The 288,358-nt window shown below is 46.0% G+C and overlaps 1 protein-coding gene across 4 annotated transcripts; it reads left to right on the top strand.

Annotated features, from left to right (window-relative positions):
* Positions 1-130,003: 130,003 nt before the first annotated feature.
* On the top strand, positions 130,004-270,788 carry LOC143973897 (NACHT, LRR and PYD domains-containing protein 3-like). 4 transcript variants are annotated; one of them, XM_077474778.1, is made up of 10 exons: positions 130,004-130,025; positions 155,491-155,558; positions 185,661-185,963; positions 188,632-188,670; positions 189,853-191,569; positions 193,763-193,906; positions 249,271-249,441; positions 257,321-257,500; positions 258,890-258,969; positions 269,280-269,414. In XM_077474778.1, exons 2-10 carry the CDS (start codon positions 155,522-155,524, stop codon positions 269,285-269,287), a joined length of 2,679 nt encoding a protein of 892 aa, XP_077330904.1. In that variant the 5' UTR covers positions 130,004-130,025; positions 155,491-155,521; the 3' UTR covers positions 269,288-269,414. The 4 variants fall into 4 exon arrangements, with proteins under 4 accessions (XP_077330904.1, XP_077330903.1, XP_077330902.1 ...); XM_077474777.1 differs by lacking the exon at positions 269,280-269,414 and having other exon boundaries at positions 258,890-259,093; XM_077474776.1 differs by lacking the exon at positions 258,890-258,969 and having other exon boundaries at positions 130,005-130,025; positions 269,280-270,788.
* Positions 270,789-288,358: the final 17,570 nt, after the last annotated feature.

Here is a 288,358-nt window from a genome sequence, read left to right as displayed (position 1 = left end):
GGAGTGGAGGACAATTGTGAGGAGAGAGGAGAAGGAGAAGACGAGGCTGGACGGTGAGAGCCTCCAGTGTGGCTTTGAGTGTTCCGTTGCTCCCACTCGGCTCGGTGATGGCTGCTCATGTGCCTTCTTAAGGCGGTCATCCCTAGGTGAGTGTTGGGCTTACCGCGACTAATGCGTTGACTGCAAAGATTGCAGATGGCAACGCTATTGTCAGCAGCGGACACGTTAAAAAAAGCACACACTGCGGAGCCATGTTCCGGTGTCCTGGGAGCGCCAGATATGACCGTACATGGTCGATGACTCGCTCCTGATACATTTGCAGTCTGCTTTGTCCATCCTGTGCAATGTAAGTTAGTCCTGCTTCTCCTCCCTATCTGCTGGTCCATATCTCCCTCTGAACTCCCCTCCTCTTCCTCTCTTGTGGGCACCCACGTGACATCACTAGACACGTCATCATCAACGTCACCTTCCCCACCGCTATAAGTAGAGATCTCGGAGTAGGCAGCAACACCGGGGACCAACCTCCTCCTTGGGCTGATCTGGGTACTGTCGTCAGACTGCTGAGTAGCGGTTGTTGCTGCCTCCTCTTCCTGATCCAATACCAAGAGTGGCTGCTCATCAGAAATGTCCTCTTGATATGGATCGGAAAATAATTCCTGTGACTCAAGCGGAAGGTATGTGGTGGTGGTGGTGGTGGTGGTGGTGGTGTTGTTGGTGGTAGTGTCTTTGGGGGTGCACATAGCAGAGAGTGAAGAAGAGGGTGCAGATCGAGAGGATGAGGAGGGTGCAGAAGAGTAAGGCTGAGCGAGCCACTCAACCAAGTCTGGTGCGTCCTTTAAAGTAATTGAACACACCTTCTGCAACTTCCCACTTTGGCTCAAGCCTGTTGCTCCTGCCCTACCCCTACCACCCCTGCAGAAGGGCCTACCTCTTCCTCTGCCTGTCATTTTAAATGACCCTGTGACAAAACTCTTAGTCCCTATACCGATGAAGGACTGCTGCAGTATAGGGCAGCGGTCAGCAGTGATGCACCTCAACCCTATCTATTGTGGACCGATACCAGTCCTTACAGAACAGCAGACTGTGCCTCACTCAACCCTATGTACTGTAGCACCCTTCACCAAGTTACCAGTCCTTATAAGGACCTTTGTGGACCAAGCAGGTTGTGTGTTAGTGATTAGCAGACTGTACGTCAGTCCCTATACCAATGAAGGACTGCTGCAGTATAGGGCAGCAGTCAGCAGTGGTGCACCTCAACCCTATGTATTGTGGACCAATAGCGGTCCTTACAGAACAGCAGACTGTACCGCACTGGCGCACTCAACCCTATGTACTGTAGCACCCTAGACCAAGTTACCAGTCCTTATAAGAACTTTTGTGGACCAAGCAGGTTGTGTGTTAGTGATTAGCAGACTGTACGTCAGTCCCTATACCAATGAAGGACTGCTGCAGTATAGGGCAGCAGTCAGCAGTGGTGCACCTCAACCCTATGTATTGTGGACCGATAGCGGTCCTTACAGAACAGCAGACTGTACCGCACTGGCGCACTCAACCCTATGTACTGTAGCACCCTAGACCAAGTTACCAGTCCTTATAAGAACTTTTGTGGACCAAGCAGGTTGTGTGTTAGTGATTAGCAGACTGTACGTCAGTCCCTATACCAATGAAGGACTGCTACAGTATAGGGCAGCAGTCAGCAGTGGTGCACCTCAACCCTATGTATTGTGGACCGATAGCGGTCCTTACAGAACAGCAGACTGTACCGCACTGGCGCACTCAACCCTATGTACTGTAGCACCCTAGACCAAGTTACCAGTCCTTATAAGAACTTTTGTGGACCAAGTAGGTTGTGTGTTAGTGATTAGCAGACTGTACGTCAGTCCCTATACCAATGAAGGACTGCTGCAGTATAGGGCAGCAGTCAGCAGTGGTGCACCTCAACCCTATGTATTGTGGACCGATAGTGGTCCTTACATAACAGCAGACTGTACTGCACTGGCGCACTCAACCCTATGTACTGTAGCAACCTACACAGACCAAGTTACCAGTCCTGATAAAGAGCTTTGTGGAACAAGTGAGTTGTGAATGTTTAGCAGACTGCAGCAGAAGGGCAGCAGTCAAGTATAATATCCTTTCTATATTTGGAAGAAAGAATATTATACGTGTACAAGCCTATTACCATACCACTGATACCAGTCCTGAAAAGAACCTTTGTGGAACTAATAGTAACAGCAAGTCTTTAATCTGACCCTCACTGCCTGACAACACTGCTTCCTTCCTGTCCCTATACAAAGTGGCAAAAAAGAGTAGACTGGAACGATTAGTGGTTACTGGAACAGCTCTTTTGTGGACCTGATAGTAACAGCTAATGATGATGATGATGATGATGATGAAAGACTAATCTGGCTGTCCCTGTAGCACACACCGTCCTTTCCCTTTCTCTAAACTGACAAAAGACACTCAGGCTGCTGCAAGAATCAGTAGCACAGCAAACCTATATACACCTAACACCTATACCAGTCCTGAAAAGAACTTTTGTGTACCAAATAGCTAGCGTTTTATCTGTCCCTACTCCACACTAGACATGTGCATTCGTTTTCGTCCGAATTTCAGCTATTTTCGTTTTCATTTTGACAAACGATAACGAAAGCACAAAATCCAAAAAACGAAAGATCCGACATAAATAAATGCTTTATTTTCGTTTTCATTGTTACAACAGTTCGATATAGAATAGGAGATTCGACATGACTCTGACAACAATGTGTCTATAGAACCTGTGGTCGAATGTGCCTAACCTTCCCTTTATTAGTCCAAGATTATATAGAGAAAATATTCGACAGAGAAAAAAGATTTGACAGAGAGAAAAGATTCTGCAAGTTATTGTCCTAAAAAGTGTTTGGGGACCCGGGTCCTGCCCCAGGGGACATGTATCAATGCAAAAAAAAGTTTTAAAAACTCCCGTTTTTTCGGGAGCAGTGATTTTAATAATGATTAAAGTGAAACAATAAAAGTGTAATATTCCTTTAAATTTCATAGGGGTTGTCTATAGTATGCCTGTGAAGGGGCGCATGTTTCCCGTGCTTAGAACTGTCCCTGCACAAAGTGTCATTTATGCAGGAAAAAAAGTCCTTTAAAATCACTCGCAGCTATTATGAATTGTTGGCTCCGTAATACAGAGAACACTCATTGAAAGTCATTGATAAAAAAAAAATAAATAAATAAATAAAAAAATTGAATTACGTATGGGTGACCCCGCACCCCTCTGATGTAACACAGGCAGGTTTCCGTTACGCCCATACGTCACGGGGAACCCCGGGTTTCCCCTTGCGTCAGAGGGGGGCGGGGTCAGGTGACGGGTGGCCCCGCCCTCCGTATATAAGAAACGTCAGCCGCCGGAATGCCTGTAGTGTCTCCTCCACGGAGACAGAAGAAGGATGCTGCACTGCACTGGATGAGATGAGACATCGCTGGAGAGATGACCATCCGTCGCTGGACAGCAAGAGTGGATTACCGCCGCTGGAATCTTTTTTTTATTTTTTTATTTTTAATAAAGGAATTTTTCAAAAGTGGGTTTGTTTTATTTAACCATTTTTTACACTTTCTTTGTGAAATGGTAGGGGTACTTTTGTACCCCCTTACCATTTCAAACAGGGGGGGGGGCGGGATCTGGGGGTCCCCTTGTTAAAGGGGGCTTCCAGATTCTGATAAGCCCCCCGCCCGCAGACCTCCACAACCACCGGCCAGGGTTGTGGGGATGAGGCCCTTGTCCTCATCAACATGGGGACAAGGTGCTTTGAGGGGTCACAGACCCCCAAAGCATCCTCCCAATGTTGAGGGCATGTGGCCTGGTACGGTTCAGGAGGGAGGGGGGCCGCTCTCTCGTCTCCCCCTCTTTTCCTGCGGCCTGCCAGGTTGCGTGCTCGGATAAAGGGTCTGGTATGGATTTTTAGGGGGAACCCCACGTCAATTTTTTTTAAAAATTTGACCGGGGTTCCCCTTAATATCCATACCAGACCTGAAGGGTCTGGTTATGGATATTTAGGGGGAACCCCACGTCAATTTTTTTCTTAAATTTGAGGCAGGGTTCCCCTTAATATCCATACCAGACCTGAAGGGCCTGGTAATTCAATTTGGGGGACCCCCACGCTTTTTTATTTAATTATTATTTTTTTTTTTATCAATGACTTTCAATGAGTCTTCTCTGTATTACGGAGCCGACAATTCATAATAGCTGCGAGTGATTTTAAAGGACTTTTTTTCCTGCATAAATGACACTTTGTGCAGGGACAGTTCTAAGCACAGGAAACATGCGCCCCTTCACAGGCATACTATAGACACCCCCCCTACGAAATTTAAAGGAATATTATACTTTTATTGTTTCACTTTAATCATTATTAAAATCACTGCTCCCGAAAAAACTGCCGTTTTTAAAACTTTTTTTTTGCATTGATACATGTCCCCTGGGGCAGGACCCAGGTCCCCAAACACTTTTTAGGACAGTAACTTGCAGATTAGCCTTTAAAATTAGCACTTTAGATTTTGAACGTTGGAGTCCCATAGACTTTAAAAGGGTTCTAAAGTATGCTATATAGTTAGCTCCGTCGAATCTTCTTTATACATTCGACAGACACCATAAGCCTTCCAAGACAGATTCGACCGTAATTCATGTGGATTTTCGGACGAATGCAATTTTTGAACGAAAAACGAAATAAATAAAAACGAATTTCGGGAGTAACTAAATAAATTAAGTTTTCGGACGAAAACGAAATTCCGAAACGAAATATTTTACTCTGCACATGTCTACTCCACACAGGAACCTTTCCCTATAGTGACAGAAGAAAGAATGTAAAATGGCCACCGGATCGGGTGTATTTATAAGTTAGGGGGAATGTCCAAGTGTCCATGTGCTGTCATGTCTCAATTGGCTGGCCTGTACCCCATGACAGACGTGTCATCATAGGTCAAAGTTCTTTTACACATTAAACATGTAAGTCCGCCGGGGCGAACGACGGGAAAAGGCGAGCGAACGTGCGGACTGCGAACGACCGAAATTCGCCGCAAAACGACCGCCGGGCGAACCGTTCGGCCATCACTAGAGATCACGATTCTGAACAAACAACTAAACAAAATGACATAATTTATTTTAATTGCTGAAGCCTATTAAAAATGTTAAATTAATCTCAATAATTGTCATTGTAACAGGTTATTTCTCTCACATGGCACATGTATACCACAAATGACACCCCAAAATACATTCTACTACTCCTCCTGTGTATTACGATAATACATGTGTGGGACTTTTCCACAGCCTGGCCACTTAGAGAGGCCCAACATGCAGGGAGCGCCATCATGTGTTCTAGGAGCATAAATTACACATCTAACTTCTTGATTACCTATTACACTTTTGAAGGCCCTGGAGCACCAGGACAATGACACGTGGCACTGATGTGGCACTAATGACATCATACACTGATGTGGCACTGATGACAGATGCCACTAATACATGGCACTGATGACACGTGACACTAATATGTGGCACTGACAGATGGCACTAATATGTGGCACCAATGACATATGGCACTAATGACAGATGGCACTAATACGTGACACTGATGACAGATGACACTAATATGTGGCACTGATGACAGATGGCACTTATACGTGGCACTAGGGACATGTGGCACTGTGAGCACTTTATTTTCCCCCTTTTTTTTTACCTTGACGCTGCTGCTGTTCGCTCTCCCTCCTCACACGCTGTCTCTGTGTGAGGAGGGAGAGCTGGCGATGAGAGATGATCTCATATGTTTACATATGAGATCATCTCCCATTGGACACGCCGATCAAGTGCTAAATGGCCACTGTAATTGGCCATTTAGCACGATCTGTGATTGGCTATGTCCAAGGGACATGCACTGGGGAAGTAAACAGGAGAACGTCCAGGGACATTCTCCTGGCAATTGGAGTCTGCGCTGTAGCCATGTTTTGGCAGACACCTAGTGTTTAAAACTTAAAGAAGATACAGTATTTAAAATGTAAACAGGGGGGCCCACGGGGCCCCCTATTAGATGGGGCCCATGGGCTTTAGCCCAGTCAAGCCCAATGGTAAGTCCAGCCCTGGCTGGAGGGGAAAAATTCTATTATTCTGAATGGAGACGGTTCACATCTCCACTCCATGTCTCCTGAAGCCCAACGCCTGAAGCTCAAACAAGTTCCGGACCCTTTTTTGTCGCTCGAATTGAGCAGATTTGGGCGTTTTTCTTCTTTTAACATTGGTGACCTTTTGCCCTGCACAAATTCGCAGTAAAAACGCGGTAAAAAAAGCCACAAAAAACGCTACTGAAGGACCAGGCCTCTTTTTCAGAATTGGTGTTTAAATGTTTAAAACAGTTTTTTTTGCTAGAAAACTACTTAGAAAAAAAAACAATATAAATGTTTGGGGGTTCTAACACCCTAGAGAATAAAATGGCGATCATTGCAATACTTTTTTTTCACACCGTATTTGCACAGCGGTCTTACAAGCGCAATTTTTGGGGGAAAAAATTCACATTTTTGAATTAAAAAAAAATAAGACACCAGTAAAATTAGCCCTTTTTTTATATCGTGAAAGATAACATTACGCCGAGTAAATTGATACCCAACATGTCACGCTTCAAAATTGTGCCCGCTCGTGGAATGGCGTCAAACTTTTAGCCTCAAAAATCTCCATAAGTGACATTTAAAAAAAATTCTACAGGTTGCATTTTTTGCGTTACAGAGGAGGTCTAGGACTAGAATTATTGTTCTCGCTCTACCGATCGCGGTGATACCTCACATGTGTGGTTTGACCACCGTTTTCATATGCGGGCGCTACTCACGTACGCGCTCGCTTCTGTGCGCGAGCTCGTCGTGACGGGGTGTTTTTAAAAAACTTTTTTTTTTCTTATTTATTTTAATTGATTTTATTTATTTTTACACAGTTTTAAAAAAAAAATAAAAATTATTACTTTTATTCCTATTACAAGGAATGTAAACATCCCTTGTAATAGAAAAAAGCATGACAGGTCCTCTTATATATGAGATCCGGGGGGTCAAAAAGTCCTCAGATCTCATATTTGGACTAAAATGCAAAAAATAAAAATAAAATAAATAAAGTCATTTGAAAAAATTACATAAAAAAAAAAAAATACCTTTAAGAGGTATGGGCGGAGCTGACATTTTGACGTCACTTCCGCCCTCCTATGGTATAGAGATGTGGGGGGGTCATCTTAGCCTCACTCGTCTCCATACCCAGCTAGCGAAAGGACCCGATCACCTCCCCCGCTACCGACGGCTCTGGTAAGCGGCGGAAGGTGTGGGAGGGGGGCTGGAAGCTCTCCCACTGCCGATAGTGGTGATCTTGCGGCAAATTAGCCGCGGAGACCACCGGCGCCTGAAGAGATGGATATCTCCATTGTGGCAGCAGCTGCTCCCGTTACTGAGATATCCCTCTTCATAAATAGGACGTACATCGGCGCGCGGCGGTGGTAAAGTGGTTATAATTCATACTTATTAATTGAAGCTTCTAGTTTGATAACAGTCAGTCCGCGGTTTCCATTGAGCCTCCACAATTTGATATTTACTTTGAGATGAAGTGAACATGATGTCATAGATCACATGGGTATTGGTGGTGATATTATTTCTCATAACTCGGGGGGATTTCGATCCTTCCAATGCCTCATAATTAGCAGTCTAGTGCTCAGCAAGATGTGGGTTACTATTCCGCTGGTGTATTTTGGGAGTAGGTCTATGTCCATGGAAAGAATAGCCATACCCGGATTGTTAGGGATCCATAGCTTTAGTATTCTCTCCCAAAGTCTACGGATGCTTGTACATTCCCATAGAATATGGAAAAGCGTGGCCCCCCACATCCGCATTTCCTCCAACATAGTGGGGAAGCCTGAGTGTCATGCATGTGACAATGCAGGGAAGCGTAGTGCCAAAAAATAAAAACCAACCAAAAATGTGATCCTCACCCCAAGATCAATAATTCCGGGTTAATATCAAGTCAAGACATTGATCACTAAATGTAAACATGATGGAAGTGAATGGGATTGGAAATGACTAAAGGGTGTGATTGCATAAGGGATATGAAAAGTGACAAGTACAATGGGACTATTGTGACACAGTGTATAGAATATATGATAGTGACGCCATGTTACCAGCAATATAAATGCTCCACCAGTAGTGGGCGCCATCATGTATAGATGAAAAACTAACAAGAGAAAAAAAATAAAAATAAAAAAACCTAATAAAGAAGAAAAGAAAAAAGGTGTCCTGTGAGACAATACCTTGATGTGTTGATCTAGATGTTCATTCCATCTCAGTGCATTGTGTTAACAAAAGCGGCACTCGCCGTACTGGTGGTGCCCGTACCTAGGAACCAGAGATCTCCAAACGGTTTCAGGATTTGTAAGCATCAAAATGATGTCATCAGCCCACAGGCTGATGGTGGGGAGGTGGGGGTCCCTGTCCCCACATGAGAAGGGGCCCCTGTCCCCAGGTGAGAAGGGGTCCCTGTCCCCAGGGGGAGATGGAGGGGTATGTAATGGTGTGTGGGGGATGGGGTCCTCTTACTCACCATGACCAAGCTGTAGGCCGCACACTCATCCATGTTGGCCTGGGCTCCATCCAGTGTGCTGGACGGGTGATCAGCATATCTCCCAGAAAGACCTTTCCTCATCTGTGTATGACGGGGGAGGGGGATGGCAGGCAAGCTTGCAGTGTCCTCCGGGGGGCTCTCATAGGGCTGCACTGCATCTGTGTGCTTAAAGTTTGTTTACCCGGGAGAAGTATGCAGTGCAGTGTGGGCAGGACTCAGGGGGGGCGGGACTCTGGCTGGGGAGAACAGACATTGGACTGAGCGGCAATGCATGGAGTAGGAGAGGGGTAATCTGAGGAGCCGGCCGAGGACACAGGTCATGCGGGGAATGCGCAACTAAAGAGCAGCCAGAGCGATAGTCGAGCATGGAGCTCTGCTAGTCACCCTCCACCTCCAGCCACCCATGTGCATGGTGCACTGGTACCCCTAACTGCCTATGCTGCTGCCGGCCATATGTAGAGGGGGCTGCATGGGCTCCCTGCATCACAGGGCCAAGTTGCGGTCACGACTGCTGCACCCCCTATAGTTACGCCCCTGGTGATAAGATGTCTTTAAAAGTGCGATAGTATTCCCCCACGAAACCTTCTGGGCCCGGGGACTTATTGGTTGGGAGTGTATCTATTGCCTCATGAATTTCTTCCGCGGTGAATGGCAAGTTTAGGGAAACTGTTGCGTGGATAGTGTTGGCAAGGAAATTTTTAGCAGGAACTCATTAATCATTTCAGTGGTAGGTTGTGGTGTTTCTCTCATCCTTAACCACTTGCTGCCCGCCCTATAACAAAAGCACGGCGGCAAAGTGGTTTCAAAATCCTGACCTGACGTCAAATGACGTGATCAGGATTTTGAGCCGCTGCGCACCCCCGGGGGCGCACATTGCGGCGATCGTTGTTGCAGGGTGTCGATCTGACACCCTGCAACTACGATTTCGGTAAAGAGTCTCTGATGGAGACTCTTTACCACGTGATCAGCCGTGTCCAATCACGACTGATCACAGTGTAGATAGGAAGAGCCGGTGATCGGCTTTTCCTCACTCATGTCTGTCAGACGCGAGTAGAGGAGAGCCGATCAGCTGCTCCTCTGACAGGGGGGTCAGTGCTGATCGATTATCAGCACAGCCCCCGAGGATGCCCACACTAGACCACCAGGGACGCCACCAGACCACCAGGGATACCCAGCACCAGGTATGCCACCCTAGACCACCAGGGATTCCAGTCAGTGCCCACAATGGATGCCAATCAGTGCCCACAATGGGCATCACTGATTGGCATCCATTAATACAGTATAAAACAATACAATGCCCATCCGTGCCACCTATCAGTGCCCATCAGTGCCACCTATCCATGCCAATTTGTGCTACCTATCAGTCTCCATCCATGTCACCCATCAGTGCCGCCTATCAGTGTCCATCAATGCCACCTTATCAGTGCCACTTCATCGATGCCCATCAGTGAAGGAGAAAACTTACTTATTTACAAAGTTTTGAAACTGAAACAAAAAAACATTTTTTTTTCAAAATTGTTGGTATTTTTTTATCTGTTTAGCAAAATATAAAAACCCCAGAGGTGATCAAATACCACAAAAAGAAAGTTCTATTTGTGGGAAAAAAAAAATTATAAAAATATCATTTGGATACAGTGTAACACAACCGCGCAATTGTCATTTAAAGTGTGACAGAGCTGACAGCTGAAAATTGGTCTGGGCAGGAAGGTGTTTATGTCCCCCCGGTATTGAAGTGGTTAAGGTTGTAAAGCGTTCCATAGTAATGGCTAAACGCGTCGGCAATGTCTTATGGATGTTGCATTTTGAGTTTAGTTGTGGGATGTAAGATAAAGGGAATTTTGGTTTTAGTTCTGTGTCCTTTAAGTTGGTGTCCGAACAGTTTCCCTGCTCCATTATCATGTGCATAATGTTTCATTTTAATCTCTTGGAATGTCTCTGAAACTCCTCCAGCAAAAGCAGTCTGAGGTCATCTCTTAATGGAGTTACTTTTTGGTGGAAGTGGAGGGGGGCGGCTGCTGTTTATTTTTTGATTCCAATTCATGAATTTCAGCTGTAATGTCATGGTATATTTTTTTGCCGCTGCCTCTTCGCCCTGCCCCCAGTTTAATCAAAATCCCTCTCACATTCGCCTTGTGGGAATTCCACACGGTGAATTGGTTGTACACCGACAATTCATTTAAAGTGAAGAATTCTCTCAGGTGCTCCTCCATAATTAGATTGTATTCCGGTTGTTGTATAAGAAAAGAATTAGCTCTCCATAGTGGAATGGGGATAACTGTTGAAGCATCTTTCAAGGAGAACTTTCTAGAAGCATGGTCAGACCACATGATACTATTTATAGAGGAGGAGACAATTCTGGGCAAGGTTAGGTGGTCCACTAAAAATAAGTCAGTTCTGGTGTAAGTCCGATGTGGAGCAGAGAAGAATGTATAGTCCTTTCTGTCAGGATGTAGACACCGCCACACATCCAACAAATCCTCTCTATGGAGGGCTTCCTGTAGGGATAAACTTGTGCGGGTCGTTCTTGCCGTAGAGTCCACATTGGGGTCTGGTACTACATTGATTACTACATTGGTACTACATTGAAGTCTCCACATAGTATCAAAAGACCCTTCCTTACAATATTATTTTTTTTCAGGAGTTTGTGAAAGAAACATAACGGACGTGAATTTGGGGTGCACATTGGAATTTGGTGTGACCGTGTGTAGGCAAGACAGCTTGAGACAAATTCTGGCGGAATTCTGTCAGGAAAACCATCAGAGCTTTTTCCAACGAGAATTCCGATCGTGTGTAAGCGGCATAAGACTCGAGCAGCAATATCTTATACCAACCAAATAACAGTTTACCAACCCCCGTCCACCCACAAAGTGGGCGACATCACCCAAAAGCCAGGATACCAACCCGGCCCCACCCCCACCACCGCCGCCTAAACAATCGCTCTTTACAATCCAGCATTGGAAATGTCCTCCTTACCAATGACTGAGAAAATGGACCAAAAACACACCTCTCATATGTGACATGATAAAGAGGGACTCCCTTCTACACAGGAAGTAGCACAGAACATGTCCCTGGTTACAGGGACCTCAGGGATGGAATGTGCAGAAATGATCGGCTGATCACCACAAGAGCTTCTCTCTCACCTCCCCTCCCCCTCCATAATGGCCTTTCACCATAACAAATGCCGTAAGCTGGATAGAAAGTTTAGTGCAGCACAACACTCCCGGCAGGAAAATAATACATTTTATATAGAGATGAACCCCTCAGACCAAAACCAGGGACACCCAAATCTGCATGAGGGACAGAGGGACTTGGTCCCAAAGGAGGGACAACTGGGCACTATGCCAAACACCGGCAGACCTCCGATGTGACCCTCCACATCACAATAGAGAAAATGACGTCACTAATAATGAGAATATCAGCAGATCAGTCACTTCACATTGTATGGTAACCGGACCATCAACTCCCCCCCAGGCCTAGAGAACCCCTTATCTGTAGACAGAAGAGCTGACATTTTATTTAGAAGGTGGAAGATTTCTAATCACCCAAATAATTCCCTTCCAGGAGAACAACAAGGAGATCCCATAGAGATTACACTTGTAAATAGGGAAATGATCAGCCAGATATTCCAAATACCTTCCCCGTATTCCCTGCAAGAGGAATGGGATTTTACCAGGAGAATAAAATCCTCCACACCAGAAAACATGTCAATGTCCCCTATTCATATTATTATTATTATTATTATTATTATATGATTATTATTCATACTATTATTATTATTATTATTATTATTATTATTCATACTATTATTATTATTATTATTATTATTATTATTATTATATTATTCATACTATTATTATTATATTATTATTATTATTCATACTATTATTATTATTATTATTATTATTATTATTATTATTATTATTATTATTATTATATTATATCATTATTATAGTATTTATATTATTATTATTATTATAAAAAGGCGGGACATATGTAATAAATGTAAAAATTACACCACACGCTGGATGCGATTTGTCACCCAATAGCAATATAAACAGCTTCTAAAAACCTTCTCAGAACTCTTTACCAAAAGTGAGAATTGTGTGGAAAGTCATTGGGGGGTTATTTACTAAAGGCGAATCCACCCCCACCACAAGTGCAAAGCGCCCCGAAACCCCCCGAAACCACACCCAGAAGTGCCGTCACTGCAGATCCAAGGGGGACATGCCAGGAGAATAAAAACAGCATTTTATCTTGTACGTGACTGGATAATAAAATCAGCAGAGCTTCCCCTCACTTCAGATCCACCCCTCAGATTTACCCCCAGCACCCCCCAAAGTGGATCCGCCCCCAGCAAACAACCCCCATTGTGTCTCAAACTCCTCCTAAGAGTTGTGATGAGATTGTGGAAAGAAGCACTTTGATAAATGTCATATAAAGGGAGAAGAGTTGTGCCGAGTCCTGCGAGGAGAAGCGACCAGTGACATGGACAATGCCGGTTGTGTTCAGCGAGGGAATGGAATAGAATATCGGACAGAACTACAAGACAAACACTGGATGTTAGGACACCTACCTATTCTAATACATATTGTTGGAAAAAAAATCCCAATAAGCGATTATTGACTGGTTTGCGCAAAAGTAGCGTCTACAAAATAGGGGATGGTTTGATGGTATTTTCATTAATATTTTTTTTTTACTAATAATGACGGTGATCTTCGATTTCTATTGTGACTGCGACATTATGGCGGACACATCGGACACTTTTGGTGCTATTTTGGGACCATTGTCACTTATACAGCGATCGGTGCGATTAAAAAAAATGCATTAATATATAAATGTGAGTGGCAGTGAAAGGGTTAAGCACTAGGTGGCGCTGTAGGGTAAGGTGACCAGATTTTTAAAATGAAATCCGGGGACATATTTTTTTTTTTACTAGTAATGGCGGCAATCAGCAACTCGTAGCGGGTCTGCGATATTGCGGTGGACAAATCGGACACAAATGCCGCGTACACACGACCGGTTTTCTCGTCGGAATAAACTCTGAAGGTTTTTCCGATGGACTTCCGCTGAAACTGTCTTGCCTACACACGATCACACCAAAGTCTGACCGTCTAGAACGCAGTGATGTACAACACGTATGACGGGACTAGAAAAAGGAAGTTCAATAGCCAGTAGCCAATAGCTTCAGAACATGCGTCGTTTTTGGTCCATCAGAATAGCATACAGACTAGTGATGGACGAACTTCCGACGGGACGTTTCGCGAACGCGGACCGCGAACGAGGCCGACCGTTTGCGAAACCGAACGTTCACGGCGGGCCCCATTGACTTCAATGGGAGGCGAACTTCGCAAACCTTTAGGTCAAATTTGCAGCCACAAGATAATTATTAGCTGGGCAAATATAGTCCCACCACATGGCCAATGACATAACACATGTATGAGGTGAATTTGGGATCGATAACTACAAGTATTCTTTTTTTATATGGGAAATTGTTCTGACAATTCAGGACTGTGGAGTGCATGAAGGCAATGGAGGAGAGGGAAGGTCAGGGACCAGGGTAGGCAAAAGAAGAGGGTGCAGGAGATGATCACCAGCAGCGTGACATACAGCAATGACACCTGCACCGTGATAGAGTCATCTGACACCAGCACCGTGATAGAGGGCACTGACATCAGCAGCGTGACATAAAGTACTCACACCTGCACCGTGATAGAGTCATCTGAAAACAGCACCGTGATAGAGAGCACTGAGATCAGCACCGTGATAGAGGGCACTGACATCAGCAGCGTGACATAAAGCATTAACACCAGCACCGTGATATACAGCACTGACAGCAGCACCGTGATAGAGAGCACTGACATCAGAAGCGTGACATACAGCAATGACACCTGCACCGTGATAGAGTCATCTGACAACAGCACCGTGATAGAGAGCACTGACATCAGCAGCGTGACATTAAGCACTCACACCAGCACCGTGATAGAGTCATCTGACAACAGCACCGCGATAGAGGGCACTGACATCAGCAGCGTGACATAAAGCACTCACACCTGCACCGTGATAGAGTCATCTGACAACAGCACCGCGACATAAAGCATTAACACCAGCACTGTGACATACAGCATTGACAGCAACACCGTGATAGAGAGCACTGACATCAGCACCGTGATATACAGCACTGACAGCAGCACCGTGATAGAGAGCACTGACATCAGAAGCGTGACATACAGCACTGACAGCAGCACCGTGATAGAGAGCACTGACATCAGAAGCGTGACATACAGCACTGACATCAGCACCGTGATATACAGCACTGACAGCAGCACCGTGACAGAGAGCACTGACATCAGCAGCGTGACATTAAGCACTCACACCAGCACCGTAATATACAGCACTGACAGCAGCACCGTAAGCAGCCCCAGGAGGAAGTCAGCACAGCACAGGGATGGTGTGATCCCCTCATAATAAGAACCCCCAAGAGGAAGTCAGCACAGCACAGGGATGGTGTGATCCCCTCATAATAAGCAGGCCCAGGAGTAAGTCAGCACAGCACAGGGTTGGTGTGATCCCCTCATAATAAGCAGGCCCAGGAGTAAGTCAGCACAGCACAGGGATGGTGTGATCCCCTCATAATAAGCAGGCCCAGGAGAAACTCAGCACAGCACAGGCATGGTGTGATCCCCTCATAATAAGAACCCCCAGGAGGAAGTCAGCACAGCACAGGCATGGTGTGATCCCCTCATAAGCAGCCCCAGTAGAAATATGACACCACTCAACCTCTTCAAAGAGGAGGGTAGGGGCATATAGTACGGTGTGCTTTTTTGGGACAAGGAAGTGAGCCAAATGAAGAAAGAAGGTCTGTGTGCTTGATTAAAAAAATAGTTTATAGACATATACATGGTCTACTGGTCACATGTGTTGAATTCCTCCGAGATCCATGCCTCATTTATTTTTAGAAATGTGAGGTAGTTAACACTGTCGTGAGCTAGGCGAGTACGCTTATCGGTCACGATCCCCCCTGCTGTGCTGAACGTCCTTTCGGACAGGACACTGGATGAGGGGCAAGCCAACAGTTCGATTGCAAATTGGGCAAGCTCTGGCCAGAGGTCAAGCCTGCCCACCCAGTAATCCAGGGGTTCATCACTCCTCAGAGCATCCACATCGGCCGTTAACCCAATGTAGTCGGACACCTGATGGTATAGGCGTTCCCTGATGCTGGATCCGGATGACACCTGTCGATGGGTTGGCTGAAAGAATGACCTCATATCCGAAGTCACCAACACATCTTCAAACCGGCCTCTTCTTGTAGGTGCTGTTGTATTGGTACCCGCAACTCCTTCTCTGGGAGTGGGAATTGCTCCTCTGCCAGCGCACGCAAAAGCAGAATGCAGCATTTCTCGAAGCAAGGCCTGGAAGTGCTGCATTCTGACAGCCCTCTGTGATGGCGGTAACATTTCCGCCATTTTGTGTTTGTACCGGGGGTCTAAGTACGTTGCCACCCAGTACTGGTCCTTGACCCTTATGCTTTTTATATGGGGGTCCCTATTAAAACACTGGAGCATGAAGGCCCCCATTTGCACTAAAGTGGAAGCGGTGTGGTGGCCTGGCTCCTGCTCATCATCCAGGATAATGTCGGCCTCTTCATTCTCCTCTCCCTATCCACGCACAACAACAGGGATCCTAGAAAAGTTTAAAGCATGCTCTTCTTGCTCCTCCTCATCCACCCCGGCACCATCCTCCTCTGACTCCTCATCAGACTCCTGTTGTTGACTTGTCTCAGATAGAGTAGCCCCCCCTGGGAATTCATTCAGCATTGCGACTTCCTCATCTTCCCGCTCCTGCTCCTCCACAGTTTGATCAATGACACAACGCAATGCACGCTCCATAAAGAAGGCATAAGGTACCATGTCACTGATGGCGCCATGGCTGCGACTGACCAGTTTGGTGATCTCCTCAAATGGCCGCAGAAGTCTGCATGCATCGCGCATGAGCAGCCACTGGCGCGGTGAAAAAAACCCCAGCTCCCCAGAACCGTTTCTTTCGCAGAGTTCATACAGGTAGATGTTAACTGCACGTTTCTGCTGGAGCAGCCTATCAAGCATATAGAAGGTTGAGTTCCATCGTGTCGAGCAATCGCAAATAAGACGTCTGACCGGCAGATGGTGTCACCGCTGAATGTCAGCAAGGCGAGCCATGGCCGTGTAAGATCTTCTGAAATGGGCCGAGATTTTCCTTGCCTGCCGCAAGATGTCCTGGACCCCAGGGTATTTGACAAGGAATCTCTGCACGACCAAGTTTAAGACGTGTGCCATGCATGGCACGTGCGTGATTTTGCCCTGTTTCAACGCGCTAAGCAGATTGGCACCGTTGTCACACACCACTTTACCAACTGTCAAATTGAGCGGTGTTAGCCACTGATCTGCCTGTGAACGCAAAGCTGAAAGGAGTGCCGGGCCAGTGTGGCTCTTGGCTTCCAGGCACAACAGACACAGCACGGCATGGCAACGTCTCACCTGGCATGTGGAATAGGTTCTGGGGAGCTTGGGCGGTGCAGCGGAAGAGACGCTAGCAGCGGAAAAGGAGGAGGCAGCTGAGGAGGAGAGGGAGGAGGATGGAGTAGGAGGAGGAGGAGAAGAAGAGTCAGGCCTGCATGCAATCCGTGGCGGTAAAACCAAATCTACGCGGGTGCCATGGGTTACATGCTTGACGGCCGTCAGAAGGTTCACCCAGTGGGCAGTAAAAGTGATATACCTTCCCTGCCCGTGTTTGCTAGACCACGTGTCTGTGGTCAGATGTATCTTGGCACGACACTGTGTGCCAGAGATACATTCACTTGCCGCTGAACATGGCCATATAGCTCTGGGATGCCCTTCTCTGAGAAATACTTCCTTCCTGGGACCTTCCATTGTGGAGTTCCAATGGCCACAAATTTGCGAAAGGCCTCCGAGTCCACCAGTTTATATGGCAGTAGTTGGTGGGCTATGAGTTCTGACAAGCCAGCCGTCAATCGTTGGGCAAGAGGGTTATCCGACGTCATAATTTTTTTACGCTCGAACATTAGGACCACGGAAGCCTGCCTTTTTGCAGGAAAATGTGAGCTTGGCGTGATGGAAAGTGGAGTGGAGGACAATTGTGAGGAGAGAGGAGAAGGAGAAGTAGAAGACGAGGCTGGACGGTGAGAGCCTGCAGTGTGGCTTTGTGTGTTACGTTGCTCCCACTCGGCTCGGTGATGGCTGCCCATGTGCCTTCTTAAGGTGGTCGTCCCTAGGTGAGTGTTGGGCTTACCGCAACTAATGCGTTGACTGCAAAGATTGCAGATGGCAACGCTATTGTCAGCAGCAGACACGTTAAAAAAAGCCCACACTGCGGAGCCATGTGCCGGTGTCCTGGGAGCACCAGATGTGACCGTACATGGTCGATGACTCGTTCCTGATACATTTGCAGTCTGCTTTGTCCCTCCTGTGCAATGTAAGTTAGTCCTGCTTCTCCTCCCTATCTGCTGGTCCATATCTCCCTCTGAACTCCCCTCCTCTTCCTCTCTTGTGGGCACCCACGTGACATCACTAGACACGTCATCATCAACGTCACCTTCCCCACCGCTATAAGTAGAGATCTCGGAGTAGGCAGCAACACCGGGGACCAACCTCCTCCTTGGGCTGATCTGGGTACTGTCATCAGACTGCTGAGTAGCGGTTGTTGCTACCTCTTCTTCCTGATACAATACCAAGAGTGGCTGCGTATCAGAAATGTCCTCTTGATATGGATCGGAAAATAATTCCTGTGACTCAAGCGGAAGGTATGTGGTGGTGGTGGGGGTGTTGTTGGTGGTAGTGTCTTTGGGGGTGCACATAGCAGAGAGTGAAGAAGAGGGTGCAGATCGAGATGATGAGGAGGGTGCAGAAGAGTAAGGCTGAGTGAGCCACTCAACCAAGTTTGGTGCGTCCTAAAGTAATTGAACGCACCTTCTGCAACTTCCCACTTTGGCTCAAGGCTGGTGCTCCTGCCCTACCCCTACCACCCCTGCGGAAGGACCTGCCTCTTCCTCTGCCTGTCATTTTTTAAATCACCCTGTGACAAAACTCTTAGTCCCTATACCGATGAAGGACTGCTGCAGTATAGGGCAGCGGTCAGCAGTGGTGCAATTCAACCCTATGTATTGTGGACCGATAGCGGTCCTTACAGAACAGCAGACTGTACCGCACTCAAACCTATGTACTGTAGCACCCTACTCCAAGTTACCAGTCCTTATAAGGACCTTTGTGGACCAAGTAGGTTGTGTGTGACTGATTAGCAGACTGTACATCAGTCCCTATACTGCTGAAGGACTGCTGCAGTATAGGGCAGCGGTCAGCAGTGGTGCACCTCAACCCTATGTATTGTGGACCGATAGCGGTCCTTACAGAACAGCAGACTGTACCGCACTCAACCCTATGTACTGTAGCACCCTACACCAAGTTACCAGTCCTTATAAGGACCTTTGTGGACCAAGTAGGTTGTGTGTGACTGATTAGCAGACTGTACGTCAGTCCCTACACTGCTGAAGGACTGCTGCAGTATAGGGCAGCGGTCAGCAGTGGTGCACCTCAACCCTATGTATTGTGGACCGATAGCGGTCCTTACAGAACAGCAGACTGTACCTCACTCAACCCTATGCACTGTAGCACCCTACACCAAGTTACCAGTCCTTATAAGGACCTTTGTGGACCAAGTAGGTTGTGTGTGACTGATTAGCAGACTGTACGTCAGTCCCTATACTGCTGAAGGACTGCTGCAGTATAGGGCAGCGGTCAGCAGTGGTGCACCTCAACCCTATCTATTGTGGACCGATACCGGTCCTTACAGAACAGCAGACTGTACCTCACTCAACCCTATGTACTGTAGCACCCTGGACCTTACCAGTCCTTATAAGGACCTTTGTGGACCAAGTAGGTTGTGTGTGACTGATTAGCAGACTGTACGTCAGTCCCTATACAGCTGAAGGACTGCTGCAGTATAGGGCAGCGGTCAGCAGTGGTGCACCTCAACCCTATGTATTGTGGACCAATACCAGTCCTTACAGAACGGCAGACTGTACATCACTCAACCCTATGTACTGTAGCACCCTACACAGACCAAGTTACCAGTCCTGATAAAGAGCTTTGTGGAACAAGTGAGTTGTGAATGATTAGCAGACTGCAGCAGAAGGGCAGCAGTCAAGTATAATATTCTTTCTATATTTGGAAGAAAGAATATTATACGTGTACAAGCCTATTACCATACCACTGATACCAGTCCTGAAAAGAACCTTTGTGGAACTAATAGTAACAGCTACTGTTTAAACTGACCCTCACTGCCTGACACACTGCTTCCTTCCTGTCCCTATACAAACTAGCAAAACAGAGGAGACTGGAACAATTACTGGTCACTCGAATAGCACTTTTGTGGACCTGATAGTAACAGCTAATGATGATGATGATGACTAATCTGGCTGTCCCTAAAAAGCAGCACACAGCGCTCTGTCCCTTTATCTAAACTGACAAAAGACACTCAGGCTGCTGCAACAATCAGTAGCACAGCAAACCTATATACACCTAACACCTATACCAGTCCTGAAAAGAACTTTTGTGTACCAAATAGCTAGCGTTTTATCTCTCCCTGCTCCAAACAGCAACCTTTCCCTATAGTGACAGAAGAAAGAATGTAAAATGGCCGCCGGATCGGGTGTATTTATAAGTTAGGGGGAATGCCCAAGTGTCCATGTGCTGTCATGTCTCAATTGGCTGTCCTGTACCCCATGATGGATGTGTCATCAGGTCAAAGTTCCTTTACACAGTAAAAACACGGAAGTCCGCCGGGCGAACAGCTCCAATAGTCCGCCGAACTGGCGGACCGCGAACAGCCGAAATTCGCCGTGAAACGACCGCCGGGCGAACTGTTCGGCCATCCCTAGTGGAGAGTGGATAGACCCCTTAACTCATTTAGGAGCCACGATGGTTAAAGTTGATTGTGGTCATATTGATTACTGGTGACAGGGGCAGTCAATGTCAGGAGGTTTTATTTTTTATTTTTAAACCCTTCACCGTATGGAGCCGTGGTAGTTGGAGCTGTGAGAAACTGGGTGTAGCAGGGTGTAGCAAGATGGCCACCAGGATCCAATATAGGCCGGAGCCAGGGTCTTGCCTGGAGAGGGCTGCCAGAGACTATTGACAAAAATCAAATAAGTGATGTTGCGCTCCCTTAAAATAGATAAAAACTCTAAAGTGCCTAATGCTTACTATTGGTTGTATACAAAATTGCATACAAAATTGCATATACCAATACTAAAGACCCAACTATCGTGACAAAACGTAGTCCATAAATAAAGTGTCAAGTGCTAAAAATACAGTATTTACACAATATAAGAGTGTCCAGTGCTTGATAAAAATTGCATAAATCAAAAGTGCCTAATGCTTACTATTAATTACATACACAGTTGCATATGACTGCACAGTAATGTGAACTCATCTACCGTGACCAAAAGTAATCCGTGAATAAAGTGTCAAGTGCTGCAAATTATACTTAAAACATATGACATTTGCACAATATAAGAGTGTCCAGTGTTTCATAGATCCAAAAATCGCATACACCAGTGAAAATATGTCATGCAAGTGAACTTGTTCCTCAAAAAACAATTAAGGCTGCAAACTGTATTGATAATGACATATATGTGGATCACACAGTGCAATTAAAATATATAAAATAAAATAAGAAAACACACAGTCTCTTAAAACAGCATATATAAAGTGCCACGTGCTTCGTACAGTGCTTCTCCAGGTACAAGGTGCCAGACAAAACAGTGTGTACACACTCCTGTGCCTCTTCAGTGTTCCACACACATCAAGTGAAATGGCTCCTTACCTTACTGCTGTAAGGCAAACAGCAGAAAACAGGGATCTCAGGCTATCCAGGTGGTGTACCCCTACTCCCGGGTTATGGATATTGTCCCCTCATCAGTTATTAAAATGACAGGATCTCCTCTGCCACCAGATCCAGCAACGTCTCCCCTTAGGCACTTTAGATTTATGCGATTTTTAGAGATGAGTTTACATTACTGTGCAGTCATATGCAACTTTGTATGCAACCAATAGTAAGCTTTAGGCACTTTTGAGTTTTTATCTATTTTAAGGGAGCACAACATCACTTATTTGATTTTTGTCATACGTTTTTCAGTGGTAGGGTTTATATCTCTGTCGGTGTTCTGCTGCAACCCACCCCTAGTATTTAGTGAGATTTGTATATGATAGTGCGGGGATATCCCAATTCTATCTGCCAGAGACTATTGTTGCCTGGTGCAGTGGGATAAGGGTATCAGTTCTCATAAACCCCCAGAAGTGGCCCAGTAAGGTGTCCTCCTGACGCTGTGGAGGGGGGAATTGGACGGGAGTAGGCAGAGGAGAGTTCAAATAGCCCCACAGGGGACTCACCAGGCCGGAGGGATGCAGAGCAGGGGATCCCAGAAGACTCTGGTGTGCAGAGGTGCAGCGGGTGTAGCGATTCGGCGGCCGAGTACGCCCCCTCCGGGTCGCCTGCATCCGCTGCCGGAGCGGCCCTCGGGTAGCACCGCAGGAAAGGCCGGGGATTATGGAGGCCTAGCAGGCCGCAAGATGGCGCCCGGCGAGGCGGCCTACAGCAGCCGGAACGGACCGAATCCTTCGATCCACGGACCGCAAATGGCGGTCAAACACAGTCAGACCTGTGGAGGAGCACCCGAGGAGCAGGATGGTGTAGTTTGTGGGAACCTAGGGCGATCTGGAACGGCGGATGGCACCAGATTGTCGGAGGTCCGGCGGAGCTCTGCAAGAAAGCGTCCGTCCTTGGTTCCGGCCGGCCACGCCCCCCATATGTTAAAAGTTTAAACTCTATCATTAGGCATATCTTGTACCATTCTTATTTCATTTAATGGATTCGGGTCAACAGATTTTCCCTCCCTTCTAAATGACCACAAGGTGGCAGTACATGTAGAGTACACTTAGTGGAGGTGTGCTGATTATGTTAATGGGTCACTTCTGATGAATGACCACAAGGTGCCAGTACATGTAGAGTACACTCAGTGGAGGTGTGCAGATTATGTTATTATGGAGCACTTCTGATAAATGACCACAAGGTGGCAGTACATGTAGAGTACGCTGAGTGGAGATGTGTGGATTATGTATTATTATGGTGCACTTCTGATAAATGACCACAAGGTGGCAGTACATGTAGAGTACACTGAGTGGAGGTGTGCAGATTATGTATTATTATGGGCACTTCTGATAAATGACCACAAGGTGGCAGTACATGTAGAGTACACTGAGGGGAGGTGTGTGGATTATGTATTATTTTGGTGTACTTCTGATGAATGACCACAAGGTGGCAGTACATGTAGTGTACGCTGAGTGAAGGTGTGCAGATTATGTATTATTATGGGAAACTTCTAAATAAATGACCCACAAGGTGGCAGTACATGCAGAGTACACTGAGTGGAGGTGTGTGGATTATGTGTTATTATCGAACACTTCTGATAAATGACCACAAGGTGGCAGTACATGTAGAGTACACTGAGGGGAGGTGTGTGGATTATGTATTATTATGGTGCACTTCTGATGAACGACCACAAGGTGGCAGTACATGTGGAGTACACTGAGTGGAGGTGTGTGGATTATGTTAATGGTTCACTTCTGATGAATGACCACAAGGTGGCAGTACATGAAGAGTACGCTGAGTGGAGGTGTGTGGATTTTGTGTTATTATGGAGTGCTTCTGATAAATGACCACAAGGTGGCAGTACATGTAGGGTACACTGAGTGGAGGTGTGTGGATTATGTTATTATGGGGCACTTCTGATGAATGACCACAAGGTGGCAGTACAAGTAGAGTACGCTGACTGGAGGAGTGTATAATATGTTATTATGGCGCACATCTGATAAATGACCACAAGGTGGCAGTACATGTAGAGTACACTGAGTGGAGGAGTGTGGATTATGTTATTATGGTGCAATTCTAATAAATGACCACAAGGTGGCAGTACATGTAGGGTACACTGAGTGGAGGTGTGTGGATTATGTTATTATGGGGCACTTCTGATGAATGACCACAAGGTGGCAGTACAAGTAGAGTACGCTGACTGGAGGAGTGTATAATATGTTATTATGGCGCACATCTGATAAATGACCACAAGGTGGCAGTACATGTAGAGTACACTGAGTGGAGGAGTGTGGATTATGTGTTTTATTATGGGGCACTTCTGATAAATGACCACAAGGTGGCAGTACATGTAGGGTAGACTGAGTGGTGGGGAGCGGATTGTGTGTTATTATGGGGCACTTATGATAAATGACCACAAGGTGGCAGTACATGTAGGGTACACTGAGTGGAGGTGTGTGGATTATGTTATTATGGGGCACTTCTGATGAATGACCACAAGGTGGCAGTACAAGTAGAGTACGCTGACTGGAGGAGTGTATAATATGTTATTATGGCGCACATCTGATAAATGACCACAAGGTGGCAGTACATGTAGAGTACACTGAGTGGAGGAGTGTGGATTATGTGTTTTATTATGGGGCACTTCTGATAAATGACCACAAGGTGGCAGTACATTTACTCTGCATGTACTGCCACCTTGTGGTCATTTATCAGAAGTGCCCCATAATAACATAATCCACACTCCTGCACTCAGTGTACTCTACATGTACTGCCACCTTGTGGTCATTTATCAGATGTGCGCCATAATAACATATTATACACTCCTCCAGTCAGCGTACTCTACTTGTACTGCCACCTTGTGGTCATTTATCAGAAGTGCTCCATAATACTAGATAATCCACAAACCTCCACGCGGCGTACTCTACATGAACTGCCACCTTGTGGTCATTTATCAGAAGTGCTCCATAATAACATAATCTGCACACCTCCACTGAGTGTACTCTACATGTACTGCCACCTTGTGGTCATTTCTCAGAAGTGCCCCGTAATAATACATAATCCTCACACCTCCACTCAGCGTACTCTACATGTACTGCTACCTTGTGGTCATTTCTCAGAAGTGCCCCATAATACCACATAATCCACACACCTCCACTCAGCGTACTCTACATATACTGCCACCTTGTGGTCATTTATCAGAAGTGCACCATAATACCAGATAATTCACACACCTCCTCTCAGCGTACTCTACATGTACTGCCACCTTGTGGTCATTTATTAGAATTGCACCATAATAACATAATCCACACTCCTCCACTCAGTGTACTCTACATGTACTGCCACCTTGTGGTCATTTATCAGAAGTGCCCCATAATACCACATAATCCACACACCTCCACTCAGCGTACTCTACATATACTGCCACCTTGTGGTCATTTATCAGAAGTGCACCATAATACCAGATAATTCACACACCTCCTCTCAGCGTACTCTACATGTACTGCCACCTTGTGGTCATTTATTAGAATTGCACCATAATAACATAATCCGCACACCTCCACTCAGTGTACCCTACATGCACTGCCACCTTGTGGCCATTTATCAGAAGAGCCCCATAATACCACATAATCCACACACTTCAACTCAGCGTACTCTACACTTACTGCCACCTTGTGGTCATTTATCAGAAGTGCCCCATAATAACACTTAATCCACACACCTCCACTTAGCGTAATCTACATGTACTGCCACCTTGTGGTCATTTATCAGAAGTGCCCCATAATAACACATAATCCACACACCTCCACTCAGCGTACTCTACATGTACTGCCACCTTGTGGCCATTTATCAGAAGTTCTCCATAATACCACATAATCCACACAACTCCACTCAGCATACCCTACACTTACTGCCAACTTGTGGTCATTTATCAGAAGTGCCCCATAATACCAGATAATTCACACACCTCCACTCAGCGTACTCTACATGTACTGCCACCTTGTGGTCATTTATTTGAATTACACCATAATAACATAATCCAAACAAATAACAATCAGCATACTCTGCATGTACTGCCACCTTGTGGTCATTTATCAGAAGTGCAACATAATAACACTTAATCCACACACATCCACTTAGCGTATTCTAAATGTACTGCCACCTTGTGGTCATTTATTATAATTGCACTATAATAACATAATCCACACACCTCCACAGCAAATTCTACATGTACTGCCTCCTTTTGGTCATTTATCAGAAGTGCCCCATAATAACACATAATCCACACACCTCCACTCAGCGTACTCTACATGTACTGCCACCTTGTGGCCATTTATCAGAAGTTCTCCATAATACCACATAATTGGCACACTTCCACCCAGCTTACACTATATGTACTGCCACCTTGTGGCCATTTATCAGAAGTGCCCCATAATAACATAATCAACACTCCTCCACTCAGTGTACTCTGCATGTACTGCCACCTTTTGGTCATTTATCAGAAGTGCTCCATAATAACATAATCCATACACCTTCACTCAGTGTACTCTACATGTACTGCCACCTTGTGGTCATTTATCAAAAGTGCTCCATAATAACACATAATCCACACACCTCCACTCAGCGTACTCTAAATATACTGCCACCTTGTGGTCATTTATCAGAAGTGCCCCATAATAATACATAATCCGCACACCTCCCTTCAGCGTACTCTACATGTACTGCCACCTTGTGGTCATTTATCACACGTGCTCCATAATAACACATAATCCACACACCTCTACTCAGTTTACTCTACATGTACTGCCACCTTGTGGTCATTTATCAGAAGTGCACCATAATACCAGATAATTCACACACCTCCTCTCAGCGTACTCTACATGTACTGCCACCTTGTGGTAATTTATCAGAAGTGATCCATAATACTACATAATCCGCACACCTCCACTCAGCGTACTCTACAGGTACTGCCACCTTGTGGTCATTTATCAGAAGTGCCCCATAATAATACATAATCCACACACCTCCACTCAGTGTACTTTACATGTACTGCCACCTTGTGCTCATTTATCAGAAGTTCCCCATAATAACATAATCCACACACCTCCACTCAGTGTACTCTGCATGTACTGCCACCTTGTGCTCATTTATCAGAAGTGCCCCATAATAACATAATCCACACACCTCCACTCAGTGTACTGTGCATGTACTGCCGCCTTGTGGCCATTCATCAGAAGTGCCCCATTAACATAATCCACACACCTCCACTCAGTGTACTCTACATGTACTGCCACCTTGTGGTCATTTATTAGAATTGCACCATAATAACATAATCCGCACACCTCCAATCAGTGTACCCTACATGCACTGCCACCTTGTGGCCATTTATCAGAAGAGCCCCATAATACCACATAATCCACACACTTCAACTCAGCGTACTCTACACTTACTGCCACCTTGTGGTCATTTATTAGAAGTGCCCCATAATAACACTTAATCCACACACCTCCACTTAGCGTACTCTACATGTACTGCCACCTTGTGGTAATTTAGCAGAAGTGCCCCATAATACCACATAATCCACACACCTCCACTCAGCGTACTCTACATGTACTGCCACCTTGTGGTCATTTATCAGAAGTGCCCCATAATAACACTTAATCCACACACCTCCACTTAGCGTAATCTACATGTACTGCCACCTTGTGCTCATTTATCAGAAGTGCCCCATAATAACACATAATCCACACACCTCCACTCAGCGTACTCTACATGTACTGCCACCTTGTGGCCATTTATCAGAAGTTCTCCATAATACCACATAATTGGCACACTTCCACCCAGCTTACACTATATGTACTGCCACCTTGTGGCCATTTATCAGAAGTGCCCCAAAATAATACATAATCCTCACACCTCCACTCAGCGTACTCTACATGTACTGCCACCTTGTGGTCATTTATCAGAAGCACCCCATAATAACACTTAATCCGCACACCTCCATTCAGCGTACTCTACATGTACTGCCACCTTGTGGTCATTTATCAGAAGTGCCCCATAATACCACATAATCCACACAACTCCACTCAGCATACCCTACACTTACTGCCAACTTGTGGTCATTTATCAGAAGTGCCCCATAATACCAGATAATTCACACACCTCCACTCAGCGTACTGTACATGTACTGCCACCTTGTGGTCATTTATTTGAATTACACCATAATAACATAATCCAAACAAATAACAATCAGCGTACTCTGCATGTACTGCCACCTTGTGGTCATTTATCAGAAGTGCAACATAATAACACTTAATCCACACACATCCACTTAGCGTATTCTAAATGTACTGCCACCTTGTGGTCATTTATTATAATTGCACTATAATAACATAATCCACACACCTCCACAGCAAATTCTACATGTACTGCCTCCTTTTGGTCATTTATCAGAAGTGCCCCATAATAACACATAATCCACACACCTCCACTCAGCGTACTCTACATGTACTGCCACCTTGTGGCCATTTATCAGAAGTTCTCCATAATACCACATAATTGGCACACTTCCACCCAGCTTACACTATATGTACTGCCACCTTGTGGCCATTTATCAGAAGTGCCCCATAATAATACATAATCCTCACACCTCCACTCAGCGTACTCTACATGTACTGCCACCTTGTGGTCATTTATCAGAAGCACCCCATAATAACATAATCAACACTCCTCCACTCAGTGTACTCTGCATGTACTGCCACCTTTTGGTCATTTATCAGAAGTGCTCCATAATAACATATTCCATACACCTTCACTGAGTGTACTCTGCATGTACTGCCACCTTGTGGTCATTTATCAAAAGTGCTCCATAATAACACATAATCCACACACCTCCACTCAGCGTACTCTAAATATACTGCCACCTTGTGGTCATTTATCAGAAGTGCCCCATAATAACACTTAATCCACACTCCTCCACTTAGCGTACTCTAAATGTAATGCCACCTTGTGGTCATTTATCACAAGTGCTCCATAATAACATAATCCATACACCTCCACTCAGCGTAATCTACATGTACTGCCACCTTGTGGCCATTTATCAGAAGTGCCCCATAATAATACATAATCCGCACACCTCCCTTCAGCGTACTCTACATGTACTGCCACCTTGTGGTCATTTATCAGAAGCGCCCCATAATAACATAATCCACACTCCTCCACTCAGCGTACCCTACATGTACTGCCACCTTGTGGCCATTTATCAGAAGTGCTCCATAATAACACGTAATCCACGCACCTCCACTCAGTGTACTCTACAGGTACTGCCACCTTGTGGTCATTTATCAGAAGTGCCCCATAATAATACATAATCCACACACCTCCACTCAGTGTACTTTACATGTACTGCCACCTTGTGCTCATTTATCAGAATTGCCCCATAATAACATAATCCACACACCTCCACTCAGTGTACTTTACATGTACTGCCACCTTGTGGTCATTTATTAGAATAGCCCCATAATAACATATTCCGCACACCTCCACTCAGTGTACTCTGCATGTACTGCCACCTTGTGGTAATTTATTAGAATTGCCCCATAATAACATAATCCACACACCTCCACTCAGTGTACTCTACATGTACTGTCACCTTGTGGTCATTTATCAGAAGTGCCCAATAATAACACTTAATCCGCACACCTCCACTCAGCGCACTCTACATGTACTGCCACCTTGTGGTCATTTATTTGAATTGCACTATAATAACATAATCCACACACCTACAATCAGCGTACTCTGCATGTACTGCCACCTTGTGGTCATTTATCAGAAGTACCCCATGATAACACTTAATCCACACACATCCACTTAGCGTACTCTAAATGTCCTGCCACCTTGTGGTCATTTATTAGAATTGCACTATAATAACAATCCACACACCTCCATAGCAAATTCTACATGTACTGCCACGTTGTGGTCATTTATCAGAAGTGCCCCATAATAACACATAATCCACACACCTCCACTCAGCGTACTTACTCTACATGTACTGCCACTTTCTGGCCATTTATCAGAAGTTCTCCATAATACCACATAATTGGCACACTTCCACCCAGCTTACACCATATGTACTGCCACCTTGTGGCCATTTATCAGAAGTGCCCCATAATAATACATAATCCTCACACCTCCACTCAGCGTATTCTACATGTACTGCCACCGTGTGGTCATTTATCAGAAGTGCCCCATAATACCACCATAATCCACACACCTCCACTCAGTGTACTCTACATGTACTGCCACCTTGTGGTCATTTATCAGAAGTGCTCCATAATAACACATAATCCACACACCTTTACTAAGTGTACTCTACATTTACTGCCATCTTGTGGTCATTTATCAGAAGTGCCCCATAATACCACATAATCCACACACCTCCACTCAGCGTACTCTACATGTACTGCCACCTTGTGGTCATTTATCAGAAGTGCCCCATAATAACACTTAATCCGCACACCTCCACTCAGCGAACTCTACATGTACTGCCACCTTGTGGTCATTTATCAGAAGTGCCCCATAATACCACATAAGCCACACACTTCCACTCAGCATACTCTACACTTACTGCCACCTTGTGGTCATTTATCAGAAGTGAACCATAATACCAGATAATTCACACACCTCCACTCAGCGTACTCCACATTTACTGCCACCTTGTGGTCATTTTTCACAAGTGCTCCATAGTAACATAATCCATACACCTCCACTCAGCGTAATCTACATGTACTGCCACCTTGTGGCCATTTATCAGAAGTGCCCCATAATAATACATAATCCGCACACCTCCCTTCAGCGTACTCTACATGTACTGCCACCTTGTAGTCATTTATCAGAAGCGCCCCATAATAACATAATCCACACTCCTCCACTCAGCGTACTCTACATGTACTGCCACCTTGTGGCCATTTATCAGAAGTGCTCCATAATAACACGTAATCCACACACCTCAACTCAGTGTACTCTACAGGTACTGCCACCTTGTGGTCATTTATCAGAAGTGCCCCATAATAATACATAATCCACACACCTCCACTCAGTGTACTTTACATGTACTGCCACCTTGTGCTCATTTATCAGAAGTTCCCCATAATAACATAATCCACACACCTCCACTCAGTGTACTGTGCATGTACTGCCGCCTTGTGGCCATTCATCAGAAGTGCCCCATTAACATAATCCACACACCTCCACTCAGTGTACTCTACATGTACTGCCACCTTGTGGTCATTTATAAGAAAAGCCACATAATACCACATAATCCACACACCTTCACTCAGTGTATACTACTTGTACTGCCACCTTGTGGTCATTTATTAGAATTGCACCATAATAAGTAATCTACACACCTCCACGCAGCGTATCCTACATGTACTGCCACCTTGTGGTCATTTATCTGAAGTGCCCCATAATACCATTATCCATACACCTCCACTCAGCGTACTCTACATGTACTGCCACCTTGTGGTCATTTATCAGAAGTGCTCCATAATACCATTATCCATACACCTCCACTCAGCGTACTCTACATGTACTGCCACCTTGTGGTCATTTATCAGAATTGCCACGTAATACCACATAATCCAAACACCTCCACTCAGTGTACTCTACATGAACTGCCAACTTGTGGTCATTTATCACACGTGCTCCATAATAACACATAATCCACACACCTCTACTCAGTTTACTCTACATATACTTCCACCTTGTGGCCATTTATCAGAAGTTCTCCATAATACCACCTAATCGGCACACCTCAACCCAGCTTACCCTATATGTACTGCCACCTTGTGGTCATTTATCAGAAGCGCCCCATAATAACATAATCCACACTCCTCCACTCAGTGTACTCTACATGTACTACCACCTTGTGGTCATTTATCATAAGTACTCCATAATAACATAATCCATACACCTCCACTCAGCGTACTCTACATGTACTGCCACCTTGTGGTCATTTATCAGAAGTGCCCCATAATACCACATAATCCACACACCTCCACTCAGCGTACTCTACATGTACTGCCACCTTGTGGTCATTTATCAGAAGTGCCCCATAATAACATAATCCACACACCTCCACTCAGTGTACTGTGCATGTACTGCCACCTTGTGGTCATTTATCAGAAGTGCACCATAATAACATAATCCACACACCTTCACTCAGCGTACTCTACATATACTGCCACCTTGTGGTCATTTATTAGAATTTCACCATAATAACATAATCCACACACCTCCACGCAGCGTACTCTACATGTACTGCCACCTTGTGGTCATTTATCAGAAGTTCCCCGTAATAACACAATCCACACACCTACACTTAGCGTACTCTACATGTACTGCCACCTTGTTTTCATTTATCAGAAGTCCCCCATAATAACACTTAATCCACATACCTCCACTCAGCGTATTTACTCTACATGTACTGCCACCTTGTTGCCATTTATCAGAAGTTCTCCATAATATCACCTAATCGGCACACCTCAACCCAGCTTACCCTATATGTACTGCCACCTTGTGGTCATTTATCAGGAGCGCCCCATAATAACATAATCCACATTCCTCCACTCAGCGTACTCTACATGTACTGCCACCTTGTGGTCATTTATCATAAGTGCTCCATAATAACATAATCCATACACCTCCACTCAACGTACTCTACATGTACTGCCACCTTGCGGTCATTTATCAGAAGTGCCCCATAATACCACATAATCCACACACCTCCACTCAGCGTACTCTACATGCACTGCCACCTTGTGGTCATTTATAAGAAATGCTCCATAATAACATAATCCACACATCTGCACTCAGCGTATAATATATGTACTGTCACCTTGTGGTCATTTATTAGAGGTGCCCCATAAGAACACATAATCCACACACCTCCACCCAGTGTACTCTACATGTACTGCCACCTTGTGGTCATTCATCAGAAGTGCTCCATAACAACATAATCAGCACACCTCCACTCAGTGTACTCTACATGTACTTCCACCTTATGGTTATTTATCAGAAGTGTTCCATAATAACATAATCCATACACCTCCACTCAGCGTACTCTACATGTACTGTCACCTTGTGGTTATTTATCAGAAGTGCCCCATAATAACTCTTAATCCACACACCTCCACTCAGCGTACTTACTCTACATGTACTGCCACCTTGTGTCCATTTATCAGAAGTACCCCATAATACCACATAATCCACACACCTCCACTCAGCGTACTCTACATGTACTGCCACCTTGTGGTCATTTAAAAGAAGTGCTCCATAATAACATAATCCACACATCTGCACTCAGTGTATAATATATGTACTGCCACCTTGTGGTCATTTATCAGAGGTGCCTCATAATAACATAATCCACACACCACCATGCAGTGTTCTCTGCATGTACTACCACCTTGTGGTCATTTATCAGTAGCGCCCCATAATAAGATAATCCACACTCCTCCACTCAGTGCACTCTACATGTACTGCCACCTTGTGGTCATTTATCAGAAGTGCTCCATAACAACATAATCCTTACACCTCCACTCAGCCTACTCTACATGTACTGCCACCTTGTGGTCATTTATCAGAAGTGCCCCATAATATCATAATCCACACTCCTCCACTCAGTGCACTCTACATGTACTGTCACCTTGTGGTCATTTATCAGAAGTGCTCCATAATAACATAATCCATACACCTCCACTCAGCGTACTCTACATGTACTGCCTCCTTGTGGTCATTTATCAGAAGTGCTCCATAACAACATAATCCTTACACCTCCACTCAGCCTACTCTACATGTACTACCACCTTGTGGCCATTTATCAGAAGTGCCCCATAATAGCATAGTCCACACATCTGCCTACAGTGTATTCTATATGTACTGCCACCTTGTGGTCATTTATCAGAAGTGCTCCATAATAACATAATCCATACACCTCCACTCAGCGTAATCTACATGTACTGCCACCTTGTGGTCATTTATTAGAATTGCACCATAAAAACATAATCCACACACCTCCACTCAGCGTACTCTACATGTACTGCCACCTTGTGGCCATTTATCAGAAGTGCTCCATAATACCACATAATCCGCACACCTCCACTCAGTGTAATCTACATGTACTGCCACCTTGTGGCCATTTATCAGAAGTGCCCCATAATAATGCATGATCCGCACACCTCCCCTCAGCATACTCTACATGTACTGCCACCTTGTGGTCATTTATCAGAAGTGCCCCATAATAACATAATCCACACTCCTCCACTCAGCGTACTCTACATGTACTGCCACCTTGTGGCCATTTATCAGAAGTGCTCCATAATAACACATAATCCGCACACCTCCACTCGGCATACTCTACATGTACTGCCACCTTGTGGCCATTTATCAGAAGTGCTCCATAATAACACATAATCCACACACCTCCACTCAGTGTACTCTACATGTACTTCCACCTTGTGGTCATTTATCAGAAGCGCCCCATTATAACATAATCCACACTCCTCCACTCCGTGCACTCTACATGTACTGCCACCTTGTGGTCATTTATCAGAAGTGCTCCATAATAACATAATCCATACACCTCCACTCAGCGTACTCTACATGTACTGCCACCTTGTGGTCATTTATCAGAAGTGCCCCATAATACCACATAATCCACACACCTCCACTCAGCGTACTCTACATGTACTGCCACCTTGTGGTCATTTATAAGAAGTGCTCCATAATAACATAATCCACACATCTGCACTCAGTGTATAATATATGTACTGCCACCTTGTGGTCATTTATCGGAGGTGCCCCATAATAACATAATCCACACACCACCATTCAGTGTTCTCTGCATGTACTACCACCTTGTGGTCATTTATCAGTAGCGCCCCATAATAAGATAATCCACACTCCTCCACTCAGTGCACTCTACATGTACTGCCACCTTGTGGTCATTTATAAGAAGTGCTCCATAATAACATAATCCACACATCTGCACTCAGTGTATAATATATGTACTGCCACCTTGTGGTCATTTATCGGAGGTGCTCCATAACAACATAATCCTTACACCTCCACTCAGCGTACTCTACATGTACTGCCACCTTGTGGTCATTTATCAGAAGTGCCCCATAATACCACATAATCCATACACTTCCACTCAGCATACTCTACATGTACTGCCACCCTGTGGTCATTTATCAGAAGTGCTCCATAATTACACATAATCCACACACCTCTACTCAGTGTACTCTACATGTACTGCCACCTTGTGGTCATTTATAAGAAGTGCTCCATAATAACATAATCCACACATCTGCACTCAGTGTATAATATATGTACTGCCACCTTGTGGTTATTTATCGGAGGTGCCCCATAATAACATAATCCACACACCACCATTCAGTGTTCTCTACATGTACTGCCACCTTGTGGTCATTTATCAGAAGTGCCCCATAATAGCATAGTCCACACATCTGCCTACAGTGTATTCTATATGTACTGCCACCTTGTGGTCATTTATCAGAGGTGCCCCATAATAACACATAATCCACACACCTCCACCCAGTGTACTCTACATGTACTGCCACCTTGTGGTCATTCATCAGGAGTGCTCCATAACAACATAATCAGCACACCTCCACTCAGTGTACTCTACATGTACTGCCACCCTCTGACTATTGTCCCTGTCCTCCCTACCTGGTACAAATCCTACTTGGTCCCCATTTATTAGTTCCAGCATAAGATTTTTCGATCTTGTTGCTAACACCTTCGCATATAGCTTTGTGTCAGTGTTCAGCAGCGCTATTCGCCTATAATTAGAACAGACTGACCTATCTTTCACGGGCTTCGGTATAACCGTTAGATTTGCCAACAATGATTCTTTCCTCATATCCTCGTTCTCACCTATTTTGTTTAAGTATTTTCAGAGTTCTAGGGCTAATTGCTCTTTAAATTTCTTGTAATATTTAATTGAGAAACTGTCCGGACCCAGACTTTTCCCGTTAGGTGTTTCCTTTATTGCTTTATATATTTAATCTAAAAAATAAAATAAAATAATGGGTATTTTATGTAGGAAAAAGAGAGGGGAAATAACCTCTTTCTGGACGGCATTCTGGCCCTCCATGCCTGCATCCAGTGTCATTGGCATTCCTGTAAGTAGTCTTGGTAAATTGGTGTTATTTCCCCTCTCTTTTTCCTACATAAAATTCCCATTATTTTATTTTATTTTTACAAATTAACTATGTGTTTCAATACTTAGACATATACCCCATACTTGCTCCTGAAGTGTGGCAGTCACCACGAAACGTGTCGAGCCAATAGGTGCAACACCATCAATGAACATACTTACCAATTGGATTGTACCAATGAATTTGAGCATACCTAACATAGTGAGGAGTGACTAGATGGAGACCATTTCTGAGCATTTTTATATTACCAGTTCATCCCCCAATGGTCACGTGTACATTTTGTACAATTAATTTAGGTAGGTACAGTCACTATCTATTGAAGTATATGTAGGTGGGCCATTATTCATTTCTCTTCTTGCAGCTGGTGCTCCGGGTACTTTTCTTTGATTTATGCGATCCTCCCTGTGTACCCGGTGTGTCTCTGTGTACCCAGTGTGTCTCTGTGTACTCGGTGTGTCTCTGTGTACCCGCTGTGTCCCTGTGTACCCGCTGTGTCCCCGCTGTGTCCCTGTGTACTCGGTGTGTCCCTGTGTACCCGGTGTGTCTCTGTGTACCCAGTGTGTCTCTGTGTACCCAGTATTTCTCTGTGTACCCGGTGTGTCTCTGTGTACCCGGTATTTCTCTGTGTACCTGGTGTGTCTCTGTGTACCCGGTGTGTCTCTGTGTACCCGGTGTGTCTCTGTGTACCCGGTGTGTCTCTGTGTACCTGGTATTTCTCTGTGTACTCGGTGTGTCTCTGTGTACCCGGTGTGTCTCTGTGTACCCGGTGTGTCTCTGTGTACCCGGTGTGTCTCTGTGTAGGAGGTCCTGCAGCACTAAATACATACTTTAAGCCTCCATTGGCTGTTGCAGGTCGGAGCCATTGGGTGGGTTTTCTGTGTACTCGGTGTGTCCCTGTGTACCCGGTGTGTCTCTGTGTACCCGGTTTGTCTCTGTGTACCCGGTGTGTTCTCTGTGTACCCGCTGTGTCCCTGTGTACCCGCTGTGTCCCTGTGTAACCGCTGTGTCTCTGTGTACCCGGTGTGTCTCTGTGTACCCGCTGTGTCTCTGTGTACCCGCTGTGTCTCTGTGTACCCGGTATGTCTCTGTGTACCCGTGTGTCTCTGTGTACCCGGTGTGTCTTTGTGTACCTGGTGTGTCTCTGTGTACTCGGTATGTCTCTGTGTACTCGGTGTGTCTCTGTGTACCCGGTGTGTCTCTGTGTACCCGGTGTGTCTCTGTGTACTCGTTGTGTCTCTGTGTACTCGGTGTGTCTCTGTGTACCCGGTGTGTCTCTGTGTACCCGGTATTTCTCTGTGTACTTGGTGTGTCTCTGTGTACCCGATCTGTCTCTGTGTACTCGGTATGTCTCTGTGTACTCGGTGTGTCTCTGTGTACCTGGTGCGTCTCTGTGTACCTGGTGTGTCTCTGTGTACTCGGTGTGTCTCTGTGTACCCGGTGTGTTTCTGTGTACCTGGTGTGTCTCTGTGTACCCGGTGTGTCTCTTTGTACTCGGTGTGTCCCTGTGTACCCGGTGTGTCTCTGTGTACCCAGTGTGTCTCTGTGTACCCAGTATTTCTCTGTGTACCCGGTGTGTCTCTGTGTACCCGGTATTTCTCTGTGTACCCGGTGTGTCTCTGTGTACCCGGTGTGTCTCTGTGTACCCGGTGTGTCTCTGTGTACCCGGTGTGTCTCTGTGTACCCGGTGTGTCTCTGTGTACCCGGTGTGTCTCTGTGTACCCGGTGTGTCTCTGTGTACTCGGTGTGTCTCTGTGTACCCGGTGTGTTTCTGTGTACCCGGTGTGTCTCTGTGTACTCGGTGTGTCTCTGTGTACCTGGTGTGTCTCTGTGTACCCGGTGTGTCTCTGTGTACCCGGTGTGTCTCTGTGTACCCGGTGTGTCTCTGTGTACTCGGTGTGTCTCTGTGTACCCAGTGTGTCTCTGTGTACCCGGTGTGTCTCTGTGTATCCGGTATTTCTCTGTGTACTCGGTGTGTCTCTGTGTACCCGGTGTGTCTCTGTGTAGGAGGTGCTGCAGCAGTAAATACATACTTTAAGCCTCCATTGGCTGTTTCAGGTCGGAGCCATTGGGTGGGTTTTCTGTGTACTCGGTGTGTCTCTGTGTACCCGGTGTGTCTCTGTGTACCCGGTGTGTTTTCTGTGTACCCGGTGTGTTCTCTGTGTACCCGGTGTGTCTCTGTGTACCCGGTGTGTCTCTGTGTACTCAGTATGTCTCTGTGTACTTGGTGCGTCTCTGTGTACTCGGTATGTCTCTGTGTACCCGGTGTGTCTCTGTATATTCGGTGTGTCTCTGTGTAGGGGGTGTTGCAGCAGTAAATACATACTTTAAGCCTCCATTGGCTGTTGCAGGTCGGAGCCATTGGGCGGGGTCTCTGTTTACCCGGTGTGTCTCTGCGTACCCGGTGTGTCTCTGCGTACCCGGTGTGTCTCTGCGTACCCGGTGTGTCTCTGTGTACTCGGTGTGTTTCTGTGTACCTGGTGTGTCTCTGTGTACCCGGTGTGTCTATGTGTACCCGCTATTTCCGACAGCGCGACCGACACCTCTCCGACAGCGTGACCGACACCTCTCCGACAGGTCATTTCAAAGTTTTTCTAGCACTACCGTGTGATGAAATAATATGTGAATCCAGGGAGGGGGAGGGGGGATTGAGAGGGGAGAGGTAATAAGAGGAAAGGTAGAAAGGAGCTGTCCCTGCTGCTGCTTAGAAACAAAGACGGGATATAAAGACCACCCTGAGGGTCCAGGTTTATTCATTACCAAGGAGAAGGAGAAGAAGGGGAATAGCCGGTATACTTCTATGTGGTTACCTCTTTACCGCAAGGTAAGTGGCCATTGCTTACTGGTGTGGTGTGGCATGAAGAGGATGAGGACACGGCGCCACAAGTGGAATATTTGGCACATCAAACAATTTTGCACTTTTATAAGTTGTTTTGCACATCCGGAAATGTGGTTGATATGAGGATTAGTGGCAGATATATGTATTGATCCGACATCCTGGAAAATGTTTCCCAAATACAAACTAGAAGAATCACTGGATCTCCATATCAATTGGTGGATATATATGTACTAAATACTACCTCACATGATTGTTTGATAGATAGATATAAGTTCTGTGCTCGGATGGTCGGTGCTCCTGTGCAGTGTACAGCATGTCGGGGTGTTGGGGGACATTGTATGATCACTCAGCTTATCATCAATGCCTTTTCTGAGGGTTTATTTACTTTTTTTCACAGGAATTGGGCTTTTTAGGACTTGTAAGTTTTAAATCTGTGAATGAGTTGCCGATATTGTATTTTTATATACTTTGTTTTATTAGGAAAAGTTAAAGAGCAGTACACATACAATACACATACAGTACACATACAGTACACATACAGTACACAGGGTGTCACAGAACATGACATGTAGACACGATAGAATATAAAATTATATAAATAAATGTATAAAGTGCGGATGTCGCCTCCGTGTGATGATTTCGGTATCACCTCCGCTGTGACTCCTGAAGAATCCAATGAGTTTTATCATTTGTCAGTTCCTAAGGGTTCCTGTTCTTTATTATTGATCTAATTATTGATCGCCTCTTCTCTCTGATACACCTAAATCTACAGAATATCGGGGTCTTCCTGTGATTGGATGATTGGGTCAGATGCCCTTTTAGTCACACCTGACATGACCTCTTCTGGTTTATTCTCGGCTTTTGGGGAGGATCTTGTAAGTCTCGGCTCATTCTTTTCTTTTCTTGCTTCATCTCCAATGTATTTTCTTGATAAGCGGCATGAAGATTGAATAGTGAAGCATTGGAAGGCTTTTGGTGGAGCTCCATAATCTCCTCGGAGGCTCTGTCACAGAGATCTATATGGGACTGTAGGCCACACCCTCCCCCACCTACATACCCACATACAATCACACCACCCAAGAAAAAACACCATATAAGTGTGCAGAAAATGGCCGCGCCACTTTATTGGTTTATCATCTTTACATGACCATATAAATCAAACACTTTTCATAAAATACACCAAAAATCACTTAACCTTGTCCAGTTATTGGAACTCGGGAACTTCACTAAACCAACAATGAATATGCCCCTCCCCCCGGATTCCGGGGTGACCCTACCACATAAAAATGCCACGACGGGAAGGGAGGGAGGAGCTTCTTTTCTTCACCAGGTCCGCTGCAGAGGAAGCACAAGACTCTCTGCAGCCCCTTATATAGACTATCTAGATGGAGAAACTGACCCTAGATCACACATTGGCCACCCCACACCCGCCTAATCACCCACCCCCAACCTGAACCTACTTAACCCCTAGACTACCAGAATGAGGGGTAAGTGGCCACATTCCCAGGAAAGCGGCCCCAATGCTTCCGCCCGCTTTTCCATTCTCCAATGCCCCTCCCCCTCTCAGTTCAGTGCAGGGCTCGGCTTTTCTTTTAGTAAATCACAATGCATTTCTGCTCCAGTGTTGCATTTATTTATGCTTCTATTGAATGTGGTGATTTGCGGTGTGGTGAATGTTCGGCGTTTGGAGCAGAATATTGTATTTTCATGGGATCTCTAAGAATCTTCTTCACTTGGCTCTTCCCGGTGGTTGTGGCCCTTTGGGGGGGTCAGTTCAGCCCCCAGAGCCTCTTATTGATGAATGTTAGAAGAGCGTTTTTATGCAATGAACTGTCTGAGATAAATGCTTCTTCCTGCTCTTCATTTCATATTTACATTAAAGTCGCACATTTTCAGGGAAGCAAAACATTTCCTAGCAGACGCTTTGTTTGCCTTGTTTCCAGTGTTTCAGGACGACGGTTCCCCCAGCACTGAGCGAAGGCCGACAATCTCCTTATAACCAGTTTGTTTGCTTGAAGTTCTGTCCGATATTCTATTCCATTCCCTCGCTGAACACAACCGGCATTGTCCATGTCAGAGGTCGCTTCTCCTCGCAGGACTCCGCACAACTCTTCTCCCTTTATATGACATTTATCAAAGTGCTTCTTTCCACATTCTCTCATCACAACTCTTAGTAGGAGTTTGAGACACAACGACTCTGCATCTCATTCTGGCTTTTGGTAAGGAGTTCTGGAAAGGAGTTTAGAAGCCGTGTTTATATGCTGCTATTGGGTCACAAATCGCATCCAACATGTCATTTCATTTCACTACTGCTTTGTAATCAATCTGTTCTTCTGCATAGAAAACACATTACAACTGCTTTACCACTCAGGTAAGTCGGGTGAGTTGAGGTAAGTTGTTAACTGGCCAGACAAAGGTGTTTGCAGAATTAGATTAAGTCCCCATGCACACGAGACGCTGCGAAACGCGTGTTCAGAGGATGTTGGACACTTTTTTCAACTTCCCCCTGAACTCATTCAATGTTCTCCTCCTATGTGTCCATCTACACCGTCTCCTTTATTGCCGTTTTTATGCAGTGCGTTTAACCTCGTTTTTCCAGAAGCAAAAAAATGGGTTCAGATAAAAAAGTTTTCCACGTTTCAGACACAAAACACAGCAAAACTCTGGTACCGCATTTTGCCACGTTTCCGTTTATAAGCGTTTTTAAAGGTGACCTATTTTTTTATGTGAAAAATCACAAAAAATCATGGCAAATGATGAAAAACCATTAAAAAAATATTTGAAACAATTGCAAGTGGACAATCCACACCTTGTGGCAAGTGACACGCTAAATACAAGTACTACTCACTCTGGTCTCACAAAATGGCTGAAATAGTTAATAATACTGTTTTTTGAGATGGGGAGGGTCTATGATGTCAGCTTAACTAAACGCTTCTAGACGCAAATGCGGTAAAACGTTGGTAAATTGCGGTAAAAATTGTGGCAAAATGGGCGTTTCTAAATGCCAGTTACAGCTTTTAAAAACATGTGTCCAGCAGAGTTTGTGGCGGCGTCTCGTGTGCATGGGGCCTAACAAGACCAGGATAGGCCGTTATCATTTCATGTCTTAGGCCATTCCCATTTCCCAATAGAGCTGATTCAGCAATTTCACCTCTTCACAATTCTTTCCTTTTTCTGTGTCATGTGACCGGCTCTCCTTTATCACAATCATATTATAAATCTGTCTGTAAAAGATGTTGATGGTGCCGGATGTGCAGCTACATAGGGAGTGGATCAGGAGGTAGACGGGCGCACTGCTCTTTATCTCCTTCCTGCTCTTTGCATTTATTACACAAGTCCCGCCTTTTATAATAATAAGAAATAAATAAATAAAAATGAACAGTTGACATTCATATGTTGTGTAGTGCGAAGGAGTTTATTTCCCCCCAGCTCTCTTGCAGGGTAAGTGGGGTATATATTTGGAGTAGTTGGCTGATCATATTCCCTATATAAGGGTGATCTGTGTTGGATATCTTCGTTGTTCTCCTGGAAGAGAACGATTTAAGTGGATGTAAAATATTAGACCCTCTAAATAAAATGGGGACTGTTCTGTCTACAAATAAATGGTTTTCTAGGCCGGGGCGTCACTTCATGGTACAGTCACCATAAAAATGTAAAGATTGTGCAATCTCATCTCCAGTCTCCTCTCCTATTACTCATCTCCAGTCTATGGATAACCAAACATTGCAGACCAGAAGGTTCTGCTTTATAGTGATCCCTGAAATGCATCGGTACAGGTGAGTCCTCGTCCCTGGTGAGTACACTAGAGACACGCCCCCCAGTCTTCTCTTAAATTCTCTTATCCTCTTTCCTACGTATATTTTACCGCAGGGCTGGTGCAAGAATTTGTGACACCCTAGGCGAAACCTCATTTTGCCGCACCCCCATTGGCTCCGCCCATGACTCCACCCCCTTTGCAATATGTGACCCACCTGACCATTACACAGACACTGACCCACCTACCTGACACAATACACTGACCTACCTACCTGACCATTACACACACACACACACAATACACTGACCTACCTGACCATCACATACACACTGACCTACCCACCTGACACATACACTGATCCACCTATGCAGTTTGCTTTTAATGTGTTTCTGCAGTGCTTTTTGCTGTTTTGGTTTGTGCGCACGTGATTTTGCTGCGATTTGCGTTTTTGCATTTGCAGCATCTACAGCTTCTACATTGAAGTATATTGAGCCAAAAAAGCACAAAAGTTTTGTGTGCCTGACCCTTTCCAAATATGCAGCGGCTGAAAAAATCATGGATGTGAACGTGTCCCATAGGAAACCATGTAAATGAACTGCGTTTCTACAAAAAGCACCAAAAAACACTTTATGTGTTTTAACTTTACACGTTTTGTAACATAATGGGGTTAAAAATAAATAAATAAATAAAATTAGCCCTTTTATAGTACAAAAAAGCAGATAATCACTACTGTAAGGGGTTATTTTTTTTTTTTTTTTACTGTGGAACTGTGAAAGTAATATTTACAGTAGCAATTATTTGATTTTTTCTGTACTATAAAGGGCTTGTTTTAGTTTTTTTTTTTTAACCTCATTATGTTACTGGCCGATTAATCGATTATGAAAATAGTAATCGATTAATTTCATAATCTATTAGTTGTTTCAGCCCTATACCCAGCCATACTCTGCAATACTCTGTAATACCCAGCCATACTCGGCGATACCCAGCCATGCTCAGCCGTACCCAGCCAATATTACAGTGGGGGAGAAGACGTGGATATTACAGTGGGGAGAGATGACGTGGATATTAAAGTGGGGGAGAAGATGTGGATATTACAGTGGGGGGAGATGACGTGGATATTACAGTGGGGGGAGATTGTGTGGATATTACAGTGGGGGAGATTGTGTGGATATTACAGTGGGGGAGAAGATGTGGATATTACAGTGGGGGGAGATGACGTGGATATTACAGTGGGGGGAGATGACGTGGATATTACAGTGGGGGGAGATGACGTGGATATTACAGTGGGGGAGGTGACGTGGATATTACAGTGGGGGGAGATGACGTGGATATTACAGTGGGGGAGATGACGTGGATATTACAGTGGGGGAGATGACGTGGATATTACAGTGGGGGGAGATGACGTGGATATTACAGTGGGGGGAGATGACATGGATATTACAGTGGGGGGAGATGACATGGATATTACAGTGGGGGAGAAGACGTGGATATTACAGTGGGGGAGATGACGTGGATATTACAGTGGGGGGAGAAGACGTGGATATTACAGTGGGGGGAGATGACATGGATATTACAGTGGGGGGAGGTGACGTGGATATTACAGTGGGGGGAGGTGACGTGGATATTACAGTGGGGGGGAGATGACGTGGATATTACAGTGGGGAGAAGACGTGGATATTACAGTGGGGGAGGTGACGTGGATATTACAGTGGGGGGGAGATGACGTGGATATTACAGTGGGGGAGATGACGTGGATATTACAGTGGGGGGAGGTGACGTGGATATTACAGTGGGGGAGGTGACGTGGATATTACAGTAGGGGGAGGTGATGTGGATATTACAGTGGGGGAGATGACGTGGATATTACAGTGGGGGAGGTGACATGGATATTACAGTGGGGAGAAGACGTGGATATTACAGTGGGGGGAGGTGACGTGGATATTACAGTGGGGGAGGTAACGTGGATATTACAGTGGGGGAGGTGACGTGGATATTACAGTGGGGGAGACGACGTGGATATTACAGTGGGGGAGATGACATGGATATTACAGTGGGGGGGAGATGACGTGGATATTACAGTGGGGAGAAGACGTGGATATTACAGTGGGGGAGGTGACGTGGATATTACAGTGGGGGGGAGATGACGTGGATATTACAGTGGGGGAGATGACGTGGATATTACAGTAGGGGGAGGTGACGTGGATATTACAGTGGGGGAGATGACGTGGATATTACAGTGGGGGAGGTGACGTGGATATTACAGTGGGGGAGATGACATGGATATTACAGTGGGGGAGAAGACGTGGATATTACAGTGGGGGGAGGTGACGTGGATATTACAGTGGGGGAGGTGACGTGGATATTACAGTGGGGGAGGTGACGTGGATATTACAGTGGGGGAGATGATGTGGATATTACAGTGAGGACTATATGGTGGTGGAATTTTCACAGGTTTTTGCAAATTCAACTATTATCTGCTGATCTGAAAAATGATCCGATCCGTGACTCTGATCAGGGGAACAATCCGATCTGTGAGTTTGGGGTGGGGACAGATGTACAGAGGGAAACAGATATATGTTTGTGGGGGGGTGACAGACGTGTAGTTGGGTACAGAGGGGGAACAGATATATATGTGTGGGGGGTGACAGGTGTGTAGTGGGGTACAGAGGGGGAACAGATATATGTGTGGGGGGTAACAGACATGCAGGGGGTACAGAGGGGAAATAGACATGTGGGGGGAACGTGCCCCTTGCTTACAGTAATACTAGACCCTCCCCTTAGAATAAAAAAAAAGTCACAGTACTTTGCTAAGTAACTAATTACTTTTCTAATGTAGTAACTGAGTTACTAATGCAATTACTTTTTGGGAGAAGTAATTTGTAACTTAAAGTGGAGGGCCACCCTGAAAAAAAAATACATTAAAAATTAGAAAAAAATCTGAAGAAAAATGATTTTTTTTTTTAACTTACCAGAAATGCCTGTTGCTAGGCACATCATCCTAATCTGCCTCTTCCTCCTCCACGGAGATCTTCTATCTTCTCTCCTCCGTGCAGAGTCTTCTGGGTAATGGGTTGCACTGTGTTCTGGGAACTGTGTGTCCCAGAACACAGCGCGCCCCATTCACAAAGCGCTGCGTGACTCGCGCATAGTTTCATAGTTAGTTAGGTTGAATAAAGACACCAGTCCATCCAGTTCAACCAGTTCAACCTGAGTGAGTATCTACAATTGTCTCTATCCCTGTACATTGCACACTCATGTTGGTCCCTGCCCCCAAGGAGCCCACAATCCAAGGTCCCCATTCATATACTAGGGCCAGTTTTGGACAGAGGCCAATTAACCTACCTGCATGTCTTTGGATTGTGGGAGGAAACCGGAGTACCCGGAAGAAACCCACGCAGGCACAGGGAGAACATGCAAACTCCAGGCAGGTAGTGTCATGGTTGGGATTCAAACCAATGACCACTACACCACTGTTCTGCATGCGCAGTAGGAAACGGGCAGTGAAGTCGCAAGGCTCCACTGCCTGTTTCCCTTAGCCAAAATGGCAGGGCCGGGACCCGAGAGACGGGTTAGCCTCGGGTGGCCGACATCACGGGCGCCCTGGACAGGTAAGTCGGCTTATTAAGTCAGCAACTACAGTGTTTGCAACTGCTGACTTTTTTTTTTTTAAACTGGCCCTCTTTAACCGGTTTCGGACCAGCGCACGCCGATGTACGTCGGCAGAATGGCACGGGCAGGCATATTGGCGTACAGGTACGTCCAATCTTCAATGCTGTCCTGCCATCGCTGAGCGAGCCGCTGGTGGCGCACCTGCGTGCCGGTCGGGACCCCAGTGAGTCCAGTCGTGGGTCCCGCGGACTCGATCGCCACGGGCATACCCGTGATCGTTTCATGGGACGGCTGAATGGAGGAAATGCCGTGTAAACAGCATTTCTCTATTCTGCCTAGCAACTAATGACGCTGATCTCTGTTCCATGTGATTGGAGCAAAGATCAGTGTTCACTAAATGAAAGCCCAACCCCCCCACAGTTAGTAACACACCCCTAGGAACACTTAACCCCTACACTGCCACCCACTGGTTAACCCTTTCACTGCCAGTGTCATTTACACAGGAATCACTGCATTTATATAGCAGTGATTACTGTAGAAATGACAATGGTCCCAAAAATGTGTGAAAAATGTCCGGTGTGTCCGCCACAATGTCGCAGTCACAAGAAAAATCGCTGATCACCGCCATTACTACTAAAAAAAAAAATAATAATAAAAAATTATTAATAAAACTGGCATAAAACTATCCCCTATTTTGTAAACACTATAACTTTTGTGCAAGCCAATCAATAATCGCTTATTGCGATTTTTTTTTTTTTTTTTACCAAAAATATGTAGAAGAATAGGTATTGGCCTAAACTGAGGGAAAAAAATGTTTTTTTATATATTTTTGGGGGATATTCATTATAACAAAAATGAAAAAATAATGCGTTTTTTTTTTTAAATTGTCGCTATATTTTTGTTTATAGCGCAAAAAATAAAAACCGCAGAGGTGATCAAATACCACCAAAAGAAAGCTCTATTTGTGGGAAAAAAGGACGTCACTTTTGTTTGGGAGCCACGTCGTACGACCGCGCAATTGTCAGTTAAATCGACACAGTGCTGAATTGCAAAAAATGGTCTGGTCTTTGACCAGCAAAATGATCCGGTCTGTAAGTGGTTAACTAATTACTTTTTTTAAATAAGATGACCAACACTGCATATCAGATATGTATGCCTTACTATTTGCTAAAATCTCTACTAAAGATGACACTGCCAGCCAAAAATGGAAAAAAAGAACTAGATACTGACCTAACGAGGAATGGGACCACATCCTTACCCACATACATAAAATATCTCTGAACATTTCCACACAGGAAAACGGATACAACATTTTCTCAGGGTGGTATAGAACTCCTGATAAAATCCACAGATTCCACTCCAGCATCCCATCACTATGCTGGTGATGCAACAGCACCCACGGATCACTGTTACACATATGGTGGGATTGTCCCATAATCCAACCCTACTGGAAAGAGATACATCGTCTTATATCACAAATCACAACCTACACCCCGGACTTTACTCCAGAGAGTCCAGACCAATATTTACTCCACCACACTTCCATCCCCCAAGGAGCTTTGAAATGTCCCTCACCTTACACCTCATCAATGCGGCAAAACTTTGCATACCCACTCACTGGAGGACTACTTCTCCCCCAGCATATCTGAATGGTTATGTAGAGTGGGTAAGATAGCTGAGATGGAGGATCTAATACACCAGGTGAGAGACACCTCTTCCAAGTTTCGTATATCATGGGCATGCGGGTTACATTGTAAGGAATCTGCAGAATACCATAGCCTCCTTTCTGAATCCCAGTAGCTTGACATGAGGGGCAGAACCGGCTACCTAATACATGAGTCGGATACACCTCTACTCTACAGACACCCCCATCCCCCCTCTACTCATCATATATCCCCCTATAATCAAATGATGGCTTCACGTACAGTGTATGACCATTACTCCAATGTTCCTGCACAGAGCCGTAATAACCAAACCACTCTGTAGTAAGCATCACACAACTAGGAGATTGGTAAAATGGCATCTCAAAGTCAGGCAGGGGAAGCCTCCACCGAAGCACAGTTAGATCCCGACAGGGGTGTTTGGGGCTGAGGATAACTACCCGATCTCACCGCACAATGTGCCGTACAAGTCAGTACAGTGTCCTTCAAAAGAATATGATGTACCATTTCAGTTTAAAGACATCTTATAGTTGTACGTGTTCTAACTGAGTTATATAAGTTACTACTTGATTGTACCTCTTCTGTATTTTATCTGTATAACAAAATAGACAATGCATTTCAACAGATTTCAAGATTGTAATGATATTTTGCTCAATGGCTTAATGTATGTACTATGCAAAATCTTTAATAAAAACATTGAAACAAAAAGAAAGTGTGAATGTATGTGGATGTATTTGAATACTGGAATAGGTTCAAGGATGTGGTTAGAAAGCATGTGGATTGGATCCCAGTAGATGAAACTGATTTGTCCACACATGATCTGGTTAAAAGTTTAATGGGGGATTGTTACCAGAAGTTAGAGAATGGAGAAAGAAGCCAGCACCAGAACTAGTGGATATTGCTCAAAGAATCTTTGAGATGAATGTCCATGAGTGAAATTCCACTCAAGATTGGCTTGCATACACACGGTCACACAAAATTTTGCTGAACTTTCGGCCGTCAAGAACGTGGTGACGTACAACACTATGATGAAGTTCAATGCTTCTGAGCTTGTGTCAAATTGTTTCCGAGCATGCATAGGAATTTTGCGCATCGGAATTGGTACAGAAGATCGGAATTTCCGATCTGAACTTTTTCCGACCGAAAAATTGAGAACATTCTCTCAATCTTTTGCCGGCTGGAATTCCGCCAGCAAAGGTACAATGGAGTGTACACACGGTTGCATTTTTGGACCAAAAGTTCTTTTACTGGCGGAATTTCCACTCCTGTGTACGGGGCATAAGGCTTAACCACTTAAGCCCTGGACCAATTTGCAGCCAAAGGACCAGGCCCCTTTTTGCGATTCAGCACTGCGTCGGTTTAACTGACAATTGTGCGGTCGTGCGACGTGGCTCCCAAACAAAATTGGCGTCCTTTTTTTCCCCACAAATAGAGCTTTCTTTTGGTGGTATTTGATCACCTCTGCAGTTTTTATTTTTTGCACTATAAACAAAAATAGAGCCACAATTTTGAAAAAAATTCAATATTTTTAACTTTTTGCTATAATAAATATCCCCAAAAAATTATATTAATTTTTTTTTTCCTCAGTTTAGGCCGATACGTATTCTTCTACATAATATACAATTAGCGATTATTGATTGGTTAGCGTTTGCAAAATAGGGGATAGTTTTAAAGCATTTTTATAAATATTTTTTTTTACTAGGAATGGCGGCGATCAGCGATTTTTATTGTGACTGCGACATTATGGTGGACACATCGGACATTTTAGACACATTTTTGGGACCATTGTCATTTATACAGCAATCAGTGCTATTTAAATGCACTGATTTCTGTGTAAATGACACTGGCAGTGAAGGAGTTAACCACTAGGGGGCAGTGTAGGGGTTGTATGATGTGATTTTTTTTTTATTTATTGTAAGGGGCGTGGCCTGGCATGTGATGTCATGGATCATCCTTCCCTATAAAAGGGAACAGACAATTGGTGACAGTCACACTAGGAAGGTTTGTTTACACAGACCTCTCCTCGTTGTTCAGCTCTGTGACCCGATCGCAGGACACCAGCGACGATCGGGTCCGCTGGTCCCGTGGTCATGGAGCACAGGACTGGGTCAGGAGCGTGCCGCCGGCTGCGCGCTCCCGACCCAGGGCTAGGTACTTAAAGAATCATGTACCGGTATGTGATTGTGCCACGCCATTCTCCTGACGTATATCGGCGTGGGGCGGTCCTTAAGCGGTTAATGTACACAGGATGTTTTTACAACCTCTCCTGAACAATTTAACTTTATATATAGTAACCCACATTTAAAATGTCCGTTCTGCCGTGTTTAGGAGTGTTTTTCCACATTTGTGCTTAGAAGCGTTTGAAAAAAAAATTATCTTCAAAATAGCCAAAAATGAAAAACGCCTGTAAACGAAACGCGCCTAAACACGAGTTAAAACTCAACTGCCTAAAAACGTCATTAAAGGAACCTGTGTACATGTAGTGATAAGATAATAGAGGAGAGTTCCGGAGCAGCTGAAAAAAGCATCTGAAATTGCCTCTGAACGTCTGTTTACCAGAAGCAGAGTCCATGAAGCCGAAAAAGGAAACATTAGAGGAAAATGATAAAATAGTGAATGTACAACAAGTTCCCGTACCTAAGGAAGCAGCACTGCATATGGAGAGTATTGAGGTGCAGGTCTTAGGTGTTCAGGTTTCTGTGGCTACACCCACATACCCACCTTCAGGGGTAGGGTAGGTATCAAACTATGGAAACTCTGGTAGATGGGGAATGCAAGCTAAGCCTAGCAGAACTAAAATGTATGTCAGAAATGCCCCGAGGGTGGGGGATGGGTTTCAGCAGATGACCCCACAGAGAAGTAAGATGGTGTGATGGCTTCTCTTGCATGTTGTTTCTGCGAGGATGAGGTGGAGTGCGGTGATCTGATTGATGGAGATTGCTGTCTTGAATTTGGGACAAAATACAGAACCAATGATTGATGTGTCAGTTAATGGTTTTTCTATCCTGTGTTTAATAGAGAAAGACGGTTCAAAGAGTTTGATAAATATATGTGATGCCAATTCCCCCGCTTGGAATCAGAAGGTATCTTTGGTCGGGGGAAGTAATGATGGAATTACTGAACCTCTATAGGCAAGAATTGGAGGTCCGTGTTATAAACGTACATTTGTTGTATCGCCGTACTCCCCCGATAGTCTGCTACACAGAGATTTACTTATAAAAATCAGAGAAACTATAACTTTAACCCCTGAAGGGGAGACTTCAGATTTGCTCTTTATTCCAGCACTTCATTAACCCCAAACGGGAGGATTACAGAAGCCCACAAGGGGTTATTGATCCAGAAGTCTGGATTACTGGAAATGATCACCAGGCTATATGGAAGGGGCCGCAGTAAAAAGTCATAGGGATTTAGTCCTGCCAGTACCAAGAAGTCCTCAGTGTCCTTGTGATTGGAGAGACCACCGAAGGGATCCGCCTGTGATTAAAGAATCACTGGATGAGGGCGACTCAATACTCCACTATTATAGGTCCCACAGGAATTATTAAAGGGACATACTAAGGGTAGTACTAAGGGTAGTTACAAGTTCAGTGAGGAAGAATTAACCCCAGCAGTGAGGAATAATTTCATAGAAATCAAAGCATCTTTACTGACGGCTCTGAATCTCGGGTTACCTGACTATAGTAAACCCTACTACTTATTTTATGCAGAAGTTACCGGCCATGCTAACGGAGTACTAACTCAGCAGTTTTGTGACAGACACAGACCGGTGGGTGACAACACTTACCCCTGGATAGTGTAGCCAGAGGACTTCCTGGCTGTTTATAATCAGTGGCAGCTGATGGCCTGTAATGCCCCGTACACACGGTCTGACTTTCCTACGTAAAATATGCGATCGGAGCTTGCCGGAAATGGGTAGGCTCCATCGGACAGTTTCCATCGGAATTTCCATTGCACAAAATTTAAGATCCGGTTTTACAAAAACAAAATTTGTTTGCTCAAATTCTGATCGTGTGTACACAATTCCAACGCACAAAGTTCCACGCATGCTCGGAATCAAGCAGAAGAAATTCCAACGCACAAAGTTCCACGCATGCTCAGAATCAAGCAGAAGAGGCGCGCTGGCTATTGCACTTCATTTTTTTCACCTCGTCGTACGTGTTGTACGTCACCGCGTTCTTAACGTTCGGAATTTCCAACCAACTTTGTGTGACCGTTTGTATGCAAGACAAGTTTGAGCCAACATCCGTCAGAAAAAAACTGTGAATTTTGTTGTCAGAATGTCCAATCATGTGTACGGGGCATTATTAGAAAAGACAGCTGACATTTGCGTTAGGAAATACCTTAAATCTAATGTGTCCTCATGATCTGGAAGCAATGCTTAACACTGCATGTACTCAGTGGCAGCTGGTGCTCAAAATCTTTGGGGGTGGCGCAAAAAAAATCATTAATTGCAGCCACTGTGCCTTCAAATGCTGCCACTGTGCCATCAATTGTAGACTCTGTGTTATCACTTGTAGATACTGTGCCCATCAAACTCTGCCACTGTGCCCATCAAACGCTACCACTGTGCCATCGATTGCAGCCACTGTGCCATCAACCACTGCCACTGTGCCATCAAATGCTGCCAGTGTGCCCATCAAATGCTGCCAATGTGCCCATCAAATGCTACCAGTGTGTCCATTAAATGCTGCCAGTGTGCCCTTGAATGCCAACAGTGTGACCCCCACCTGCTCGCTGTCCTGGTGGTGGTTACCCTGTCTTGGTGGTGCAGCGGGTGACTGTGACAAGCTGGGTCCTCCCATGCATTTCCTTCCATCTTCATCTCCCATCCTCTCCTCCTTCTGGGTGTCCAATAGTGGTACCTGTCATTTCAGCCAATCGGGCGACAGGTAACAGACCCGAGCACCCGATTGGTGGAGAGGCAGTTTAGTGTTAGGAAAGTGAATATTCATTTGATTTTCTAAGCCCTTGTACACACGGTCAGAGATTCTGACAGAGTGTGTCCTATCGGACCGTTTTTGTTGGATAATCCGACTGTGTGTGGTCTGCATCGGACTGTTTCCGTCGGAGTATCCGACGGACCAAGTTTTCCAACTTGCTGGTAAAATTTTCCTACAAAATGCTCCTATCGGACATACTCCGATCATGTGTAGCCTACTCCGATGGACAAAGTGCCACGCATGCTCAGATCAAATTCCTAGACTAAAGCTATTGGCTACTAGCCTGAACGTAGTCCTGTCATAACAAAATAAGGTCATCACGTTATGTACAATCGGATTTTCCGACAAATAGTCCGACCGTGTGTATGCAACATCACTTCCGGACCTCTTCTGGAATTAATCCATCGGAATTACTCCGACGGATTTGGTTGCCAGAATCTCCGACTGTGTGTACAAAGGCTAACACAGCTTGGTGCTCACAGATCACCTTTTTTGATGCTTATTAGAGCCTATGGCTCTAATCAGGTGCTTAAAAACACCCCCCAATGTAATTCAGGCGCCCGGCACCTGAAAAAGGGGTGGGTGCCTGAATAGGGGGTGGCAGCGGCGGCCATAGATAGATTCATGCAATGCATGAATCTATGCATTGTTCATAGAAGGGGTGGCAGGAGAGAGGGCATGCACCCTTATGACATGTGCCCTTATGACATGCACCCCTTATGACATGCCCCCTTATGACAAGCCCCCTTATGACAAGCCCCCTTATGACATGCCCCCTTATGACATGCCCCCTTATGACATGCCCCCTTATGACATGCCCCCTTATGACATGCCCCCTTATGACATGCGCCCTTATGACATGCGCCCTTATTAATGCACCACAACTGCATATACTAAGCATTTCTCCGTACAAAGAGTGACTCATTATCATCTCGTTTTATTGTCAGCCTCAAATCTGTGTATCCAACGGTGTCAGATTTAAATCCAGCTACCTCTGTGCCTGAAGCTGACACTGATGTTGGTGACACTAATGAATGTATTGACCAGGATTGTACTACAGCTATAGACAGTGACCAGGCCTAGACCTGACTTGCAGGGTCTTCCCATAGCAGGGTTGTCCCCCTGAGCAAACCTCTTTGTGGATGGATGATCAGTGAGGAGGGATGATGGGCTCACATTAGCTGCTAGTGCCGGGGTGAATGATGAGGGAATCTACTACATGCTTCAATCCGATCAAATTCCAAATCTGCCCAGGCGGGTGAGATAAGTGCTTTGTGTGTTGCTGTTATCAAGTGCAAAGCTCAGACTCCTTCTGATGATTGTGTATCAAAGGGTAATTCTTCATCTGATAAATATGCTAAAGGAGCAATCCATGCATCTCCGTCCAGTGCCGCGCCATGTTGTCTCCGACTGATTTATACATGTTGTCTGCCTTACAGGAGAACTCGCCTCACAGACCGTCCTGACCCTCTAAAGGGTGTGATGAGGGTGGCCTGAGAACCATGAAGGGAAAGGCGGCTGCTCCTCCGACTCTGCTTCCTTCTTTGTTTCCTTTGTGTCCTGGGCCTTGTCATGTCTCAACAGGAGTGACGTGTCAGACTATTAATGGGCACTGGTGGCCTCAGGTTTTCAGACATGATAAAAAGATTTGTGAATGTGTTACATGCCAAACCCATAACATTGGGGAGCCAGTACCTACCCCTATATGAAGCACATTCCACATACCGAAGAGTCTGAATTCAATAATATACATTATTATATACAAATATCATCAAAGAAATAAGAAAAAAGAAATGATATTTGTATATAATAATTTATTGTGATAATCACTTTTGTGATGCAATTGTGTGACTTCTGACAACAATTTATCTTTATCATGGTATATTCCCTTTTCTCCCCCCCTTTTTTTGGCCTAGATGCCATAGATGCCCGTATGGACACCTGTGGGCAAATGGGGGGGGTGTGGCCAGCTCCTGCCCATACAATTTGTTGCTGATCTGGTGTGTCTCCGCATTTGCCCGTCTATGGAGGTTCCTTTTATTGTGCAATCCCCTGGAGTCCTTGTATATTTCCCTGTTAAAATCTTGGTCCTATTGGACTTTCCCTGGTTAGTGTCAGCAATGGGGCACTTTCGTGTGTGGATTGGAGGTATACACCGGAAGCGATGTTTCACTTTCCGCTTCCAGTGGTTAGTTTGCGCTCGGGTAACTTCCGCTATAGCGTCCGCGTGATGCCGCGGCAGCGTGACGTCACGCGCCGTTGTTTGGCGCCACAGAGAGGGATTATTTAAGCCCAGCCGAGTGCAGTGGAGCTCAGGACATTCGCTTAACCGCAGTGTAAAGGTACAACAATAGCCCCTCTTCCTTGGTCATTAGTGCAAATGTCAGTTTGGTCTTTTTTTTGGACAGTGTGAGGTTTATATACTTGGTGTTTATTTGATACATGTACAACAAATTAATACATAAAATAAATCTCTGTTAAAACTAGGTTAACTATGAGGAGCTCTTGACCTCTTGGAGAGGAAGCGTATTTTGGTGTGGGGACGTGGGGGATGGTGTGACCATGCCTTCTTCCCCCTTTTGGGGATCCCGCCCATTGCCACATATAAGGGCCACCATACAGAGAAAGTCAGGAAGGTGAGAGCACTGATTTGTATTGTTAGATTTGATTAATGAATTTAAGTCTCAGTGGAGTCTGCAGTGTGGTGGGACTATATACATATATAATTATTAAGGTGGGCTATCCCTGTATCCATTCTCATATAAAATAGCATTTTTGCACCATCTCTTTGATATTTTACATAGATTCTGTTGATGTGAACATCTACTCATCAGGCAATTGCCTAATGTGCGGTTTACCTGAGCTCCCGGAGTTATTTGAATATATCCTTATCTATTTTCTGGTGAGAGGTAGGTGCAGTTCAGCTTTAATGGCCTGTTCTGGACTTTTCTCCTGCTTCCCTCCACTTTAATCAGCTTATTCCCTTTTCCTATTATTTCTAATTTTGCAGGTATTATATTTTGTATGACAAGGAAATGCTGTAGTGAATCTATCCCTTTCTACGGGTTTTCTGGCTGTTTATGGACCAATTTCTGGCTTGTGTGTATAACAGGATCTCTTGGGAACCTCCTCTGTGCTGTATTTGACCCATATGCCTTGTTGGAGGTAGGGGGAACATGTAATTTTGTGTTTTGGAGTGGGACATATATTAAGTACTTTCTTCCTTTCCTTGTTGAGGGGTCTGGGTGTTGGAAGCCACACATTTGCAAAAAATAAATTCATTGTATCCTGTTTATATTAATATAGTTTTTGCTTACTTTCTCATATATTAATTTTATGTTTTTCTTTTTAGTTATATACATCTAAAATGGATCACATCCTCTTGCTCACTCAGTAAAAAATATCTGTATCCCTTTCCTGAAGAAGCCAAATGGGAACAGAATATTTTATGCACTAGAATGCTGTCATTTTTTGTCTCTTTGCAATAGGTTATATGTATAGCCCTACTGTATGTTAGCAGGCTTTTTTTCTGTCTTTTTTCTTCTTTTTTAACTTTGTGTAAATAAAAAAATCTTTTTGATATCTTAATTGACTATTATGTGATATTTATACTATCCAGGTACCTTTAAAGTCCCGTATCGCCAAACGTCTCTATTTATCTTAAACTTTGGGATGTTGGTACCATGTTTTTCAGTTAAGGAGCTAATCCCTATCCAACATTTTCAAATACAGGCTCAGAGTAGTTTGCCTGCCAATGCAGCTGCCAAAGCGGCTCAATCCATCAGCTACCTGTCAAGAGTCACTCCTTCCCTAGCCCCACCATCATGCATGAAGGAGTCCCCCGAACTATTCTACCACAGTGTTGGGTACATGCTACAGAAGGATACGCAGCATTTATTAAAAGGCTCTGATGATGGTACCCAGGTTGAGGAAGGGAGTAACATCAGCCTAGAGAGAGGGGGTGCCCAAGAAGGTCAAGAAACTGGCAGTCATGTTCCCCCAGCTGCAGAATACTGCCAAGATTTCTCCAGGGATGAGGAGGGAGGGGATGATGAGGTCACTGACTCAACTTGGGTGCCTGATAGAAGAGAGGAGGAGGAGAAGGAGGCACATCTCCAATGAAGTAGGATGCCCTCCATGGGGCAGCTTAAGGGCAGCCACCCTATTGCATCACACCGCAGAGCTAAGCAGGTGCAGGGCGCTGCTGACTCCCCGCATATTTTGAAAAGTTCTTTAGTGTGGGCCCTTTTTGACACATATGCAACAGATCGCACCGTTGCTGTTTGCAACATATGTCTGAAGCATATCAAGTGTGTCCAAAACAGCAGCTGCTTGGGCACCACATGCTTGCCCAGACATATGATGACTTTCCATGCAGTCCATTGGCAACAGCACTTAAAAGACCCACATCAAAGAACAAGGCGGTCCTCTCCTTGCTCCTTATCAGCTGGGATCTCCAACCCCAATATACCTCCAGTCCTCTCAGAAACCTGCACTGAGAGGAATGAAGGTATAGAAATAGGTGTCCCAAGTACTTGTGGCCAATCTGCTAGGGGTGACATCAGATTTTAGCAGGCAAATTTCCCTACCCCAGTTGCTAAACTGTCAAAATAAATTTGTTCCTAGCCATTCACATGCTCAGTGTCTGAATGCTAGCTTGGCCAAATTGCTGTCACTGCAACTGCTGCCTTTTCAGCTGGTAACCTTGGCCCCCTTTCGTGAATTTGTGGAATGTGCCGTACCTCAGTGGCAGGTTCCCAAACGCCATTTCTTTTCACGGATGGCCATTCCGGCTCTCTACCAGCATGTGGAAGGCAATGTCTTGGACAGGGCAGTCAGCAGTAAGGTGCATATTACTGCTGACTCATGGTCCAGCAGGCATGGACAGGGATATTACCTTGACTAGTGTAGTCTGAATGTTCCCCTTATATTATTCCTTACCTATTAGAAACGAGACCACACCATAGGTTGGAGTAAACTGGCCACAACAGCCTTTATTAAACATAACTCAAAATTCACTCCAATAACTTGTAAATATGAAAATATATAAATATATATAAATATATAAATATAAATAACTTTATTAACATTAAACCCCATTAAATAACATTAACTGCCCATTCTGGTGATCTCTGACGGTGACCCTACTTAAGCCAATACCAAATCACTGCGGTACACCTGACCAACTTCCCAAAGGCCTCCACCTGTGACCGGTCGGAGACAACTTCCGCCAGTGAACATAACCGTATTCCCTCCAACGTTCAGGAATACCCAGAGGGGCCGATCGTTAGATGAGCCCCCCACACCCTCAGATCCCTTCTGAGTACCTGTCTACCGTCAGAAACCACCAGAAAACACACCGCCAACCCGAAAACTTTCAGCTGCCGTGACAACCGATGAAACCTGCAAAAGAAGAAAAGACCAGCAACAAAAGACAACAAAACAAACACATAACAGTAGGGCGGGAGGGTGGGAAAAACTGCCTCCTCTGTGTAACACTGGGCTCCGAATGATCTCCTAAAGCCACACCCCTCCCTTTTATGTGACCCCTCCCCTACTCTGAACTTGTTTCCTGCAAACCTATTTCTAAACTCCACCCATAAAGCTTAACCCTCTGTGTCCCTCATACACACTGTCATGTCCAGCACTCCTTATATCATTTCATTCTTAATCCGTACTTCTCTTGACTAGTGTAGTCTGAATGTTCCCCTTATATTATTCCTTACCTATTAGAAACGAGACCACACCATAGGTTGGAGTAAACTGGCCACAACAGCCTTTATTAAACATAACTCAAAATTCACTCCAATAACTTGTAAATATGAAAATATATAAATATATATAAATATATAAATATAAATAACTTTATTAACATTAAACCCCATTAAATAACATTAACTGCCCATTCTGGTGATCTCTGACGGTGACCCTACTTAAGCCAATACCAAATCACTGCGGTACACCTGACCAACTTCCCAAAGGCCTCCACCTGTGACCGGTCGGAGACAACTTCCGCCAGTGAACATAACCGTATTCCCTCCAACGTTCAGGAATACCCAGAGGGGCCGATCGTTAGATGAGCCCCCCACACCCTCAGATCCCTTCTGAGTACCTGTCTACCGTCAGAAACCACCAGAAAACACACCGCCACAGCCCGAAAGGGTGACCCCCTCAACCTTGAGGGCCACCCCACACCCGAAGAGCTTTTTGTATCCCCTCCTGTAAACCAAAGGACCAGAGGTCAATCCCCACATCCGATAGGTGAACGCCATCCCGCCGAAGATAAAGCCCCACATTCACCTCCAATTCCCGATGTCTAACCACGATGCCCCCGTTCTGCACCACAAACCGCCCAACTACCTTATTAACCCTAATCCTAGTTTTTTCAAGGCTGGCTAAAGACCTAGCCCCCCGCCACACCGTTCTGGCCACAATGTCCGACCACACCAAAATGGTGCCCGGGAAAAGGACTCGCATGCGCAACACATCGGCCTTAATATCCGCCAAAATGTCCTTAACCTTCCGAACTCCCAGGTCATTGCCCCCCGCATGAACAACCAGCACATCCGGGGGCCTATCCCTCAAAGCGAAGCGCTCCACCTCCCTCATGACACGCTCCCACCTCATGCCCGGGAAACCCAACCACATCACCCTAGCTACCCGCCTGGGGATACCCAATTGCCTGCCTGCTGGTAGAGAATCACCTCTCCTGGCCCCCCAGCAGACGTACGAATGCCCCAGGATCCAAACGAGGCGTGGAGAACCTCCATCTGGAATGAAAACAAGAGAAATAACACAACAACCAAAGGAATTTAACAAGCACAGTCCACCCCCCCCAGAAATCCAACAGCAAAACAACACCCCCAGCCGCACAAACCTTACCCAAGTAGCAACTGCGGCCGGACATAGGACCGGAACCTCCGGGACTCCCATCTACCAATCCGGCGAACCACCGCCTCCTCGAGCCCACATCGAGCCGCTTCCGTAGCCGCCCCAATCCGAAAAGAGTGGGACGCGTAGTCCCGCTCATCCAAACCCACCGCCCTCAGGCATTGCCGAAAGACCGACACAAACTGAAAACGGGATAGAAAAGAGCCCTCCGCGTGCACCAAAAAGGGGCCCGCCCCCGCAGGCCGTACCGCCCGGAAAGCCCGTACCGCCGCCACCGGGCACACTACCGAGCCCGGAAGGGCGAGCAGCGTAATCGCCACTCCCTTGCCCCGTTGATCAGTCTTGGACCTACGCAACCGTATACTCACCCGATCCGCAACCACCTGCACATCCTGATCCAACAGACCCCCAGCCACCCGTTTTGAGCGACACACCAACTCCCCTATCCTAAACGCCCCATAAAACGCCAATGAAAAAGCTGCCGTAAACAGAACGGTCTCGTAAGCGGACGAGCAAACATCCACCAGACGAGAACAAATTGCCACCAAATTGTCAAACGACACCGGCCGGCGCGCATCCCGACCCTTCCAATCCCTCCTGTACCCCTTCAACGTTTGCCGCACCCAAAAATCCTTAGTCCCGTCCGGCTCCCCCCACAGCTTGAACAAAAAGGCCAACCCCGCCAGCTTCCGCTCAATAGACGCGGGAGACAGACCCGTCTCAATGTTCCGGGCCACCCAGTACAATACCACCCAGCGCCGGTCGGAGCCCCGACCAGCCATACCAACCTCCCGCAGGAACGCCCACCATTCCGCCCACACCCTAGAATAAGCGGACCATGTAGCCTCACTCAACGACCTTTTTAACCAACCTGCGGCGATTCCAAGGGAAGCTCCCACATCCACCCGGGGCAGGGCGCCCCCGACTCCTCCGCTCCCGGCGCCAGCTGCCGGAACTTGTCCCACTGAAAACGAGAGAGCGAGTCAGCCAAAGAATTCTCCACCCCAGGTATGTGCACAGCATAAACGTAAACATTGAGCCGCAAACAGCGAAAGACCAGCTGTCGCAGCAGCCGGATGACCGGGGGGGAGGAAGCAGTCATCCGATTGAGGACCTGAACCACCCCCATGTTGTCGCAATTGATGCGCAACTTCAAATTTTGAAACTCCGCCCCCCACAGCTCCAATGCCAACACTATCGGGAACAATTCTAGCAAAACCAAATTGCCCAACAACCCCGCAACCTCCCAGGAGCGTGGCCAAGGTTCCGCACTCCACCGGCCCCGGAAAAACGCCCCATAACCCGTAGAGCCAGCCGCGTCAGTAACCAACTCCACATCGAAGTTGCTCACCGGCCCCGACATCCACATGGCCCGCCCATTATACGACTCCAAAAATTCATGCCATGCCCGCAGGTCCTCCCGGTGTTCCTTTCGCAAACGCACAAAATGGGTAGGGGCGGTCACCCCGGCGGTGGCCCCCGACAGCCGTCGGCAGAACACACGGCCCATAGGGATGATCCGGCAAGCGAAATTCAGCTTGCCCAACAGGGACTGCAGGGCCCGAAGCTGAACCTTCGGCCGGCCCTGCATTCCTGCCAACTCCGCCTGCAGATCCCGTAATTTATTCTCTGGCAAGCGACACTCCATTGCCAGAGAATCGATCACGATCCCCAAAAAACTCAATTCCGTCACCGGGCCTTCCGTCTTATCCCCCGCCAACGGCACCCCGAACCTGCCCGCAATGTGCTGCAACGTGGACAGAAGAATCGCACACACATTGGAGGCAGGCGGGCCCACGCACAGAAAGTCATCCAAATAGTGGATGACCGACTCCAGGCCCGAAACATCTCTCACCACCCATTCCAAAAATGAGCTAAAAGCTTCAAAATAGGCGCATGAGATGGAACAACCCATGGGCAGGCACAAGTCTACATAAAACTTGCCCCGCCAATGGCATCCCAACAGCCGGAAGCTGTCCGGGTGGACCGGCAGAAGACGAAACGCCGATTCCACATCCGCCTTGGCCATGAGAGCCCCACGACCATACCGCCTGACCCACCGTACCGCCGCGTCAAAAGACGTGTAGGAAACCGTACACGCCTCCGGGTCAATGAAATCATTGACCGACCCCCCTTTTGGAAAAGACAGATGATGAATCAAGCGAAACTTCCCCGGCTCCTTCTTAGGAACCACACCCAACGGGGAAACCACCAGGTCCCCCCACGGCTGCACGTCGAAAGGACCGCCCATCCGGCCCAGCGCCACCTCCTTACCCAATTTTTCATCCACAACCCCCGGGTGATCCAAAGCCGATCGCAAATTCCTGGCCAACGGCGGCACCCCTACCAAAGAACAGGGAATCCTAAAACCGTCCCGAAAGCCCGAAATCAACCCCCGCGCCGCCTCACCTTCCGGATACCTATTTAGGAAAGGAAGCATCCTTCCCAGGTTCACCGGCGTCATCCCTTTTGTGACCGGCGGCACCGGCGCGCTGACCCTTTTTGAAACAGCGGGACAGGGGGTGGGTGCCGCCGCACCTGGAGCACTCATGCTTGAAAAGGCACGCGCCCCCGAATTTACAAGCCCCTTCATTAAAGGGCCAGCACACCCCCCACTTCTTTCCGGCCGGCAGTCCCGAGGACGACGCACTCCCGGCCCCCCCCTGAAGAAACGGAGTGGGCGTCCGCGGAGCAGACATAAGCCTCATCCAGAGGCTTATGTCCTTGTGATCCCAGCGCAGGTCAGCCCGCACCGCCTTACGCTGACGAAACTGCTCATCATAGCGCAGCCACGCCAACCCTCCGTACACCCGATGAGCCTCACCAATCGCGTCCAGGTAACAAAATAACGCCGAGCAATGCTCGGGGTTCTTTTCCCCTATCACGCTAGCCAAGATAGCGAACGCCTGAAGCCAATTCGCAAATGTGCGCGGGATCAGCCGATACCTACGCTTCTCCTCGTCGTCCTTCTTGGAACTGTCCGGCTTGACCCTGTCCAAATTAAATTTCTCGAGGGGGAGCAAAGAGAAAATCTCCACATACTCACCCTTGCCGATCTTGTCCCGCACCTCCTGCTTCAAATGCGCCCCCAACGGGCCCTCGAAGCAAACATAAACTTCGCACCGGGCAGCATCCGCAAGCCTAACCAAGTCGGACCGCGCCCCCGGGTCCGCGGGCACCGGGGGGACCCCCGAGCCCACAGCCCCCGCCTCCATGCCCCCCGACACCGCAGCAGGCGGTGCGTCCCGTGCAGGCACAGCCTCCGCCCCCCCGGCCCCCCCCCCCAGTACCCAGCCAGGGGGCCACCTGAGGCGACCCCGAGCCCCCAGCAAACTTACCAACAAGGGCCTGCCGCCCCTCCAACAGCTCCTGCAACGGACCTGACGGCCCCCCAGGGGCCATTGGCCCCGCCCCCTGCGATAAACCAGCCGAAACCCCCCCCAAGACGTCCCGGGATCCCGTGGGCACCGCACCCCCCTGCGACACCCCCATCAGACCCCGCAAAGCATCCGCCAGTAATGTAGACTCCCGCAACTTACCCGGCCCCCCTTGGGCCACGGCGACCGGAACCGGTCCGGGTGCAGACAAGGACACCTCCTCCTCCTGGGACAGCTCGCTCTCCGAACCGACCTCACCAGCGCGCACCGGGGACGCAGCCATCCCCCTGTGCTCCGAGCGGTCTGTCCGGTCCATGCGATCCGGGACTGCAGGCAATGTCCTCCTCCCCCCGCCGCCCCTGGCATGCCGGCGTCTAAAACCGGCCCTGCCAGGCACCTTGGCAGCCTTCTGCGACCCTCCCTCCCCCCCCTCAAGCATGCGACCCCCCCGGTGCGCCCCCCTCCCCCCCACCGCGCGGATGAGGGCCCCAGACCCAGCTCGCCGCAGATCCCCCGCCCTGTGCACCCCCCCGTGGCCTTCAAACCCAGAGCCATCCGCACCCCCCCCCATCTCCACCGGGCCCCGTGCAGGCCCGACGCCATTGCCATGCGGCCGCGAAGCCCCGCCCCCCTCCGGTCGGCAGCGCAACGACCGCCCGGACCGGGGAGAGCCGGGAACCGGCCGTTTTGCCGGGGGGACCGATCGGTCCTCCCCCGGGCTCCGGGAGTCACGAGGCGGCCGAGGAGTAGGCCCAGGAGAAAAACGCGCCGGAGGCCGAGACCTCCGCGCGCACAGTGGAACCTCACCTGTCCCGCCGCCGTCCACATCGCCGTCCGCCAGGTCACCCACGCGGTCCCGCAGCCAGTCCGCTCCGTGCACCTCCGCCGCCCGTCGCAGCCGCGCGAAGAGTCCCTCGAGGTCCGCCATTGCAGCGGAGCAGCGAAAAAACTGCCTCCTCTGTGTAACACTGGGCTCCGAATGATCTCCTAAAGCCACACCCCTCCCTTTTATGTGACCCCTCCCCTACTCTGAACTTGTTTCCTGCAAACCTATTTCTAAACTCCACCCATAAAGCTTAACCCTCTGTGTCCCTCATACACACTGTCATGTCCAGCACTCCTTATATCATTTCATTCTTAATCCGTGCTTCTCTTTCTTTCACTTTGCACTGGGTAACTCTGCTGGCAGCTTGGCAGGACATGGTTCAGTATTGTTGGAGCTTGTTCTGCCACCACGCCTCCAAAATGCTAGTTGTGATTCTGCCACAGCTCTCTCCTCCACCCCCCTCTTCTTCCTCTATGGCCTCTTCCTCTGCAGATTTGTCCTCTGAACCAGCGGTGCACCGTCGGTGTTCAAGGGGCTTGGCAAGAACTCAGGCAAAAAGTTGCCATGCTGTGCTTGAGTTGGTCTGCGTAGGGGACAGCAGCCACACTGGGGCAGAGATTATGTCAGCTCTGCAGGGCCAGGCTCAGAGGTGGTTGACACCATGCCAGCTTCAGCCAGGAATGCTTGTATGCAACAATGGCACCAACCGCTTCTCTGCCCTCCGACAGGGACATTTGACCCATGTTCCCTGTTTGGCTCATGTCCTGAATTTGGTGGTGCAGCGGTTCTTGAGCAGGTACGTGGGCAAAGAGATTGAAATCTGCCCAAGAACCGCCTCATTTGTGACATGCCCACAAGGTGGAACTCAACATTGGCAATGCTGTAGTAGCTGCACACACAGCAGAGGGCCATCAATGAGTACCTGTGTGAGTATGGCACCAGGACAGGGTCAGAGGAGCTTGGCTAATTTTCACAACGTCATTGGCTACTGATCAATGATGCATGCACTGTCCTGTCACCCTTTGAGGAGGCCACAAGGATGGTGAGCAGTTACAGTGCATGTATCAGTGATACAGTACCTCTCGTCTTCCTGTTGGAGCACATGCTTCGTGCAATGGACAGGGCACTTGAGGCAGAACAGCAGGAGGAAGAGGAGGACTTCCTTACCTCTCAAGGCCCCTTTATGCAGATACTAGAATTCCTGCAGGCCCGCTGATCACACAGCAAGAGGAGGAGGAGGAGGAGGATTGTGTCAGCATGGAGGTGGAGGATAACACTCAGCATCAGCAGCAGTCTTCAAGGGATCGTTTGCAGTCCCCAGAAACCCAAGGAGTTGTACATGGCTGGGAGGAGGTGGTAGAGGATCATGTGATTCTTAGTGACCCAGAGGACTCAGGATCAAATGTCTCTGCAAACCTACGCTGCATGGCCTCCCTGATCCTGCAAAGCCTGCGAAAGGACCCTAGGATTTGTGGTACCAAGGAGAGGGATCATTACTGGCTGGCAACCCTTCTTGATCCATATTACAAGGGTAAGGTTGCAGAACTTATCCAGCCTTCGCAGAGGGAGCAGAGGATGAAACATCTTCAGGAGGCCTTGCCGAAAGGTTTGTGCAATGCGTTTCCAGAGCCTGGGAGGTTACAATTTCCAGGTGCTGGACAACATGTTGCTGAGGCTTTGTTCCGAGCATGTGCTGAGCAATTTGGCGCATGCTCGGAAACAATTTGGCGCATGCTCGGAAACAATTTGGCGCATGTTCGGAAACAATTTGGCGCATGCTCGGAAACAATTTGGTGCATGCTCGGAAACAATTTGGCGCATGCTCGGAACAATTTGGCGCATGCTCGGAAACAATTTGGCGTATGCTCGCATTGAACTTCATTTTCTCGGCTGGTCATAGTGTTGGACATCACCATGTTCTTGACGGTGGAAAGTTCAGAGAACGTTTGTGTGACCCGTGTGTATGCAAGACAAGCTTGAGCGGAATTCCGTCAGAAAAAACAGCCAAGATTTTTCTGACGAAAAATCCACTCGTGTGTACGCGGCATTAGACTCATCATACACGTTACAATCTGATCATACAATCTTTGTACAATCATTTTTCTATTTCCCTCAATCTATGGAATATGAGGACCCACCTAATCCAATCACTTCATTGTTATCCAGCCAGCCAGGACCTCCCAATACACGCATGATGTTGGAGGATGGAAATGAATGGATCATACATGTAGAAAACCTCTGCGCTTCATGTCATCAATAAAAGGGATGATGATAATAATGTGATGTTAACGACCCTTCTGGGACGTGACCTGTGTGATCACATGTGTGGGGGAGGGGCACCAAAGTGGCGGTAAAGAGGCAGCAGGAAGTCAGCATTGCTCTATTATGTCCGGATGAACTCACATGATCGGAATTCTCGTCGGAAAAGTCTTCGATGGAATCCTGCTCAAGCTTTTGTTGCCTACACATGGTCACACCAAATTCTGACCGCCAAGAATGTGGTGACATACAACACTACGACGAGCCGTGAAAATTAAGTTCAATGCTTCCGAGCATGCAGCGAATTGTTTCCGAGCATGCAGCGAATTGTTTCCGAGCATGCGTAGGAATTTTGCACGTCAGAATTGCTACAGATGATCAGAATTTCCTTTTTCCATCAGAAAAATTGAGAACCTGCTCTTAAAATTTTGCTGGTGGAAATTCGGCCAGAAAAAAGTTTGATGGAGCGTACACAGGGTCACATTTTGTGACGAAAACTTTACATCAGACTTTTGCTGGCCAAAATTCCGATCGTGTGTACACGGAATTACAGACGCTTATTTATTGCACAAGTCACTTTTTTTTGCTTGGACAGTGAAGTAGCGTCTAATAGGCTGCATGTGATCTGCTTCTGTCTATAATATATATGGGCTTTATCATCAGATCATTACATGTATGTAGGGGGGACACCTCATCCCTCTAATCCTGAACACATATGAATTACACGGGATCTGAGGATCATTTCATACAGAAAAGGCACCAAGTGAGTTTAATTAGCACCTTAAAGTGGAGTTCCGCCAAAGTCAGCAGCTACAAATACTGCAGCTGCTGACTTTTAAAATAAGGACACTTACCTGTCTGGGGCATGGGAAAAAGGGACACTTACCTGTCTGGGGCATGGGAAAAAGGGACACTTACCTGTCCGAGGCGTGGGAAAAAGGGACACTTACCTGTCCGAGGCGTGGGAAAAAGGGACACTTACCTGTCCGAGGCGTGGGGAAAAAGGGACACTTACCCGGCCGTGGGGAAAATGGACACTTACCTGCCCGGGTGTGGGGAAAAGGGGCACTTACCTGTCCGAGGCGTGGGGAAAAGGGACACTTGGGGCGTGGGGAAAAGGGAGTTTTACCTGTCCGAGGCGTGTGTAAAAGAGAGTCTTACCTGTCCGGGGCGTGGGGAAAAGGGACACTTACCTGTCCGGGGCGTGGGGAAAAGGGACACTTACCTGTCCGGGCGTGGAGAAAAGGGACACTTACCTGTCCGGGCGTGGAGAAAAGGGACACTTACCTGTCCGGGCATGGGGAAAAGGGACACTTGGGGCATGGGCAAAATGGACACTTACCTGTCCGGGGCGTGGGGAAAATGGACACTTACCTGTCCGGGCGTGGGGAAAAGGGACACTTACCCATCCGGGGCATGGGAAAAAGGGGCACTTACCCATCCGGGGCGTGGGGAAAAGGGACACTTACCCGGCCGGGGCGTGGGGAAAAGGGACACTTACCCGGCCGGGGCGTGGGGAAAAGGGACACTTACCCGGCCGGGGCGTGGGGAAAAGGGACACCTACCCGGCCGGGGCGTGGGGAAAAGGGACACTTACCCGGCCGGGGCGTGGGGAAAAGGGGCACTTACCTGTCTGGGGCATGGGAAAAAGGGACACTTACCTGTCTGGGGCATGGGAAAAAGGGACACTTACCTGTCCGAGGCGTGGGAAAAAGGGACACTTACCTGTCCGAGGCGTGGGAAAAAGGGACACTTACCTGTCCGAGGCGTGGGGAAAAAGGGACACTTACCCGGCCGTGGGGAAAATGGACACTTACCTGCCCGGGTGTGGGGAAAAGGGGCACTTACCTGTCCGAGGCGTGGGGAAAAGGGACACTTGGGGCGTGGGGAAAAGGGAGTTTTACCTGTCCGAGGCGTGTGTAAAAGAGAGTCTTACCTGTCCGGGGCGTGGGGAAAAGGGACACTTACCTGTCCGGGGCGTGGGGAAAAGGGACACTTACCTGTCCGGGCGTGGAGAAAAGGGACACTTACCTGTCCGGGCGTGGAGAAAAGGGACACTTACCTGTCCGGGCATGGGGAAAAGGGACACTTGGGGCATGGGCAAAATGGACACTTACCTGTCCGGGGCGTGGGGAAAATGGACACTTACCTGTCCGGGCGTGGGGAAAAGGGACACTTACCCATCCGGGGCATGGGAAAAAGGGGCACTTACCCATCCGGGGCGTGGGGAAAAGGGACACTTACCCGGCCGGGGCGTGGGGAAAAGGGACACTTACCCGGCCGGGGCGTGGGGAAAAGGGACACTTACCCGGCCGGGGCGTGGGGAAAAGGGGCACTTACCCATCCGGGGCGTGGGAAAAAGGGGCACTTACCTGGCCGGGGCGTGGGAAAAAGAAAAAGGGGCACTTACCTGGCCGGGGCGTGGGGAAAAGGGACACTTACCCGGCGGTGACGTTGGTAAAAGGGACACTTACCCGGCCGGGGCGTGGGGAAAAGGGACACGTACCCAGCCGGGGCGTGGGAAAAAAGGGCACTTACCTGGCCGGGGTGTGGGAAAAAGGGGCACTTACCCGGCCGGGGCGTGGGGAAAAGGGACACTTACCCGGCCGGGGCGTGGGGAAAAGGGACACTTACCCGGCCGGGGCATGGGGAAAAGGGACACTTACCCAGCCGGGGCGTGGGGAAAAGGGACACTAACCTGTCCGGGCGTGGGGAAAAGGGACACTTACCTGTCTGGGGAGTGGGAAAAAGGTGTCTCCACTGAGGCTTTATTACCAATCCTTGTTTCCCTAAAAACCCCAAATTTTTTAAATCCCAATTGTCATTGGGACAGAAAGTGAGGTGAAGAGGCGCACAGACAGCAAAACAAATAATGTCATGTACACACGATCGGAAATTCCACCAGCAAAAGACCGATGTGAGCTTTCGGTCGGAAAATGTGATTGTGTGTACGCTCCATCAGACTTTTGCTGGTGGAATTTCCGCCAGCAAAATATTGAGAACTTGCCGATTGTGGCAATTCCAATGCGCAAAATTCTGACGCATGCTCCGAAACAATTTAACGCAAGCTGGGAAACAATTTGACGCATGCTCCGAAACAATTTGACGCATGTTGGGAAACAATTTGACACATGCTAGGAAACAATTTGATGCATGCTGGGAAACAATCTGACGCATGCTGGGAAACAATTTGATGCATGCAGGGAAACAATCTGACGCATGCTGGGAAACAATTTGATGCATGCAGGGAAACAATTTGATGCATGCTGGGAAACAATTTGATGCATGCAGGGAAACAATTTGATGCATGCTGGGAAACAATTTGATGCATGCTGGGAAACAATTTGATGCATGCAGGGAAACAATTTGATGCATGCTGGGAAACAATCTGACGCATGCTGGGAAACAATTTGATGCATGCAGGGAAACAATTTGATGCATGCAGGTAAACAATTTGATGCATGCTGGGAAACAATTTGATGCATGCAGGGAAACAATTTGATGCATGCTGGGAAACAATTTGATGCATGCAGGGAAACAATTTGATGCATGCTGGGAAACAATTTGATGCATGCTGGGAAACAATCTGACGCATGCTGGGAAACAATTTGATGCATGCAGGGAAACAATTTGATGCATGCAGGGAAACAATTTGATGCATGCTGGGAAAAAATTTGATGCATGCAGGGAAACAATTTGATGCATGCTGGGAAACAATTTGATGCATGCAGGGAAACAATTTGATGCATGCTGGGAAACAATTTGATGCATGCTGGGAATTATAAAGAAACATCCGATAAAGGGGAACAGATTTCCCTCATTAATGGGAAGGTTTCCACAACCACCGGCCCTCCACCGGAGTCTGTATGTGCGGAGACGCTCTCCTGAGCAAAACTGACATCGGGGGACATCTGACAATATACATTAATAACAATTTCCACAACAGAAAAAAGCCAAAACCGTTTTCTTCTTTCTTTATTTTTACCATTTCCCTCCCAGTGACTTCAATGGGGTTCAGATTCTACACTCAAACTTTAGTCATGTTTGGTGAACCCTTCTTACCCCGAACCCGGGGGCATCTGTCCCTTTCCTACACAGGACCCCCGTGTGTATGAGGACAAATGCCTCATACACGCGGTTGTAAAATCCGACGGGAAAAGTCAAATCGGAATATGTTGTCGGAAAATCTGACCGTGTATGAGCTCTATCGGACTTTTTCTGTCGGAAATGCCGACTGAAAAAATTCGAGAGCAGGATCTCAAATTTTCCAAAAACAAAATCCTATTGGAGTTTTTCTGATCATGTGTCGAGCATTCCGATGGACAAAGTGCCACGCATGCTCACATCAAATTACGAGACCAAAAGCTATTGGCTACTAGCCTGAACGTAGTCCCGTCATAACGGACGAACGTCATCACGTTTAGAATGATCAGATTTTCCGATAACTTTGTCCGACCGTGTGTATGTAACACCAGTTTCGGATAAAGTCCGTCGGAAAAAATCAGACAGATTCTGTGGTCAGATTTTCCGACCGTGTGTACAAGGGCTTAGAAAACCAATAACCTCCACTCATGGGGAAATGTTCATTTAGAAGAGTAAAAGGAGATTACTGTTATAGGGACAAATTTCTAGGGTTGTAAATACTACTTTTAACCTAAAATGAATGATCCCTGTCTCCAGGGCACGTCTCCAGGGCACGTCTCCAGGGCACGTCTCCAGGGCACGTCTCCAGGGCACGTCTCCAGAGAACTTCTCCAGGGCACGTCTCCAGAGCGCGTCTCCAGTGCACGTCTCCAGAGAACTTCTCCAGAGCACGTGTCCAGTGCACGTGTCCAGGGCACGTCTCCAGGGCACGTCTCCAGGGCGCGTCTCCAGGGCGCGTCTCCAGGGCGCGTCTCCAGGGCGCGTCTCCAGAGCGCGTCTCCAGAGCGCGTCTCCAGAGCGCGTCTCCAGAGAACTTCTCCAGTGCACGTCTCCAGGGCACGTCTCCAGGGCACGTCTCCAGAGCACGTCTCCAGGGCACGTCTCCAGGGCACGTCTCCAACACATCATGCGACAATTGGTATCTAGGGAACATTGTAAAATTACAAAGAGATTATCTGGTCAGCCAATCCGCTTCCTCCTCACGTTAGTAAATGAAGAAAGAACGTGCATTCCAATAAATATAGAAGAGTGAAGGTTAATCCTGGGTGGTTAAACTGTAACATAAAGAGTCATATTAAAGAGGAGGTCCGCACCTACCTCTGCAAAAATGAAAAGCCAGCAAGTACACATCCTGTACACATCCTGTACACACACACTGTACACATCCTGTACACATCCTGTACACATCCACACTGTATACATACTGTACACACACACACACACACACACACACTATACACATCCTGTACATATGCTGTACACTGTACACACAGTACACACACAGTACACACACTGTACATATCCTGTACACACACTGTACACACCCTGTACACACCCTGTACACACACTGTACATATCCTGTACACACCCTGTACACACGCACTGTACACATCCTGTACACACACTGTACATATCCTGTACACTGTACACACTGTACACACCCTGTACACACACTGTACATATCCTGTACACACGCACTGTACACATCCTGTACACACACTGTACATATCCTGTACACTGTACACACACTGTACACACACACTGTACATATCCTGTACTCTGTACATATCCTGTACACATCCTGTACAGTGACACACACTATACACATCCTGTACACATCCTGTACATATCCTGGACACACACTGTATACACCCTGTACACACTCTGTACATATCCTGTACACTGTACACACACTGTACATATCCTGTACTCTGTACATATCCTGTACACATCCTGTACAGTGACACACACTATACACATCCTGTACATATCCTGGACACACACTGTATACACCCTGTACACACTCTGTACACACACTGTACATATCCTGTACACTGTACACACACTGTACATATCCTGTACTCTGTACATATCCTGTACACATCCTGTACAGTGACACACACTATACACATCCTGTACACATCCTGTACATATCCTGGACACACACTGTATACACCCTGTACACACTCTGTACACACACTGTACATATCCTGTACACTGTACACACACACTGTACATATCCTGTACACACACTGTACACATCCTGTACACATCCTGTACACACCTCCATGTTGAGGGCATGTGGCCTGGTACAGTTCAGGGGGGGCACTCTCTCATCCCCCCCTCTTTTCCTGTGGCCTACCAGGTTGCGTGTTCAAGTAAGGGTCTGGTATGAATTTTTAGGGGGACCCCCACGCATTTTTTTTACATTTTTGTTCGGGGTTCCCCTTAATATTCATACCAGCCTCAAAGGGCCTGGTAATGCACTGTGGGGGAATCCCAGGCCATTTTTTTTCAATGAATTTTATGTGTATTGCAGAGACCCAACAATTCATTATAGCCGGCGCTACCACTAGTAATTTTAAATGACTTTTTTTCCCCTTTAAAAATGTAATCTTTTTCTCTGACTATTCTAAACACGGGAAACATGCACTACTTTACAGGCATACTATAACCCCCCCCCCCCCCCCCCCCCGGTACGAAATTTAAAGGAATATTTCACTTTTATTGTTTCACTTTAAGCATTATTAAAATCACTGCTCCTGAAAAAATTTCCATTTTTTAAAACTTTTTTTTTTTGCATTGATACATGTCCCCTGGGGCAGGACCCGGGTCCCCAAACACTTTTTTATGACAATAACTTGCATATTAACCTTTACAATTATCACTTTTGGTTTCTCCCATAGACTTTTGAAGCGCGGCTTTCAAATTTGCTGCGAACACCCCAAATTATTCGCTAGTCGGTATTCCTAATCCTAAGTAACTATCCTCTTCATGATGATAGCTTCTAAGAATATTTTTGGTTCAGGGAACCACCACCACTGCCTAAGGCCCAATTTTGACATCACCCGGTGACCCCGCCCCTTATGCTATATACATCGATGCGCAGCGTGTCCACCGCATTAAAGCGAGAGAGAGAGAGAGTCATGTCAACACCGGAAGAAGAGAAGGAAGAAGAAGAAGACGGCGGCGGCGATGGCGACAATGAATGAGAAGATTGGGCCAACACTAGTAAAAGAGCTGGAGGAAGATGGCAGAGGAGCCCAGCAGAAGAACCGGAGAGTGGGAGAAGAGGCCACAAAGTGCAGAGAGACCCCCGAAGTCGGAAGAACACCCCCAGAGCTGCCTAATAAACTACTTTAAAAACCTGTCTAGTGTCTTTGTTTATTGACTTTTTTTTCCCCTAGGTGAATGGGTAGGGGTACAATGTACCCCATACTCATTCACATAGGGTGGGATCTGGGGGCCCCCTTATTAAATATTTATTATTTAAGCCCCCTGCCCGCAGACCCCGACAACCAATGGCCAGGGTTGTTGGGAAGAGGCCCTTGTACTCATCAACATGGGGACAAGGTGCTTTGGGGTGGGGGGGGCCACAGGGAGCCCCCCTTCCCCAAAGCACCCACCCCCCATGTTGAGGGCATGCGGCCTGGTACGGTTAAGGAGGGGTGCGCTCGCTTATCCCCACCCTCTTTCCTGACCGGCCGGGCTGCATGCTCGGATAAGGGTCTGGTAGGGGCTTTGGGGGGACCCCCACAGCGTTTTTTTTGGCATAGGGAGTTACCCTTAAAATCCATAATAGGTGACGGGGGGGGCTCGAAAGGTGTCAATCTCGCCAATGAAAGTGTCGAAATTGACTTCCTTCTCTATTACCATCGTACCTGAAGTCACATTCAAAATGTGTGTGGGCAAGTCTGTTCATTTGGAAAGTCCGGAAGACCTCTGCTGCTAAGTCCGGCGGATTGTCCACTGAACCAAGTTCTGATCGTGTGTACGTGGCATAAGGCCCAATTTTCTGCAGAGTATATATAGGGCAGGCCATAAAGCAGGGATCCTCAAACTACAGCCCTCCAGCTGTTGTGAAACTACACATCCCATGAGGCATTGTAAAACTCTGACATTCACAGACATGACTAGGCATGATGGGAATTGTAGTTCCTAAACAACTGGAGGGCCGTAGTTTGAAGACCCATGCCATATAGTATATTCAGGCGGTCCCCTATTTTCAAACATCTGACTTACAAATGTCTCCTACTTACAAACAGATGTAGACAACAGGAAGTGAGAGGAAATCTACCCCTAGGAAGGGAAATTCTCTCCTGTAAGAGTTGATATGGGAAAAATGTGTCTCCTCCACTGAGTTATTACCAATCCTTGTTTCCTTAACAGAAAAAAGAGGGAAAAAACTGCGCTAAGGTGAAACATAAAAATTAATCATTAATCATATGTGATACTCTTATCATGAAAGATTTAGCTGCAGCTTGACTGTCACATGAATACAGAAAAACAAAACGAAAAATAATAAGCCGCGCTAACTCACACAAACATCAAATTGTGCAAAAATTACAAAATGAATCGTGAACTGTTAATATCCTCTACACATAAATTGATATACACTTATATCATAGATAGTGAAATACATATATGTGTTATAAGCTCAGGCCATGCAAATCACTCATTCCTTGTAATATAAGATCACGTTGCATGTGCCTATAATGCTAAAAAAACTAAAAAACACCCAGTGTATGAACAACAAGTCCGTGTATATAAATCACAGAAAATCACTTTCAAAAACTGTGAGTAAAGTCCTCCACAGATGAACCATAAAAATCGTAGAAGATCCACTGCTGGGTCCAATTAGATAGTGCTTGATCCTCCACCAAAACACAATTACATTTGCCGCTTACCAGAAAGACATGACCCCCTGCTACATAGGGTCACAAAAGACCTATGGATATAGATTCGTCTTCCAGCCACGAGGGGTCCTCAGTGTTCTCCTTGCGTCACCACTCCAATAAGGGTTATGGAGAAAACACTCCCAGACATCTTTCTCATAGGTCCAGAGGGACTCAGGGCAGGAACATCAAAGCCATGGAAGAAAGATAGAACATAACATACCTCTCCGTAGTACTGTGCGAAACGGCACTACCCGCTGTCAATACGCGGGACGGAACAATAACCCGGAAGTGAGGACTGAGGACCCCTTGTGGCTGGAAGACGAATCTATATCCATAGGTCTTTTGTGACCCTCTGTAGCGGGGGGGTCATGTCTTTCTGGTAAGCGGCAAATGTAATTGTGTTTTGGTGGAGGATCAAGCACTATCTAATTGGCCCCAGCAGTGGATCTTCTACGATTTTTATGGTTCATCTGTGGAGGACTTTACTCACAGTTTTTGAAAGTGATTTTCTGTGATTTATATACACAGACTTGTTGTTCATACACTGGGTGTTTTTTAGTTTTTTTAGCATTATAGGCACATGCAACGTGATCTTATATTGCAAGGAATGAGTGATTTGCATGGCCTGAACTTATAACACATACTTGTTTCCTTAACCACTTACCGACCGCGGCAGATTCGCCGCGAGATCACCGCTATCAGCGGCGGGAGAGGTGCCACCCCCCTCCCGCCACCCTCCTGCACCTTCTGCTGCTTACCGGAGCCGTCGGTAGCGGCGGAGGCGATTGGGTCCTTTCGCTAGCTGGGTATGGAGATGAGTGAGGCTAAGATGGCCCCCATAGGAGGGTGGAAGCGATGTCAAAACGTCACTTTGGCCCATACCTCTTAAAGGTATATTTTTTTTAAATGTAATTTTTTCTTTTTTTTCTTGCATTTTAGTCCAAATATGAGATGTGAGGACTTTGACCCCCCCGGATCTCATATTTAAGAGGACCTGTCATGCTTTTTTCTATTACAAGGGATGTTTCCATTCCTTGTAATAGGAATAAAAGTGATCCATTTTTTATTTTTTTTTAAAACAGTGTAAAAATAAATAAAATCAATTAAAATAAATAATAGAAAAAAAAAAAAAAAAGGTTTTTAAAAACACCCCGTCACGACGAGCTAGCGCACAGAAGTGAGCGCATACGTGAGTAGCGCTCGCATATGAAAATGATGGTCAAACCACACATGTGAGGTATCGCCGCCATCGGTAGAGCGAGAGCAATAATTCTAGCCCTAGACCTCCTCTGTAACGCAAAAAATGCAACCTGTAGAATTTTTTAAATGTCGCTTATGGAGATTTCTGAGGCTAAAAGTTTGACGCCATTCCACGAGCGGGCGCAATTTTGAAGCGTGACATGTTGGGTATCAATTTACTCGGCGTACCATTATCTTTCACAATATAAAAAAAATTGGGCTAATTTTACTGTTGTCTTATTTTTTTATTCAAAAAAGTGAATTTTTTCCAAAAAAAAAGTGCGCTTGTAAGACCGCTGCGCAAATACGGTGTGAAAAAAAGTATTTCAATGACCGCCATTTTATTCTCTAGGGTGTTGGAAAAAAAACACAATATAAAATGTTTGGGGGTTCTAAGTAAGTTTTGAGCAAAAAAACATGTAAACACCGAGTCTGAAAAAGAGGCCTGGTCCTTAAGTGGTTAAAACCCCCAAGTTTTCAAAATCCAATTGTCATTGGGACAGAAAGTGAGGTGAAATCTTCTGAACAGGGGCACAGACAGCAAAACAAATGTTACAGGGGTGGTAACCCTTCCCTATGTTATCCAAAAAATTTAAAAATAGATTTTTTGGCTGGAGCTACCCTTACAAAATGTACCTCTTCCAAATTACAAACAGATTCAACGTAAGAACAAACCTACAGTCCCTGTCTTGTTTTTAACCCAGGGAACCACCTGTATACTGTTGTTCAGAGTATATAAGGGGCCCCATGCCTTTTTTTTTTGAGGGGGGGGGGTGCGGGGTTCTCCTTAATGTCCTTACCAGACCCGAAGGACTTGGTATTGGGCTGGGGGGGACCCATGCCGTTTTTCTCAATGATTTTCATCTATATTGCCGGGACCCAAAATTACATTACAGCCGCAAGCAGTTTTAAATGACTTTTATTCTTTAAAAATGTCATTTTGCTACAGGGACTGTTCTAAACACGGCAAAAATGCACCATTTTACAGGCATACTATACACACCCCCCAGGCACAATATTTAAAGGAATATTACACTTTTATTGTTTCACTTTAATCATTATTAAAATCGCTGCTCCCGAAAAAACGGCCGCTTTTAAAACTTTTTTTGCATTGATCCATGTCCCCTGGGGCAGGACCCGGGTCCCCAAACACTTTTTAGGACAGTAACTTGCATATTAGCCTTTAAAATAAGCACTTTTGATTTTTCACGTTCGGGTCTCATAGACTTTAACGGTGTTCACACAAACTTTTTGTCAGTTTGCATGTTATGCCGCAAACAAAACCGGGCGTGTTAGGCTCATCCCTACTGGACAGTAGAGCCAATCTCAAGGCCCTTCAAATGTCCAACATAGGGTAATGCCACATAGCTTCAAAGAATAGTCTAATATAAACTATCCTTATTGTATATCCAGCATAAGCACCAGGGTCCTGTAAGGGTCGAAGAGCCTCAAAGCTGAAAAAAGAAAAAAAATAGTCCACATTTGTAGTAACGCAACGATCAAGAAACCCCCATAGCCACACAAAAGACAGCAATAAAAGTGGAATGGAAAAACTCCAAGCATACCTAGTAATGGTGGCTATAACAGCTAATCCAGCCATCCTTGTGCGTCCAGACAGAGTGGAGCTGTCTCCGTCTGAACACCGCCATGTCCATGTGTATATACGTCCCGACCAGACACGCGTCATGCCTGACACCGGAAGTGACATCACCCAGACCAGCCACAGGCTACCATGCATGCGCCCACATCACTGCTGACAATAGGAATGGCTTATAAGATTGTGTTTCATTAATACCTGGAGCATATGTCCCGGAAAGACATTCAATCCATAAGGTTTCCCTTTGAAGAATTTGTTTATGCCATTCTCCTCCTCTTGGGCTTTTAGGGTTGACAGCCAGAGCTATCCAACTAATCAGAGGTATTCCAACTGATCTCATCAATTACCCATTATCCATCATTATTTCACCCCCAACCCTACTTTAGCCATACTTCACATAGGGATAGAGAAGTATCCGCATCCTTTTAGACCGGTCATCACTCACATACTAATAGCTGCTCGCAATTTGGTGCTTTGCAACTGGAAAGCCATCACATCTGACAGATGTGAAATTGATAGTCCAACAAAATCACTTGTTTGAATGCCTATTGGTCATCAACACCCTCTCTTGTACATTGTTTGATAAATCTTGGGAAATCTGGACAGACAAAGTTACTGCAGTGCCCTAATTTGAGAACTATTGCTATTTCTGACATTTTTCTAGCACCCTTATTGACATTTCTATAAGTGTCTTTTGCATATTTGCAGTATATATGTGAAATGTAATTGTTCACCAACAACCACTTCTGTGTAAACTCTTTGTAAAATGTTAGTTTTTTTATTTGTTTCTTGTTATATACTCTGCACTATCTACTGTATACCGCCTGCACTGTATTTTATACTGTACACCGCCTGCACTGTATTTTATACTGTACACCGCCTGCACTGTATTTTATACTGTACACTGACTGCACTGTATTTTATACCGTACACAACCTGAAGTATATTATATACTGTACACACTGTATTATATACTGTACACTGCCTGTACTGTATTATATACTGTGTACACCACCTGCAATGTATTATATACTGTACACTGCCTGTAATTATGTACTGTACACCGCCTGTAATGTATTATATACTGTGTACACCGCCTGCAATGTATTATATACTGTACACACTGTACAACACCAACGGCACTGTATTATATACTGTACACTGCCTCCACTGTATTATATACTGTACACTGCCTGCAGTTATACTGTACACTGCCTGCACTGTATTATATTCTGTACACTTACTGCAGGGCTTGACAAATTTGCTTGGAATCTAGGAGCCAACTAAAAAAGTTAGGAGCCGGGTCGGCAACGGCAATCCAGACCTGTCCCTGGCCTGACATGGAGACGAGTGAGGGGAGGATAGCGCGGCCCCCCCACCTGTCTCCATGTCATTGCCCATAGCTCTTAGAGGGACATTTTTTTTAATTTTTTATTTTTCAAATGACATTTTTTTTTTTTTTTATTGCATTTTAGTGTAAATTTGAGATCTGAGGTCTCTTTGACCCCAGATCTCATATTTAAGAGGACCTGTCCTGTTTTTTTCTATTACAAGGGATTTTTACATTCCTTGTAATAGGAATAAAAGTGAAATTTTTTTTTAAAAGCACCGTGAAAAAATAAAAAGTTAAAATAAGAAAAAAAAAATGTTTTAAATGCGCCCTGTCCTGCCAAGCTTGCGTGCAGAAGCGAACGCATACGTGAGTAGTGCCCGCATAGGAAAGCGGTGTTCAAACCACACATGAGGTATCGCTGCGTTCGGTAGAGCGAGAGCAATAATTCTAGCCCTAGACCTCCTCTGTAACCCAAAACGTGCAACCTGTAGAATTTTTTAAACGTCGCCTATGGAGATTTTAAAGGCTAAGTTTGTCGCCATTCCATGAGCGGACGCAATTTTGAAGCGTGACATGTTGGATATCAATTTATTCGGCGTAACATTATTTTTCACAATATAAAAAAAATTGGGCCAACTTTACTGTTATATTTATTTAATTAAAAAAATAAGACTTTTTCCCCAAAAATGCGCTTGTAAGTCCGCTGCACAAATACAGTGTGACAGACAGTATTGCAACGACCACCATTTTATTCTCTAGGTTGTTAGAACTCCTAAACATTATATATATATTTTTTATTCTAAGTAAAGGTGAGATGGGTGGGCAGTGAAAGCTTCATTAGCATCGCTGGCTGTCATACCAACAGCCACCACTAGATGGCGCCAAATTACAGAACTAAACATAGGACCACAGAAGGCCTCAAAGCCGCGGCCTCAATTACCGGCCGGCGGCGGCGCGGCCCGACGCGATCACGACAGGGGGGGTGGAAGGAGACAGGATACCCCCCGCTGTGCTGCCCCAGGCGCTAGGTCACGAATTCTAGTCGCAAATGCGACCTGGCGCCCGGGGTTTGTCGAGCCCTGACTTACTGCACTGTATTATATACTGTACACCGCCTGGCGTTTATTATATACTGTACACTGATTGCAATGTATTATATATAGGGATGAGCTTCGTGTTCGAGTCGAATGTACGTTCGACTCGAACATTGGCTGTTCGTCCGTTCGGCGAAATCCGAACTCTTGGTCCGTTCGCGCCAAAATTTGTGTGGCGCGCACGGCCCACAATGCACTGCGATGGCACAGTGCATTGCTGGCTCATGATTGGCCAAGCATGCACTGTGACCCCGCATGCTTGGCCAATCGCAGCGCCAGCAGCGAGGAGAGCCATGATTGGCCACAGGCATCCTAGCTCAGGCTGTGTAGTGCACGCCCCACACTATATAAGGCCGCCATAGCGGCGGCCTCGTGTAGTGTGTTGGCGTCTGAAGCAGTGGATGTTCTGTGTACCTTCAACACAGTACACACCGATCGTTTTTGGCTGATTTCCTATCTTACTGTTGTGTAGTGGTTATTGTCTGTGCCCTGACCGCAGTATATTCACTATTCACTTCACTATATTTATATATCTTTAATAATAGAGCTTGCAGTCAGTAGTGTTAGGAGATAGTGCGTGCTGTCTGCGTGCTCTGTACCCAGTACATACCGCTATAATCCACCTACATAGCTGTTCTCTATTTGAGCCCAATTGCCATCTGCAGGAGTTATTGGAAGTTGTGTGTGCCTCCAGCACAGCACAGTATACATCTGTATATACCCCTTTATCTCTGGTGTTCTATAAAAAAGGCATCTGCAGGAGTTAGTTGGTGTTGCGTGCCTCCAGCACAATATAAACTACCCAACTACTGTTTTACCCAACTCCCTTCAGGCCATTACCATGTCTGGAAGGCCAGCAAGGAGAGGCAGACAGGCGTGAGCCGATAAAAGAGGGCAAGCAGGCTCTGTGTCTAGAGACAACAGTGCTGGTCGTGGACGCGGTGCATTGTCATCAGCACGTGGCCATGGGACATGCTTGTCCTTCTTTTCTGCAGCTGGACATGTTGAACCGCATCATGCCAACGACTTGGTAGAGTGGATGACCAAGCCCTCTTCATCCTCCTCATCCTCTCTCACCCAGTCTCAGGGTAGTAGCAAAGCAGCTGCCAACGCATCGTCTTCCCTCCTCTCAATGTCATCATCAGTGACTCCTTCCCTAGACCCACCACGTCCTCCTGAGGAGTCTCCTGAACTCTTTGAGCACAGTGTTGGGTACATGCTCCAGGAGGATGCCCAGTGTTTGGTGGGCTCTGATGATGACACTCAGCTAGAGGAAGGCAGTAGCGTGAGCGCAGAGAGAGGGGAAGCTCAAGAAGGACAGCAATCTGGCAGTCATGTTCCACAAGCTGCAGCATACTGCCAGGTTTGCTACAGCGATGAAGAGGGAGGGGATGATGAGGGCACTGACTCCACGTGGGTGCCTGGAAGGAGGGAGGAGGAGGAGGAGGCACATGTCCAACGAGGCAGGATGCCCTCCGGGGGCCAGCTTAGGGGCAGCACACCGACTGAATCACACCGCAGAGCTCCGCCTGCGCAGAGCGCTTCCTCTGCGCGTTATTCTAAAAGTTCTTTGGTGTGGGCCTTTTTTGAGACGAGTGCATCAGATCGCACCGCTGCTATTTGCAACATATGTCTCAAGCGTATCTCGCGTGGCCAAAACATCAGCCGCTTGGGCGCCACATGCTTGACCAGACATATGTTGACCTGCCATGCAGCTCGTTGGCAAGCGTACCTCAAAGACCCACACCAAAGAACAAAGCGGACCTCTCCTTGCTCCTCATCAGCTGGCATCTCCAACCCCACTAGACCTTCAGTCCTCTCTGAAACCTGCTCTGAGAGGAATGAAGGTGTAGAATTAGGTGTGTCACAGCCAAGTGCTTACGGGAACTCTGCTAGTGGTACACCCACGTCCGATTATAGCAGGCAAATGTCCCTGCCCCAGCTGCTGGACCGGCGGAAGAAGTTTACTCCCAGCCATCCACATGCCCAGCGGTTGAATGCTAGCTTGGCTAAATTGCTAGCACTTCAACTGCTGCCTTTTCAGTTGGTAGACTCGGCCCCTTCCCTGAGTTTGTACAATGTGCGGTTCCTCAGTGGCAGGTCCCAAAACGCCACTTTTTCTCACGGAAGGCGATTCCGGCTCTCTACCGGCATGTGGAAGGCAATGTCCTTGCCTCGCTGGACAGGGCGGTCAGCGGTAAGGTGCATATTACCGCTGACTCATGGTCCAGCAGGCATGGACAGGGACGTTACCTGTCTTTCACGGCCCATTGGGTCACTCTTCTGGCTGCTGGGAAGGATGCAGGACAAGGTGTTGGAGGTTGTTCCGCCACCACGCCTCCAAAATGCTACTATTGGTTGTGACACACCTCTCTCCTCCACCCCCTCCTCTTCTTCTTCCTCCATGGCCTCTTCCAGTGCTCTGTCCTCAGAACCAGCGGTGCTCCGTAGGCGTTCCAGGGGCTACGCAAGTACGCAGGCAAAACGATGCCATGCCGTGCTTGCGCTGGTTTGTTTGGGGGACAGGAGCCACACTGGGGCAGATGTTTTGTCAGCTCTGCAGGGGCAGGCCGAGAGGTGGTTGACGCCACGCCAGCTTAAGCCAGGAATGGTGGTTTGCGACAATGGCACCAACCTCCTCTCCGCCCTCCGACAGGGACAACTGACCCATGTGCCCTGTGTAGCTCACGTCCTTAACCTGGGGGTGCAGCGGTTCTTGGGCAGGTACCCCGGCTTACATGATGTCCTGAAGCAGGCCAGGAAAGTCTGTGTGCATTTCCGCCGATCATTTAATGCCTTTGCTCGGCTGGCTGAGCTCCAAAAGGAGTTGAACCTGCCCAAGAACCGCCTTATATGTGACATGCCCACCAGATGGAACTCAACATTGGCCATGCTGCAGCGGCTGCACACGCAGCAGAGGGCCATTAATGAGTACCTGCGCGACTACGGCACCAGGACAGGGTCAGGGGAGCTTGGTTTTTTCTCACCACGCCAGTGGGGCATGATCAGGGATGCATGCACTGTCCTGTCACCGTTTGAGGAGGCCACAAGGATGGTGAGCAGTGACAGTGCATGCATCAGTGACACTGTACCTCTTGTCCACCTCTTGGAGCATACACTGCGTGGAATAATGGACAGGGCACTTGAGGCAGAACAGAGGCAGGAAGAGGAGGACTTCCTTGCCTCTCAAGGCCCCCTTTATCCAGACAGTGTTCCTGCTGTGCCACCCATCACACAGGAAGAGGAGGAGGAGGAGGATGATTGTGTTAGCATGGAGGTGGAGGCTGGCACTCAGCATCAGCAGCAGCAGCAGCAGCAGCAGTCTTATAGGGATGATTTACAGTCCCAAGAAACACGTGGACTTGTACGTGGCTGGGAGGAGGTAGCTGCGGATCATGTTGTCCTTAGTGACCCAGAGGACTCCGGACCGAATGCCTCAGCTAACCTACGCTGCATGGCCTCCCTGATCCTGCAAAGCCTGCGGAAGGATCCTCGTATTCTTCGGATCAAGGAGAGGGACCATTACTGGCTGGCCACTCTCCTTGATCCACGGTACAAGGGTAAGGTTGCCGACCTTATCTTGCCATCGCAGAGGGAGCAGAGGATGAGACATCTCCAGGAGGCCTTGCAGAAAGGTCTGTGCAACGCGTTCCCAGAGACTGGGAGGTTACAAACTCCTGGTCCTGGACAACGTGTTGCTGAGGCATCGGTCAGAAGGAGCGGTGGAGAAGGTGGCCGTCTGACTGATGCTTTCAGACAATTTTTTAGTCCGCAGCCCCAAGGTATGATTGGTTCCAGCACCCATCGCCAGCGTCTAATTTACATGGTGCAGGAATACCTAGGGGCAAGGTCAGACTTGGACACCTTTCCCACCGAAAATCCTCTGGCTTACTGGGTCTTGAGGATGGATCACTGGCCAGAGCTTGCACAGTATGCAATTGAGCTACTGGCCTGTCCTGCATCCAGCGTTCTTTCGGAACGCACCTTCAGTGCTGCTGGTGGCTTTGTTACTGATCACAGGGTGCGCCTGTCCACCGAATCAGTTGATCGACTGACCTTCATCAAGATGAATCAGTCTTGGATCACCCACAGCTACCAAGCACCTGAAGCTGATGTAACCGAATAATTTTTTTTGAAATACCACATCCCTTCAAGACTGCCTATGCTGATGCTGAGTGACTGTCCTGTTATGTTGATTGTCTATCCTCTTCCTCCTCCGCTGATATGTTGGAAGAACATTTTTGGTTCTGGGTGATGCCAGCAGCCCAATTTTTCTGCTCCTGTTTAACAGGGGCGTTTAATTACAATTTTTGATGCAATGCTTTGCAGCAGGGCTAATTCCTGCATTAAAACTAGAGTATATGGCAGAGGTTGCAGTGTGGTGGCACCAGCACCAGTGCCTAAGGCCCAATTTTTCTGCCCCTGTTTAACAGGGGCGTTTAAGTACAATTTTTGATGCAATGCTTTGCAGCAGGGCTAATACCTGCATTAAAACTAGAGTATATGGCAGAGGTTGCAGTGTGGTGGCACCAGTGCCTAAGGCCCAATTTTTCTGCCCCTGTTTAACAGGGGCGTTTAAGTACAATTCTTGATATAATATTTCACAGGAGGGCCCCTTCCTGTGCCCACCCAGAGTAACGGTGAGGACTTATAGTGTTGTGGCACCAGCACCACAACCACCAAAGGTCAATTTTTCTACCACTGTTCAACAATGGCATGTAATTACAATTCTTGATATAATCGTTCACAGCAGGGCGCTCCAGCGCCCACCAAGAGTCACTTTGAGGGCTTACAATGTTGTGGCAAAACCAACACCTTGTTCCGCCATTTCTGCAGAGCATATAGGGCAGGCCCCTACTTTCAAACATCCAACTTACAAACATCTCCTACTTGCAAACGGAAGGAGACAACAGCAAGTGAGATGAAAAAAGATGGACGACAAAACAAATTATACAGGGGTGATAACCCTTCCCTATGTTTTCCAAAAAGCTTAAAAATAGTTTTTTTGACTGGAACTACACTTTAAAAATGTACCAGTTGAAAATTACAAACAGATTCAACTTAACACAACAAACCTACACAGTCCCTGTCTTGTTTGCACCGCCTGTATACTGCTGTTCTGAGTATATAGGGCCTGGGGGCCCCACGCCTTTCCTTTTTTTAATATGGGTACAGGGTTCCCCTTAATATGCGTACAAGACCCAAATAGGCTGGTAATGGGCAGGGAGGGCTACCCATGCCATTTTTCTGAATGATTTTCAACCATATTGCAGGAACCAGATATAACATTAAAACCGCAAGCAGTTTTAAATGGTGTTATTTCCGTTTAATGTCATTTTGTGCAGGGACTGTTCTAAACACGGGAAACACGTGGCACTTCACAGGCATACTACAGACAACCCCCAGGCACCATATTTAAAGGAATATTTCACTTTTTTTTTCACTTTAATCGTCATTAAAATCAGTGCTCCCGCCAAAACGGCCGTTTTTAAAACTTTTTTTTGCATTGACCCATGTCCCCTGAGGCAGGAGGCAGGTCCCCAAACCCTTTTTAGGACAATATCTTGCATATTAGCCGTTAAAATTAGCACTTTCCATTTCGAACGTTCGAGTCCCATAGACTTCAATGGGGTTCTAACGTTTGTAACGAACGTGGGGTCCGTTCGAAAGTTCTGGTGCGAACCGAACCGGGGGGTGTTCGGCTCATCCCTAGTTACTATCTATCAAGTTAAATTGTTCAGGAGAGGTTGTAAAAACATCCTGTGTACATTAACCACTTAAGGACCACCCCACGCCAATATACGTTGGCAGAATGGCGCGGCTGGACACAATCACATACCAGTACATGATTCTTTAAGTGCCCAGCCGTGGGTTGGGAGCCACCGGCGGCACGCTCCTGACCCAGTCCTGTGCTCCATGACCATGACCGCGGGACCAGCGGACCACTGGTGTCCTGCGAGCGGGTCACAGAGCTGAAGAATCTGTGTAAACAAACCTCTTCCCGTGCTTCCCTGTGTGACTGTCACCGATCGTCTGTTCCCTTTTATAGGGAAGGACGATTAATGACATCACATGCCAGGCCACGCCCCCTACAATAAAAAAAAATCACGTCATACATAACCCCTACACTGCACCCTAGTGGTTAACTCCTTCACTGCCAGTGTCATTTACATAGAAATCGGTGCATTTAAATAGCACTGATCGCTGTATAAATGACAATGGTCCCAAAAATGTGTCTAAATGTCAGATGTGTCGGCCATAATGTCGCAGTCACAAATCGCTGATTGCCGCCATTACTAGTAAAAAAAAATATTTATAAAAATGCTTTAAAACTATCCCCTATTTTGTAAAAGCTAACCAATCAATAATTGCTAATTGTGATTTTTTTTTTACCAATAATATGTAGAAGAATACGTATCAGCCTAAACTGAGGAAAAAAATGTTTTTTTATATATTTTTTGGGGGATATTTATTATAGCAAAAAATATTGCATTTTTTTCAAAATTGTCGCTCTATTTTTGTTTATAGTGCAATAGTGCAAAAAATAAAAACCGCAGGGGTGATCAAATACCACCAAAAGAAAGCTCTATTTGTGGGGGAAAAAGGACACCAATTTTGTTTAGCCACGTCGCATTACCGCGCAATTTTCAGTTAAATCGACGCAGTGCCAAATTGCAAAAAAGGGGCCTGGTCCTTTGGCTGCAAATTGGTCTGGGGCTTAAGTGGTTAAGCCGTATGCCCCGTACACAGGAGTGGAAATTCCGTCAGTAAAAGTCAGATGAGAACTTTTGGTCCAAAAATGCAACCATGTGTATGCTCCATCGGACCTTTGCTGGTGGAATTCCAGCTGGCAAAAGATTGAGAGAATGTTCTCAATTTTTCGGTCGGAAAAAGTTCAGATCGGAAATTCCGATCTTCTGTACCAATTCCGATGCGCAAAATTCCTATGCATGCTCGTAAACAATTTGACGCGTGCTCAGAAGCATTGAACTTCATCATAGTGTTGTACATCACCACGTTCTTGACGTTCGAAAGTTCAGCAAAATTTTGTGTGACCGCGTGTATGCAAGCCAGGCTTGAGTGGAATTTCACTCATGGGCATTAATCATAAAGATTCTTTGAGCAATATCCACTAGTTCTGGTGCTGGCTTCTTTCTCCATTCTCTAACTTCTTGTAACCATCCCCCATTAAACTTTTAACCAGATCATGTGTGGTCAAATCAGTTTCATCTACTGGGATCCAATCCACATGCTTTCTAATCACATCCTTGAACCTATTTTGGTATTCACATACATCCACATACATTCGCACTTTCTTTTTGTTTCAATGTTTTTATTAAAGATTTTGCATAGTACATACATGAGGCCATTGAGAAAAATATCATTACAATCTTGAAATCTGTTGAAATGCATTGTCTATTTTGGTATACAGATAAAATACAGAAGAGGTACAACCAAGTAGTAACTTATATAACTCAGTTAGAACACGTACAACTATAAGATGTCTTTAAACTGAAATGGTACATCATATTCTTTTGAAGGACACTGTACTGACTTGTACCGCACATTGTGCGGTGAGATCGGGTAGTTATCCTCATCACCCCAAACACCTCTGTCGGGATCTAACTGTGCTTGGGTGGAGGCCTCACCTGCCTGACTTTGAGATGCCATTTTACCAATCTCCTAGTTGGGTGATGCTTACTACAGAGTGGTTTGGTTATTACAGCTCTGTGCAGGAACATTGGAGTAATGGTCATACACTGTACGTGAAGCCATCATTTGATTATAGGGGGAGGGGGGATATATGATGGGTAGAAGGGGGGTGGGGTGTGTCTGTAGAGTAGAGGTGTATCCGGCTCATGTATTAGGTAGCCGGTTCTGTCCCTCAGGTCAAGCTACTGGGATTCAGAAAGGAGGCTATGGTATTCTGCGGATTCCTTAAAATGTAACCAGAATGCCCATGATATATGAAACTTGGAAGAGGTGTCTCTCACCTGGTGTATTAGATCCTCCATCTCAGCTATCTTACCCACTCTACATAACCATTCATATATGCTGGGGGAGAAGTAGTCATCCAGTGAGTTGGTATGCAAAGTTTTGCCGCATTGATCAGGTGTAGGGTGAGGGACTTTTTGTACGCTCCTTGGGGGATGGAAGTGTGGTGGAGTAAATATTGGTCTGGAGTAAAGTCCGGGGTGTAGGTTGTGATTTGTGATGTAAGATGATGTATCTCTTTCCAGTAGGCTTGGATTATGGGGCAATCCCACCATATGTGTAACAGTGATCCGTGGGTGCTGTTGCATTACCAGCATAGTGGTTGGATGCTGGGGTGGAATCTGTGGATTTTATCAGGAGTTCTATACCACCTTGAGAAAATGTATCCGTTTTCCTGTGTGGAAATGTTCAGAGATCCTTTATGTATGTGGGTAAGGATGTGGTCCCATTCCTATTGAGTTAGGTCATTATCTAGTTATTTTTTTTTCCATTTTTGGCTGGCAGTGTCATCTTTAGTAGAGATTTTAGCAAATAGTAAGGCATACATATCTGACATGCAGTGTTGGTCATCTTACTTTAAAAAAGTAATTAGTTAAGTTACAAACTACTTCTCCCAAAAAGTAATTGCATTAGTAACTCAGTTACTACATTAGAAAAGTAACTGTGACTTTTTTTAAATATTCTAAGGGGCGGGTCTAGTATTACTGTAAGCAAGGGGTGCGTTCCCCCTGCACGTCTATTTCCCCTCTGTACCCCCCTGCATGTCTGTTCCCCTCCCACACATATATCTGTTCCCCCTCTGTACCCTACTACACGTCTGTCATCCCCCCACAAACATATATCTGTTCCCCCTCTGTACATCTGTCCCCCCCCAAACTCACGGATCGGATCGTTCCTCGGATCAGAGTCATGAATCGGATCATTTTTCGGATCAGCAGATAATAATTGAATTTGCAAAAACCTGTGAAAATTCAACCACCATATAGTCCTCACTGTGATATATACACAATCTCCCCCACTGTAATATCCACGTCATCTCCCCCACTGTAATATTGGCTGAGTATGGCTGTGTACGGCTGAGCATGGCTGAGTACGGCTGGGTATTGCTGAGTATGGCTGGGTATTACCGAGTATGGCAGAGTATGGCTGGGTATTACCAAGTATGGCAGGGTATGGCAGAGTATTGGCTGGGTATGGCAGTGTATTGGCTGGGTATGGCAGAGTACTGTCTGGGTATGGTAGAGTATTGGCTGGGTATGGCAGGGAATTGCAGACTATTGGCAGGGTATTGCAGAGTATTGGTAGGGTATTGCAGAGTATTGGCAGGGTATTGCAGAGTATTGGCAGGGTATTGCAGAGTATTGCCATGGTATTGGCAGGGTATTGCAGAGTATTGGCATAGTATTGGCAGGGTATTGCAGGGTATTGGCGGGGTATTGGCAGGGTATTGGCAGGGTATTGGCAGAGTATTAACGGGGTATTGGTAGAGTATTGGCAGGGTATTGCAGAGTATTGGCAGGGTATTGGCAGGGTATTGCAGAGTATTGGCAGGGAATTGCAGAGTATTGGCATGGTATTGCAGAGCATTGGGAGGGTATTATAGAGTATTGGCAGGGTACTGCAGAGTATTGGCAGGATACTGCAGAGGTATTGCAGAGTATTGGCAGGGTACTGCAGAGTATTGGCAGGGTACTGCAGAGTATTGGCAGGGTACTGCAGAGCATTGGCAGGGTATTGGCAGGGAATTGCAGAGTATTGGCAGGGTATTGCAGAGTATTGACAGGGTATTGGAAGGGTACTGCAGAGTATTGGCAGGGTATTGGCAGGGTATTGGAAGGATACTGCAGAGTATTGGCGGGGTATTGCAGAGTATTGTTAGGGTATGGAGGGATGGCTGTGACTGCACTTGTCACAGAGCAGCGAATTGCAGAGTATTAGCAGGGTTCTGCAGAATATTGTAGGGTATTGCAGAGTATTGATAGGGTATGGCAGAGTATTGGCAGGGTATTGGCAGGGTATTGCAGGGTATTGGCAGGGTATTGGCGGGGTATTGCAGAGTATTGACAGGGAATTGCAGAGTATTGGCAGGGTATTTGCAGGGTATTGCAGAGTATTGGCATGGTATTGGCAGGGTATTGCAGAGTATTGGCAGGGTATTGGCGGGGTATTGGCAGGGTATTGGTGGGGTATTGGCAGAGTATTAGCGGGGTATTGGTAGAGTATTGGCAGGGTATTGCAGAGTATTGGCAGGGTATTGGTGGGGTATTGCAGAGTATTGGCACAGTGTTGCAGAATATTGGCAGTGAATTGCAGAGTATTGGCAGGGAATTGCAGAGTATTGGCAGGGAATTGCAGAGTATTGGCTTGGTATTGCAGAGCATTGGCAGGGTATTATAGAGTATTGGCAGGGTACTGCAGAGTATTGGCAGGATACTGCAGAGGTATTGCAGAGTATTGGCAGGGTACTGCAGAGTATTGGCAGGGTACTGCAGAGTATTGGCAGGGTACTTCAGAGTATTGGCAGGGTACTGCAGAGTATTGGCAGGATACTGCAGAGCATTGGCAGGGTATTGGCAGGGAATTGCAGAGTATTGGCAGGGTATTGCAGAGTATTGACAGGGTATTGGAAGGGTACTGCAGAGTATTGGCAGGGTATTGGAAGGATACTGCAGAGTATTGGCGGGGTATTGCAGAGTATTGTTAGGGTATGGAGGGATGGCTGTGACTGCACTTGTCACAGAGCAGCGAATTGCAGAGTATTAGCAGGGTTCTGCAGAGTATTGCAGGGTATTGCAGAGTATTGATAGGGTATAGCAGAGTATTGGCAGGGTATTGGCAGGGTATTGGCAGGGTATTGGCGGGGTATTGCAGAGTATTGACAGGGAATTGCAGAGTATTGGCAGGGTATTGGCGGGGTACTGCAGAGTATTGGCAGGGTAATGCAGAGTATTGGCAGGGAATTGCAGAGTATTGGCAGGGAATTGCAGAGTATTGGCAGGGTATGGAGGGAGGGCTTTGACTGCACTTGTCACAGAGCAGCGCTGTGAGCACTACAGATGCAGCCCACAGCGCTGCTGCCATCTGATCTCTCCCCTCCACTGTACAGATCTGTAGACAGAGGGGAGGGAGGAACCGGCGTCATCATGACGCCGGTTTGTTTACAAGTGATCGCTCCGTCATTTGACGGAGCAATCACATTGTAAATGGCCGACGGGTGCACCAAGATGGCCGCCGCCACGGGTGCACCAAGGTGGGTAGTGAAGTCCCAATGTGATCAACACTGAATAGTGAGGAAAGGAACGAGACTACACAGGGCCCATTGTGGGAGCCCGTACAGAGCATTTAAATATTAGTTGGGACCCCTCAGTGTGTAAGGTCCCCTGAATGAGATTATAGGGTGAGGTGGTTAAGAGGGGAATCCAGCAGGCCCGCTGCAGCTCAATTGATATTCCTGCATCACCCTTGCATAAACACCCTTATTTTTGGCAAACACATTCCAGACACCTGCGTACTTTTCTGGCATTGCACAATCAATCAGAATCCATATATCCACGAAGGTAGCCTGTTGGGTCTTTTGTACCCATGTTACCTTTTTGTACCACTTCTTTGGACACTTTTCAAGATTTGGTAAATCTAATCTCTGAGTAGGGATGAGCCGAACACCCCCCCAGTTCGGTTCGCACCAGAACTTTCAAACGGGCCAAAAATGTGTGCGAACTTTAGAACCCCATTGAAGTCTATGGGACTCGAACGTTCGAAATAAAAAGTGCTAATTTTAATGGCTAATATGCAAGATACTGTCCTAAAAAGGGTTTGGGGACCTGGCTCCTGCCCCAGGGGACATGGGTCAATGCCTAAAATGTTTTTAAAAACGGCAGTTTTTTTCGGAAGCACTGATTTTAATGACGATTAAAGTGAAAAAAAGTGAAATATTCCTTTAAATATCGTGCCTGGGGGGTGTCTATAGTATGCCTGTGAAGTGCCACGTGTTTCCTGTGTTTAGAACAGTCCCTGCACAAAATGACATTCAACGGAAAAAAGTAATTTAAAACTGCTTGCGGTTTTAATGTCATATCTGTATGAAAATGGATGAAAATCATTGAGAAAAATGGTATGGGTAGCCCCCTTGACCATTACCAGCTCCTTTGGGTCTTGTACGGATATTAAGGGAAACCCCATACCCATATTAAAAAAAGGAAAGGCGTGGGCCCCCTGGCCCTATATACTCAGAACAGCAGTATACAGGCAGTGCAAACAAGACAGGGACTGTGTAGGTTTGTTGTGTTAAGTTGAATCTGTTTGTAATTTTCAACTGGTACATTTTTAAAGTGTAGCTCCAGTCAAAAAATCTATTTTTAAGCTTTTTGGAAAACATAGGGAAGGGTTATCACCCCTGTATAATTTGTTTTGTCGTCCATCTTTTTTCATCTCACTTGCTGTTGTCTCCTTCCGTTTGCAAGTAGGAGATGTTTGTAAGTTGGATGTTTGAAAGTAGGGGCCTGCCCTATATGATCTGCAGAAATGGGGGCCTAAGGTGTTGGTGTTGCCACAACACTGTAAGCCCTCAAAGTGACTCTTGGTGGCCGCTGGAGCGCCCTGCTGTGAACGATTACATCAATAATTGTAATTACATGCCATTGTTGAACAGTGGTAGAAAAATTGGGCCTTTGGTATTTGTGGTGGTGGTGCTGGTGCCACAACACTATAAGTCCTCACAGTTACTCTTGGTTGGAGCAGGAACGTGCCCTGTTGTGAAATATTATATCAAGAATTGTAATTAATTGCCCTTGTTAAACAGGGGCTGAAAAATTGGGCCTTAAGCACTGCTTGCTGGTGCCACGACACTGCAACCTCTCCCAGATACTCTAGTTGGAGTCCAAGAATGAGCCCTGCTGCTAAGCATTTCATCAAAAATTGTAATTACATGCCCCTGTTAAACAGGGACTGAAAAATTTGGCCTTAGGCGCTGGTGCCACGACACTGCAACCTCTACCATATAATCTAGTTGGGGTGCAGGAATGAGCCCTGCTGCAAAGCATTGCATCCAAAATTGTATTACATGTCCCTGTTAAACAGGTGCTGAAAAATTGGGCTGGTGGCACTGGTGCTGGTGCCATGACACTGCAACATCTACCATATACTCTAGTTGGAGTGCAGGAATAAGTCCTGCTGCAAAGCATTGCATCAAAAATTGTATTACATGCCCCTGTTAAACAGGGGCTGAAAAATTGGGTTGGTGGCACTGGTGCTGGTGCCATGACACTGCAACCTCTCCCATATACTCTATTTGGAGTACAGGAATGAGCCTTGCTGCAAAAGCATTGCATCAAAAATTTAATTACACGCCCCTGTTAAACAGGGGCTGAAAAATTGGGCTGGTGGCATCACCCAGAACCAAAAATGTTCTTCCAAGTTATCAGCAGGATCATTGAGGAGTTAGAGGATAGTCAGTCAACATAACAGGACAGTCACTCAGCATCAGCATAGGCAGTCTTGAAGGGATGTGACATTTCCAAAAAAAAATATTCGGTTACATCAGCTTCAGGTGCTTGGTAGCTGGTGGTGATCCAAGACTGATTCATATTTATGTTTTTTAAATATTTTTTATTAATTTTAAAAGATAGATACAAACAACATAGACAGGTGTACTGACAGGATTGTGATAGAAAGTAGCGAGATAAATAGCTAACCCATCATAACACATAGATACCAGTAAAATTGAATTATTATTGCAAAGAAATATTTATATCGCTGAATTATATAATACTATATGCATAGTCAAGCATATCTACAAAAACTTTAGTAAGATGTGTTGATGTTATACGGGTACACATAACTGAAATAAGAGTACACAAGAATATACAAGACGAGGTTACAGGTCTAGAAAATAGATAAATCTATTACGTTTTCTTGGTAAATTTTTCCCATATGGACCACTGGGCTATTACTTTCTTTTGATTTCCTTCCCTCCATGACATTGTTTTTTCATATGCACAGGAATCATTAACCAGTTGTATAACTTCTTTAACCACCTCAGTACAGTGCAGTTACACCCCCTTCCTGACCAGACCAATTTTCAGCTTTCAGCGCTCTCACACTTTGAATGACAATTACTCAGTCATCCAACACAGTATCCATATGAAACTTGCGTCCTTTTTTCCACACAAATAGAGCTTTCTTTTAGTGGTATTTAATCACTAGTGGGTTTTTTATTTTTTGTGCTATAAATAAAATAAAACGTAAATTTTGTGAAAAAAATGCCTTTTTCTTCGTTTCTGTCATAAATTTTTGCTAATTAGTAATTTTTCTTCATAAATTTTGGCCAAAATTTATACTGCTACATATCTTTGGTAAAAATAACCCACATTAGTATATATTATTTGGTCTTTGTGAAAGTTATAGAGTCTACAATCTATGGTGCCAATCACTGAAAATTCATCACTTCTGATCAGGCCTTCAGTACATCAGGTGTATCTCATTTCTTGAGACTCTAACTAGTCAGGAAAGTACAAATACCCCCCAAATGACCCCTTTTTACAAAGTAGACATCCCAAGGTATTAAGTAAGTAGCATGGTGAGTTTTTTTAAGTTGTCATTTTTTCCCACAATTCTTTGCAAAATGAAGATTTTTTATTTTTTTTTATTTTTTTTTACTAAATTGTCATATTATCAGGTTATTTCTCACACACAGCATATGTATACAACAAATTACCCCCCAAAATACATTCTGCTACTCTTCCCGAGTACGGCGATACCACATGTGTGAGACTTTTACACAGCCTGGCCACATACAGAGCACCAACATCGATGTAGTACCTTCAGACGTTCTACGAGCAAAAATGACGCATCTCATTTCTCAACCACCTATTACACTTTTGAAGGCCCTGGAGTACCAGGACAATGGAATTTCCCATAAAATCACCCCATTTTGGAAAGCTAACACCCCAACGTATAATCTGTGAGGCATAATGAGTCTTTTGAATGGTTAATTTTTTTCCAGAAGTTTTTGGAATATGTGGAAAAAAATTAAAACGCATTTTTTTTTACACAAAATTGTCAATTTATAAGATATTTCTAACACATAGCATGTATATAGCAAAAATTACACCCCAAAATACATTCTGCTACTCTTCCCGAGTACGGCGATACCACGTGTGTGAGACTTTTACACAGCCTGGCCACATACAGAGCACTAACATTGATGTAGTACCTTCAGACGTTCTATGAGCAAAAATTACGCATCTCATTTCTCAACCACCTATTACACTTTTGAAGGCCCTGGAGTACCAGCACAATGGAATTTCCCATAAAATTACCCCATTTTGGAAAGCAAACACCCCAACGTATAATCTGTGAGGCATAATGAGTCTTTTGAACGGTTCATTTTTTTCCAGAAGTTTTTGGAATATGTGGAAAAAAATTAAAACGCATTTTTTTTTTACACAAAATTGTCAATTTATAAGATATTTCTAACACATAACATGTATATAGCAAAAATTACACCCCAAAATACATTCTGCTACTCCTCCCGAGTATGGGGATACCACATGTGTAGGACTTTTACACAGCCTGGCCACATAGATGGGCCAAACATTGAAGTAGTACGTTCAGGCGTTCTAGGAGCATAAATGACACATCTTATTTCATTCCTACCCATCACACTTTTGAAGGTCCTGGACCACCAGGACAGTGAAATTACCCACAAAATGACCCCATTTTGGAAAGTAAACACCCCAACGTATATTCTATGAGACATGGGCTGCAAATAGGTACTCGGGTACTCTGATGGGCTGGAGATAGGTACTCGGGTACTCAGGTGGACTGTGACAGGTACTCGGGTACTCAGATGGACTGGAACAGGTACTCGGGTACTCTGATTGCCTGGTGACAGGTACTTGGGTACTCTGATTGCCTGGTGACAGGTACTTGGGTACTCTGATGGCCTGGTGACAGGTACTCGGGTACTCTGATGGCCTGGTGACAGGTACTCGGGTACTCTGATGGCCTGGTGACAGGTACTCGGGTACTCTGATGGCCTGGTGACAGGTACTCGGGTACTCTGATGGCCTGGTGACAGGTACTCGGGTACTCTGATGGCCTGGTGACAGGTACTCGGGTACTCTGATGGCCTGGTGACAGGTACTCTGATGGTTTGGTGACTGGTATTTGGGTACTCTGAAGGGCGGTGACAGGTACTCAGATGAACTGTGACAGGTACTCGGGTACTCAGATGGGCTGTGACAGGTACTCGGTACTCTAATGGACTGTGACAGGTACTCGGTACTCTAATGGACTGTGACAGGTACTCGGTACTCTAATGGACTGTGACAGGTACTCGGTACTCTAATGGGCCGTGACAGGTACTCAGGTACCCTGATGGGCCGTGACAGGTACTCGGGTACCCTGATGGGCCGTGACAGGTACTCGGGTACCCTGATGGGCCGTGACAGGTACTCGGGTACTCTGATGTGCCGTGACAAGTACTCGGGTACTCTGATGTGCCGTGACAAGTACTCGGGTACTCTGATGTGCCGTGACAGGTACTCGGGTACTCTGATGTGCCGTGACAGGTACTCGGGTACTCTTATGTGCCGGGACAGGTACTCGGGTACTCTGATGGGCCAGGACAGGTACTCGGGTACTCTGATGGGCCGGGACAGGTACTCGGGTACTCTGATGGGCCGGGACAGGTACTCGGGTACTCAGATGAACTGTGACAGGTACTCGGGTACTCTGATGGGCTGGGACAGGTACTCGGGTACTCTGATGGGCTGGGACAGGTACTCGGGTACTCTGATGGGCTGGGACAGGTACTCGGGTACTCTGATGGGCTGGGACAGGTACTCGGGTACTCTGATGGGCTGGGACAGGTACTCAAATACTCTGATGGACTGTGACAGGTACTCTGATAGACTGTGATTGACAGGTACTATGAGGGGTGGTGACAGGTCCTCTTTATTGGGGGGGGGGGGGCAATCAGTATGTTTGGTGTACACTGTATGCGGTAACGAGATGTTACCGCAATCTCCTCCTCACACACGATCGGTGTGTGAGGAGGAGAACCCGGTAACATCCCGTTACCGCGGTTTGTTTACATTTTAGTGATCGGCTGTGAAAGGATCACAGCCGATCACGTGGGTAAACAGCCAGCCAATGGCTGTTTACCAGTGTCGGTGACGAGCAGTGTTCCCGGGGAACACGCCGCCACCGACGTGCACGCGCAGCGCGCTCGCGATCGCGCGCATGCGCCGTGCACGTAGGGGGTGTGACCATCTGTGATCGGCCGTGACTTCATCACGGCCGATCACGTGGTAAACAGCCATAACGAATGGCTGTTCACCCCCTTCGGTGGCGAGCGGTGTCTCCGTGACACGCCGCCACCGAAGAAACAGGGATGCGCGCGCACGATCGCGCGCATCCCTGTTTAAACGGGAGGCCGTCATATGACGTCCTCCCGCCACGATAGCTGCGCCGCCTGGCCGTCATTTGACGGCCGGCGGTCAGCAACTGGTTAATTAGTGGGGGTGATGTTGATTTCCAGTGTCGAGCTATGACCAAACGGGCAGCGTGAAGGACATGCAGAACCAGGGTGCGGCAATTACTGGGATAGACATCAAAATCCACACTTAGGATAGCTTGTTCAGCTTTTAGTTTATTGAGTATACCTGTCAGTCTAGCTATCAAGTTCGAGATTACTACCCAGAAGCTCCTCAAAGAGACACAAGACCATACCATATGTATAAAATTGCCAACTTGGCCGCATCCTCTCCAACATAAGTTGCTTAGTGTTTTATTGTAGGTTGCTAACGTGTATGGCGTATTGTACCACCTGAGAAGTATCTTATAGGCTACTTCCTTATAATTCGCACATTTAGTATGGGCAGCATTGAGTCTAAGTGCACGGTACCATTGTTCCCGGGATATAGTTGTCTTTAGTTCTGATTCCCATTTTTGGAATTGTTTGGGGACATCTAAATGTTTTTTTACTATTTAATAAATTGTAGATACATGAAATACTTTTCTTTCTAGTAGAGCCCACTTTCCACAATTTGTGGATTTCTTCTGGAATGTCAACTGTATATGCCGATGCCTCTTTCAAGATACACGAAATCCTTGCGTATGTTAGAAAGTCTGAGTGTGGTAGGGCGTATGTAGATTGTAGATTAACAAATGATTTCAATCCCTGTTTATCATACAAATCTGTTATAACCCGAATGCCTGCTCTTTCCCAGTTGTAGAGAGACAGGTTTGGCGCAATCAAGATGAGAGTATTTATAGGAATTTGCGTGATTACTTGTTTAACGTGGGGGTTTTTAACTAGTCTAAGATAATTCCAGGCTTGGAGCGTTGCAGAAATTGTGGGATGGGTATCCCACGATCTCTGATTAGTAAGTACTGTAGTCAGTAGTAAGTTTTTCATATCCCCCTTTGTACATATGCTTGCTCCGCTTTGCTCCAATGTATCGGATTGGATGTATCGTACCATGCTGCTGTTTGGGCCAGGATTGCTGCTATATGGTAATCTTTTATAAGTGGGACTCCCATGCCTCCCGCTTCTTTTTGTTTCGTGAGGATAGACTGCTGACACCTAGCCCTTTTTCCTTCCCAAAGGAACTTAGACAAAAGATTTTGTATCTTGGAGTAGAAGGAGGCTGGTAAATGTATAGGAAGTGCTCTAAAGTAGTATAATAACTTGGGAAGCAAGACCATTTTATATGCCGCTAGTCTGCCGGACCAGGACAAATAGTATCTTTTTAATCTGGACATTTCCTGTGCGAATTCAGTAAGTAGCGGTTCAAAATTAGCCTGATACAAGTGGGAGAGTTGACTAATGAGTGATATGCCTAGATAATGGATCGATTTGCTCACCCATGTATACGGTAGGGAGTTTCTTAAGGTATATTCTGTTGCAACAGGTAACGCTATCCCCAAGATGTTGGATTTTGAGGCATTTACCTTGTAATAAGATATTGCGTTGAATTGAGCTAATAAATCTTGTACAGCTTTAAGCGAATGGGTCGGGTTTGATAATGATATTATAATATCATCAGCAAATAAAGTTACCGTATGTTCCTCTTTACCTATCTGTATTCCCGTTATTTGAGGGTGACGTCTTATTTTTTCTGCTAACGGTTCCATCACTAATGTAAATATCAGGGGTGACAACGGACACTCCTGCCGTGTGCCATTAGTTATAGGAAAGGGAAAATGCCTTCTGTAAAGATCATAGCTGAGGGGTTGGAGTATAAAGCTCCTATCGCTGATTGTATCTGACCATTAAATCCAAATTTGTCTAGTACACTAGTCATATAGCCCCAATGTAGCCTGTCAAAGGCTTTTTCAGCGTCTAATGATAGGAGAACTGACGGTTGGTTTGACTCAGTCGCACAATGTATGATGTTGAGAAGCCGTCTGGTGGCATCCGTGGTCTGCCTACCCTCCACGAATCCCACCTGGTCATGGTGTATTAGGCGAGGAAGAATTTTCACCAGTCTGTTGGCTAAAATTTTTGCATACAGCTTGACATCCGTATTTAAAAGTGATATAGGTCTGAAATTTTGGGCCTTGTCTGGTTCCTTCCCTGGTTTGGGTAGTGTGATAACTGTGGCTTGCAACATTTCGTCAGGGAAGGAGGACAAGGAAGCAGCGCTTTGGAAGACCTTCTGCAGATATGGTACTAATATGTCTTTGTAGGTTTTATAGTATTCCGAGGAATAACAATCCGGACCAGGTGTTTTATTATTGGCAAGTGAGGCAATAGTGTCCTTAATTTCTAATTCAGTGAAAGGAGAATTTAGCTTTTCCAATTCCATGGGTTGAAGCGAAGGGAGGGCAATATCTTCTAGGAAGGATTTTATTAAATTTGGCGTAGGTTGGGGAGTGTCAGGGTCTTTCTTTATATTATATAAATTTTCGTAGTAACACCGAAATGTGTCAGCAATTTCCTTAGGATTAATGTGTTTTGAGCCGCTTTTGTGGTGGATTAGATAGGGAATCTTTTGTCTAAAAATGTTGTCTTTAATTTGGTTCGCTAGTAATTTGCCTGCTTTATTTCCGTGCATGTAAAAGTTAGATTTAAGCCTATGTACATTCCGAACATGTTGTGTTACCAAAAGATTCCTAAGCTCATCCCTTGCTGCGGCTAGCTTCGAACTGAGATTTAAGGACGGTGCAGATTTGTTTAGGGATTCTAACCGGTTAATGTCATGTAGAATGTCTTCCATTCACTGCCTCCTTTTCCTTCGAATGGCTGCGCTATGTTTCAGCATGATCCCTCTCATATATGCTTTATGAGATAACCATAAAGTAAATGGATCAATATTAGGCGCATCATTAAAGACAAAAAATTATTTTAGTGAATTCCCTATGTCCGATACAAGCAGCGGGTCTGCAAACAGCATTGTGTCATTACGCCATTTGTTGGCTTTAGTCGTGATACCTTGAGTGCCTACTGTTACAGAAACCGGTGCGTGATCGGACCAGGAGATAGTGCCTATGGTAGAGTCTGAGATTTTTTGCAAGAGAAACTTATCTACTAAAAACACATCAATCCTGGAGTACGATAAGTGTACTTTTGAGAAAAAAGTGAAATCTTTTTCATTGGAGTGGTGACTCCTCCAAACATCATATAAATCATGTTTGCGAGTAAAATCTGTCAGGGATGGCCTGAACGTTCTCCTGTGGCCAGAACCGGAAACATCCAAACATGGGTCCGAGACAACGTTCAGGTCACCACATAAAATAACATAACCCACCCGATTTTGTTGTATTTTCCACCATAACTTATTCAAAAAGGCAATCTGATTAGTATTAGGAGCATATGCATTGACGATGGTGTAGGCCACCCCACCTATCTCACATGCCAGAATGATATATCTGCCTTCTGTATCACTGCAATGGGTTTTGTATTTGAATGTAATGGATTGTTTAATTAAGATGGCGACACCTCTTTTTTTTGTTCGTGCACAGGCGTAATAACAATGGGGGTAGTGGCTGTGAGATAAGTGTGGGTGACCTTGTGCCTTAAAATGCGTTTCCTGTAAACATAATATATCACATTTCTGGGATTGAGCTTCTTTCCATAACATATGCCTTTTTTGAGGAGTATTTAAACCATTGACATTAAGAGAAGTAATTTTAAAAGCCATAGTCAATTGTTTCTTAGCAATAGAACTGCAGGGAAATCAAAAGCAAAAATTGGGTTATATATAAGGATGTTGCAGTGGGGTGTACCTAGCTGTCCATAAAATTACCAAGAGGTAGAAAATAGTCTCAAGAGTTAACTGTGTAGCCTCGTCTGTAATGAACAGAGTTAATAACTTGTACGATTCAACCGGATGAGCTGCCCAAGTGGACACCAAAATTGCGAAAAAAGGGAGGAATTCCAAAAATAGAAAAAAATTAGAAAAAAGACAAGGAAAAAAGGAGGAAAAAGGAAAAAGATAAAATATAAAAGATAATAAAAAGAAAAAAAAATGGAAAAGGCAAACAGACAAACGTGCTTTTTGCACTTGATATAAAAAGATGCGACTTCTTACGAAATCTGAGCAGGTAAATACCCGCTAATTTTAGGGGAAAGGTTAACTAGTTCAATCCGCCGGTGTAACTCTCCGGAGTGTGTGGGTCAAGGTAAGGGCACCAACCTTTGAAATTGTCAGGTAGATTGATCCAGATCGCGTTTACCATCTTTTCCTGCCAGATGGGGGTTGTCATCTTGTCGTGGAAAGATGTTCCATTTGTCAAGAAGCTGGATGCCGTCTTCCAGAGTGGAGATCACATATTCTCGGTCGTCTCTGGACACGATTAGCTTGGCTGGGTAGTTCCATCGATATGGAATTTTGTGATTCCGTAGTGGCTTGGTGATGGTTACCAAGTTGCGTCTTCTTTGCATTGTATGAGCTGACAGATCTGCGAAGAAAGATAGCCCTTGCATGCTTTCGGGCAGCTGGGACACATTCCTGGTGATGGACATGAATTTTTCTTTGACGTGATAATAATGTATACGTGCAATGGTATCTCTAGGAAGTTGATCAGGGATGTGTCTAGGCTTCGGCAGCCTGTGAATTCTGTCAATTATTAACTCCTCCAATGGGAGGTCGGGAAGTGCGTCTTTCATAACTGTGGACAAATACGCCATTAATTCTTGTGGGCGGACTGTTTCAGGGATCCCTCTTATTTTAATGTTATTTCTTCTAGAGCGATCTTCAAGGTCCGCAACTTTAGATCTAAGCCATTGGATGTCGTCGTCATGGTCGTTGTGCGCATCCACCATAGCGTTAAATGTCGTAGTAAATTCGCCCATCTTGTTTTCAATATGGGTCACTCTGTTGCTCACAGCCTTGACTTCGGTCTTACACTGTTTAACCAATTGTAGCATGTCAGTGTGTATAACGCTGCGTAAAGTCATCAGCATCTCTTTAATGGTGGAGTCTATTACTGGGGCATTGTTGGTAGGGAAAGCTGCAATGGCGTCTTGGAATTCCAGAGTATCATCGATCAGAACTCCCCTATCTGTGGTCTCAGAGCCTGAAGGTGAGAGATCTGTCATTTTCTGTTTAGTTTTCGCCGGACTATTGTAGGCAGATGAGGCGCGGGAATCAGGTGATCGAATCCTCCGCTCCTCCGTCGAATCACTATCTCCTCTCCATCTCCTTCCTACATGCGGTGAGGGCGAATGTGGCGCGCCTGAACTATGGCCGGCGCCATCTTTGCAGTCAGAGCGGCCAGAGCGGGTGAAGAAATCCGTCATCCTACCCTGTCCTTTGTGTTCTTTCCGCTTCCTCGGCATGTTCCCCGGGACTAGTCCGCTTTCGGCTCGCTATCGCGATGTTAATTAGGTGCCTTTCGTCGCTGAGGATCGGTCTGGAGAGTATTGTCGGCAGGAGCTGTGTTACTACGCAGCCATTCTCTCCGCCGGCCGGCTCCACCCCCTCTGATTCATCTTTATGAAGGTCATTCGATCAACTGAGTCGGTGGACAGGCGCACCCTGTGATCGGTTACAAAGCCGCCAGCAGCACTGAAGGTGCATTCCGAAAGAACGCTGGATGCAGGACAGGCCAGTAGCTCAATTGCATACTGTGCATGCTCTGGCCAGTGATCCATCCTCAAGACCCAGTAAGCCAGAGGATTTTCGGTGGGAAAGGTGTCCAGGTCTGACCTTGCCCCTAGGTATTCCTGCACCATGTAAATCGAATGCCGGCGATGGTTGCTGGAACCGATCATACCTTGGGGCTGCGGACTAAAAAATTGTCTGAATGCATCGGTCAGACGGCCACCTTCTCCACCGCTCCTTCTGTGACTGACCGAAGCCTCAGCAACACATTGTCCAGGACCAGGAGATTGGAACCTCCCAGTCTCTAGGAACACGTTGCACAGACCTTTCTGCAAGGCCTCCTGGAGATGTCTCATCCTCTGCTCCCTCTGTGATGGCAAGATAAGGTCCGCAACCTTACCCTTGTACCTTTGATCAAGGAGAGTGGCCAGCCAGTAATGGTCCCTCTCCTTGAGCCGAAGAATATGAGGATCCTTCTGCAGGCTTTGCAGGATCAGGGAGGCCATGCAGCGTAGGTTAGCTGAGGCATTCGGTCTGGAGTCCTCTGGGTCACTAAGGACAACATGATCCACAGCCACCTCCTCCCAGCCACGTAGAAGTCCACAGGTTTTTTGGGACTGTAAATCATCCCTAAAAGACTACTGCTGCTGATGCTGAGTGCCAGGCGCCACCTCCATGCTGACACAATCATCCTCCTCCTCCTCCTCCTCCTCCTCTTCCTGTGTGATGGGTGGGACAGCAGGAACACTGTCTGGATAAAGGGGGCCTTGAGAGGCAAGGAAGTCCTCCTCTTTCTGCCTCTGTTCTGCCTCAAGTGCCCTGTCCATTATTCCACGCAGCGTATGCTCGAACAGGTGGACAAGAGGTACAGTGTCACTGATGCATGCACTATCACTGCTCACCATCCTCGCGGCCTCCTCAAACGGTGACAGGACAGTGCATGCATCCCTGATCATGCCCCACTGGCGTGGTGAGAAAAACTAGCTCCCCTGACCCTGTCCTGGTGCTGTAGTCGCACAGGTACTCATTGATGGCCCACTGCTGCATGTGCAGCTGCTGCAGCATGGCCAACGTTGAGTTCCACCTGGTGGGCATGTCACATATAAGGCGGTTCTTGGGCAGGTTCAACTCGTTTTGGGGCTCAGCCAGCCGTGCACTGGCATTAAATGATCGGCAGAAATGCACACAGACTTTCCTTGGCTGCCTCAGGACATCCTGTAAGCCTGCCCAAGAACCGCTGCACCACCAGGTTAAGGACGTGAGCCACACAGGGCACATGGGTCAGTTGTCCCTGTCGGAGGGCGGAGAGGAGGTTGGTGCCATTGTTGCAAACCACCATTTGTGGCTTAAGCTGGCATGGCGTCAACCACCTCTCGGCCTGCCACTGCAGAGCTGACAAAATATCTGCCCCAGTGTGGCTCCTATCCTTCAAACAAATCAGCACAATCACAGCATGGCATCTTTTTGCCTGTGTACTTGCATAGCCCCTGGAACGCCTACAGAGCACCACTGGTTCCCAGGACAGAGCACTGGAAGAGGCCATGGGGGAAGGAGAAGAGGAGGGGGTGGAGGAGAGAGGTGTGTCAAAACCAGTAGTAGCATTTTGGAGGCGTGGTGGCAGAACAACCTCCAACATTACTGCACCTTGTCCTGCATCCTTCCCAGCTGCCAGAAGAGTGACCATGTGTCATTCAGGTGTGATTCAGTCAGAGTTCTGCCCCTAATTTGGCCTCTGGAGGGCATCTTGCCTTATTGTAGATGTGCCTCCTCCTCCTCCTCTCTCCTATCAGGCACCCACCTGGAGTCAGTGACCTCATCATCCCCTCCCTCACCATCACTGGAGCAAACCTGGCAGTATGCTGCAGCTGGTGGAACATGACTGCTAGATTGCTGTCCTTCTTGAGCATCCCCTCTCTCTACTACTGCCTTCCTCTAGCTGGGTATCATCATCAGAGCCTTCAAAACACTGGGCATCCTCCTGGAGCATGTACCCAACACTGTGCTCAAACAGTTTGGGGGACTCCTCAGGAGGACATGGTGGGTCTAGGGAAGGAGTGACTGATGATGACATTGAGACGAGGGAAGCTGCTTTGCTAGTACCTGAGCCTAGGTGAGAGAGGATGAGGAGGATGAAGAGGGCTTGGTCATCCACTCTACCAAGTCTTCGGCATTGTGCGGCTCAACACATTCAGCTGCCGAAAATAAGGACAAGAGTGTACCATGGCCACGTGCTGATGACAATGCACCGCGTCCACGACCAGCACTGTTGTCTCTAGACACAGAGCCTGCTTGCCCTCTTTTATCGGCTCGTGCCTGTCTGCCTCTGCTTGTTGGCCTTCCAGACATAGTAATGGCCTGCAGGGAGATGGGAAAACCAGCAATTGGGTAGTGTATATTGTGCTGGAGGCACACAACACCCACTAACTCCTGCAGATGCCTGTATGATAGAACACCAACAATAAAGGGTAGATGCAGGTGTATACTGTGCTGGAGGCACACAAAACCCACTAACTCCTGCAGATGCCTTTATTATAGAACACCAGCAATAAAGGGTAGATACAGGTGTATACTGTGCTGTCCTGCAGATTGCTGTATAAGAGAACAACCGCAATAAAGGGTAGATACAGGTGTATATTGCATATGACGGAAGCACTCAATCAGAGTGTGGGATCGGTTCCGTCACACTGCGCTGGAGGCACATAACACCCACTAACTCCTGCAGATGCCTGAGAAAAGAACAAACTGTCCCTGCCTATCCTTCTCTCCCTGCATGCCGGAACACACTACACAAGGCCGCCGAGCTGGCGGCCTTATATAGTGCGGGGCGTGTACTAAACCCCCTGAGCTATAATTGGCCACAGGCATCCTGCCTGTGGCCAATTATGGCTCTCCTCGCTGCCGGCGCTGTGATTGGCCAAGCATGCGGAGTCACAGTGCATGCTTGGCCAATCATGAGCCAGCAATGCACTGTGATGGCGCAGTGCATTGTGGGCCGTGAGCGCCACATAAATTTGGCGCGAACGGCCCATAACGTTTGGTATTCGCCAAACGTTCGAACATTCGATGTTCGAGTCGAACATACGTTTGACTCGAACACCAAGCTCATCCCTATTTCTGAGGTTTCCAGAGAATATAAACTTTGCCTATATGTGCTGTGTAATTTCCATCGCCATCTGCCACTCCTGGAAGAGCAACCTCTCTTAGAGGCATCTCTTCCAAGGGTGCATCCCGTACCTGGGAGGCAAAATAATCTCTATCTCTCTTCCTTCAGGAGTAACACTAACTCCTGCTTCTCTGAGGGCTTTTTCCATTGCTTTTGCTTGGTTTCTGGTATGAACTGGTGAGGGACTCTGAGCCAATGGGCTTGTAGGTTTATCTAGTCTTCTGAACTTGGTTAAGGCATCCCGGCTTGGTGAGGTGTATTCATGTGTCCCCATATTTATCAAAGAACAGCTTGCTGTCTCTTTCTAGCAATCGTCCTATGCAATGTCTTTGCTCAGGCACAGTCCTAATTGTATCTCTCCTCTGAGGGGTTCTCTCCTGATCATCCTTTTGATGCATAGGGGTATCATGCATGTAAGAGATCTCAAGCACCCTTTCCACTGATACTGACTGTGCTAACATCGGAACTCTCTTCTTAATACAACATAAGGGGAAGCCCATGCATTTGGCAATTCTTCTTCCTCCTCAAATTGCAAAGAAGTTTTTTTCAGAACACATTTTATAAGGAGGGGCTCTTATCTTTTATAGATACCTCTTCCCATGCAGCCAGACATTCAATCAGACATTTTAAAAAGTAAGCTGTATAAGGCATCTATGGTTGGGGCATCTAGAGGTCCTTCGGGTGGCCACCACTTAGCAGGATTGTTTTTATATTATTTACAGTGATTTTACACCATTTGACATGATGTTTAAAAGCCTCTGGCTCTCCTTTTACCATAATATTAACTATGTTGGCACTTGGGTGTAATTTAGCAATACTTAACCCTGTGGCTTTTGCTATTTTTAACAGGCATTTAGCATTTTCCCTAGTTAATCCATAGCTTAAAATATTTCAAGACAAAAGAAAACAAAAACACTGCGCTATCCAAACAAAAAATTAGAAAAAGCAGCTAACACACTAAATTGGATAGTTTTAGTTCAAATAATATGTGTACAAAAAGTGTTGCGCTAGAAAACATGTACAATGTGAGAGTGTACTAGTAGTGACTAAATGTCTTACCCATTTGAATTTTAAGAAATAATGATAAACATCTGAAACAATGCCTAATACCAAGTAACTGTAAACAAATAAGTGTAAACAAAAGAATGTCCTTTGCTAGAAGATCATAATTGTGCTCGCCCTTGGTGCAAACATGGAGAGATGGAAATATTCATTCAGTCCATAGAATGTTTGATCCAAAAAACACCCTGGTGCTGACACCACCACACACAGAAGAAGGATGTAAGCTTACCGACTCCAAATGACCCCAGTCGAGCATACGCTCCAAGGGTCAAATACGCTTTTCTGTCATACAGGTAAGAAATCCTCAGGTCATAGAAGATGAGCACTCAGTGATGATGGCTACTCCACAATTGTTCAAACTGAATTGGACATGGAGCCAATGCTCCCGGAAAAGATCACACTCCCCTCAAGGAACCATGCGGAATAAGAAGATTGGGCCAAATAGCGTAATTCCGTACAATAAACAAATTTATTAAAAATAAATCACACTTACATTTAAGCAGTGAATTAAGCGCTTCTCAAATAAAAAGGCAGCAGTAGAGTCCTACTGACGCGTTTCGTCTCCTTGGACATCGTCTGGGGTGTCACTCTACTGCTACACTAGTCCTAATGATTGAAATCCCCCTCCCAGTGTCACTGCAAGCCACTTCCGGTTTTGGTTCCAAAATGGCCACCCCGTGTGTGTTTCAAGCCTCTTTCTCAACTACAGGAAGTACACAAACCAAAATGGGCAAAGATCTGCTTGTGAACCGAAAACATAAAAAGAAGAGGCCATTGAGAGGCCAAAAGAAGAGGCCTCGCATAAATGGTTTATTAACTTATCTCACAAGATAAAAAACGGAAGAGATTAAGTCACTATTGGTATAATGACCCGGAAGTGACGCGGGCGATGGCTCGTCGTCACTTCCGCTTGGTGTGTTCCAGGAATGCCAGCGCGTTATGATCTGAACCACATATATGGACAGCGTCACAGCGTAGTTTCCGCTTCCGGTTTCCCGGAACGCAAACAATCTGCTGTGAACCGCAAGTGACCCAGGAAGTAAAACTCCAACAGGATCAACAACACAGAGGGAGAACGTCTATGGGTGCATCAACGTCACTTCCGCTTGCCATTATGGGTAAGACATTTTTGTTAAACAAACTTCCCATTTCTGTTGATGTATACTTTCATTAAGTGAAGCATTTGTAATCTCTTGTTATCTTTCTTAGAAATGTTTTGTAACCTCTTCAAGAAATTCCAAAATTCGGAATTCCGGGACCAAAAGTTCCTCTTTTTATAACCCAATGACTGTGTACCAGCAGTCAAATATTACTCGAGACATCTCTCTTGTTCTATTCTCAGAGGGAGGTCTCTTCTCTGAGTGGCAATAGGCTAGTCCCTGACTAGACTCCCTACTCCAAGGAACACACAGCAGGTCATATATTCACTCCGCTGAGGACTACTCATCCTAGGACCACAGATGTACAAAAAATCATACAAAAATTCAACATTCAACAACTTCTATTAACTCTTAGAAATTGTGGTGCCTGCTTCAGTACATCCCTTAATCAAAGCATATATATTATATTGTCATTTCAAAGGGTAAGGAAAATGAGTACTCTTATTATTCTGGCATAGTAATACATGCAATTATTAACTTTATAATTTATCTGAATATTCTAGAAATAATTATTCTCTGTAAACGTGCACAAGCAGAATGCATTTTTGTTTTTCAAAATAAAGGAAACGTGCTACCTTCTGTAGCTGCACTCCTCCTCCGGCACCTCATTCCCAATAATAATATGGGAGACATATCTCACCTTAGGCCATTGTGTTGGCCCTCCAGAAGTGGGCTGAGAGCCGGAGGTGGAGATGCAGACAAGAAGACACAAATCAGGGAAACCAACTGTTAAATTTAACCGTTAGGTTCGTTCCTTGAAATGAAAGGCACCAACGATCCAGTAGCATTCTTTTCAAGTACAGGTTTACTTAGAATAATACATACAGATACATCTGCTGTGTATGCTGGACCACAGCTCAATGGGGTGTGGTCCCAATACAAATAAAACGTCAGCTTTTATAAAGAAATCACAGAATGATTGTCTATGTATGGCATTGTCCCAAGACACAAGTCATCCTTATTATTTCTAACATTACATATGGTCATCTTGACCTCTGGTTTACTTCTCATACGATATCAATCTTATGATTGCACAAGAGGGGTTCATCCAAAAGGGACTTTTTGTGATAATAGCTTTTTCCCAGAAAAGGAACGATATACAGCCAAGCTAGCATTTGGCAGCACATTGCAATTCCTTCAATGCAAAAATATTGCTTAATACCTAAGGCCGCGTACACATGGGCGGACTGTTCGCCCAACTTTGTCCGCTGAACAGTGTTTCAGCGGACAGTCCGCTCGTGTGTGGGCTTCAGCGGACAGTTTCAGCGGACAGTCTGACGAACAAAGTTTTTCGGAATTCCCGTTAGACAGTCCGCTGAAACTTGGTTTGAGCGGACAGTCCGCTCGTGTGTAGGCTTGTTCGTCAAACTAAGTCTCGCGCATGCTCAGAAAGAATTTACACGGCGAAGGTTGCATTGCAGTGTATAGGACGTCGTATTTTTCATCCCGTCGTACGTGCCGTTCACGTCATCGAGCACGGTTTCAGTGGACTGTTCGTTCATCGTGTGTGGTCAAGTCCGCTCATGCAAATTTTGAGCGGACTGTTTGTCGGACTGTTTGACAAACTAAGTTGGGCGAACAGTCCGCCCGTGTGTACGCGGCCTGAGAGTTACAAAAGATTACTAAACTATATTTTTAGAAGCAAACAGTTCAATATAAGGGGGAACTCTGCAGGAGTCTTCCAGAAGCTTCATAATTCCAGACTCAAGATATTCTGTATCTTAACAAGATGTCCATTCAAAGTGTGTGTTAGTCATGATTAAGGCTGTAATGGCCGAAATGCGTTGACATTTACTGGTTGTATTTTCCCACATACAATAAACACAGGTACACCTTGCTGATCTTTACCATTGTGTCGGCTTTTCCAGTGGACCGGCTTTAAGGCAAAGCATTTGAGAAGATATTTGAAGAAATTTTGCAGTTTCAATGTTGCTCTTTAAGTCTTTGTAAAATATTAAAATGTCTGCCCCTCCCCCTTCCTTCCCGAAGAACATTATTTATAAATATATTTTGCATTGGTATATGTTACTCCTGGCAACACCCAGCCCCCCATGCCCTTTATTTCACCATTTCTTGCCTAATAGACTTAAATAACGGCAAAATGAATTTCCAGAATTTGGTAATATATAGAAGTTCCCCGGGGCTTCCAGTGATAACTCTGATCAGATCAAATCAATAAAGAAATATTATTAACCAGAAACTGCTGCCACCAGTTTGTGTTCCCACAAATAGTGATAAATGATGAAAGTGATCAGAATATGAACCATAAGAAATGACATTCAACTATATACTTCAATATCAATGTCTACCAAACCAACCAATTGTGTTTATATGAATATCACACATAACATTATCTATTCTATACAAGGAATCAGTCCACAAATCCTTCATACAGTCCTCCACATAAATATCTTCATATATAACTTTAACCCCTTGCTTACCGGCCACTTAACTCCCCTTCCTGCCCAGGCCAATTTTAAGCTTTCCGCGCTGTCACAATTTGAATGACAATTAAGCAGTCATCCTACACTGTACACATAGGACATTTGTATCATTTTTTTCACACAAATAGAGCTTTCTTTTGGTGGTATTTAATCACTACTTGGGTTTTTATTGTTTCTAAACAAACAAAAAAGGATGGGAAATAAAATAAAAAATTAAAAAAGTTTTTATAGTTTGTTATAAAATTATGCAAACAGGTAATTTTCCTCCTTCACTGATGTGCACTGATGAGGCTGCACTGATGGGAACAGATAAGGCGGCACTGATGAGGTGGCTCTAATGGGCCCTGATAGGTTGCATTTATGGGTGGCCCTGATATGCAGCACCGAAGGGCACTGGTAGGTAACACTGATAGGCAGCACTGGTAATGAAGCACTGATTGGCACTGATAGGTGGCATTGATAAGTGGCACTGATGGCCATTGATAGGTGGCACTGTGGGCACAATAGGTGGCACTGGCAGGGGGCACTGGTAGGCAGCACTGTGAGCACTGGTAGTCGGCCCTATGGGTCCTGGTAGGTGGCACTGATGGGCACTGGTAGGTAGCACTGATAGGCAGCACTGGTGATGAAGCACTGATTGGCACTGATAGATAGCACTGATGGGAATTGATAGGTGCCACTGTGGGCTCTCCGTGACCAGGACCGATGTCTCTCTGACAGTTGCCAGTGATTGGCTTTTAGCTATTAGCATGAAGGGAAAAAATAGCCAATTACCGGCTCTGTTTACATCACATGATCAGCTGTCATTGGCTGACAGCTGATCACGTGGTAAGGGGCCAGGATTGAGCCCTTACTCCGATCTGTGATCAGCTGAGTCTCCTTGACTCGCTGATCACAGAGCACACCATTCATGCCCTGAAGGGGGTGTGCAGGCCGTTCAAGCACGGGAGGATGTCTATTGACGCCCTCCTGGCAAAGTAGGTCCACGTTGTAGCACGGACAGGAAGGGGTTAACCACTTTGCGCCCAAGCCTATTCTGACACTCCTCTCCAACATATAAAAATCATAATTTTCTTTCTAGAAAATGACTCAGAACCCCCAAACATTATATATATGTTTTTTTTAGCAGACACCCTAAAGCCCCGTACACACGAGAGGACTTATGTCCGACAGACTTCCGAAAGAGTTCTGCCGGAGTTCTGCCGGAGTTCCGACAGAGTTCTGACGGACTTTTCGACTGAGCGGACTTGGCCACACACAATCACACCAAACTCCGATGGATTCGAACGTGATGACGTACGACTGGACTCGAATAAGGAAGTTCATAGCCAGTAGCCAATAGCTGCCCTAGCGTCGGTTTTAGTCCATTGGAATAGCACACACACGAGCGGATTTTTCGGTAGGAACTGGGTCTGGCGGAGTTCCGTCGGAAAAATTGGAAGCATGTTTCATTTCTAAAGTCCGTCAGACTTTTGCGAATCAAAAGTCCGTTGCAGCCCACACACGATCAAATAGTCTGACGGAATCATTCCGTCGGACTTTTGATGTTGAAAAGTCCGCTCGTGTGTACGCGGCATAAGGAATAAAATGGCGGTTGTTGCAACTTTTTATGTCACATGGTATTTGCGCAGCAATTTTTCAAATGCGCTTTTTTTTTAACTGTTTAGTCAATAAAAAAAACAGTAAATTGTACTATTTATACTATAGTATTCTATTTTTTTAGTATAATGTGAAAGATGATGTTATGCCAAATAAATAGATACCTAACATGTCACTCTTTAAAATTGCACACGTTCATGGAATGGCGCCAAACTTTGGTACTTAAAAATCTCCATAGGCGACGCTTTAAACATGTTTACAAGTTACATGTTCACAGTTACAGAGGAGGTCTTGGGCTAGAATTATTGTTCTCATTCTAATGATCGCAGTGATACTTCACATGTGCGATTTGAACGTTGTCTACATATGCAGGCGTGACGTACATATGTGTTTTCTTCTGAGTGCGAGCTCGCGGGGACGGGGGCGCTTACATTTTTTTTTCATTTATTGTTTATTTTATTGACTTGTTTTTTATTTTTACACTTTCACTTAGAAATAAAAGTGATCTTTTTTTTTAATTACAAGGAAGGTAAACATCCCTTTCTAATAGAAATGATGTGTGACAGGTCCTCTCTATATGTGGGGTCTATAAGACCGCACATCTCTCCTCTAGGCAGGAAAGGCTGAAATCATTAAAAAGTCACAATCCCAGCATTTCCTGACAAGTCCCCGGCTTTGTTTACTTACGCTGGCCCAGACGTGACATCATAATGTTGCGCCCGGACCTCCAAGAGTCATAGAGATTGCCCCCTCAGTTTTCTCTATGACTCTCATCCTGTGGGTTTCCTTCTCCGGGGTCACCGATTGTAGGGAGAGCCCAGAAAAGCACCGGAGGGGGGCGGTATGGGGAATGTCCCCTCTCATCGCCAGTAAGAACGATCAAGCGGCTGAACCACTGCTATTATCTTTCTTATGGTGTTCAGAATCGCCGGTGGAAAAATCTGGATGATGCCTGTAGCTGCACCCATCATTCAGATATAACCACTGAAGGTCCATGACATCATATGATGTACCTTGGGCACCAAGTGGTTAACCCCTTCAGGCCTAAGGGTGAACAAATGTTAATGCCTAAGCACAATTTTTCAGCTTTGACATGTGTTAGTAAAACCGTACATACATCACAACTACTTTGTGCATCCAGGTGGATTATACTGTGTTTTTTAGGACAAATTGGGCTTTCATTTGGTGGTAAATGGTAATGGATATCTCCTGATTGTTTTATATTATTATCAAAGAAAATCTGACCCAAAATAGTAACAAACATAAGTTTGTAAATTTAGCAGTATATTTCTTGTTACTACCATTACCTGCCACCTAAGAACAACCCAAAATAAATGTGCCTGCTCCTGATGATGGCAGTGATACCACATATGTGGATGCTATTTGTTGTTTGTACCCATAGTATGGCCTAGAAACAATAGTGGGCATTTTGCTTTTTTATCCTACTTAAAACACGACACTAACTGATACTAGGTCTGAAAAGTACCTCACACCAATAGACTCTTTACCACGATCAGAAATGTGGTGTGTCAGAATGACACACAACACCATCGATCACTGTGCTGCTGTGCTGCGTGGCCCCAGGGGAGCGCAGGAGTGGCTTATCCTGCTGAACATCATATGACTCCAAGTCAGGATAATGGAGCTGCATTGCGGTTGTCAATCCACAATGGGGGGAGGGAAGTGGTTAAGCAACATTTAAAGCATGTGAACGATAATTTGTTCAATGTTCATTCTTCCCTTTTATTGCCATTGCATGGCTTTGTAGTGACTTGGAAAAATTCTTGTCACTGGTGGTGATCTTTTGTCTTGATGGGCCTCAAACGTATGGGAACTGCCTTGTGTAAGTGCAGTCAAAGGAAAGTGGCAAAACGCATTGGGAATGTATCAAAAACACTCATGCAGAAACACATCTGGAATGCAGAAATTGTAGTGATCTGACCATCAGTCTTGCTCAGAATCTATAGTGACAGATTTTTCCTGCCAACCAGCAATAGAGTTAACTTTGGTATATAAACTTCAGAGATGGAATTATATTCAACACTGGAAACTGCAAGATTTGGCACAGTTTCTGGAAAGAGTGGAACCTGACAACTGAATTTTGGTTGATGCTTTTGATAGACATAGTACAAGCGCTGGGGCACTCAGTCACTGCTATGAATGAATTGTGGTTACACCGCTGGAGGCAGGCAGAACTTCTACATGAGCCGTCGACATTTCCTATAATGGGAGGTTATTTTTTGGCCAAACACTGAACAACGCAATTAAGTGAATGACAGGAGAAAAAGACCGGACTGTGGCGCCAGACTAATAGGAGGAAGCCGCCATCCTTGACTCAAGCCTACTCAACTTTAGAAGGTGCGGGAGGCCAAATCTTATAGGACAGGCTGCAGATTTAGCAGATCACAATGGAGGTGTCTCAAAGTTACTTTTGACATGAAATAAAGTCCAGAGCAAGCTGCTAAGAGGGCTGGAAAGTCTTTTTGAAGGTGCATCCAACCAGTCTCTTCCAGTTGGGGCCAGGGGGCCTGAGTGAAGTTGATGATTGTAGCCTCCTTCTGAAGGGTTTGGATGATAATCATCAAAGACCAGTGGGTCCAGAAGACAGGTGGGAGTCCATGGAGAATTCCAAAGTTGACCATTGAATTCATTTAATTTATGTTCAGCAGATCTCAGATTAGAAACAGTTTGCAAGTCTTTGCTTTACTGCTACAAGTCCAACATGCCAGTGATACTGGAAACATAGAATTATCTGGAGGCCCTTCTCCCCAGTTTTTCTAGAACTTAAGGCAGGAGCCTTCTGGCCTGTTACAGTTTGAAGTTATCGAATGTGTTCATATACACCAAGAGGTTCAAGATGGAGTCCATGCAGACAGTCACAGGTACAGTTCAGCAGGAGGACCAGTTGGTATCATTTGACTGGCCAACTCATACTTCCATGTACTGATCATTGCTGAGCACCAGAGGCGTGTGAGATTTGCGGCGGCCAGATATCACTTCCAGTTCAGGTGTCTGCCTTTTACAGAATTGGAAAAGCCCCAGGAATCTTTTTGAAGATCTTGTTGGCAGTGGTAGTACCTTGACCCAGGTGGTACATGAGGGCTTTTTCAATTTGCCTTCGTTAGCCTATGAGCTGGGCCATCTATGGATCAGAAAATCTTTGTGCCTAAACAAATTCAACAAGAACTGGAATTTTGGACCTTGCCACTGTGCTTCTTTTGGAGGCAAGCCTCTCAGCCCAGAAGATGGGATGATTCTGATGCCAGTCTCTGGGGCTGGGAGTCCACAATCTGAAGAAACAAGTTCAAAGCCATTGGAGCGCGGTGAAGCTCAGACTCCCCGAGTATCTTGAATGGAAGGAAGCCTTTTTTCAGCATTGGAAGTCTTTCAGGATCTTCAAGGAAGCCTGAGTAAGTTTGACAACATGACAGTAGTAGCCCACATTGCCTGACAAGGGGACACCAAAAGTCATTTCTTGTTAATTATTGCAAAGAAACATTTTGTGGGGCAGAGAACCACATACAGTCGGTTAAGGTTGGTCTTCTTGTCAGGGAAGAAAATCCAATTATTGGTTCAGTTAGGCAGAATATTTATTCAACAAGTGCCTCATACCAATATTGGCCCTATGGGGTGTTCCAGCAGAAGTTCTCAGGGAGACTTCACTGAACATGCAGCTTCTAATACTTGCAACAGGATACCAATGCAAAGACTCCATCATACAAGATAGGTTCACAGTGCCATGCAATTTTCTGTTTGATCTTTGTCTCTGGTCAAAATACATATTTTATGGCAAGGTCAATAACAGCACCCCAATCCAATGAAACTACTTTTAATAGCCTGGCTATGGACTAGGCTACAATAGAGGTGCATGGATTCTCACCTGAGGTTGTTCAGACCTTGGTGACCAGAAGATCATCCAAGATCACTACATAGGAGAGGATATGAAAGAAGTTTATTTTGTTTGCTCAGCAAAAGCTTTCTCTCCTGTGTTCCCTGCTCTAGCCAATATCCTTGACATTTTACAATCAGCACTAGAGGTTGGTCTGGCATACAATTCCATTTAAGGTACAGATCTCTACTTTAGCTTTTCACAGGCTGCAGATGGGTGTAAAATCCAGTGGCCAGATGCTTCTTCCAGATGACAATCTATGTATGACCCTGAAGGTAATCCTTGTTCCCTCTGTGGGACTTGGGCTTGGATCTGAGAGCACCCTTTGCTCCAATAGGTTTAATTTCCATTGAAGTACCTCCTGGTAAAACTAGTTCTCCAGACAGCAGCTACTTCAGACAGAAGGATGTTGAAGATTGCAACATTTTCCTGCAAGGGCCCTTTGGGGTTATTTTTTCTGTTCCTTATACGAGAGATAGGGACACCACGTCTATCTCCAAAGTTCAATTTTAAAGTGGTGTCCAGTAGTCCCTCCGAGTTTTCACACGAGAGCCACTGAGTGCACAACAGGAAGACTTCAGTTTTCTTACACATGGTCGAGTTACTAACAGTGTACTTGGTCAAAAGAGGAAAGTGTACAATCTTTTCATTTAGACATCGGGTCATCCAGTCTTGGGTCACCCAGGTGATTAGATTGGTTTGCAGGAAGTACGCTTTTTTGCTCTGAAACTATTGAAAGCCTATTTGACTAGAGGGGTGGCAGCCTTTGGGGCAGTTATGCCAGGATTGCTTGGAAGATATAGGTAAGGGCCAGCTTGAAGGTCTGGTGCAGCCTTCATTCAACCTTACAAACTAAATATGTGACCAGCAAGTTTGGGACAAGAGAGATCAATTCTTTTATTTCTGGCTTTAGCAACTTTTCTTTAATTCTCAGTATCTCTTTTCATTGGTTCTCTCCCGCCCAATATTAGCTTGGTATATCCCATTGTGTGCTGAGGTGAGGTGGGCCAGGAAAAAGGAAAGTTGTTATCAAAAACTTACCGTAATTTTCCTTTACTGGCCGATCCTCATGTCAGCACAGGACTCCCTCCCTAGTGGCCTGTCGCAGGCTAAGTTATCGAACATCTTAGTTGGGGGAGGGGCTGTCTTTTATTCAGCTAGGTACAGGTGGTCATGTGGCTCTCCAGAGGAGCTGTGAACCCATTATGTGCTGACGTGAGGAGAGGCCAGGAAAGGAAAATTATGGTAAGTAATTGATATCAATTTTCCTTTATATAGTGAAGGTAGGTACACATACATGATATACACACACACACACACACACACACACACACACATACATATCTATCTATATATATATATATATATATATATATATATATATATATATATATATATATATTGTAGGTAGGTACACATACATGATATAAAATGTAGGTAGGTACACATACATGATATATATAGTGTAGGTACACATACAGACGCTCACTTAATCTCTCACAGAGATGTCACTTTGTGTGCGGAAACATCCAGACATAACCTCTGCAATGAAATTGATATGAATAGTTGCTGTGTGCTTTGTGAAGGAAACCTTCTTCTTCCCATTACAACTTTCTGTCAGCAAAGGGCAGCAGATTTTCCTCAACAATTTGGCAGTATTTTGCCCCACCCATTTTTCCTTCTATCCTGACAAGTGCTCCACTCACTGCTGCAGAGCAACACCCCCATAACAGGATATTACCCCCCCTGTACCATGATATTACCACCCCTATAGCAGGATATTACAACCCCCATAACAGGAGATTACCACTACCCCAATACCAGGAGATTACCACCCCCCCAATACCAGGAGATTTCCACACCCATAACAGGAGATTACCACCCCCCCATAATACCAGCAGATTACCACCCTCCAATACCAGTAGGTTACCACCCCCAATACCAGTATATTACAACCCACCATACCAAGATATCCCCCATAACAAGATATTACAACTCCCCCAATACCAGGAGATTACCACCCCCATACCAGGATATTAGCACCTCCATACCAGGATATTACTACCCCCATACTAGGAAATTACCACCCTACAATCTCAGGAGATTACCACCTCCCATACCAGCATATTACCACCTCCCATACAAGGATATTACCACCCCCATACTAGGACATTACCATCCCTATGCAGCAAGGAGCTGATTATTAATAAGCTTTGAGAGATCTTGGCTGAAGAAAACCTTGGTGTTGGTCGGAGGAGCAGACCCAAGGCCTAGGCACGAGTCCTGGAGCAGCCTGAAGAAAAAAAGGTATCAGATTAATCATAATACAAACAAAAAACATCACACAGCATAGTCAGAAAATAAGAGAGTAGTGACAAAATATGGCATCCCTTCCAGAGAATAATCATGACCCTTACTGAAGGGAGCAACACAGGCCGCAGTACAAATAGAGTGGATCTAACTTTGTTATTTTCGGACTATTTTTGTATTATGATTAATCTGATACCTTTTTTCTTTTATCTCTGTAGTACTATATATTGTCTCTGTTCATAGTATGCAATACAAAGCTCCTGAAGAAGCAGTGAATATCCAGGAAACATGTCGAGCATAGCAATTTAATTAACACAGGGTGAACTTGTATTGCCATGCTTTTCAGCTGTACCCCCCTTTTTTGATGTTAATTTAATAACATTTATTTTGTTTTACATAATCGTGTATCTTAATTGTTACGGTACCATTAAAGTCCAATAGCCTGCCTTTACACACACATGAACTTTAATGACATCAAAGTCTTAGTCCGTAGGGTTCATTATTGAGTTGGCCCACCCTTTGCAGCTATAACAGCTTTAAAGTTATTGTAAAAACTCTATTACTGTATTTAAAAAAATATATATCAAACATGTTATACTTACCTCCTCTGTGCAGTTGGTTTTGCACAGAGCAGCCATGATCCTCCTCTTCTGGGGTTCCCTCTTTGCTGCTCCTGGCCCATCCCTCCTATTGAGTCCCCGCTCAGCCAGCAGCTTCCTATGGGGGCACCTGAGCCGACTCAGAGCTCTGTGTATCCATTCAGACACGGAGCCCCAACCTAACCCCACCCCCTCTCTTCCCTGATTGGCTGTCTAATTATGCTTAACAGCTGAGGGAGCCAAAGGTGCCACTGCTGTGTCTTAACCAAACAGGAGAAGTGTCCTGGATGGCTAAGACATTCATGGACAAGATAGAGCTGGGGCTCAGGTAAGTGTAATGGATCCCCGTCACAGTCCGCTTGAGTGCTTCCATCAGAACACTGCTTCCTCCAATTCAGGCCTTCAGATATCAGATTTTACAGCCAAATATTGTAACCAAGATCCAGACAAGACTATATCCGTAACACAGCTTGAACATGGACTGTTTATTTTGAGACCTCACACAAATATATACACCAGAATGACAATACAAACTGGAACCTAATTAACATGAGCTAATTAACTAACCATTTAGACAGCCTAGGTGACTCCGAGGCATGACCTTTCAGGACAGAATTGCCGTCTTTTAGCTCAAAAGACACAATCAACATTATCATAAATATGAACACAGAAAACCTTCTCACAATAGCAGAAGCTAATTACAATTAACAATACATACAATGATTTCCCCCCTCAGCCTAGTAGGCAACAAACTATAGTAGAAGTAGACTGTCCAAGTCCTACTCTGTCCTAGAGGCCTGTGATCAGCTCTTTATATATATCCTAGGAGACATTGTGGATAAATATTACTGTTATATTTAATTAACCACCTTCTCATTGTCCATTAAACAATTGTCCATCATTTTTCTCATTCACCCTGTGCCCCTAATGGATACAGGGTAACTTGGACATAGGAGGTGCATGGGGAGCTGAAACAAGGGTTTCCCAATCTCTCCAAGGGCTTCTGGGTTCCATGGGCCCTCCTGTCACAGTAAGTAATTAGGGGGTGCTGGAGGGGCTGCTACACACAGAAGGTTTTTTTTATCTTAATGCATAGAATTCACCTTCTGCCTTTACAAATCCTTCAACTCTTCTGGGAAGGCTGTCCACAAGATTTAGGTGTGTCTATGGGAATGTTTGACCATTCTTCCAGAAGTACATTTGTCAGACACAGATGTTGGATCAGAAGGCCTGGCTCACAGTCTCCACTCTAATTCATCCCGAAGGTGTTCTATCAGGTTGAGGTCAGGACTCTGTGCAGGCCAGTCAAGTTCCTCCACCCCAAATTTGCTCATCCATGTCTTTATGGACCTTGCTTTGTGCACTGGTGCACAGTCATGTTGGAACATGAAGGGGCCACCCCAAACTGTTTCCTCAAAGCTGGGAGCATGAAATAGTCCATAATGTCATCGTATGCTGACGCCTTACATAGTTACATAGTAGGTGAGGTTGAAAAAAAGACACAAGTCCATCAAGTCCAACCTATGTGTGTGATTATATGTCAGTATTACATTGTATAGCCCTGTATGTTATAATCATCCAGGTGCTTATCTAATTGTTTTTTGAAAAATATTGATGCCCCCCCGCCTGTAGAAGGGAATTCCACATCCTTGCCACTCTTACAGTAAAGAACCCTCTACGCAATATAAGGTTAAACCTCTTTTCTTCTAATTTTAATGAGTGGCCACGTGTCTTATTAAACTGTCAAATGTTTTTGCAAAATCCAGATACAACGTGTCTTCGGGCCTTCCTTTATCTAGATGGCAGCTCACCTCCTCAAAGCCCTTGTACACACGGTCGGAGATTCCGATGACCAAATCCGTCGGAATAACTCGGACCGATTAATTCCGGACAAGGTCCGGAAGTGATGTTGCATACACACGGTCGGACCAAGTTGTCGGAATTTCCGGTTGCCAAGAATGCGGTGACGTAAGCCACGTACGGTGGGACTAGAAAAGGGAAGTTCAGCACCACGTCCGGCACCCTTTGGGCTCCTTGTGCTGATCTCGTGTCTATCGCGTGTTAGTAGAAGTTTGGTGAGAGACAATTCGCGCTTTTCAGATTAGTGATTCAGATCGCTACTGCTCTTCGGTTTGTGCTTGTCTTTGTGTATCTGATAATCAGTGTGTGTAGTCAGTAAGTATTTGCTTCTCATTGTGGACTATATCTTGGTATAGTACGCTTTGATTTGCATTTCTTATTGTCTGCTTGCTTCTGCTATTCAGTTCGTTCTTTCAGGCATTGCTGTTTATCGGTGCTTTCTGTTGTCCGTTCTGACGAGCCGACCGTTTTCAAACCATGTTTTGTCTACGTACTCGTCGTAGAGTTTGTGCTGTGCAGGGGCTTCGTGTTGGGGTTGTTACTTTGACACAAGCCCGGTCCATGAACAGGGAGGGGAGGCGTTTGTGGACCAAGAATTGGTTGCGCCAGAGTGACCAGTTCTCGTACATGCCTTTGCTCCGTGAGATCCGGGAGAATAATCCTGATAATTTCAGGAATTATCTCTGGACCCCGTTTTTCACTGTCTACTGGCTTAGCTGACCCCTTATATCACCAGGCAGGATACCTGCATGCAGCATCACTCCGGAGGCTCATCACCACGTTGCGCTACTTGGCAACAGGGAGAAGCCTTCAGGACCTCAAGTTCTCTACAGGCATCTCCCCCCAGGCTCTGGGGATCATTATTCCAGAGACCTGTCCTGCCATCATTCAGGTCCTGCAGAAGGACTATATGAAGGTAAGTTTTATCCTTTAACATCACATTCTATGTATTGAATGATTTCTAATGTCTTGCATTTATTTCCTCATTCCTTAATTACCATCATTGCAATATGCTCTAATTCATATGCTCTGCCCCTTTGTCCTCATGCAGATTTGCCTCACTAACTTCACCACCATGCTCTTCTTGGCCCATAAAACTATAGTCTAGTCACTTACCAATGTCTTTTGTCAGCTCCATAGTATTGCTTTCCCCTAAACACCCCCTAAAATGTCTACAAATGTGATGTGTGTGCTTCAATTCATGCAGAGTGACATTTTTTTTTGGTTGTGCCTAACTCATTAGGAACCCCCCTCCCCCCAACTGCTACCTCAGCTGATAGCAATCTTCTATCTGCTGACTTTACCAAACCCAATACACACTATACCTACCTATTTTATGGTCACATTTATGGATGAATTCACCAAAGCATGTAGTACAAGGGCCTGCCTCAATACTTTCAAATGCTTTTTTTTTTTTTTTTTTTCCCTATAATTATCTTGATATGTAATAGCAGAATGTCAAAATGTGCTTCCATTTTGTTTTCTTTTTGGTATTATGACACTTCTTACCTGTCCGGTGGGCTGCCAATAGTGTAACTAAGGAGGGGCTTCCCAAAGTAGCACACATTATTTAGGCATTCAGTTCTCAATCAAGTGGAGAGGATTACCTGTCCAAAACACCCCCCCCCTCATTTTTTTAGCAAGGGCCCATCAGATGGGGGGGATGGGGGGTGATGACTGAGGCTTTAAATACTCCGTTCCCAAAATGTTATACTAATCTTGGCCAAAAATGTTGGTGTCTAATCTGCTTGCAATGTTGATTTTTAAAATTACTAATTTTTGGTCTTGTTTCACTCCACAGTGTCCTTCAACACCACAGGAATGGCAGACTGTGGCCTCCCACTTTGCCAGTCATTGGCACTTTCCCAATTATGGAGGAGCAATTGATGGGAAGCACGTCCGCATCGTCCCACCCCCCAACTCGGGGTCATACTATTTTAACTACAAGGGGTTTCATAGTATCGTGATGTTGGCGGTGGTGTCTGCGACATATGAGTTTTTGTATGTGGACGTGGGGCAAAATGGATGGATGTCGGATGGTGGAGTGTTCTCCTGGACGGAGTTCTACTGGCGTCTCCAGATTGGCAGTCTGGGCTTGCCACCCCCAGAGGAGAATCAGGAAGGACTCCCATTCATCTTTGTCACGGATGAGGCGTTTGCCCTGGCGAACCATCTGATGCGGCCTTTCCCGATGAGGACCCTCACCCTGGACCAGAGGATTTTAAATTTCCGCCTGTCCAGAGCCCGAAGAGTGGTGGAGAACACCTTTGGAATACTGGCCAGCCGGTTCCGCCTTTTTTTAACGCCTATCCACATGGCGGAATACAAACTAAATCACATTGTGCTGGCATGCTGTGTTCTTCACAATTTTCTAAAAAGACATTCTGCAAACTATGCAGTCTCAGTTGTCCAAGAAGCAGACTTGCTGGAAAATGATAACCTCAGGGGCCGTGAACCTGCTCATCCTGGCTTGCCCCCCCAAAGCGCCTGTGAGGTTAGAACCCAATACATGGACTACTTTGTGGGTAGGGGGCCATTGATATGCCAGACAATGTCTGAGCGGCATTTTCAGAATACATTTTTCTTTGAAACTGCTTCATTTACTGCTTGGCTTGCTTTTAGGTGTCTCCTATGTAAATTTATGTTTTTTCTTGTTGTGCCTTTTTCACCAACAGTGCAAACCCAAGTTCTGAGCGAGATGAGGGGACAGTCTCTTCTTCAGATAAGCTTATTATGTTGTGGGTCTGCTACACACACACCTTGTTTTTGGTAACTAATGTATGTAGTGCATTACTGACCAAAATCGTGCTCATTTTCAGCACCATGGCAGGAAAATGGCATGATTGTCAAAATTAACACATCACTGTGGGTGTTTTTTTTACTAAAGGCACATCCACTATGCACTACAAGTGCACTGCAAAAGTGCACCTGAACCTGCACTTGGAGTGCAAAGTGGAGTTACCTTTAGTAAATAACACCCATTCTCACCGGAAACAACAATTTTACTCCAAATACATCATTTGCGCAATGAAAAAGGAAGCCACACATTGTTCATAATTTTAATTTTTAATCAAAGCACACTCACGTGCGTTTAGAAAAAGGGTTTTACAACAAACCAACAAATTGAGTGTATCAAAAACATTCTTTCAGGTACTTTCTGTTTACTTGGTGTTTTTGTGTAAACAGGCATGTATCAAAACGTAACATACAGAACACAGGAACTTACAAAGTTCAACTTTGAAAAGTGAAGACAATATCAGACATGAGTATGTACAAACTGGGCTGATATTGCCTTCATCACATGGGGTGTCACCCCTGGAAAATCCAAATTTGGAAGATGCACAGAGTGTGTCAACATGTGCTATCTCCCATCATGGGGGATCAATGTACATGCTTTGGGGCTGCAACCCCTTCATCTCAGCCACTTTACACAAAACACGTACATTGATCCCCCATGATGGGAGATAGTGCATGTTGACATACTCTATGCATCTTCCAAATTTGGATTTTCAAAAAATACAAAAGTTGTTGATTAAAAGCCAAAAAATAAAACCCTAGCTAGTTTGGGCTGTTTCACACTCTACCCAAAACATCTTCATTTTATTTTTAACATCATTGATGTTTTGCTGTATATTTTCTGAATCCCGATTGCACCCCATTATCTCTTCAATCAGGATCTGGGCACTTTCACTGGTAAAATGTGATTCTTCCACATCACCTACAAAACAAAGCAAAAAAACACACCATGTATTAAAAATATGGTGACATACATTGATGAGCTTACCGGAAGCTGTGTTCTCCGACACTCACCTGTTGTGGTGACAATTTGTCCAACTTCAATGATCTCTCCTTCTTCCTCCTCCTCCTGCTCCTCTGCTTCTGGTTTTTGAATTTTGCCTTCTTTGGGAGGGGTGTGGTCCCTGGTGTCCTCATACTTGCTGAGTCTTCTCTCCCCTATGAGAATGTAAAAAAAGAATAATTAGCACACAGAGGGCAGAATTAGGAATATGAAACATTGCTTGGAAGGGTTGTACAATTGTATTTTTTGGCCGAGTTCCAAGGTGAGAACATTATTGTGGACACTTTGTTAAGCTGGAATACTTACCTGCAGAACGATGTTACTTACGAACGAATGAAACCATGAACTTGAAAGTGGCCATTTTAAAATGCACAACATGAAATCAAAGCACATGGAGCAGTATGCAAGTGAGAATAATCAAATGAACACACGACAACTACTTACTTTTTTGAAGAACATGCTTGATCCTTCTGTACTGATCGTGCTCCCTCAGTTTCAGGTCTGACCAGCGTTTTCTCAGTTGATCCTTGGATCGGCGTACCCCAAAATTCTTCTGAAGACTCTTCACAACTTTAGTCATGATCTTGGCCTTTCTGATATTTGGGTTGGGGTAAGGTCCATACTTCCCATCATAGTCGGTCCTGTTCAATATGCTCACCATCTCCAACATCTCTCCAAAAGACATATTTGAGGCCTTAAATCTTCTCTTCCTGGATCGGGATGTTTCTGGATCTGGGTTTTCCTCACCCTCCTCCTCGTTAGTGGAACTGTGATTGCGCACCTGCATTCTCTCCGCTATGTGCTCTCCCCACTGCGCCGAAAGCGAAGGGGTGGGGAATAGTCTAGAAAGAACGTCAGGGGCGGGCGGAGTTTCACGCATGCGCACTGTATATAAAACGCAACACGCGTGTGTTGTCCGTACGATCTGGGAACAGAGTGAGGAGCTGACGTGACAATCGTGCAAACGAAGGTAAAATTTTGAACTTGATACATCACTAGACTAGACTGCTTCTATCTAGGCCGATGTTGGGACAAGATTAGGAGGGTTTATCATGGCATTATTAATATTTTAGGGTTTGTCTTGTGTTGTGTCTTGCAGAGAAGATGGATCCATTCAAAAACCCCAATTTTATGGGTCTATTCCTGGAACTGTACAGGGAGATGCCCTGCCTGTGGCAGATCAACAACCAGTTTTATTACGACAGAAGAAAAAGGAAGGCAGTGCTGGAGAAACTTCTTTCTTTGGTGCGGATCATGGTCCCCACGGCAGACATGGCCTATGTGACTAGGAAAATTGGTGTAATGAAGAGTACATATCTCAGGGAGAGAAAGAAGCACCTGGAGTCCTTGAGATCCAGATGCCGTTTATTACCCCAGGATGGTGTACTTCCAGAGGCTGCATTTTCTGGTAGACCAGGGGGTACCCAGGCCACCACTCTCCAGTCTTCCTTCAAGGCTTCCTTCACCCCCAGCTGAGGCTTCCAACATCTAACCTGGACCTTCCAGGCAGCAACATGTGGTGGGGCCCAGCTTGAGACAGGTATAGCATTGTTGAACATATTTCTTGTCGTACATTTAATGATGTTAACTAGATGTTATTATTGATCAGTAAGTTGGGATTTAACAAAGTGGTTTACATATCAATAGACAGTAGTGACCAACAATGAAAAATGCTGGGCTCAGAATGATAGTCTGTTCTATTTGGTAACATTCAATTTGCAAAAGTCATGAGCTAAAAATGGTGTGATTGATGAGCAAAAAACTAAAACTATGTCCCATTTTCATGCACAGGAATACCTCAGTCAGGGGGAGGCTGTGGCAAGTGGCAGCCAGGAGGTCGACCAACGCCCTCCTTCTCCTCCTCCTGCAACAACTACAGGAGCCCAGCCACAGCCTGGAAGGATGCCTGGTGGAAAGTGACTAAGGAAGACGAGAGAGTGATGGCCTGGGTTCAGTCTGGTCTGACAGAAGATGCAGCCTCTTGAAGAACCACATCCTGGGGACATAGATGGCATCTGCTTTTCCTGATCTCTAGGACTTCTGGACCAGACTTCTCTCCCTGAGATACAGTATGTACTCCTCAGGCCACCAATTTTTCTTTTTCTAATTATTTCATGTCTGCCCTGAGGGCCAAAGGCTGCGCTAAAGTAACAAGTTTCTCCAGCGCTGCCTTCCTCTTTTTAGTTTATTAAGACCTAAATAAAGGTTTTTTTTTGTTTGAAGGAATACTTGCGTATGTGTTTTCCTTCCAAAAGGCCAGTTTATTTGTGAGTAGGCAGGTACATTTCAAAAATACAAAGTGAAATGAATAACAAGGGGCACCAACACCAAACAACCTCCTGTAGATTAAAAAAGAAAATATAAAAAATATAATAATGTTGTTGTGATAAGTTGAAACCCAAAACACACCCCAAAAAATGGAAAGATGAGCAAACTGTCAAAAAGGGAGATGTTTAGGAAAAAATAAATACAATTCAGCCAAAAAAGAATAAACAAAATATAAAAGTTTGTAGATGTGATGATTTCAAAAATTGTATTGCTGAAATGAGTAAAAAAGAGTCATGAAGTACGTTCGGGAGAAGTGTGTGTGACTATGAGCATCAAGTTCCTTCTTGCAGCATTGTAAAGAACAAGAGAATGCGCTTCATGAAAGAATTTTTAACATTGCAGCGTGACGAATGTGCTATATAGATTGCGAGCAGTAGTTTTACCTGAACGAGCGCTTCCGTGTCCGAATTTGATTGTGAGCATGCGTGGCACCTTGTCTGTCGGAGTAGGCTACACATGATCGGAGTATGTCCGATCGTAGCATTTTGTCGGAAAATATTTCTGGCAAGTTGGAAAAGTTGGATATTCCGACGGAAACAGTCCGATGCAGACCACACACAGTCGGAATATCCGACAAAACGCTCTGATCAGAAACATTTCGACGGAATCTCCGACCGTGTGTACAAGGCATAAAAGGTTAATAGATTGGTTTGGCAAGAACGATTCTTCATGAATCCATGCTGATTACTGCTAAGGATACCATTCTCATTACTAAAATCTTGTATATAGTCCCTTATCATTCCCCTCTAAGTGCATGCATACTATTGATCTTAGACTAACTGGTCTGCAATTCCCAGGGATGTATTTTGTCCCTTCATTATTGGTGCTACATTGGCTTTTCTCCAATCACCTGGTACCATTCCAGTCAGTAGACTGTCCATAAAAATTAGAAACAATGGTCTGGCAATTACTTGACTGAGTTCCCTAAAGACCTTCGGGTGCAAGCCATCTGGCCCTCGTGATTTATTAATGTAAAGTTTTCCGAGTCTATTTCTAATTCTGTCCTCTGTTAGCCATGAGGGTGCTTCCTGTGATGTGTCATGAGGATAAACACTGCAGTTTTGATTATTGAAGCCCCTGATTCCCTCGTGAAGACTGAAAAGAAGAACAAATTCAATACCTTCACCATCTCCCCATCCTTTGTAACCGGATGTCCCTTTTCATTCTTTATGGGGCAAATATGGTCTATCCTCCCTTTTTTACTGTTTATATACTTAAAGAATTTATTGGGATTTTTTTTGCTCCACTGTGTGTCTTTCGTGTTCTACCTTAGCCACCCTAATTGCACCCTTACATTTCTTGTTGCATCCTTTGTTAAGAAGTTCCCTTCACTGGAACTAAGGGGCCAAGCCCAACCCCTGAGGGGCCAAGACCAACCCCTGAAAAACAAACCCACACCATCTGTGGCAGCCTGTCCATTAGGGGTGCATGGGCACTGCCCCCTATCCATGTGTCCAGCCCCCTAATATACATGCAGGGCAACTGATGCATGGATCCCAATGGGGTTGGAACGGCTCTAATAGGCTTAAAAAAAAGTGTGCGCTTAAAAAAAGGGTGGACTCGGGGTGCAGAGCTCTGTGTTGCAAGCCCACCCAGTTGTTTGACAATAGCAAATTAATATTCACTATTCTCACACTGATCCTCCTCCCAGCCAATCAGGAAGTGGGTCCTGAAATTGGCTGAAAGGACAGGCAATCCATTTCGATGCCTAGGAGGAGGAGGGAGAAGACGGTAAGTGCCGGGCTAGATAACTGGGGGGGAGGGTGACCCAATCGATTGGGAGCAGTGGGGTGGCGGAGCCACCAGCTGAACCAGAGGGGGTGGTTGTTTACCCCCCAAAAAAACACCAGCCGCCACTGCACATCATAATCCCCCTCCACCAAATGATTTGGACCAGTGCACAAAGCAAAGTCCAAAAAGACATGGATGAACAAGTTTTGGGTAGATGAACCTGACTGGCTTGCACAGAGTCCTGACCTCAACCTGATGAAACACCTTTGGGATGAATTAACGCGGGGACTGTGAGCCAGGGCTTCTCCTCCAACATCAGTGCCTGACCTCACAAATGCGCTGAAGAAATTCTGGAAGAACGGTCAAACATTCCCATAGACTCTCCTAAACCTTGTGGATGGCCTTCCCAGTAGAGTTGAAGCTGTTATAGCTGCAAAGGGTGGGTCAACTCAATATTGAACCCTACGGACTAAGACTGGTATGTCATTAAAGTTCATGTGTGTATGTAAAGGCAGGCGTCCCAATACTTTTGGTAAGATAGGGTTTGTCAGTGCCGCTGACTGATTGAAAATTATAATATTCCGCCCTGACTAATCGACTCAGTTTGATCAAATCCTATCAAAATTGATCAGATGAGATGGTAAGGCTATTCAATTGTTTGTGGATTGGATTGTTTTGATGGAATCACACAAAATGCAGCAAGCTGTACTTTTTTTAAATGTACATAAAGGCAACACAATGGTATAAATGAGGTTTATTGAAATACGTAAACTTTTTTTGCATATGCATTTGTACTGCATTAAAAAAACATTTGAGTGCATCTGAGTGTTGTAAACAAGTCCTGATAGGAACTCAGAGGGCGAGTTTATTCTTCAGCTTTCCACACGGCCCTCTTGGAGAACAAAGCTCAGTAAACACGTGATTTATTGCTATGGGTGTGGGAGAGATATATACAAGAGACTGCTATAAGGAAGTGAAACATTACGAGACTCATCTAAGCGTGTCACAGAGGTAAGAATTTGTTGTATCTTTCTGACTTTTTAAGTCTAAAATGAATGAGGGATGTAGGGAGAAAGAAAGAAATAGGGAGGGAAGGAGAGAGAAGGAAGAAAAGAAAGAGGGATGGAGGGACGGCAGGCCCAGATCCTACACCACAATAGCAATATGTGTATTCCAGAAAGTTTATCAATCAGCAGATAAAGATACTCCAAACACCTGGTGTTAGCGCTCCAATCATCCCGACACCATGGTTGTTATGGTGTCAGGATGATTGAAGCGCATTATTTCTATTATTACCCCAGCAGAGTCCCTCCTTACATCAGGTGCCCTAGCAGAGTCCCTCCTTACATAAGGTGCCCCGGCAGAGTCCTATCCTTACATCAGTTGTCCCCAGCAGAGTCCCTTCTTACATCAGGGGTCCTCAGTAGAGTCCCTCCTTACATTAGGCGTCCCCAGCAGAGTTCCTCCTTACATCAGTTATACCCAGTAGAGTCCCTCCTTATACCATTGCCTGGGATGCAAACATGTGCTTAAAATTTGTTTGTCCTGGTGGACTCTGTGCACAGAGGGAATGGAGGTGACTTGGGGGTCCCAGAACTCTGATGGGGTAGACACTGTCACCCCTCTTCACCCGGGTGTGGGCCGCACCCCGGTAGTGACGCCACTGGTGATTTGTTCTCCACGACATTTACAGAAGACCAGCTTGTGGAGGCTGAAGGGAAGAACCAAAAGGCAGATCCTGGGTTGTGCCTCTTGTTTCTTCCTCACGATAGCCGGTCTTCTTGTAAAATGGCGGCCAGCGGAGACAATTTACCAGTGTCGGCTGTGAACCTCTAGTGGCGGCGGTGAAAAATTAGGAAATGCTGATTTTCCTGGGACATTTCCTGGGAAATGGTAAGTCAGGGACAAAGGTATAAATACCAGGAATGTCTCTGGAAATTCAGGATAGTTGGCAACTATGGTCTATTAGGGGCACAGGGGGACTGAGAAAATGATGGACAACTACTTAATAGACACTGAGGATGTAGTTTGGATTACTTCAGATGGTCTCTGCCACCTTGGGACTCTGTAGACAGATGTATGTGAAAGGAAAGCTGATTAATGAGATCTGGAAAGTCTTCTGTTGTCTACTAGTCTGAAGAGCCTTTCACCCATTGGTAATTGTGCTAATTAATACACCTTTGTCTCCTAGCAAACTATTGGGGGATGTGTTTATACTTGTATCAATGTGTATTGTATTTTGCAAGTTTGAACCAGCAAGTTAGGCCTGAAGTTGGGATATGTGATTAATCGCAACATTGTCTGGGGGAATTGAGTCACCTAGGCTTGTTTAAGTGTCATGTTAATTTATGTTTCTGGTTACAGTTTGTATTGTTAGGGTAATATGATCAGACGGGGGAGTCCTCCCATGGTGTATATATGCTGTGTTAGTTGGTCAAATAAAGTTATTCCATGTTCCAGTTTAGCAGCCAGTCCTGCCTAGTTCTTGGTTGCAAGCGACTATAATATCTGATATCGATCTTCGTACTGGAGTAAGCGGTGTACTGACAGAAGCACTCAAGGAAGTTTAGTGTACTCGGACCTAAGTTGTTGAAATTGTTTTCCATTAAAACTGCGTTTTAATTAATCACCATTTTCTTTTTGAAGATCGAAGGTTTATATATAATAAAGTGCTTTGAATTTCAAAACCACAATGCATCTGCAGTTGATATGACATCACGCCAGAAAACACTTTTCACGAGAGTCATCTAAAAAAGAGCTACGAGGGTGCAGATTTCTGCTCCAAGTCAAATCTGAATAGAAAACAAATTAAAGGAGTAATATGCCAGACAGTGAGTGGCAAGGGAAGCCAGCCTTATACCCATGCTCCCTCATTGACATGCATGTCATAGCACAATGGACACTGTGCAATGGGCCTATGTTTTACTTAGTTGCATGGCTGGTAAGGTTAAATAAGGACACCAATCAATCTATGAGGGCATGTATTAGGGTTGCCCCCTGTCCAGGACAGTTCAGGTTTTGAATCATGTGTCCGGGTTTCAGTCCACCTGAAACCCAGACACATCATTCAGACTGGAAATAATAGGGCAGGGATTGGCAGTGTGTGTAAAAACACCATCTGATCCAATGAAGACAACCAAAAAAAAAGGAAAACCTGGTGCTCAAGGCACAGTAATACCCTTCTGGATTTTATAGACCAGGTAATGTAGTAGAAAAAAGATATTTTCTATTATAAACATACAGTAAAATTGCATAAGCAAAAGGGTAGACATTACATGATAAAAATGTGTATATAACACATCGCATGTATTATCAAAATGACATTGGTATGAAGCTCAGCTGCCCTGTAGACAGTGCTGTGCTAACAAGAACGCATACTACAAATGACTCCTAACATGTTTCAGACCTTGTAGTCCTCCTTCGGAGGCTTATGTCATTTTTTGAAAGTCATGAGTATTCTATAATATAAATATAGTAATACATTAGTAAAGTCATGAACTAGTATAACAGTTTGACAATAGTAATTAAACAAGAAAAATAATCAAAACGGATCTGCATCTCCAAACACGTTTGATAACAACAAAAGAGACTATACTTACAAGGATGAGCGAATCACCGATAAAAACAACCAGGGGGCCAAAGGTTGTATGCCTGAAGATTGAGAGCAAAACCGAGGTAAACCCCAGAGGGCAACCGGGTAAAGAGGAGCGGGAATGCACAGAGGGGCAGGAGAGCAAAGGGGAGGCACCTGTCCCAACTGTAAGGACCCCAGGTGTGTGGAGTCAACTCCTGACAAAATTCTGACCAACAAGCGGTGGAGTCTGGATGTATAATACAGTAGAGTGCTGTGTATGTTTTTCTGTATATGTATAAGAGAAAAAAAAAAGAGTATAAAAAGGGTACTCATAGAACATTGTAGAGATGCAGATTGGTAGACACAGTAGAGATGGTTATCTGAAAGCTTCACCCCAAGCAATACTCTGCTGAATAGGGTGGAACAGATAAGGGAAGGTAGATTTGAATTTGCCAAAGCAAAGTGAGACAGAAGTTTGCCGACCTGTTCAGAGCGCAGCACGATTCCAGCATGCACAGTAGGAAACCGGCTGCGAAGCCACAAGGCTTCACTGCTGGTTTTCCTTAGCCAGCACCCAAAAGCCGATTCAAGAGTCAGCTCGGGTGAGGACACTGCTGGATGCCTGGACAGGTAAGTGCCCTAATAGTAAATGTCAGAATGTCAGCAGCTACCATATTTGTAGCTGCTGCTTTTTTTTCATTTTTGGGGCGGGCGCCCGACTCCTCCTTTAAGGACCCCTGACAGCATTATAGTTGAAATAAAGGAATTCATATACTGAATAGTAGTTTAGTGCGCAAGCAATATTTCTTTACTATACAATGGTTCTTTAAATATGAACTGTCTGTGGTCAAATCCGTCTTTCCTTCTTCTTCCGTTTTAAAAAAAATAAAAACTCTAAAAATGTCAGCACTTTAAAAAAAATGCTGGGTTATGAAATGGTAGAGTCCAATAAGGTGAAAAAAAACTCTGTTTGCTAATCACATACTTCTGCCTTGTGTTCTGTAGTGTATCGTCACATCACCACCATGGCATCACTGTGGATGTCTGGGATGTGGGCTAATATACCCCTGGTGAGGCTGATTGAGATCAATTGCCTCTCTGTGCAAGTGAAATCAGCTGGTGGTCAGTGTGACAGATCGCGTCGCTCGACCAATTGAAACCTCAATCTGTCATGGAGTCTCTCAGCACGATGACGTGTGGCGCAAGCCCATCCCAAGGGGCTAGGCCACATCCCGTGTCACCATACCACCGATGCACATGTAGCCCGCCGGTCTGTGCCTCACAGTGAAGCGCAAACAGGAAAGAACCTGTCATCAGGCAGGCTCCAAAGGGCAGAGATGTCCCAAGTGCGGCCGTCAGACAGGAATGTGGCTCGGAACAGGGATTGACAGGAAGGTGGGGGGGCAGTATGTGCTCCTCATTACTATACTCTTTGGCATGCCCAAAGGTGTCCCAGGTCTGTTACAATTCTATAGTATATGCTAAAACAAAAAAAAATTTAACTGTGCGCCACTAAAGTGTTCGGGTTTAGCTTGAAGAAAAAGTGACAACCTTAATCCCTACAAGAGGGTGGTGTCCGTGTGTCACTCGTGCTCCCCCTTATGGGATTCATAGTGGTAAACGGGTCTTTCCACGGATATCTCACTCTCCTAATGCCGCGTACACACGATCAGACTATCCGACGGACTTAGTCTGGCGGACAAACCACCGGATAGTCAGCCAGACTTTCCGAATGAGCGGACCTGCCCACACACGACCAGACTTTTCAGGCAGACTAGGTCCTCCAGACTATGGCAGGAGACCACCGTACTTATGAAATTAACGGACTTGCCCCCACACGGAGGAAAGTCTGTTCATTTTGAACGCGGCTCCTAGTAGACGAGACAACATTAACGTGTCGCTGGCCCCGTCACCTGGTATGGACTTAAAGGGGAAGCCCTACACCGAAAAAACAGTGTGGGGGTCCCCCCCAAGGTCCATATAAGACTCTTATCCGAGCACGCAGATCGGCCAGTCAGGAAAGGGGGTGGGGACGAGCGAGCGCCCCCCTGAGCCATACCAGACCCCAAAGCACCTTGTCCCCATGTTGATGAGGACAAGGGCCTCTTCCCGACAACCAATCAGGGTCTGCGGGCGGGGGGCTTATCGGAATCCGGGAGCCCCCTTTAATAAGCGGGCCCCCGGATATTGCCCCCCACCTTATATGAATGGGTATGGGGTACAATGTACCCCTACCCATTCACCTGTGCAAAAAATGTAAATAAAACACAACACACAAGGGTTAAAAATAATTTATTGCACAGCTCCGGGGATCTTCTTCCATCTTGGGGGGGTCTTCTCGCCGGACTCCTCCGCTATCTTCTGCTAGCTCTTTTACTAGCGGAGGAGCCCGGCTTTCTTCTTCGCCGCCACCCGGGGGTCTTCTTCCGACTTCGGGAGTCTTGTCCCCCTCTTCGGTTCTTCTTGCAGGGCCTCCGCTTTCTTCCTTTAGCTGTTTTACTAGCGGTGGCCTGGTCTTCTGTCGCCGCTGCCGTCTCTTCTTCCGACTTTGGGGGTCTTGTTCCCCTCTTCGGTTCTTCTTGCCGGGCATCCACGCCTTCTTCCAACTCTTTCACAAGCGGTGGCCCGGTCTTCTATTGCCGCCGCCGCCTTCTCTTCTTCCTGTTCTTCTTGTTCTTCTTATTCTTCTTCCTTGAGATGTTGACTCAACGCTCTCTCTGGCCGCAATGACAGGGACGCGGTGTGCGGCGACTTATATAGGGACATCGCCGGGTGATGTCCTCGCCCATTATGATTTCATAGTCCCAGCATCCTCTGGGACTGTGACATCATAAGGGGCTGGGACATCACCCGGCGATGTCCCTATATAAGTCGCCGCACACCGCGTCCCTGTCATTGCGGCCAGAGAGAGCGTTGAGTCAACATCTCAAGGAAGAAGAAGAGAAGGCGGTGGCGGCGATAGAAGACCGGGCCACCGCTTGTAAAAGAGCTGGAAGAAGGCGGGGTGGCCCGGGAAGAAGAACCAAAGAGGGGGACAAGACCCCTAAAGTAGGAAGAAGACCCCCGGACGGCGGCGGCGACGAAGAAGAAAGCCGGGATCCTCCGCTAGTGAAAGAGCTAGTAAAAGAGCAGAAGATAGCGGAGGAATCTGGCGAGAAGACCCCCCAAGACGGAAGAAGACCACCGGAGCTGTGCAATAAATCATTTTAAAAACATGTGTTGTGTTTTATTTTTACACTTTTTTTTCACAGGTGAATGGGTAGGGGTACATGGTACCCCAATACTCATTCACATAAGGTGGGGGGCCGGGATCTGGGGCACCCTTATTAAAGGGGCTCCCGGATTCCAATAAGCCCCCCACTTGCAGACACCGACAACCAACGGCAAGGGTTGGTGGGAAGAGGCCCTTGTCCTCATCAACATGGGGACAAGGTGCTTTGGGGTGGGGGGCTGCAGGGCCCCCCTTCCCCAAAGCACCCCCCCATGTTGAGGGCACGCGGCCTGGTACAGCTCAGGAGGGGGGCCGCTCACTCGTCCCCATCCCCATTCCTGACCGGCTGGGTAGCGTGCTCGGATAAGGGTCTGATACGGACCTAGGGGGACCCCCACGCCGTTTTTTCGGCGTAGGGCTTCCCCTTTAAGTCCATACCAGGTGACGTGGCCAGCAATGTGTCAGCGATGGCTGGATTGTCCGCCGGACTGCGACAGTTTTTGAGTCAAATCTGCTTTCTAAGTCAGCAGGACTTTTGGGTAAAAAAAAGGACAGATTGTCCGTCGGACTCTGGTCCACCGGACTTTTCCGCCAGATAGTTTGATTGTGTGTATGCGGCATTAGGGTAATTGGTCAAGCAGGTATCATGTAGGGATAATAAAACGCCTCCATAGCATGATTCTGTTTAATAAATAGAAGATAAATATTGCACTTCCATCAGGTAACAGACAACAAGCATTGAAAAGCAGGAAGTCCAGGGCATCGATGTGCTCCACAGACCTGAACGGGATGTGACATAATGACGCTCTAGCTCCGTCACATCTGGTTCAGGCCCGTGGATCGCAGAGAGCGCCAGACTTTTCAATGCTTGTTGTCTGTTATTCATGAATTCTATAGGCTGGTTACTTTAGATCAGGCATGTCCAAAGTCTGGCCCGTGGGCCAATAGCGGCCCACATTCCGGTTTGATGTGGCCCCCACTTGCAATTTGCATATATATCCTTCTGTGGCCCCCAAACTCGGGCGTGTTATGGTTTTTGTAACTATATATATAGCTCTCTCTTCTTTAACCTGACAAATCCCAGAGAGCCACTCAGGGTTAGGAACTTGTTGCTGTATATATATATATATATATATATATATATATATATATATATATATATATATATATATATATATATATATATCTTGCTTCCCCGAAAATAAGACCTAGCGTAATTGTCGGTGATGGCTGCAATATAAGCCCTACCCACCAAATAAACCCTACCCTGTCTTCCCAAAAATAAGCTATAAATCCCTCAGGATCCACTGGCTCCACCTGGTGGGGAAAAAACAGTACACCATACAAAACTGGATACTTAACCAAAAATATTTTTACTGCAAAATATTTGAACAGGTGATTACAGAAATTGTGCTGTCATCCCAACATAGGATGACAGCACAATATATTTCAGTATAAAACAATATAAAATGTATATTTATATATGTGAACCTGGGAGCTCCCCTACTTTAAAGCTATACGTGAGATCTCACTTAAAGTACCTTGTCCAGATCTTCTTTCTTCGCTGGCTAAGTCACTCCTTTGTTATTTGTAATCTAAAGTCTATAGAGGGTTAAGCTGAATTGCTCCTGTGTAACTTCAATAACATATTTACAGCGCTTGAGGCACCAGGGTAGATAGGCCTCAAGCCTGCTCAGTGTCAGTTGCTCTGCTACTCCTCAGTGGAACTACAGATTCCAGTGAGGCCTGTATGTGAGTCTAACTGCATGCAAAAGTTAACAAACGGTGGGCCGTAACCCACTCACCAACTGGATCAGAGTTCTGTGTGATCACTGTGGTGCGGGGACTGTAGCTTGCTTCTAAGTCAGCTGGGCCAGATGCTCTGTACCGCTCCGCTGGATGGATCTATTCCTCCGATACGTCGATGAGTGTCTCTGGGCCTTGTCAATCCGGTCACCGTCTCTCAGGCTCCGTCAGGTCACTTCACAAATAAACAGGTCTTCTCTACGTAGCAACTGTCTGCCGCTATCTCCGGGAAGCCTACTCACAGATCCGCACAGGCAGGCAACGTGATGCCAAAAGACCTAAAATGGCCGCTCGGGTTCCTTTTATCTTCTACCCAGCATGCACTGCATAAGAGAGTGTTCATGGGTAGGTCACACAGACTCCTGGGTAACAAGGTCAACCTCTGAATCAAAACACAGTCACTTCCTGTACAAGTCTTTAGGTTGTTCCGAAATAACAATACACAAGTGCATTACCTATATTTAGTCACTAGATGGCTCTGGATAACGGAACCACAGTAATGTCCATGAACCTTACATTACTATGTATATAACCACATCAATAAGTAAGGATGTCAGCGCTATACACTCCCCCTACTTTAGCTCTTTGGACCCCAAAGAGGCTCAAATTGCTAGCTCTATCCGGTATTTTAGCTTCAATATGGTCATATAATATGGACAGAGGAGCTTCCCACCTGTTGTCATATGAAGGGGAGCTATCCTGTGCACTCACAGCTGATACTACCATATCTGATACAGATTTGCCAAGGGGTGAGATGGGGCTGTCCCCTACTAAATCAGTAGTAGAGGGACCAGCAAGTTCAGGGTTTCTTTTGCTGATAAACTGGGATGCTTCAGAGCATTCGCCCAAAGTATCGTAAGTCTGCGGGGCGGGCGAATGTCTATCTTTGCTCTTGGCGATTTCTTTCTGACAAGTATCTTCAACCCCTTTCTCAGTGTCAGCAGGTGGGGTGTCATAGGATGCGCACGGTTAAAGCACTCCGGCGCACAGCTGTGTGCAAGAGGAATAAACAAGAGCACACAAGCACACACACACAGGGTGTGACCCCTCGCTGACCTATAAAGGAAGTGAGGTCATCCAAACACACTGCTGGTTTGTCTTCAGCTTCCTGTGATTCCCACGTCTGCTTCTGTTATCTGCATTACCCTTTGTGACCCAGATTGCCTTATCGACCTCGCTGATCTTCTCCTGACCCGACCTCTGGCTTGATCTTGGACTCCTGCTTTCTAACGTGTTTGACCCTCAGCCTGCATCTGGACTTACCTGCTGTCTCCTGTGTTCGACCCCCGGCTTGTCTTGGATTATCCTTCTGTCTCAGCGTTCCTGGTACTTATCTTCTGATCTGGACTGTGTTTGACCCCTGGCCTGTCTCCTGGATTCTGTCTTTGCCTTACGGACTTGCTACCAGGTTTATAGGCTTCGCTAACTTTTATCGCAGATTCATCGCCGGATTCTCTTCAATAGTCGCCCCCATTACTCAGCTGACCCGCCAACACACCCGATTTCAGTGGTCTCAAGAAGCCCAAGTAGCCTTTACCAAACTAAAGACCTTGTTCACCTCAGCTCCTATTTTACGGCATCCCGATCCAGTATTACCATTCGTACTGGAAGTAGATGCCTCAGAGACAGCCACAGGAGCCATCCTCTCTCAACGACAAGGGCCTAAAGCTTTGTTACACCCGGTGGCTTTCGCATCTCGGAAGCTAACCCCACCGGAGAGGAATTATGACATAGGCGACCGAGAACTATTGGCCATCAAGTTCGCCCTGGAGGAGTGGAGATACCTCTTGGAAGGAGCCACTCATCCCATCACAATATTCACAGATCACAAGAATCTTGAATATCTGCGGACTGCCAAACGCTTAAGACCCCGTCAAGCCCGTTGGGCGCTTTTCTTTTCAAGATTCCAGTTCCATATCTCGTACCGGCCCGGATCCAAGAACAACAAAGCGGATGCGCTCTCGCGCATGTTCCCTGAGTCTTGCCAGGTAACGGAGCCTAGTACGATCTTGTCTCCTCACAACTTCCTTCTACTCCCACAGCCTGACTTACTTACGGCCATCAAAACAGCTTCAGTCCATTGCCATGACCCAGTCCTATCTACCTTGGAAAAACGTGACAATCTGTTTTGGGCCCGAAACAAGGTCTTCGTTCCCCTTGAGATTAGGACTCAAGTTCTAAGGATTTGTCATGATCACAAATTGGCCGGCCACTTTGGGACACAGAAAACAGCGGAACTGATCTCTCGTTCTTTCTGGTGGCCAGGTTGGAGACAGGACTGCCAGACTTACATTGCCTCTTGTGTACCGTGCCAGCGTAGCAAGGGTCCCAAGATCAAGCCCTGGGGTCTGTTAAGGCCTTTGCCCATTCCTGACCGACCTTGGGCAGACATGTCAATGGATTTTATTGTGGAGCTACCGCCCTCGGAAGGTTTCACCACAATTCTGGTAGTAGTCGACCGTCTTTCAAAGATGGCCCATTTCCTACCTATGGTCGGTACTCCCTCTGCTCTGGAAACTGCCAATCTCTTTATTAAGGAGGTTGTCAGGCTCCATGGGGTTCCCAGCAGTATCACGTCTGATAGAGGTCCACAGTTTACCTCTAGATTTTGGAGAGAACTCTGCAAGATACTGGAAATCAAGATCTGTTTGTCATCGGCATATCATCCCCAAAGTAACGGGCAAACGGAACGGACAAACCAAACCCTTGAGCAGTATCTTCGCTGCTTTTGTTCAGGATCTCAAAATGATTGGTCGGCCCTATTGCCATATGCAGAATTCGCCTACAATAATTCTATTCATACAACTACCAACCAGACTCCCTTTTGGATCAACTGTGGGTTTCACCCTTCTTTCCTCCCTAACTCCATCCCAGAATCCACTGTTCCTGCGGTCCAAGATCGGATAGCCGCCATCCAATCTAATTTCCAAAGGATCCAGGAGACCATACAGAAGGCCCAGGATGATTACAAAAAATACCATGATAGGGGAAGGAAGGAGAACCCTACCTTTAAAATTGGCGAGGAAGTCTGGCTATCTGCCACTAATCTCAAACTTCCTTGTCCCACACGCAAGCTGGGTCCCAGATTCATAGGACCATTCAAAATCAAAAGGGTAATAAATCCTGTAGCCTTTGAACTAGCCCTCCCTGAATCATACAGGATACACCCTGTTTTCCATGCCTCCCTTTTGAAGCCATTGGTTCCTAGTCCTTTTCCTGGAAGGGAAGTGCCTCCTCCTCCACCCATCAAGATCGATGGAGAAGATGAATTCGAAGTAGAAGCTTTACTAGGATGCAGGAAAGTCGGTAGACAAATACAATACCTGGTAAAATGGAAGGGGTATCCTTCAGAAAATAACTCCTGGGAACCATCCAAGAACCTTCACGCTCCCAAATTAATAAAGACATTCCATCAGCAACATCCGGAATTGATGGCTAGCTTGGGCGTCCGGAGGCCGCCCCTCGGGGGGGGCACTGTCATAGGATGCGCACGGTTAAAGCACTCCGGCGCACAGCTGTGTGCAAGAGGAATAAATGAGAGCACACAAGCACACACACACAGGGTGTGACCCCTCGCTGACCTATACAGGAAGTGAGGTCATCCAAACACACTGCTGGTTTGTCTTCAGCTTCCTGTGATTCCCACGTCTGCTTCTGTTATCTGCATTGCCCTTTGTGACCCGGATTGCCTTATCGACCTCACTGATCTTCTCCTGACCCGACCTCTGGCTTGATCTTGGACTCCTGCTTTCTTTTTTTTTTTTTTTTTTTTTTTTTTATAATTCTTTATTTTTCAAATTTATCAAACAATCAAACAAACATTTCTTAACATTGTCTCCAATATTGAATCTCCTTTATTCCCTCCCCTCCCTCCCCCCCCTCCCCTTCTCACTCGATCCTTCCATTATTACAGTTCCTTAACATTCAAGTAGCTTCCAGTAATTGTCAGATTTTTTAAAATGTATCCAATGCTTCCACTTATTCAGGTACCTCTCCTCTGTGCTTTCTGACTTGGAAATCGTAGCTTCAATATTTCTTATGTTTTCCAGTCTCTCAACCCATTCCCTCATTGTGGGGGGGTCCTGACTTTTCCACTTCCGTGGGATCAAAGCTTTAGCGGCGTTCAACAAGCAAGGGATCAGGGACTGTTCAAACGCCTCCTCTCTATCTTCTGAGCCATGAAATAAACACACCCATGGATCCCTCCTAATTCTTTCACCTGTTATATTTAAACTTGCTTCTAATACTTTCCCCCAATATCCTTGTATTTTGGGACACTCCCACCATAAGTGAGCAAAAGACCCTACCGACAAGCATCCTCTCCAGCACCTAGAGGGGTTATCCTTACTAATCTTATTACCTTGTTGTGGGGTTATATACCACCTAGTCAGAAGTTTGTAGGACATCTCCCTTGTTTGTGAGTCTATTGCTACCGAGTACGTACGTCTCAATATTTTATTTCTTTGTTCATCATTACTTAAAGAGCCTATTTCCCTTTCCCATTTCCCCAAATACTCAGGATATTTATTTCCCTTTTCATCTATCAAGATTTTATATATTTTTGCTATCCTTTTTTCCAAACTATACCGGTTTATTAATAATTTTTCTAGGGGTCTCAACTTTTCCTTTCCCCTCAATGGGCATGGCAAGGACTGGGCAAAATAAAATAGTTGTGAGTATCTCCATTTGTCTAGTGACTTATGTCCCCATTTCCCAATAATTTCTTCATAAGTGCATAATCTATCGCCTACCATAACTTCGTGCAATCTTATACTATCTTTCATTGCCCACCTACTAAAATATACATACTCCTCCTGCCCTGGTCTAAAAAAAGAATTGTCCAACAGTGGAATTAATGGTGAATTGTGTGTCCAACCATATCTCTTATTTACTGTGTCCCAAACCCGCAGTGCATTTTTCGTCAGTGTACTTGTGTTTGCCGCTAATTCTCTAGTTTTTGCTGGGATCCATATTAATTCTCCTATTTTCTTTGTGCTTAAATTAACTTCTAATTCTGCCCAGTCCTTGCCCTCCCTGTTATATATCCAATCCGTAATACGGGATAACATAATAGCCTCATAATACTTTTTGAAATCGGGTAGGGCCAGCCCCCCTCTCTCTTTATGTCTGGACAGGATATGAGCTGCTACCCTCGCTGCCTTCTCCCTCCATATGAATCTTCTGATCATAGTTTTAAGTTTATTTAAATACATAGGGGATAACAGAACAGGAATCATTTGGCAGGTGTATGTAAATATCGGTAGGATAAACATCTTTATAACGTTTATTCTTCCTGTCCACGAAAGGGCTCTATATTGAATCCTACTCAGTTGTTGCTTAATTTTATTAAGGAGAGGGATATAATTAGCCTCGAACAGAGCCCCCATTTTTACCGTCAAATTAATTCCAAGATATCCTATTCCTTTCGAGCACCATCTAAACGGCAGCTTCCCCTGCAACGCCTTCTGTTCAGCTATCGATAAATTTAAGTTTAATATCTCAGATTTTGACATATTCACTTTGAAATTTGAGAGTTTCCCATATTTCATAAGTTCTTTCATAGCTCCCGGGATAGAAATCCTCGGGTTAGACATATAAAGTAGAAGGTCGTCGGCGAAGCCTGCCGTCTTATACTCCTTGCCCAGTACTTTTATTCCTTGGATGTCTTGATTTTTCCTAATAGCTGCCAGAAGAGGTTCTAAAACCATTATAAAAAGGAGCGGTGAGAGGGGACATCCCTGACGTGTCCCATTGAATAACTCAAGGGGGGGGGACAAAGATCCATTAATTCTTATTCTAGCTTTGGGATGGTCATATAGAGCTTCTATCCATCTTCTCATCCTTTCACCTATTCCAAAATATCTTAATGCCTCAAACAGGAAGCCCCAACTGACCCTGTCAAATGCTTTTTCAGCATCAATCGACACGAGCACAGTGGGGGCTCCCTGCCTGATTGCCTCCTGCATCAACATAATGGTTTTCAGGACATTATCCCTCCCCTCTCTTCCCTGTACAAAGCCCACTTGGTCTTTCTGAATCCAATCCGGTACATAGGGTCTTAATCGTTCCGTGATGATTTTAGCAAACAGCTTTATGTCCGAGTTCAGGAGAGATATTGGTCTGTAGCTTTCCACTGCCATAGGGTCTTTTGACTCCTTCAGAATTAATGCTATATGTGCCAGCGTTGTTTCTTCTCTAAACTTGTCCCCCCCCTCCCCCACCGCATTAAAGTACTCACATAATTTTGGCGCAAGTTGTTTTTGAAATTTCTTATAATATAGAATCGGGAATCCGTCCGGACCCGGACATCCTCCCGCTGCTGTATTTTTAATTGCTCTTTCCACTTCCTCGATCACTATTGGGGATTCTAACGAGGCCATTTCCTCTTGCGTTAATTTATGTATATCTAGCCCCCTCAGATAATCACCTATTTCCTCTCCGGTCGCACCCTCCCTCCTATGTTCAATATTATAGAGATCACTATAATACGCATGGAAGGTGTCTACTATTTTTTCCGGAATAATTTGTACCTCTCCCTTCTTATCTTTTACCTTTGAGATAAATGTTCTATTTTTCTTTTCCTTCACCTTCCTGGCCAACCATTTTCCTGATTTATTTCCCCAAAGATATCTCTCCTTATCTAGCATATGGTAAGCAGCTCTCCTCTCTTGCTCCAGGCATTCTTCTAGCTCACTCTTCATCCTTTTCAACTCCTGGCTCTCCGAACTTCCCTCTATTCTTCTATTCTGTTCCTGTCTCTGAATTTCTTCATATAATAGTTGCTTCCTTTTCCCCCTCTCTCTCTTCTTTCCAGCCCCAATCCCAATTAGTATGCCTCTCATTACAACTTTATGTGATTCCCACAATGTTGAGATGGAGATTTCCGGGGTGTCATTTAACCTAAAAAATTGTTCCATTTCCTGTTCGATCTTATCTATTGTTTCCTTATCTTGTAGTAATAATTCATTAAGCCTCCAGCTTGTCCCCGGTACACGCACCCCCCTCGTCTCTAGCTGGATCATTACTGGCGCATGATCAGAAGCCGTTATTGATTTTATTTCAGCCTTCCTCAACGCTGATAGAAGCTGAAACTCTAAAAAAATGTAGTCAATTCTAGAGAAAGAGCCGTGTACCGAGGAGAAGCAGGTATAGTCCTTATCTCTTGGGTGTAATGCCCTCCAAGCATCCTGCAATTGAAAGGCCGCTAAAGCTTTTACCAACTTCCTTTGTTTATCATTAGATGGCCCATATCCTCCCTCCCTGGTCTTCTCCCCCTTCGCGTCCATGTTCCAATTAAGGTCACCTGCTAAGATCAAATTCCCTTCCTTGAAGTCTTCTATCTTTTTTAACAATTTACTTAAAAATTTATCAGCATTCTTATTCGGAGCATAGACATTTAAGATTGTACATTTCATGTTTAATAACGTCCCTTTTACACACAAATATCTCCCCTCTGGGTCCACTAGACGCTTTTCTAGCTCGAATCTCGTTCCTTTACCAAAGCCTATCGCCACTCCTCTAGAGTAAGCAGAGGGAGAGTCCCCATATATCCACACCGGGAAGTCCACTGTGTTAATCTTAACACCTGAAATATGTGTTATGTGTGTCTCCTGAAGACACACCACATTTGCTCCCATATGCCTTAGTTCATCGTTAATCCTATATCTTTTCCTTTTTGTATTTAGACCCCTTACGTTGTATGTAACCACATTCAATACTTCCATGTTTTATTTGCGAGTGTTGATAACCTCATTTTCTGACGCGTCCAGTGAACCCAGTTAAGTATACTTTTACTGATTCTAAGGAAGGATCGAGTGAGATCCCCAATACATAAAAGAAAAAAAAAAAAACGAAAAAACAGAAAAACCTATAAAAAGCCATTCCCACCCTCTCCCCCCCCTTCCAAACCCTCCCCCCCCCCCCTGTCTTTTAACGGAACATCTCAAAAGATTGGGTAAGACCCCCCTTTTCCCGTTATTTCTATGGTTCTGGGCCGCCCCCCAACCTGGTTGGCCCTCCTCCATAGTTCCCCTGGGGTTCATGCAGGCCCTCAAACATAGGAGACCTCACCTCACTCGCCTCCCCCCTCCCCTCCCCCCAGTCCCCCTCCCCGCCCATAGTCCCTCTTCCTCTCTACCTAGTCCAAAACTCCTGAGTCCTCCCATTTTTAAGGGGTTTCCCTGTCAACCCTACATCCTCATCGTTTTCCCATTCTAGTTGCGGGGGAGGGTTTATACCCAACCGCTCACAGAAATCTTGTAGATCTTCCGGAAAACGGAGTACCGCGGAACGTCCCTCTTTCTTCCCAATTAAACATGATGGGAATCCCCATTGATAAGGGATATTTGCTGCTACCAACATCTCTGTGAGCGGTTTAAGTCGCCTTCTTCTTCTTAGGGTCTCTACCACCAAGTCTGAATAAATCTGCAACTCTACGCCCCCAAATGACAGCCCTGGGTTAGTTCTGATCTTTTCCATCACCTGAGTCTTTTCCTCCACATAATGGAACCTCACTATTACATCTCGTGGGTGTTCTGACCTCCTTCCCAAGGATCGTGTTATTCTATGTATTCTATCTATTCTTAAAGGTTCTGAGATTTCTCTATCTAAGAGTGGGTTGAATATTTGATGGGCCACTTCTTTGAGTGTAAGGCTATTATGGGACTCAGGGAGGCCTTTTATCCGTAGATTCTTTTTCCTAGTGCGATTTTCCTGGTCTTCTAATTTATGCATTAAGGCCCTATTTCCTTTCCGTAGTGCTATGACCTGCTCTCGCATTGCTTCTATTCTATGCTCATGGATCTCTACTCTATTTTCTATTTCCTCTACTCTACCCAATACCTGCCCGATATCCACCCTTATTGTGGCAATTTCTATCTTAAGGGAGGTTTCCATTTTTTCAAACATCTCTCCAAGCATCTCTTTTAGATATAAAGTCTGCTCTAAGGGTGGTGATTGCCCATTACCCCCCGGAGGTGCCCCTTCTTCCTCCATGACTTGCCTCCGCTCCTCCTGCGTTTCCTCCTGTCTTCCCCCTTCCCCCTGTGTAGGCCTTTCATTTTTCTGGCTCTCAGATAATTTTGCGGGGATACTCCTCTCTGGTCTACTTTCCCCCCCTCTCTGTCTGCTGGATCCCGCCCGCGTAGATTTCCCACTCTCCTTTTCTCTTATGGTGGAGTTGGCCGCCATATACCTTTGGATCCCCACGGGACTTGAGACTGGGGTGGACGGTTTTGCTTTACTCGATTTCCCCCTCATAATGCAAAAAGGCAAAAAAAAAAAAAAAAAAAGGGGAAAAGGCGGCACTGAGATGTAGGGGGGTTCTAGTAGTCACCAGACATCACTAATTTGCTCAACTATCTACGTCTGTCCCCACCTTTCTTCACTTAAGAGAGAGAAAAGCACAGGCAAAAAGCGCAGAAAGAGACAAAAAAAAAAAAAAAAAAAAGACACCATTTAGTCACAATAATATCGGTATAAGTCCAGGTATATTACATGGATAGGCTTCTTCGGTCCACCTGTTTCAGGAAAAAATAAAGTCCACTTTTCAAAAAAATTTTACTGCGGCCCATAGAAGACTTTGCTTTCAGGGGACCATATCGTAGTCTCTGATATTACCAGACCATCCGTTGCACAAGTTCACACTAGCAATATCATGCAGTATCTCACACAATTGTTCCCCTTCAGGCCTCTATTGTTCCATCAAAGAGCTTTCATAGCGCAATATTCACTATGGGTACTTTAGATAATTCTCCCACCTTAGTCTATGGGCGAGCATATGCAATAGTAAGGGAATAGTAAAGCTTCAGGAATACAGGGATTTCAACATTTCGGTAGCCCCTCGGCATTTAAATAGTTCTTCAATATAATTCCCGTGTCAAGGGCAGGTAACTCTCTTCCGGGATACCTATTGGGGGGGTTGCTGTTGGGCCCTCATTCCCTGAGTCAATCTCCAGACCCAGACCTCCATCCCCCTATCCCAGTTACCACACTCCCTTTACAGATAGCATATGCAGATTTCAGAGTGCAACTGTGTTGAGCCCTCACAGGCTGTCAGCTTACCACCTCACTGGCTCAGTCCTCAAAGCCTGTCAGTGTCCCTGCACTGTCTCGGCGGTCTTCCACCAACCTTTACTCTTCCAGTGACTCTGCCAGGGTACTGAAAAGGGAAGCGAGGGAGCTCAGGAATGCAGTTTTCTCCGACTGACAGGTAACATCTGTGTAGCAGGCGGAGAGCGGCGGCGCTGTTGTATCTCACGTCTCCGGCGCCTGTATCGGCTGTCTAATCCGCTCGGCTCTTCCGTTAGTGCTGTGCCTCAACGGCATTCAAATTAGCCGGCAGGTTCGCATGCCTCATGGTTTCCTCTCGCGGCGCCAAGCTCCATACAGCGGGAGACATCAGGAAGACGAGGGAGAGCGGGGAGGGTGCGAAGGGTACGGAGGATCGAGTTCCGAGGCCACGCCCCCTACGTCATGACGCTGCACCGCCCCGATCCTGATCTTCTCCTGACCCGACCTCTGGCTTGATCTTGGACTCCTGCTTTCTAACGTGTTTGACCCTCACCCTGCATCTGGACTTACCTGCTGTCTCCTGTGTTCGACCCCCGGCTTGTCTTGGATTATCCTTCTGTCTCAGCGTTCCTGGTACTTATCTTCTGATCTGGACTGTGTTTGACCCCTGGCCTGTCTCCTGGATTCTGTCTTTGCCTTACGGACTTGCTACCATTGCTTTTGGACCTTCCCACGGGACATCACCTCTCAGCTCTGCTCAAGCTACCTGCTGATCTGCTAGCAAGTGACTGTCCTACTAGTAGCTTGTGCCTCTTGGTGCAACCACTCTCTGTACCACTTTCAGGGGTGGTCTGCGCCGAGTCGCAACAGCGACCGCTCTCGGCATCTTGGCCTCGGTGAGTACATTTATATGATATGGGGAGTGACTAGGAGAACTGACTTCTTCTGTAGGATTAGTTGCCAGTACAAACTCTGGGGCCTCTGGCCTGAGAGTCCCATTATTATCTTCCTCCACTTCCAAAAAGACATCCCCATCTGCATCTGCATCTGCTGTAGGCTACAGCCAACTCATCCCCACTTTCTCCTCTTCATCTGTAAGGGGTGCCAGCTGAGATCTGGTTGTTGGCTTACTCACATCGGTGGGTGTGGATGGAAGTTCCTCCTCAGCCCTTATCCTCACTGCCTCAGTGAGAGGCAGAAGGTGATTCCGGTGCCAGGTCTTCACTGGTCCAGTGCTTCCTTCTAGCTTGATTTCATATACTGTGAGCCCTAGAAGTTTCCTAAACACAACATAAGGCTGCGATCTCAAGAGATCAGCCAGCTTATGCTCGCCTGTGATGCCTAAATTTCTCAGCAAAATCCGGTCACCTGGTTGAAGATCTTGGACTCTCACTTTCAGGTCAAAATTACTCTTGTTTCTGTTTTCTCTGGAGCTTGAAGTGGCATGGGCCTGCTCGTAAGCGATTTCAAGTTCCGCCTCAGCCTATTCACATACCCTCTATGAGAGGTCTCTGATGTGTGATCCAAGGAGGTTCCAAAAGCCAGATCCACTGGTAATCAGGCTTCATGGGCAAACATTAGCTGGTAGGGCAATTACCCAGTGGCATAATTTTAGGTGCTGTTGTAAGCATGGACCAGTGCAGTGATGTGCCTACTCCAGTGGGGTTTCTGCTCTGCAGTTAACATCCCCAACATATTCAGGAGAGTCCTGTTGAACCTTTCCAACTGAGGGTCCCCTTGTGGATAAGGAGTAGTCCTAGTCTTCTGGATACCTAGTGTAGCACTGTCCCCCGAAGGAGCTGATGATTTGAATTGGACCTGCACCCTACTGAGAAACCCCCCTTCTGAATGACTCTGTCCCATTGGAACACTTTTACTGAAAATATAGCACCAGCACAGTGATAGAGAGCACTGACACCAGCACCAAGATACAGAGCACTGACACCAGCACCGAGATAGAGAGCACTGACACCAGCACTGAGATAGAGAGCACTGACACCAGCACTGCGATAGAGAGCACTGACACCAGCACCGCGATAGAGAGCACTGACACCAGCACCATGATAGAGAGCACTGACACCAGCACGGAGATAGAGAGCACTGACACCAGCACTGTGATAGAGAGCACTGACACCAGCACCGTGATAGAGAGCATTGACACCAGCACCGAGATAGAGAGCACTGGCACCAGCACCGTGATAGAGAGCACTGACACCAGCACCGAGATAGAGAGCACTGACACCAGCACCATAATAGAGAGCACTGGCACCAGCACCGTGATAGAGAGCACTGACACCAGCACCAAGATACAGAGCACTGACACCAGCACCGAGATAGAGAGCACTGACACCAGCACCGAGATAGAGAGAACTGACACCAGCACCGTGATACAGAGCACTGACACCAGCACTGTGATACAGAGCACTGACACCAGCACCGTGATAGAGAGCACTGACACAACACCAGCACAGTGATAGAGAGCACTGACACCAGTACCGAGATAGAGAGCACTGACACCAGCACCGAGATAGAGAGCACTGACACCACACCAGCACCGTGATAGAGAGCACTGACACCAGCACCGTGATAGAGAGCACTGAGACCACATCAGCACTGAGATAGAGAGCACTGAGACCACACCAGCACCGAGATAGAGAGTACTGAGACCACACCAGCACCGAGATAGAGCACTGACACCAGCATAGATAGATAGAGAACACTGACAGCAACACTGATACCAGCAACTCTCTGCGGGACCCAAAAATATGACACTGCTCAACCTCTTCAAACAGGAGGGTACGGGCATATAGTACATTGAGCTTTTTTTGTACAAGGAAGTGAGCCAAAGGTAGAAAAAAGGTCCGTGTGCTTGATTAAATAAATCATTTATAGAGTTATGAATATACATGGTCTACTGTTTAATTCCTCCGAGATCCATGCCTCATTCATTTTTATAAATATAAGGTAGTCAACACTGTCGTGAGCTAGGCGAGTGCGCTTATCGGTCATGATCCCCCCTGCTGCGCTGAACGTCCTTTCGGACTGGACACTGGACGAGGGGCAAGCCAACAGTTCCATTGCAAATTGGGCAAGCTCTGGCCAGAGGTCAAGCCTGCCCACCCAGTAGTCCAGGGGTTCATCACTCCTCAGAGCATCCACACTGGCCATTAACCTGATGTAGTCGGACACCTGTCAGTCTAGGCGTTCCCTTATGCTGGATCGGGATGACACCTGTCGATGGGTCGGCTGAAAGAATGACCTCATATCAGAAGTTACCAACACATCTTCAAACCGCCCTCTTCTTGCAGGTGCTGTTGGATTGGTACCCGCAACTCTTTCTCTGGGAGTGGGAATTCCTCCTCTGCCAGCGCAAAAGCAGAAGCAAAAGCAGAATGCAGCATTTCTCGAAGCAAGGCCTGGAAGTGCTCCATTTTGACAGCCCTCTGTGACAGTGGTAACATTTACGCCATTTTGTGTTTGTACCGGGGGTCTAAGTATGTTGCCACCCAGTACTAGTCCTTGACCTTTATGCTTTTTATACGGGGGTCCCTGTTAAAACACTGGAGCCCCCATTTGCACTAAACTGGAAGCGTGTGGTGGCTGACTCCTGCTCATCATCCAGGATAATGTCGTCCTCCTCGTTCTCCTCTCCTCATCCACGCACAACAACAGGGATCCCAGAAAAGTTTAAAGCATGCTGTTCTTGCTCCTCTTCATCCACCCGGCACCATCCTCCTCTGATTCCTCTTCAGACTCCTGTTGTTGACTTGTCTCAGATAGAGTAGCCACCCCTGGGAATTCATCCAGCATTGCGACTTCCTCATCTTCCTGCTCCTCCACGGCTTGATCAATGACACGACGCAAAGCACGCTCCATAAAGAAGGCATAAGGTACCATGTCACTGATTGTGCCATGGCTGCGGCTGACCAGTTTGATGATATCATCAAATGGCCACAGAAGTCTGCATGCGTCGTGCATGAGCAGCCACTGGTGCGGTGAAAAAAACCAAGCTCCCAGAACCTGTTCTGCCGCAGAGTTCGTACAGGTAGTCGTTAACTGCACACTTCTGCTGGAGCAGCCTATCAAGCATATAGAAGGTTGAGTTCCATCACGTCGGGCAATCGCAAATAAGACGTATGACCGGCAGATTGTGTCGCTGCTGAATGTCAGCAAGGCGAACCATGGGTTTGTAAGAACCTCTGAAATGGCCCGAGATTTTCCTTGCCTGTCGCAAGATGTCCTGGATCCCAGGATATTGGACAACAAATCACTGCACGACCAAGTTTAAGATGTGTGCCATGCATGGCATGTGTGTAATTTTGCCCTGTTTCAATGCGCTAAGCAGATTGGCACCGTTGTCACACACCACTTTACCAACTGTCAAATTGAGCGGTGTTAGCCACTGATCTGCCTGTGAACGCAAAGCTGAAAGGAGTGCAGGGCAAGTGTGGCTCTTGGCTTCCAAGCACAACAGACGCAGCACAGCATGGCAACGTTTCACTTGGCATGTCGAATAGGTTCTGGGGATCTTAGGCGGCGCAGCGGAAGAGACACTAGCAGCAGAAAAGGAGGAGTCAGCTGAGGAGGAGAGGGAGGAGGATGGAGTAGGAGGAGGAGAAGAAGAGGTAGACCTGCATGCAATCCGTGGCGGTAAAACCAAATCTACATGGGTGCCATGGGTTACATGCTTGACGGCCATCAGAAGGTTCACCCAGTGGGCAGTCAAAGTTATATACCTTCCCTGCCGTGTTTGCTAGACCACGTGTCTGTGGTCAGAAGTATCTTGGCACCGACACTGTGTGCCAGAAATACATTCACTTGCCGCTGAACATGGCCATATAGCTCTGGGATGCCCTTCTGTGAGAAATACTTCCTTCCTGGGACCTTCCATTGTGGTGTTCCAATGGCCACAAATTTTTGAAAGGCCTCCGAGTCCACCAGTCTATATGGCAGTAGTTGGCAGGCTATCAGTTCTGACAAGCCAGCCGTCAACCATTGGGCAAGAGGGTTATCCGGCGTCATAATTTTTTTACACTCGAACATTTGGCCCACGGCCAAACGTTTTTTCCAGAAAAACGTGAGGACGGCATGATGGAAGGTGGAGTGGAGGAGAGTTGTGAGGAGAGAGTAGAAGATGAGGCTGGACGGTGGGAGCCTGGAGTGTGGCTTTGTGGGTTCCATTGCTCCCACTGGGCTCGGTGATGGCAGCTCATGTGCCTTCTTAAGGCGGTTGTCCCTAGGTGAGTGTTGGGCTTACCACGACTTATGCGTTGACTGCAAAGATTGCAGATGGCAACACTATTGTCAGCAGCAGACACGTTAAAAAAAGCCCACACTGCAGAGCCATGTGGCGGCGTCCTGGGACCGCCAGATGTGACCATACATGGTTGATGCCTCGCTCCTGATACATTTGCAGTCTGCTTTGTCCCTCCTGTGCAATCTAAGTTCCGCCTGCTTCTCCTCCCTATCTGCTGGTCCATATCTCCCTCTGAACTCCCCTCCTCTTCCTCTCTTGTGGGCACCCACGTGACATCACTAGACACATCATCATCAATGTCACCTTCCCCACCTCTATAATTAGAGATCTCGGAGTAGGCAGCAACACCGGTGACCAACCTCCTCCTTGGGCTGATCTGGGTACTGTCGTCAGACTGCTGAGTGGCGGTTGTTGCTACCTTCTCTTCCTGATCCAATTGCAAGAATGGCTGGGCATCGGAAATGTCTTGTGATGGATCCAAAAATAATTCATCTGACTAAAGCGGAAGGTATATGGTGGTGGCGGTGTTGGTGGTAGTGTCTTTGGGGGTGCACACAGCAGAGAGTGAAGAAGAGGGTGCAGAAGAGTAAGGCTGAGTGCGTCCTTTGATGTAATCGCACGCACCTTCTGCAATTTGCCAATTTGGCTCAAGCCTGTTGCTCCTGCCCTATCCCTACCACCCCTTTCAGAAGGGCCTGCCTCTTCCTCTGCCTGTCATTTTTTAAATGACCCTGTGACAAAAATTTCTAGAGAAGTGCATGTATGTGGATGAAGGTACATAACACCCCGCTTCAATCTGTCATTTTTGGGGGCCACTGGTCTATCCCACCAGTTATAATACTTTTTTTAAAATTGTGTTTGTCACTCTTTGTAGTATCGCTGCAGAACCACTCAGCAGTCACAATGCTGCACAGTGGAAATGCACTATACTATGCTTTCTATATGTGCAAGTATTTTATACGTGTATTACACCCCTATATACTGCACACCAAATAGAACACCTTTACCTGTCCTTAAAAGGACCTTTGTAGACCTAATAGTAGCTAGTAGACAAGTGCATTTCGTTTAGTTCCGAATCGAAATTCGGACGAATTTTCATTATTCGAACATTCGGATGCATCCGAACTACCGAATTACAATGCTAACGAATTCAACTGAATTCGGACGAAATTCAAATCAAATTAGAAAAATGACCCGAATTTGGAGCCACATATCTCGGGGCCACTTGTAGCTAGAAACCCCAAATTTGGTATGCAAACACAGTAGAACTAGCACTCCAAATGTGGGGTTTCTAGCTCCAAATAACCCTGGGTTATGAGGCCCCAAATCGGGTCGCAAAATGTAAAGCACTTTTCTGCAGCAGAGAATGACATTTTGCGACCCGACTTTGGGGCCACATATCTTGGGATCACTTATAGCTAGAAACACCAAATTTGGTATGCAAACACAATAGAACTAGCACTACAATGTCTCCAAATTCTATCACCAAGTGACCCCGAGATACATGGCCCTACAGTCGGGTCACAAAATATTTTTCGAATGCGGTTGAAATAATTTCGAATCATGTTGAAATCATTTCGAATCCGGTAGAAATATTTTTGAATTTGGCTGAAATATTTTCGAATGCGACCAATTTTTCAAATTCGGTAGAAAACTAAACAAAATCTGAAAACAAATTTTATGAATATAACTAAACTAAATTAATTAATGAACTAATTAAAACGAAACAAAATTAAACAAATTTTTTCCTTTTGCACATGTCTAGTAGCTAGCTAGTAGCTAGTGAATTGCAGACTGTCCCTGCTCCAAAAACCAAACTGTCCCTCCCTACACTGAGAAACGACAGCTGCAGAATTGGTCAGCAGCACAGCATACTGTACACCTATAACAGGACCTTTGTGGACCTAGTAGCTAGTGATTTGCAGACTGTCCCTGCTCCAAACACCAGACTGTCCCTCAGCCCCTACACTGATAAAAGACAGCTGCAGAATCAGTCAGCACTCAGCAGTCAAGTATAATAGGCTTTCTATATTTGAAAGAAAGTATATTATACGTGTACAACCCTATATACTGTACACCTATACCAGTCCTTAAAAGGGCTTTTGTGGACCTAATAGCTAGTGATTTGTGTCACTACAGTCTGTCCCTGCTCCACACAGCAACCTCTCCCTAAACTGATAAAAGACAGAATGTAAAATGGCCGCCAGATCAGGTCTATTTATAAGGTAGGGGGAATGTCCAATTGTCCATGTGCTGAAATGTCTCAATTGGCTGTCCTGTACCCCACGATGGATGTGTCATCATGGGTCAAAGTTCTTTCACAATGTAAACCATATTTCCGCCGTGCGAACAGCGCCAGAAGTCCGCCGGTTTGGCGAATTGTGAACGCGCAAAATTCGCAGCGAACTGACCACCGGGCGAACCGCAAGGCCATCCCTAGTTCTGAATGACCCTCATAGTTTTATGGGTTGTAAATGACAGACCTTCATCCAATTCTGATCTTCTCTGATTGGACACCTAGGCAGCCAATCATTATCCACATAAGGGAAAAAATCCTTCTTATTGGTTACATTCATCTGACTACAATTGAGTTTATTATTGTTTGTACTCCTTCCAGGTGATGTCATCTCGGGTTATCTCCTGATGTCATGGGGAACTTATACTCCAAATTCTGCTGCTCACGAGGTATGACTGCTGATCCTGTCAATCCTTTACAATGTTTTACTCCATCTCACATCTCCAGAGATTGGAATTAGATGATAGGACATCTTATGTCTCCATAGTCTGGACATTTCCTGTAGACATCTGGTCAGTCCACCCATTAGAAGAGTTCAGGAGCTTTTCATCAAATCCACCATCACATTCCCATCTCTTCAGATTTTATTTATCATTGATGGAAATGATCTTCTGAGATGGTCCAGTGATCCATAATGACTGGAGGTCCCCAATTTTATGGCTATTTGTGTAGTGGTCGGAGGAATCCTTTGTCTATAATCCTAAGGAGAAAACAGCCCTGTGTCACATGACACATACTGCTGGGAGATTTGGGGGTAATTGGAGTTCTTAGTTAGCACTGATCAGACACATCATTATTCATGGGGGAATGTTATTTAAAGGTTTTATACATATATTGTTTTAGTTGGTTAGCACTCTCGCCTAGCAGTAAGAAGGGTCGCTGGTTCAAATCCCAACCACGATACTACCTGCCTGGAGTTTGCATGTTCTCCCTGTGCCCGCGTGGGTTTTCTCCGGGTACTCCGGTTTTCTCCCACACTCACACAAATTATATGGTTATTTGTGTAGTGGTCGGGGGAATTCTTTTTCTATAATCCTAAGGAGAAAACAGCCCCGTGTCACATGACACATACTGCTGGGAGATTTGGGGGTAATCAGAGTTCTTAGTTCACACTGATCAGACACATCATTATTCAGGGGGGAGGTTTTTAAATGAATTATAGTTTTTTAGTTTTACTATGAAACAATCAATAAACATGATGTTTAAAATGGTCACCCCTACATCTACATTACGAGGTCTATATATGAAAATATAAGCTATGAATTTGTATAATTTGCGCAGCCGTCAATAATTAATCCCCGTAATGTGTCTGATAGGTTTACTTCCTATGATCATCAGCTTCATCTTGTGGCCATGATACAGTATTTTCTTGAAATTCCTCAACAGTAAGATATGGCTTTATGGCCACTAGATGGAGCTGATGATTATAGAAAATAAACATATCAGACACATTATGGGGATTATTCACTAAGGTGATTTTTTTTTGTATAAATAGACACCTAGGTGTTTGCACTAGACAGGTGCGGTTCATTTCATTCTGAATCAAAATTTGAACACCACATTTTTATTATTCAGTAATCGGATGTATCTGAATTACCAAATTACAATGGTAACACATTTAAACAAATCTGAAATAATGAATCAAAATTCGGGCAAAATTTGATTAGAAAACAAACTCAAATCAAATTTAAAACAAATTTGAATGAAAATCAAATTATAAAAAAATAGAAATCAATTTTCTAAAAAGATTGCAATAAAATGGAATACAAAATCATAAAGCAATAGAGTAAAAATGAAAAAAAAATACTAAAGAATAGAATAGAATAGACTATGACTGTCTTCCAAAATTCAAATACAATAGATCAGAATAGAATTCAAAACAAAAACGTGTATGGGAACCCTGGGCCCGATACATTGGGGTTCTCCTTAAACCAGGACCCAATCATACACACTGATGACTTTCCAGAAGTTAGCCCCCTCACACCCTTGAGCTCTCCTTACCTCTATGACCCCCTCTTTCTCCCCCTCCTATCTCCACTCCTACCTTTCTATCTCTTGCTCTCTATTTATTTACTATCTCTGTTTCCACCCTTCCTTAAGGTGCCTGCTGGTGGGAAGGCTGGATGTGCAGGTAACAAAGATTACGCACTTGCTTATCACTGGCACATATTGTTAATGTGTGCCACATTTCATTTAGTCAGATGTCCTTCAGGCAGACCCAATTTTGTTCATGAGGACAATGTTCATACCAGGATCTCAAAAGAGGTTTTATCTTGTTTATTCATTTATATTTTTTTTATTTTTACTTTTTTCTTTAAATTGTTAAACCCGATTAGTGCACATTGAATTCCTAATTACCTGATGGCTGAGGGGGGCTTGAGGCCCTGACACAGTCTGAACCCATTTGGGGTGTCGAGGTTTCTGGTCCTCTGGTGGGTTATTAACTCAACTGTCTTTGTGCATTAATTCTCCTTAACCACTTCAGCCCTGGACCAATTTGCAGCCAAAGGACCAGGCCCTTTTTGCGATTCGGCACTGCGTCGCTTTAACTGACAATTGCGCGGTCGTGCGACGTGGCTCCCAAACAAAATTGGCGTCCTTTTTTTCCCACAAATAGAGCTTTCTTTTGGTGGTATTTGATCACCTCTGCGGTTTTTATTTTTTGCACTATAAACAAAAATAGAGCGACAATTTTGAAAAAAAGCAATATTTTTAACTTTTTGCTATAATAAATATCCCCATAAAATATATAAAAAAACGTTTTTTTCCCTCAGTTTAGGCCGATACGTATTCTTCTACATATTTTTTTTGTAAAAAAAATTGCAATTAGCGATTATTGATTGGTTTGCGCAAAAGTTATAGCATTTACAAAATAGGGGATAGTTTTATGGCATTTTTATTATTTTTTTTTTTACTAGTAATTAGGGATGAGCTTCGTGTTCGAGTCGAACACATGTTCGACTCGAACATCGGTCGTTCGTGCGTTCGCCGAATTCCGAACGTTTGGGCCGTTCGCGGCAAAATTCGTGTGGCCCACAATGCATTGCGATGGCGCAATGCATTGCTGTCTCACGATTGGCCAAGCATGCACTGTGACCCCGCATGCTTGGCCAATCGCAGCGCCAGTAGCGGGAAGAGCAATGGTTGGCCACAGGCATCCTGCCTGTGGCCAATCATAGCTCAGACAGTGTAGTGCACGCCCCACACTATATAAAGCTGCCTTTCAGGCGGCCTCGTGTAGTGTTTGTTAGCATCTGAAGCAGTGGGTGTTCTGTGTACCTTCAACACAGTTACACACCAATCGTTTTTGGCTGATTTACTATTTTGCTCTTGTGTAGTGGTTACTGTCTGTGCCCTGACCGCAGTATACACCACTATATTCACCTCACCTATATAGCTAGTGATCTACCTTTAATAATAGAGCTTGCAGTCAGTAGTGTTAGTGCGTGCTGTCTGCGTGCTCTGTACCCAGTACATACCACTATATACACCTACATAGCTGTTCTCTATTTGAGCCCGATTGTCATTTGCTGGAGTTATTGGAAGTTGTGTGTGCCTCCAGCACAGCACAGTATACAGCTGTATATACCCCTTTAACTCTGCTGTTTTCTTGTTATTGTCTGCGTGCCCTGACCACAGTATACACCGTGATATTCACCTCACCTATATAGCTAGTGGTCCATCTTTAACAATAGAGCTTGCAGTCAGCAGTGTCACTCAGGAGATAGTGCGTGCTGTGTGCCTGCTCTGTACCCAGTACATACCACTATTATCCACCTACATAGCTGTTCTCTATTTGGGCCCGATTGACATCTGCTGGAGTTATTGGAAGTTGTGTGTGCTTCCAGCACAGCACAGTATACATCTGTATATACCCCTTTAACTCTGCTGTTTTCTGGTTATTGTCTGCGTGCCCTGACCGCAGTATACACCGTGATATTCACCTCACCTATATAGCTAGTGGTCCATCTTTAACAATAGAGCTTGCAGTCAGCAGTGTCACTCAGGAGATAGTGCGTGCTGTGTGCCTGCTCTGTACCCAGTACATACCGCTATTATCCACCTACATAGCTGTTCTGTATTTGGGCCCGATTGGCATCTGCTGGAGTTATTGGAAGTTGTGTGTGCTTCCAGCACAGCACAGTATACATCTGTATATACCCCTTTAACTCTGCTGTTCTATAAAAAAGGCATCTGCAGGAGTTAGTGGGTGTTGTGTGCCTCCAGCACAATATAAACTACCCAACTAGTGTTTTACCCAACTCCCTTCAGGCCATTACCATGTCTGGAAGGCCAGCAAGGAGAGGCAGACAGGCGCGAGCCGATAAAAGAGGGCAAGCAGGCTCTGTGTCTAGAGACAACAGTGCTGGTCGGGGACGCGGTGCATTGTCATCAGCACGTGGCCATGGGACATGCTTGTCCTTCTTTTCTGCAGCTGGACATGTTGAACCGCAACATGCCAACGACTTGGTAGAGTGGATGACCAAGCCCTCTTCATCCTCCTCATCCTCTCTCACCCAGTCTCAGGGTAGTAGAAAAGCAGCTGCCAACACATCGTCGTCCCTCCTCTCAATGTCATCATCAGTGACTCCTTCCCTAGACCCACCACGTCCTCCTGAGGAGTCTCCTGAACTCTTTGAGCACAGTGTTGGGTACATGCTCCAGGAGGATGCCCAGTGTTTGGTGGGCTCTGATGATGACACTCAGCTAGAGGAAGGCAGTAGCGTGAGCACAGAGAGAGGGGATGCTCAAGAAGGGCAGCAATCTGGCAGTAATGTTCCACAAGCTGCAGCATACTGCCAGGTTTGCTACAGCGATGAAGAGGGAGGGGATGATGAGGGCACTGACTCCACGTGGGTGCCTGGAAGGAGGGAGGAGGAGGAGGAGGAGGAGGAGGCACATGTCCAACGAGGCAGGATGCCCTCCGGGGGCCAGCTTAGGGGCAGCACACCGACTGAATCACACCGCAGAGCTCCGCCTGCGCAGAGCGCTTCCTCTGCGCGTTATTCTAAAAGTTCTTTGGTGTGGGCCTTTTTTGAGACGAGTGCATCAGATCGCACCGCTGCTATTTGCAACATATGTCTCAAGCGTATCTCACGTGGCCAAAACATCAGCCGCTTGGGCACCACATGCTTGACCAGACATATGTTGACCTGCCATGCAGCTCGTTGGCAAGCATACCTCAAAGACCCACACCAAAGAACAAAGCGGACCTCTCCTTGCTCCTCATCAGCTGGCATCTCCAACCCCACTAGACCTTCAGTCCTCTCTGAAACCTGCTCTGAGAGGAATGAAGGTGTAGAATTAGGTGTGTCACAGCCAAGTGCTTCCGGGAACTCTGCTAGTGGTACATCCACGTCCGATTATAGCAGACAAATGTCCCTGCCCCAGCTGCTGGACCGGCGGAAGAAATTTACTCCCAGCCATCCACATGCCCAGCGGTTGAATGCTAGCTTGGCTAAATTGCTAGCACTTCAACTGCTGCCTTTTCAGTTGGTAGATTCGGCCCCCTTCCGTGAGTTTGTACAATGTGCGGTTCCTCAGTGGCAGGTCCCCAAACGCCACTTTTTCTCACGGAAGGCAATTCCGGCTCTCTACCGGCATGTGGAAGGCAATGTCCTTGCCTCGCTGGACAGGGCGGTCAGCGGTAAGGTGCATATTACCGCTGACTCATGGTCCAGCAGGCATGGACAGGGACGTTACCTGTCTTTCACGGCCCATTGGGTCACTCTTCTGGCTGCTGGGAAGGATGCAGGACAAGGTGCAGTAGTATTGGAGGTTGTTCCGCCACCACGCCTCCAAAATGCTACTATTGGTTGTGACACACCTCTCTCCTCCACCCCCTCCTCTTCTTCTTCCTCCACGGCCTCTTCCAGTGCTCTGTCCTCAGAACCAGCGGTGCTCCGTAGGCGTTGCAGGGGCTACGCAAGTACGCAGGCAAAACGATGCCATGCCGTGCTTGCGCTGGTTTGTTTGGGGGACAGGAGCCACACTGGGGCGGATGTTTTGTCAGCTCTGCAGGGGCAGGCCGAGAGGTGGTTGACGCCACGCCAGCGTAAGCCAGGAATGGTGGTTTGCGACAATGGCACCAACCTCCTCTCCGCCCTCCGACAGGGACAACTGACCCATGTGCCCTGTGTAGCTCACGTCCTTAACCTGGTGGTGCAGCGGTTCTTGGGCAGGTACCCCGGCTTACAGGATGTCCTGAAACAGGCCAGGAGAGTCTGTGTGCATTTCCGCCGATCATTTAATGCCTGTGCTCGGCTGGCTGAGCTCCAAAAGGAGTTGAACCTGCCCAAGAACCGCCTTATATGTGACATGCCCACCAGATGGAACTCAACATTGGCCATGCTGCAGCGGCTGCACACGCAGCAGAGGGCCATCAATGAGTACCTGTGCGACTACGGCACCAGGACAGGGTCAGGAGAGCTTGGTTTTTTCTCACCACGCCAGTGGGGCATGATCAGGGATGCATGCACTGTCCTGTCACCGTTTGAGGAGGCCACAAGGATGGTGAGCAGTGACAGTGCATGCATCAGTGACACTATACCTCTTGTCCACCTCTTGGAGCATACGCTGCGTGGAATAATGGACAGGGCACTTGAGGCAGAACAGAGGCAGGAAGAGGAGGACTTCCTTGCCTCTCAAGGCCCCCTTTATCCAGACAGTGTTCCTGCTGTGCCACCCATCACACAGGAAGAGGGTGAGGAGGAGGAAGAGGAGGAGGAGGATGATTGTGTCAGCATGGAGGTGGAGGCTGGCACTCAGCATCAGCAGCAGCAGTCTTATAGGGATGATTTACAGTCCCAAGAAACACGTGGACTTGTACGTGGCTGGGAGGAGGTAGCTGCGGATCATGTTGTCCTTAGTGACCCAGAGGACTCCGGACCGAATGCCTCAGCTAACCTACGCTGCATGGCCTCCCTGATCCTGCAAAGCCTGCGGAAGGATCCTCGTATTCTTCGGATCAAGGAGAGGGACCATTACTGGCTGGCCACTCTCCTTGATCCACGGTACAAGGGTAAGGTTGCCGACCTTATCTTGCCATCACAGAGGGAGCAGAGGATGAGACATCTCCGGGAGGCCTTGCAGAAAGCTCTGTGCAACGCGTTCCCAGAGACTGGGAGGTCACAAACTCCTGGTCCTGGACAACGTGTTGCTGAGGCATCAGTCAGAAGGAGCGGTGGAGAAGGTGGCCGTCTGACTGATGCGTTCAGACAATTTTTTAGTCCGCAGCCCCAAGGTATGATTGGTTCCAGCACCCATCGCCAGCGTCTAATTTACATGGTGCAGGAATACCTAGGGGCAAGGTCAGACTTGGACACCTTTCCCACTGAAAATCCTCTGGCTTACTGGGTCTTGAGGATGGATCACTGGCCAGAGCTTGCACAGTATGCAATTGAGCTACTGGCCTGTCCTGCATCCAGCGTTCTTTCGGAACGCACCTTCAGTGCTGCTGGTGGCTTCGTTACCGATCACAGGGTGCGCCTGTCCACCGAATCAGTTGATCGACTGACCTTCATCAAGATGAATCAGTCTTGGATCACCCACAGCTACCAAGCACCTGAAGCTGATGTAACCGAATAATTTTTTTTTAAATACCACATCCCTTCAAGACTGCCTATGCTGATGCTGAGTGACTGTCCTGTTATGTTGATTGTCTATCCTCTTCCTCCTCCGCTGATATGTTGGAAGAACATTTTTGGTTCTGGGTGATGCCAGCAGCCCAATTTTTCTGCCCCTGTTTAACAGGGGCGTTTAAGTACAATTTTTGATGCAATGCTTTGCAGCAGGGCTAATTCCTGCAAAAAAACTAGAGTATATGGCAGAGGTTGCAGTGTGATGGCACCAGTGCCTAAGGCCCAATTTTTCTGCCCCTGTTTAACAGGGGCATTTAAGTACAATTTTTGATGCAATGCTTTGCAGCAGGGCAAATTCCTGCAAAAAAACTAGAGTATATGGCAGAGGTTGGAGTGTGATGGCACCAGTGCCTAAGGCCCAATTTTTCTGCCCCTGTTTAACAGGGGCGTTTAAGTACAATTTTTGATGCAATGCTTTGCAGCAGGGCTAATTCCTGCAAAAAAACTAGAGTGTATGGCAGAGGTTGCAGTGTGATGGCACCAGTGCCTAAGGCCCAATTTTTCTGCCCCTGTTTAACAGGGGCGTTTAAGTACAATTTTTGATGCAATGCTTTGCAGCAGGGCTAATTCCTGCAAAAAAACTAGAGTATATGGCAGAGGTTGCAGTGTGATGGCACCAGTGCCTAAGGCCCAATTTTTCTGCCCCTGTTTAACAGGGGCGTTTAAGTAAAATTTTTGATGCAATGCTTTGCAGCAGGACTAATTCCTGCAATAAAACTAGAGTGTATGGCAGAGGTTGCAGTGTGATGGCACCAGTGCCTAAGGCCCAATTTTTCTGCCCCTGTTTAACAGGGGCGTTTAAGTAAAATTTTTGATGCAATGCTTTGCAGCAGGACTAATTCCTGCAATAAAAGGCATGGTTGCAGTATGGCAGAGGTTGCAGTGTGATGGCACCAGTGCCTAAGGCCCAATTTTTCTGCCCCTGTTTAACAGGGACATGTAATTACAATTCTTGTTATAATATTTCACAGGAGGGCCCCTTCCTGTGCCCACCCAGAGTAACTGTGAGGACTTATAGTGTTGTGGCACCAGCACCACAACCACCAAAGGTCAATTTTTCTACCACTGTTCAACAATGGCATGTAATTACAATTCTTGATATAATCGTTCACAGCAGGGCGCTCCAGCGGCCACCAAGAGTCACTTTGAGGGCTTACAATGTTGTTGCAAAACCAACACCTTGTTCCGCCATTTCTGCATAGCATATAGGGCAAGCCCCTACTTTCAAACATCCAATTTACAAACATCTCCTACTTGCAAACGGAAGGAGACAACAGCAAGTGAGATGAAAAAAGATGGACGACAAAACAAATTATACAGGGGTGATAACCCTTCCCTATGTTTTCCAAAAAGCTTAAAGATATTTTTTTTGACTGGAGCTACACTTTAAAAATGTACCGGTTGAAAATGACAAACAGATTCAACTTAACACAACAAACCTACACAGTCCCTGTCTTGTTTGCACCGCCTGTATACTGCTGTTCTGAGTATATAGGGCCTGGGGGCCACACGCATTTCCTTTTTTTAATATGGGTACGGGGTTCCCCTTAATATGCGTACAAGACCCAAATAGGCTGGTAATGGGCAGGGAGGGCTACCCATGCCATTTTTCTGAATGATTTTCAACCATATTGCAGGAACCAGATATAACATTAAAACCGCAAGCAGTTTTAAATGGTGTTATTTCCGTTTAATGTCATTTTGTGCAGGGACTGTTCTAAACACGGGAAACACATGGCACTTCACAGGCATACTATAGACACCCCCCAGGCACCATATTTAAAGGAATATTTCACTTTTTTTTTTCACTTTAATCGTCATTAAAATCAGTGCTCCCGCCAAAACGGTAGTTTTTAAAACTTTTTTTTGCAGTGACCCATGTCCCCTGAGGCAGGAGGCAGATCGCCAAACCCTTTTTAGCACACTATCTTGCATATTAGCCGTTAAAATTAGCACTTTCCAATTCGAACGTTCGAGTCCCATAGACTTCAATGGGGTTCTAACGTTCGTGCCGAACGCGGGGGTCGTTCGCAAGTTCTGGTGCGAACCGAACCGGGGGGTGTTCGGCTCATCCCTACTAGTAATGGCAGCAATCAGCAATTTTTATTGTGACTGTGACATTATGGTGGACACATCAGACATTTTTGACACATTTATGGGACCATTGTCATTTATACAACAATCAGTGCTATTTAAATGCACTGATTCCTGTGTAAATGACAATGGCAGTGAAGGAGTTAACCACTAGGGGAAGTGTAGGTGTTATGTATGACGTTATGTTTATTTTTTATTGTAGAGGGTGTGGCCTGGCATGTGACATCACTGATCGTCTTTCCCTATAAAAGGGAACAGACGATCTGTGACAGGCTCAGTAGGAAGCACGGGGAGAGGTTTGTTTACACAGACCTCTCCCCGTTCTTCAGCTCTGTGACCTGATCGCAGGACACCAGCAGAACCGATTGGGTCCGCTGGTCCTGCGGCCACGGTCACAGAGCTCAGGACCGGGTCAGGAACGTGGCACTGGCGGCACACTCCTAACCCACGGCTGGGCACTTAAAAAGCAACATACAGGTACGTGCTTGTGCCCAGCCATGCCATTCTGCTGACGTATATGTGCAGGAGGCGGTCCTTAACCAATTAATGTTCATAACTCCCTCAATGATATCTTCTGATTTCACAGTTGATATGTCCAAGTGCTTTTTATTCCCAGTAATTTATCTGGATAACCGTTGTTAATATGTATGTTAATATTTACCCTTTTCAGACTCCCCTGCGAGGGAGAACTTTTGTTACAACAATTTTTATCATTCAATAAAAATTTTAAAAAACTTAAAAAAAAAGAATCCAAAACAATGGAATCCAAAATAACAGAATAGAAAAGAAAATAATGGAATAGAATAGAATAAAATATAAGGAATATAACCACCTTCAGCAATTAAAATTTTCAAAAATGTGCGATAAAAATAGTAAAAAAAAAAAAAGTGTGGGGTTCCCCCAAAATCCAGGCTAGACCCTTATCCAAGCATGCAGCCTGGCAGATCAGGAAAGAGGGGGCGCTTGGTCGCCTCCCCCAAATAATACCAGACCACGTCACATGCCCTCAACATGGGGGAGATGGGTGCTTTGGGGCAGGGGGGCTCTGTATCCACCACAAAGCACCTTCTCCCCATGTTGATGGGGACAAGGGTCTCTTCCTGACAACCCTGGGCTGTGGTTGTTGGGGTCTGTGAGAAAAGGGCTTATTGAATCCTGGCAGCCCTCTTTAACAAGGGGGGGCCCCCCAGATCCCACCCCCCATGTAAATGAGTATTGGGTACATTGTACCCTTACCCATTCACCAAAAATGTGTCAAAAAGTCATAAAAATAAAGAGACAGGTTTTTGATAATTCCTTTATTAAAAAATAAAAAAATTGTGTCCCCTGATGTAAATCCATCATCAATCACATCACCCCTGACCCGAAAAAAACAAAAACACTCCACCCACCGTGAAGGCAACACACTGAAAGGCTGGCTTGCCGTTTGATATTTCTTATATAGGCGATATCACCTGGTGCCACCACCCCCCTTGTGACATCACCAACCAGTGCATGCTGTGTCAGTGATGTTGCATAGGGACGGTGCCACCTGCTGACGTTGCCAGATGGCCCCGCCGATATCTACAGAGAGTATGCCTTCAGGACGGGCAGAGAGATTTTTTCTTTTTTAGGTCGGCAGTGCAGTGGGTGGCATGATTGACTATGGATTTACATCGGGGAAATTATTTTTTTTTAATAAAGGAATTGTCAAAAAAGATCTCTGTGTTTTTATTACTTCTTGACAATTTTTTGGTGAATGCGTAGGATAGTACCCCATACTCATTCACATGGGGGGCTGGGATCCTGCCCACAGCCCCCCATAATCACAGCCCAGGTTTGTAGGGAAGAGACCCTTGCCCCCATCAACAGACCCTGCTACCCCAAAGCACCCCATATTAAAGGCACGTGGCCTTGAATGGTTCGGGGGCACTTGCTCATCTCCTCCTTTCCTGACCTGCCAGGCTGCATGCTCAGATAAGGGTCTGCTATGGATTTTGGAGGAGACTCCACACCCAAAAATTTTGGCATGGGGTTCCCCTTAAAATCCATACCAGATCCTTTGGTCTGGTATGGACTAAGGAGGGGGGCCCCATGCTGTTTTTTTTTTCTTTCTTTTTTTCAACCACTTGCCCACTGGGCACTTAAACCATCAGACCAGGAATGGACTGGCCATCGGGACTACCGGGAGTTTCCCGGTGGGCTGATGGCTCAGTGGGTCAGTTTACAGTGACAGCCCTAGTCTCTGCGCTCCGCTGCTTATGAGAGTATAAGTGAGGACCTGCTCTGCTCCTCCCACACATCCACAGCCAATCAGCAGGTAGTGTAACCCTCCCCAGCCTGCCACATGAATACACAGGTGCTGGAGCGGGGCTGAATGGGGGCACGAGAAAGGAGAAACACACAGTATCTGAAGCCGATGAGATACAAGAAGGTATGACCACAGCTGCAGCATAACCAGTCCTGCAGCACACAGAGCACTAGCTGAATGGGAACACGATGGTGGAACTCGGGAGCAATGTCACATGTACACTGGCTGCAGTGTCTTCCAGAAATATATGCCTTCAGGCAGTGTGCAGGTTACTGATCTGTCCTCTCTTCTCCCTCTTGTCTTGCTCTGTACTTTTTTTTAATATCTGTCTTTCCTGCACACTGATGAGATCTGCTCAGCATTCTCTGTCCAGTGACAGTGTGACACGTGGCTGGCTGTTGACCATTTCCGCTTCTTTTCAGTTATTTAGTCAGTGCTCTGTGTGTGCTGCATGGTCTGTGATGTTTTTTGGAAGGATTTACTGCTAGTTCAGGCTAGAAGATTCACAGACCCCTTAACTGTCTATTGTCCTCCACTAATCCTGACCAGTTCACTGTTTGTAAGACAGTTTGTATTTTGGAAATTGGATGGGCTGCTGTCTTCTGTCACATGGATGTACTTTCAAAGGAAGATTACTGACTTGATCTTGCAGAGCTGGTTTAAACAGAGTGGAGCAACCCTGTGATACATTACACTTTTACACCGGGTTCAGCCATAAGTGCAGTTTCTGACTATCTCCTGTATTATGTCTGCAGTCTCTGACGATCTCCTTTTCTATGTCTGCAGTCTCTAACCCTCTCTTGTATCATGTCTGCCGTCTCTAATCATCTCCTGTATCATGTCTGCAGTCTCTGACCTACTCATGTATCATGTCTGCAATTTGACCATCTCCTGTATCATGTCTGCAGTCTCTGACCATCTCATGTATCATGTCTGCAGTCTGACCATCTCATGTATCATGTCTGCAGTCTCTGACCATCTCATGTATCATGTCTGCAGTCTCTGACCATCTCATGTATCATGTCTGCAGTCTGACCATCTCATGTATCATGTCTGCAGTCTCTGACCATCTCATGTATCATGTCTGCAGTCTCTGAAAATCTCCTGCAGTATATCTACAGTATCTGATCATCTCCTGTAGTATGTGTTCAGTCTCTGACCCTCTCCTGTACTATGTTTGCAGTCTATGACCATCTCCTGTACCATGTCCCCAGTCTCTGACCATCTCCTGTACTATGTCTGCAGTCTCTGATCATCTCCTGTAGTATGTCTTCAGTCCCTGATCATCTCCTGTACTATGTCTGCAGTCTCTGACCATCTCCTGTACTATGTCTGCAGTCTCTGACCATCTCCTGTACTATGTCTCCAGTCTCTGACCATCTCCTGTACCATGTCTGCAGTCTCTGACCATCTCCTGTACTATGTCTACAGTCTCTGATCATCTCCTGAACTATGTCTGCAGTCTCTGACCATCTCCTGTGCCATGTCCCCAGTCTCTGACCATCTCCTGTATCATGTCTGCAATTTGACCATCTCATGTATCATGTCTGCAGTCTCTGACCATCTCATGTATCATGCCTGCACTCTGACCATCTCCTGTACCATGTCTGCAGTCTCTGCACTCTGACAATCTCCTGTACCATCTCCTGTACTATGTCTGCAGTCTCTGACCATCTCCTGTGCCATGTCCCCAGTCTCTGACCATCTCCTGTACCATGTCTGCAGTCTCTGACCATCTCCTGTACCATGTCCCCAGTCTCTGACCATCTCCAGTACTATGTCTGCAGTCTCTGATCATCTCCTTTTAATTAAGAAAAAGGAAAAAATAAAAAGAAAAGCAGATATGTCCACAAATAAAGGGTTAAATTAATTCTACCCCTATTGAATCGTTATTTAAGGTATTGGCGCCGTAACCGAATAGCATATACAAAAAGGGGGGGGGGATGCAGTTCGATTAGCACGAGCTGCAAAGAGAGGTTACTTTGGGCACCAAAAATATTTTTTCAGAGATAAGGTTAATTTATACAGAAATGTATCATTTATTTTGAATTTTAAATAACATAATTAACCATAATTAAATCATTACAAAACCAAGACAGTTGGGGGGGCGTGGCGACCGAGCTCCAAGATGGACGCCTGAGCTAAGAGCTCCGCTCGGCCACCGGAGAGAACTACCCTGTCGCAACTCCATCGGTGACATATACCTGCATAAAACTATCTGAGACGTAGCGCAGACACCGCTGCTTCCACTAAATATGCCCAAAAATAAGAAGAATCCACAGACGCCGCGGAAACTCCCGAACTTCTTCGGAGCTCGCGGGACCACACAAAATGGCGCCAGATTGCGTGAGACTGAGCATCCGGAGAAGGCCTTACAACAGCATCACCTCCGGACGACTTCCCTCAGCGGATCCTCCTCGGGGACTGATAGCCCGACAACTAGAAGCCCAGCCAAGCAAAGGCAGAGGATCTCTTCTCCGGACGCAAACCGAGCGGATCACGACATGGAGGTAAGCGGATCCGCTCCTATAGGCCATGCTCCACATCCAACGGCCTCCGACCCAATTGTGGCCTACCCCACCTCCGATTGACCGGTCTCAGATACGGTCCTTAAGGAGATGTTGCTATCCCCCAAAGCCTCCATACAAGCTGACCTCACTGTGGAAGTCACTAACTGCCACAAAGAAGTATTGGCCCTGGGCAACAGAGTGGATCAAGTGGAACGCAGCATGGGGGAATGCACTACCTCCTTCAATGCTTTAGTAGAGGCCCACAAGTCCCATGATGAAGAGATAGCATGGCTAAAGAGTAAGGTAGCAGACCTCGAGGACCGCTCTAGGAGGTGCAATATTAAGATCGGAGGTGTTCCTGAAGCTGTACCTCCAAACCAATTGCTGCAGTATGTACACACGCTATTCTCCACCATTATCCCTACATTATCTTCTCAAGAACTGACCATTGACAGGATTCATAGAATCCCCAAGCCAGCATTCCTTCCTGAAGGCGCCCCTCGGGATGTTTTGCTCAAGATGCATTACTATCATATCAAGGAGCAAATTATGACTGCGTTTCGTACACGAGGCAGCAACCTCTCTCAATATGCAGAATTGATCCTCCTCCCTGACCTGTCAAGGCATACCCTTCAATTGCGCCAAAACATGGCGACCATCACGAAGGCCTTGCGCAATCACAATATACCGCACAAGTGGCGTTACCTGGCAAAGTTGTCCATCTCACACGATGGTACCACGCACACAATTGTCACTTTAGCTGAAGGTATCGCACTCTTGCGACAATGGGGCATACTTCCACAACAAAGCCCTCTGGAACCACCCGCTACACAACTACGCTCCATTCCAGATGAGTGGCAAGTAGTTTCACGCAGACGGGCCCCCAAAAATGTCACTGATGGAAGTACATGATCATACACCGCTAACCAATCTGTTCTCTCCTTGGACACAAGGGCTTCTTCATCTTTCCTTGTTCTTACCCCTGACATTTGTCATTTATGCAGCTTTGTCTGCATCTGGATCGCTTTCATGATTCTATTTTTATTATTCTGTATGTTATTGTTTATTTTTGTGGTTACACCTTCTGTTTCAATAGCACCGGACCTACACATTATGGACCATCACCTCCTGCCCTACTGCATATCCAGCTACCATGGCAGTACATCTTATACCGCCCTCGTGGAGATCAGTTGACCCTGACAACTCTCAGAGAACACTGTAAGTACGCTTACAAGCTTTCTCCTACCTGAAAAATGACTATTACACTTGTTTCCATTAATGCCAGAGGCCTCAACCACCCCGTTAAACGCCACTCGCTGTGGACCGAAGCCCAGAAACTAAAGGCGGATATCATATGTGTGCAGGAAACCCATTTCCAAAAGGACAACCATCCCAAATGCGCACACAAGAATTACCCACATATGTTTATAGCACCTACTCCGAATAAAAAAAGCGGAGGTGTTCTCCTTGCCGTCCGTGACACGGTCTCCTTCCACCTCAAGAACTCCATCGCAGCCGACAACGGTCGTTATATCATTGTTCAGGGTGATATCAATTCTAAACCTTACACCATTGTATCCATATATGCCCCAAACACCCGACAGGTCAGGTTTTTGAATAGACTACTCCATAAAGTACACTCTATCCAATACGGTAGTCTCATTATTGGTGGCGATTTCAACCTCATTGTCCATCCACAACTTGACACTTCTAATGTCACCCGCAGTAGTAATACCTACCTTAATAAGGTCCTACACTCAGAGAAACTGTACGACGCATGGAGATGTACGCATGGCAACGAGAAAGACTTTACCTTCTTCTCCCATAGACATGGTTCTTACTCCAGAATAGACTTATTTTTAACAGATCAATGGACTCTACAAAATGTATCATCCTCTAAGATTTATGACATTACGTGGACGGACCACGCTGCCATATCACTTTCTATGCATGAGAAGGGTTTCTCCCCCTCTTCACTCATCCAGCGCTGCAGTGTTAGATTGCTACAAGACCCCAGTACTAGGGAACTGATCTCTCAAAACCTACAAACATACGTCCGACAAAATGAACACTCAGTAGAGAGTCCTTTTACGCTCTGGAATGCCCATAAAGCGTTTATCAGAGGCATCCTTATCCAGCTAGGAGCTAGAGCTAAAAAGAAGTATACAGCAACCATAGACTCCATAACTTCCGACATCCACAACCTAGAAGCCCTTAATAAGTCATCTCCCTCCCACCAGCTGACTACTCAACTAACTTCACTTAGAGAAAAATTAAGAGATCACCTGGCCCAAAATTATGATTTTTACCTTCGTCGCTTGCAGCTGCGTACCTACACCAGTGCAAGTAGAGCAGGCAAATACCTCGCCAATAGGATCAGAGCAATACGCACCAAAACTAGGATTTCCCATTTGATACACCCTACATCCCATCACAAAATCATTAATCCTCAGGACATCGCGAACCACTTTGCACAATACTACAGTGAGCTTTATAACCTCAACACTGACCCCCACACTACTCAACCCACTGTTCCTAAGATACAGCATTTCTTCAAAGATTTGGATCTCCCTAGGCTCTCCGAAACTCAGCTTGAATTGCTGAATTCACCCTTCACAATTCATGAGATAACATCAGTTATCACCTCACTTCCCCATGGGAAATCCCCCGGTCCTGATGGACTAAACAATGAGTATTTCAAAACATTTTCCACTATTCTCTCCCCATATCTCCAAAAAATGTTCACACAAGCAGCAGACTCAGCGTCCTTTCCTTGTGAAATGTTAAAAGCCTACGTGACCACCATACCCAAATCTGGTAAAGATCCCACTACCCCTAGTAATTTTAACCTATTTCCCTCCTAAACACGGATAAAAAGATTTACGCCAAACTTATCGCCCTTAGACTAGCAGAGTTTATGCCATCCTTAATTAAAAGCGACCAGATGGGCTTCATCAGGGGGAGACAAACTTCTGATGCTACAAGACGTATTATCAATATTGTTCATTATGCTAACATATCTAAAATGCCTTCTCTGCTGCTCTCCATAGATGCAGAGAAGGCGTTTGATAGGGTAGAATGGTGTTACATGAAAGAAGTCCTCCAGAGATTTGGCTTCCACAGTCTTATCTCCAACGCAATGTTAGCTTTATATTCCAGTCCATCTGCCCAAGTCTTGACAGCTGGTATGCTCTCCACACCCTTCCCTATCTCTAATGGCACCCGTCAGGGGTGTCCGTTATCCCCAACTATTTTTAACCTTATGATTGAACCCCTGGCGGAGGCCATTAGATCCCAGGTCAATATTACTGGACACGTGTTAGGATCCCGTAACCACGTTATCAACTTATTCGGAGATGACGTTGTCCTGATGCTGACAAACCCATCCCGGTCTCTCCCCTTAGTTCATGAAACTTTGAAAAACTTTGGTGAGATATCGTACTACAAAGTTAATTTTGCTAAATCCTTGATTTTAGATTTAGGAATTGACAAACGTATCAGACTCCAACTTCAAAATACCCTCCCATATAAATGGAAGGATGATAGCATACCCTACTTAGGTATGAGAATCACCAACTCCACAAAAACCCTGGTCTCTACCAACATTAAACCACTGCTTCTAAAGATAGACGAAACGCTTAAATGCATAGCCAAGACTGAACTGTCCTGGATGGGTAGATTGGCAGCGTGTAAGATGTTGGTTCTCCCTCTCATATTGTATACGTTCAGATCCATACCTTTACCTATCCCGACCCATTTCCTTAAGACCTTGTCTACCACTCTGTGGAAATTCTTGTGGAATGGGAAAAAAGCTTGTTGCTCTCCTAGCAACCTGAGTAGCCGAGTAGGTGGAGTGGGACTAATTGACGTTTCTGATTACTTGTGGGCATCTAGACTAGACCAACTCCAACACTGGTTCAAAACTGTAGATATACTGCTTTGGGTTGAGTTGGAAAAACATATGGCCCCAATGCCAGATCTAGTAGCACTACTCGTGAGTGATGTCTGGAAGCCCTGGGCTCTCCACTCCATCGCCCCCACCCTCCAAGCCTCCCTACAAGCATGGAGGTTCTTCTTACATCATGCCCATACATCTCAAAAGGCTGTGGACTACAAATTTCCACTTACCCTACTCGAAACTAGAATTCCTATGCTGTCCCTAAGGCAGTTCCCCAACCATGGTATCCATACCATCCAGGACCTACTGTCTAATGGTACAGCTCTCACCAGCGCACAGATCATGGCTCAATATGATCTTCCCAACAAATACCAATTTGCGTGCATCCAGGTGGCACACTTTCTAAAACACAACCCTCCCCCCACGCTAACATTGCCATCCAGTGCATGGAACTTCTTCACTCGCGAGCACCCCACAAGGAAAGACATCTCGCTTTTCTACTCCCTCCTACAGGATAAACAATCCTTTGTAAAGACAAAATCGATTAATAAATGGGAGGCAGATTTAGGGAAAACATTCACGGATGACCAGTGGACAACTGCATTCCGAGAAATCCAAAAAGCCTCACACTCTATTAATCACTGGGCAATGACCATTAGAATCATCAATAGATGGCAATACACACCGTGTAGACTGGCAACATTTTCCCCATCTGCCCCGAGTGCATGTTGGAGAAACTGTGGACAACCAGGACACCTACTGCATATGTTTTGGGAGTGCCCCAATCTGGTTAGCTACTGGAACCAAGTGTTCCAACTAATAACATCACTCACGGGTGTCATCACTCATCCCAATCCATCCCTAGCGATCCTGCATATAGGTATTGAACAATTTCCACATGACATGAGGATTGTTATCTCCAACATCCTTCTTTCTGCTAGATCCCTGACATTACAACACTGGAAAACTGCCATGACGGTAAACATCTCTGACCTGACCAGAAGAGTAAACCAACACCATACTGTAGAGCGTGTACTAGCCATGAATGCACTGAAGTGCGGTCTATTTGATACGCAATGGAAAATCTGGACCACCAAATATAAGAAATCTGTGACCTAGATCTTAGTCCTGATAAGAAAAGTTCTGTGTAGTAACCAGTACTTGCATTGTTGTTTGTGTAACCACCTATTTTCTTCCTCGTTTTTTTTTTTTTTTTCTCTTTCTCTCCCCTCTTCCCTTTCTGAATTGCATCGACTATTGATTACTTTTGTAAAATCAACATGTCATGTAACACCTACCTTTGTATCACCTTTGCAAAACAATAAAAATCTATTGAAATAAAAAAAAAAAAGTTCTAAATCACTGCATTTGTAAATTTCAAAAGCCAGTATAAAGGAATTGTAGTGGTAAAAAAAAAAAAAAAAACAGTTCATGAAGAATGTGCTTATTCCAAATAGAAAAAACATATATCATGTGAAACAGACCACAGACAAAACATAAATGACACACACAACAAACACCAAAAATGACGCTGGTCTGGACCAAATGCTGCTGATTGCCGTGAATAATTATAATGAACCAATTAGACCTGTAGAAATGCTCACAATGTCAATTAGTAAATTTATCAGGCAATAAACAGCAAGTTAGAGAAGGAGACTAATGTAAAATTGCAGCTATTACTATCAGCCTGGTTATCAAAAATATTTGCAACAGAGTGTTCATTCAATAATTATAAATATAAGTTTCATTCTCCTATGACAGTGCAGACTGTTTCTAAAAATTGTCGGCTTGGATTAGGCTAATTCACTTTATAGTATAAAAGTTATTTCCTTCAAAGACAGCTATTAATTTCCGGAGGCCACAGAAAGCTAATATATGGCAATACAGCCAATAAGCGGCCAAGTGTCACCTCCAAAAATAAAGACGGGTCTCAAAAATCCAAAACCGCTAAAAACATTGCAGGAACGCACGTACACTAGGAGTCAAAAAAGAGTTTGATAGATCAGACATCAACACTCACAAAATTAGACATGATGGATAAAAAGATAATTAACCTTACAGATCTAAAATTGTCAACTGATCACATTACCTTACTTCAAAAGGGAATGACCTTTTCCCCAGTGTCAAACATGGACGAATTCACTGTCTATAAGGATGTCACCTTATTCCTACGTAAAGTATTTTTTTGTTCTCTCTATGCAGTAGATCCAGAGGTAAAGACTCATTCACTTGATGCAGAAGATCAGAAAGCTTTGGCAATATTAAATTCCCTACTTGAGGAAAGCGAGGGCCCGGCTGAGCAACCAGTTTCTATAAAAAGACCAGCAAATCTATCTATACGGTCTCAAAAAATGCCACCATTATCCAGAAATAAGTGGTTGACCCTTTTTCTGGACATGGTACAGACTGATTGAGAGAAAATTGACTGGTCGCACCGATCCCCTGACAATCTTTCAGTGGGTGAACGGCAGGCCCTTTGTGATCTGAAAAGTAGACGGAATATCGGAATAAAAAAGTGTTAAGGGTGATAAGGGTGGTAATGTTGTTCTTTTAAGTCAACAACAATATGAAAGAGAAGTTAAATGTCTTCTTGGTGATAGCATGACATATTTGAAATTGGATGCCAACCCCTTTCCTAAACTGGTTGAGGAACTAAATCGAAAGTTGATGTTTGCCAGGGATGAGGGACTATTATCGGATCACGAATTCAGACACTTGCAAGTTTGTGAGTACAATATACCGACCTTTTATATTATTCCAAAAGTTCCCAAAGATCTAAAAAATCCCCCAGGCAGACCCATAGTTTCCACCTGTGGAGGTCCTCTCGAAAGGGTCGGTCGTTATTTGGACTCACTTCTGCAGAATTCAGTCAAGAAATTGCGATCCTTCGTACAGGACACTAGACATGTGTTAGCAGAAATTGAGTCCTTGGAGGTCTATAGCCAACCAGATGAGTTGTGGCTGGTAGGTATAGACGTTGAATCTTTATATACCTCGATCCCCCACAAAGTAGGCATACAGGCAGTATCATGTTCCCTGGATAGGGTTTACCCAGAATCAGGACCACAAAATGAATTTCTTACGGAGTTGTTAGAATTAGCCTTGACAAACAACTTTTTCCAGTTCCTGGCTACATTCCTTAACCAGATTAGAGGTACCTCGATGGGGGCGGCATGGGCTTCGTCCTATGCGTGCCTCCATCTTGGTATATGGGAAGAAGAAGACGTCTATGCATCCTTGTTGTACCGCGACCACACTCAGTTGTGGTTGCGGTACATTGATGATGTATTGGTGATCTAGAGGGGCCCCTTAGAACAGTTACATCAATTTATGAGAGAATTGAATTCAAATCAACGTAATATACATTTAACTTACTCCTATGATCAGGAGAAGTTGTCTTTTTTGGACCTTCACATTTCTCTCAAAAATGGTCGACTCAGCACTTGCACATTCCGAAAGGAAACAGCAGCAAACACTCTCTTGCATGCAACAAGCCATCATCCATATTGGCTTAAAAATGGCATTCCGGTTGGTCAATTCTTACGGGCTAAAGGGAATTGTGCAAGTGCTGACGACTTCAGACGCGAAAGTAAGGAATTATATGAAAGATTCTGCAATCGTGGGTACTCCCACAGGCAAATTAAAAAAGCTAAGAAGAAAGTGGCACTGAGGGAACGTAAGAGCCTTTTGCTAGGTCCATCTGTGACAGCAAAAGCCTCACAAAAAGTAGTGGAGCCAGTGAGGATCATAATAAATTATGGATCCCAATGGGACAAGGTCAGATCAATTTTGAATAAACATTGGGGTATCCTTACCAACTCACCCGGTTTGGCCAAAATTGTTGGCCAATCTCCCAGCCTTGTAGCAAGACGTGCAAGAAATCTAGGAGATGTATTAATTAGCTCTGAGTTTACCAAAGATTCTGATCCAAATTGGTTATCAGAGTATCCACGTGCAAAAGGAATGTTTCCTTGCACTAAGTGTCAAATCTGTCCATATGTGCATCGAACAGCAGTATTTACAGATGCTACTGGCCAGGTGTCCTTTGAGATATGAGACTTAATAAATTGTGCAACAACGAGAGTGATTTATGTAATCATCTGCCCTTGCCTTAAAATATATGTTGGTAAAACTAAAAGAATGTTGAGAATTAGGATCGGTGAATATATACGTGAAAATAAAGATAAGAGCAAACCACCTAAGAAACCACTCGCCAAACATTTTGCTATGCACCACGACCATAACCCAATGGGTATGACAGTGAAAGGTATTTATGCCCTAAAATTGCCTAGCAGAAGGGGTGATTTAGATCGTATCCTCCTACAAAAAGAAAAATGGTGGGTATACCAATTAAAATCGCTTGCTCCAGCAGGCTTGAAGACTGAGTTCAATCTGCAGGTGTTTCTGGAACAGTAAAACCCTGATATGCTATATTAGTTTCTAGTATTTCTTAATGAAGGGGTTAGTTTTGTTTTCTATTTATCACATACCTTGGTGTATGCTATAATTTGATTAAAAAAAATCGGTTTATTTTCCTCTCCATTTGTGTTGATTGGTGGACTGTATGAGGTATGTTTTCTTGGGTGATTGTGATTGTCTTCTCGATGTTCGTAACTGTTATAGTGAAAGTGTGCGGTCTGTTTCGTTTGTCCGTCTTTTGTCTTGTTCTTGTTTTTGTTTTTGTCAGTAAGTATCCTATACTTCTATCTTTAAGAATGTCCAATCGTTGAACTATCAAAAGATTGACAGGAGTAGCCCCTATGAAAGGAGGCTTCTTGACAGTTTAAACATTTTTTGTTAAACACAGGCAGAAATAAATGCTGATTGATTAATTTAACAAACCTGGAAAAACTTGTTACAAAAGGATGTGTGACTGTGTGGTAATAATCGTCCGAGAGGAAGCTATGCTAATAGCCAGCGAAACGCGTTGACGTCACATGCGGACGCTGGGCGAACCTTGCATAGGTTGGAGACAGCTGATGCAGCCTGATACACGGAGTGTTTCTCTTGCCTCTGTGAAATCCAATATTATTCTCCTATACGGACGATCGGTGCCTATGTAAGCCCTTGTCTGCTAGAGCGGGTTAAAGTGTGCTGAACCAACAATAGCAGAGGATCCCCTTTGTCTCGGGCCGCCGAAATCTTCATACATCGAAAATCATAATGATCGATGTGCGGTCGGCCTGTGAGTAGTGCATATTTGGTGGACATTGTAAAACACAGCGTGGTAGAGCCAAATATATGCCCGCGAAGTGACATCTGTAAGATCTGATAAATTTATTTCCTACGAGAAACGAACAACAGCGCTCAGGAGGGCCATGGTAATGTATGCGACATATATTAATGGCCATTCAAAACCATTTGTTGATTTACTGGGATAGCGCAACACTCACTGATCTAATGAAAACGAACTGCTTCCAGTTGTGAAACAATTCAGCTGTATTGCCATATATTAGCTTTCTGTGGCCTCTGGAAATTAATAACTGTCTTTGAAGGAAATAACTTTTATACTATAAAGTGAATTAGCCTAATCCAAGCCAACAATTTATAGAAACAGTCTACACTGTCACAGGAGAATGAAGCTTATATTTATAATTATTGAATGAACACTCTGTTGCAAATATTTTTGGTAACCAGGCTGATAGTAATAGCTGCAATTTAAAATTAGTCTCCTTCTCTAACTTGCTGTTTATTGCCTGATAAATTTACTAATTGACATTGTGAGCATTTCTCCAGGTCTAATTGGTTCATTAGAATTATTCACGGCAATTAGCAGCATTTGGTCCAGACCAGCGTCATTTTTGGTGTTTGTTGTGTGTGTCATTTATGTTTTGTCTGTGGTCTGTTTCACATGATATATGTTTTTTTCTATGTGCAATAATGACATTCTTCATGAACTGTCTTGGTTTTTTAATGATTTAATTATGGTTAATTATGTTATTTAAAATTCAAAATAAATTATACATTTCTGTATAAATTAACCTCATCTCTGAAAAAATCTTTTTGGTGCCCAAAGTAACCTCTCTTTGCAGCTCGTGCTAATCGAACTGCATCCCCCCCCCTTTTTGTATCTGATCATTTCCTGTAGTATGCCTGCAGTCTCTGATCGTCTCCTGTATTACGTCTGCAGTCTCTGACCATCTCCTGTACCATGTCCCCAGTCTTTGACCATCTCCTATATCATGTCTGCAGTCTCTGACCATGTCCTGTATCATGTCTAGTTTATATACTGTTTTTGTGCGTGTTCACAAAATAAAAGTGGGCCAGTCTGGATAAAGTCCAGTGCTAAATTTTTGTCCCAGCCCAGCCCTGAATCAGACCAATTTTCAGCTTTCAGTGCTGTCACATTTTGAATGACAAGTAAGATCCGGTTCCCTCTCAGTTGAAGGGAGAGGCCCAGCCACTGAAGAACCCCAGGGGAGGACTCTTTCATTTTCATTCCATTAGTACGAAAAAAAAAAAAAAATCGCAAGAGCAAGATTACACATACTCAGAAATGAAAAAATACATACAAAACTATTCAACACATTACGTCACTTCTGACGTTGTATTCTGTCGTACTAAAATTTTTGTATTGTGTGTAACCTCTTTACTTTCCACATGAGACTCGCATGCCACAGAAAATGAACGTTCGGTCATCCGAAAACCAAAGCATGTGTACGAGGCTTTAGAACAGTCTTTCTCAACCTTTTCAACACAGAGGAACCCTTGAAATAATTTTCCAGTCTCGGGGAACCCCTGCTAAAAGTTGGAAAAATACAACTCATGATACAATAGTTTGATGGTCAGTGGGAAGAATGGTCCTTACACTTGTGGTCATTGGGAAGAATGACCTCCTTACAGATAGCTAAAAAGATCAATGGTGTCAGTGGGAACTTATCCAAGGGGCAGAAATGGCCCAATGCTGAAGGAACCCTTAGCAACCTCTGGAGGAACCATAGTTGAGAATCACTGCTTTAGAGCTGGTTCACACAGGGGCGACACGACTTTCAGGATGACTTTGTGAGGCAACTTGGAGACGAATTAAACATGACTTAGACACGACCTGGGACGACTTATAACATGACTTTAAGTCGCCCCAGGCCAGGCGACTTTTGCCATGGCCATTTAGAGAATGAGCTCTGAAGGGGGACCTCCACGCCAAATTTAAAAAAAAAATGGCATGGGTTCCTCCTCCAAGAGCATACCAGGCCCTTAGGTCTGGTATGAATTCTAAGGGGAATCCCCTACGCCAAAAAAAAAACGGCGTGGGGGGGCCCCCCCAGATCCATACCAGAACCTTATCTGAGCACGCTACCCGGCTGGCCAGGAAAGGGGGTGGGGACGAGCGAGCACCCCCTCCTGACCCGTGCCAGGCCACGTGCCCTCAACATGGGGCCCCCACCCCAAAGCACCTTGCCCCCATGTTGATGAGGACAAGGGCCTCTTCCCGACAACCCTGGCCGTTGGGTTAAGCGGGGGGCTTATCGGAATCCGGGACCACCCTTTAATAAGGGGGCCCCCAGATCCCGGCCCCCCCACCCTTTGTGAATGAGTATGGGGTACAATGTACCCCTACCCATTCACCTGTGAAAAAATGTACAAAAAACACAACACACAAGGGTTAAAATAGTTTATTGCACAGCTCCAGGGGTCTTCCGTCTTCGGGGTTCTTCTCGCCGGACTCCTCCGCTATCTTCTGCTAACTCTTTTACTAGCGGAGGAGCCCGGCATTCTTCTTCGCCGCTGCCGCCCTCTTCCGACTTCGGGGGTCTTGTCCCCCTCTTCGGTTCTTCTTGCCAAGCCACCACGCCTTCTTCTAGCTCTTTTACACGCTGTGGCCCGGTCTTCTGTCACCGCTGTCGCCGTATTCTGTTCTTCTCTTCAGATGTTGCCTCATCGCTGCCTCTGCTCACAATGGCAGGGACGCAGCGCACGGCGACTTATATAGGGACATCACCGGATGATGTCCCCGCCCATTATGATGTCACAGTCCCAGAGGATGCTGGACTGTGACATCATAATGGGCAGGGACATCATCCGGTGATGTCCCTATATAAGTCGCCGCATGCCGCGTCCCTGTCATTGTGACCGGAGGCAGCGACGTGGCAACATCTGAAGAGAAGAACAGAAGACAGCGACAGCGGCGACAGAAGACCGGGCCAAAAAGCTAGAAGAAGGCGAGGTGGCCCGGCAAGAAGAACCGAAGAGGGGGACAAGACCCCCGAAGTCGGAAGAAGAGGGCGGTGGCGAAGAGGAAAGCTGGGCTCCTCCGCTAGTAAAAGAGCTAGAAGAAGATAGCAGAGGAGTCCGGCGAGAAGACCCTCGAAGCTGTGCAATAAACTATTTTAACCCTTGTGTGTTGTGTTTTTTGTACATTTTTTCACAGGTGAATGGGTAGGGGTACATTGTACCCCATACTCATTCACATAGGGTGGGGGGCCGGGATCTGTGGGCCTCCTTATTAAAGAGGGCTTCCGAATTCCGATAAGCCCCCCCGCCCGCAGACCCCGACAACCAACGGCCAGGGTTGGCTTGTCCCCACCCCTTTTCCTGGAGGGCTGGGTAGCGTGCTCGGATAAGGGTCTGGTATGGATCTGGGGGGACCCCCACGCCGTTTTTTTTGGCGTAGGGGGTTCCCCTTAGAATCCATTCCAGACCTAAGGGCCTGGTATGCTCTAGGAGGGGAAACCCACGCCAATTTTTTTTCATAAATTTGGTGTGGAGTTCCCTCTTAAGAGCTAATAATTCTGTCAGAGTCACCTCCGTATAGACGGAGATCCAACTTGGAGGCGACCTCCATTGAAATCAATGGGTACCAGTTGCCTACAAGTCGGATTGAAGTAGTACAGGAACCTTTTCTGAAGTCAGAGCGACTTCAGTAGCGTGCCTTAAGATGGCTCTCATTCACTTACATTGATTTTTACATGTTGTCCGACCTGAGGTGACTAGGGGCGACCTGAAGTCGGATCTGAGTCGCCCCTGTGTGAACCGGCTCTTAGAGTCTACAAGCTATGGTGCCAATCACTGAAAATTGATCACACCTAAACACAGCTGATGTACTGACAGCCTATCTAATTTCCTGAAAATTTTCTTTTGAAAATCAGAAAATTTGTGCGTTTTGTGATTTGATGATGCCACCATTGATTTTGAAATTCGACCAACCAAACCTTCAAGTTCACCTCATGTTCCTACAGAAAAGAATTTTCGTGTCTGAGAATCTTCTTTTCTTTTTGGGAATCTTCTTTTCTTGCACATGCGCATTTCTTTTTTGATTACATTTCTCACACAATCTCCCATCATTGGTTCGAAAATCGAAGGTTTTTTTAAAAAAATTCCAACATGTCAGATTTTTTAAATTCAATGGCCACATGAAAATCGTCTGTTGCTGCAGCTCACTAATGGTTCGAAATTCGTATACAAAAACTCTTAGATAAGTTTTTCAAAAAAAGTTCTTTCGAAATTCGACCAGTGTATGGCCAGATTTAGGCCCCTTTCACACTGGGGAGCTTTGCAGGCATTACAGCGCTAAAAATAGCGCCTGCAAAGCACCCTGAAACAGCCGCTGCTGTCTCTACAGTGTGAAAGCCAGAGGGCTTTCACACTGGAGCGGTGCACTTGCAGGACAGTCAAAAAAGTCCTGCAAGCCGCATCTTTGGAGCGCTGTAGGAGCGGTGTATTTACCGTTCCTAAAGCGCCCCTTCCCATTGAAAACAATGGGGCAGTGCTGCAAACACGCCTGCAAAGCTCCGCTGTTTTAACCCTTTTTCAGCCGCTAGCGGGGTTAAACCTACCCTGCTAGTGGCTGCATAGTGCTGCTAAAATGACGGTAAATCGCTGCTAAATATAGCACCACTTTACCGCCAGCCCCCGCATTGCCCCATTGTGAAAGTAGCCTAAATGCTCGTTCACACTGGAGCGGCTACAAAGTTGTCTGACTCTGAAACCACCACGTACAGCATGACTTCAGCACGGCTTGCAAAATGACTTCTGTATAGAAGTCAATGCAAGCTGCTCCGGAGTTGCCCCAAGGGTCCCCCTCAAAATCCATAACAGATCCTTTAGGTCTGGTATGGATTTTAAGGGGAACTCTGCACCAACATTAAAAAAAACACCAGGCCCTTATCGGAGCACACAACCTGGCAGGCTGCAGGAAAAGGGGGGGACGAGAGAGCGCTCCCCCTCCTGAGCCGTACCAGGCCACATGCCCTCAACATTGGGAGGGTGCTTTGGAGTAGCCCCCACAAAGCACCTTGTCCCTATGCTGATGGGAAGAAGGGCCTCATCCCCACAACCCTTGCCCGGTGGTTGTGGGGGTCTGTGTTCGGGGGGCTTATCAGAATCTGGAAGCCCCCTTTAACAAGGGGACCCCCAGATCCCGGCATATTTTTGCATTGATACATGTCCCTTGGGGCAGGACCCAGGTCCCCAAACACTTTTTATAACAATAACTTGCATATAAGCCTTTAAAATTAGCACTTTTGATTTTTCATGTTCGTGTCCCATAGACTTTAATGGTGTTCACGTGTTCGAACAAATTTTTTGCTTGTTTGCATGTTCTGGTGCAAACCGAACAGCGGGGTGTTCAGCCCATCCCTAATAGCATATAAATACCAAAAATAACACCCCAAAATACATTCAGCTACTCCTCCTGAGTATGGCAATACCACATGTGTGAGACTTTTACGCAGCCTGGCCACATACAGAGGCCCAACATGCAGGGAGCACCTTCAGGCGTTCTAAGGACATAAATTACACATCTAATTTCATTCCTACCTATTACACGTTGGTGAGGCACTGATGGGCACTGTAGTGGCATGGATGTGACAAAAATGAGAACTGATGTGGCATGGATGAACATGATTGAGGCATGAATGAGCCATGGATGGGGATTGATGAGCCATGGAAGGGGATAGATGAGTCATGGATGGGGATGGATGAGCCATGGAAGGGGATGGATGAGTCATGGATAGGGATGGATGAGCTGTGGATGGGAATGGATGAGCCATGGATGGGAGTGGATGAGCCGTGGATGGGGATGGCTGAGCATGGATGGCTGTGCCATGAATGTGAATGTATGAGCCATAGATGGGGAAGGCTGAGCATGGATGGGGATGGCTGAGCACAGATGGGGATGGCTGAGCCATGAATGGGGATGGCTGAGCTGTGGATCGGGATGGTTGAGCATGGATGAGGATATTTGAGCAGAGATGAGGATGAGTGCAGGAATTGGCACAGATCAGTGCTGTGGGCACTTCTGATCCAGCCCACAGTGCTGCTGCACTCAATCTCTCCCATCTCCTCTCACACTGTACCAATCGGTAAGGGGAGGGGAAGAGCTGAACCAGGCATGTGCCGACTTCTTTACGACTGATCGCTATGTCCCACATGGTAAAGGGCCACTGTCATCGGCGGACACGGATACTCACAGGGTGTGCGAGAGTGCGATTCTGGGAGAATGTCATAGTGCGCCATCCCAGAATTACCCTACCGTGCTGTAGCCGTCATTTGGTTATGGCCCGGACGGTAAGTGGTAAAATAGCCAAGTGCCAGCAATTGTAACCACGAGTCAATGTGATTTGACTTGTTTTTTTTTCTTCATAAATGTCAGTTTAGTTGCAGAAGGTTCTATACATGGTACAGATGTGCTACTTTACCGGCAGACTAAGGGGACCCCACAGGCACACTATTTAAATGAATTTTTCATTTTTATTGTTGCACTTTAAGCATCATTAAATCACTGCTTCTGAAAAAAAAATTGCATTGATACATGTTCCTTAGGGCAGTCCCCGGACCCCCCATACCCCTTTTATGGCCAATACCTTGCATATAAGCCTTCAAAATGGGCACTTTTGATTTTTCATGTCTGACTGAATGGTATGTTACTATGTGTCTTCCATAGACTTTAATGGGGTCCGTTGTTTGGGGGCAATCCTTTCCCCTGTTCGGGAGTTCTGCTACAAACCAAATAGGAGGCCCATCTCTATTACTGGCTGCCAGTGCAGACTCATCTGCTGTCATGTGTCAGAAATCAACCAATCAGGATGAATGTTTATGGTTAATGATTGTCTTCTCTGCAGGGTTGGCTCCTGCTGTGGGGGAGAATAGGAAACAAACCCCCGGGGATCTTATCATATATTCTCTGGAGGATCTGAATACAAGTGACTTCAAGAGATTTAGGAACAAATTGTCTGACTTCTCCTATGGAGATAAACGTCCCATCCCCCGAGGAAGACTAGAAAATGCAGACTGGACCACCACCAAGGACCTCCTTATAGACAAATATGGAGAAGAAGGGGCTCTGGATGTCACCATTCATGTCTTTACACTGATCGGTCTGATGGGACCTGCAGATGACCTCCAGGAGAGGAGAGCAGAACATGGTGAGTTGCCATCTATAATGACCATTTCCTACCAATTCCTAATCAATATCTGTGTGAGGAAGAACTAGGAATGTCATTCAGGGAAAGCCAGTGACCAATCGGGAGCTTCCAACTGGATTAACCACTTCCCACTTACAGTACACAAATATGAGGCCTCACAGAAGTATATATACAGAATCCATTATATAATACATTGTATACATACAGGATATATTATATAATACATTGTATACATACAGGATATATTATATAATACATTGTATACATACAGGATCCATTATATAATACATTGTATACATACAGGATCCATTATATAATACATTGTATACATACAGGAACCATTATATAATAAATTGTATACATTTAGGATATATTATATAATACATTGTATACATACAGGACTCATTATATAATACATTGTATACATACAGGATATATTATATAATACATTGCATACATACAGGATATATTATATAATACATTGTGTTCTTTCTAATAAAGGGGAAAAAATAGCTAGATCAAGGTTAGATCCGGGTCAGTGCAAGATTTAATTTTAGGGTCAAAGGTCAGAGGTTGTTAGGGTTAGTGTATTTTGGGTCGGTTTCTTTTTAACAAATTAAGAGCCGAGTCTCTTTCTGAGATTTGGTGTTTACAAGTTAAAAACATTTTTTTTTGCTAGAAAATTACTTAGAACTTCCAAACATTATATATTTTTTTCTAACATCCTAGAGAATAAAATGTTGTTGCAATACTTTCTGTCACAGCATATTTGCACAGCGGTCTTACAAGCGCACTTGTTTTGGAAAAAATACACTTTTTTTTAATGAAAAAAATAAGACAACAATTTTTATATTGTTAAAGATAATGTTACGCCAAGTAAACTGATACCCAACATGTCACTCTTCAAAATTGCACCCGCTCGCGGAATGGCGACAAACATTTACTCTTAAAAATCTCCATAGGTGATGTTTAAATAAAAAATCTACAGGTTGCAAGTTTTGAGTTACAGAGGAGGTATAGGATTATTGCTCTTGCATAATAATCCTAATCCTAGGAGGTATAAAATGATTGCTCTTGCTCTATCGATCATGGCGATACCTCACATGTGTGCTTGAACACTGTTTTCATATACAGGTGCTACTCACGTATGCGTGCTTCTGCACACGAGCTCAGCGGCACAGGGAGGGTTTACATTTTTTAAAAGTTTTTTTTATTTATTTTACCTTTTATTTTTAAATTTTACACTGTTCTTTTTTTTTTTTTTAAATGTCACTTTTATTACTATTACAAGGAATGTAAACATCCCTTGTAATAGAAAAAAGTATGACAGGTCCTCTTATATATGAGATCTGGAATCAAAAATACATTAGATCTCATATTTACACTAATATGCAATAAAAATAAATTAAAAAAATATCTTTAAGAGCTATGAGTGGAAGTGACGTTTTTCTGTGGCTTCCACCCTGCAATAGTATGGAGATGGGTGGGGGCCATCTTCCCCTCACTCAGCTCCATGCCACACACAGGAGTGGACTTGATCATCTCTGCCACTACCAATGGCTCCGGTAAGCGGTGGAGAGCACCTGAGAGCGGCAGAAGGGGGTCCCTCTCCCGTCACCGCTAAAAGTTATCTTGCGGTGAATCCACCTCAGAGACCACTTTTATTGGAAACATGACCGCTCACTGAAGAAGAGAATACCGGGGTTATGGTAGCTGCTGCCATAACAACAATAGCCCTCGTCAAAGTGCCAACATATATGGGCGTGAGCCGTTCAGGAAGTGGTTGAAAAACATTTTCTAAATTAGTATCAGTGTCAGTTTTTTTAGGTAGGACAAAAAAGCAGAATGTGTGCAATGTTCTTCAGGCCATACTACGGGTACAAACCACAACTAACAGTGTTTGTGCCAGTGTTACCAAAAGAAGCTCAATTTGTCCTGAAATTAATCCGGTATAATCCTCCTGGATACACAATGTAGTTGGGATGATATGTACAGATTTACTAACACAGGTCAAAGTTGCAAAATTGTGTTCAGGCATTAACATTTGTTTTACCCTCGGTCACTAAGGGGTTAAACAATCTTTACTGAGGGAGTTTACAGAATAAAATACATTTGGGTATAAAATTGTGGATGAAGGAAAAGGCTACAGAGTTCAGGAACAATGTAAAAGGGAAGCGGAGTAACACTTCTCCAGGATGCCGGCAGTCAGTCACCATAACACAATGACATCACTCAGCATGCCGAGCAGAGCAATACAATCACAGCCACTTGTCTATTATACAGAACCTCCATATTTATATCTGTATTCCTAGGAGACCCTCATGATTGTTGCTCGGGGTTCTGAGCCTTGTGCCCCATGCATCCTCCTGAACCTCCATCAGAAAGAGGAGTCACGGCTCCAGATTCTAGGTGTGTGCCTGTAATCCCTGCATAGAGAATTGGGGGCTTTTCTGGTCCCCCCACCATGGTCACATGTCACTGCAATGTGCTGAGATGTTACCAGGCAAAGACTCTCCCATCACCTGGAGGAGGAGAGACTCCAATCTACAGAGGGTTGGTGGGATGATGGTGACTGGGAGGATCTGCTACACTAATAACTCTCTTAGTTATTATTTTATACATTTCAGAGGTTTGTCAGGACTAATCACTTCCCTAATCTTATTTCCAGCCAAACTGAAGAAGACGACACATAGCAAAACATTATCAGGTTAGTAGGACATCCACTTTTCATATGAAATCTCTTCTGGATGAACATTTTGTTTTTATTGTAGTTTTGATCAGTGGTGGTACTACCAGAGTCAGAAAGGTTGCACTTGAGACCGGGCCCTAGCATTCTGCCACTGTAGGGGGCCCAAGATGGCAGGAAGGGGGCCCACTGCAGAACATTGGCTCCAGTGATCCCAAAGTTTTGCAACTTGATTGAAATCTCCTTGTGACTTGTTTGCAATTTTGTGATTTAACATTGCAGTCTATGCCACTCAAATCACACCAAAGTCATAGAAAAGTATTCATTTTACTTTGTTTGCTGTGACTTTAGTCACATTTATTAGGACAGGACCCAATGAATGTGTTTTGACTTGCCATGTGGCTTTGTATTGAAAGTCACATGATAAGTTTCAGCAGTCTGAACCAGGGCTTATAAAGGCCCCCACTATGGGAACAAGCGGATAGGGCCATGGGCTAAAGAAAGGGCCTCTGCCTCAGAGAGAAGAGCCCCAGCCTTGGAGGGAAGGGCCCCGGGACCAGAGGAAAGGGCCTGCAACTGATAGAAAGGGCCCCAGGAGTCAGGGGGTACCCTTTATAGTTTTTTGCACCAGAGCCCTGTAGGTTATATTCATGCCTCTGGTCTGGATGGTGTGTCCATAGTTTGGATGCTTCCACAGTCCTCCTGTATTTCATGGGATATCTTCTTTTAGAGTTCCATTCTTCGGGTTCATGGTTTGAATACAATATTCCCAACTCTGTCTTATAAATGCTATACATGGACAAGCTCCACCTTATCTTAAGGAACTTCTTAGATTGCAAAATCTACCGTGTTCCCTTCACTCAACTAATTTGAATTGTTTAGAGATTCCAAAAACTAGGTTGAAAACCATGGGAGATAGGGCTTTTTGTGCTGCTCCCCCACGTCTGTGGAATGCTTTGCCTGATAGTTTTAGGGTTTCTCAGTCTACTGAAAATTTTAAAAAGGGGTTGAAGACTTTTCTTTTTAGCAAATGTTTTGTAAATTAAGTGGTTTGTTTGTTTTTATTGTAATTATGTAGCACTTTGAGGTCTTTTGATGGAAAGTGCATTATAAATAAAATATATTATTATTATTATTATTATTATTATTATTATTATTTCATGTGTGTATGAGAAATAAAATATTCTCTTTTCTCTCATAAAGACTTCAGTAAGGAACACAGAGAGTCTGAGAAAGAGAGGTTCCAGAGGATTAAAGAATATAATTCCCGTATGGGGGAGAATGTTCATCTACAGGAAAGATTTACCAATTTATTGATGATAAAGGGACCCCAGAATAAAGAGGGAAAAGAAGAAGAAATAAGGAGTTCAGGCAGAAGACATCTACAGATCATGGAGAAAAGATCTCCAACCACAATCCAGGCCCTCTTTGACCCTGATAAATGTGGGTTCATCCCTAAGATTGTGGTGTTACAAGGACCTGCTGGGATTGGAAAAACAATGACCTCCAGGAAGATCATGCTGGACTGGGCCTCTGAGGATCTCTACCGAGACAAGTTTGATTTTGTGTTTTATCTGAGCTGTAGAGAAATCAACACCATCCCTGGAAACATAAGTCTTGTGGGACTTTTATCCAGAACCTGCAGACTGAGTTCAGATGACCTGGTGTCTATTCTGAAGGATCCTGGAAGTCAGAGAAAACTTCTCACCATAGTTGATGGGTTTGATGAACTGAGGTGGACTCTGGAGGAGAAATCTGAGGGTTGTCCTGACATTTCTATGGAAACCCACAAAGAAATAATTCTCCAAAGCTTGCTCAGGAGACACGTTCTCCCAGAATCTTCTCTGATCATCACCACAAGGTCACTGGCCATGGAGAAACTTAACACATTCATCGATGATTCTCGCAATGTGGAAATCCAGGGATTTACAAGGGACGATCGATTGGAATATGTCCATAAATTCTATGGAAATAAAGAAGATGCAGACAAGGTTCTCAGTATAATAAAAGACAATGACGTTGTGTACACCATGTGTGCCGTCCCCATCACATGCTGGATTGTCTGCACTGTAATGAAACAAGAAATAAGAAAAGATTTGGATGTAATTCAGTGTAAGACAACGACTTCAATTTATCTTCTCTTCCTGGAGGTTTTACTAACCCATCACAGCAAGAAGGAGCAGTCTGTACACCGGAAACAAACCTGTCTGAAGAAGCTGTGTGCTCTGGCCAATCAGGGACTTCTGAACCAACAAATCTTATTTGAGAAGAAAGATCTAGAAAGACATGGACTTTCTCTGGATGAGGTGGAGTCTGTATTTCTGAATGAGAACATCTTTCATTGGGACGTCCGTCATCAGACCTGCTACAGCTTCATCCACCTGAGTGTACAGGAGTTCCTTGCTGCTCTCTATTATGGGATGGATGATGGGTCTGGGTCTATGGAAGGTACTTTCCTCCCGGAGATCTGTAAAGGGAAATCACTCGATGACCTCAGATCACATCACTCACATTTATCATTATCTGTACAATTCCTGTTTGGTCTCTTAAATGAAAATCAGGTGAAGACATTCTCAGAGGTCACAGGAATCCCCATCTCACTCCGAGCCAAACCTGCAATCATAGAATGGGCCATGGAGGACAGTGATCAGATTTTCTATACTCAGACCATCTCCTATCTGTATGAGACTCAGGATGAGGACTTCATTAGGAGAGTCATGTCGGGTTGTACAGATTTGTATCTGTGGGGCTCACATACTGATCACTTGTGGATGGACAGGAATTATTCCAAGCAGCTGATCTATTGCTTGAAGTCTTTGAAGAGAGAAAGTTTTCAGTCTTTACATTTTCTATTTCTCACTGTGGGTCCAGAGTGCCAGAAACTTCTATCTCCATTCCTACACAGGAGTCAGGAGGTCAGGTAAGTGAGTGTGAGGATATCCTAACTGAATTCAGAGAATGGGCAGGAACCTGCATACAGTATAACGGTGATTATCAGACATGTTCTCCATCTACCACACTTGTTAGAAGTCCTGGGAACTCACACTTTCCTCAGCCCTAAGCCCTGCTTCACACTACAGCAATTTTCCAGCGACATTCTGATGACATGTAAAGTCGCAGGTCAGGTGAAAACACAAAGATTTTATTGGGTGTTGTCTTAATTGCTGCGATTTGAGTCACTGCAACAAAAGAAAATACTTCCTGCACTACTTTTGTGTGATTCTTGTGCTGCACGACTCCCATAGACTTCAATGTAAAATCACCAGAAAGTCGCACATTTGTCTAAATCTTTAAGACTTTGCTGTGACTTCTGAGGCTTCTTTACCCCCCACCTCTCCTCCCTGGTCATCCTTGCTGCCTAAAATCTTCCTCCAATCACATCCCAGTCACACCTGAGCGTAGAGGAAACGCACATTCCCACTTCCATTATTTGTGTATTTTTCATGTGTAATCACACATTGTGTATAGGGAGCCCATTCACTGGAATGTTCTGCCCGACATGCAACAAACACCCCAAAGTAGCTCAAGAATCTTCTCAGTCATGGAGCGTCATGCATGTTGGCAGCAAAACATGCATCTGATAACTGTGATTGGGGTGTCATTAACAATCAGCCGACATTCATATCTGCGTGTTTCCAAATACGAGGCGACCCACACAGAAAATGTGCGCTTTTTCATATGTCTGAAAAATGCACAGCAACACACGCCACACATGCGCAGATGTAAATGAATGGTAATGCAAAAGCAATGCTCCTTGCTGTGCGTTTTTGAAACATACAGCAAAGTGCATGTATTCTTTTGCGGTCTGCCATGCATTCAAAAATGTGCAGAAGTAAATGAATAATAACACAAGTGTGACGCACATTGTCGCACATTTATGAAACGCACAGCAAAGCATGGATTTTCTTGCAGGTTGCTATGTAGTTGGAAATGTACAGATGTGAATGAATGGAAACGTATTTACAACTGACGGCAACCCGCAAGAAAACACATGCTTTTCTGCGTGTTTTGTGTGACAATGCACATCACACTTGTGTTACCATTCATCTGCATCTTCATGTTTCTGAACGCACGCCAACCCGTAAGAAAACGCATGCTTTGCTGTGCATTTTGAAAATGTGTGACAACACACGCTGCACTTGTGATACCATTCGTTGGCGTCTGAACATTTCTGAATGCCCGGCAACCTGCAGGAAAACACATGCTTTGCCACACGTTTTGGAAACATGCATCGCGCTCGCCTTGCCATCATTGCAGTACAAACGGGATGCACGGTCGCATCGCATTTCTGAAACGTGCGGCAAAGCACACAATTTCTGGCGGTTGATGTGCATTCAGAATCATGCAGATGTAAATGCAGCCTGATTGTTAATGACGCCCCAATCACGGTTATCAGACGCATGTTTTGTCATGTGATAAAACACGCTATAAACACGGATCATCAAAGTCACATAGGAATACTTCTCAATAAAGTCACTTTGAAGTCGCACCTGGTCGCCGGGAAGTTGTAGAGCAAAGTCAAGCTGGAAGTGGCTGCGACTTTCATGTTGTGCTGTGTGAACCAGAGCTAAATGGTGGTTCCCACATATCACCTTCTACACAACTTCTGGGAACAATCACATCATTTACATCGCATTAACCCTTTCCCTGCCCCCAATTATACCATTTATCACACAGAACATTTGGAGGGAAAGCTTCGTGTTCAGAGATGTGGGGGAGGGAAATATTGTCAGGGGTGTGACATCATCATCCCAACATTGGAGGGGCCAATTGTCTGCAGAAGTGGGCGGAGATGGGAATGTCTGGACTGCATTTTATATCTGGAACCAAAGTGGTGTTCCAGGATTTCCCAGAAGCTGAATGGAGACCCCTGTGTAGGAAGGCCGGAGACCCCGTATACATATCAGGGGCCTCCTGTAAATTTTGTCTGGAGTGTGACTTCAAAGACCACTCATAGCCACCAATGAGAAGTCCTCATCAGGTCCAGTATGAGGCTGTAGAGCCGGAGGGAAGGCAGCCATGTGGAAGGGAAATGTTGGGGTTACATTGTTATTCTTGGGGTCAGAGGTCATACATTCTTGGTGATAATTATTATCTCATTATTGGATTTTAGATTTCGGTGTTGTAATATTTCCAGTAAAGATTGTCCGGGAGAGGACAAAGCAGAAGAAGAAGGTTCCTCCTCTTCAGGATATAATATGAAGTGTGATTCTCTTTCTTTTCTGATGAACCCGGAGAGTAAAATTCAGGAATTAGAGTAAGAGAAATGTGTGATGTGCCGTGATGGGGAAATGTGACGTCTTGTGATTGTTCCCGTCTCTCAGTGTCTCCTTCTATCTCTGGGTGTCCTCCATCCTCACCCATGTAGAATCTTCCATCACCTGTCCTCTTCTCATGTCTTCTCCTCTCTCTGAGGGAATCTTTCTCTTTGTAATCTCATCCATGGGATTTGGGGTTCCCCTTATAGTAGAACAGTGACCAGGCTCTGTACATATGGAATGACCCTCCATATTCCTAACAAGCAGGAAATAGGATGGAATAGACCCCCTTAGGACTCGCTCACACGTCTGATGATTATGTAGAAGGAAGCAATGCTCAGTAACACTTCTATGACATTTATCATGTGTCTTTATTGTGTTTATGAAGCTCTGAAAACACTATAAGAATGCTGGAGAAATGTCCGGGGGAGGGGTTGTTCTTCTAGTGGGAGGAGCCTAAAGGGGAAGTGATGTAGAGGAAATGATCTCCTCTGATATGTGGATTTCGGATATTACAATAATTCTATAGGATGAAAACCAGCCGCCATGTCATCATACTCACTATCGCTCTCCTGCCCCTTGGAGGACAGATTTCCCGCTCTGAGGATAATACCCGCTTGGTGACTTGTTACCACATCTGTTTTATTTGTATGTGTCACAATAGCTGGGATACTCGGGTCATTAATAGTTTATTAATAATAACATGTAATATATCCTCACTAGGGATGAGCCGAACACTCCCCTGTTCGGTTCGCACCAGAACCTGCGAACAGACCTAAACTTCGTGTGAACTTTAGAACCCTATTAAAGTCTATGGGACTCGAACGTTCACAATCTAAAGTGCTCATTTTAAATGGTAATATGTAGGTTACTGTCCTAAAAAGTGTTTGGGGACCCGGGTCCTGCCCCAGGGGACATGGATCAATGCAAAAAAAAGTTTTAAAAACGGCCGTTTTTTCAGGAGCAGTGATTTTAATAATGATTAAAGTGAAACAATAAAAGTGTAATATTCCTTTAAATTTCGTAGCTGGGGGGTATCTATAGTATGCCTGTGAAGGGGCGCATGTTTCTGGTGCTTAGAACTGTCCCTGAACAAAGTGTCATTTGTGCAGGAAAAAAAGTCTTTTAAAATCACTTGCGGCTAAATTGTCAGGTCTCCGTAATACAGAGAACATTCAATGAGTGTTCTCTGTATTAGCCGACAATTCATTCATTCATTGATAAAAAAAAAAAAAAAAAAAAGCGTGGGGGTTCCCCTAAATTCAATTACCAGGCCCTTCAGGTCTGACATGGATATTAAGGGGAACCCCGTGTCAAATTTTAAAAAAAATTGACGTGGGGGTCCCCCTAAATATCTATAACCAGACCCTTCAGGTCTGATATGGATATTAAGGGGAACCCCGCATCAAATTAAAAATAAAAATTGACGTGGGGTCCCCCTAAAAATCCATATCAGACCCTTTATCCGAGCACGCAACCTGGCAGGCCGCAGGAAAAGAGGGGGGGACAAGAGAGCTGCCCCCCCTCCCTCCTGAACCATACCAGGCCCCATACCCTCAACATTGGGAGGATGCTTTGGGGGTCTGTGACCCCTCAAAGCACCTTGTCCCCATGTTGATGAGGACAAGGGCCTCATCCTCACAACCCTGGCCGTTGGTTGTAAGGGTCTGCGGGCGGGAGGCTTATCAGAATCTGAAAGCCCCCTTTAACAAGGGGACCCCCAGATCCCGCCTCCCCCTCCGTTTGAAATGGTAAGGGGGTACAAAAGTACCCCTACCATTTCACAAAGAAAGTGTCAAAATGGTTAAATAAGACAAACACACTTTTGAAAAATTCCTTTATTAAAAATAAAAAAAATAAAAAAACGATTCCAGCGGTGCTAATCCACTCTTGCTATCCAGCGACGGATCTCCGGGGTCCAGCGATGGATGATCATATCCAGCGACGGGGGATCTCTCAGTCCAGCGCTGTCCATACATCCTTCTTCTGTCTCCACTCCGAAGACACTGGAGAGATCCCAGCGCTGACGTTTCTTATATAAGGAGGGCGGGGCCCCCCGTCACCTGACCCCGCCCCTCTGACGCTGGAGAGGGAAGCCAGGGGTTCCCCAGTGACGTGTGGGTGACCCCGCCCCCTCTGATGTAACGCAGTTTTCCGTTACATCAGAGGGGGCGGGGTCACCCATACGTCACTGGGGAACCCCTGGCTTCCCTCTCCAGCGTCAGAGGGGCGGGGTCAGGTGACGGGTGGCCCCGCCCTCCTTATATAAGAAACGTCAGCGCTGGGATCTCCGCAGTCTCCGCAGTGGAGACAGAAGAAGGATGTATGGACAGCGCTGGACTGAGAGATCCCCCGTCGCTGGATATGATCATCCATCGCTGGACCCCGGAGATCCGTCGCTGGATAGCAAGAGGGGATTAGCACCGCTGGAATCGTTTTTTTATTTTTTTTATTGTTAATAAAGGAATTTTTCAAAAGTGTGTTTGTCTTATTTAACCATTTTGACACTTTCTTTGTGAAATGGTACCCCTTACCATTTCAAACAGGGGGGGCCAGGATCTGGGGGTCCCCTTATTAAAGGGGGCTTCCAGATTCTGATAAGCCCCCCGCCCGCAGACCCTTACAACCAACGGCCAGGGTTGTGAGGATGAGGCCCTTGTCCTCATCAACATGGGGACAAGGTGCTTTGAGGGGTCACAGACCCCCAAAGCATCCTCCCAATGTTGAGGGTATGTGGCCTGGTACGGTTCAGGAGGGAGGGGGGCCGCTCTCTCGTCCCCCCCTCTTTTCCTGCGGCCTGCCAGGTTGCATGCTCGGATAAAGGGTCTGATATGGATTTTTAGGGGGACCCCCACATCAATTTTTTTTTACATTTGATGCGGGGTTCCCCTTAATATCCATATCAGACCTGAAGGGTCTGGTATGGATATTTAGGGGGACCCCCACGTCAATTTTTTTTTAAAATTTGACACGGGGTTCCCCTTAATATCCATGTCAGACCTGAAGGGCCTGGTAATTGAATTTAGGGGAACCCCCACGCTTTTTTTTTTTTTTCATCAATGAATGAATGAATTGTCGGCTAATACAGAGAACACTCATTGAGTGTTCTCTGTATTACGGAGACCCGACAATTTAGCCGCAAGTGATTTTAAAAGACTTTTTTCCTGCAGAAATGACACTTTGTGCAGCGACAGTTCTAAGCACGGGAAACATGCGCCCCATTCACAGGCATACTATAGATACCCCCCAGCTACGAAATTTAAAGGAATATTACACTTTTATTGTTTCACTTTAATCATTATTAAAATCACTGCTCCTGAAAAAACAGCCGTTTTTAAAACTTTTTTTTGCATTGATCCATGTCCCCTGGGGCAGGACCCGGGTCCCCAAACACTTTTTAGGACAGTAACTTGCATATTACCCTTTAACCACCTCAGTACAGTGCAGTTACACCCCCTTCCTGACCAGACCAATTTTCAGCTTTCAGCGCTCTCACACTTTGAATGACAATTACTCAGTCATCCAACACAGTATCCATATGAAACTTGCGTCCTTTTTTCCACACAAATAGAGCTTTCTTTTAGTGGTATTTAATCACTAGTGGGTTTTTTATTTTTTGTGCTATAAATAAAATAAAACGTAAATTTTGTGAAAAAAATGCCTTTTTCTTCGTTTCTGTCATAAATTTTTGCTAATTAGTAATTTTTCTTCATAAATTTTGGCCAAAATTTATACTGCTACATATCTTTGGTAAAAATAACCCACATTAGTATATATTATTTGGTCTTTGTGAAAGTTATAGAGTCTACAATCTATGGTGCCAATCACTGAAAATTCATCACTTCTGATCAGGCCTTCAGTACATCAGGTGTATCTCATTTCTTGAGACTCTAACTAGTCAGGAAAGTACAAATACCCCCCAAATGACCCCTTTTTACAAAGTAGACATCCCAAGGTATTAAGTAAGTAGCATGGTGAGTTTTTTTAAGTTGTCATTTTTTCCCACAATTCTTTGCAAAATGAAGATTTTTTATTTTTTTTTATTTTTTTTTACTAAATTGTCATATTATCAGGTTATTTCTCACACACAGCATATGTATACAACAAATTACCCCCCAAAATACATTCTGCTACTCTTCCCGAGTACGGCGATACCACATGTGTGAGACTTTTACACAGCCTGGCCACATACAGAGCACCAACATCGATGTAGTACCTTCAGACGTTCTACGAGCAAAAATGACGCATCTCATTTCTCAACCACCTATTACACTTTTGAAGGCCCTGGAGTACCAGGACAATGGAATTTCCTATAAAATCACCCCATTTTGGAAAGCTAACACCCCAACGTATAATCTGTGAGGCATAATGAGTCTTTTGAATGGTTAATTTTTTTCCAGAAGTTTTTGGAATATGTGGAAAAAAATTAAAACGCATTTTTTTTTACACAAAATTGTCAATTTATAAGATATTTCTAACACATAGCATGTATATAGCAAAAATTACACCCCAAAATACATTCTGCTACTCTTCCCGAGTACGGCGATACCACGTGTGTGAGTCTTTTACACAGCCTGGCCACATACAGAGCACTAACATTGATGTAGTACCTTCAGACGTTCTATGAGCAAAAATTACGCATCTCATTTCTCAACCACCTATTACACTTTTGAAGGCCCTGGAGTACCAGCACAATGGAATTTCCCATAAAATTACCCCATTTTGGAAAGCTAACACCCCAACGTATAATCTGTGAGGCATAATGAGTCTTTTGAATGGTTAATTTTTTTCCAGAAGTTTTTGGAATATGTGGAAAAAAATTAAAACGCATTTTTTTTTTACACAAAATTGTCAATTTATAAGATATTTCTAACACATAACATGTATATAGCAAAAATTACACCCCAAAATACATTCTGCTACTCCTCCCGAGTATGGCGATACCACATGTGTAGGACTTTTACACAGCCTGGCCACATAGATGGGCCAAACATTGAAGTAGTACGTTCAGGCGTTCTAGGAGCATAAATGACTCATCTTATTTCATTCCTACCCATCACACTTTTGAAGGTCCTGGACCACCAGGACAGTGAAATTACCCACAAAATGACCCCATTTTGGAAAGTAAACACCCCAACGTATATTCTATGAGACATGGGCTGCAAATAGGTACTCGGGTACTCTGATGGGCTGGAGATAGGTACTCGGGTGCTCAGGTGGACTGTGACAGGTACTCGGGTACTCAGATGGACTGGAACAGGTACTCGGGTACTCTGATTGCCTGGTGACAGGTACTCGGGTACTTTGATGGCCTGGTGACAGGTACTCGAGTACTCTGATGGCCTGGTGACAGGTACTCGGGTACTCTGATGGCCTGGTGACAGGTACTCGGGTACTCTGATGGCCTGGTGACAGGTACTCGGGTACTCTGATGGCCTGGTGACAGGTACTCGGGTACTCTGATGGCCTGGTGACAGGTACTCGGGTACTCTGATGGCCTGGTGACAAGTACTCAGGTACTCTGATGGCCTGGTGACAGGTACTCTGATGGTTTGGTGACTGGTATTTGGGTACTCTGAAGGGCGGTGACAGGTACTCAGATGAACTGTGACAGGTACTCGGGTATTTAGATGGGCTGTGACAGGTACTCGGTACTCTAATGGACTGTGACAGGTACTCGGTACTCAGATGGGCTGTGACAGGTACTCGGTACTCTAATGGACTGTGACAGGTACTCGGTACTCTAATGGACTGTGACAGGTACTCGGTACTCTAATGGACTGTGACAGGTACTCGGGTACTCTGATGTGCCGTGACAGGTACTCGGGTACCCTGATGGGCCGTGACAGGTACTCGGGTACTCTGATGTGCCGTGACAAGTACTCGGGTACTCTGATGTGCCGTGACAGGTACTCGGGTACTCTGATGTGCGGTGACAGGTACTCGGGTACTCTGATGGGCCGGGACAGGTACTCGGGTACTCTGATGGGCCGGGACAGGTACTCGGGTACTCTGATGGGCCGGGACAGGTACTCGGGTACTCTGATGGGCCGGGACAGGTACTCGGGTACTCAGATGGGCCGGGACAGGTACTCGGGTACTCAGATGGGCCGGGACAGGTACTCGGGTACTCTGATGGGCCGGGACAGGTACTCGGGTACTCTGATGGGCTGGGACAGGTACTCGGGTACTCTGATGGGCTGGGACAGGTACTCGGGTACTCTGATGGGCTGGGACAGGTACTCGGGTACTCTGATGGGCTGGGACAGGTACTCGGGTACTCTGATGGGCTGGGACAGGTACTCGGGTACTCTGATGGGCTGGAACAGGTACTCTGATGGGCTGGGACAGGTACTCTGATGGGCTGGGACAGGTACTCGGGTACTCTGATGGGCTGGGACAGGTACTCGGGTACTCTGATGGGCTGGGACAGGTACTCGGGTACTCTGATGGGCTGGGACAAGTACTCGGGTACTCTGATGGGCTGGGACAGGTACTCAAATACTCTGATGGACTGTGACAGGTACTCAAATACTCTGATGGACTGTGACAGGTACTCTGATGGACTGTGATTGACAGGTACTATGAGGGGTGGTGACAGGTCCTCTTTATTGGGGGGGGGGCAATCAGTATGTTTCATGTACACTGTGTGCGGTAACGAGATGTTACCGCAATCTCCTCCTCACACACGATCGGTGTGTGAGGAGGAGAACCCGGTAACATCCCGTTACCGCGGTTTGTTTACATTTTAGTGATCGGCTGTGAAAGGATCACAGCCGATCACGTGGGTAAACAGCCAGCCAATGGCTGTTTACCAGTGTCGGTGACGAGCAGTGTTCCCGGGGAACACGCCGCCACCGACGTGCACGCGCAGCGCGCTCGCGATCGCGCGCATGCGCCGTGCACGTAGGGGGTGTGACCATCTGTGATCGGCCGTGACTTCATCACGGCCGATCACGTGGTAAACAGCCATAACGAATGGCTGTTCACCCCCTTCGGTGGCGAGCGGTGTCTCCGTGACACGCCGCCACCGAAGAAACAGGGATGCGCGCGCACGATCGCGCGCATCCCTGTTTAAACGGGAGGCCGTCATATGACGGCCTCCCACCACAATAGCTGCGCCGCCTGGCCGTCATTTGACTGCCGGCGGTCAGCAACTAGTTAAAATGAGCACTTTAGATTTCTCCCATAGACTTGTATAGGGTGTTCCGGCTTTTCGAATTTGCTGCGAACAGCCCAAATTGTTCACTGTTCGCTGAACAGGCGAACAGGCAATGTTCGAGTAGAACATGAGTTCGACTCGAACTCGAAGCTCATCCCTAATCCTCACATAGAATCACAATATATCCATGTAAGAATGCACAGAGCGCCCGGCGACCCTCCTCTCCTTCATAACAGTATAGCAGCGGCTCTCCTAATGTATCTGACAGGCGTGATGACGTCTCCACCTTACACATTACGCCCTAGGTGGGGCTTCATCATGTATATTTGTGTTGTTTGTTTAAAATGTGTAAATATTAACACTTTTAGCTTTAGGGAGTCTCACTTCTAGTGCTGCACAGCTATCTTTATATCTATCCTGTAAGGGAGGTGTCACTGCACATCACCAATCATAAGTAGCAGACCACAAAGTAGGTTTTTTGATGTACATAGTATGCTAAAGTTTGGGTGGTCTCACTCATCATGCTGCAATATTGAGCACTTTGACAATATCTTACTTATATTGTTTTTTCTAACATTGTAATATTCCTGTATAATTGTGCTGAAACACGTGTGGATTGTTTAACCGCTTCCCACCCGCCCTATGGCCGTATGACGGCCTTAGAGCGGGCGGCTTCCTTCGCCTGGCCGTCCCTGGACGGCCTGGTGTTTACTTCCGCAATGCGCGCCGCCGGGGGCGCGCATCGCGGAAGTATTGTATTTGCCGTGTCTCCCGGAGACAGGCAAATACAGATCGCCGTGAACGGCCAATCAAAGTGGCCGTTCACAGCGCGATCGCAGCTGCCAATGGGAGATGATCTCATATGTAAACATATGAGATCATCTCCCATTGCCGTGTCTCTCCCTCCTCACACAGAGACAGCGTGTGAGGAGGGAGAGCGATCTGTCAGCCCCAGTGCAGCCCCAGTGCCAGCCCCAGCCCCAGTGCCAGCCCCAGTGCCAGCCCCAGCGCCAGTGTCAGCCCCAGCGCCAGTGTCAGCCCCAGTGCGTGTGTCAGCCCCAGTGTCAGCCCCAGTGCCTGTGTCAGCCCCAGTGCCATCTGTCAGCCCCAGTGCCAGTGCCATCTATCAGCCCAGTGCCATCTGTCAGCCCAGTGCCATCTGTCAGCCCAGTGCCATCTGCCAGTAGTGCCAGTGCCGCCAGTGCCACCTGCCAGCGCCTGCCATCAGCCCCAGTGCCGTCAGCCCCAGTGCCGTCAGCCCATGCCGCCCGTCAGCCCCAGTGCCGCCCATCAGCCCCAGTGCCGCCCGTCAGCCCCAGTGCCGCCCGTCAGCCCCAGTGCCGTCCGTTAGCCCCAGTGCCGTCAGTGCCGTCAGCCCCAGTGCCGTCAGTGCCGTCAGCCCCAGTGCCACCAGTGCTGTCAGCCCCAGTGCCACCTGCCAGTGCCACCTGCCAGCACCAGTGCCACCTGCCAGTGCCATCCGTCAGCCCCAGTGCCGTCAGCCCCAGTGCCGCCAGTGTCACCTGCCAGTGCCACCTGCCAGCGCCAGTGCCACCTGCCAGTGCCACCTGCCAGCACCAGTGCCATCTGTCAGCCCCAGTGCCATCCGTCAGCCCCAGTGCCGCCAGCCCCAGTGCCACCTGCCAGTGCCACCTGCCAGCGCCACCTGCCAGTGCCATCTGCCAGCCACAGTGCCATCTGACAGCCCCATTTGCCAGAGCAATTAGCCAGAGCAAATAGCCAGCACCATCTGCCAGTGCCATCTGCCAGTGCCAGCCCCAGTGCCAGCCCCAGCCCCATCTGCCAGCGACATCTGCCAGCGACATCTGCCAGCCCCATCTGCCAGCCCCATCTGCCAGCCCCATCCGTCAGCCCCATCTGCCAGCCCCATCTGTCAGCCCCATCTGCCTCCAGTGCCATCTGTCAGTGCCACGTGTCGTCAGTGCCACGTGGGGTCACTTTGTGGGCATTTCCATTGTCCTGGTGCTCCAGGGCCTTCAAAACTGTAATAGGTGGTTGAGAAATAAGATGTGTAATTTATGCTCCTAGAACGCCTGATGGTGCTATTTCAATATTGGGCCTCTGTATGTGGCCAGGCTGTGTAAAAGTCTCACACATTTGGTATCGTTATACTCAGGAGGAGTAGTAGAACGTATTTTGGGGTGTCATTTTTGCTATGTACATGCTATGTGTTGGAAATATCTTATAAATGGACAACTTTGCGTAAAAAAAATGCGTTTTCATTTTTTTTCCACATTTTCCCAAAACTTCTGGAAAAAAAATGAACCATTCAAACGACTCATTATGCCTTATAGATTATACGTTGGGGTGTTAGCTTTCCAAAATGGGGTCACTTTGTGGGCATTTCCATTGTTCTGGTGCTCCAGGGCCTTCAAAACTGTAATAGGTGGTTGAGAAATGAAATGTGTAATTTATGCTCCTAGAACGCCTGATGGTGCTATTTCAATATTGGGCCTCTGTATGTGGCCAGGCTGTGTAAAAGTCTCACACATTTGGTATCGTAATACTCAGAAGGAGTAGCAGAACGTATTTTGGGGTGTCATTTGTGGTATACACATGCCATGTGAGAGAAATAACCTATTACATTGAAAATTTTGTGAGAAAAAAAAATAAAAAATCTTCATTTTGCAAAGAATTGTGGGAAAAAGATGACAACATCAAAAACCTCACCATGCATCTTAGTAAATACCTTGGAATGTCTACTTTCAAAAAAGGGGTAATTTGGGGGGTATTTATACTTTCCTGACTTGTTCGGGTCGCAAGAAATGAGAAAGGCCACCAGTACATCAGATGTGATCAATTTTGTGCGATTCGCACCACAGCTTGTAGACTCTCTAACTTTCACAAAGACCAAATAATATCCACTAATTTGGGTTATTTTTACCAAAGATATGTAGCAGTATAAATTGTGGCCAAAATTTATGAAAAAAAAAATTATAATTTGCAAAATTTTATCACAGAAACAAAGAAATATGTGTTTTTTTTTCAAAATTTTCGGTCTTTTTTCATTTATAGCGCAAAAAATAAAAACCCCAGAGGTGATCAAATACCACCAAAAGAAAGCTCTATTTGTGGGAAAAAAAGGACACAAAATTCATTTGGGTACAGTGTTGCATGACTGAGTAATTGTCATTCAAAGTGTGAGAGCACCAAAAGCTGAAAATTGGTCTGGTCAGGAAGGGTGTTTAAGTGCCCAGTAAGCAAGTGGTTAACCACTTTCAGACCGGACCATTTTGCTGGTCAATGACCAGAGGTCTTTTTACAATTTGGCACTGCACTGCTTTAACTGGTAATTGCGCGGTCATGCAGTGTTGTACCCAAACAAAATTTGCGTCCTTTTTTTCCCAGAAATAGAGTTTTCTTTTGATGGTATTTGACTGGTTCTGCGATTTTTATTTTTTGCGATATAAACGTAAAAAGACCGTAAATTTTGAAAAAAAATGATATTTTCTACTTTTTGTTATTAGAAAAATCCAATAAACTCAATTTTAGTCATACATTTAGGTCTGGTTCACACAGCGGGCGACACGAGGCGACACGACTTGCCGCGCCGCGACCTGCCGCGACCTCAGCGGCGACTTGCAAATGACTTCTGTATAGAAGTCAATGCAAGTCGCCCGAGGTCGCCCAAAAGTAGTACAGGAACCTTTTTTCTAAGTCGGAGCGGCTCGAGTCGCTCCTCTTAGAACGGTTCCATAGTACAGAACGGGGGCGACTTGTCAGGTCGTGGCACAGCAAGTCGTGTCGCCTCGTGTCGCCCCCTGTGTGAACCGGACCTTAGGCCAAAATGTATTCAGCCACATGTCTTTGGTAAAAAAAGTCAATAACTGTATATTTATTGGTTTGCGCAAAAGTTGTCACATCTACAAACTAAGGTACGTTTTCTGGAATTTACGCAGCTTTTAGTTTATGACTGCCTATCTCATTTCTTGAGGTGCTAAAATGTCAGGGCAGTACAACCCCCCCCCCAAATGACCCCATTTTGGAAAGTAGACACCCTAAGAAAATTGATAAGAGGCATGTTGAGCCCATTGAATATTTTATTTTTTTGCCTCAAGCGATTGAATAATGACAACATTTTTTTTTTTTTTTTACACAAAGTTGTCACTAAATGATATATTGCTCACACATGCCATGGTTATATGTGGAATTGCACCCCAAAATACATTCTGAAGGCGGTGATACCGGGGGGATACCACATGTTCTTGGAAGTCTAGCCACGTACGGGGCCCCGAAAGCCAAGCACCGCCTTCAGGATTTCTAAGGGCATACATTTGTAATTTCACTCCTCACTACCTATCACAGTTTTGAAGGCTCTAAAATGCCAAGATGGCACAAAACCCCCACAAATGACCCCATTTTAGAAAGTAGACACCCCAAGCTATTTGCTGAGAGGCATGTTGAGTCCATGGAATATTTTATATTTTGCCACAAGTTGCGGGAAAATTACAAACTTTTATTTATTTTTATTTTTTTCACAAAGTTGTCACTAAATGATATATTGCTCACACATGCCATGGGCATATGTGAAATTACACCCGAAAATAAATTCTGCTCCTTCTCCTGAGTACGGGGATACCACATGTGTGGGACTTTTTGGGAGCCTAGTCGCGTACGGGGCCCCGAAACCCAAGCACCGCCTTCAGGATTTCTAAGGGTGTAAATTTTTGATTTCACTCCTCACTACCGATCGCAGTTTTGAAGACCATAAAATGCCAAGATGGCACAAACCCCACCCAAATGACCCCATTTTGGAAAGTAGACACCCCAAGCTATTTGCCGAGAGGCATGGTGAGTATTTTGCAGCTCTCATTTGTTTTTGAAAATGAAGAAAAAAAATAATGTATATTTTTTTTATTTTTTTCAATTTTCAAAACTTTGTGACAAAAATGAAGGTCAGCAAAATACTCACCATACCTCTCAGCAAATAGCTTGCGGTGTCTCCTTTCCAAAATGGGGTCACTTGGGGGGATTTTGTGCTATCTGGGCATTCCATGGCCTCCAAAACTGTGATAGGCAGTGAGGAATGAAATCAAAAATGTACACCCTTAGAAAGCCTGAAGGTGGTGCTTGGATTTTGGGGTACCGTACGCGTTTAGGCTCCCAAAAGGTCTCACACTTGTGGTATCCCCGTACTCAGGAGAAGCAACAGAATGTATTTTGGGGTGTCATTTCACATATAACCATGGCATGTTTGAGCAATATATCATTTAATGACAACTTTGTGCAAAAAAAAAAATAAAAAAATAATAATAATGTCTTTTTTCCGCAACTTTTGTCAAAATATAAAATATTCCATGGACTCGACATGCCTCTCAGCAAATAGCTTGGGTTGTCTACTTTCTAAAATGGGGTCATTTGGGGAGGTTTTGAACTGTCCTGGCATTTTATGCACAACATTTAGAAGCTTATGTCACACATCACCCACTCTTCTAACCACTTGAAGAAAAAGCCCTTTCTGACACTTTTTGTTTACATGAAAAAATATTTTTTTTTTGCAAGAAAATTACTTTGAACCCCCAAACATGAAGTATTTTTTTTAAAGCAAAGGCCCTACAGATTAAAATGGTGGGTGATCGGTGGGTATGCCCACCATTAGAATACCTCCCTTCATCCACCCACTTCTAATGGTGGACATACATGCACCATTTATATATGCTGAAGCATGGGGGCATCCTCCCGCAAAAGGTAGGAGCAAATCGCTCCTCCACCCCTTATGCCCCCATGCTTCGGCATATATGCTCTTTTTTAACTGTGGTGGTGAAATCTCCGACAGTGCTGGAGTCGCGGCTTTATGTATCGTGGGAGCAAACGCTGTTGCTGTCAAGATAAATAAATCCATGCTACAGCTGAATGGCGTACCTGAAAACAAAAAATGGTTAACAATAAAACATTGCAGAATAGAATACAGTACAAAGGAGCAGAACAATAGAGAGAGAATAGAGAGAGAGAGAACAATAAAATGACAACTATTTTTGTTTTTTTTATTTTATATTTTTTTTGGTTTTTTGGTTTTTTACTTTTTTTTTTAAAACACTTTTTTATGTAACTTTAAAACTTCTGTTGTAACGTTTCCAGTGGTTTGGGTCTCTCAAAATGCGATGGCATCTTGGGAGACCCTGTGAACGTGTGCCTAGCCTGTGCAATGCTGTACCCTACGCTAATACTCAACTAGTGAATGGTAGCGTTCAAAACATTCACCAATGCAAAGACCAGGATTGTCAGGACAGCGTGGACAATAATGACGGGTGTCACGCCTATATCCGCGCTTTCTGTAGACACAACATTTTCTTTGGGGGGCTCGTTGGGTAGGGGTACTCGGGATGACATAAGAATAATGCCTCTCATGCAGCCGGCTTACTGCATCTGGTTGGGGAAGGTGAGGTGGAGCACTGCCTGGATACAGAAGGGCTCTGACGATATCCTCCTGGAATTTAAGGAAGGATCCAGTCCGTCCTGAAGCTTTGTATAGCACATAAGCATTCAGCATAGCCAATTGGAATAAATAAACAGACACTTTTTTGTACCAGCGTCTGGCCTTACGGGCAACTAGATACGGCGCCAACAACTGGTCATTAAGGTCCACCCCTCCCATATTTTGGTTATATTTGTGGACACAGAGGGGTTTCTCCACAATACCAGTCGCCGTAGGAATTTGGACCGTCGTGTCTGCATGAAGGGAGGTAAGAATGAAAACATTCTTATTATCCCTCCACTTCATAGCGAGCAAATTATTACTGCGCAAGCAGGCTCTCTCCCCCAGCCTAAGACGGGACTCTACAAGCCGCTGGGGAAAGCCCTGGCGATTAGGTTGCACGGTGCCACATGCTCCAATCTGCTGATCAAACAAGTGACTAAACAGTGGCACGCTTGTGTAATAATTGTCCACGTACAAGTGGTACCCCTTTCTGAATAAGGGTGACACCATGTCCCACACTATCTTGCCAGCGCTTCCTATGTAGTCATAGCAGTTCTCCGGCTCTACGTGACTATCTTTACCCTCATAAACCATAAAACTACGTGTATAGCCTGTGGCCCTGTCACAGAGCTTATACATCTTGACCCCGTATCTGGAACGCTTGTTGGGAACGTTTTGTTTGAATGACAAGCGACCAGAAAACTTAATCAGGGACTCATCAACGCAGACAACTTGATGGGGAGTAAACAAGTCTGCGAAACGTTGGTTGAAGTGGTTTATGAGGGGGCGAATTTTGTAGAGCCGATCGTATTCAGGGTCTCCACGAGGACGACAGAGTTCATTGTCGCTGAAGTGCATGAACCGCAAAATCATCTCGTATCGTGCCCTGGTCATGGAAGCAGAGAACACGCGCATATGGTGAATTGGGTCAGTGGACCAATATGACCGCAACTCACTCTTTTTGGTTATGCCCATGTTGAGGGAGAGGCCCAGAAAGATCTTAAATTCGGAAATCATAATTGGTTTGCATTGTCTGGCAAGGGTGGACTGGGGAATAGTGGCGATGTGTTGTCCAGCGTACAAATTGGTTTGGTCCACAATAGATCTATAGAGATCTTCGGTGAAAAACAGTGAGTAAAAGTCAAGTGTCGTAAAATCAACTGTTTCCACGTTAATGCCAGGTTGGCCAGTGAATGGGGGAAGTACGAGTTCTGCAGAAGTGGTGGGCACCCAATTAGGATTGGCGAATTCTGCAGGAATGGCACTATGGGTACGACGGGCCTGTCTTTGTCTTGGTGGCAGCGGGACACTACTTGTGCTTGCCACCTCGCCAGCTTGAACTGCACTTATGGGACTCGCCACGTCACCACGTGTTACTGCAGTGCTGGATGTACGTCCAGGGTGTACTAGGCCGCTGGTGCTTGCCAGTTCACCAGAAGGATGAGCGGCTCTAGTACGTCTCTGCTCCATACGAGTGACCTGCGGTTCCTTCACCTGAACAACAGAATACATTCGGGATCGGGTACACCTGTCCTTAACAGGGACCTCATTTCCGTCGCCAGAGCTATCTGTCATGGAGCCGCTGTCCTCTACAGGATCGTATTCTGAGCCTGAATCTGACAGATGAGTGACGTCCTCTTCACTGTCATGCTCAGAAATGTGTAGGCCTCTTCACTAGTGTACCTTTGCTTTGCCATTTTGGGCTCTAAATTTAGGGGTACACTAGTGAGACTCACAGGTAAAAAAGCACCTAGGCTGTCAGCGACTGTATCAAAACGCTACAAAAAAACCTGTTAGCGATTGCAGGGATCAGGCCTGACTCTGCGAATGCTGCAGTTATGTGTGTTGTGTTTTGTAAGTGACAGTGATCGATCGATACTGCACTTGGGTGGGCTGGGCTGGGCTTGGCGGAGGGGCTAAACGCAGGTGCTAGCAGTTATCTGGGCTGATCCCACTAACAATGCGTTTTGGGAAACCTAAAATGCTGGCAACGCTAATATAGATTTGATCAGATACTATATTACTAAGGGAGGTGTATGCTTTGCGCGTGGGTGTTAGCGGTACTGGCACTAACCTGACGCTGGGGCGACGCAGACCTTATCTGACCCTCAAACTTATATCACCCGCCGGGTGATCAGGGGGTTAAAACTTTATTAGGTAATAATTGGTGGGTGCCCTGAAACTATAAAAAAATAACTAACCAACCAGCGTCACCTGTAACAGTTATATGGTGATCACTGGTGAAAGGGTTAACTAGGGGGCAATCAGGGGGCTTTATGCGGTAGTATATGGGGGTCCCTGACGCTATAAAAAGCTGCGGAAAACCTAAATACCTACCTGCCTAACTAGCGTCACCTGTGACACTAATACAGCGATCAGAAAAACAATCGCTTATTAGTGACACTGGCGACGGGGGGTGATCATGGGGTTAAACCTTTATTGGGGGGTTAGGGGGTACCCTAGAGCTAAAGGGGGCTAACCCTAACTGACCTAACAGTTATTGCAGTCACAAATGACACCAATGCAATAATACAAAAAAAAAATGCAATTGGTGTCACTGTGACTGGGGGTGCAGGGGTGATTGGGGGGTGATGGGGGGGTGAAGGGGGGTGAAAGTGTGCCTGGCGTGTTCTACTGTAAGCGTAGTGTGTTGGTGCAACTCACAGATCCTCTCTCCTCGGTGCCGGAACAAAAAAGACCGACACAAGGAGAGATTACATCACTTCCTCTGCCTGTGTTTACAATACAGTAGAGGAAGTGATGTAATGCTGCCATTTCATTTGTCAGGAGCGATCGCGAGGGGGTGGCCATGAATGAATGGCCGCCCCCTCATCCCGGATCGCTCCTGCACGGAATCCGACTGCCGCTGGCACCGGGGGGCACGATCGGGTCCCCCACCCGCGGGAAGGCAGGGACGTACATGTACGCCCATATGCCTGCCCGTGCCATTCTGTCGACGTACATCGTCATGCGGCGGTCTGCAAGTGGTTAAACATTTGAAATACAAATCCTATTTTTAGGTTTAGGGAGGGTCTCACTTGTAGTGCTGCACAGTTGTCTTTCTATGTATTTGGTGTTGGATTTTGTGGATGAATCCTTCTGTGTTCAGCTGATTAGTATATATAATTGGAAGAGGATTTTGGTTGTGCAGTGACACATTTCCTGCCTGGCACTGTCAGTATTGCCGGCTGGTTGGTGATTTTTCCGGCACACAGAAGCTATTGGAGTTACCACACAGCTGTTCTGTACAACCAGAAGTGGCCGGAGCTGCTCTGTCCTACTTCTCTATTATTTCCCAGTGCATTCTGGGATACTGGAGCCTCCGCTGTCTGTCCTCCAATGCCCAGCGATTATTGGATATCACCATGGAATGAATGGAGGTGACTGACAAGCGTGGATGTCTCATGACAGCGACATGCGGCTTCATTTATAACACGACACAACGCTACCGCTCCTGTGTGACCAGCACTGTGTGCCGCCATTGTAATATTCATGGCAGGCATGGAAGGCGCTTATTAGGCTTTAGAAATGCAGAATAAATGTCACATAATCACATGGTACTGACACGTGTGACCAAGGCCTCACTGACCTCTGTAGCTACAGACACCATGGATCAATTCATTCTCAATTTTCAGGAATCTGCTCCCCCTCCCCCTCCTCTGAGTCATTCAGTTATGAAGGGAAATTACAGCTTGAGCTACTGAGTTCTGTAAATAACATGGATTGTACAATGATGTGGGAAGGACAGGCAGGTAAACATGTGGAAATGAGATTTCAGCTCCACCTGCTGGCTGAAAATGAAAATGCTAATTATTTATATACAATATTTCATATTTACAAATCTATGAATGGAATGTTTTGTCCTGACCATAATAAAGACAGAAAACATGATCCATTCCTCTGAAGACAAAGACCTCAGACAGTTCTCACTTCTGTACAAAAGGCCGTCCCATAACCAATACAACTCATACTCCAGAAATATCATCTGTCATTGTCTCCCTTCTGCAGATGTGTAATGAAAACACAGGCAGAGGAAGTGATGTCATCTCCCCTCATGGAGCCCTTTTAGTTTCCAGCGAGTGAGGGAGAAGACATCTACTGTGAGTACACCAACACTACACTGACACCAGGACATGTAGGTACACATTTAACACCTTGATCACCCCCCAGTTAACCCTTTCACTCCCTGTCACAGTGTCACCAAGTGCAACTTTCAGATTTTTCACTGGTCAATGTATTGGTGTCACTTGTGACACTAATCAGCATTAGGGCAGTTAGTGGTAGGTAGGGATGAGCCGAACACCCCCCAGTTCGGTTTGCACCAGAACTTTCGAACGGACCCCAAATTCATACAAATTTTAGAACCCCATTGAAGTCTATGGGACTCGAACGTTCGAAATTAAAAGTGCTAATTTTAACGGCTAATATGCAAGATACTGTCCTAAAAATGGTTTGGGAACCTGGCTCCTGCCCCAGGTGACATGGGTCAATGCCTAAAATGTTTTTAAAAATGGCCGTTTTGGCAGGAGCACTGATTTTAATGACGATTAAAGTAAAAAAAAAGAGAAATATTCCTTTAAATATCATGCCTGGGGGGTGTCTGTAGTATGCCTGTGAAGTGCCACGTGTTTCCCGTGTTTAGAACAGTCCCTGCACAAAATGACATTAAACGGAAATAACATCATTTAAAACTGCTTGCAGAGCACGCAGACAGCACGCACAATCTCCTACCACTGACTGCAAGCTCTATTTAAAATGAGCAAGATAGCTAGCTATATAGGTGGATATAGCGGTGTATACTGGGTTCAGAGCACGCAGACAGCACACACAATCTCCTACCACTGACTGCAAGCTCTATTTAAAACGAGCAAGATAGCTAGCTATATAGATGGATATAGCGGTGTATACTGGGTTCAGAGCATGCAGACAGCACCCACAATCTCCTACCACTGACTGCAAGCTCTATTTAAAATGAGCAAGATAGCTAGCTATATAGGTGGATATTTTTTATTCCAGTATACTGCTACCAAATTACAAGCTTAACATAACAAAACAAACATCAGTTTACATTCACTTTACAAAAACTAACAATGATAAACTATACAGTCAAAAAGGGAAAAACAATTTTTACATATCATCTTCCCCCTCCTCCTCCCCAGAAGAAAAATTTATAAGTCGAGCATCACCCCTACTGCTAGGCCCCTCTGGTGGTCCAGGATCCACCTCAGGTAACGGGGCCCTTTTTTTCTTCTTCTTCCCCTGCTTTTTCCTAATCGTGACCCAAGCCACTTCACCCTCCTCATCCGATACTTCTTTTGGGCGTTTCTGAGCCCCCTTAACCGAGACTTCCATCTCCTCCTCCCCAGACCTGTCATCCCCAGCCGAAGAATCGGATGAGGAGACAGTGACCAGACGTCTGCCCGGCCTACATCTCCGAGGAAGGGGAGTGGGAGCAGTAACCTGGGAAACAGAACCCTGTGCCCCCCCCTTATCCAAAAGGGGAGGCCCAACTACCTCCACCTGACCAATATCTGGACCGGGCACCTGAACTTCAGTGACAGGGGCCTGGGCAACATCTGCAGGCCGTACCCCCTTTCCTCTTTGAGGGACCCTACTTGCCTTCTGGGCTCGGGGTGCACCCTGTGGCTCCGCCGTAGGAGCGCTTCCTTGCCTTTCCCCTCCAGAACTCTGCCCAGCAGGAGGAGGTGCACTATCCCCTCCTGGCCCACCACCTGCTGCAGCTTCACCCCTGTAGGCTCTGGGGCATCTGCTAAAGGGATGCCCCATTTGACCGCAAAGGTTGCAGCAGATCAACCCACACGTGTCACCTGAGTGTCCAAACTTATTGCACTTAGTGCAGCGCACAACTGTGCAATCTGCACTCATGTGGGTTGGACACCCACACCTGAAACACCTACGGGGCTGGCCTGGGTAGAACACCAGGATTCTGTCTCGTCCCAGGAAAGCACTTCCTGGGACATGTGCAACCGTGTTGCCAGATCTTCTCAAACGAATCCTGGTGTTCCATGCTCCAGTCCATACCCCACGCTCGTCTAAGCATTTATTTAGAGGACACTGCAACTGGCCGTGTCTCCCCAGCCAAGTTGCTATGTCCTCCGGGGGCAGGCTCTCGTTCCTTACTAACACCGTCAGGTTTTTAATCTCCTCCTGCCTACTCAAAGGAATCAGGCGGAATCCTTTCCAGGGATCAGCCCCTTTAACCAACCCAAAAGCGGTTATAAAACGCTCCATGGTCACAGCGTTGGTGAAACTGACATCAAAGTCAGGGGTGCCAGCTGGGTGGATCACAGCAAATAGCTCAGCCACCCTGAACCCCAACGCCAGGACCATGTCAACCACTTGACCCCTCGTGGGGCACTGACCTTCACCCTCCCATCTCAGCTGGACCACATTCCTACGCTTGCGCTCCGGACCACCTGTCCCCCTAGACCAAGTACTGGCCCCAGGGGTCTGACCAGCCGGGGGTACCCGAAAGTTACTGGCCCCAAACTGGTGGTACAGGTGGTCCAGAGGCACACTGGACCCAGCCACATTGGCGTAGGAACGCCTTTCACCAAGTGCCGTCAGCAACCTTACCTCCGGTGTCCCCCTTAGTACGGGTCCCGGAGGAGGAGCCTCTGCCACAGACACTGGGGGTACAACATGAGAAGCAGCCCCCCCACTCACGGCATGGGAAGTCACACTCCCCACATCGTTTACCCCAGCCTGAACTTTAGGATAGGTCTCATCCTCAGAGCTATAAAGCAAAGCCTCCCAGGCTTCCTGCCACTCCACCTCCATATGGGCCCCGCAGGAATCCACTGACACCTGGCTCGGCCCTGATTGAGAACCCTCCAAGCCGCGAATGAACGTCATTGCAGGGTTCTCACCATCAAGCTCGCCCATTGGGCAGTCACCCCAGGCCGTAGCTTGTTCTGGCACTATACAACTAGACATTTCAACATTACTGTTACTGTTTACATTCTCTTGACCAGAAAGCAGACCGGAAGTCCTTTGAAAACGACCCTCGGGGTCAACTTCCGGACCCGCCACCGTCACTTCCGGCCGCGGGCTATTCCCGCCATGAACCAGTTTGCGCACCGAAAGTGCGTCATCACCCCTTCCCGCGCTACTATTGGCCTCGCGGTCAGTAGCACCACCCCTCCTCCCGCGGGAAGACGGCGTTTTCTTATTTACGGCCGCCATTCCCGAACTGTCAGATGCCATGCCGCCGGCCGACACTGCACCGCTGCCCACAGCGGCAGCCAAGCTGGCTTGATTCTCATATACCCTAGTCCCCTTACCCTGAGACCGGCTTGCAGCAGTGGCAGCCGACAACGCAACTGACGGCGTGCCCTGCTTGCAACCACCGGCTGGGATCACTGGGGACTGTACAGGTAAGTCCATTTTTCCTTTGCTTACTATCCTAGCAAGCTGCACCACTGGTATCTTCTTAACAACATTAATGTCCTTTTGCTGCCTCCTTCCCACTTCACCGGGGTCTAACCTGCCCTCTGGGGACACAGCCTCATTCATAGGCTGGCAACCCTTAGGCTTACCTGACCCCTCTGCAGGATTAGCGGAGTTAGCAGGGCTAGCAGTCTTTTCACCAGGAATGCTCTTCACATTTCCAGCCTTCACAGCACTTTCTCTCACCAAAACTGTTTCTTTACACACCGCTGGCTTTCTTTCCACCACAGTCTTTCCCTCTGGTTTGTCACTGGCCACCTTTCTTTCTACCGCACTTTCCTTTTCTTCATGGCTGGTTTCCACAGAGGGACCCGCCATTTCCTCTTCAGGCGCTGTGTCAGGGGCTGAACGCTGTCTGTGGCGTCTCCCTGCCTGGGTCCCCTCGTCACACGCAATTCTCATCGCTTTGTCCACGTTAGATAGAAAGTCTTTCTCACCAGAAGCACTGTCAATCAGGTTGGATAACAGCTCACCCATCATGCTGCACTGCTTCTTCAATCCGTCTATCACCGTCTTATATTCCTGTCTCTTTACAACGCCCGATCTGTCTCTCCGGTTCCTTAGCTCCGCCAGGACCTTCATTTTCTCGCAGTAGCTGCGGGAAGCCTTCACAATTAAGCTTTTAGCTTTCTTCCTTCTGTCTGCAGATTTCTCCGCATCCTCTCCTGGCTGTCTCAGAGACCAATCTGCAAGATCCAGCTGGTTCTCCAAGAACAACCTCTCCTCCTTGACGAGCTCCAGGAGCTTAGGGGCTCCACGTCCTTCATTAGGCTGAGAAACAGGCACCTGGCCTGGGCTGACTGAAGCCATCAGCTCCCTCTCCTCCTCCACCACTCTGGAAGTCCTCAGAGATCAGAGCACGCAGCCAGCACGCACAATCTCCTACCACTGACTGCAAGCTCTATTTAAAACGAGCAAGATAGCTAGCTATATAGATGGATATAGCGGTGTATACTGGGTTCAGAGCACGCAGACAGCACACACAATCTCCTACCACTGACTGCAAGCTCTATTTAAAACGAGCAAGATAGCTAGCTATATAGGTGAATATAGCGGTGTATACTGCGGTCAGGGCACGCAGACAACAACCACTACAGAAGAGCAAGAACAAAAAATCATCCGATAACGATCGGTGTATACTGTGTTGAAGGTACACAGAACACCCACTAACTCCTACAGACACCAACACACTACACAAGGCCGCCACGCTGGTGGCCTTATATAGTGTGGGGCGTGTACTACACAGCCTGAGCTATGATTGGCCACAGGCATCCTGCCTTTGGCGAATCATGGCTCTCCTCGCTGCCATCGCTGTGATTGGCCAAGCATGCGGGGTCACAGTGCATGCTTGGCCAATCATGAGTCAGCAATGCACTGTGATGGCGCAGTGCATTGTGGGCCGTGAGCGCCACACAAATTTGGCGCGAACGGCCCATAACGTTCGGAATTCGCCGAACGGGCGAACAGCCGATGTTCGAGTCGAATGTATGTTCGACACGAACACAAAGCTCATCCCTAGTTGTGTCCATTCTTAGTTATTAGCAGCTTCGCTGGGTACATACATCTGTACACTATCTTGTTTTTGTTCAGAGGTTTTGTGATGGTTGCCAGTTGTCTATGCTGTTGCATAGTGTATGCCGACAGGTCTGTGAAGAAGGAGAGGTCTTGCAAGTCAGGGGGTATATCGTCGCGGTGCCTAACCGTGGCCATGAATCTGTCTTTTGTATGAAAAAAAAATGAATCCTGACTATGGTGTCTCTGAGAAGGTGTGATGCAATGTGTTTAGGCCTGGGAAGCCTGTGGATGTGCTCCACAATTAGGTCTTCTATAGGTGCATCAGGAAGAACTGATTTCATCACCATAGTAAAGTATTCTTTTAGGTCAGGAGGTTTTATTGTTGCAGGTATTCCCCATATTTTAATGTTATGCCTCCTGGACCTATCCTCTAAATTTGCCAATTTCAGTTGCATCTGCAATATCTCGTTGTCCCTATCATTGTGGGCATCCACCAAGTCATTGAAAGTGGAGGTAAATTCACCCATTTTTGTTTCCACGTGAGAGACCCGCTTGTTGACTGCTGATATTTCTGATTTAAATTGGTTGGTTAGTGCCATTATGTCAGCATGCAGAGTGGATCTTAAGGGCATTAACATGTCTTTTAGTGTGGTGTCCATTACTGGTTTGTTTGCTGTGGGGAAGTCAGATAGAGATTCCTGCAGTTCTCTTGTGTCATCTAAAGAGGAGTCTAAGCTTACCTCCAAGCCGTTCGGATCTGGCATTTCATTCAGCTACTGTTTACTTTTAGCTGGACTGGATGATGCCAATGGGGGTGAGGGAAAGTTCTCCGGTCCCTGCTTGTTGTGATTGCGGCCGAGTTGGGTTCCTGTGGGCGCACTGCGCTGTGTATAGGTGCCGCGTGTGTCTCACCAGTGCCTGTCGCCGCCATCTCGGTTCATGTAACGGCGCTGCATGGCAAAGAATTCGGTCATCTTTCCCGGTTGTTTTACCCCTTTCTTTTGCGGAATGTAATTTCTTAGGCTCGTTGGACCTTGTAGTGCAGTCTGTGCGCTGAAACAAGGCTGCACGTCGCTGTATCGACCTCCGTTGACCCTCAGTGGAGAGGAGCTATTTTAGAAAGCAGCCATCCATTCCGCTGGCTAGCCACGCCCCATCTATACCCTATTTTGTAGACGCTATAACTTTTGTATAACTTTTGCGAAAACCAATCAATATACAGTACGCTTATTGCAATTATTTTTACCAAAAATATGTAGAAGAATATGTATCGGCCTAAACTGAGGAAAAACATTTATATATACATTTTTTGGGGATATTTATTATAGAAAAAAGTAAAAAATATTGCTTTTTTTAAAATTGTCGCTCTTTTTTTGTTTATAAAAAATAAAAACCGCAGAGGTGATCAAATACCACCAAAAGAAAGCTCTATTTGTGGGGAAAAAAGGACGTCAATTTTGTTTGGGTGCAACATCTCAGGACCGTGCAATTGTCAGTTAAATCGACGCAGTGCCTTATTGCAAAAAGTGCTCTGGTCAGGATGGGGTTAAATTCTTCCGGGGCTGAAGTGGTTTTATAATGCTTAAAGTGAAACAATAAAAATTAAATATTCCTTTAAATATCGTGCCCGGGGCGTCCCCTTAGTCTGCCTGTAAAGTAGCACATTTTCCCATGTTTATAACAGTACCACAGCAAAATAACATTTCTAAAGGAAAAAAATTCATTTAAAATTGCTCACGGCTGTAATGTATATAACAGCGTGGGTACCCCTCCCCCCCACAGTCCATACCAGGCCCTTCTAGGTATGGTATTTATAGTAAGCGTAACTCCACAGAAATTTTTTTTGTTTTTAAATAGCGTGATAGTCCCCCCATTCCGTTTTTTGTTTGTTAATTCTGTCACAGGACTACCCTTAACCACTTCAATACACTATATAATATATTGTACACTGCACTGTATACCCTGCACTCTATTATATATACCACACTGACTGCACTATATACTCTGAACTGCAGTATATATATACTATACAGACTGCACTATATACTCTGAACTGCAGTATATATATATATTATAGAGACTGCACTACATACTCTGCTGAAAAATTGGGCCTTAGGTGTTGGTGGTCCCAGAACACAGTAATCCCTCACAGTTACTCTTGTTGGGCACAGGAATGGTCCCTGCTGTTAAATATCATTTAAAAAAAAATTGTAATTACATGCCCCTGTTAAACAAGGGCAAATAAATTGGGCCTTGGGCGTTGGTGGTGCCCTAAGCCAAAAATATTGTTGGAAGCTGACATCATCATGATTGAGGAGGAATAGGATAGTCAGCATAGGCATTCTTCAAGGGATCCCAAATCTGTAGCTGTTAGGTACCTGGGTGGTGAGCCTGACTTGGTGGAAGAAGACTTCTCTTATGACTCTGGTTCAGGGCCCACTGGAGTGAAGACAGTGGTCCTGTGAGCGCAGCAGGGTAGGAGTGTCTGAGCTGGATGCAGCAGCTGATGCAGGCAGTGGAGATGGTCCTCCGGATGGCTGAAACTGCAGAAACTGGCAGAGGCTGGCAGAAGTTGGCAGAGCAGGAGGACGAACAGCAAGCCGGGTAGAAGAAGGCACAGGAACAGCAACAGCAGATCCTGGATAGACTAAGCACACTTGGAACAAGCAGAGGGTTGGTCAGACAAGCCGGGTCAGAGCAGATAGGCAATCGGGCAGTAACGACAGGCAAAGGCAAGGTCACAGGCTAACAAAGATTCAGCATCAAATAGGCAGTCCATAAACAGAGTCAGGCAGGCTGCGCTCGGGGCAGGAGAGATCAGCAGAGTCAGACATAAGCCGGGTCAGTGATGGCAATCAGATGAACATGTAAAAGGAGTCTCAGGTACAAGCTGCAGACAAACAGCACTGAACAAATGCAGCTGTAACTTTAAATAGGGCCACTGGCGCTGAACCGCGCTAGCGTGCACACATGCGCCCATTGAGCACGCGTGACTGAGGTGCGTACTGGCGCACACACACGCGCCGATGCTTGGATTGCCTGATGGCACACGTGCACAAGCACGCATGCAGATTCGCCCACAAAGTGTGAGCAGAGCCCTGACATTGCCACCCCACAAGGGGCAACCTCCGGGTGCCCAACATGTCTTTCTTTTCGGGATGAGCAGAGAAAAAGGCACAAATTTAATCTTCCAGCATGTAAATTACTATCAGGCTCCCAAGAGTTGTTCTCCGGGCCGTAGCCCTTCCAATTTATCAGGAACTGTCTTTGCCCTTGCCGTCTTCTACAGTCAAGAATGGCCTCCACCTCATATTCCTCACTACCATCAACTAAGACGGGCTCAGTTGGTCTAGTTCCTCTATTCGGAAAGGGGTCAGGTACCAAAGGTTTTAGCAGGGACACATGAAAAACTGGGTGCACCTTCATTGACTCAGGTAAGGACAATTCATAAGATACTTTGTTAATCCTTCTCTTCCCTGGGAAAGGGCCCAAAAACTTGGGTGCAAGTTTTTTCGAAGGACAGGCTAACTTGAGATTAGAAGTAGAAAGCCATACTTGATCCCCGATTTGAAGATCCAATTCTCCCCTTCTCTTCCGATCGAAGGCTTTCTTACTGTCTGCCTGGGCCTTGGTTATTGCTTCTTGTAGAACCTGGTTGTTATGGCTGAGGAAGGTCACTGTGTCCTGGACTGCTGGCACTGAAGATTCTGGAAGGAAATCAGGGAGAAATGATACATGAAACCCATAATTGGCAAAAAATGGAGACTGTCCTGTGGTTGAATGACTGGCATTGTTGTAACCAAATTCTTCTAGAGGCAGTAGGGATACCCAATCATCCTGTACAAAGGACATGAAACATCTGATATACTGTTCAAGAGTCTGGTTTGTTCATTCAGTCTGCCCGTTGGTCTGGGGGTAATAAGCAGATGACAAGGCCAGCTCGATCTTCAAACTCTCACACAGAGCCTTCCAGAAGTGGGATGTAAATTGGACCCCCTGTCTGACACTATATTAGAAGGTACCCCATGTAGTCTAATGATTTCCTTGATGAAGATACAGGCTGTCTCTGATGCCGATGGAGTCCCTTTTAATGGTAGGAAATGAGCCATCTTGGAAAGTCGATCCATGACTACAAAAATGGCTGTGCGACCCTCGGAGGGTGAAAGCTCAGCTATGAAGTCCATGGTGATCATTCACCAAGGCCTATCAGGTGCAGGAAGAGGTTTCAGTAGTCCCCAGGCTCAGTTCCTAGTTGTCTTACTCCGGATGCATACAGGACAAGAATTGACATACTTCTTGCAGAATTCTTTTAAACCAGGCCACCAGAAAGTGCGCTGCACAAGCTCCAGAGTCTTGCGAGCCTCAAAATGCCCTGCTAATGGGTGGTCATGAAGAAGGGCAAGGACTCTTACTCGGATACTTCCAGGAACAAAGACTTGACTGTCCTTCCACAAAAGGCCCTCCCTGGTTGTCAAAGTAATTCTTGGAGGAGAGGGTGAGTTCAAAGATGCCTCTCTGATCTGGGACAGCAGGTCAGGCTGTACGAGTAGAAAGGTGCTCACAGGTAGAATAGTATCTGGGGCAGCAGAGTCTTTGGAGCAGTCATACATGCGCGAGAGAGCATCTGGTTTTCTCATTCTTTGAGTCAGGGCGATACACGATGTGAAAACAGAATCGAGAAAAGAACAGGGCCCAGTGGGCCTGTCGGGGCTTCAGACTTTTTTTCCCCAAAGTGTTTTACTGACAACCATTTGTGAGTCGTGGTTGGCCAGGCTGCCAAGGGAGCCAGAATCCCCTCAGAAATTGCTGGTAGCAGGGCCAGAATTTGTGATGACAGGCCAGGCTGCTGCTGAGCAAGACAGGTACTCTTAGGCTTGGTTCACACTATAGCAATGAGGGAACCCTGCAAATCCAGTATTGGTTCCTGCATTGCATACAACTCACAGGCAGTTCACATTGCCCTTTGCAAACAGCTGGGGGTGTCAATACAATGTTAATGACACCTCCAGTAAAGTTTGCATATCGCAGTGTGAACTGTGAATTTGAACAGGAATCGGATCACATGGGTGTAAACACTAATCTGATCCGATTCTGGTGTGGACCAAAAAAATGGATCCTGTGTGAGTTTGGTCCGAATGCAATTTTAGCCATTTGCATCACACAGACTTCACATGAGATTTGCACAGCAGTACGGTGCGAATCACATGTGATGTCAGACATTGCAGCAGTGTGAAATGACCCTAAATGTGCCCCTCTTCTACTGTGGTGTTTGAGGGATCTCAGGGAGATTCACAGCAACCAGGCATGCAGAGACAGGAGGTGTGCAGTCTGTTAGGCTGAAAAGGAGCCATTATAGTGACCTCTCTTATCAAGCCCAAGTAGAGGAAGGGGAGAGCATGAGGGAGGATCAGAGAGGCACCATGCAGTGGTTGGAAGAACATCAGAGACAGTAGCTGGATGGAGAGGACTTCACCTCCATTATCATCAAGTACAGGGAGAGGAGGGAGGGCGCATGGGAAGGATCAGAGAGGCACCATGCAGTGGATGGAAGAACATCAGAGACAGTAGCTGGCTGGAGAGGACTTCACCTCCATTACCAAGCACCAGGGGGGGAGGGGGGGTGCATGGGAAGGATCAGAGGCATCTGCTTTGCAGCTGCAGGGCTAGAGTTTTGTCAGGGACAGGCTGGAGCCATGTGATACCAAGTGTACTCCCTGGCAGGGCTCTTCTATTTTCTGTCATGTCCAAAGTTAGTGCAGGAGGGAGAGCAAAGTTACAGCTGCCCAGGAAAGCTGCAGATCAGAACAGCAGAGCTCTCTCTATGTGTTCTCTCCAGACAGGCAGGGGCAGGCTCAATCGCTCAGAGAGAAATAAAACTACAAAAAATCCAGCAGCTTTAAAACATGTTACAGATACTCCCCCCCTTATCTCCATGGGAGCACAGCCTCGGCACTTACCTTGATGACTGTGTTCTCCTCTCCTGCGGTGTGTTCCACTCCTCATACTTCCTGTATTCTCTCCGGTGCAATGGGAGAGAGAAGACAGGAAGTGACATCTGAGTCAGATATCAATCAAACCGCCCGGCCGTAGTAATACATACTACAGCGTCGGGGGGAAACTACTCAGCGCTTCAGAAATCGCCCCAAGGTGGGCTAAACTCCCGCAAATGAAGCGCCACATCTGCAATCTCATGATTGCATTGACATGGTGCTTCCCATAGTGCACTGTGTCCGGCGCTTTTTTTTAACTACACAGAAGGGGGGTGGTGCCCGGGTGCCCCCTATGGATGGGCCTCCACTGGAGAGCAATGTGGGTGGTGTTGACTGGCAAGGATACAGGGCTGGCAGACACAGAGGAGAGGCACTTGCGTATCTTAGCAGGGCAGTTATTCACATAATGCCCAACCCACCACAGTAGAGGCACAAGTTCAACTGCCGGCGACGAGCACGTTCTTCCGGAGACAAGGTGGGTCGCATAAGTCCAAGCTGCATTGGCTCATCGGTGACAGGAGCAGGGCTGGCAGAACCCCCCTGTGGAGCAGGTGGGTAGCGGGTGGCAGGAGTAGGGACCCTTGCAGTCATCCAAGCCGGGTGATGGAGTTGTGAGGAATGTTCAGATCAGCGTTCCCGGAGCCAGTGGTCAATTTGGATGGCGAGTGTGATCAGACTTTCCAGGGAATCTGGGGTACCAACATGAGCAAGTTCATCTTTAAGTCCTTCTGAGAGGCCCATGTGGAACTGGTGTCTCAGAGCTGACTCATTCCACTGGGTGAATGTAATGTAGTCCTTGGCCTCTCTGCGGCCCTGCTGGAGCGCAGATAGGGCACATTCAGCTGTAGCAGTTCTCTGGGGGTCTTCATACAGCTGTGCCATGGCCTCAAAAAAGGAAGGAAGGGATTGAGTCAGAGCACTGTCTGCTTCCAGGAGATGATGGGCCCAGGTCTGAGCCTCCCCTTGCAGCAGAGAAATCATGAATCCCACCTTGGTATCTTCCTAAGAAAAAGTCCTGGGTTGGAGAGCAAAATACAGCTGGCAGGCATTTCAGAAAGCCCGGAACTTATAACGGCCCCCGAGAATCCTTTTGGGATAGGCACCCTTGGTTCAGGTGGGAGCATCATCACTGCAGGCTGGGAAGGGGTTTGAGCAGAAAGCAAAGGAGGTGCAGCGACCATGGGACTGGAACCAGAAAGATGTTGAGCCCGCTCTTCCAATCTGGTGTATCCTTCCTGGAGAGATTTCATGGCCTAAGTGAGAGCCACAAGATGTGAACAGTAGGGATGGCCGAACTGTTCGCCCGGCGGTCGCTTCGTGGCAAATTTTGCGTGTTCGCGATTCGCCCGATTGGCGGACTATTGCTGCTGTTCGCCCAGCGGACATATGTGTTTATAGTGTGAAAGAACTTTGACCCATGATGACACATCCATCATGGGGTACAGGACAGCCAATTGAGACATTTCAGCACATGGACAATTTGACATTCCCCCTACCTTATAAATAGACCTGATCTGGCAGCCATTTTACATTCTGTCTTATGTCATTATAGGGAGAGGTTGCTGTGTGGAGCAGGGAGAGACTGTAGTGACACAAATCGCTAGCTATTAGGTCCACGAAAGTCCTTTTAAGGACTGGTATGGTATAGGTGTAGTACACTATATAGGGTTGAGTGCACTGCTGTGCTGGTGATTGCAGCAGCCTGTCTTTTGTCAGTTCAGGGAGGGACAGGACGCTGTGTGCAGCTGGCACAGTCAGTTCAATCACTAGCTATTACTATTAGGTCCACAAAGGTCCTTTTAAGGACTGGTATAGGTGTACAATATATAGGGTTGTACACGTATAATATACTTTCTTCCAAATATAGAAAGAATATTATACTTGACTGCTGCCCTATTCTGCAGCAGTCCTTTATCAGTGTAGGGACTGAGGTACAGTCTGCAAATCACTAGCTACTAGGTCCACAAAGGTCCTTGTAAGGACTGGCATAGGTGTACAATATATAGGGTTGTGGTGCACTGCTGCAGATTACTGCCCTAATCTGCAACAGTCCTTTGTCAGTGTAGGGACTGAGGTACAGTCTGCAAATCACTAGCTACTAGGTCCACTAAGGTCCTTTTAAGGACTGGTATAGGTGTACTATTTGGTGTGCAGTATATAGGTGTGTAATACACGTATACAATACTTGCACATATAGAAAGCATAGTATAGTGCATTTCCACTGTGCAGCATTGTGACTGCTGAGGGGTTCTGCAGCGATACTACAAAGAGTGACAAACGCAATTAAAAAAAGTATTATAACTGGTGTGATAGACCAGTGGCCCCCAAAAACGAAAGATTGAAGCGCTGTTATATACCTTCTTCCACATAGATACTGCACTTCTCTAGAGACTTTTGTCACAGGGTCATTTAAAAAATGACAGGCAGAGGAAGAGGCAGGCCCTTCCGCAGGGGTGGTAGGGGTAGGGCAGGAGCAACAGACTTGAGCCAAAGTGGCAAATTGCAGAAGGTGCGTGCGGTTATGTTAAAGGACGCACCAGACTTGGTTGAGTGGCTCACTCAGCCTTACTCTTATGTACCCTCCTCATCCTCTCGATCTACACCCTCTTCACTCTCTGCTATGTGCACCCCCAAAGACACTACCACCAACACCACCACCACCATATACCTTCCGCTTGAGTCACAGGAATTATTTTCTGGTCCATATCAAGACATTTCTAATGCACAGCCACTCTTGGCATTGTATCAGGAAGAGGAGGTAGCAACAACCGCCAATCAACAGTCTGGCGACAGTACCCAGATCAGCCCAAGGCGGAGGTTTGTCCCCTCTGTTGCTGCCTACTCCGAGATCTCTAATTATAGTGGTGGGGAAGGTGACGTTGATGATGACTTGTCTAGTGATGCCATGTGATGTGGGTGCCCACAAGAGAGGAAGAGGAGGGGAGTTCAGAGGAAGATATGGACCAACAGATAGGGAGGAGAAGCAGGAAGAACTTAGATTGCAGAGGAGGGACAAAGCAGACTGCTAATGTATCAGGAGCGAGTCATCAACCATGTACGGTCACATCTGGCGCTCCCAGGATGCCGGCACATGGCTCCGCAATGTGGGCTTTTTTAACGTGTCCGCTGCTGACAATAGTGTTGCCATCTGCAATCTTTGCAGTCAACACATAAGTCGCGGTAAGCCCAACACTATGGCCATGTTCAGCGGCAAGTGAATGTATCTCTGGCACACAGTGTCTGTGCCAAGATACATCTGACCACAGACACATGGTCTAGCAAAAACGGGCAGGGAAGGTATATCACTTTTACTGCCCACTGGGTGAACTTTTTGATGGCCGTCAAGCATATAACCCGTGACACCTGTGTAGATTTGGTTTTACTGCCACGAATTGCATTCAGGCCTGGCTCTTCTTCTCCTCCTCCTCCTTCTCCATCCTCCTCCCTCTCATTCTTGGCTGACTCCTCCTTTTCTGCTGCTAAAGTCTCTTTCGCTGCACCGCCCAAGCTCCCCAGAACCTATTTGACATGCCAGGTGAGACGTTGCCATGCCGTGCTGTGTCTGTTGTGCCTGGAAGCCAAGAGCCACACTGGCCTGGCACTCCTTTCAGCTTTGCGTTCACAGGCAGATCAGTGACTAACACTGCTCAATTTGACAGTTGGTAAAGTGGTGTGTGACAACGGTGCCAGTCGTCTTAGCGCATTGAAACAGGGAAAAATTCTGCACGTGCCATACATGGCACACATCTTAAACTTGGTCATGCGCGATTCGTTGTCAAATACCCTTGGGTCCAGGACATCTTGCGGCAGGCAAGGAAAATCTCGCCCCATTTCAGAAGATCTTACACGGCCATGGCTCGCCTTGCTGACATTCAGCGGCGACACAATCTGCCAGTCAGATGTCTTATTTACGATTGCCCGATGCGATGGAACTCAACCTTCTATATGCTTAATAGGCTGCTCCAGCAGAAACGTGCAGTTAACGTCTACCTGTATGAACTCTGCGGCAGAACAGGTTCTGGGGAGCTGTTTTTTTTTTCACAGCGCCAGTGGCTGCTCATGCGCGATGCATGCAGACTTCTGCAGCCATTTGATGAGATCACCAAAACTGGTCAGTCACAGCCATGGCCCCATCAGTGACATGGTACCTTATGCCTTCTTTATGGAGCTTGCGTTGCGTCGTGCCATTGATCAAGCCTTGGAGGAGCAGGAGCGGGAAGATGAGGAAGTCGCAATGCTGGATGAATTCCTGGGGGCTACTCTATCTGAGACAAGTCAACAACAGGAGTCTGAAGAGGAGTCAGAGGAGGATGGTGCCGGGCGGATGAGGAGGAACAAGAAGAGCATGCTTTAAACCTTTCTGGGATCCCTGTTGTTGTGCGTGGATGGGGAGAGGAGAAAGAGGAGGACGACATTATTCTGGATGATGAGCAGGAGCCTGGCCACCACACCGCTTCCAGTTAAGTGCAAATGGGGGCCTTCATGCTCCAGTGTTTTAACAGGGACCCCCGTATAAAAATCATAAGGGTAAAGGACCAGTACTGGGTGGCAATGTACTTAGACCCCGGTACAAACACAAAAGAGGGCTGTCAGAATGGAGCACTTTCAGGCCTTGCTTCGAGAAATGCTACATTTTGCTTTTGCGTGCGCTGGCAGTGGAGCAATTCCCACTCCCAGAGAAAGAGTTGCGGGTACTAATCCAACAGCGCCTGCAAGAAGAGGGTGGTTTGAAGATGTGTTGGTGACTTCTGATATGAGGTCATTCTTTCAGCCGACCCATCGACAGGTGTCATCCGGATCCAGCATCAGGGAATGCCTAGACCAACAGGTGTCTGACTACATCGGGTTAACGGCCGATGTGGATGCTCTGAAGAGTGATGAACCCCTGGACTACTGGGTGGGCAGACTTTACCTCTGGCCAGAGCTTGCACAATTTGCAATGGAACTGTTGGCTTGCCCCTCATCCAGTGTCCAGTCCGAAAGGACGTTCAGAGCAGCAGGGGGGATCTTGACCGATAAGCGCACTCGCCTAGCTCACGACAGTGTTGACTATCTCACATTTCTAAAAATGAATGAGGCATGCATCTCGGAGGAATTCAACACACGTGACCAGTAGACCATGTATATCTCTATAAACGATTTATTTAATTGAGCACACAGACCTTTTTTCTACAATTGGCTCACTTCCTTGTACAAAAAAAGCACACCGTACTATATGCCCGTACCCTCCTGTTTGAAGAGGTTGAGCGGTGTCATATTTTTGGGGCCCAGCAGTGAGTTGCTTGTATCAGTGCTGGTGTCAGTGCTCTATATCACGGTGCTGGTGTCAGTGCTCTATATCACGGTGCTGGTGTCAGTGCACTCTATCTCAGTGCTGGTCTCAGTGCTCTCTATCACAGTGCTGCTGTCAGTGCTCTCTATTACGGTGCTGGTGTGGTGTCAGTGCTCTCTATCTCGGTGCTGGTGTGGTGTCAGTGCTCTCCATCACTGTGCTGGTGTGGTGTCGGTGCTCTCTATCTTGGTGCTGGTGTGGTCTCAGTGCTCTCTATCTCGGTGCTCATGTCAGTGCTCTCTATCACGGTGCTGGTGTGGTGTCAGTGCTCTCTATCATGGTGCTGGTGTGGTGTCAGTGCCCTCTATCATGGTGCTGGTGTGGTGTCAGTGCTCTCTATCATGGTGCTGGTCTGGTGTCAGTGCTCTCTATCTCGGTGCTGGTGTGGTGTCAGTGCTCTCTATCACGGTGCTAGTGTCAGTGCACTCTAGGCATGGATCTCTGAGGAATTCAACACATGTGACCAGTAGACCATGCATATCTCTAAAAATGATTTATTTAACCACTTACAGACCGGACCATTTTGCTGGTCAAAGACCAGACCACTTTTTGAGATTCGGCACTGCGTTGCTTTAACTGACAATTGCGCGGTCGTGCGACGTGGCTCCCAAACAAAATTGACGTCCTTTTTTTCCCACAAATAGAGCTTTCTTTTGGTGGTATTTGATCACCCCTGCGGTTTTTATTTTTTTCGTTATAAACAAAAATAGAGCAACAATTTTGAAAAAAACGCATTATTTTTTACTTTTTGTTATAATAAATATCCCCCAAAAATATATAAAAAAACATTTTTTTCCCCTCAGTTTAGGCCGATACGTATTCTTCCACATATTTTTGGTAAAAAAATCGCAATAAGCGATTATTTATTGGTTTGCGCAAAAGTTATAGCGTTTACAAATTAGGGATAGTTTTATAGCATTTTTATTAATAATTTTTTATTATTTTTTTTACTAGTAATGGCGGCGATCAGCGATTTTTATTGTGACTGCGACATTGTAGGGGACCCATCGGACATTTTTGACACATTTTTGGGACCATTGTCATTTATACAGTAATCACTGCTATATAAATGCAGTGATTGCTGTGTAAATGACACTGGCAGTGAAGGGGTTAACCAGTGGGTGGCAGTGTAGGGGTTAAGTGTTCCTAGGGGTGTGTTACTAACTGTGGGGGGGTTGGGCTTTCATTTAGTGAACACTGATCTCTGCTCCAATCACATGGAGCAGAGATCAGCGTCACTAGTTGCTAGGCAGAATGGAGAAATGCTGTTTACACGGCATTTCCTCCATTCAGCCGTCCCGTGAGACGATCGCGGGGGTGCCCGCGGCGATCGAGTCTGTGGGTCCCGCGACTGGACTCACGGGGGTCCCAACCAGCGTGGGAGCACTCCGCCGATGGCGCACTCCCGATGGCAGGGCGGCATTGAATATTGGACATACCTGTACGCCAATATGCCTGCTCGTGCCATTCTGTCGACGTACATCGTCGTGCGTTGGTCGGGAACCGGTTAATTGAGCACACAGACCTTTTTTCTACATTTGGCTCACTTCCTTGTACAAAAAAAGCACACCATACTATATGCCCGTACCCTCCTATTTGAAGAGGTTGAGCGGTGTCATATTTTTGGGGCCCAGCAGTGAGTTGCTTGTATCAGTGCTACTGTCAGTGCTCTCTATCACGGTGCTGGTATCAGTGCTCTATATCACGGTGCTGGTGTCAGTGCTCTATATCTCGGTGCTGGTGTCAGTGCTCTATATCTCGGTGCTAGTGTCAGTGCTCTATATCATGGTGCTGGTGTCAGTGCTCTATATCACAGTGCTGGTGTCTTTGCTGTTCGCAAACTTTCATCCGCGTTCACAGTTCGCATTCGCAAAATGTCCCGTCGGAAGTTCGTCCATCTCTAGTGAACAGATCTCCTTCATAGCAGAAGCTTCTTCCGCAGGCTCAGTCATGGTTGTTTGTACTGTTAGGTACCTGGGTGGTGAGCCTGACTTGTGGAAGAAGACTTCTCTTACAACTCTGGTTCAGGGCCCACTGGAGTGAAGACAGTGGTCCCGTGAGTGCAGCAGGGTAGGAGTGTCTGAGCTGGATGCAGCAGCCGATGCAGGCAGTGGAGATGGTCCTCCGGATAGCTGAAACTGCAGAAACTGGCAGAGCTGGCAGAAGTTGGGCAGAGCAGGAGGATGAACAGCCAGCTGGGTAGATGAAGGCACAGGAACAGTGGCAGCAGATCCTGGATAGACTCAGCACACTTGGAACAAGCAGAGGGTTGGTCAGACAAGCCGGATCAGAGCAGATAGGCAATCGGGCAGTAATGGCAGGCAAAGGCAAGGTCACAGGCTAGCAAAGGTTCAGCATCAAATAGGCAGTCCATAAACAGGGTCAGGCAGGCGGGGATCGGGGCAGAAGAGAATAGCAGAGTCCGACATAAGCTGGGTCAGTGATAGCAATCAGATGAACAGGTAACAGGAGTCTCAGGTACAAGCTGCAGACAAACAGCACTGAACAAATGCAGCTGTAACTTTAAATAGGGCCACTGGCGACAAACCGCACTAGCGTGCACATGCACCTGTTGTGCATGCGAGTGCACTTGAGGTGCATACTGGCGCACACACACACGCCGATTCTTGGGTTGCATAACGGCGCGCGTGCGCAAGCGTGCACGCAGATTCGCCCACAAAGCGCGAGCAGAGCCCTGACAATAGCAAGTTCAATCAGTTACATCAGCCTCAGGTGCTTGATAGCTGCTGATCCAGGACTATTTTTTTTATAAATGTGAGCCTATCAATGGAGTCTGTGTAGCTTGATTGCATATTGAGCAAGTTCTGGCCAGTGGTCCAACCTCAAGACCCATTAACCTAATGGATGTTCGGAAAGGTCTCCAAGTCTGCTCTTGCCCTTGATATTCCTGCCCCATATAATGCAGACACTGATGATAGTTGCTGGAACCTATCAGAACTTGGCACTGAGGACTGAAAAATTGTTTAAAGGCATCGGTTAGCCGGCCACCTTCTCCACCGCTCTTCCTCTGACCGAACAAAGCCTCAGAAACAGATTGTCCAGCACCAGGATGGAAACCTCCCAGGGTCTGGAAATGCATTACACAAACTTTTAATTAAGGCCTCCTGAAGATGTTTCATCCTCTGCTACCTCTGCGAAGGCAGGATGAGTTCTGCAACCTTACCCTTGTAACATGGATCAAGAACGGTTGCCAGCCAGTAATGATCCCTCTCCTTAATACCACAAATCCTTGGGTCCTTTCACAAGCTTTGCAGAATCAGGGAGGCCATGCAACATAAGTTTGCAGAGGCATTTGATTCTGAGTCCTCTGGGTCACTAATTATCACATTATCAGTAACTACCTCCTCCCAGCCATGTACAACTCCTTCGGTTTCTGGGGACTGAAAACCATCTGTTGAAGACTGCTGCATGTTATCCTCAACATCCATGCTGACACAATCTTCCTCCTCTTTTTCCTGTGTGTTTGGTGGGCCCACAGGAATGCTATCTGGAAAAAGGGGGCCTTGGGAGGAAAGGAAGTCTTCCTCTTCCTCCAGCTGTTCTGCCTCAAGTGCCCTGTCCATGATTCCACAAAGCGTGTGCTAGACTAGAGGGACAATGTCACTGATGCATGCATGGTTGCTGCTCATCATCCTTGTGGCCTCCTCAAAATGTTGCCAGGACAGTGCATGCATCCTTGATCAGTAGCCACTGGATGGTAAAAAGAAGCCAAGCTGCCCTGACCCTGTCCTGGTGCCATACTCACACAGGTACTCAATTTTATGTGTATATATATATATATATATATATATATATATATATATATATATATAAAATTCCAGTTATAAGTGGTAAACGTGGAGCAATCATTAAGGGGGACACCTGGGACTCTGGGAAAGTGGGGGGACTCTGATGACCAAAGATGACCTTCCGCAGAAAGAATACACTAAGTTCTGGTTTCCTATACTATCCTCTCCGAAGTCCACATACAAGTCTGACTTCTCCCATGACCCCCATCCTGGCGGTGTTCCCACTGTTGATTCCTATCCAGACTCCAGACATGATATACAACAGGATGTCACAGGCTGTGGGCATGGTACAGGAGATCGGATGAGTACATAGAACTGACAGGCTCCCCCAACAAAGATGGCGTGGATCGATCCCACACATGAGCGGAACACTGCACCCTATATAAGCAGAGAGGTGCACCAATATGGCCCCTCCAGATGACGTCCTGATGACGAAACGCGCAGGGAGTGGCCATAGGATGTAACCTCTCCATAACAAACTACAGTGGATGGCGTGGTTTTCTTATATTACGGTTTTTAATCTTTGCTACATGTGAATAGTTTTATTTTCTAAATAAATTGTTTATGAAGACATACAACACCATGGATATTCTTCTCTTTTGTTGAACATATAAATGAGGCATTTATACCAGTGGATGAGAAATTAAACTCCCAGGGAAATACCAGAGAGCGGCACAGGGGCGAATCTACCCCTGCAGGGGCAGGGTATCTGGTGAGCGCAATATCATTTATTTCCACAGAAAAGCGCACCGGGAGCTCTTTCCACCTTTGGAACAACCACAGAAAGTCTGCACAAGTCACTTTTTGAAAAAACTTTTTTGGGTCTAGTTATATAGAAATATTTTTTCCCCTCACATGCTTTATTTTTGCACATTACCATATGTATGCATCCTTGTAAGTCAACTGTTTATCATCTATTGATGATACAGTATATTAGAGGTATGCATGTATGTATAATGGTTGTTTATGGTTTCAAATTGGTCATTAGATATTGATCTTAGATACGTATCACTATCTACTACATTTTTCACATACTTTAAACAAAAAAATATTTCTACTATTTGCAAGTACCCTTTCTAAGGATGGGAGGGACACACATTTTGATTCAGGGGATGCAACACTCTTAAATATAGTCACTGATTGACTTACTGTAATACCCAGTAAGCGGGGTGCACTCACGGCACAAATTAATTCAGAGGACACAGTGCCCTGTTAAATTAAATATTGTCACTGGGATTTTTCCATTGTAGTACACCATAGGAGGCGTATACTCACGGCACAAAGGAACATAATTAACAATTATAGAGGAGATGGCAGAGGCTGCGGGCATGGTACAAGAGAAGTCAGAGGCTGTAGGCATGGTACAGAAGGTGTCAAGATGGCAGAGGCAGTGGGCATGGTAAAGGAGATGTCAGAGGCTATGGACATGGTACAGGAAATGTCAGAGGCTGTGCGCATTGTACAGAGGATATCAACATAGCAGAGGCTATGGGCATGGTACAGGAAATGTCAGAGGCTGTGTGCATTGTACAGGAGATGTCAGAGGCTTTGGGTATGGTACAGGAGATGTCAGGGGCTATGGGCATGGTACAGGAGACTTCAGAGGCTGTGGGAATGGTACAGATGTCAGAGGCTGTGGGCATGGTACAGGAGATGTCAAGATGGCAGAGGCTGTGGGTATTGTACAGGAGATGTCTGAGGCTTCAAGCATGGTACAGGAGATGTCAAGGCTGTGGGCATGGTACAGAAGATGTCAAGATGGCAGAGGCTTTGGGCATGGTACAGGAGAGGTAGGGGCTGTGGGCATGGTACAGAACATGTCAAGATGCAGAGGCTGCGGGCATGCTACAGGAGATGTCAAGATGGCAGAGGCTGTGGGCATTGTATAGGAGATGATAGAGGCTGCGGGCATGGTACAGGAGATGTCAGAGGCTGTGTGTATGGTACAGGAGATGTCAAGGCTGCGGGCATGGTACAGAATATGTCAAGATGGCAGAGGCTGCGGGCATGGTACAGAAGATGTCAAGATGTCAGAGGCTGTCGGCATGGTACAGGAGATGTCAGAGGCTGTGGGCATGGTGCAGAAGATGTCAAGATGTCAGAGGCTGTGGGCATGGTAAAGGAGATGTCAGAGGCTGTGGGCATGGTAAAGGATATGTCAGAGGCCTTTGGGCATGGTACATGAGATGTCAGAGGCTGTGGGCATGGTAAAGGAGATGTCAGAGGCTGCGGGCATGGTATAGAATATGTCAAGATGTCAGAGGCTGTGGTCATAGTACAGGAGATGTCAGAGGCTGTGGGTGTTGTACAGGAGATGTCAAGGCTGTGGGCATGGTACAGAAGATGTCAAGATGACAGAGGCTGTGGGCATGGTACAGAAGTTGTCAGAGGCTGTGGGCATGGTAAAGCAGATGTCAGAGGCTGTGGGCATGGTACAGACTATGTCAAGATGGCAGAGGCTGTGGGCATGGTACAGGAAATGTCAGTGGCTGTGGGCATGGTACAGAAGATGTCAGAGGCTGCGGGCATGGTACAGGAAATGTCAGAGGCTGTGGGTATGGTAAAGCAGATGTCAAAGGCTGTGGGCATGGTACAGACTATGTCAAGATGGCAGAGGCTGTGGTCATGGTACAGGAGATGTCAAGAAGGCAGAGGCTGTGGGCATGGTACAGAAGATGTCAGAGGCTGTGGGCATGGTACAGGAAATGTCGGAGGCTGTGGGCATGGTGCAGAAGATGTCAAGATGGCAGAGGCTGCAGGCATAGTAATGGAGATGTCAGAGGCTGTGGGCATGGTACAAGAGATGTAAGAGGCTGCGGGCATGGTACAGGAGATGTCAGAGGCTGTGGGCATGGTACAGGAGATGTCAGAGGCTGTGGGCATGGTACAGGAGATGTCAGGATGTCATCGGCTGTGGGCATGGTACAGGAGATATAGAAAAAAGAGAACATTAGTCCGCTAAGAGCAGGATAACAATGGGTTACTAATGGCAACAATAAATAGATCTAAATTAATTGATTCCAGTTTAAATAGCTTAACCAATTTTATTAAAGTATCAAAAATAGAAAAACCTGTGCAGTTCATAAAAATAATGGTTCTCAATCTAATATAATTAATTGTGTACCCACAGACAATAAGACAAACAGGACACACATAAAACAACACAAAACACTACTGAGGTCCGGACAAATTGCTTTAGTCCATTGCAACCCACGTATTAGATTGCCTACTGAATATTACAGGGTCAAAATTCCCTATTTCTTCCCATAACTAAACGGTTAATCAATGAACTAAATAAACATTGAGTGGGGGAAGGGAGAGAGGGGATGAGGTAGATAGCTGAAAAATGATGTGTTCAATTAAGACAAATCCTATCTGTAGTTAGTGCTAATATTATTGCTATGGTAGTCACATGTCTCCATCCCTTGGTGCTGGAAAGGTTAAACAATGTACAATAGTGTAACGATAGAAAAAGCCAATGCACAGTAGGAAATCCCATCCAATCCATGGCATTTAATTGTAACAGCCTTCTATTTAATCACTTCACCACACTTCCAATGCACATTCCAAAGCTGCCGGCTGACATGTCAAGGCTGGGGACATGGTACAGAAGATGTCAAAATGGCAAAGGCTGTGGACATGGTACAGAAGTTGTCAGAGGCTGTGGGCATGGTGCAGGAGATCTCAAGATGGCAGAGGCTGCAGGCATGGTACTGGAGATGTCAGAGGCTGTGGGTATGGTACATGAGATGTCAGAGGCTGCAGGCATGGTACAGGAGATGTGAGAGGCTGTGGGCATGGTGCAGGAGATGTCAGAGGCTGTGGGCATGGTACAGAATATGTCAAGATGGCAGAGGCTGTGGTCATGGTACAGGAGATGTCAGAGGCTTTGGGTATGGTACAGGAGATGTCAAGGCTGTGGGCATGGTATAGAAGATGTCAAGATGGCAGAGGCTTGCGGGCATGGTACAGCAAATGTCAGAGGCTGTGGGCATGGTACAAAAGATGTCAAGATGTCAGAGGCTATCGTCATGGTACAGAAGATGTCAGAGGTTGCGGGCATGGTATGGGAAATGTCAGAGGCTGTGGGCATGGTACAGGAGATGTTGGAGGCTGTGGGCATGGTGCAGAAGATGTCAGTATGGCAGAGGCTGTGGGCATGATACAGGAGATGTCAGAGGCAGTGGCATGGTACAGAAGATGTCAAGATAGCAGAGGCTTTGGGCATAGTACAGGAGATGTCAGAGGCTGTGGGCATGTAATAAAAGATGTCAAGAAGTTAGAGGCTGTGGTCATGGTACAGGAGATGTGAGAGGCTGTGGGCATAAGTACATGGAACAGGAGATGTCAGAGGCTGTGGGCATGGTACAGGAGATGTCAAGATGGCAGAGGCTGTGGGTATTGTACAGGAGATGTCTGAGGCTTCAAGCATGGTACAGGAGATGTCAAGGCTGTGGGCATGGTACAGAAGATGTCAAGATGGCAGAGGCTTTGGGCATGGTACAGGAGAGGTAGGGGCTGTGGGCATGGTACAGGAGATGTCAGAGGCTGTGGGCATGGTACAGAACATGTCAAGATGCAGAGGCTGCGGGCATGCTACAGGAGATGTCAAGATGGCAGAGGCTGTGGGCATTGTATAGGAGATGATAGAGGCTGCGGGCATGGTACAGGAGATGTCAGAGGCTGTGTGTATGGTACAGGAGATGTCAAGGCTGCGGGCATGGTACAGAATATGTCAAGATGGCAGAGGCTGCGGGCATGGTACAGAAGATGTCAAGATGTCAGGGGCTGTCGGCATGGTACAGGAGATGTCAGAGGCTGTGGGCATGGTGCAGAAGATGTCAAGATGTCAGAGGCTGTGGGCATGGTAAAGGAGATGTCAGAGGCTGTGGGCATGGTAAAGGAGATGTCAGAGGCCTTTGGGCATGGTACATGAGATGTCAGAGGCTGTGGGCATGGTAAAGGAGATGTCAGAGGCTGTGGGCATGGTATAGAATATGTCAAGATGTCGAAGGCTGTGGTCATAGTACAGGAGATGTCAGAGGCTGTGGGTGTTGTACAGGAGATGACAAGGCTGTGGGCATGGTACAGAAGATGTCAAGATGACAGAGGCTGTGGGCATGGTACAGAAGTTGTCAGAGGCTGTGGGCATGGTAAAGCAGATGTCAGAGGCTGTGGGCATGGTACAGACTATGTCAAGATGGCAGAGGCTGTGGGCATGGTACAGGAAATGTCAGTGGCTGTGGGCATGGTACAGAAGATGTCAGAGGCTGCGGGCATGGTACAGGAAATGTCAGAGGCTGTGGGTATGGTAAAGCAGATGTCAAAGGCTGTGGACATGGTACAGACTATGTCAAGATGGCAGAGGCTGTGGTCATGGTACAGGAGATGTCAAGAAGGCAGAGGCTGTGGGCATGGTACAGAAGATGTCAGAGGCTGTGGGCATGGTACAGGAAATGTCGGAGGCTGTGGGCATGGTGCAGAAGATGTCAAGATGTCAGAGGCTGCAGGCATAGTAATGGAGATGTCAGAAGCTGTGGGCATGGTACAGGAGATGTAAGAGGCTGCGGGCATGGTACAGGAGATGTCAGAGGCTGTGGGCATGGTACAGGAGATGTCAGAGGCTGTGGGCATGGTACACGAGATGTCAGGATGTCATCGGCTTTGGGCATGGTACAGGAGATATAGAAAAAAGAGAACATTAGTCCGCTAAGAGCAGGATAACAATGGGTTAATAATGGCAACAATAAATAGATCTAAATTAATTGATTCCAGTTTAAATAGCTTAACCAATTTTATTAAAGTATCAAAAATAGAAAAAACCTGTGCAGTTCATAAAAATAATGGTTCTCAATCTAATATAATTAATTGTGTACCCACAGACAATAAGACAAACAGGATACACATAAAACAACACAAAACACTACTGAGGTCCGGACAAATTGCTTTAGTCCATTGCAACCCACGTATTAGATTACCTACTGAATATTACAGGGTCAAAATTCCCTATTTCTTCCAATAACTAAACGGTTAATCAATGAACTAAATCAACATTGAGTGGGGGAAGGGAGAGAGGGGATGAGGTAGATAGCTGAAAAATGATGTGTTCAATTAAGACAAATCCTATCTGTAGTTAGTGCTAATATTATTGCTATGGTAGTCACATGTCTCCATCCCTTGGTGCTGGAAAGGTTAAACAATGTACAATAGTGTAACGATAGAAAAAGCCAATGCACAGTAGGAAATCCCATCCAATCCATGGCATTTAATTGTAACAGCCTTCTATTTAATCACTTCACCACACTTCCAATGCACATTCCAAAGCTGCCGGCTAACATGTCAAGGCTGGGGACATGGTACAGAAGATGTCAAAATGGCAAAGGCTGTGGACATGGTACAGAAGTTGTCAGAGGCTGTGGGCATGGTGCAGGAGATGTCAAGATGGCAGAGGCTGCGGGCATGGTACTGGAGATGTCAGAGGCTGTGGGCATGGTGCAGGAGATGTCAGAGGCTGTGGGCATGGTACAGAATATGTCAAGATGGCAGAGGCTGTGGTCATGGTACAGGAGATGTCAGAGGCTTTGGGCATGGTACAGGAGATGTCAAGGCTGTGGGCATGGTATAGAAGATGTCAAGATGGCAGAGGCTTGCGGGCATGGTACAGGAAATGTCAGAGGCTGTGGGCATGGTACAGAATATGTCAAGATGTCAGAGGCTATCGTCATGGTACAGAAGATGTCAGAGGTTGCGGGCATGGTACGGGAAATGTCAGAGGCTGTGGGCATGGTACAGGAGATGTTGGAGGCTGTGGGCATGGTGCAGAAGATGTCAGTATGGCAGAGGCTGTGGGCATGATACAGGAGATGTCAGAGGCAGTGGCATGGTACAGAAGATGTCAAGATAGCAGAGGCTTTGGGCATAGTACAGGAGATGTCAGAGGCTGTGGGCATGGTACAGAAAATGTCAAGATGGGAGAGGCTTTGGGCATAGTACTGGAGATGTCAGAGGCTGTGGGCATGGTACAGGAGATGTAGGGGCTGTTGGCATGGTGCAAAAGATGTCAAGATGGCAGACCCTGCGGGCATGGTACTGGAGATTAGGGATGAGCTTCGTGTTCGAGTCGAACATACGTTCGACTCGAACATTGGCTGTTCGTCCGTTCGGCGAAGTCCGAACATTTTGGTCCGTTCGCACCAAATTCGTGTGGCGCTCACGGCCCACAATGCACTGCCATGGCGCAGTGCATTGCTGGCTCATGATTGGCCAAGCATGCACTGTGACCCCGCATGCTTGGCCAATCGCAGCACCAGCAGCGAGGAGAGCCATGATTGGCCACAGGCAGGATGCTTGTGGCCAATCATAGCTCAGGCTGTGTAGTGCACGCCCCACACTATATAAGGCCGCCAGCGTGGCGGCCTTGTGTAGTGTGTTGGCGTCTGAAGCAGTGGGTGTTCTGTGTACCTTCAACACAGTACACACCAATCGTTTTTGGCCGATTTTCGATCTTGCTGTTGTGTAGTGGTTATTGTCTGCGTGCCCTGACCGCAGTATACACCGCTATATTCACCTCACCTATATAGCTAGTGATCTATCTTTTATAATAGAGCTTGCAGTCAGTAGTGTTAGGAGCTAGTGCATGCTGTCTGCGTGCTCTGTACCCAGTACATACCGCTATATCCACCTACATAGCTCTTCTCTATTTGAGCCCACTTGCCATCTGCAGGAGTTATTGGAAGTTGTGTGTGCCTCCAGCACAGCACAGCACAGTATACACCTGTATATACCCCTTTATCTCTGGTGTTCTATAATAAAGGCATCTGCAGGAGGTAGTGGGTGTTCTGTGTAGCTTCAGCACAGTACACACCGATCGTTTTCGGACAATTTTCGATCTTGCTGTTGTGTAGTGGTTGTTGTCTGCGTGCCCTGACCGCAGTATACACCGCTATATTCACCTCACCTATATAGCTAGTGATCTATCTTTTATAATAGAGCTTGCAGTCAGTAGTGTTAGGAGCTAGTGCGTGCTGTCTGCGTGCTCTGTACCCAGTACATACCGCTATATCCACCTACATAGCTCTTCTCTATTTGAGACCACTTGCCATCTGCAGGAGTTATTGGAAGTTGTGTGTGCCTCCAGCACAGCACATTATACATCTGTATATACCCCTTTATCTCTGGTGTTCTATAATAAAGGCATCTGCAGGAGTTAGTGGGTGTTGTGTGCCTCTAGCACAATATACACTACCCAACTGCTTTTTTTACCCAACTCCCTTCAGGCCATTACCATGTCTGGAAGGCCAGCAAGGAGAGGCAGACAGGCGCGAGCCGATAAAAGAGGGCAAGAAGGCTCTGTGTCTAGAGACAGCAGTGCTGGTCGTGGACGCGGTGCATTGTCATCAGCACGTGGCCATGGAACACGCTTGTCCTTCTTTTCGGCAGCTGGACATGTTGAACCGCAACATGCCAAAGACTTGGTAGAGTGGATGACCAAGCCCTCTTCATCCTCCTCACCCTCTCTCACCCAGTCTCAGGGTACTAGCAAAGCAGCTGCCAATGCATCGTCTTCCCTCCTCTCAATGTCATCATCAGTGACTCCTTCCCTAGACCCACCACGTCCTCCTGAGGAGTCTCCTGAACTCTTTGAGCACAGTGTTGGGTACATGCTCCAGGAGGATGCCCAGTGTTTTGTGGGCTCTGATGATGACACTCAGCTAGAGGAAGGCAGTAGCGTGAGCGCAGAGAGAGGGGATGCTCAAGAAGGACAGCAATCTGGCAGTCATGTTCCACAAGCTGCAGCATACTGCCAGGTTTGCTACAGCGATGAAGAGGGAGGGGATGATGAGGGCACTGACTCCACGTGTGTGCCTGGAAGGAGAGAGGAGGAAGAGGAGGAGGCACATGTCCAACGAGGCAGGATGCCCTCCGGGGGCCAGCTTAGGGGCAGCACACCGACTGAATCACACCGCAGTGCTCCGCTGTGCAGAGCGCTGCCTCTGCGCGTTATTCTAAAAGTTCTTTGGTGTGGGCCTTTTTTGAGACGAGTGCATCAGATCGCACCACTGCTATTTGCAACATATGTCTCAAGCGTATCTCACGTGGCCAAAAACATCAGCAGCTTGGGCACCACATGCTTGACCAGACATATGTTGACCTGCCATGCAGCTCGTTGGCAAGCGTACCTCAAAGACCCACACCAAAGAACAAAGCGGACCTCTCCTTGCTCCTCATCAGCTGGCATCTCCAACCCCACTAGACCTTCAGTCCTCTCTGAAACCTGCTCTGAGAGGAATGAAGGTGTAGAATTAGGTGTGTCACAGCCAAGTGCTTCCGGGAACTCTGCTAGCGGTACACCCACGTCCGATTATAGCAGGCAAATGTCCCTGCCCCAGCTGCTGGACCGGCGAAAGAAGTTCACTCCCAGCCATCCACATGCCCAGCGGTTGAATGCTAGCTTGGCTAAATTGCTAGCACTTCAACTGCTGCCTTTTCAGTTGGTAAACTCGGCCCCCTTCCGTGAGTTTGTACAATGTGCGGTTGCTCAGTGGCAGGTCCCCAAACGCCACTTTTTCTCACGGAAGGCGATTCCGGCTCTCTATCGGCATGTGGAATGTCCTTGCCTCGCTGGACAGGGCGGTCAGCGGTAAGGTGCATATTACCGCTGACTCATGGTCCAGCAGGCATGGACAGGGACGTTGCCTATCTTTCACGGCCCATTGGGTCACTCTTCTGGCAGCTGGGAAGGATGCAGGACAAGGTGCAGTAGTGTTGGAGGTTGTTCCGCCACCACGCCTCCAAAATGCTACTATTGGTTGTGACACACCTCTCTCCTCCACCCCCTCCTCTTCTTCTTCCTCCATGGCCTCTTCCAGTGCTCTGTCCTCAGAACCATCTGTGCTTCGTAGGCGTTCCAGGGGCTACGCAAGTACGCAGGCAAAACGATGCCATGCCGTGCTTGCGCTGGTTTGTTTGGGGGACAGGAGCCACACTGGGGCGGATGTTTTGTCAGCTCTGCAGGGGCAGGCCGAGAGGTGGTTGACGCCACGCCAGCTTAAGCCAGGAATGGTGGTTTGCGACAATGGCACCAACCTCCTCTCCGCCCTCCGACAGGGACAACTGACCCATGTGCCCTGTGTAGCTCACGTCTTTAACCTGGTGGTGCAGCGGTTCTTGGGCAGGTACCCCGGCTTACAGAATGTCCTGAAGCAGGCCAGGAAAGTCTGTGTGCATTTCCGCCGATCATTTAATGCCTGTGCTCGGATGGCTGAGCTCCAAAAGGAGTTGAACCTGCCCAAGAACCGCCTTATATGTGACATGCCCACCAGATGGAACTCAACATTGGCCATGCTGCAGCGGCTGCACACGCAGCAGAGGGCCATCAATGAGTACCTGTGCGACTACAGCACCAGGACAGGGTCAGGGGAGCTCGGTTTTTTCTCACCACGCCAGTGGGGCATGATCAGGGATGCATGCACTGTCCTGTCACCGTTTGAGGAGGCCACAAGGATGGTGAGCAGTGACAGTGCATGCATCAGTGACACTGTACCTCTTGTCCACCTCTTGGAGCATACGCTGCGTGGAATAATGGACAGGGCACTTGAGGCAGAACAGAGGCAGGAAGAGGAGGACTTCCTTGCCTCTCAAGGCCCCCTTTATCCAGACAGTGTTCCTGCTGTGCCACCCATCACACAGGAAGAGGATGAGGAGGAGGAAGAGGAGGAGGAGGATGATTGTGTCAGCATGGAGGTGGAGGCTGGCACTCAGCATCAGCAGCAGCAGCAGCAGCAGTCTTGTAGGGATGATTTACAGTCCCAAGAAACACGTGGACTTGTACGTGGCTGGGAGTAGGTAGCTGCGGATCATGTTGTCCTTAGTGACCCAGAGGACTCCGGACCGAATGCCTCAGCTAACCTACGCTGCATGGCCTCCCTGATCCTGCAAAGCCTGCGGAAGGATCCTCGTATTCTTCGGATCAAGGAGAGGGACGATTACTGGCTGGCCACTCTCCTTGATCCACGGTACAAGGGTAAGGTTGCCGATCTTGTCTTGCCATCGCAGAGGGAGCAGAGGATGAGACATCTCCGGAGGCCTTGCAGAAAGGTCTGTGCAATGCGTTCCCAGAGACTGGGAGGTTACAAACTCCTGGTCCTGGACAACGTGTTGCTGAGGCATCGGTCAGAAGGAGCGGTGGAGAAAGTGGCCGTCTGACTGATGCTTTCAGACAATTTTTTAGTCCGCAGCCCCAAGGTATGATCGGTTCCAGCACCCATCGCCAGTGTCTGATTTACATGGTGCAGGAATACCTAGGGGCAAGGTCAGACTTGGACACCTTTCCCACCGAAAATCCTCTGGCTTACTGGGTCTTGAGGATGGATCACTGGCCAGAGCTTGCACAGTATGCAATTGAGCTACTGGCCTGTCCTGCATCCAGCGTTCTTTCGGAACGCACCTTCAGTGCTGCTGGTGGCTTTGTTACCGATCACAGGGTGTGCCTGTCCACCGAATCAGTTGATCGACTGACCTTCATCAAGATGAATCAGTCTTGGATCACCCACAGCTACCAAGCGCCTGAAGCTGATGTAACAGAATAATTTTTTTTGAAATATCACATCCCTTCAAGACTGCCTATGCTGATGCTGAGTGACTGTCCTGTTATGTTGATTGTCTATCCTCTTCCTCCTCCGCTGATATGTTGGAAGAACATTTCTGGTTGATGCCATCAGCCCAATTTTTCTACCCCTGTTTAACAGGGGCGTTTAAGTACAATTTTTGATGCAATGCTTTGCAGCAGGGCTAATTCCTGCAATCAAACAAGAGTATATGAGAGAGGTTGCAGTGTGGTGGCACCAGCACCAGTGCCTAAGGCCCAATTTTTCTGCCCCTGTTTAACAGGGGCGTTTAATTACAATTTTTGATGCAATGCTTTGCAGCAGGGCTAATTCCTGCAATAAAACTAGAGTATATGGGAGAGGTTGCAGTGTGGTGGCACCAGCAGGAGTGCCTAAGGCCAAATTTTTCTGCCCCTGTTTAACAGGGACATGTAATTACAATTCTTGATATAATATTTCACAGGAGGGCCCCTTCCTGTGCCCACCCAGAGTAACGGTGAGGACTTATAGTGTTGTGGCACCAGCACCACAACCACCAAAGGTCAATTTTTCTACCACTGTTCAACAATGGCATGTAATTACAATTCTTGATATAATTGTTCACAGCAGGGCGCTCCAGCGCCCACCAAGAGTCACTTTGAGGACTTACTATGTTGTGGCAAAACCAACACCTTGTTCCGCCATTTCTGCAGAGCATATAGGGCAGGCCCCTACTTTCAACATCCAATTTACAAACATCTCCTACTTGCAAACGGAAGGAGACAACAGCAAGTGAGATGAAAAAAGATGGACGACAAAACAAATTATACAGGGGTGATAACCCTTCCCTATGTTTTCCAAAAAGATTAAAAATAGTTTTTTTGACTGGAGCTACACTTTAAAAATGTACCAGTTGAAAATTACAAACAGATTCAACTTAACACAACAAACCTACACAGTCCCTGTCTTGTTTGCACCGCCTGTATACTGCTGTTCTGAGTATATAGGGCCTGGGGGCCACACGCATTTCCTTTTTTTAATATGGCTACAGGGTTCCCCTTAATATGCGTACAAGACCCAAATAGACTGGTAATGGGCAGGGAGGGCTACCCATGCCATTTTTCTCAATGATTTTCAACCATATTGCAGGAACCAGATATAACATTAAAACCGCAAGCAGTTTTAAATGGTGTTATTTCCGTTTAATGTCATTTTGTGCAGGGACTGTTCTAAACACGGGAAACACGTGGCACTTCACAGGCATACTACAGACACCCCCCAGGCACCATATTTAAAGGAATATTTCACTTTTTTTTCACTTTAATCGCCATTAAAATCAGTGCTCCCGCCCAACGGCCATTTTTAAAAACATTTTAGGCATTGACCCATGTCCCCTGGGGCAGGAGCCAGGTCCCCAAACCCTTTTTAGGACAGTATCTTGCATATTAGCCATTAAAATTAGCACTTTTCATTTTGAACGTTCGAGTCCCATAGACTTCAATGGGGTTCTAAAGTTCGTTCGAATTTGGGGTCCGTTCGAAAGTTCTGGTCCGAACCGGGGGGTGTTCGGCTCATCCCTACTGGAGATGTCAGAGGCTGTGGTCGTGGTACAGGAGATGTCAAAGGCTGTGGGCATGGTACATGAGATGTCAAGGCTGTGGGGATGGTACAGGAGATGTCAAGATGCCAGAGGCTACGGGCAGGGTACAGGAAATGTCAGAGGCTTTGGGCATGGTACAGAAGATGTCATAGGCTGCGGGCATGGTACAGGAGATGTAGGGGCTGTGGGCATGGTACAGAAGATGTCAATATGGCAGAGGCTGTGGGCATGGTACAGAAGATGTCAATATGGCAGAGACTGTGGGCATGGTACAGAAGATGTCAATATGGCAGAGACTGTGGTCATGGTACATAAGATGTCATAGGCTGCGGGCATGGTACAGGAGATGTAGAGGCTGCGGGCATGGTACAGGAGATGTCAGAAGCTGTGGGCAGGGTACAGGAGATATAGAAAAAAGAGAACTTTAGCCCGCTAAGAGCAGGCTAACAAGGGGTTACTAATGGCAACAATAAATAGATCTAAATGAATAACAACCAATTTTATTAAAGTATCAAAAAAAAAAAAACTGTGCAGTTTATAAAAGTAATGGTTCTCAATCTAATATAATTAATTGTGTACCCACAGACAATAAGACAAACAGGACATACATAAAACACAAAACACTACTCCAGGTCTGGACAAATTGCTTTAGTCCATTGCAACCCACGTATTAGATTACCTACTGAATATTACAGGGTCAAAATTCCCTATTTCTTTCAATAACTAAACGGTTAATCAATGAACTAAATCAATATTGAGTGGGGGAAGGGAGAGAGGGGATGAGGTAGATAGCTGAAAAATTACATGTTCAATTCAGACAAATCCTATCTGTAGTTAATGCTAATAATATTGCTATGATAGTCACGTCTCCATCCCTTGGTGCTGGAAAGGTTAAACAATGTGCAATAGTGTAACGATAGAAAAAGCCAATGCACAGTAGGAAATCCCATCCAATCCGTGGCATTTAATTGTAACAGCCTTCTATTTAATCACTTCACCACACTTCCAATGCACATTCCAAAGCGGCCGGCAGACTTATAATGTTTCAACCACTGGCAACAAGTAATCTCCTTTGTTTATTTAGGCAGACAAAGTAGCAAGGCAGAATGACTCTGATGTGAATAAACAGATAAGATTTTCAGCTGTTATTTCAAAAGGAAACTCAAGTCAGATGCTGGTCAGCGAGTGCTAAGATGTATATCAGCACCACAGTCACCACACCATTGCAGTATCCATCTGTAAATCACCTGGCTGCCTTTCAGCTGGTATCCCGTATGTTGGAATGTAAAGTAGATCTCCTCCAGTCATATATCTGCCAAAGATAGTAGGACAAACCCCCAAAAATTCTTCAAATATATTAATAGTAAAAAGGTCAAGTCTGAGCATGTAGCCCCTTTACAAACTAATCTGGAGTGGGTGACTGGGGACAAAGAGAAGGCTAACTTATTAAATACTTTCTTCAGCTCTGTGTATACAAAGGAGCATGGGGGAGCTCATGTCCATAATGGGTGTGGTAGTGACACAGCCCCAAATCCACAATGGCTCAAAAGTGATATGGTACAGAAATATTTGGACAGAATAAAGGTGGATAAAGCTCCTGGACCTGATGGCATCCACCCACGGATCCTAAAAGAATTGAGCTCTGTAATTTCAAAGCCATTGTATCTAATTTTTAGGGACTCATTAATGACAGGAATAGTACCACTGGATTGGCGCAGGGCCAAAGTCTTTACCAAGTAATTATAGACCTGTTAGCTTAACTTCTATAGTTGGGAAGATACTGGAGAGATTAATAAAAGACCACATAGACGATTTTTTGCAGGAAAAAAAATATTTTAAGCAACAGACAGCATGGATTCATGAAAGGCAGAAGTTGTCAGACAAACCTAATTTCTTTTTATGAAGAGGTAAGTAAAACCTTGGACAGAGGGGTGGCGGTGGACGGGGTATAGTTGGACAGAGGGGTGGCGGTGGACGTGGTATACTCAGACAGAAGGGGGGCGGTGGACGTGGTATACTTGGATTTTGCAAAAGCGTTTGATACAGTTCCACACACACGGCTCATGTGTAAGGTAAAGTCTACAGGTTTGGAAATATCAGTTTGTAAATGGATAGAAAACTGGCTAAAAGACAGAATTCAGAGAGAGTAGTGGGTAATGATTCTTACTCTGAATGGTCTAAGGTTATCAGTGGTGTACCCCGAGGGTCAGTGTTGGGACCCTTACTTTTTAATAGCTTTATAAATGATATTGGGTCTGGGATCAAAAGTAACATTTTCGTCTTTGCAGATGACACCGCGCTATGCAGTGGAATAACGTCCTTACAGGATGTCTCCAATTTACAAGCCAACTTCAATGCTCTGCCTAATTGGGGGACTATGTGGCAGATGAGGTTTAATGTTTAGAAATGTAAAGTTCTGCACTTGTGGGCTAAGAATATGCATCATATGTGCTAGGGGGAGTACAACTGGGGGAATCCATAGTGGAGAAGGATCTGGGGGTTTTGGTAAATCATAAGCTCAATAATAGCATGCAATGCCAAGCTGCGTTTTCCAAAGCGAGCAAAGTACTTTCCTGAATTAAGAGAGGTATGGACTCCAGAGAGGGAGATATAATTTTGCCCCTGTACAAATCATTAGTAAGACCTCATCTGGAATATGCAGTTCAGTTTTGGGCACCAGTTCTCAAAAAGGATATCAGGGAACTGGAGAAAGTGCAGAGAAGGACAACCAAACTGATAAGAGGCATGGAGGAGCTCAGCTATGAGGAAAGATTACAGGAACTGAATTTATTCCCTCTTGATAAGAGGAGATTAAGGGGGATATGATCAACATGTACAAATATATAATCGGTCCATATAGTGAACTTGGTGTTGAGTTATTCACTTTACAGTCAACAAAGAGGACAAGGGGGCACTCTTGACGTCTAGAGGAAAAGAGATTTCATCTCCAAATACGGAAAGGTTTCTTCACAGTGTGAAAATGTGGAATAGACTCCCTGCAGAGGTGGTTATGGCCAGCTCAGTGGATTGCTTTAAGAAAGGCCTGGATTATTTCCTAAGTGTACATAATATAACTGGGTACTGACATTTACAGGTAAAGTTGATCCGGGGAAAATCCGATTGCCTCCCGGGGGATCAGGAAGGAATTTTTTCCCCTGCTTTAGCAAATTGGATCATGCCCTGCTGGGGTTTTTTGTCTTCCTCTGGATCAACTGTGGGTATAGAATTGGGTATATGGGATTGTATGATATTATTATTATTATTTTATTTTTTTGTTGAACTGGATGGACATGTGTCTTTTTTCAACCTGACTAACTATGTCACTATATATGCCGATAGTATCACACTGACACTGCATCAGTTGTTATCTCATTCAGTGTCAGTGTGATACTATCGGCATATTTTGGCAGATATATGACTGGAGGAGATCTACTTTACTTTCCAACATTGACTAAAATTGAGTTTATTGGATTTTTCTTATAACAAAAAGTTGGAATATATATTTTTTAAATATTTTTTGTCTTTTTTCATTTATATTGCAAAAAATAAAATTCCCAGAGCTGATAAAACACCACCAAAATAAAGCTCTATTTGTAGTAAAAAAGGACACAAATGTTGTTTGTGTACAGCATTGCATGACCGCACAATTACCAGATAAAGCAGCGCAGTGCCAAATTGTAAAAAGTGCTCTGGTCATTAAGGGGGTAAAACCTTCCGGGGCTGAAGTGGTTAAGGTAAAAAACCTTCATCCTTTCCATCCTCTGTAATAATTCCTGTAACATCCTAGTATATGATCTATATATATGGAGATGATATCTGATTGGTGGAGACACTAAAGAATGGGGGATGGAAGAATAAAGTGCTTTAATGTGAAGTGTCCCCCATGTGAATGTAGAATCCCATTGTAAATGTGGAATATCCACCAATATAGTACTTGTATCTCTAATATATCCCAGAAGTCTCAGCACTAAAGGCTGGAAATGTATATCCACCCATCCCCCTACATTCTCTATAAGGGATCCTAGTCCTGCCACAATCCGGTGACCTTCAATGGGAACTTCTGATTGGTGGACTTTATGAAGGTGATGGAATATTGGGGTCATGGGGGAACCACCGTCAGAAATTCTGCTGTTTTATTTCATAAACCCCCCAGATCCTTTCCTTTTATCTATCAATTTCAGAAGCCCCTTTGAGACACTGTGTGAGGTCCTGCTTAATAACCGGGTACATAAGGGGGTGACTGAGCTGTCACAGCGTCCCCTCTTTATATCGTGTAGACATAAGTACTACAACAGCTTCACCTTTATCAGCTTCCCTAATAACAAGATCTTTCCTCTGTATAACATTCTGTATATCCTGATATTCCGCTCTACTGATGTTATGTTACTTTTCACTAAATGGGAATAATTCCTCATATTCATCTTATAATATAATATCATGTGTCTGGATTTGTCTCTGCAGGTTGGAGGGATGTGGTGTGACTTCCTCCGGCTGTGATGATCTCCGATCCATTCTTATCAATAATCGATCCCTCACCACACTGGATTTATCATATAATAATCTGGAAAACTCTGGAATAAAACTTCTATGTGAGACGCTCAGAGATCCTGGCTGTACTCTGCAGAGTCTGAGGTGAGAATTATCCTATGAATGATATAATATTCTGCAGGATTCTGGTATAAATCTTCTATGTGAGGGATCCAGACATATCACCTAGATGAAAGTTATACAAAGACAGACTTCTGATTGGCCGGTTACACTGGGAGTTCCCATCATAGTCCTTCAGGTCACTCGCTGTTATTGGCTTTCATCCCCTCCCCCTCCACTGACTATCAGAGATCAGACTTGGGGTCACACTGGAGGTCACAGCAGATCACAGAAGGGGGTCCGGTGCGTCTCCATTCACCTTTTCTGGTCCGATTTATGGCTTAATTTTGGGCTGAATTTGGACCTGAAACAGACCAGAAGACGCACAGGACTCTGTATTCTCTTCATTCAGTGACCAATCATAGACAGATGGTCCTCAATTAGAATCTGGAAGGACAGAGTGAGTCTCTAGACCAGAAGTGACCCCTAGATGCCAATAAAATCCCCCCATCCTTGTAGATATAAAATTGTCACCTCACTGAGCCTCAAAGAGAAGTCCTAGTCATTTCATCTACAAGCCCAGCAGGGGACGAGGCTGATACAGGGAGAAGTACATTCAATTACATTTTTTACATTTTCTTCCGCTATATTTTCTTCCGCTTTATTCCCCTTTCTTCCTTTTCTATTTATCCAAGCGCATTATGTTTTTATTTACCTAAGTTCACTAATGTTTTTATCTGTATTTACTTGTGTTTCATTTTGGTTTAATGAATTGGCAGTGATTTTACAGTAAATCCCAGATATACAGAGTCCATATATACAGGAGTAATGTCCAACCCTTATTCCGGCACCAAATAACAGTATCAACGCAGGCGCATTAAACAATCCCCTGCTTAGCCCAGTATGTTTTATATCATCGCTAATAGAGGGCATTCCCTCAATAAAAATGGCGGCGTTTTTCCGCGCATGCGTGTTGGCACATTACACCCTATATAAAGAAAAAGGTGCATGCAGATGGCCGCTCCAGATGACGTCTTAATGACGAAACGCGTAGGGTGTGGCCAGACAGCATACACCTCTAACTCAGATGGCGAGGCAGCCGAGCGGGACCTGTCTTCTTTTAAAAGAAACCAAGCAGCATAAACAAACGAGATTACATTCATTGATTGCTTGTGAGTAAATTTGTTTATTTAACCACTTGCTTACTGGGCACTTAAACACCCTTCCTGACCAGACCAATTTTCAGCTTTTGGTGCTCTCACACTTTGAATGACAATTACTCAGTCATGCAACACTGTACCCAAATGAATTTTGTGTCCTTTTTTTCCCACAAATAGAGCTTTCTTTTGGTGGTATTTGATCACCTCTGGGGCTTTTATTTTTTGCGCTATAAATGAAAAAAGACCGAAAATTTTGAAAAAAAACACATATTTCTTTGTTTCTGTGATAAAATTTTGCAAATTATAATTTTTTTTCATAAATTTTGGCCACAATTTATACTGCTACATATCTTTGGTAAAAATAACCCAAATTAGTGGATATTATTTGGTCTTTGTGAAAGTTAGAGAGTCTACAATCTGTGGTGCGAAACGCACAAAATTGATCACACCTGATGTACTGGTGACCTATCTAATTTCTTGCGACCCGAACAAGTCAGGAAAGTACAAATACCCCCAAATGACCCCTTTTTTGAAAGTAAACATTCCAAGGTATTTACTAAGATGCATGGTGAGGTTTTTGATGTTGTCATCTTTTTCCCACAATTCTTTGCAAAATGAAGATTTTTTTTATTTTTTTTTTCTCACAAAATTTTCAATGTAATAGGTTATTTCTCTCACATGGCATGTGTATACCACAAATGACACCCCAAAATACGTTCTACTACTCCTTCTGAGTATTACGATACCAAATGTGTGAGACTTTTACACAGCCTGGCCACATACAGAGGCCCAATATGGAAATAGCACCATCAGGCGTTCTAGGAGCATAAATTACACATTTCATTTCTCAACCTATTACAGTTTTGAAGGCCCTGGAGCACCAGGACAATGGAAATGCCCACAAAGTGACCCCACGTGGCACTGACGACACGTGGCACTGACAGATGGCACTGGAGGCAGATGGCACTGGAGGCAGATGGCACTGGAGGCAGATGGGGCTGGCAGATGGGGCTGGCAGATGGGGCTGACAGTTGGGGCTGGCAGTTGGGGCTGGCAGATGGGGCTGGCAGATGGGGCTGGGGCTGGCACTGGCAGATGGTGCTGGCTATTTGCTCTGGCTAATTGCTCTGGCAAATGGGGCTGGCAGATGGCACTGCGGCTGGCAGATGGCACTGGCGCTGGCAGGTGGCGCTGGCAGGTGGCACTGGCAGGTGGCACTGGGGCTGGCGGCACTGGGGCTGACGGATGGCACTGGCGCTGGCAGGTGGCACTGACAGGTGGCACTGGCAGGTGGCACTGGCACGTGGCACTGGGGCTGGTGGCACTGGGGCTGACGGATGGCACTGGCGCTGGCAGGTGGCACTGGCGCTGGCAGGTGGCACTGGCAGGTGGCACTGGCACTGGGGCTGACGGCACTGGGGCTGACGGATGGCACTGGCAGGTGGCACTGGTGCTGGCAGGTGGCACTGGCAGGTGGCACTGGGGCTGACGGCACTGGCGGCACTGGGGCTGACGGCACTGACGGCACTGGGGCTGACGGACGGCACTGGGGCTGACGGACGGCACTGGGACTGACGGGCGGCACTGGCGATGGCAGGTGGCGCTGGCAGGTGGCACTGGCGCTGGCGGCACTGGGGCTGTCGGCACTGGGGCTGACAGCACTGGGGCTGACGGCAGGCGCTGGCAGGTGGCACTGGCACTACTGGCAGATGGCACTGGGCTGACAGATGGCACTGGGCTGACAGATGGCACTGGCACTGGGGCTGACAGATGGCACTGGGGCTGACACTGGCACTGGGGCTGACACAGGCACTGGGGCTGACACAGGCACTGGGGCTGATACAGGCACTGGGGCTGACACAGGCACTGGGGCTGACACTGGCACTGGGGCTGACACATAGATCTCTCTCCCTCCTCACACGCTGTCTCTGTGTGAGGAGGGAGAGACACGGCAATGGGAGATGATCTCATATGTTTACATATGAGATCATCTCCCATTGGCAGCTGCGATCGCGCTGTGAACGGCCGCTTTGATTGGCCGTTCACGGCGATCTGTATTTGCCTGTCTCCGGGAGACACGGCAAATACAATACTTCCACGATGCGCGCCCCCGGCGGCGCGCATTGCGGAAGTAAACACCAGGCCGTCCAGGGACGGCCAGGCGAAGGAAACGCCCACTCTAAGGCCGTCATTCGGCTATAGGGCGGGCGGGAGGCGGTTAAATAAAACCTTAAATTATAAATGTACTACACCATGGATATGCCTCTTCCTTGTTGCATATAACGTTGCACGCTATACCAATGGAGGAACGAGGGACTCCCAGAACCACAGCAGAGGCAAGCCAGAGAGCAACACAGTGGCTCATACTGTGAAGGCTGATCCACACCGGACGGGGTTATACCTCTGGTGAGAGCAATTACATAAGTGGTCACCGAGCACCGGGAGCAACAGTTGAAGTCACCCCCCCTCCCCCCCACTTATAGAAGAAATTCCACCATTTTTGTCACTATTTTTTCACTATTTTTCACCATTTTTTCACTATTTTTATCATCAATTTTTGGTCAATTTTTTATCACATTTTTTCATTTTAATATCCATTATTAATTTTACATTCTTTCTGTTTTAATCATATTCTTATATACCATTCATTCACGGACTTCTCGTCACAGGTGCACAAATGGACATATGATATGCAAAATAGATAATTGAATGGTTATTCATTTTTATTTTTACATTTATATTTATTTTTATTTTTATATTTATATTTATTCATTTTTATTTTCATTTTCTATATTTTTTGCAATTGAATTTCGTGCATTCTAAACACTGGCACAAGTTTGTTCACTGGCACTTGCACTTTAATATTGTAATGTAAGAATTGCATGTAGCATTAGTTTACCTATGGCTCATTGATCTTTATGGTTTATTGATTATTATGATTTAATGACATCTATTGATAAATATATATATATATATATATATATATATATATATATATATATATATATATATATGAACAATTGCTATAGACTATCATTTGGCATTACACAGAGAGGTTTGCACTATTATTTGTGTACTTTTAAATATTAACTTTTTATTACTTACCAGCACGCTGGAAATTTTATGCAAATTGTAATTATTTTGAATCTCAAATGGTATAGCGCCAAGTCTATTTCCCCCAATTTCATTTCATTGTTTCACCCACATTGGGTAGAAATTTAAATAGAGGCCGCTCTTACCAGAACTATATCCAACAGTTCCATAGCGCGACCTTACCCTTCATGCTGATACAGGGAGAAGACCCCGAACTGTCTGCCACACATTGATTTATATCAGAGATCAGAGGAATCTATTTTATCTCTCATACAAAATAAAATATTAGTTGCAGAGAGATGGAAATAATTGCTCCTGATTGTAGACATGTTGGGGTACATGTACATATAACATTGTATGTGTAGTGAGGATAGAATCCAGGAGAACCCCCAGAATGGTTCTATGGGGTCTGATCACACCAGACAAGCTCTGATTGGTCTTGTTGGGATCAGACTGACATGCCGGTGTTGGAAATCCAATCCTCATCCATCAGAACCATTCATGGTCCATTTAGCTCTGGTTCCTTCAGAACACAGGACCGGCTTGTGGGCTGGGCAGGGAACACCCCCCAGGGTTGATTGGCTGATGGCTAAACTCCACCCACATCCATAAATTGAGGATCCTGAGATATGGACGGGGTGATTCCCATGGTGCCGGTCTAACCGGTGAATAGTGGATGTTCCTGACATGTTCCTGTCACAGGATAATCCTCAGAAAAAGTTTATTTCTGTTTTATTCTCACAGCCAGACTGTGTCTGTCCTTTTGTCTTTGTTGTATTTTCTCTCATTCTTTATCTTTCTACATATTTTATACACTAAATAACAAACTAGTGTAGCTCTGCTCTATATTACACAGACAGACAACCTACCTGCAGACAGAGGTAAGTGTTACCACAACCCCAGTGTTACTATACGGCTGTGTAACTATGTAACAAACCACCTAACCACCTGATCCTGATACTTCCAAATAATAATTACACAACAAAAATGATAATACAAAGCAAATACTACATAGAATATATGTCTGCTACTACCACAACCTCAGTGCTGGAACAATGTGCTGCACAATAATGAATTGCTATTAATACACTTTATACAGAAAACTAACAACTTTATCCCGGTAATTGTAGAAATGGAGTCGCTGAGGATTTCCTCTCAGTAGTGCCACATCCAAAAACTTGTTAGAAGCAAAATAAATACCCCTAAGGGGGGCTTTTATGGCACTTGTATATATAAAGTGGTGCTCCGGAGAAATGTGACTTTGTAGATAAATCTCCCCCTATAATCCTCATGATTCATGTATTCTAGTAAAGGTTACGCTGTAATCCAAGGGCCGCTTTCTATTTTTGCAGCATTGATTTCTTACTTCTGTAAGTCCCAGCAGGCCGCCGCCATCTCATGTGTGGGCATCTGAAGCCAGACTGTATCTCTTCCTGTATTCCATGGTTATTCCATGGTTACCCAGCATGCACCACCAGATCTTGCACATGCTCAGAGCAGCACGAGCCGTGTAATAGGTTGTAGGTCGGGTTTCCATAGCAATGTCAGAGGAAGTTCCCACCCCTTAGCTATGCAAACCTCCCCTCCCCCTCCAGGAAGCAGGAATTTTATCTACATTTACAAAGATTATAAATCTAGAAATACAAAAATCTCCTGCAAAAGGAAATTACTTTATAAAAGATAATTGTAAATGATATTCCTTGTTTATGTGCATCTTTTATAAAGTAATTTCCTTTTGCAGAAGCTTCCCCATCAAATTATCCTCATCAAAACTGCCCCATCCTATTGCCCCATAAAAATTGCCCCTTCAAATTTGCCCAATCCTATTGCTCCATCATATTGCCCCCACCAAAAATGCCCCATCCTACTGTCACATCAAAATTGCCCCATCATACTGCCACCATCAAAATTGCCCCCATCATATTAACACCATCAAAATTGCCCCATCATTTTGCCCCATCATACTGCCATCATCAAAATGGTCACAATCAAAATTGCTCCATCAAAACTCCATCAAAACTGCCTCATCCCACTGCCCCAATCAAATTGCCCCCTTAAAATTATCCCCATCAAAACTGCTATCATCAACATTGCCCCCATCATATTGCCCCGTTTTACTGCCACCATCACAATTGCCCAATCATATTGCCCTCCATTAAAACTGCCCCATCCTATTGCCCCATCAAAATGTCCCATTATACTGGCACAATCAAAATTGTACCATGAAATTGCCCCCTCAAAATGCCTCATCAAAACTGTCCTATGAAATTGCCCCCATCAAATTTGCCCCATTATACTTCCACCATCAAAATTGCCCCATTCTATTGCCCCATAAAAACTGCCCCATCCTTTTGTCCCCATCAAAATTGCCCATTATACTGGCACCATCAAAATTGCCCTCATCAAAATTGCCCCATCATACTGCCACCATAATAACTGCCTTATCCTATTACTCCCATCAATATTGCCCCACAATACTGCCACCATGTAAATTGCCTCCATCAAAATTGCCCTATCAAATTGCCCCATCAAAACTGCCCTATCAAATTTCCCCATGAAATTGCCCCATTATACTGCTACCATCAAATTGCCCCATCAAATTTGCCCCATAATATTGCCCCCATCAAAATAACCCCATCAAAACTGCCCCATCAAATTATCCCATCTTATTGCCCCATCAAAATTGCTCCATTATACTGCCACCACCAAAATTGTCCCATCAAAACTGCCTCATCCTATTGCACCAGGAAATTGCCCCATCAAATTGCCCCATACTATTGCCCCATCATACTGCCACCATCAAAATTACCCCTATCCTATTGCCCCATCAAAATTGCCACAATCAAAACTGCCTCATCCTATTGCCCCATCAAATTGTCCCCTTAAAATGACACCCATAAAATTGCTCCATCATACTACCACAATCAAAATTGCCCCCATCAAATTTTCCCCACCAAAATTGCCCCATCAAATTTGCCCCATCAAATTTCTCCATGAAATTGCTCCCTTCAAATTTGCCCCATTATACTGCCACCATCAAATTTGCCCCATTATACTGCCACCATCAAAATTGCCCCTCAAAAACTGCCCAGTCATACTGCCACCATCAAAATTGCCCCACCCTATTGCTGCCATCAAAATTTCCCTATTATACAGCCACCATTAAAATTGTCCAGTAAAAATTACCCCATAACAAATGCTCCATCATATTGCCCCCATCAAAACTGCCCCATCAAAATGTCCCATTATCCTGGCACAATCAAAATTACACCATGAAATTGCCCCATCAAAATTGCCTCATCAAAACTGCCCTATGAAATTGCCCCCATCAAAATTGTCCCATTATACTGCCAACATCAAAATTGCTCCATCAAATTTCCCCATAAAAACTGCCACATTATATTGTCCCATTATACTGCCACCATCAAAATTTCCCCATCCTATTTTCCCCATAAAAAACTGCCATCATCAAATCTGCCCCTTCAAATTGCCTGATGAGACTACACTGATCAGCACCACTGGTGGGCACTGATTAATGGGCACTGTGGGCACATATGAGGTGGCTTTGTATTTCATTTTCTAGGACCCCGCCCACTGATTATTCATTGGATATGTCTACTTCTGCCCCTCCCTGGAAGAAAATTTCACCTCTTTCCTGCTTCTCCCTCCAGTGTCTATGAATGTAAAGGGACATTATGGAGCTGTGATGATCTTTGCTCCGTTATCTCCACAAACCGAACTCTGACCGATCTGTCTATATCATTGAATGATGATGAGAAGATGTCAGAGTCAGAAGTGAGACGACGTTGTGAGGTCCTCCGGAATGCCGGCTTCTCTGTGGATAGAGACAGGTAAGATCTGTTCTATTGGAGGTAACACACATACTAAGTCTTAGAATGTGAATAGTAAAATGTAGACAACATTGGATGGGGGTGAAGTGACGGGGGTGAGATGATGGGGGTGAGATGATGGGGGTGAGATGATGGGGTGAGATGATGGGGGTGAGATGATGGGGTGAGATGATGGGGGTGAGGTGATGGGAATGAGATAATGGGGATGAGATGATGGGGATGAGATGATGGGGGTGAGATGATGGGGTGAGATGATGGGGTGAGATGATGGGGGTGAGATGATGGGGGTGAGATGATGGAGATGTGATGAGATGTGATGATGGGATGAGATGATCAAGATGAGATGATGGAGGTGAGATGATGGAGGTGAGGTGAGGTGATGGAGATGAGATGATGGAGATGAGATGATGGAGGTGAGATGATGGAGATGAGATGATGGAGGTGAGGTGATGGAGGTGAGATGATGGAGATGAGATGATGGAGATGAGATGATGGGGGTGAGATGATGCGGGCGAGATGATGGGGGAGATGAGATGATGGAGGTGAGATGATGGAGATGAGATGATGGAGGTGAGATGATGGGGGTGAGATGATGAGGTGAGATGATGGTGATGAGATGATGGAGGTGAGGTGATGGGGGTGAGATGATGGGGATGAGATGATGGAGGTGTGATGATGATGGAGATGAGATGATGGGGATGAGATGATGGAGATGAGGTGATGGAGATGAGATGATGGGGGTGAGATGGAGGTGAGATGATGGAGATGAGATGATGGAGATGAGATGATGGAGATGAGGTGATGGAGATGAGATGATGGAGATGAGACGTTGTTGGGAGGTCTTCTGACACCCGGGCTGCTCTGTAATGAAGATGGAAGGACGGGTGACAAACATTCTATACAATTTCTGTAGAGCCCATTGGAGGTCTCTGTAGTTATACAGATAATGAGAGAGATGATTGAGATTTCCTGTGCCAGTCACAGATTTCCCAGATGATGGAGAATTTATTCCTCATCCCAAGTTTTATCATTACAGATGGGGGATGGGAGAATCAGATCCACCAATAATAATCTTAGTCAGGTCCTACAATCTTCCACAAGGTTTTACCTTTTACAGGAAACCCCCCCATCCCCCGAGGTCCATCCAATGTGTCAGTATAACTGAGCCAATCAGATGTGTGTTCTCAGCCTGTACACATGACAGCCCAGCACACCCGGCATACAGTCTGCTAACCCAATGGATGGATGGAGATGAGTGTGGGGCCCCTGCCATGGTGAGGGCCCCTCACTTTTCCATCATTTCTTACAGAGCTCAGTATGAGCCCCTCCCCCCTTCCATCATCACAGCAACATTTCCTCCTCTAACGCTCATTTTATTCTTCTATGAAGGGGTGCAGGAGGAGGCTGGGATGTATCTATAAAGAGAAGAAGATCAGAAGATGGTGTGTGGGAGCCCCTCCCCCTCTCAGGTAATACACGGATCCGGATATGAAGAGAATGTCCGGAATGGATGATATCAGAGTAAAGTCACATCAACTCTCAGCTTTTATTTTCTCTTTCTGATCCTTAAATATAGAATTCCAGTAATAGTAATCTTTCTCTTCTTTTCCTCTTCTAAATGGCGTCATTTCTGCTCAGTATTGCCCACTTCCTGTGTTGTTGTGTGACCGGTGCCCCCTTCACACCACTGATCTGATAGGGGCACCCGCGCATGCGTGCTCCCATCTATTGTACTACAAGCCTGCGGTGACACACTGGCTGCACCGCCCATCAGATCACCGATACAGCTCCGCCTCCATTGTCATCTGATTGGAGCCCCGCCTCCTCTCTATGAGTGACAACTGCCCCCGCACTTTCAGAGCTGCATGTGGATTGGCTCCTGAATGATGTTCTGTGACAACGGCACAAGGACCAAACATTACAACAAACTTTATTCATACAAGACACTGTCCTGTTGTGTCAAATTTACTGACAATACATTTTACTGACTCAATTTTCATTGGAAAAAAATGGTTTATTCTGGTTTATTATGTGTCACCCCAGGACGATTCTGTGTCACCCCCCAGGACGATTCTGTGTCACCCCCAGGAAGATTCTGTGTCACCCCCCAGGAAGATTCTGTGTCTCTACCCAGGAAGACTCAGTGTCACCCCCTAGGAAGATTCTGTGCCACCCCAGGCAGATTCAGTGTCACCCCCCAGGGCATTGTGTGTCACCCATCTATTCTAGCAGCATTGCATGTCACCCATCCCACTGCATAGCATTACGTGTCACCCATCCCACTGCAGAGCATTACGTGTCACCCCTCCCACTGCAGAGCATTACGTGTCACGCATCCCACTGCAGAGCATTACATGTCACGCATCCCACTGCAGAGCATTACGTGTCACCCATCCCACTGCAGAGCATATTACATGTCACCCATCCCACTGCAGAGCATATTACATGTCACCCATCCCACTGCAGAGCATTATATGTCACCCAACCCACTGCAGAGCATTACATGTCCCCTATCCCACTGCAGAGCATATTACATGTCACCCATCCCACTGCAGAGCATTACATGTCACCCAACCCACTGCAGAGCATTACATGTCACCCAACCCACTGCAGAGCATTACGTGTAGTCACTAGTGATGGGCTGCACACCCTCTTGTTCATAACATATCAGAACGTTTGAACATCACAAAAAATTAGACCTGAATGGCAAACCTCATTGTCCCAATTTTAAAGACTTATATGCAACTAATTGGCCATAAAGAGGGTATGGGGGCCCGGGTACTCCCCTGGGGGACATCAATGAAAAACATTTTTTTTAAAACAATATTTTTTAAAGGAGCAATGATTTTAATGATGCTTAAAGTGAAACAATAAAAATGAAAAATTCCTTTAACCACTAGGGATCTGCGCTATAGCCGAATGATGGCTACAACGCAGACCTATTTTGCCGGGACTATGTCTATTGACGTCGTCCTGTGCACGAGTGGCCTGCGTGCCCCCTGAGGGGCGCGCGCGGCACGCTCTGTTATCAGCAAGTCTATGAGACTCGCCTGATCACGGATCGAAGCAAGGGGTCGATCCTGACCCCTTACCATGTGATCAGCTGTCAGCCAATGACAGCTGATCATGTGACACAATGGAGCTGGTAATCGGCGATTTTTTTAACTGAGGTGGCACTGGTAGGGGGCAGGTGGGCACTGGTAAGCTGGCCGTGATCGGGAGTGCAGCACCATTGTTGAGGCAGATTGTGGGCACTGATGGGTGGCACTGTGGGCACTGATGTGTGGCACTGTGGGCACTGATGTGTGGCACTATGGGCACTGATGGGTGGCACTGATGGGGGCACTTTTTTATTACTGAGGTGGCACTGGCAGGGGGCAGGTGGGCACTGGTAAGCTGGCCGTGATCGGGACTGCAGCACCGTGAAAACAGGAATTAAGACAGGAGTCTCTAACCTCTATCCCACCTCCATCCTCCCCTCCATTTTAAAGATCCCACTGCAAGGGGCAACCAGACAGCTTTCCAGAAATGTCAGGCTGACAGCAAGCCAGATTCACCGGAACCAGAGTGTTTAAAGGGGACAACCGCAGCCAGGTAAGCTCGCACCTCCACTCCCCCCCCCCCAGTGATTGTTCCAGGGACTCCGTCCGACTGCCTATGGGGGTCAGGAAGGAATTTTTGCCCCACTGGTGCATTTGGCTGTTACTGTCAGGGGTTTTTTCGCCTTCCTCTGGAACAACCATAGGTTAGCATACCCCTACCTCCGGCCTCCTTTCCATTTTTTACGCTATCCTAGGACGACTATTCCAGATCACAGCCAGACTTCTTTTCTAAGCGGAGACCTCAACCTTAAGTAAAGGCAGCTGGAACAGCCAGCAAACAAATACAACAACTCCTTCCGCATCCATATAGGCATCCCCTGATCAACTTGCACGCTAATAGCCTCAAGCACGGTGGCAAGTCTGATACCTAGCCCCACCTCAGGATCAATACCCTGATCAGGATCATCATCTTAGGCCCATAGTACCATCAACAGCATCCACAAACCATGTGCTACTTCAAATACTCAGCTGAAGTTCTGCACAGACTAAGGAACATCAACACCACATTGCCATCTTCCATACAAAAAATACTTCAAAGAGAACAACTATTAAAAACCGGACGACAACCAGCTCCCAACCACAGGAAGACATCTACTCGACCACTACAATTAGATTGCGCCTTGATTAACGCCAGGTCTGCAGTCAAACATAGACTGGAAGTACACAACTTCATCATCGAGAACAATGTAGACTGCCTCTTCATCACCGAAAGCTGGTTAACCTCTGACTGCAACACCATCCTCACCGAATTGGTGTCGGAAAACTACAGGATCCTAACCGAACACCGGATAGGGAAAAAAGGAGGAGGCCTAGCAGTGATCTTTAAAGGTCACCTGGATCTCACTAAACCATCATCTCAGAACCCAGTGTCTTTTATGGAAACCCTGACGCTACATCTTCAACCAACACCCCATGACACCACTCATATTCTACTGTGCTACAGACCACCGGGACCAAAGTCCAATCTTCTTTCACCCCTCACGGAATCCTTTGCAATGCACACCCTAAAATTCAAAAATTTCCTGGCACTCAGAGATTTCAACCTTTGGGCAAACGAGCCTAAAGACCCCATCACGACTGCCTGCATCAATCAACTAGAAGAACTGGGTCTACAGCAACTGATAAAGACTCCCACGCATGGGTCAGGACACACCCTGGACCTCATTTTCAAACAGAACATCGACGTCAACATACTCGACAACATGACTCTGCCATGGACGGATCACCACGCCATCAAATTCAAAATCGCTACCAACATCACCAACGCAAAACGGAAACCTGTAACAACGCATTGGACCAGATCGCACAAAAAACTGTACTCCGAAGCCTTCAAAACCACTCTGTCCAAAAAAATATCTACAATAACCTTAAACCACTCTACGGTGGAAACATTCAACTCCCTGAACAAGGCATTACTGCAATCAGCAGACTCGGTAGCACCAAAACGCTGGGCTCTCATCAGGAAGAAAAATGCTGGATGGTTTAATAGCTCCCTCTCCGTACTAAAGCAAGAACGCAGAAGAGCGGAAAGAACATGGAGAAGAAATCTCACCGAGGAAAACCTATTTAACTACAAAGGTCTGACAGAGAATTATCGGAAAGCAATCTTCAAAGCCAAAAAGGACCACTTCTCATATACAATCTCAACGGCCGCAAACCAACCACGGGAACTGTTTAAACTGGTTAATCAATCAATGAATCCGGTGTGCCTAGAACCCCCAGAAAGCGAATCCCAGGATTACAGTGACAAACTGTCGGATTTTTTCATCGATAAAGTCAAAACCATCAGGGAAACAATTTGTCAGAAGAAAACATCAAACCTCAGCCAATAAATACATAAAGAGGATGTCCGCACCAACATACCGCAACCGCCAAAATTTTCACTATCCCCAATTACCGTAGACACCGCAAAAAACATCATTAATAAACTGAGTGACAGTACCTCACCTATTGACATCATCCCCACAAAACTACTGAAAGAATGCTCCGACATCGTGGCTCCAACCATAACCCACCTCATAAACCGATCATTCCACGAAGGGATTGTTCCAGCATCCTCAAACAAGGCATCGTCAAACCTCTACTCAAGAAACCAAACCTGGACCCTCAGGATCCAAACAACCATAGGCCAATTACAAGCCTCAACACCATTTCTAAGATCATGGAGAAAGCTGTAGTACATCAGCTACAACTTCACCTGGATACTCACAAACTCCTGGACCCGCTGCAATCAGGCTTCCGCCCGGGTCATGGAACAGACACAGCTCTCCTCAAGATTTGGGATGATGCCCTCGAAGCAGCAGATGACGGAGAGCCGTGTCTCCTCGTACTGCTAGACCTAAGTGCAGCGTTTGATACAGTAGATCACAATACTCTACTCGTACTCGCAGAAGTAGCCGGAGTCCAAGACATAGATCTCCAATGGTTCGCGTCCTTCCTAGGAAATCGGTCACAGACAGTGAAACTAGGAAAATTCCTCTCCGAAACTCGGGCAGTCACCTGCGGAGTCCCTCAAGGCTCTCCGTTGTCACCCGTTCTCTTCAACATTTACATTCGCCCACTCCTTCAAATCATCAGATGCTCAGATCTCTGCTTCCACTCTTATGCTGACGACACGCAACTTTATTTCCGGATCAATGGAAAAAAAGATCACCAACAACAACTTGAAAACTGCCTCAAATCAATAGAGGACTGGATGACCACCAACTCCCTCCAGCTGAACCAATCAAAGACAGAGCTTCTTATCTTACACCCAAATCATAAGCCCGCAACCGAAACCTCCTGGTCTCCACCAACCGTCTTTGGGCAGACTATCTCCCCAAAGACCAAAGCGAAGAGTCTTGGGGTTAATTTAGACGCACAAATGTCAATGGATGCGCAAATAGGATCTGTAGTCAGTGGATCTCACCATCTGCTGCGCATGCTTCGCAGACTCATCCCTTTTATCCCAAAGAATGACAAAGCAGTGGTAGTTGGAACAATCATTAATTCACGACTGGACTACGCAAACTCGCTTTACATAGGATTACCACAATATCAACTTGCGCGATTACAACTGATCCAAAACACGGCGGCAAGGCTGATAACAGGAAAAAAACCCTGGGAATCCATTTCTCCTTCACTGAGGAGCTTACGTTGGCTAACCATAATAAATCAGATCACGTTCAAGACCCTTTGCCTCACCCACAAATGCGTGCATAGAGAAGCTCCGCAATACCTAATGGAGAAAATAAATCATTACACACCAAACCGCAGTCTTCGATCAGCCAACAAAAACCTCCTCCTTGTGCCCAAAGCCCGGTATAAATCCAAGGGTGATCGGAGATTCGCTGTCCAAGGGCCTCGGCTATGGAATGCTCTACCAATCAACATCCGCCTGGAAGAAAATCACCTGGCTTTTAGGAAAAAACTCAAGACCTTCCTCTTTTAGCAGATGATCAAAGCTCGCCACAGCGCCTAGAGGCGATTCAGGTTGCATTGTGCGCTATATAAGTATTTCATTCATTCATTCACTCACCGTTGAGGCAGATTGTGGGCACTGATGGGTGGCACTGATGGGTGGCACTGTTGGCACTGATGGGTGGCACTTTTTTATTACTGAGGTGGCACTGGCAGGGGGTAGGTGGGCACTGGTAAGCTGGCCGTGATCGGGACTGCAGCACCGTTGTTGAGGCAGATTGTGGGCACTGATGGGTGGCACTGTGGGCAATGATGGGTGGCACTGTGGGCACTGATGTATGGCACTATGGGCACTGATGGGTGGCACTGATAGGGGGCACTTACCAGTGCCCACCTGCCCCCTGCCAGTGCCACCTCAGTAATAAAAAAGTGCCACCCATCAGTGCCCACAGTGCCACCCATCAGTGCCCACAATCTGCCTCAACAATGGTGATGCACCCCATTGCCACATATCCATGCCCATCAGTGTCATCTACCAGTGCCACCCATCAGTGCCAGCCATCAGAGCCACCTATCAGTGCCCATCAGTCCCATCTATCAGTGGTACCTATCAGTGCCACCCATCCGTGCCACCCATCAGTGCCCACCTGCCCCCTGCCAATGCCAGCTCAGTAATAAAAAAGTACCACACATCAGTGCCCACAGTGCCACCCATCAGTGCACACAATCTGCCTCAACAACGGTGCTGCACCCCAGTGCCACATATCCGTGCCCATCAGTCATCTACCAGTGGTACCCATCAGTGCCACCCATCAGTGCCACCTATCAGTGCCCATCAGTCCCATCTATCATTGGTACCTATCAGTGCCACCCATCCGTGCCATCGTATCTGTGCCCATTTTTGCCCATCAGTGCCGCCTTATCTGTACCCATCAGTACTGCCTTATCTGTGCCCATCAGTACTGCCTTATCTGTGCCTATCGGTGCCACCTTATCTGTGCCTATTAGTGCCGCCTTAACTATGCCTATCAGTGCCCACCAGTGCAGCCTATCAGTGCCCACCAGTGCCACCTCATCAGCGCACTTCAATGAAGGAGAAAATGACCTGCTTGCAAAATTTTATAACAAACTATTAAACATGATTTTTTATTTTTTTTATTTTGCATCTTTTTTTGTTTGTTTAGCAAAAAATAAAACTCCCAGCTGTAATTAAATACCACCAAAAGAAAGCTCTATTTGTGGGAAAAAAATGATAAAAATTCCATTTGGGTACAATGGCCGCGCAATTGTCATTCAAAGTGCATCAGCCCTGAAAGCTGAAAATTGGTCTGGGCAGGAGGGGGGTTTAAGTGCCCAGTAAGCAAGTGGTTAAATATAGTGCCAGGGGTGTCTTTACTCTGCCTGTAAAGTGGACTTGATCGCCGCGGGCATACCCGCGATCGTCTCACGGGACGGCTGAATGGAGGAAATGCCGCCCTGCCATCGGGAGCGCACCGCTGGTGGCGTGCTCCCGTGCTGGTTGGGACCCCCGTGAGTCCGGTCGCGGGACCCATGGACTCGATCGCCGCAGGCATCCCCGCGATCGTCTCACGGGACGGCTGAATGGAGGAAATGCCGTGTAAACAGCATTTCTCCATTCTGCCCAGCAACTAGTGACGCTGATCTCTGCTCCATGTGATTGGAGCAGAGATCAGTGTTCACTAAATGAAATCCCAGCCCCCCACAGTTAGTAACACACCCCTAGGAACACTTAACCCCTACACTGCCACCCACTGGTTAACCCTTTCACTGCCAGTGTCATTTACACAGGAATCCCTGCATTTATATAGCAGTGATTACTGTATAAATGACAATGGTCCCAAAAATGTGTCAAAAATGTGCGATGGGTCCCCCACAATGTCGCAGTCACAATAAAAATCGCTGATCGCCGCCATTACTAGTAAAAAAAAAATAATAAAAAATTATTAATAAAAATGCTATAAAACTATCCCTATTTTGTAAACGCTATAACTTTTGCGGAAACCAATCAATAATCGCTTATTGCGATTTTTTTTATACCAAAAATATGTTGAAGAATATGTATCAGCCTAAACTGAGGGAAAATTTTTTTTTTTTATATATATTTTTGGGGGATATTTATTATAACAAAAAGTAAAAAATAATGCATTTTTTTCAAAATTGTCGCTCTATTTTTGTTTATAGCGCAAAAAATAAAAACTGCAGGGGTGATCAAATACCACCAAAAGAAAGCTCTATTTGTGGGAAAAAAAGGACGTCAATTTTGTTTGGGAGCCATGTCGCACGACCGCGCAATTGTCAGTTAAAGTGACGCAGTGCCGAATCGCAAAAAGTGGTCTGGTCTTTGACCAGCAAAATGGTCCGGTCTGAAAGTGGTTAAATAGTTTTTTCCTGCAAGCTTTCTTTTATAAATAACGGCTTGGGGGCCAGTCTGTATGATGAGGTCACAATGCAGTGCACTGGGAACAAGATTAGAGGATTGTTGGATACATTCTGGTGTCTCTTTGGCAGACTTTGGATGGAAATAACACATTTTTTGCACCACTTTGAGCAAGCCTTACTACTCTGCATCTGGTGGTGTGCTGCTGGCAGATGTGCTGCAAGGACCTGGGACACCCTGCACTATAATATCATCCCTGTCAGTGGAGGCTGCTGAGAGGTCATGAGGCATAGCGGGGACAGACTGAGGTGAGGAGGAGGGACAGATTTGTGCCCCTTTTGTGTGGCTTTTAGGTGCTCTTGCAATGGGCTGAGTGGTGGAAGGTTAAATGCCTTGTCAAGCATGTGGCACCCAACTGGTTGGAGTTTTTGCCATGTTCAATGTGCTTGAGACAAAGTTTGCAAATTGGAACAGTGCGATCGGCTGCACATGTGCAAAAAAAGTCTAGACATCTGAGCTGTGGGAAGTGGGCCGGGAGATGACAGCTCCACAATGTGATGGAATAGGGTGGCTGCTCTCTACTCTTCCATGATGGCTGTCTCGTTGGGGTTGTGCCTCACCCTCACTTTCCTCCTCTGCTCTATCCGGCACCCAAGTCACATCAGTGACCTCATCATCATCATCACCTCCATCCTCATTACCACCAGAGACAACTTGGCAATACGCTGCAGCTGGGGGAACATGACTGCCAATTTGTGTGCCAGTGTTCTCCCCTCTCTGTAGGCTCATGTTCCTGCCTTCCTCAACCTCAACCTCAGAACCAACATCTGAATCCAGTAATGGCTGTGCATCATCAAGGAGCATGCCTGATGCTGGGGCTAGGGCAGGAATAGATGTGGACAAGGAGGCAGAATAAGCTGCTCTGGCAACTGCAGGGGACTGTGCACTAGTCTCTGCTAGGGTGACGGAGGATGAGGATAATGAGGAGGATGACCAAGGATGAGGAGGGTTTAGTAAGCCAGTCCACCACCTCCTCTGCATGCTGTGGCTGGATAGCACGGGCACCATCACTAAACAGAGGAAATGATGTCCTGCCTGAGGACTGACCACATCCACCTTTGCCTGTGGTCACATACGCTGCTGGACCCCTCACAGTGCCATGGGGAATGTCTGCCTCTCCTTGTTGTCCTCCCAGACATGATGGGGGGTTATTACCCAAACTTATTATAAACCGGAAAATGTGTGATTGGATGCACTTTATTCAATGAGAAGTGGTGTTTGGTGCACTTTAAATTGAGGACTTCCGCTGACAGAAATGTAAAAACTATAAAAAAAGGGGGAACACCAACGTCACAGTCAGAAAAAACTGCAGCTGACAATTTAAAAAAAGGGGGCAGGAAAAAAAAAAACATGCAGCAACCAAGAAGGATATACAGCACTAAATGTTATGTAATGTGGTGTTAAACACTTCACTGCACAACACACTACACTATACTCACACACTATACTAACAGTATACTAACACTCTACACACACACTACACTATACTGACACACCATACTCACACACTATACTAATAATACACCAACACTCTACACTGACACTACACTATACTCACACTCTACACTCAGAATCACAATAAATGAACACACTAACTCACCTGTAGTAAACTGAGCCCGGCTCTATATATCTCCACTCCAACACTGCAAAGGCTTCCTATAAGAAGGAACCATTTATAGTGTGGGGTGGGACTATGAGCACTGAGCCCTGGTTGGAGAAAGTCATCATAACTTTGTCCAATCAGGGTCCTGAAAGTGCTAATTGCACCTGACCACTGGCTTCATCCAATTAGGTCCTCTAGAATGCAGTGCGAAGCTCACAGTGCATTGTGGGGACGCTCAGCGGGTGAACATTCCGCCGAACTAACCGCAAATGTGTGTGTTTGCCGAGCGGGCGAGCAGGTGATGTTCAGGGGGAACTTTTGCTCGGATAGAACTGTTGGCCCATCTCTAGTGCTGATCAGTCCAGTTCCTGGATTCCGGCTTCTCCTCTCTATAGATCTGGATCACTTCCTAACAGAAAATAATAAAACCCGTCCTGGCTGTTCCAGGGATGGGAATGGGACCGACATTCAATATTCTGAATACAATCGTCTCCTCAGTCGGCTCTGCTGCTGATATTGGGATCTGCAGATCTTCCTCAGGTCACATGATCCCAATTCTTCTGTGGATGGAAAGTAGCCAAATTACTGATATGACGAGTCCCTGTGTAACATGGAATGATATTCACATCACATTCACATATATATGTATTGATGACACATTTCATGGAATGTATACAATGTAATATCTCCGTGTAATTGTACAATTATCTCTTGTAGACGGCTAGAGATGTGTCTGGTGATTGTGTCCCGGTGTTGGGTCTGCTGGACCTCTTCCATGTATAGAGGATCTCCTCACCGACACCTCGGATTTCTCTGCAACCCTCTAAAGGAAAGTCTTCTACTCTTCATGGATATAATGGTCGCCTCCCATTGTGAATTCCCTCTTCTCCCCTCTGTAGGATTCCACACTTTCCAATATTATCAATACTACTATGATGGTGATGAGGATCCAACTCATTATTAAGACTCATTCATGGCGGGAAAAATACATTTTCTAAATTTTTAAAGTTTCTCATTAATGAAAGCTGACCGGAGCAATCACTAATACAGAGAAAGAGACCGCATCTTCCTCTTACTGCTACTCCTCTCCACCCTCCTCTCCATCCTTCCCACTCCTCTCCATCCTCCATACTACTCTCCATCCTCCATACTACTCTCCATCCTCCTTTCCATCCTCTATACTCCTCTCCATCATCCATACTCCTCTCCGTCCTCTATACTACTCTCCATACTCCTCTCCATCCTCCATACTCCTCTCCATCCTCCCCACTCCTTTCCATCCTCCGCTCAATTCTCCATCCTCCATACTCCTCTCCGTCATCCATATTGCTCTCCATCCTCCATACTGCTCTCCATCATCCCTACTCCTCTCAGTCCTCTATACTACTCTCCATCCTCCATACTCCTCTCCATCCTCCCCACTCTTCTCCATCCTCCCCACTCCTCTCCATTCTCCATACTCCTCTCCGTCATCCAAACTCCTCTCCATCCCCCATACTCCTCTCCATAATCTCTCCATAATCTCTCCTCTCCGTCCTCCATACTCCTCTCCATCCTCCATTCTCCTCTCCCTGCACTCTCTCTCCTCTCCTTGGATGTAATAAAGTGATGCGGCTCTATCTAACATATACGGCATTCCCGGCTCCCAGTGTCTCTCTCTGCAATGTCTTTCTCCATGTTTCTGACATTATCTTGTATAAGAACAGAAATCGATCCATCAGCAATCCCAAGGAGAGACGGAGATCTCATAGCCGGCTCTCTGCTGCCTTATATCAGAGTTTTTCTTCCACAACCAGAACTTTATCCCCCTGAATGACAAGCTTAGCCAAGTCATCCCAAGTTCATCTTTACTTCTGCCAACTCCCCCATCTCTGCTCTGCATGACTCTCTGCCAACACGGCTCCTAAGATTTCATTGTGCCGAGTCCGTTCAGCCGCTTCGCCTTTCACTGACAACTTGCTTCAATTTTTATTATATCATCTAAATGGATTTATCCACCGATTGTTCTGATTACATTTCATGTCTGATATATTGTATATGAGGATCATGTATTATTCCCGGAGGATTTCATGTCATGGATCATTACCCAAAGGGATGCGATTATCCCGATTGATTATTGGGCCACCAATATTATTACCTAGTTATTGGAAGGTGTTATTCTCTATAGATTTACCCCATTGAGGGTTTTTACTCATCAATAAAGTTTTGTATATTTTATTAACCTTATTCTGCGATTCTCTGATTATTACCAATTTCTTATCTTGTTCTCCACAGCCGATACCCTCTCACCTCTCCCTTCCCCCTCACCTCTCCCTTCCCCCTCTCACCTCTCCCTTCCCCCATCTCACCTCTCCCTTCCCCCTCTCACTTCTCCCTTCCCCCTCTCACCTCTTCCTCCCCCTCTCCCTCCCCCTCACCTCTACCTTAACTCTCTCTCCTCCCCTTTCCCCTCTCCCTTCTCTTTTTATCTGCCTTCTACCTTTCCCTTCCCCCTCTCTCTCCCCTATCCACCCCCCTCTCTCCTCTACCTTCCCCCCTCTCTCCTCTACCTTCCCCCCTCTCTCCTCTCCATTCCCCCCTCTCTCCTCTCCATTCCCCCCTCTTTCCTCTCCCTTCCCCCTCTCTCTCACCCCTCTTCCCCCTCTCTGCATTCTGTCCTTTCCTTGCACTCTCTTCTCTCTGCCTCTCTATATTTACCACATAATATGTTCCTACCATATACTGTATATATGACATAACATTTGTACCATAAAATGTATGCATGTTTTCTATATAAAAGCCCCAAGTTGGATGTACAGAATGCAGGGGTTGCAGGTGGAGCATTGAGGACACCTACTGGTAGGTGAAGAAATTACAGCCCAGTCCAATCACACCTTGCTATGGGTAGTAAGAAGGTAGGTACAGGCAGGAGAAGCAGGAATCTCCTGAGGTCTCTGGTGAAGAACCTTCCCCTTCTATGGAAATATGAGTCTGTCAGAGCTTCAGCCAATGCTATAGGTAGGAATAGGGAAGAGATATCTGTGCTGTGGACAGTTGGAATAAGAGACTGACAGATATCATACACAAGGTGGAGGGGATGGTATTAGGTGAGGTGGGGGTCTCCTCAGGTGGAGGGGATGGTATTAGGTGAGGTGGGGTCTTCTCAGGTGAAGGGGAGGGTATCAGGTGAGGTCTCCTCTGGGGAGGAGGATGATAACGGGTGAAGTGGGGTCTCCTCATGCAGGGAGGACAGTAACGGGTGATGTGGGGGTCTACTCATGCAGGCAGGACAGAATTGGGTGAGTTGGGGTCTCCTCAGGTGGAGGGGATAGTATTGGGTGAGATGGGGTCTCCTCAGGTGCAGGGGATGGTGTTAGGTGAGGTGGGGGTCTTCTTTGGTGGGGGGATGGTATTGAGTGAGGTGTGGTATCAGGCAAGGAGGACGGTGACAGGTGAGGTGTGTTCTTGGGAGGGGAGGATGGTATCCGGCAAGGTTTTCTCAGGAAAGGATGGTAACGGGTGAGGTGGGGTCTCCTTGTGCAGGGAGGATGGCAACCCGCCTCCTGTATACTCCCAGAAAACTAAGGCATACTGGGAGTAGGAGTGGGAGTAGGAGGGGCTATACTGGGCCACAGTTTGTTTGCCAGTGTCCTATTGGGCGGCAGTATAACCCAACAGTCTATAAATGATTGGGCCCTTCAAAGAAGAAGAAATAAATACAGATTTTGTTTTCCTTGACAGAGAAAATCCAGTGGTAATGGAAGGGTCATCAGAACAGCTGAGGCCCCTGGAGAGATAAAGCACACCAGCCAGGGGCCCACCTAGGGCCAATGATTCCACCTGCTTGTCATCTCCCATTAGTAATGTGTAAGATAGCTCCACCCCTCCTATACCCGTCTCCCTATCGCCATGTGTAAGAAAGTCCCGCCCCTTCTTTACCTTTCTCCCTATCGCCTTCCACACAGCTATGTTGGTCGATCATTGCAAAGCCTTGAGAGACGCCTGTAGTTCCTTCATCTGCCACTGGCGCATGGAGGCGCTGTCCACACTCTGCAATGTAAAGGAACAATGACACGGTTATGGCGGCTTTGTTGGAGCATCCAGTGATAGATTGTCTCCCACGATCACACATCTCCTGACCAATGTGAAACTTCTTATTTTTATTTTGGTGTCCATCTTTTTTCAATCGATACCCCTTCTATTTAGTCTGTAAGTCAGGTGACCACATTTCTCCCCCTGCTGTGGGATATAGTATCACCCGTTTTCTAACACCCCCCATCTTCACTTACATCCGTCACAAGTCCGACCTCCTTGGACAACCTCCGAGCGTCATTCAGGGAAAGAATAATCATCTTCATCCGCTCAACAATGGAATCCACTTCCCTGCGTAGAACCTGCCCCGTCTCCCATGCCTGGAGAGAAGATCGGAGGATGAAGGTGACCCCGGGAGGTCTTATATTTTATTGTACAGGATCAAAATAACAGTAAATTTCACTGATTTTTAATTCTTAATCATCATCAATAACTAAAAGAATTATAATTAAATTGTATCACAGAATTGAACACAGAAAGTAAGAGCACAGCGCACTGTTTCCACTGAGCGAGGGAACTGAAGTGGGACCCATTAAGACTTCAGAGGATTATTTTTCTCTCCAAAGGTACAGTCCAGACTCCACCCCCTCCCCCCATGCCATGGCTTGTTGCCCATGACTGAATTATACACAGCTAAATCTGATCATCTTCATTGATCATATTGATGACATTTGGCTGCTATATATTCCAATGATTATCATGATAGTCACACATTACAGGTGCTTTAAGTCACATGACCTGCACTGTGTGTGTAATTCTCATGGTGATGATGATGGGCGGTGAAATGCATCCTTGGCACTCATTTAGGGCTCATTCACACAGGGCACAGACACCCATCTGCCATGCACAGACTTTTACCAGTGCAGTGTTGTGTGCGTCCCCATGTCAGTGTCCCCAGGGTGCGTGTCCTAATAGAAATGGAAGATCGGCATGAGGATGTACACAGCACTGTGCCGGTAAAAGTCTCTACATGAGACATGGGTGCCGGTGCCCTGTGTGAATGTGCCCTCACACTTGTGTTTGGGAGGGAGGTAAAAACGTCACGCTTGTCTTTTTACCATCCCCGACCACTTCCCCTTATTTTGAAAATCAGCCGAAGATGCTGTGGCCATGAAGTGTTTTGCACAGCAAATATGATCCCTGCTGCGTTCAGCCCCCCTCCCCCGCTCTCCCCTCCCCCGTTCTCCCCTCCCCCGTTCTCCCCTCCCCCGTTCTCCCAGTCTCTCCCATTCCATCTGGTGGGATTGGCAGCACACAGAGAAGGAGGAACGTCAGTTTCTCCCTCTCCTCTGTGACAACTGAGGCCATGAAGATCTCATCACTTCCACTATCAGTTCTGCATTTCCCTGGCTGCTCCCAGCTTTCTCCATAGGATATGTCACTGCCCAACGTATCACAAGGATGATAAATATCACTGGAAGACAGCTGAACTCTTTTATGAGGTTGGGGGCGGGTCAGGGATGGGCCCAGGGGTGGGGTCATGGGCCCCATCAGGTAGGCTGTAGGGGGCCCCATGATATCTAACAGTCGCCCCCTGCCTCTGATAAGAAGGGAGGGGGCACAGACTCTGGCAGTGGCTGTGTATGTGCAGTCATCCTTCTCAGTCACACTGTGTGGGGGGGGCGCTAGGGAGCCGCAGAGAAATAAGAGCACAGACTACTATGCTGGAGTTTGTAGTCCCATGGAGGTGGGGAAATGCTCACACATACTGGGGAGGGGGAGGGGCTGGTCATATAAAGTAAAAGGCTCTGTGCTGTTACAGGGCTGCCATGGCTGAACTGACCCCTGTCTAGAAATACTTATTGTCTGGCTGTCCTTTCTGTTAAGGCTTTGATGGGGGCAAAAGGATGGGGCAGTTTTGATCGAGCAGTTTTGATGGGACAATTTTGATGGGAAATATGATGGGGCAATAAGATGGGGCAGTGTAATGGGGCAATTTTGATTGTGGCAGTATAATAGGGAAATTTTGATGGGGAAATAACATGGGGCAATAGGATGGGATAGTTTTGTTGGGGCAATTTTGATGGTGGTAGTTTTGATGGGGCAATTTTTATAGGGCAATTTTGATGAGGCAGTTTTGATGGGGCAATTTTGATTGTGGCAGTATAATGGGGCAATTGTGATGGGGCAGTTTTGATGGGGGTAATTTTGATGGGGCAATTTTAAAGGGGGCAGTTTTGATGGGGCAGTTTTGATGCAGTGATTTTGATGGGGAAATATGATGGGGCAATAAGATGGGGCAGTTTTGATGGGGGCAATATGATGGGGCAGTTTTGATGGGGGCAATATGATGGGGCACTTTTGATGGTGGCAGTATAATGGGACAATTTTGATGGGCACAATAGGATGGGGTAGTTTTCAGGGGAAAATTTGATGGGGCAATTTGATGGGGCAGTTTTGATGGAGACATTTTGATTGTGACAGTATAATGGGTCAATTTTGATGGGGGCAATAAGATGGCAACATTTTATGGGGCAATAGGATGGGGCAGTTTTGATGGGGGCAATATGATGGCTCAATTTTGATGGGGCCATTTTGAAGGGGCAAATTTGATGGGGCAGTTTTGATGGGGCAAGTTTGATATTGCAATATGATGGGGCAATTTTGATGGGGCAATAAGATGGCAACATTTGATGGGGCAATAGGATGGGGCAGTTTTGATGGGGGCAATATGGTGGCTCAATTTTGATGGGGCCATTTTGAAGGGTCAAATTTTATGAGACAGTTTTGATGGGGCAATTAATGGGGCAATTTTGATTGTGGCATTATAATGGGGAAATTGTAATGGGGCAGTTTTGATGGGGCAATAGGATCGGGCAGTTTTGATGGGGTAATTTTGATGGGACAGTTTTGATGGTGGCAGCATAATGGGGCAATAGGATGGGTAGTTTTGATGGGAAAATTTTGATGGGGAAATTTGACGGGGACATTTTGTATGAGGCAATTTAATGAGGGCAATAAGATGGCACAATTTGATGGGGCAATAAGACGGGGCAGTTTTCATGGGGCAATTTTAATGGTGGCAATATGATGGGCAATTGTGATGGGGCAATTTTGATGTTGGCAGTTTGATGGAGAAATTTTCATGGGGCCATTTTGATGGGGGCCATTTGTATGGGGGCAATTTGATGGTGGCAGTATAATGGGACAATTTTGATGGGGGCAATAGTATGGGGTAGTTTTAATGGGGCAACTTTATGGGGTCAATATGATGGTGCAGTTTTGATGGGGCAATATGATGGTGCAGTTTTGAAGGGGCAGTTTTGATGGGGGCAATAGAATGGTGCTGTATAATGGGTAAATTTTGATGGGGCAATAGGATGGAGTAGTTTTGATGGGGGCAATGTGATGGGACCGTTTTGATGGGGCAGTTTTGATAGGGGCAATAGGTTGGGACAATTTTGATTGGGGCAATTTTGGTCAAGTTGCATAAAAATTGCAGCAAAAATTGCGGTAAAGTTGCGGCAAAGTCTTTGCAACTTTGGGGTTGCAGTGGTGGAGACCTAGCCTTAGTGGCATATGTGATCTTCATGCATCCAATTTAGTATGGAATATGACCACTTATATTAAACTATTGATTTGCACAATTTACCAGTATTTGTTTATTGTGATATTAATATGTTATAAATGAAGCACACATTGGGGAGGGTCGTTTACATCGCGATTTGCATTATCACCTTGGCTGTTAAGCCGTTGTTTCTTCTGCCATACACAGTGCAATCAAGCAAGATCCCGATCTGCGGGGTGATTTATTAGATGGTGACAAATGTGATGTAGATCGTGTTGAATATATAATGTTTAATGATATCCCTGGTTGGATATAGAAGGTGTGCTTGGATTTTTGAATTGTTGAAATGCTCATATTGATTGTAGAATGCAGTGCAGCCCTTATGAGAATACAGGATAGCTGGAGAGTGCAGCTGGATGGGAGGTGAGAGCCGCTCAACAGAGACATGAACACACGGCGGGTTAATGTCCGTCTTTCCGTATGTGTATAAAAGGTTGGGAGGTGCGTTTTGTGGCCACGCCCTCTGATGAAAGCAATGAGGAAATGCATCAGGGCGTGACCATGCAGTGACCCACACCACCGAATCACCCTGCCGGCTCTCCAGTTGGCCTCAACCGGAATCCTCGCTGTAGTGGTATAGAGGTATATAGAGGTATATAAAGGTATATAGAGGTATATAGAAGTATATCAGAGGGAGGGGCTTCATTATAATTCTATTCATGATTTTATCATCTGTTGTTATAGTAAGTGGACATCTAGGAGGAGCTACGGGATAAACACACCTTATTGATGAATTGGATTACGTTATGAGAACCTCTTTTCTCCGCTTATAACGAGCGACATATAGATGGGAAGATTCAGTGATTGCTGATTATAACCACCTGACATCCACACACCTTCCTATTGGAGGAAGATTCCCAGAGCCACACCCAGAGATACGCCGTATATCCCCTAATATCTGGTCAGTGACCTTCCTTTGGGGGATGGTCATACAAGTGTCACGGAGACGGTCAATCGTCTGGATCCATGAATTATAACTCACCTCTAATTCTTATCTTCTGGAGAGGATCACCTTTCATCTCTTTTCTTACATTTTACTTCCTATTTTATCAAATCTACACGGAGCATCAAGTCTGAGGACTCTTGGATTTTATAAGCTCTATTAGTGTTTTATATATTTATATTTGGAGACATTTTCTGATGTATTGTTTTCCTATTATAGTAGCAGCTTTGTAGATATTATACTGTGAGTGCTGAGGGAGAGATCTCTACCATTGTTTGATCATTTCTCATTTCTCTGTCATGTAGAAGAATAAATATCCAACTAAACTCAGGAAGAAAATCCATTTTATACATTTTTTTGGGATATTTATTATAATAAAAAGTAAAAAATATGGTTTTGTTTTCAAAATTGTCGCACTTTTTTGTTTATAGCGCAAAAAATAAAAACCACAGAGGCGATCAAATACCACCAAAAGAAAGTTCTATTTGTGGGGAAAAAAGGACGTTCATTTTTTTTGGGAGCCGCGTCACATGACCGCACAATTGTCAGTTAAAGCAACACAGAAAGTGCTGTGGTCATTGGCCAGTGAAATGGTCCGGGGCTGAAGGGGTTAAACCTTCCTCTATGTATTTTGGGGTAACACACTTTCTAGGTACCAATTTATCTACATCCTTTAATACCATTTGTATAAAAACCTCCCGATGTTTATTGGAACGTTTGGAGGATTAAATAAAGATTTCTTGTTTAGCCCACTATCGCCCCCTCTGGTTGTGTGATCAATTCTATTCCTTGGATCCCATTGGATTCCTAAGAAGTATCTTTTCATCTTTATTTCTCTTCTATATTTCTGCACATCTATATAAACACCACATTTGTTCATCTCTTTATTGGCGGCACGTTTGAGTCCGGCGTTTACAATCTTCATTTCTTTATGGTTGAGTTGGATGTTTGGTAAATTATAAATCTTTCTAATCCATCTCCCTTCTTTTTTTGGACTCTTCACCACCCTCTACAGCCTCTATATCCTGTGTTCTTATTACTGGTAAGGGGCTGTGGGGTCTTTCCTATTGGGGTGAATCCCACCTCCTCGCTCCCTGGGGTATTGTGTCATCTTTGGGGGCGTGAAATTTCCACTGGGTCCCTCCTCTTCCTCTCTGCCCACCCCTCCCCCTCCTCCTTGCTGGTTTTGAGGTATTGGTGTTCCAGTGGTGTAACATTTCATATTGATTAGAAGGGGGATGGACTCCATTGATCTCTATCATCAGAATACTGATGGTGATTGGTCCATGGGTTCCTATACTTTTGTTCCCTAATATTAATAGGTTGTGCTCTATAATGATCCCTATTATCATTATTTGTATAATAATTATTAGTAGGGAGCCCTGAATGGGGCCTAGAAGTCTTCTGAGGATACGGCTGATTGAAATATCAATTATCTTCATTTTTATTATTTCTTCTCCCTCTCCTCCCTCTTCGGCCTCCTCTACCTCGTTGGGTGAAGGGTTGGGGGATGGCAGTCCATTTTGGTGCTGACAAATCATCTTCTACCCCATTATTTGGAACCATTCTCAATGGCAGTGGTGCTAGATCAGCCTTCTCATCCACATCCCTCTGCTCCCTACTAGCGTTTTGCATTAAGTAAATTGAATTATTTTTGAAGTTTCCCATGTCCCTGTGGAATTGTTTTATTTTCTTTTTCTGTGTTTCTCTATCAATTTTTTCTCATTTCTTTTAAATGTTTACAAATCATCGATCATTTTCTCAAATAACCTTTTTTTTTCCTTTATAACACCAGTTGGTGTAATTTAAACCCCCCATTAAAGAAGTGTAAGTCGTCATTCATAGACCCTTCCTCACTTAGACCCCCCTGTGGGGTCCCTTCCCCCCTGAGGCTCCTCATGATGATTGTCTCTTTTAGGTATTGTTCGATCGTCCAAATATCCCACCAAGTGCCGATTTGTCTTCTCTAATGTGTCCCCCGATGTTGTGAGGAATTATTGATGATCCACATTTTCACCTGGTGCCGCATCTACTGCAAATAAGTCATCTGAATGAATTGTTTGGTTACTGATCGATTTCCCCGCCTCCATGGCTGCTATAGGGAACAAAATTCAATATCTAATCAATGAGAAATAGTCACATAAAAGGTTGGCCCCTCCCCCCAGTGCTCATCCAATCACAGAATGAGGATCCAAAACAACATAAGCAGCCACTATAACAATCAATCGATGGTCACAAAAATCTGCTCCAGAAAAGCGATCAGATTGTCAGCGCTGACCAATCACAAGAAAGGATTGAGATATTCATCTCCAATTTATAAAATGTTGTGAATGATGGAAGAGATCTTCTGCTTCCCCAAATCTTGGTGGGGGATGGGGGGCACAGTGTCCTGGCTAATGCCCAATTACTCCACCATCCATTGTAGAGTCAGTGGCCAATCTGGTGGCAGCATTTGTGGGATTTGTTGGATGGTGTGTGGGGTCCTGCTTGTAGATGAGTGACCCGAGCGTGGCTCCTCCTCAGTTCTTTCCTTCCTGAACCGTCATAAACTCATCTTCTGCTCACGACTTCCGTCCCGTACAATCGTCCAACATTTCATGTGTCTCCTTCGCTGGTTTCCCCAATTTGTAGCAGAACTTCCATCATTGTCCCATTGTGCCCCTCCCCCCGCCCACAGTGGATTTACCCCGACAGTCACGTGTATTCCACACTAGATGGTTCTTCTCAGCGTGTCTCTGAATAGACATGTACATGCGTGTGCACCTGGCCCATGTTGTGATATGGGAGTGATGGATGAACTATTTAGACACACCTGGTATCTGTATCCCCACATATGTTAGTGGATTGTTCTTTGTATCAGCATGGCGCTTAGTCCTATATGTGTGCTATCTATACATGGAGAAATGACATCACAGTGCATGTGTATGAGTCATTACCTCATGTCACATGACCAAGTCATTATACATCACCTGAGGGGGTGGGGCCAAGATGCCAAAATCCATTGTGAGGAGATAATCCCAGACTCCCAGTGCTGGAAGTAGAATCTCAAAACATGTCATGTGATCAACCCATCAATATTCCATTACACAACACATGAGGGGGTGGGGACAAAATACCTGTGCTGAGGGGGCAATAGAATGGGGCAATTTTGAAACTGGAAGATTTGATGAGGCAATAGGATGGGGCAATAGGATGGGGCAGTTTTGACAAGGCAATTTACATGGGGCAATTTAGATGGGACAGTATTGATGGGGCAATTTTGGTGGGGGCAATTTTGATGGTGGCAGTGCGAGGCATAATGACGGGGCAGTTTTGATGAGGCAATTTATGGGGAAGTTTTGAAATGGGCAAGTTTGTTGGGGCAGTTTTGATGGGGCAATTTAGATGGGGCAGCTTTGATGGGGGCAAATTTGATGGGGCAGTTTCGATGGGGCAATATTGATGGGACAATAGGATGTGCAATTTTGATAGTGGCAATAGAATGGGGCAGTTTTGATGGGACAATTTAGATGGGCAATTAGATGGGGCAGTTTTGATGAGGGAATTTAGATGGGCCAGATTTGATAAGGGAATTTAGATGGGGCAGATTTAATGGGGCAGTTTTGATGGGGCAATTTTGATGAGGCAGTTTTGATGGGGGCAATTTTGATGGGGAAGTCTTGATGGGGCTATAGGATGGGGAAATTTTGATGGTTGCAGTATAATGGGGCAGTTTTGATGGGGCAATTTTGATGGGGAAGTTTTGATGGGAAGGTATTAATGGGGCAATTTGATGGGCAATAGGATGGGGCAATTTTGATGGCAATATAATGGGGCAATGGGATGGGGCAGTTTTGATAAGGCAATTTAGATGGGGCTATTTATATTGGCCAGTTTTTATAAGGCAATTTTGATAAGACAATTGTGATGGGGGAATTTTCATGGGGCATTATTGATGGGGCAGTTTGACAGGGGCAATTTTGATGGGGCAGTATTAATGGGAGAATTTTGATGGGGGCAATTTTTATGGTGGCAGTATAATGGGGCAATGATATGGGGCAGTTTTGTTGGGGCAGTTTTGTTGGGGCAGTTTTGATGGGACAATTTTGATGGGGTAATTTTATGGGGCAATCTTGATGGAGGCAGTATAATGGGGCAGTTTTGATGAGGCAATTTAGATGGGGCTATTTATATTGGGCAGTTTTTATGAGGCAATTTTGATAAGACAATTTTTATGGGGGAATTTTGATGGGGCATTATTGATAGGGCAGTTTGACAGGGGCAATTTTGATGGGGCGGTATTAATGGGAGAATTTTGATGGGGCAATTTTGATGGTGGCAGTATAATGGGTCAATGGTATGGGGCAGTTTTGTTGGAGCAGTTTTGATGGGGCATATTTGATGAGGCAATTTTGATGGGGTAATTTTATGAGGCAATCTTGATGGTGGCAGTATAATGGGGCAATAGGATGGGACAGTTTTGATGGGGCAATAGGATGCGACAATCAAAAGGTACAGAAATTGGAATTTTAAAAGGTGCACATAAATTAAAATTAATATCAAAAATAGTATATAAAATATTTTATTTTGAGGAACAAAATAAGAATTCATTCATTAAAAGGAAAGAAGGAAAGGAGATACAATGATTATTAGTACAATAGGTTACAGTTACGGCAACACAGTAATATATGATGGACTTCCCAACATGTTTCGCCCATAAGTTGGGCTTCCTCAGGGGATGCTGGTCATGTGTGACGTACAGTGCCTTCTACCAAGAAACAGACAATTGGACATATTGGATTAATTCAAGAATACAAAAATAGAAACTTTTATATCAGAAAACATTCTTATAGAAATGGGTCTCCTCTTTCAAGGTAGCACTGCTTACCTACCTCTCCTAAGAGGAGACCAAGAACTGCCGGGATGGCCGGATGTTTTACTGCATCAGAGGAACCTGGCTTTAAAATGGTGAATAAAGACCAACTGAAAAACGGGAAAACAGTAATGACCCCCATAGTGCCAGAGGGAGAGATGGAATATCCTTTCAGACATCAAGGGGGCAAGAAGCTAAAGTGGGGTCTACTTACAGGGGCAGGTTCAGCAGCTGGCTAAATGCCCAGGGCCACACACCTCCCAATAATCAGGTAAGTTTTGGGATATCTGGTGAACAAAATTAGAACAACACTTGTAACTTGCTGTACAAGGCCAGCAAACTGAAATAATTATCTTCAATAGTCTTATTCGTGCACACACGGTCAGAATTTCCGACAACAAGCTCCGATCGCACATTTTCCGTCGGAAAGTCGGAGTGTGTGTACGGGGCATAAGAGTCACAATTACCAATCTAAAGTCACAGGAAAAGCCATTTGTAAAGTATAGAGTGACTACAGTTACCGGACTAGAGAAGAGCAGCATGACGGGGTGTCCCCTGCTTCCCGCAGACTCTCCATGCTGCTGGGAGCCAATTCAAATACCATCCCTCCAGTGTGAACACCAGATGCGGATGTAAGAACTGCACAGCGCATGCGCGAGCCTCGCCGCAGTGACTCTCTCGTCCATTCCCACCGGCTCTTAAGGCTCAGTCCAATGAATGGAAATAAGACTCCCTGTGGGGGTGGAGTGAGGAGAACTCTCCAGTCACAAGGACAGGAAAGACTTCACACAGGTAGTGATGCACACACCTCGGGCACAGCAGAACAGGCGCCGGCTGTACGCCAGGACAGCCTGGGCATCCATATGTTCACCTCAATGCCATATGAGATTCAAAATCAGCAAAACAACATCCCGATTTTGCAGAGCGGTCGGCTGGATGGAATTAGGAGAGAGATGGACATAAGGAGGCGGGGCATAGCCATGAACTTGGAGACACAATGGCATTTACAATATATGATTATAATAATAAAAAGAACCCAAATCAGTAAAAATACAAAAGTAAATCATGAAAAAACTTAAGACAGCAATAATATAATAAAGGGAGCATAAATTTGTTTTAACGATGATAATATACGTGAAAAATATGTGATAATTAGGAGCCCATTAATGGTTCAGCAAATCATAAGGCAGAGACACCACTTTTTATGTTTAGGTCATTTATCTGAACATGAGGTGGAATGTGGTCTGCAGGTCAAGGGGGGTAATGAAAAGAGGGGGGTTTGTTGTTGGGATCCAATACAATATGAAGAAGACACTGGGAACAGGGATAGATAGAAAATGGGGTGGGGGAGAAAAAGAGAGAGGAAATAAGGGGGAGGGGAAAAAAAAGGGGGGAAGGAAAGGGGGAAGGTTAAGGAAAGGGGGAATGGAAAGGAAAGGCAGAGAGAAGGAGGAGGATGGACAATCCATAAAGTAGATGAGGGACAAGTAACAAAGTACCAAAAATAAGGGTCTTAAGGGAACAGTTTGTAACAAAGCATTTCATTTATCCCGGGATAAGCTGTAGCTTTCAATAAATAAATCCAACGTCATTCCAATTGCAGAGGGAGTCTTGCTTCCATTCATCGGACCGGGCCTTAGGACCCAGCAGGAATGGACGAGCGAGTCACTGCGGCGAGGCTCGCGCACACGCAGCGCAGTTCTTACGTCCGCATCCGGTATTCACATCAGAGGGATGGTATTTAAAGTGGCTCCCAGCAGCATGGAGACGCTGCGGGAAGCAGGGGACACCCCCGGAACGCTGCTCTTCTCTATTCCGGTAACTGTAGTCACTCTATACTTTACAAATGGCTTTTTCTGTGAGTTTATATTGGTGATTGTGACTCTTAGACAGGGGTAGACTGACCAGTCGGACCCTTCAGACACTAAAGGGGGCCTGCCAGATCCACCTGCTGGACCCTTTAAGGCTGGTGATCACCTTTTCAGCCCACATGGGCCCCAGCACTGCCTCGGAGGGTAAGGGGAGGGCAGGCGTCGCTGAATTACATAGAGCAGGGATCTCCCACTTGACGTTGTCATCCAATGTCCCGCCTCCTTTGATAGATATCTCACTGGTCCAATCCTGGGAAGTGTGACATCTAACAAAGGAGGCAGGACATCCGATAACAGCGGTCGCCAGGTGTCACAGTGGGAGTTCACCCGCTCTGTGTGATCCGGAGGCTCTCCTCTCTATTCCTGTGCATTCTGGTGAGGCTGCATGGAGGGGCCACTCTGGTGAGGCTGCATTGAAGGGTACAATGGTAAAGCTGTATTGAGGGGCACTGGTGAGGCTGAATTGATGGCCACTGGTGAGGCTGCATTGAGGGGCACTGGTGAGGCTGCATTAAGGGGCACTGGTGAGGCTGCATTAAGAGGCAATAGTGAGGCTGAATTCATAGGTACTGGTGAGGCTGCATTGATGGGCACTGATCAGGCTGCATTCATGGGCACTGATCAGGCTGCATTCATTGGCAGTGGTGAAGCTACATTCATGGGCACTGGTGAGGCTGCACTGACTGGCACTGGTGAGGCTGCATTGAGAAGCACTGGAGAGGATGCACTGATGGGTACTGATGAGAAATTTTTCTAACATAGACTCTCAAATGGGCACAGAGAGGACCCACACACACAGGAGAAGTCATTATCTGTTGCGAGACATGTCCCACAGGGCCTGCTGCAAACCTTCTAGATGTACCGTCCTGGGTAGGGCAAAGGTCACAAACTACCTCCAAGTACCTCCCTCACCTTGACAAACAGTGCTCAAAATGGCGGAAGAGGAGATGACACACCAACCAGCCAGAGTGCCAGTCAGCCACCCACTCACAGCAGGGCCAGGGAGGCAGCCAACCACCCATGGTGACCCACCCACAGCAGGGCCAGGGTGCGTGCCAGCCAACCACCCATGGTGACCCACCTACAGCAAAGCCAGGGTGCCAGCCACACACCCACAGTGACTCACCCACAGCAGGTCCAGGGTGCCAGCCAGCTAGCCACCCTTGGTGACCGACCCACACCAGGGAGCCAGCCACCCACAGGAGCCAGCCACAGAGGACACAGGAGCCAGCCAACCACAGAGGATGTGGGAACCAGACAAAGCTACAGACAGTACCCATAGTTAAAGTGGTTGTAAACCCACTTTTTGTACATTTACCTATAGGTGATCCTAGAGTAAGGCTTACCTATAGGTAGTGGAAATATCTCCTAAACGTGCGCTGTTTAGGAGATATTTCACTTGTAGTCTGCCGGAAATTTGTACAGCCCATGCACGGGGAAGAAACAAAGCTAAATGCAGTTTCTTCCCTAGCATATGCCGCTAGTCACGGCTTCCGTGCGTATGCATGGGAGTGACATCACACGGCTCCGGAAAATCACATTGCCGGAGTCAGCGGGCCCAAAGGAAGAGGGCAAGAAGATGGATGCTGCCCACACAGGACTAGTATGCGATGCACCAGGGGGCGAGGGGGGTGGAATCCACCCCAATAGGAAATACCCCGCAGCCCCTTACCAGTAATAATAATATAATATATAATTTACCAAACATACAATTCAACCATAAAGAAATGAAGATTGTAAATTCCGGACTCAAACGTGCCGCTAATAAAGCGATGAACAAATGTGGTGTTTATATAGATGTACAGAAATATAGAAGAGAAATAAAGATGAAAAGATACTTCTTAGGAATTCAATGGGATCCAAGGAATAGAATTGATCACACAACCAGAGGGGGCGATAGTGGGCTAAACAATAAATCTTTATTTAATCCTCCACAACCTTCCAATAGACATCGGGAGGTTTTTATACAAATGGTATTAAAGGATGTAGATAAATTGGTACCTAGAAAGTGTTACCCCAAAAAACATAGAGGAAGGTTTAACCCCTTCAGCCCCGGACCATTCCACTGGCCAATGACCACAGCACTTTTTGCGTCACTTTAACTGACAATTGCGCGGTCATGTGACGCGGCTCCCAAACAAAACTGACGTCCTTTTTTCCCACAAATAGAACTTTCTTTTGGTGGTATTTGATCCCCTCTGAGTTTTAATTTTTTGCGCTATAAACAAAAAAGGGCAACAATTTTGAAAACAAAACCATATTTTTTACTTTTTTTCTATATTAAATATCCAAAGAAAATGTATAAAATGGAATTTCTTCCTGAGTTTAGTTGGATATTTATTCTTCTACATGACAGAGAAATGAGAAATGATCAAACAATGGTAGAGATCTCCCCCTCAGCGCTCACAGTATAATATCTACAAAGCTGCTACTATAATAGGAAAACAATACATCAGAAAATGTCTCCAAATATAAATATATAAAACACTAATAGAGCTTATAAAATCCAAGAGTCCTCAGACTTGATGCTCCGTGTAGATTTGATAAAATAGGAAGTAAAATGTAAGAAAAGAGATGAAAGGTGATCCTCTCCAGAAGATAAGAATTAGAGGTGAGTTATAATTCATGGATCCAGACGATTGACCATCTCCGTGACACTTGTATGACCATCCCCCAAAGGAAGGTCACTGACCAGATATTAGGGGATATACGGCGTATCTCTGGGTGTGGCTCTGTGAATCTTCCTCCAATAGGAAGGTGTGTGGATGTCAGGTGGTTATAATCAGCAATCACTGAATCTTCCCATCTATATGTCGCTCGTTATAAGCGGAGAAAAGAGGTTCTCATAACGTAATCCAATTCATCAATAAGGTGTGTTTATCCCGTAGCTCCTCCTAGATGTTCACTTACTATAACAACAGATGATAAAATCATGAATAGAATTATAATGAAGCCCCTCCCCCTGATATACCTCTATATACCTCTATATACCTTTATATACCTCTATACCACTACAGCGGTGATCCCGGGTGAGGCCAACTGGAGAGCCGGCAGGGTGATTCTGTGGTGTGGGTCATTACATGGTCACACCTGACACGTTTCCTCATTGCTGTCATCAGAGGGCGTGGCCACACAACGCACCTCCCAACCTTTTATACCCATAGACGGACATTAACCCCGCCATGTGTTCATGTTGCTGTTGAGCGTCTCTCACCTCCCATCCAGCTGCACTCTCCAGCTATCATGTATTCTCATAAGGGCTGCACTGCATTCTACAATCAATATGAGCATTTCAACAATTCAAAAATCCAAGCACACCTCCTATATCCAACCAGGGATATCATTATACATTATATATTCAACACAATCTACATCACATTTGTCACCATCTAATAAATCGCCCGCAGATCGGGATCTTGCTTGACTGCACTGTGTATGGCAGAAGAAACAACGGCTTAACAGCCAAGGTGACAATGCAAATCGCAATGTAAACGACCCTCCCCAATTTGTGCTTCATTTATAACATATTAATATCACAATAAAAAAATACTGGTAAATTGTGCAAATCAATCGTTTAATATAAGTGGTCATATTCCATACTAAATTGGATGCATGAAGATCACATATGCCACTGAGGCTAGGTCTTCACCACTGCAACCCCAAAGTTGCGTGACTTTGCCGCAACTTTACCGCAATTTTTGCTGCAATTTTTAATGCAACTTGACCAAAATTGCCCCCATCAAAATTGCCCCATCAAAATGGTCCCATCATATTTCTCCATCAAAATCCCCCCATCAAAACTACCCCATCCTATTGCCCCATTAAAATTTACCCATTATACAGCACCATCCTTTTGCCCCCATCAAAACTGCCCCTTCAAAACTGCACCATCATATTGCCCCATTAAAACTGCACCATCATATTGGCCCCCATAAAGTTGCCCCATTAAAACCACCCCATCCTATTGCCCCCATCAAATTTGCCCCATTATACTACCACCATCAGAACTGCCCCATCCTATTGCCCCATCAAAATTGCCCCATTATACTGCCACCATCATTACTGCCCCATCAAATTGCCCCCATCAAAACGGCCCCCATCAAAATGACCCCATGAAAATTTCTCCATCAAACTGCCAACATCAAAATTGCCCCATCACAATTGCCCATCATATTGCCACCATTAAAATTGCCCCATCAAAACTGCCCCATCAAATTGTACCATCTTATTGCCCTTATCAAATTGCATCATAAAAACTGCCCCCATCAAAATTGCCCCATCAAAATTTTCCCATCAAAACTACCCCATCCTATTGCCCCATTATGATGCCACCATCAAAGCTGTCCTATCAAAATTACCCCCAACAAAACTGCCCAATCCTATTGCCCCATCAAAACTGCCCCATTACAATTTCTTCATTATACTGCCACAATCAAAATTGCCCCATTAATTGCCCCATCAAAACTGCCTCATCAAAACAGCACCCATCAA

This window comes from Lithobates pipiens, unplaced genomic scaffold, assembly GCF_037356315.1.
Source record: "Lithobates pipiens isolate NorthernLeopardFrog02 unplaced genomic scaffold, aLitPip1_a1.2 Scaffold_13, whole genome shotgun sequence".
Lineage (NCBI taxonomy): Eukaryota > Metazoa > Chordata > Amphibia > Anura > Ranidae > Lithobates > Lithobates pipiens.
This window is presented reverse-complemented; position numbering and strand designations above follow the sequence as displayed.

Coding starts and splice junctions, on each gene's coding strand:
- LOC143973897 (XM_077474776.1), top strand. CDS start 155,522: ATGGGGAACTTATACTCCAAATTCTGCTGCTCACGAG. Junction 155,559..185,660: donor CAAATTCTGCTGCTCACGAG/GTATGACTGCTG, acceptor TCTTCTCTGCAG/GGTTGGCTCCTGCTGTGGGG. Junction 193,907..249,270: donor AGTAAAATTCAGGAATTAGA/GTAAGAGAAATG, acceptor TTGTCTCTGCAG/GTTGGAGGGATGTGGTGTGA.